The 280,004-nt window shown below is 47.2% G+C and overlaps 10 protein-coding genes across 29 annotated transcripts in view; 4 read left to right on the top strand and 6 right to left on the bottom strand.

The window, feature by feature from the left end:
• The window catches only part of LOC120319236 (TAR DNA binding protein), a 7,441-nt gene extending 3,418 nt beyond the window's left edge, over positions 1-4,023 (top strand). For 3 of the 7 annotated variants that reach the window (XM_039367880.1, XM_039367878.1, XM_039367879.1), the window contains 4 exons: positions 56-219; positions 539-679; positions 1,016-1,186; positions 1,927-2,857. In XM_039367880.1, the coding sequence (XP_039223814.1) occupies positions 56-219; positions 539-679; positions 1,016-1,186; positions 1,927-2,460 (1,010 nt within the window). In that variant the 3' untranslated portion in view covers positions 2,461-2,857. The other 4 variants (XM_039367882.1, XM_039367881.1, XM_039367884.1 and 1 more) reach the window with 4 other exon arrangements.
• On the bottom strand, positions 3,840-19,313 carry MASP2 (mannan binding lectin serine peptidase 2). 2 transcript variants are annotated; one of them, XM_039367876.1, is made up of 11 exons: positions 18,847-19,313; positions 17,687-17,909; positions 17,261-17,438; positions 16,368-16,499; positions 12,779-12,975; positions 11,581-11,728; positions 10,590-10,708; positions 9,845-9,923; positions 9,135-9,272; positions 8,209-8,283; positions 3,840-6,924 (listed from the first exon to the last, which is right to left on the bottom strand). In XM_039367876.1, the coding sequence occupies exons 1-11, from the start codon at positions 18,849-18,851 to the stop codon at positions 6,149-6,151; spliced, it is 2,070 nt and encodes a 689-aa protein (XP_039223810.1). In that variant the 5' UTR covers positions 18,852-19,313; the 3' UTR covers positions 3,840-6,148. The 2 variants fall into 2 exon arrangements, with proteins under 2 accessions (XP_039223810.1, XP_039223811.1); XM_039367877.1 differs by lacking the exons at positions 3,840-6,924; positions 8,209-8,283; positions 9,135-9,272; ... (2 more) ...; positions 11,581-11,728; positions 12,779-12,975 and adding an exon at positions 15,898-16,065 and having other exon boundaries at positions 18,847-19,184.
• A 9,978-nt stretch (positions 19,314-29,291) lies between these two features.
• LOC120319245 (somatostatin-2-like) lies at positions 29,292-32,307 on the bottom strand. Its single transcript, XM_039367896.1, has 2 exons — positions 32,129-32,307; positions 29,292-29,644 (listed from the first exon to the last, which is right to left on the bottom strand). The coding sequence occupies exons 1-2, from the start codon at positions 32,228-32,230 to the stop codon at positions 29,420-29,422; spliced, it is 327 nt and encodes a 108-aa protein (XP_039223830.1). The 5' UTR covers positions 32,231-32,307; the 3' UTR covers positions 29,292-29,419.
• A 22,919-nt stretch (positions 32,308-55,226) lies between these two features.
• SRM (spermidine synthase) lies at positions 55,227-62,491 on the bottom strand. The gene is made up of 8 exons (XM_039367800.1): positions 62,219-62,491; positions 60,950-61,070; positions 60,107-60,199; positions 58,261-58,414; positions 57,916-57,999; positions 56,711-56,856; positions 56,263-56,385; positions 55,227-55,581 (listed from the first exon to the last, which is right to left on the bottom strand). Exons 1-8 carry the CDS (start codon positions 62,368-62,370, stop codon positions 55,564-55,566), a joined length of 891 nt encoding a protein of 296 aa, XP_039223734.1. The 5' UTR covers positions 62,371-62,491; the 3' UTR covers positions 55,227-55,563.
• A 1,757-nt stretch (positions 62,492-64,248) lies between these two features.
• EXOSC10 (exosome component 10) lies at positions 64,249-78,870 on the bottom strand. The gene is made up of 25 exons (XM_039367667.1): positions 78,649-78,870; positions 77,685-77,821; positions 77,041-77,164; positions 76,823-76,927; positions 76,161-76,329; positions 75,894-76,005; positions 75,225-75,300; positions 75,011-75,121; positions 74,588-74,731; positions 74,238-74,428; positions 73,058-73,214; positions 71,932-72,080; positions 71,100-71,150; positions 70,857-70,968; positions 70,551-70,601; positions 69,563-69,641; positions 68,733-68,836; positions 68,511-68,603; positions 68,112-68,186; positions 67,523-67,607; positions 66,807-66,898; positions 66,161-66,326; positions 65,929-65,990; positions 65,024-65,100; positions 64,249-64,383 (listed from the first exon to the last, which is right to left on the bottom strand). The coding sequence occupies exons 1-25, from the start codon at positions 78,760-78,762 to the stop codon at positions 64,353-64,355; spliced, it is 2,667 nt and encodes an 888-aa protein (XP_039223601.1). The 5' UTR covers positions 78,763-78,870; the 3' UTR covers positions 64,249-64,352.
• A 1,162-nt stretch (positions 78,871-80,032) lies between these two features.
• Positions 80,033-144,942, top strand: MTOR (mechanistic target of rapamycin kinase). Of its 3 annotated transcripts, none has more exons than XM_039367368.1 (59): positions 80,033-80,189; positions 81,064-81,256; positions 81,837-81,945; positions 82,793-83,025; positions 83,819-84,019; positions 84,195-84,329; positions 85,150-85,425; positions 85,918-86,026; positions 86,960-87,146; positions 88,409-88,537; positions 90,029-90,273; positions 90,363-90,578; positions 91,058-91,263; positions 91,922-92,044; positions 93,120-93,209; positions 93,350-93,442; positions 93,670-93,804; positions 94,059-94,188; positions 95,003-95,253; positions 97,094-97,135; positions 97,874-97,960; positions 99,003-99,170; positions 100,204-100,316; positions 100,522-100,684; positions 101,742-101,834; positions 102,092-102,238; positions 102,968-103,110; positions 104,047-104,209; positions 105,016-105,161; positions 114,080-114,155; positions 114,877-115,016; positions 115,852-115,952; positions 117,220-117,335; positions 119,990-120,067; positions 120,163-120,270; positions 123,231-123,356; positions 123,510-123,641; positions 123,867-123,982; positions 125,464-125,581; positions 126,475-126,681; positions 126,778-126,878; positions 127,025-127,121; positions 128,113-128,211; positions 128,303-128,425; positions 129,044-129,226; positions 130,401-130,535; positions 131,536-131,710; positions 133,079-133,214; positions 134,908-135,055; positions 135,808-135,930; positions 136,449-136,531; positions 136,839-136,911; positions 137,826-137,900; positions 138,719-138,854; positions 139,504-139,569; positions 139,974-140,054; positions 141,206-141,286; positions 141,835-141,940; positions 144,114-144,942. In XM_039367368.1, exons 2-59 carry the CDS (start codon positions 81,137-81,139, stop codon positions 144,127-144,129), a joined length of 7,608 nt encoding a protein of 2,535 aa, XP_039223302.1. In that variant the 5' UTR covers positions 80,033-80,189; positions 81,064-81,136; the 3' UTR covers positions 144,130-144,942. The 3 variants fall into 3 exon arrangements, with proteins under 3 accessions (XP_039223302.1, XP_039223304.1, XP_039223303.1); XM_039367369.1 differs by lacking the exon at positions 80,033-80,189 and adding an exon at positions 80,400-80,555; XM_039367370.1 differs by lacking the exon at positions 97,094-97,135.
• ANGPTL7 (angiopoietin like 7) lies at positions 105,364-112,394 on the bottom strand. Its single transcript, XM_039367371.1, has 5 exons — positions 111,226-112,394; positions 108,889-108,989; positions 108,305-108,499; positions 107,228-107,426; positions 105,364-106,746 (listed from the first exon to the last, which is right to left on the bottom strand). Exons 1-5 carry the CDS (start codon positions 111,596-111,598, stop codon positions 106,553-106,555), a joined length of 1,062 nt encoding a protein of 353 aa, XP_039223305.1. The 5' UTR covers positions 111,599-112,394; the 3' UTR covers positions 105,364-106,552.
• Positions 144,943-145,093: 151 nt separating the features above from the next.
• LOC120319065 lies at positions 145,094-157,637 on the bottom strand. Its single transcript, XM_039367389.1, has 11 exons — positions 157,483-157,637; positions 156,432-156,703; positions 155,280-155,460; positions 154,913-155,011; positions 154,213-154,318; positions 153,416-153,529; positions 149,996-150,347; positions 148,036-148,213; positions 147,437-147,532; positions 145,537-145,870; positions 145,094-145,481 (listed from the first exon to the last, which is right to left on the bottom strand). Exons 1-11 carry the CDS (start codon positions 157,557-157,559, stop codon positions 145,164-145,166), a joined length of 2,127 nt encoding a protein of 708 aa, XP_039223323.1. The 5' UTR covers positions 157,560-157,637; the 3' UTR covers positions 145,094-145,163.
• A 146-nt stretch (positions 157,638-157,783) lies between these two features.
• UBIAD1 (UbiA prenyltransferase domain containing 1) lies at positions 157,784-166,445 on the top strand. 6 transcript variants are annotated; one of them, XM_039367789.1, is made up of 6 exons: positions 157,784-158,047; positions 161,129-161,214; positions 162,194-162,242; positions 163,611-163,687; positions 164,114-164,652; positions 165,526-166,445. In XM_039367789.1, the coding sequence occupies exons 5-6, from the start codon at positions 164,154-164,156 to the stop codon at positions 166,011-166,013; spliced, it is 987 nt and encodes a 328-aa protein (XP_039223723.1). In that variant the 5' UTR covers positions 157,784-158,047; positions 161,129-161,214; positions 162,194-162,242; positions 163,611-163,687; positions 164,114-164,153; the 3' UTR covers positions 166,014-166,445. The 6 variants fall into 6 exon arrangements, with proteins under 6 accessions (XP_039223723.1, XP_039223720.1, XP_039223722.1 ...); XM_039367786.1 differs by having other exon boundaries at positions 162,052-162,242; XM_039367788.1 differs by lacking the exon at positions 157,784-158,047 and adding an exon at positions 159,405-159,872.
• A 10,213-nt stretch (positions 166,446-176,658) lies between these two features.
• Positions 176,659-269,562, top strand: DISP3 (dispatched RND transporter family member 3). Of its 6 annotated transcripts, none has more exons than XM_039367783.1 (26): positions 176,659-176,936; positions 178,657-178,821; positions 182,062-182,140; positions 192,545-192,733; positions 196,335-196,509; positions 204,798-204,900; positions 235,236-236,156; positions 237,063-237,282; positions 240,364-240,500; positions 241,201-241,335; positions 241,423-241,583; positions 243,373-243,512; positions 244,482-244,627; positions 245,819-245,980; positions 246,103-246,264; positions 247,372-247,500; positions 247,892-248,028; positions 248,807-248,988; positions 249,738-249,868; positions 251,138-251,313; positions 251,405-251,531; positions 253,850-253,995; positions 255,520-255,679; positions 257,393-257,506; positions 258,156-258,322; positions 269,413-269,562. In XM_039367783.1, the coding sequence occupies exons 7-26, from the start codon at positions 235,238-235,240 to the stop codon at positions 269,560-269,562; spliced, it is 3,801 nt and encodes a 1,266-aa protein (XP_039223717.1). In that variant the 5' UTR covers positions 176,659-176,936; positions 178,657-178,821; positions 182,062-182,140; positions 192,545-192,733; positions 196,335-196,509; positions 204,798-204,900; positions 235,236-235,237. The 6 variants fall into 6 exon arrangements, with proteins under 6 accessions (XP_039223717.1, XP_039223712.1, XP_039223714.1 ...); XM_039367778.1 differs by lacking the exon at positions 269,413-269,562 and adding an exon at positions 259,648-261,832 and having other exon boundaries at positions 176,660-176,936; XM_039367780.1 differs by lacking the exons at positions 192,545-192,733; positions 269,413-269,562 and adding an exon at positions 259,648-261,832 and having other exon boundaries at positions 176,660-176,936.
• Positions 269,563-280,004: the final 10,442 nt, after the last annotated feature.

The following is a 280,004-nucleotide window of genomic DNA, read 5'->3' as shown; positions in this document are numbered from 1 at the left end:
GCCTTCTTGTTGCGATTAATGTAAATCTGTGTTTGTGTCCCCGGCTGTGTCTTAGACAACAAGAGGAAAATGGACGAAACGGATGCTTCGTCGGCCGTTAAAGTGAAACGAGCGGTGCAGAAAACCTCCGATCTGATAGTTTTGGGTCTTCCGTGGAAAACAACAGAGCAAGATCTGAAGGAGTATTTCAGCACGTTTGGAGAAGTTCTCATGGTGCAGGTATCTGGCACATGTTCTTGATGGTCCTTAACGTTAGAATGAAATTTTAGTTTAGCTGGAGGAGGATTCAGATGGAGCTCCCTCTCAGCAGGGAAGACCTGTCCCTCCTCCCTCTGGGCCAGATGGAACGGCCTTTCGAGGGAGCCCATCTGGTTATGCAGCTTTTCATCAGAGACCATAACGCAGGATGGAGGCTTCAGCTAAGAGGCAGAACATTAGCATGTTTCCATTATTACGTACTTCAAATTTACTTTAGAAACAAGGCGAATGTAGTGACATAATGCCATTCTGGTCCTATAATCCCCCCCCCCAAATCTAGGTTAAGAAGGACATCAAAACTGGCCACTCAAAAGGGTTTGGCTTTGTGAGATTTACCGACTACGAAACCCAAGTGAAAGTCATGTCCCAGCGTCACATGATCGATGGGAGATGGTGCGACTGCAAGCTCCCCAATTCTAAGGTACGTTATGACTTTGGTGGGCGTTGCGGGTCGAATTGGGCCTAGGGATTCTGTTTTACGAAACAAGTTGGCAGAAGATCAGAGCGGTCTGGGCGTTTGTGTAACTTGACAGGGGTTTTGCGACTGGAGCGAAGCCCTTAGTTTTCCAATTTCGAATTCCTTGTCATATCACTTGAACTTTGGAAGGGACAACTTCAGAGTTTCATGTTTTGTTTTGTTTTTTTCTGTTGGCTACTTGCTGCATTATTCTATGGGAGGGAGAAAAGCCTTTGTTGGTTATGGCCCCTATAACTGTTTTCTTATATAACTAATATGAATCTTCTGCATTGGTACCAGCAAAGTCCAGATGAACCTTTGCGTAGCAGGAAAGTGTTCGTTGGCCGTTGCACTGACGACATGACCGCCGATGAGCTCCGTCAGTTTTTTTCACAATACGGAGAAGTGGTTGATGTCTTCATTCCCAAACCATTCAGAGCTTTTGCCTTCGTGACGTTTGCTGATGATCAGGTATTCACCCAATGCACTCTTTCCCCGGGGAGCATGCTCTGTTTTCCTTAAGCAGTTTTGCATTTAATTTCATTGTGGGTTAAATGTCGATGCCGTTGGCTTTTGAATTACGAGGCCTATAAATTGCTACTTTATTCCTGTCAGCTACCCAATCATTTTAAGAGAGGTTTTCATTCGGGGAAAGCTTGATCTAAAGTATCTCAATATTGCTGTGTAATTAGATGCTTCCATTTCATTGCCACTGTTTAAATAACAACGGGCACAAAGCAAACCTTGTAAATGAACTCGGCTGTTAATCATTTTTGCCCTTGAGAATGAAGGGAAAAAACAACCCTTGCTTGCCTGGGAAGCTGATTAATCTTGCCACAGACCTCTGGGCCAGTGGCTACTTATACATTTGTATGAAGCAGCATTCAATTTCAAAATCAGCTGCCTAAGAGCTATAATCGGGGTAATTGTGTGGGATGGGCTTCCTTTTAGAAGTGTCAGTGGAAGCGTTTGTGAGGGAATGGGTTTTTTGTTTCAGACTTCAGCAGAATGGGTACAGTGCAAGTTAAAATTAGTATTGCGCACTCCTGGCGTTTCAGAAAAAGAGAGTAGTTTTCTGCTGTTGTGAGGGAATGCTAGGTAATCATGGCTACTTCAAACGAGCCTAGATATTCATTGCTGCTCTTGTGCTGCTTTTTGTGCGTTTGTTGTCTCCCTCCCTTTGCTCAGCCCTCCTTCCTTGTTCTCTACAGGTTGCCCAGTCCCTCTGTGGTGAGGACTTGATCATAAAAGGAATCAGCGTCCATATATCCAATGCTGAGCCTAAGCATAATAGCAGTAGACAACTAGAAAGAGGTGGAAGATTTGGTGGTAATCCAGGAGGCTTTGGGAATCAGGGGGGATTTCCTAACCGGGGGGGAGGCGGGGGAGGCGGTGGACTGGGTAACAACCAGGGCAGTAACATGGGAGCTGGGATGAACTTTGGGGCCTTTAGCATCAATCCCGCCATGATGGCGGCTGCCCAGGCAGCGCTGCAAAGCAGCTGGGGGATGATGGGCATGCTTGCCAGCCAGCAAAACCAGTCTGGGCCATCAGGGAGCAACCAGCTACAGGGCAACATGCAGAGGGAGCAGAACCAAGGGTTTAGCTCCGGGAGCAATTCCTACGGAAGCTCGAACTCGGGCCCGGCGATAGGGTGGGGCTCCTCCAACACAGGCTCCAGCAGTGGGTTTAATGGCGGGTTTGGTTCAAGCATGGATTCCAAATCGTCGGGATGGGGGATGTAGGCAGGCTTATACTGACTCTGGTGGGAAATCAAGTTTTTTTTTTTTTTTCTAGAGCTCCCGGTAAGTATAATCTAAAGTGCATATACTAAAAGGGAAAAAGAAGAAGAAAAAAAAAAATCAAATCAAATTTGTTCAGTGTGTAGTATATTTCGATAGTATTTTTGACACTTTTTTTTTTCTTTTGTAAGGGGGAAAAAAAAGATTAAATGAAGTTTTATAGGTTTTGTTACCATGAGTTGGAATACATGAGTTGGGATTATTGAGTGGCTGAACGTGAACTGTTTCCCTGACTGGTAAAACGGATGTGCTGCAGTTTAAATGGGAATTTGTAAAGATTTGATTCCTCGTTTCCTAGTCAGCTGAGATCTTATGCATGTTTCCAAAAAAAAAAAAAAAATCAGAAACTGCATCCTATCCTTATTAATTTTTTTCTTTTAATATTTAATTTGATCCCCCCCGCCATAAGAATTTTTCTCTCTTTCTCTCCTTCCCCTTCCCCCAAATGTCCTGTGTGGAGAATGCAATGTTGGTGTCGGCTTTTTTTCCTTTTAACACTGTCTCCCTTCTCATACTAAAGTACAGTACGGAGACCTCATTTAGTTCTTGCAGTTCATCTCATTTCAAGTGTGTCTGGAAGAAGCACTTCATTGAAAACAGTGCAGTTAAAAAACAAAAACCACAAACACCTATATATAAATATATAAAAAAAAATATCTGCTTTAGGAATACTCCTGTCTCCATGCTTTCCTCATCCAAGACTCCATCACACTGCACATGCTGCGTCTTAAGATGGTGGGTGTTCCATTTTATCCGCTCCTCTTTTTATTTCATGGAGTCGTACTCAACGCTGTGAACGCAAGGCTGTGAGATGGAAAACCAGAAGGCTTGTTTGAACTTCTGAAAAACCTTGTGTGGGATTGGATTTGTGGTGCCAAGGCATGTGAGGGCTTGGTATGTGCGAGAAAAAGAAGGAGGCGCATGCAGAGAGAGACTTGGTGGTGCATTATGGGATTTTTAAAAAAAAAAACCATTTTTTTTTCTTGACGCAATGTCCCTCGACCTGTGGCTTTGGTGAGAGTGTGCGGAGAGCGATGGGAGCAGACGTACGAATGTTTTCCTTGCATTCAAAACGGACATCTGATCTGGAAGAACTTAAAAAAAAGGGTGGGGAGGGCGTTTTACTTAGTTAACCAAATTAGTTGGATGTGTTAAGTGAAACGAATATCTGTATTTTTTTTTTTCCTCTCCTTTGTGTCAACTCTGCTGTGAATGCTGTATGGTGTGTGTTATTTTGTTCAATGATCCTGTAAGTGTGGTAATGTGAACCGAAGGTGGGGCTTTTGATGGGAACATCCAGTTCGTAGTGTGCTTTCTGTGTATTTTTTTTTTCTTTTTTTCTTCCAGCAAAGCTCACTTGCAAGCTCAGGTGTTCCCTTGCGGGTGGACGTTTTTTCTGTCTGTAAGATATCCATATGAATGCTGTTTGCTGAAGTTCTGTGTTTGGATGCTTTTTTATAAGATTTGTCAATGTAGGAAATTCTTAAATAAAACTGATTTAAGTAATACGTGTGTGTGTTTGACAGCCCCCAGGAGCAAAAGAGCTCCTATTTTTTTAATTGGTTAAAAGTATCGTTTAGGATAAAAATTTAAGTTTTTAAAAAATGTTTTTTAGGTTTGCCTGCCTCATGTAGCAGAAACTCCAAAACTTAAGACCCAGCCTTATCTTCATACCTTTTGCAATAAACATCTGAAATGCAATTCTGTTACATGAAGTACCCCATCCCTGGCCAGCAGGCACCACTAATGTCCACCACTAATTTTAAGCAAAGATCTCAAATAACCCTTGAGTATATATAGCATTGTGTTCTCAGGGTATTCAGCCCTGCTGGGAATAGGATGCTATTAACCTCAGTTTCAATGTGGTGAACAGTTGGACAAAGTTTTGGCAAACATTTGGCTCTAAATGATAGTTACAGGCCTTATACTGTTCCTTACTCGATACAAACTTACAACTTTCATTTGATAGGTAGTGGGAGCCGTCAATTTGGTCCCGACTAAATTCATACATTTTAAAACCTTTTGCTTCCCTGATTTTGTTTGCATTTCAGCCTAAAAATCCTATTTCCTTTTAAAGGACATCCGTGTAGATCTTAAAACTTATCTGCTGGGTGCTTATTGTGGCATGGTTGTTCGATAACTAAAACTGGTTTATTATTCCGGAAGATGGTTCTTGATGTAAAACAGATCTGTGACTATTCCAAAGGATATAATAAGTCTTACATTGCGTAATCTTTACTTCGCCTAAATCCGATCCATTTGCCAAAATCTGTACCATCTGAATTTTGCATTTTAGCACTTGCATTAACACCAGCTACTGCTGCTGAGTAACACTTAATATGGTTTTCTCGGACCTCCCAAGGCTAAACTGTGTCATCCCAGGAAGGATCCTGAGGGTAAGTTTGATACCTCACTAGCATGGTTTCAGTAATTTATGTTAGCTTGTATTTATAAAGCCCAAGGGCCATTTCTGAACAGAGGGGGACCCATGCTGTGATCATTTTAATGCCACTTCAAGCACTAAGGGCTCTACTGTCCCTTCCCTTCCAATCCCTAAGCATCTTAGAAATGTTTTCAAACATGATTCGTATCGTTAATTTTTTTCCCCCGTTAGTGTTGAAAGTGAGTTTAATAAACAAAATTCTCATAACTTGATTGTCTGGAGTCTTGTTTTAAACTTTTGTAGCCCTTGTATGTATTGTGCTAATGCAATTTAAAGAGGGAAATAAGGAACACAGTCGGTTTACCACCGCTAGAAGGATTATCTTGCTAATGAGCTTCATTTAGTAATAAGCAGCATTGTAATTTAACAGAGGCCCAATGTGAGCAAATGTGTGTTTCAGTTGCCTGCTGAGCATCTCTTAATTACTGAGACTTTGCTACTCAAATGGATGTGATGATGAGAATTCCTTTTTCCAGTCCATCATTTGTGTGGGCGTGAATTAAATCTTGGAGCATTTTGATCGCAGCAGTTGAGACCAAACTGTTAACAGCTGAATGAGCAGGCCTCTGGGCTCTTGCCCTGTTCCTATGGGCTGCATACTCCTGACATTCTTTCTCCCTCCTTCCCACCCCACCAGTTGTCAGGGATGTCTGTTTATAAAAAGAGAATAGTACCTCCAACTCTTTGGTAGCTAATAAAGGAATTCCTTGTTTGCTAGGTTGAGCTAATTAAGATAAGCTTCAGTAAATGTAAATGCAAGGGGAGGCGGGGAGAGATTAGCCCCAGTGGAGTTAAAAGATTTGGACTTTAAAATGATAGACTTTAAATTTGGTCTTTAAATACGGTAGGAAAAAACTGATGGCTTTAACCCCATGAAAAAAAAAACTGAATAGATTTGGGCTGGGCAATTTTTACGAATCTTTTCAATTTAAAATGGGCCGTGGTCATAATTGGGGGCCCCTGTGGAATTTTCAGTTGAGCTTTTGTCATAAGAAATTCACAAAGAACCCAACTCGCCTTGGTGAAAAAGCTTGATTTGTTGGTTGCACAGCTTAGAATCGGATTCTGTGGCTCTTTCCCCAAAATAAACCCCAGTCAGGTTGTAGGGGGGGCTATAGATGAGCATTATTAAAATCCACAGAACTAACCGTGTTCTATGCTTTATTGAAAAACACAAACAAAAACCGATTAAGAATGGCGTGCAATTAGGTCCTCGATCCACGGCGTGTAATTGGGCACCTTAGTGTAGACCCCATAGAGCCCAGCAGAACCACATTCCAGACCCCAGGAGACCACACCGCCAACAAACCACCTCCTGGCTTTAGTATCGTAGAACACCAGGGCGCCTCCGCTGTCCCCATAGCAAGAGTCCTTCCCCCCCTCCTCAGTTCCCGCGCAAAGCATATTTTCTGTCAGCACGAGTTTTTTCCCTTCCAAAGTCCGGTTTGCGTAGGCCGCTTTGCACTTGTCAGGCTCAACAACGTCTATCTCGGTATACAGCAAGAAGCGGGACTGCCGGGCCCGCTCCGTTTTTCCCCAGCCGGCAATGATTCCCGTGTCGTTCGTGTTCACCCGGAAGCCGGGGTTGTATCCCGGCAAGCAAATCGGGGTGATGTTTTTGTTAATGGGAACTTTGTGTTTCAGTTTAATCAGAGCAATGTCATTGTCGAAGTTGATGCCGTCGTTGGCGAAGCCGCTGTGGAGGAACACCGATTCTGCCCAGACTTGGTGGTAATGAGGGGAGCGTTTGTTGAGGAGCCCCAGTTTCAAGGTCAGGGAGGAGGCGTCAACTGGGCTGCCGAGGACGTGAGCGGCGGTCAAGATCCAGTTATCGTATAAAAGGGCTCCGCCCCCAGTTGCTCCATGCGCATCCGTGATTAAAACCTGCCAAGGGAATTGGCCCGGCAGAGCCTTCTGCCCTCCAAAGATACGCTTCAGAGTGTTAGACGTTTGGACTCCGCAGACTGGCCAAGAAGAGAAAGGAGATACGAGTCAAAACTGTTGTTAGTGCAGTGAGTTTTTATTCTCCCAGCTTCAGTCTACAGGTCCTAGAAAAGTCTTGTGAGAGTTGGATTATGTGTCCCAGACTTGTTTATTTTCCCAACAATTCCAGAGAGGGTGGTGGTGGTTGAAATTTGGATGCCAGGTTTGCCCAGCACTTTTGACCCCTAAGCTATGAGATTTCTCTTTCCCCTACCTCAAGAGGTGGTTATCCTTGTCTTTCCCATAACAAAGTTCAAAGCTACGGCTGCGTTGTAACATGTCGCTATCTGTTGCAGCTTCAAAGACATTTAATATAAGACATGTTTCTTAGTCACGAACGTAGGCCACATAACTATGGAAATACCCATTTTCCCTTAATTCCTTAATGCAGTGTTTCTCAACCTTGACAATTTTAAGGCATGTGGACTTCAATTCCCAGAATTCCACAGCCACCATTGCTGGCTGTGGAATTCTGGGAGTTGAAGTCCACATGCCTTAAAATTGTCAAGGTTGAGAAACACTGCCTTAATGTGTGGTCTTGCTTTGAGATCTCCCAGGTGCTGAGTGGTGTCAAACGTCACGTGACGTGTTGTGATGTATCACAACTTTTTTTGCATTGCCGGAACGGGTGGGTACGGCCTCCGTATGATGCAACCGGGCCACGGGCCGGCAGTTTGACACCCCTGACATATACGAATGCTGCTTTATTATTGGTAACACAAAATGTGCAACAACTACGTGGTGCAATCTGGTCTTTTCAAATACTGGCTGGGTTTGAGATGCCCCCCCCCCCCGATGGTGCAGTTTCATTGGCTAATTAAATAGCTGATGAGATAAAAGACAAAGATTATTTTGTACTAATGTAGAAGTTCTTAAAGATTTTTTTTTTAAAGGTTGCCATAAAGGATATTTCACGTGCTTCTCATCCAAAAGCTTCTAATACCCTGTCTTTAGCCTTGAATAGTGCCTATAATAGTTTCTTTGGTACAGTTAAATGTGAAATAGTTAACGCTTAATGAAAAATAACTTTCAATCATCTTTGATTATACGGTTATGAAAAAAATCCGCATGAGACAAAAACAAAAAACTGGAATATTTTATGCCTATGATTTTACATACGCATACAAACCAACACACACACACACACAATTATGCATGGCTGGCAGGTCAGGAAGCAGATAAGCAGCAGGAAGCAAGGAAATGGTGACATATGCCTACGATCATATCCTTATGTAACTTTTGTAGAGCACTTGCATATATATTACCTGGTTCACAGACCGGAGGTGCTTTCTTTCCCTTTTGATCTCTCCAGAAACCATCAGGGGCACACCGGTAGTTGTCTGTGTAGACAGAATAGTCTTGGTAAAGAGATATGCCATCCATGCTTCAAACTGCATTTCCCACCAGTCTTAAATACAGTCCAGACCCCAATTTGCATCCCACAGTTTACTGATACCCCCTGTAGGAGATGACCCGGCTGAACAGGCATCAATTCAGAGTCCCTTTGCACCTACAAGATAAGAGTCCAGCCCTCCTTAAATTTCATGGACTCTTTATCTACCGTCAATTTGCCTTGACGGTTAGTAGTATAGATTCTAGCTTTGTGGTAGCATGAAATAAACTAATTTTGGAGCTAACCCTGGCTCCCGATTTCTTGCGCCTGCCTCTGTGCACAGCAATATCGGAATCCTTACCTCTCTGCTCCACCAGTTTTACAAATGCCTTAAGTTGAAAAGCAGTTTTCACTCACTAGGTGCGGACACACGGTGCCCTACCAGAGCAATTAAGGCAAGACTCTAGCCCAGCATTCTTTTTTCTTTTGTTTAATGGAGCACCTCTTACTGTTTGATTGTCAAATAATTATAGAATTCTTTCTCTGTCTGCTGGTTCACAGTCCCCCCAAAGCAGCGCTTCATTCGCACAGGGGGGCAATCTTTGAGTAGCTTTCGTGAAACTGCAAGGATGGCAGAATTCATTTTTTATAAGCACTGAATTGCTGGGGGTTTTTTGGGGGGGGGTGTCTATTGAGGCAGTCAGATAAGGAGGAGAGCTTTTCAGACAAGAGAATATTAATAGAAGATCCTGCTAACTAGAATACTGGAGAGCTGTAGTCTGTGCTCCCTTTGACAAACTCCCTCTGGGATCACAGGGAGCTTTTCCAAGCAAACTTGCCAGAAAAGATTTCTCTTACCAGAGTATCCGGTTTTCAAGGAGTAGAAGGGCCTTTCGCAGTTATATTTGATTTCAGCTTGATATGTGGACATCTCTTTTCCAGTGACGTACACAAGGGTGCCATTTGCTATGTCATTGGCAGGGCCGCAATCAACAACTGGAAAGGAAGAACTATTAAGTGTCTGAAGGACTGGAATGCAGACAAGAAAAGTCAGGATAAAAACAGGGGCAGGCTAGGCAATAGAAAAGCGGGTCCCAAGTCAAAGACATTTTTTTCTGAGACTTGAATTTTAGGCTCTGAGTATCTGTAGCCAGGAGTCTGCAACCCAGAGGCATTTGTTTTCATTCTTACAAATTCTTTTAGTTAGCTTGTAAATAAAATAAACCACATTCTGCCTCTTGAGTGTTTCCCAAATGGCTTTTGCAGCATGAAGCCCATTTTAAAAGAAGAATTAAGAGGGTGAACGGAAGCAAGATAAAAAGATTTTTTTGTGCTTTTAAGTCCCTCGTAGTAAATACGCAGCGAAAACTGGGATATATATATTGATCTGTCTCTGCTGAAAATATTTCAGTGCAGGCAAATTTTATTTTGAGATTCGAATGCACCATTGTCTCCCACAATTTTCATTAGAGAGTTTTGTCCTGTCGGACTCGATATGGACTCCCACAAGAAGCAAAGAACGTATCTGAGGACGGCAGGTGCCCTGTGAATTCTGGGCAAAGACTTACTGGTGCATTGGGCCATTGGCTTGTTCCAGGTACCATCCTTTTGACAGGTTGCTTTGAAGGATTTGACAATCAGTTTGTTCTGTGGGAGGAAAAACGAAAGATTTCAGAGACTTCGTATCACGATTTGAGAGTGCCTTTGTTGGTAACCGTTCCAAAAACAGTAAGTCAAAAAAACTGTTGTGTAATGCAAAAGCTTGATGTCCCTTCACCCCCCCCCCCAACCAGAAATACCCAAACTGGGGAAGGTTAACAACAGCTCAATATTAAACACATTTATATAATGCAGTGGTTCTCAACCTTTTTAATGCCACGGCCCCCAACCGGTTGTAAGCCGAGGACTACTCAACTGGTACAGCACTGTTTGCAGAAGGGGACTTTTGGTGGGCTCAGCAGGGCAGAGACAGCCTGGACAATTCCTATTGGCTTTCCAAAGCCAATAGAATTAGACTCTATTCAAGAGAGTCTATTCTATTGGCTTTCAAAAGCCAATAGAATAAAAGGGAGTAGCACAGCTAAGGAAAAGGGGGAAAAAATGGCAGACTGCGTTGTTTGGCGACCCCTGTGAAATGGTCGTTCGACCCCAAATGGGGTCCCGACCCACAGGTTGAGAACTACTGATATAATGTATCGTGTTTTCATCTCTGCAGGTGAAGCTGCTTTGGCCCAAGTTCCACCGCTAAAAATGTATACCGATCTGTGTCGTTGCCAACCCATAGAAGTAAAAACTGTTTAGAACGTTACCCACTTCCAAAAGTGCGTAGCCCAAGTTGCAGGAGAGGCTGTAGAAGTCTTTCAAAATATATTTTGCCTGCACTGGGGAGATCCGGCCGTTGGGGGGTGCTTGAGGATTGGGACATGGCAAAGCTGCAGAGTTGGAAAAACGGGGGGGGGGGGGGAGAAGACAAAAACCCAGCCCTGATTTCCTGCTTTTTACACAATTAAATCATCCCACAGTTCTTAACCGAACTCTACATTTCGGATTCTTGCTCTATTAATTTTCCTAGCTTGAATGGAAATTTAATCTGTGCAACATAGGGGCTGTATCATTGGCCCCACTGCAACTGCTTCAGGAACCATCTGTATTGTGAACTTGTTGGTACAATTGGCATAACTTGCCTCAAAAGGATCTTAAATGCTGTTGTTTTGAGGGTCAGTGTAACCACAGGCAGTCCTTGACTTACAACATTTAGTGACCGTTTGAAGTTACAACGGTACTGAGAAAAAGATGACTTACTACGACCGTTTTTCACACTTACGACCACTGCAGCATCCCCATGGTCACGGGACCAAAATTCAGACGATTGGCAACTGACTCATATTTATGACTGTTGCAGCATCACCGGATCCCCTTTTGCGACTTGACAAGCAAAGTCAATGGGGAAGCCAGATTCACTTAACAACCATGTTACTAATTTAACAACTGCAGTGATTCACTTAACAAAAAGGGCAAGAAAAGTTGTAAAAATGGGGCAAAACTCACTTAAGAAATGTCTCACTTAACGTAAATTTCGGGCTCCGTTGTAAGTTGAGGACTACCTGTATCCCTTTACAACAGGATTTCAAATTTGCATTCCCCCCACCTTCCTTTTACTGTGCTTCTCCCCTCTCTCCAAACATAATTAATTTGCTTTGTGGATGACTGGAGGACATCCGTGTACTTTCTATTATACTTCAGTTTCTCCAGACACCCCAGATTGCGCTTTCAGTCAAGATGTCTTTCCCCAAAGCCTTCTAACCTGTTGTGTGATATCTGAGCTTCCATCCAGCATGAACACCAGAAATGTCGGTGATGAACGTGATATCCACCGTATTGGTACGCGTTTCAATTTTGGAAGGTAAGGAATTGTCACAGAATGGACCAAATTCTTTCTTGGGTGTCTTAATCTGGAAGAACCACAAAATATAGGCACTTTATAGCATTCAACATCCAGATATTGCAGTCTGAGAAGCTCTGTCTGATGTCCCCATTTAAGAAAGAAACTTCTTCGATTGTTTTTTAAATTTCTTTTTATCTTATTTTAAATATGCTAAGTTTTGAAGATAACACCTCCAAAATAGAATTCGTCTGTTGTGAGGCTGCAGAAAATGTGTGAAATTCATTGGATTGACTGTAACACAAATACCGTATGGTCTTAGGATGTGTCATTCCATAAGCATCCCTGTCAGTGTGATCCTACAGTAGAGAAAGAAATGGCTTTAGAAGGTGTGCAGAAATGTGCCATCGGTTTTTTTAAAAGGCAAGTTTTAAACTTATTTCAGGTTGCACCTTTAAATTTAAATGATTGTGTGGCAAGTAGTTTTGGGGAAAACCCTCTCGATTAAATTTTGGAAAGCCTGTATCGGGTCATTGTGGACAGGACCTCGTGGCTCACAAGTGTGGTAAAATAGAAATATGTTGTAAATATTAATTTATTTTGAAGGTTTCTTGTGGCGTTGACTGGCTTCACACATCATACTAGATTGTCATGTCATTTGTCTACTTTTGCTTCTGAAAGTCTTTTTGATTTTCTTCTTTGATTTTTATCAGTTGTTTTAAAGCCCTTGTGTTTCTTTTGTGCTTTGCTGTTTGCTTCCTAGAGTTCATCCAGATAGGAGCAGGGCACAAATGTAGATGGATGATAGATAGATAGATAGATAGATAGATAGATAGATAGATAGATAGATAGATAGATAGATAGATAGACAGACAGACAGACAGACAGACAGACAGACAGACAGACAGACAGACAGAGACAGAGCGAGATGTGTTTGTGAACTGTAATTTAGGGCTTAACATATCTTGAACCCAGCCATTTGTAGTTTGTTCAACAAATCATGATGCAGGGTGCTTTGTGAAGCTGGTCTCTGTGTTAGTTACCTGCAGTGAATTAAATAGAGCTATGTGAAAAATCCAGATTTCTACCACAGAGGACCTATAACGTGAATCCCACTGACCTTCAGGATGTCATAAGGACACAGTACATCTGGATGGGCTTCTACATCAAAGATCTCCACAAATTCTAAGATGACCATGAAACCGTCTTCCACCCGGATGCTATAGCTGCACTCGGAGATTTTAGGATACGGGTTGGGGTAATTGGGGCTGGAGAACTCTCCAGTTCTTGCCGTCAACACCTTATTCGGACAGTGCGCTGAAAGGAAGGGGGAAGAAGAAGAAGAAAAAAATAGAAGCCGCCTTCAGAAAAAAAATGTATGCCATTTAAAAAAAAAAAATTCATTTCAAGGTTCACACTGAGTTTTGAGCCAAAAAAGACCCTTTCAAATCTTCAGCTGATGTAAGAAAGAAACGAGATGTAAACCCCAGTGTTCCACAGGGAAGCTTGGCTAACAGGAGATTGAAGTATTCATTGATTGGAGCAAGTACAGGCAGTCCACAACTTAACAACGGTTCGTTTAGCGACTATTTGAAGTTTCAACAGAACTGGAAAAAGTAACTTAGGAGCATTTTTTCACACCGTTGCAGCATCCCTGTGGTCACATTGATCAAAATGCAGACGCTTGGCAATTGAAATCATCTTTGTTGTTCACCTATTTGAATTCCTTCCTTCCTTCCTTCCTTCCTTCCTTCCTTCCTTCCTTCCTTCCTTCCTTTCTGCCTTCCTGCCTGCCTTCCTTCCTTCCTTCTTTCCTTCCTTCCTTCCTTCCTTTCTGCCTTCCTGCCTGCCTTCCTTCTTTCCTTCCTTCCTTCCTTCCTTCCTTCCTTCCTTCCTTCCTTCCTTCCTTCCTTCCTTCCTTCCTTTCTGCCTTCCTTCCTTCCTTCCTTCCTTCCTTCCTTCCTTCCTTCCTTCCTTCCTTCCTTCCTTCCTGTGGTGGGATTCAGCCAGTTTGCACCAGTTCGGCAGAACCGGTAGCTAGCTTTTTGTTGCCCAGGTCCAGAATGGACTTCCGGAAGTGGCATCCACGCAGAGAACCGGTTGTTCACAAATTTGAATCCCAACACTGTTCTAACTTAACAACTGCAGTGATTCGCTTAACAGCTGTGGCAAGAAATGTCGTAAAATGGGACACTTAGTAAATGGTCTCTCTCCACCTCAGCAATTTTGAACTCAATTCTGGCCGTAAATCAATGACCAATTGTAGTTATCGCCTAGCTTGGGGGATGGGGCTCTCTTAAGTCCTGGCTTTAAAGCAACGATGGGTGCTTTTCATCATTTCTTATTTAGAGATAGGGTGGTCTGTGCTGAGGCCCTCTGGGTACAGTCAGGGTACCTGCTTATGATCCTGGTGCCCTGTTAGGAGCAGAAGGAGAAAAAGAGCTTTCCTGTTAACCTCCCACTTTTGACTAATAACACATTTCTCAACAGAGAGAGACAAAATGTTTTGTTCACAGGGCAGTTTGTGCCACAGCCAACCATCCCTCCATCTACCTCTTTCCTTCTCAGTATCTCCCCAAACGCAAGTCGCCTCCTGACGACACCGTTCACAGCTGCCAGGTGGAACAGAGTTTCCCGGGGTAAAAATCCAGCCTTGTACGAGTTTTTGTGGCTGAGAAATGTACAGCCAGAGTGTCTCCAGAGGCAGGACTTACCCTTCTAACACGTGTCTGCTAATTTCCCCCCCCAGTACCTTTCCTTTTAATTTAAATTGAATGTAAATTAAATGTAGTGAGTTTAATTATTCCGCTAAACGTTCTTTTACTTCCACCAGGTGAAAAGGGGAGGTCTGGGCTCGCGTGCCACGGTGGAGACCGTAGGGAAAGGCCAGAGAATGGACGAAGGGAAAAACGGCGCTCTCTAGAATCTGGTGTCGCTGAACGCCGAACTTCTTCCTGGTAGACTATTAAAGTTTAATGCAATTCAATTTATGATTAGATGGCTTGGGCACCAGTAAGAGAGCCGTATCGACAGAGGTGTCACACAGGCACAGTTCAATTAATACATAGCGGAGCAGGCATTAATATTAATTCAGCATGCCTGAATACAAGGGCTGGGTTTTTATTTTGTAGAAGCACACAAACACACACACACACATTTAGCCTTGGCACAAAAGCAGCCCACCCTCCCCCCGTCTCCCAGTTCTGCCTTTGGCCATAAACACCAGCTGAGTTTTAGGAGTATCAGGAGAGCATTCAATTACACTTAGGCCTATATTTTTTTTATTGGAGATAACGCTGCAGTGCCCACCAGAGACTCGGAACACTGAGAAACAAGGCTGTCTCAACTGGCAAAGAGTGTGGTTGCTGGATCGTTAGGTCTGAAATTAACAGTTGCCCATAAATTGGGTTACTGAGTGACTGGGAAAATGTGGCAAAGACTGATGACTAGAAAATAAAGGGGGAGATGCTGGTTGGCTCTGTGAGGGAGCTGAGATTCTTTGAAGCATAAACCATGATTTACGCAAAAGGATGGCTACGTCCTACAGTAAGATGGACAGGAAGTTACAGGTGAGGACCAAGGGTGAACAGTTTTAAGTACAAACCGTCTACGGAGGTCTGAGCTTAACCGTCAATTCCCCACTAGAAAGTCTCCCTTGAGATGATAGGTCTTATGGGTGAAGTAAACCAAGAGTTGCTTTGATCTTTAGGCTCCTATAGGAAGCAGATTAGTAGGGGGCCCCAGCTATGATTATTTCCTTCCCCAACTGTCCTCCCCAAGTGTTTTATTTCCTCCCCAGGGTGCCAAGAAAAATATATTGAGGGAGGGAGAGGCATTGGGAGGTTGATGGAACAAACCCAGAGGAAAAGCTCAGGTCTCTTTTGGTTCATCTGTTCCAAAATGCCCAATTTCTAAGTGTGATGTGATTGGACTATGAAGCAGTGATGTGCTGAGATTTAGGTGGACAGGAAAACGGTCTCTCCTGGCAATTAAGCTTCAGATGAGACGGGAGCTTCCTGTGATTCTGCTTCCGCCTCGTTCCGGTTCCTCCTTCCCCCCCCCCCCCAAGAAACCTGCTGGATCTGGGTAGGATACCGTTTCCTTATATGATCCTGTGCCTGTCCACTCTCCCTCCTGGCCTAGTCCTCTCAGGGCAGCTTTCAGCCCAGCTGGTGACCTCTTTACGTTTCCCTTCTTCCCTTGTGTAGCGTGCCATTGCAAAATAAAAGTTTGCGGAAATGTGGGAACGGGTGGAAGCCATTTTATTAACCACAGGAGGCAGATCACCATGGGAGAAGCAGAGGGAAGAGCTAGACAGCGGAATGAAGGTAGCCCTCTGCGGCTTTTCGGGAGAAGACCACTGTCTCCATCTCTGCCTAAGGTGGGGAGCGTCAGGCTTATTTCACGCTGGAAACGAGAAAGACGGACAAGAAGCAAACGACGCTGGTGAATAGCATCCTTCTGAGTGAGCGGCATATCAGGTTTTAATTTCTTTTTCTAAAGTTACCAAAGCTTGCTAGAGTTTCTGAAGCTATTTGGTCAGCTTAGCTTGTTTTAAGTCATAATGAAACATGGAGCAGCTGCTTGCGTCAGCGAATTAGGGAAATGGTGATTTATTTATTTTTTTTTTAAAAAAGGCTCAGGTATCCACGCGCGCGGGCCAATTTTTGACTACTTCAGCCTCCCTCTTTTCCAGGAAGTGAACTTACCTTTGCAAGTCTTCTTGTCCCTGTGCAGAAGGTAGCCAATCGGGCAACTGCAATAGAAGCCGCCCAGGTAATTGTGACAGTGGTGGTCACAAGGCAATTCACCATCAGCTTGCCCTTCACACTCATCAATGTCTAAAAGAGAAAAACAGAAATGGAGGAGGGCCAGGCTTGACTTGTGGAATAAAATGTGGCTCTTTGGGGCAAGGTTTGTAGAAGCAAGAGGCAGCAGGCTGGTCGCTGACACACAACCTGGGAAATACCACAACTGGATTGTAAGTGGTATTAGTTTACGGGTCTTTCTGGTCCAGTGGTTTTTTCCACGTCTTTTGCAGATCTCTCCAATATTCAGCGGTACAATTCCTGCGATTTCCCTCGGTTTCGATTTAGAGCAGGGGTCTTCAAACTTGGCCCTTTGATGACTTGTGGACTTCAACTCCCAGAATTCCCCAGCCAGCGTGCACGCTGGCTGAGGAATTCTGGGAGTTGAAGTCCACAAGTCATCAAAGGGCCAAGTTCGAAGAGCCCTGATTTAGAGAATACACACGAAACTATACTGTAACTTCCAAAGCACCTTCTAGGTGAAAACTAGATAAAAACTCCACCCCCTACTTTGCCCCACTGTACCTGTGCCTAAACTTACATTATTGATCATAGCCAGCGGCAGCAATTCTAGGTTAGCCTCAAGAGTTGCTTCCAGGAGAAGTCCAAGACTGAACCTCCTGCTGATCAAATATAGCACTTCACGATCAAGTAACTAGTTCCTACCGTATCAGACTAGTGCCCATTGGACTCAGTCCTGCCTCCACCAATGGGAGGGGGGGTCTCAGGCAGACCCCATTTCCATAAGGTTGCCACCTTCCCCCCCCCCCCAGCCATTTTTCTCCTGCTCTTACCTTCAGCAGCGTAGAAGGCCTCAAAGCCCGTGAACTGTTTCTCATTGGAATAATCCGATCTGAAAGTCACTGCTAAGTTGTTGTTAATGGAGCGGTATGTCTTTTTCCCAGGGGCCTCTTCCGTGTCCGTGCTCTCCTGGCCGCAGAGAGTGGCCACGACCTTTCCTCCTGAGTCTAGCTGCAAAGCAAACACAAGAAATGAGCTCAGCCGTTGACTTGCACCTTCCCCCCCCCCCCCGAGGTTCTTTGGCGACATGGTAAGGACACGCGGGGTCTCCCAAAGCAAGAGAATCTTGCCCCATCTTCCTGGAGCCAAACAAATACGACACAAGGTCAGGTTGCTTGCTCACTGGAATCAAAAAAGCTTGCTCCCTGGAATCCACATGCACACAAGCCAGGCTTACAGCACTAGCAGTTTTCACGTACTTTGACATAGTCGTATTCACACTGGTAAGACAGCTCAAGGTTGAAGTGAGTAAAATAGATGCGCAGAGCATAGCCTTGGGGAACAGTGATATTCCATATCCTCTCCTTGCTGTTAGGATAGACATTGGGGAAGTCTGGAGAGGCGATCCTCCCGTACATTTTGTCTAGCTGGAGGACATCACCAAGTACTCCGTGCCACAGAGCGAGAAGCAAGAAGCAGAATCTGCCAGAGGAAATAGGGAAAATTACCGCACAAAAAAACCCCTAGCTGGCGGATCCTTCACTCATGCTGACTGACGTTTCCTCATCTCATCTCCTTTCTCTGTCTTTTCAGATTTTTTTGAGCCGAATGGCAGTCCTTGCCCCTTTAAAAATATTCTGTAAAGCTAAAGAGTCGGGTATAAAAACCGTTTGAATCCCATTACTAAAACAGGCAGACATTGACTGAATTCTGTAGACTGCCCGGACATAACAAACTTCGATTCTTATCTGTCCAAGCCAGATTTGCCAATTTGTCATCGCTGTCATCATCATGTAGAAGCTAAATTTAAGAAAGCCCAACACACATCGTTAAACAGAGAGAACCCAAGAAGAAAAGCCACGGTTGATCCAATTAAAAGACTGATTTAATGCGGCCTCTTGTCTCCTTCCATAACTGAACAGAATCCTCCAGGAAGCTGGACGAGACCCTGTTCTTCCCCATTAATTTATCAAACAGCCTACTAAAGCTGTCTTCAGAAATTCAATAGGCCTGCAGTAGCAGGGGGAAATCTCACAGACAGTTTCACAAGCACACAGCCGCCCTGGTGGCTCACCACAGACCGTGCACTGAATTACGAAAGCGTTTCCCCATCAAAACAAGATAATGGCAATTCACAGATATTGGCCGAGATCGTTACAATAGAGGGAAAGGAGACCCCCTCTGCTTGTTCTCCTTCCCACATAACGAGACAAACTAGGTTCTCCCTGGAGACCAAGTTGTATCTGTGCCTCAGTGTGTTGTAAGAGAGATTGCTTCTCTCACGGCTGCTTACGTTAGTAGTGTTGTTGTTTTTTTTTTTTTTACAAAGATCAGTGAGATTTTGCTGGTCAGAAGAGTTGAAACAAGCTCACATTGAGACCCCCTGTTTAATTCCAGCAGTGCCCTAGATAGAACATACCTCATCACAGCAGGGTTTCCTGTCTTTTTACACCTGGGTTTTGCAGTCGATTGCTTTCCCTGGCCTATGGACGTTGTTGAGGAAGGCTTTTCCTGTGTTGATTCAGCGATGTTTGTCTGAATTTTGAACTCTGGTCTTACTTTCTGTCAAAAGGCAAGCGGCAGAAGTTGGGATAGGCTCCCGTCCGTTTCTCTCTCTTCTTTCCCTTGAGAGAGAGACACACGCACCTAAAGTCTTTTAACGTCTCAGCTTGTTCTGAGATACACCCAAGCTGAGAAAAAAAGAGAGAATGCCACTTGTGGGCGAAGGAACGGAGATAAAATGGGGAAGGTACAGGGAAGTACACAACTTTGTGGGCCGAGAGAGGAGGAGGGAGGGTTTGCATTTGGCAATAGCCATTGTGTTTCCTCAGCTGGGTCTTCCCCGCTCTTGTGCAATGTCCTGAACCTGTCAGAAATCCCGGCACCTCTTGCAGCGAGAAAAAGAAAGGAAAGGAGGGAAAAAATACTTTCATTTTGTCTGAATATACTGTGCGGGCAATGGTAGCGGTAGTGAATGGCGCCTGGAACCTTAAACCGATTGCTCCTTGCCTTAATGAGGACTTTCTCCCCCCCCCCTTTTATTGCATTTTTAAATCAGACCTAAAAGAAAAAACTCTAAATATTTTGCTTTCCCTTATCGATTAAATCCACCCCCGATAAGATGCTTTTACACTGAATTCCGCGAGTTGTGGTTTCACAGGCTGTTTCACATTTCTTCCACATTTACTAGGTAGGACATTAGGGAAGTGCTTCTCTCCTCCCTAACAGACATTTTGAATCTGGCTGTAACTGGTTGTTCTTAGTAAAAAAGAAAAGAAAAAGAAAATTCCACAAACTGGGTCCATAGGGACAGGCAATATCTTTTTTCTAGTATTTTAGCCAGACGTTTTTTTCTCAGGCAAGAGAAGGATGTACTGGGAGAGATAAATAGGAAAGGTGTATCAGTTCTATAATAGGAGAGGGGAAACACCTTTTCAAAGGATAGCCGGTTTAGCTGTCAGCTACTCGCGTTCACAGCTCCTTCATCCTTTTCAGAAGGCCAGTGCTGAATTGACTTGACATCTCTACATCAAGCAAGATGAACCATAATTCCCCATTTCCAGGTCTTCCAGCCCACGACAGCAAATATGAAGCTGTCATGTGTGAATAGGCCAGGTCCTCTTGAGGTCCATTTTGTCTTCCCTGGCAGTCTATTGCTTTTCTGGTTTTTACTTAGTAGCCCAAGATCCTAGTCTAGTGATGGCGAACCTTTTAGAGACCAAGTGCCCAAAACTGGCCCTGCCTCTGCTCCACCCCCGGCTCCGCCCTACCCTGCCTGTCCGCCTCCAGGCAGCCCAGCAGCGCCATGGCAGCCACACTCTCTGCCCACACCCCGCAGCATCAACTGTGTGCGTTGGGGCGTGAGGGCAGAGTCTTGTCTACCCTGCCAGGCTGCCGTGTCCTTGGCTGCGCTGTTCCGCGTGGGCCATGCTCAGGGGCGACTCTCCTCCAGGGAGGCTGCTGGTGAGGAGGGGGTCACGGGCGGAGGCAAGGCTGGGGCAATGGCACGTGTGTCCACAGAGAGGGCTCCGAGTGCCGCCTCTGGCACCCGTGCCATAGGTTCACCACCACTGTCCTAGTACAAGCTGAATAAGTTCTCCTCCAGCACTTAGCTTCTTTAATTACACAGATGGCCTCTGAATTACTTAGAAACCACTCAGTGGACTCCTTACTCAAGAACCCTAGACACACACACACACACACACACACACACACACACCCTACCCCTACCTCTGCCACCTCTTTGCGGCTTGTTTTGAAGATCACCTGGATTGACAAGAGTCTGCAATTATCTTGCCATTTTATTATCCACGTACAGCTCCGTTGTCGTTTTGTCTTTTGCAAAAATCACAATTCGTACTTTTGGGCCTGAGCAGAAGGGAAATATGAACTGATGGCTGATCAAAAATTAACTAAGCCGATTTCATTTGGGGCGTGAAGATAAGTGGGTCTGTCTGCAATTTTTTTATTGTTCATTTGAGGGCAAATGATTTGATTGGCCATCGCAGGGGATGAACCCAGATAATTCATATCGGCTTCTCACTGCAAGGAGTAAACTGCCTATAAACCAGAAATCTCCGTTCAAATCCCTGCAGGCACCAGTGCCCACAAGTGCATAGTCTATACAGTATACTTGTGTGTTTTCAGCTAACACAAAATTACATAATACATGATGTTCTGACCAGGTTCTATCGCCCATCTGAAGCTTGTCAGGTGCATTAAAAAATAAACTGCTGTACTTTTTTTTTTGTTTCCCCTCAACCCGGTGTCTCATTTTCATCACTGCGACAAGCAGCAAACAAGCACTGAAAGATAATGGGTCATATTCTCCAGAGCAGATGTCAAGTTGGCTCTGAGCTTAGATGCGAGTCATAAAACCCCCTGATTTCCATCCAATTGCATCGGAGCGTCTTCAGCTTTATGAGAAGAGCTCTCCCGACAATATGCCTAATGTCCTTGGCCCAGTAGAATCTACACCTTCAAGAGACGGTGAGCTTGTCCCATGTCAAAAGAAGTCCAATCTTTTTCTCTCCGTCTCCCGGGTCTGCTTGTCACCACGGAGAGGAGACGGGCATCAGCTGAACGCTGTGCACAATGGGCTCAAGATCTAAATTCAAGTCCTGCTTCTGAGCTTGAATTAGATCACAGTTAGGACCCCCCAAAGCAGCACTCTGTGAGTGCTGAGTGACAGATGAAGAGAAGGCAAAAAAAGAGAGAGCATCTTCTTTTAAAATAACGTTTTTTCAACACTGAAATGTTACTCTAGAAGAGTAGACTAGAAGACCTCCAAGGTCCCTTCCCACATTGTTATTCTGTCTTGAAAGATTTTCAGGGAAACTTCTAACAGAGCCATTAGCAGCCTCTGGGGACAGAGCAGGTCAAGGAGATGGGATCCATTGAAGCAGAAACTTGTTAAATTTCCCAATTCTTTCACCTCCTGTTTCTGTCACCTGTTCAGTCCTCAAAGGGAGGCCAAGTGTGTGAGCGACATCTGGCCTAATGCTAGGGGATGTGTTTTTATGGAGGCACCCAAACGAAGGCTGGAAAGACTTTAAAAAGTTTTTTTTCCCCTCGCCTCCCAGTTTCTCTCTACCTCTAAGCTTCTTCTCAAGGTAACATTGCAATTTTACACCTTTGGGAAAGTAGAGCTGGCAGCTGGGGACCGGGAGGGTGATGTGGGGACGTGTGGGGGGGGGGAGAATGATGGTTATGTCAGGACTGAAAATAAAGCCGCGTGCCAGGAAAGGGAGGTGGGCCTGATTTTCCAGCTGCAAAAGGCAGTTTAACTTCGCAAGTGGATGTGTCTCTACTCAGAGCTGACTGTTTTACTTCTACCCACTGCATATTACGATCCATCTGCTGTACTGCCATTTTCCAGCAAAACTGTGCATGTTAAGAACTGGCCAAATAAGAGATGACCCAGTTCTCATTTTTCAGATCTTCCAAGGCAGCTTCTTTATTTTATTTTTTTTAAAAAAAGTTTATTGATTTTCTAATTTCACATTTAAATATTTGAAAAGCAACGTGGCGGCTGAGTTGGTCAATAGGTCAATAACATACAAATATCTTTAGTACAGATCTCAAAACTATTACATTAAATATTTCCTCTCTTTTCCCTTTGGTGTTTACTGTCTCATATTTGAATGAATACAATTCTTATTGTATCGGTTAAATACAAATAACTTTCTTACATTTATCAATACTTTTTGTTTATATGTTTTATCTCTAGTTGTTTTAACATTCAATCTTTTTAGACAATCAATGCCCTGATTAATTTTTCCCAATTTTTAATTTCTCATTGACATTTAAATTTTAACATTTAGTATGTATAATTGCCAAGTTTTAAATAATCCCAATTCCCTTTATCACAATTCATCACCAGATCTAACATTCAGGATACACATCATTTGAATTCTCACCATCTTATACCAACCAATTAATAATACAATATAATATTCTTATATTCTGATCATTTCCAAATATCTTAAATTTAGTAACCAAAATTTTTCTCTTATTTCAACATTTAGTACTTCCTCTCTTCTTCTCTTAATATCTGCTAAGCAGCTTCTTGAGCTCAGAAAACTGGCATTTTTTTTCTCTGGCCCCAATCAGCGAGCATGGAGAGAGAAGCCAAAACTGCAAGACAGAAGGAGAATAAATACCAGACTTAAGCTTGTAAAAGCTTTTTTTTAAAAAGAAAGAAAGAAAAAAAAATCTTGAAGGCGATTCTCTTAGTAATAAGACACTATCTTTTAAGAGAGAAATATTTTTGATTCAAATTCCACTTAGCCTTGGGATTCTGGCTGCCTGCTGTGATGTGAGATAGTGAGAGAGGAGAGTTGATTTACCTCCAGATGCTCAAATTTAATAATAATAATAATAATAATAATAATAATAATAATAATAATAATAATAATAATAATGGACCTTGGAGGTCATCTGGTCCAACCCCCTGCTCAGACAGGAAACCCTATACCATTTCGGACAAATGGCTGTCCAATCTCTTCTTAAAAACTTCCAGTGTTGGAGCATTCACCACTTCTGGAGGCAGGTTGTTCCACTGGTTAATTGTTCTCACTGTCAGGAACTTTCTCCTTAGTTCCAGGTTGCTTCTCTCCTTGGTTAGTTTCCATCCATTGCTTCTTGTCCTGCCTTCAGGGGCTTTGGAGAAGAGCTTGACTCCCTCTTCTTTGGGGCAGCCCCTGAGATATTGGAACACTGCTATCATGTCCCCCCTTGTCCTTCCCTTCATTAAACTAGACAGACCCAATTCCAGCAGCCGTTCCTTATATGTTTTAGCCTCCAGTTCCCTAATCATCTTTGTTGCTCTTCTCTGCACTCTTTCTAGAGTCTCAATATCTTTTTTACATTCTGGTGACCAAAACTGGATGCAGTATTCCAAGTGTGGCCTTACCAAGGCCTTGTAAAGTGGTATTAACACTTCACGTGATCTTAACCTTGAGTTTTTCATTGATTCTTCTCCCCCTCCCCAAAAAAATCCTCATTCTCAAAAGCAAAACTTGTCCAACAAAAAACAAAGCCCTTGGGGAGTTCACCGTTGTTGTTTTCCTAAAGATACCCTCACCGGGATGCATCGTTCTACATTTCCGAGCAGCTGACGGGTTGAGCAAAAAGCGGGTTGAGCCCATCCACATGCCATTTGGCGTGAAAGACCGGCTCATTCATTCTGATTAGTCGGCCCTCTGAAGGTGGGTGGAAAGGTGAGGCTGGACAGCTGCCCTGCGCGCTGTGAAAGGAGCCCCATATGGAGAGTTCTAATTCCTATTAAAAGACATCTGCGAACTAAATTGAAAGAATAATGGCTCATCCCCTGGCGTGGCAGCCCAGGAGGGAGGCTTCAGCACCAATTCATCAGAGGCAATTTCTGATCCTTACAGCCCTGTTAAATTCAGCCTAGCGGGCGGGCAGCAAATTAAGCGCATGTCAACGGCAGGGATGAAAGAGGATAATTTTCTTGTTGCCTTTTTTTAAAAAAAAATCGTCTCCCTCACCTCTGATAGTAAATACCACATACTTCTACCTCTTAGATTCTTTTCTTGGGTCTTCTCAGTTGCATGGGGAACCTCTGACTCAAAGAAAAATGTGGGTACATGCTGTGGTGTGGCATGGAGAGGCATCCTCGATCCATCATTTTGGTGATTATTGCTGCACAGGCACAGATAGACTTATATACCGCTTCACAGGGCTTTACAGCCCTCTCTAAGCAATTTACAGAGTCGGCCTATGGCCCCCCCCCAAATTCTGGGTCCTCGTTTTATCGATCTCGGAAGAATGGAAGGCTGAGTCAACCTTGAGCCGGTCAGGATAGAACTGCTGGTAGTGGGAATGCAGAGTTAGCCTGCAATTCTGGGAAAGAACCACTGGGAAGGGAGGGAGGGAGGGAGGGAGGAAGGAAGGAAGGAAGGAAGGAAGGAAGGACAATAGCAATAGCGCTTAGACCAGTGGTTCTCAATCTATGGGTCGGGACCCCATTTGGGGTCGAACGACCATTTCACGGGGGTCGCCAAACAACGCAGTCCGCCATTTTTTTCCTCTTTTCCTTAGCTGTGCTACTCCCTTTTATTCTATTGGCTTTGGAAAGCCAATAGAATAGACTCTCTTGAATAGAGTCTAATTCTATTGGCTTTCAAAAGCCAACAGGATTGTCCAGGCTGTCTGCCCTGCTGAGCCTGCCAAAAGTCCCATTCTGCAAACGGTGCTGCACTAATTGAGTAGTCCTTGACTTACGACCAGTTGAGTAGTCCTCGGCTTACAACTGGTTGGGGGGTCGCGGCATTAAAAAGGTTGAGAACCACTGGCTTAGACTTATATACCGCTTCACGGTGCTTGACAGCCCTCTCTAAGCGGTTTACAGAGTCAGCCTATTGCCCCCCAACAATCTGGGCTCTCATTTTACCGACCTCGGAAGGCTGGAAGGCTGAGTCGACCTTGAGCCGGTCAGGATCGAACTCCTGGCAGCGAGCAGAGTTAGCCTGCAATGCTGCATTGTAAGCACCGCGCCACCGGGGCTGATATTTTGTAATGGAACTAGAATATGTAACTCAATAAAAAAAAATAGCACTAGCACCAGCACTTAGACTTATATACCACTTTATAGTGCTCTATAGCCCTCTCCAAGCAGTTTACTGAGTCAGCCTATTGCCCCCCAATGATCTGGCTCCTCATTTTACCTCGGAAAAATGGAAGGCTGAGTTCAACCTTGAGCTGGTCAAGGCAGCATTCCACAACCCATCATCAGGCTGATCCGTAGATTGATGTGGTTCATTTTTTTTGTTGCTGTTGATGCAAAGTCATGTCCAACCCATCGCGACCCCATGGACCACGTTTCTCCAGGCCTTCCTGTCTTCTACCATCTTCTGGAGTCCATTGAAGCTCACGCCTCCTGCTTGAGGGACTCCATCCAGCCACCTCCTTCTCTGTCGTCCCCTTCTTCTCTTGCCCTCCATCTTTCCCAGCATTAGGCTTTTCTCCAGTGAGTCCTTCCTTCTCATTAGGTGGCCAAAGGACTGGAGTTTCATCTTTAGCCCGCTCTCAAATGACGAGCCGTCATCTTGATTTAAGTCAAGTCTCGTTACTGCAATGGAAAACCGATGAAAGAACGGCCAGCTTTACTCGTTTAAAATAAAATAAAAAAACTTGTTTTCTGAAAAGGAAGAATTAAGATTTATTGATGATCCTTATTTTCCTGCATTTCTAGGTGCAGGTTGGTCACTGTTATTCCATTAATTGTGGAGCACAGCCTGGAAATTAAGTTCTCTCGTGAAAACTGTCCTCAGCCTGGTAGGATTTTATAGTTTTAAGCCTCCTTGCTATTTTTTTTGCTAAAGTAAACCTGAAGTGCCTGGAATTAAATTAACCCTGTGGGGTTTTATAGATCATTATATCTCTTGCAAATTCTGCTTTTATTGCCTGCATCGTGTACTTGAGTGCTTTTGTTTACTTCCAATTTATGAGATTATTGGTCCACACTTTTCACAGCTTTTTTTTTTTTTTGGTGGGGTGTTATTTATTTAATAACTAGAAGACCTCCATGGTCCCTTCCCTTCTATTCTAATAATTTTTTTTACTTTTGAATTATTATTTTTTGTGTGGTTCCCACTGTTTAGTGACAGTTCAAGTAGTCAGCATGGAAACAGAACCCTCATCTTTAGGGCTTACATCTCCAGAAATTTGGGAACGGTGGGCTCATCAATTATGTTGCATAAGACGTGTGTGTGTGTGTCTATTGGCTGTGTGTCTTGTATAGTTTACTCGGTTAGTTGTACAATTTTTCCTCTTCAATTAAGGACGCTTTGGCCAGTAGCTACTTCCTATTGAAAGAAAGAAAAAAAAATTGCCTTTATTCATAACGACTTCTTCCTGTTTAAATACTGGCTGTTAATTCTTGCTTTGCTCCATTAAGCATCTATGACTCAGTGGAGAAAGCAAAAAACGGGCATAAAAACGAAGGCTCTTCTTTGAGTTACTCTCTTTGGTGTCAGCTCTCCCTCCCAGGTCGCCTGGGCCTGATAATTTTTAGACACGGCGAGCTGCCCCTGGGCATAGCTTTTTCACTGACGAGGGGTGTGTGTGTCCAAATCAGGCCCTTAATAGTTCAAGGAGGGGGTGGGTGGTTAGAGAGGAAGGTTCTGCCTCGTCCCTTTTCATAGCCATCACCTCCCAGGTTGAGCAAGGCCAGAAGCCCTCAGCAGCCAAGCAAGAGGCAAAAATGAAGATAATGATCCAAGACAAGGAAGGGACACCCAGCCCCCTAATTGATCTCCCTCTCCTTGACTCTGAGTCCTTCGTGTTCTGAAGAAGGGGCTCCATGGAAGGGCTCACCGTGAATCCAACAGGAAGAAGTATGGTCCCACAAGACCCTGGAGCACAGACTGCATGTTGGGCTATTGTCAAAACACAGCATCTGTGCTTAGTTTGTAGCCAGTGTGTGGTGTGAACCCCCTAAATTAGACCCCTTAAGCCATCCCCCTAATCTGAATGCTTAGCCATGGGGATGCGCGTCCTATAAACGTAGTCAGTGCTTTCCATGCAAGCCCCTTTCATGGCTGGCTGGTTTCCTTTCTGTCAGTTTGCAGTGGCAGCGCCCCTACTCTTGCCCCAAACCCCCAATTTCATACGTAAGCAGTGTTTTGAATGTTACCATGTTGGCTGCCTGCTTGTAGGGCCAAGCTTACAGCCTGCTTTTCAGAATGCAAAGGGTGAAAGCCAAATCATCTTCTGAAATTGATTCCTGAGTTTTGTTTTGTTTCTTAACAGAAGTGGCATCTAACATCCTGCCGAAGGTTAACCGAAGGAAAAATGGTCTGTCGCTCATTTGTCACCGGCAGAGAATTGGAGGTAACGCTGTGGAATATTAGCCATCATATTGACTGCTCAGGGCAAAAGATGACTTTGGGAGGATGCAGCTTGAGGGAACTAATTGGAAAAAAAAGTTTTCTTGGTGGGTGGAATGATCACTTTGAGATTTGGAACAGGACGGTGCCTTGCTAGCAAATGTGCCCAAGGGAAGGGCTGGCCCCATAACTCAGGCATTGATTGGAGCATTGGTGCTTCCTTTTCACCCCAAACATTGCTCCAGAAATCAATCAGATTTTGAGCAAAGCTAAGTAGGCGTAACCTCGCTTCCTTTGACATTGACTTGATCCTCAAACCTCCATTATTCTGGCTCAGAGGAAGTGCTATCTACACCTTAGCTGTGGCAACCACAGAGTGCTTAGTAGTTCTATCATCAACTTGTTTCCCCATGCATCCCCCAGTCTCAAGAGGGCTTTAAGGGGGATTAAGGAGTCGTGGTGGTGCAGTAGTTAGAATGCAGCCCTGCAGGCTAATCCAGCTCACTCCTCACTCCAGGAGTTCAATCCTCACCAGCTCGAGGTCGACTCAGCCTTCCGTCTTTCCCAAGTCGGTAAAACAAGGACCCAGATTGTCGGGGGGGGGGCAATTTGCTGACTCTGTAAACTGCTTGGAGAGGGCTAGTAAAGCACTGCGAAGCGGTATGTAAGTCTAAATCAGTGGTTCTCAACCTTTTTAATGCCGTGAGCCCCAACCGGTCGTAAATGGAGGACTACTCAACCGGTCGTAAGTCGAGGACTACTCAACTGGTGCAACACCGTTTGCAGAATGGGACTTTTGGCGGGCTCAGCAGGGCAGAGACAGCCTGGACAATTCCTATTGGCTTTGGAAAGCCAACGGAATTAGACTCTATTCAAGAGAGTCTATTCTATTGGCTTTCAAAAGCCAATAGAATAAAAGAGAGTAGCACAGCTAAGGAAAAGGGGGGGGGGGAATGGCGGACTGCGTTGTTTGGCGATCCCTGTGAAATGGTCGTTCGACCCCAAATGGGGTCCCGACCCACAGGTTGAGAACCACTGAATTAGAATGAATTGTGAGACACCATATTACCTGCCTGGAGCTCTAGCCATATCCGTCGCCTCGGACATCCACTTTTCTTGGCATTTGACATTTCCCTGAAGTTTTTTTCCTGTGATTAAAATCAGGAGCTGCCCTCCCCCTGTTTTTTGAAAGAGAGAGAGAGACAGACAGAGAGAGAGACCAGAAAATAACCAACATCTTCAGGCCATGCTTTATTTTGTCAGTTAAATCATCACGAAAGTCGGAGTTTGTGCTTTGATGAGGAAAAGAAAGAAAAGCGAACGAAAGAGACAAAGAAAGCCGGCCACACTTTAACAAGACCCAGGGGCGTGTGGGAAGCATTCAGCAGCAACTGAACCCGTCCTTTGCCTTTAATCCTTCTGTCCGATTTGCAAAGATGCGTGGACTTTACTTAGGTGGCAAAAATGGGATGAGGAAGCCCACCCCCACCCCACCCACCCTGTCCGCAGATCAAGACTCTTCTGGATGGACAGGAGCAACTACAGGCCATGATTTATTTTTATTTTTCTTCTTCTTCTTCTTTTCTGGCCCATTGGCAAACATACCCAACAGAAGCCAGAAAGGCTGCAGATGATGTGTTAGCAGGCAGTGAAGGTTTTCCAAAAGAAGTTTTTACACGGAGCTTTGCGATCCCGCGGGCCGAGGTGCGGCGTCTGCCCCAGCATCCAGGGCTCGTCCGGCAGTTTTCTTTCCAGAGGGTCCTCGAAGTTGGGAAAAGCCGCAGCGTCACGATTGACATCTACTCCGTTCAGCAGCCCTGCTAGCATTTTCCAAGCGAGAATTTTTTGAGCTTTGGATTGCTCCTAGAGTCGCGAAGGAGGCAGGAGAGAGGGAGAGAAAAACAGAGAAGGGGCTGTTAATAATAATAATAATAATAATACAGTTGAAAGGGACCTTGGAGGTCATCTAGTACAAGCCCCCTGCTCAGGCAGGAAACCCTACACCATTTCAGACAGATGGCTGTCCAGTCTTTTCTTAAAAACCTTCAGTGATGGAGCATTCACCACTTCTGGAGGCAGGTTGTTCCACTGGTTAATTGTTCTAACTGTCAGGAAGTTACTCCTTAGTTCTAGGTTGCTTCTCTCCTGGATTAGTTTCCATCCGCTGCTTCTTGTCCTGCCTTCAGGGGCTTTGGAGAAGAGCTTGACTCCCTCTTCTTTGGGGCAGCTCCTGAGATACTGGAACACTGCTATCCTGTCCCCCCTCGTCCTTCTCTTCGTTAAACTAGACAGACCCAATTCCAGCAGCCGTTCCTTATATGCTTTCATCCTTGTAGGAAAGGGGTTGTCCTTTAAAGGGCAGGGGGAGAAAAAAAAACCGGGGGAATTCACATAGAGATCACGATAACCACATCCAATTTCAGATCTGGAAGACAAACCCCTTCCTCTTGATCCAGGCAGTCCTTGACTTAACGGCCACAGTTGAGCCCGAAATTTTGATCGCTGAGTTTTGCCCCACTTTACGAACTTTTTCTGCGGTGAAACAACTGCAATGGCTAAGTTAGTCACACGGTTGTTAAGTGAATTGGGCTGCCCCCCCATTGACTTTGCTCATCAGAACCCGGAGCACCGCAACCGTCATAAATATGAGTCAATTGCCAAATGTCTGAACTTTGACCGTGAAACCATGGGGGTGCTGCAATGATCGTTAAGTGAGCGAAACGGCCATAAGTCACTTTTTCAGTGTCGTAACTTCGAGCAGCCATTAAATGAACGGTTGTAAGTTGAGGACTACTTGTATAAGGAGAACGCCGTAGAAATAACACCTCTGTGGCATTTGTTTCTCCTCCCAAAGGAGTCCTTTTCATTGTCTGAACACGGACTGAAAAGCTAAACACGACTGGATCTGGTTTGAACCCAGGGCCGTAGGCTAGAGCAGGGGTCTGCAACCTCGATAACTTTAAGACTTGTGGACTTCAGCTCCCAGAATTCCTCAGCCAGTTATCGAGGTTGCAGACCCCTGGGCCAGAGAGAGAAAAACTGAAAAAGCCTCCCTGAAGCAGCAACCCCATTTGCAAGCCAGCCTCATTCTGTTTCCAGCTGGCTTCTCCCCAGAAGTCGGGCTTGAGTTCACGTTTCCCGACGCAACAGGTCTATCTGAGGTTTTATGCTCCTCTCTCCCTGGATGGGGACAACACACCACGGCCAACTTGCCATGGTCAACTCACCCTGGGACAACTGGCTATGGGACAATTCCAGAATGCAATGATTTAAAATGACGAAAAACACATTTTCGTTTCTGGTCGTTCACGTTTCGTTTTGTCCCTCCTTTCGCATCCTTTCTTTAATGATTCTATTCCACCGTTTCTTCGACATTAGTGCAACGCTTCTCCTGTGGCGAGTTATCCCGTGGCCATTTGTCCCTCCCAGCTTCCAAGGCTGGTGGGGATCAGACAACTGAATCTCCTCCCAGTTGTCTTGGAATATCTGGGTTCAAACGGGGCGGGATCTACTAGATCAAAAGACATCTTTTGAAAAGGTGTCCTTCCAATACTTTTAAGAGCCATCTGCAGTGGTCGCTGTGACACGGGGCTGTCCATGGTAAATCAGAATATAAGAAAGCAGCTAATTCTACGCTTTCAGACTCTGCGTAGGGAGGATTCCTCCCTTCCCTGCTCCTGCTCCTTCCAGCTGGAAGTGCCTGGATTTAAATTTTCTATAAGCAGCTGGCAACCCCCTAACATGTAGATAAAGTCCATTCCTAACCAAAGCACCAACAATTTATGGCTCTCAAATGGATTTGGAACACCACTAAAGATGCAAGAAAGGTTATTTAGAAAATAATCTGTCCTAGCCTGCTTTTGTCTTGGGGATAGCCTAATGAGGCAAGGATTCTGCGATTCTTTTCAGACTCTGTGTGTGTGTGTGTGTTATCTCTTCCCCCTTTTCTTCTGTGGCGAGAGGACACACGGACTGGCTTTTGAGGGAACTCAGAAAAGCTGGCGTCGTTATTCTTTAAAATTCTATTACTCTTCCTTCTTTTTTTCCAATCCCCAAGGCAAGATTTAAACTAAAAGCTTAGAATAAGGCTCTCTTCTTTCTGATCAGTTATTCTTCCCCCCCCCCTCGCCAATACCTGCTTGCTTTGTCTCTGATTTCTTCGCAGGGACCACCTAACGCACACCCCTCATTACGAGAAAACCTTTTTCATGCACTGACGTCCCACCAGCCAGAAGCACGGACTATTTCATTCTTCTTCTTTTAAAGCCCTTTTCCTTAAAATCCTCCTCTTCCTAAGAGACTGAAAGAATGTCATTTTTTTGTTTGTTTGTTTGTTTCCAAACTCACCCTGCTGGTCTGTGCAGAAAAGTTTTCTTCTCCTGGCAGGGCAGCTGAGCTCATACTCCAGGTCAGCAGAAGCACCGCCACAAACCTGCCCACCGTCGGCATGACGGATAGATTTCGGCAAAGCTTTTGCCAGAGAGAAGCGGTGAGAGGCAAACCCGCTTCAGTGTATTCTGCCTGGATGCGGCATCTCCTTTTATAAAAACCTCTCTGAGTTGTGCCAGTTGACAGGAGCCGGGAAAAACCTTCTCCTAAACCAATGAGGTTGGAGAGAAGTGGCAGCATCAGCTGTTTGAGGAATGAGAATCGGCAATGCTCCAGATGTAGGTCCAACCCCAGGGGATACTTATGACATAACAGCAGAAATGAGGGGGGGGGAGATCATTCCACTGGGTGATGTTGATTGAAATTAGACAGACTTCCCCCCCCCTTTACATTCTTACATCTGGAAATCGAGAAAAAAAAAGTTCCAGAGCTGTGTAAAGAAACAGTTGTGTAAAGGCAGCCAGGCACCTTGCGTTCTTCTATACCAGTGGTTCTCAACCTGTGGGTCAGGACCCCATTTGGGGTCGAACGACCATTTCACGGGGGTCGCCAAACAACGCAGTCCATTTTTTTCCCCCTTTTCCTTAGCTGTGCTACTCCCTTTTATTCTATTGGTTTTGGAAAGCCAATAGAATAGACTCTCTTGAATAGAGTCTAATTCTATTGGCTTTCAAAAGCCCATAGGAATCGTCCAGGCTGTCTCTGCCCTGCTGAGCCCACCAAAAGCCCCATTCTGCAAACGGTGCTGCTGCACCTGTTGAGTAGTCCTCGACTTACGACCGGTTGAGTAGTCCTCGACTTACGACCGGTTGGGGGTCGAGGCATTAAAAAGGTTGAGAACCACTGTTCTATACTTTTTTTTCTTGGACAAAAGGCTGAGTTTTGTAGATTTTCTCCCCCCTTTCCTCCTCCAGAAGCAGAAGCGAAAGCAGAGATAAAAATACTCAGGGCGTTTACACGATGCACAATCCTGTGTGTTCAGAAAGAACGTGGTTTAAAGTAAAACATGCAAAACCAAAGAGACTCTTTAGGATCAAGGAAGACTTTTTCCTCCTGGCGGGGCTGATTTCTACCCCAAGAGACCAGAATTTGTGGAATCATTTGCCGTTTTCTTCCTCTTGCATGACTCGTGAGAGAGGCTAGTTTTATCCAAGAGTGAATTGCTGACAGGGAACTGTATAAAATCTGGTCAGGGGCCGTAACCATTGATCAGAACGATAGAATAGAAAGTGTTCACCCTGCGCCTTCAAAACAGCATCCATTCTCTTTTTCTCCCCTCCCTCGGTTAAAGTTTTTAGTTGGTTAATCTACGGCTGACATTTAGCAACTTTATCCACCTGTCTTGTTTGGTGAACAAGCTTACTGTTTGTGGTTTCCTTGGGCTGGTGAGATTTTTTAGAACACCGTCTCCCTTTGCCTTATAAAAGCGGTTCAGAATACAACGTAAGCTGCAAAGCTGAGCCCAGAGCTGCGATGTTCCTTGAAAGAACATACCAAGGAAAATTGGATTGGCTGCTAAACGGCAGTTTTAAAGAGCCCCATCCGTTTGAATTGCTGGATAAAAATTAGAAATAGCCAATAACTGAACGCCCAGGAAGGGAACTTATGTAAGATATCTCTGTAGAAAGTAAAAAGCTAAATGTCTACGGAGAATCATCCAGGTTGTGGCTGTCCCAAAGATGCTTTTTCAGGAGACAACTGGACGTCCTTCTTTTTCTTTGGAGATGTGTCACTTCACATCCAAGAAGCTTCTTCAGTTCTGACCGGATGGTGGGGAACAGAAGGATTTATGCTCCTTGCAGACAGCTGGTCATTTGCATCCTTTGAGAGAGTCGTTGAGGCCACTTGGAGGTTTGTCTGTGTCCTCAGGGTCACCTGAGTGGTGCAAATGTATGTGGAGCCTTCTTGGAACTACTGAAAGAGTTGTGGTTATTGTGGGCAAAATAGGAGGCAGCAGCATTAGCTATGCTCACCACCTGGGATTATATAAAATAATAATGCCATTCCAATCAATGACGATAATAAAATAATGTAGCTGACCTCTGACACCCTCTTAACGTACATTTAACTAAACAAGAGAAAGAAGACCTTTGGACAGGTTTCCTAGTCTTACGCTGCTTGTGTTTTTCTGCAGTTTTGGTCTCTTTCTGTAGAACTGGAGAAAGGCAGAGAAAATTACTGGGCGGAAGGAGAAACTGTGAGGAAATGTTGCAACGTTAGAGCACAATCACGATCCAGTCACATAACAGCAATTGTGCAATTGGCTGGTGGATGGATTCTCCATTGTAAGAGCCTTCTGGTGCTATGCAAGATTCAGTTGCGGAAGGTGGCCCTTTTTTCAGCACCCTGGAGAGAGGCAGGAGAAGGAACCTGGCTGAACTGCCAGATTTTCATACAACCATAGAGTCATAGGCCTGGAAGGGACCTTGGAGGTCTTCTAGTCCAACTCTCAGATGTCCACTTTTTTTCTTTCAACACCCACAACGTCAGGAGGCGAACTGTTCCCTTGATTAATCCTTCACCCTGTCCACTTCCTCCACTGCCCTCTGCTGCGATGGAGAACAAATGGATGCCTCTTCCCTTCCCGGCTTTTTCAAATAATGAAAGCCGGCTATCGTGTCTCCGCTGGTGCCTTCTCTCCATTTAGGCCAAACATGCTGAAGAGGCTTCTAGGATGAGAAGCGACACGTCTTCAAAGACAACCCAGAAAGTCCAGTTGCCTTGTGAAAAAGCAAATTTGGGACAACTATGGCCTGGATGACTGAGGATCTCCACAGACATACAGGGGGAGACTGCAAACATACACACAATAGGGCTTCACCCTTCCACGAGATTCCCCCAGGCCCCATGGCAAAAGCAGGTTTTGAGTTCTTCTCAGGCACCCACAGGGTAAGGGTCACCCTCCCTTCACAATTTAAGAGGCCATCCACCTCCAAATGAATCTGAACACCTTACCCTAAAAGCAGAAACAATCACATAAGAAAAAGAAAAGGAATGAAGACATGACATCGATGCTTTAAGACTCTACTAAGCATGCTTTATTCTGTTTTATTCCTTTAGAAAAATCACAAAAAAGGCTGGACTCCTGGTTTCCTTGTTTAAGATGCCCCAATTTTGTGGGTCAATGAGGCTGGCATTTCAATTTCCGCTTTGTCAGAAGAGTCGTAACTGGGAAAGGCAGCATTCCAGTTCCAATCATCACTCTGGTCTGTAGATTTTTCTGCTTCATCTTTTTTTGGTTCCGCCGTCACTTCAATCAAAGGCTTTTTCATAACCTTTTTAAATGATTTCCAAGTTGCTTTAATCTGTTAACAGGAAAAAAGAGGTGTTTCCACTTTACAAATAGTCTCTCCTAAAACCTTTCAAGTTAAATTTCTTGCCACATGTCTCTGTTTGAAATATTCTGACAATTATCTCAGGCAGATGAGCCTGTGATTAAGTCAAGTCTCTTTACTGCAGTGGAAAACAGGTGAAAGAAAGACCGGCTTTACTTGTTTAAAATAAAACAAAAACAAAAGCTTCTCAAATAAAAAGGAACTAAGGTTTATGGATGTCCTTGACCATCCTGACAAAAATTCCTTGTATTTCTAGGCAGGAGATGGCCACGGAGGTTATTATTCCACTGAAAATGTTGAGGGGCCAAGCCTGGAAAAGAAGTTCTCCCATGAAAAATATCCACAGCCTGGTAAGATTTCTGCTTCTGAACCTCCTTTCCTCTTTTTGCTAAAGCGAACCTGAAGTGCTCGGAATTAAATTAGAACTGTGAGGTTTTATGGATCACCATGTTTTCCAAATTGCTTGCCGTACCATGTCTTTGAATGCACATTGTTTAATGCCGGTTTATGAGATCCCAGGTAGCTTTTTCCCCCAGATACTTTTGGGTGGGCTCTTTTAATGCCAAGTGTATGAGATTATGGGTTTCCTTCAACAGGGCACTTTACCAGTGTGTTAGAAAGGTCTGTGCAGAGATTAATCCCTACTGTGCCTGCCAAAGAAGTCAATTCACAGCATGCAATAAAGAAACAACCAACCAACCAAGAGGAATTTGAAGAGAGACCGTTCAAACATGGGGTGGAAATTCAGACAACTGTTTGTTGCAGTTTTGCATTATGATCAACTTAGGTTTTAAATACAGGCTTGCACCAGAGAAAGAAATAGACCCATAAACTCAAGGAACAGCAAATGCTGTCAGTCCATCTACCTACCACGCCTTTACTCCAATGTCCTTTAATGCTTGACTTTTCCTTAGACTTTTTTTTCGATTTACCCTCTGCCTGCCCAGTTTCCATAATCAGAACCAGGAGCGCCACTCCTAGCAGGACAGGAAGTAACTTCATGGTGGACCAAAAGAGCTGGAATCAACTGAGCTGAGTGGAAAAAGCAGGATCCAGTAGAAGCTGTGCAGAGGGCGAGAGTGGCTCCTTATATAGTCTTCGCTACGCTCTGTTGACCGACCCCCACCTGTTCCTGGACTCGACCCAAATTGAGTACCTACTGAGCTTGTTCTATGGACCGTTGGGTGAACTGCAGTCCATGAATTGCTCCATAAATGGTCCACATTGTGTTCTAGGAAGAGATCGAAGATTAGTTGGGGAAGAGTAGAAACAGTAACGACAAAAGGAATATCTGGATATGGCTTCCACAGTCAGGACGAGGGTTGAGGTCTTGTTGAACCCCCAACTCTACTTCGCAGACATCTGGTCCTCCACTCTGACTCATTCCCCATCTAACAGAAGAATGGGGTCACAAATGGTGATCCCCTCACCACTGGGTCCTGCAACTGCGCAGGGGTTGCTAAACGATGGCGACTGGGAGTGCCGCATCTGCCCTCGTGAGTTGTAGCAGTCACGTGACCTCCGGCTTTGTGACTGCATCACTTCCTGAGGGCGAGACCCAATTATCATGGCTAAGCAACATTTACAGTAATACTAGAAAGACGGGAGAGAAGAGTGCAACTGTAAAAAATGTACATTTTTTACACAATGTAAAATGTACACGATGTAAAAAAGATGCGGAGACTCTAGAAAGAGTACAGAGAAGAGCAGCAAAGATGATCAGGAGACTGGAGGTTAAAACGTACAAGGAACGGTTGCTGGAATTGGGTCTGTCTAGTCCAGCGGTTCTCCACCTGTGGGTCGGGACCCCATTTGGGGTCGAAAAACCATTTCAAGGGGGGTCGCCAAACAAGGCTGCCCGCCATTTTTTCCCCCTTTTCTTTGGCCACGCCCCTGGCACCCGGTGATGTATAAGTGGTTGGGGGTCACCACAACATGGGGAACTGTATTATGGGGTCGTGGCATTAGAAAGGTTGAGAACTACTGTTCTAGTTTAACGAAGAGAAGGACAAGGGGGGACATGATAGCTGTCTTCCAATATCTCAGGGGCTGCCCCAAAGAAGAGGCAGTCAAGTTATTCTCCAAAGCACCTGAGGGCAGGACAAGAAGCAACGGATGGAAACTCATCAAGGAGAGAAGCAACCTGGAGTTAAGGAGGAATTTCCTGACAATTAGAACAATTAGCCAGTGGAACAACCTGCCTCCAGAAGTGGTAAATGCTCCAACATTGGAAGTTTTTAAGAAGAGACTGGACAGCCATTTGTCTGAAATGGTATAGGGTCTCCTGCTTGAGCAGGAAGTTGGACTAGAAGACCTCCAAGTCCCTTCCATCATCATCATCAGTAGTAGTAGTAATCGTAGTAGTAATAGTAGTAGTAGTAGTAATATGTATACAGAATACAGGCATTTCATGGGCTCTGCTCTTCCACAGGGCACGTTTTGAGAAAGTTTGCAGACGAATTCCAAAGGTTTGCAACCCGTTAATCAGAAAAATAAGGTATTATCATTTTATAATCCTAAAATTTGAAAAAGCTTTTAACTGATGCTACCTGCAACATGTCTCCCTTTGAAATGTTCCGGCAATCATCCCAATCCGACGAGCAAGGGATCAAGTCAAATCTCTTTGCTGCAGTGCAAAACGGGGGAAAAAGATCGCCCGCTTTGCTGGGTCAAAATAAAACCAAAAACAAATCTTTATCTCTGGAAGGGAGCAACTAAGATTTAGTGATGTGAGGTTTGAGGCAACCTTATATCTCTTGCAAATTCTGATTTTACTGTTGCCACCTGTATTTGGGTGCAGATTGTTTAATGCCAGTTTATGAGATTAGAAATAGATTTTTCCCAAGATTTATTTTCGTTTGCTTGCACTCATCTCTACTCTGAGGTGTCTCTCATCGTAGTGAAAGGTCACGTAGCCAACATGGAAGCAGAAGCCTCATTCTTAGCGCTACAGCTCCAGAAATTTGGGAACAATTATGAGGAATGAGGCGGGGGGGGGGACGGGGGACACACCTCTCGCGTGTTCAATGGTCCACTCTTTAAACTCTTCATTTAGGACCCATTTGTCCAGTAGGTACAGAAAGAAAGAAAAAAATAATGATTACCATGCTTTTTAGTCATAATTATGTTCCAGATGACTTCTTCCTGTTTAAATACTGGCTGTTAATTCTTGCTTTGCTTTATTAAGCATCTATGACTCAGTGGAGAAAGCAAAAAACGGGCACAAAAACGAAGGCTCTTCTTTGAGTTGCTCTCTTTGGTGTCAGCTCCCTTTTTCAGGTCACCTGGGCCTGACACTGCAAGCTGCCCCTGGGCATAGCTTTCTCACTGACGAGGGGTGTGTGTGTCCAAATCAGGCCCTTAGTAGTTCAAGGAGGGGGTGGGTGGTTAGAGAGGAAGGTTCTGCCTCGTCCCTTTTCATAGCCATCACCTGCCAGGTTGAGCAAGGCCAGAAGCCCTCAGCAGCCAAACAAGAGGCAAAAATGAAGATAATGATGCAAGACAAGGAAGGGACACCCAGCCCCCTAATTGATCTCCCTCTCCTTGACTCTGAGTCCTTCGTGTTCTGAAGAAGGGCTCCATTGAAGGGCTCACCGTGAATCCCACAGGAAGAAGTATGGTCCCACAAGACCCTGGAGCACAGACTGCATGTTGGGCTATTGTCAAAACACAGCATCTGCGCTTAGTTTGCAGCCAGTGTGTGGTGTGAACCCCCTAAATTAGACCCCTTAAGCCATCCCCCTAATCTGATTGCTAAGCCACGGGGATGCCCGTCCTATCAACGTAGTCAGTGCTCTCCATGCAAGCCCCTTTCACGGCTGGCTGGTTTCCTTTCTGCCAGTCTGGAGTCATAGTGCAACTGATTGTCTACTGGGTCCCCAGTTTTGTAGTTAGGTAGTGTTGGAACTTTACAATGCAGGCTGCTTGTGTGTACGTTCAAGGTACATTTTTATGAACTTATGTCGTCTATTTTGAGGCAGGCCCGAGGAGAGTGTGATCCTGTGGGAAACTAGCAAGTTGGATTGGACGTGTGAGTTCTGAGAGCTCCAGGTTTGGAGATTCTCCATCAGTAGAGTAGGCCACTGTAAGGAAGATTGGGTCACCCTCCCTTCACAATTTAAGAGGCCATCCCACTCCAAATGAATCTGAACACCTTACCCTAAAAGCAGAAACAATCACATAAGAAAAAGAAAAGGAAGGAAGACATGACATTGATGCTTTAAGACTCTACTAAGCATGCTTTATTCTGTTTTATTCCTTTAGAAAATCACAAAAAAGGCTGGACTCCTGGTTTTCTCATTTAAGATGCCCCAATTGTGTGGGTCGATGAGGCTGGCATTGCAGTTTCCGCTTCGTCAAAAGAGCCATAATGGGAAAGGCAGCATTCTACTTCCCATCATCACTCTGTAGATTAAAGTGCTTCATCTTCTCCCAATTATAGGCCATGGATTCTTCAAAACCTTTGCAAGGAGGTCTGTAAGATAGTCTTTGAGTTTTTCCTTATACATTTTCTTAAGATAGTTTTTGGCTTTTTCCTTATACTTTTTGCTGTGTTTTTTTAATTTTTCCCAAAAGCTTCGAATCTAGAAATAGGAAAAAGGTGTTAAAATTTTACAGTACTGGCTTCTAAAATTTCAATACCTTTCAAGTTCACTTTCCTGCTCAATTTCTCTCTTTAAAATATACCTCTAATTAAGTCAAATCATTATACTGCAATGTAAAGCAGATGAACATATTGCCCACTGTCCTTGTTCAAACAAAGCAAAAAAAAACAAAACAAAATCTTTATTTTTCTGGAAGAGAAGAACTAAGATCTTTTTTGATGGCTTTTACCATCTTGACAAAGTTTCCTTATATTTCTAGACCAAGGATAGTTATTATTCTATTGGCCAAAGATAGATATTATTCCATTGAAGAAATTGAGGCACCCCAGCCTGGAAATTAAGTTGTTTTGTGAAAACTGTCCTCAGGCTGTTAGGATTTGCAGTTTCCAGCTTCCTTTGCTCTTATTTTGCTAAAGTAAAGCTAAACTGCCTGAAATGAATTTAGCCCTGTGAGGTTTTATGGATCCGTATATGTTTTTACAAATTCTGGTTTTATTGCTGCGTCCTGTAAACTTCATGTGTGCACATTGGTTAATGCCAGTTTGTGAGATTACGGTTTCTTGCAGGTTCCTTTGATGGGGTGTTTTACCAATGTGTGTGTTTTACCAAGGTCTGTGTAGAGATGAATCACTATTGTGCCCATCTAAGGACACAAAAACCAATCCTAAGCGTGCAACTAACAAGCCAACGAATAAATGGCATGAAGACAGATCTTTCAAGATGGGATGGGAATACAAAGAATGGTTTGTTCCAGCCCTGCATTAGGACCAACTTAGGTTTTAAATACTGGCTCACAACAGAGAAAGAAATAGACCCATGAGCGCAAGGAAGACACAATACTGGCAGTCCTCAACTGAGCCCAGAATGTGTGTCATTAAGTGATTTTTGCCTCACTTTACGACTTTTCTTGCCACATTTATTGAATCACGGCCGTGGTTAAATTAGCAACGGAGTGGGTAAGGGATCCTGGGTTCCCCATTGACTTGGCTTGTCAAAAGAGTGTAAAAGGGGTTTGATGTGACTGCAGGACATGGCAACCGTCATCAATAGGAGTCAATTGCCAAGCGTCCGAATTGGGATCATGTGACCACAGGGACGTTGCCATTTCGAAGGGTCACTAACTGAACCGTTGTAAGTTAAGGATTACCTGTAATCTCTTTCCATTAACAGCTTCACCTCCTTCATCAGAATCTGTTCTGGGTCCACCCTCTGTCTCCCCAGTTTCCATAATCAGAACCAGGAGCGCCACTCCTAGCAGAAGAGGCAGTAACTTCATAGTGGACCAAAAGAGCTGAAATCAACTCAGGTGAGTGGAAAAAGCAGGCTACAGCAGAAGCTGTGCAGAGGGTGAGAGTGGCTCCTTATGTAGTCTTTACTACACTCTGTTGACCGACCCCCACCTGTTCCTGGACTCGACCCCATGCAATTTAGGAACACAAATTGGGTACCTGCTGAGCTTGTTTTATGGGCGGTTGGGAGAACTGCAGCCCATGAACTGCTCCATAAAGGGTCCACTTTGTGTTCTAGGAAGAGATGGAAGATTAGTTGGGGAAGAGTAGAAACAGTAACGACAAAAGGAATATCTGGATATGGCTTCCACAGTCAGGACGAGGGTTGAGGTCTTGTTGAACTCTTTTCCAAAGCGCCTGAAGGCAGGACAAGAAACAACGGATGGAAAGCAATCAAGGAGAGAAGCAACCTGGAACTAAGGAGAAACTTCCTGACAGTGAGAACAATTAACCAGTGGAACAACCTGCCTCCAGAAGCAGTGAATGCTCCAACACTGGAAGTTTTTAAGAAGAGATTGGACAGCCATTTCTCTGAAATGGAATAGGGTTTCCTGTCTGAGTAGGGGGTTGGACTAGAAGACCTCCAAGGTCCCTTCCAACATCATCATCATCAACAGCAGCAGCAGCAGTAGTAGTAGTATGTGTACAGAATACAGGCATTTCTTGGGCTCTGCACTTCCACAGGGTCCTCAAGCCCCAGGGCACGTTTTGAGAAAGTTTGCAGATGAATTCCAAAGGTTTGCAACCCATTAATCAGAAAAATAAGGTGTTTTGAGGCAGGCCCAAGGAGAGTGTGATCCTGTGGGAAACTGGTAAGCTGGATTGGGCATGTGAGTTTGGAGATCTCCAGGTTTGGAGATTCTCCATCGATAGAGTAGGCCACGGTAAGATGAGCCACAGATCTAAAATTGACTTTACTGTTTCTCTTTAAAGAAAAGCATTCATCAGCCTATTCAAATCTGAGCCTAAAGCAGAGAAAGGCTGTGTGATTTCACTGCTGTGCAGCCTCTGGGGGTAAGGGCCTTTCTCTGACTGGTGATGCAAAGACCAGCTTCTGGAAAAGCCATTTGCAATCTTCCTGAGATGTTAAGTGTCACAATGTCCATTCAACACCCTCACACACCCTTATAGTTCCAAAACTCAGTCTTCTCATCATGCAGCTGTGATGAGAGTCAGTTTGGTGTGAAGGTGCTGGCCTAGAAACCAGGAGATTGTGGGTTCTAGTGCTACCTTTGGCCTGAAAACGGCGTGCTTTGCCTTGGTCTAGTTCCTCTTCAGAGAATTGGCCCTGTGCAGAAAATAGTACGTTCGCCACTTTGAGCTATGTAGAATAATGCCATTGAGGTCAGTAATGATAATAAAATAATGTAGCTGACCCCTGACGCCCTCTTAATGTACATTTAACTAAACAACAAAGAAAGAAAGAAATCCTCTGGACAATTTTCCTAATCTTATCCAGCTTGGTCTATTTGGTCTCTTTATGTACAACAGGACAAATGCAGAGAAAATAACTGGGCGGAAGGAGAAACTTCCTCTGTGAGTTGTGACATTAGAGCACCATTAGGATCCAGTCACATAAGAGCAATTGTGCAATTGGCTGGTGGATGGATTCTCCATTGTACGAGCCTTCTGGAGCTACGCAAGATTTAATTGTGGAAGGTGGCCCGTTTCAGCACCCTGGAGAGAGGCAGGAGAAGGAACCTGGCTGAACTGCCAGATCTGCCACACAACCATAGAGTCATAGGCCTGGACAGGACCTTGGGGGTCTTCTACTCTGACTCCCCACCCACAACAGAAGTCCTGGTGCTATTCTGGACAAGCGGTTGTCCATTTTTTTCTTGAACACTTTCAACGATGCAGCCCCCGCAACGCCAGGAGGCAAGCTATTCCCTTGATGAATCCTTCTTCCTGTCTGGAAATTCCTCCATTGCTCCTCTCTGCTGCTATAGAGAACAAATGGATGTCTCTTCCCTGTGAAAGCTTTTTCCTTCTCTCCATTAGGCCAAACACGCCTACCTGGCTTAGCTGTTCATCTTATGATTTAGCCTCTCTTTTGAGCAGACGGCTAATTCTATGCCATCTGAAAGGTTTCTTTGCTCACAGGGTGTCACTGTAAAAGAAAGTGCCAATGACAAGGGGCGTGTATTGGCATGGCTGGATTAATGCTCCTTTTCCTTCCATCTCTAACCTTCACTGCCAGTTTCCAACAGAGTGCACGGGGAACCCGGCATCAGTGGCGATCATATGTCCATGGCATGATGCGACCGTACAGGATTTGCCTAACAACGTCAGCTGGGACTGCCTCATCTGCCATCATATCAGTGCGGTCACGTGACCTCATGTTTTCGATTGCATCACTTCACTTGGCCAGACCTAATTACCCTAGTGACACGAGGATTACCAGTAATAACTAAATTACATTGAGAAATCCCAAAGGTGCTTTTTTCACGAGGCAACTGGACTTTCTTGCTTTTCCTTGAAGACATTTCACTTCTCATCCAAGAAGCTTCTTCTGCTCATCCAGGAAGCTTCTTCAGCTCAGAGCTGAAGACGCTTCTAGGATGAGAAGCGACACGTCTTCAAAGACAACCCAGAAAGTCCAGTTGCCTTGTGAAAAAGCAAATTTGGGACAACTATGGCCTGGATGACTGAGGATCTCCACAGACATACAGGGGGAGACTGCAAACATACCACAATAGGGCTTCACCCTTCCATGAGATTCCCCCAGGCCCCATGGCAAAAGCAGGTTTTGAGTCCTTCTCAGGCACCCACAGGGTAAGGGTCACCCTCCCTTCACAATTTAAGAGGCCATCCACCTCCAAATGAATCTGAACACCTTACCCTAAAAGCAGAAACAATCACATAAGAAAAAGAAAAGGAATGAAGACATGACATTGATGCTTTAAGACTCTACTAAGCATGCTTTATTCTGTTTTATTCCTTTAGAAAAATCACAAAAAAGGCTGGACTCCTGGTTTTCTTGTTTAAGATGCCCCAATTGTGTCGGTCGATGTGGCTGGCATTGCAGTTTCCGCTTCGTCAAAAGAGCCGTAATGGGAAAGGCAGCATTCTACTTCCCATCATCACTCTGGTCTGTAGATTTTACTGCTTCATCTTCTTCCTGTTTTAGCTTATGGATTTTTCAAGTTTTCCAAGGAGGTCATGAGCATATGCTCTGGCTTTTAGCTTAAACTTTTTGGCGAGTGCTTTTACTTTGTCCCAAAGGCCTGGAGCCTAGTAATAGAAAAAAAAAAGAAGGTGTTAAAATTTTACAATACTGGCTTCTAAAATTTCAATACCTTTCACGTTCATTTTCCTGCTCATTTTCTCTCTTTAAAATATACCTTCTAGTTAAGTCAAATCTTTATACTGCAATGTGAAGCAGATGAACATATTGCCTACTGTCCTTGTTGAAACAAAGCAAAAAAAAAATAGCTTTATTTTTCTGGAAGAGAAGAACTAAGATTTTTTTTTTTTGATGGCTTTTACCATCTTGACAAAGTTTCCTTCTATTTCTAGACCAAGGATAGTTATTATTCTATTGGCCAAAGATAGATATTATTCCATTGAAGAAATTGGGGCGCTGAGCCTGGAAATTAAGATGTTTTGTGAAAACTGTCCTCAGCCTGTTAGGATTTGCAGTTTCCAGCCTCCTTTGCTCTTTTTTTGCTAAAGTAAACCTAAAGTGCCTGGAATGAATTTAGCCCTGTGAGGTTTTATGGATCCTTATATGGTTTTATTGCTTCATTCTGTAAACTGTATGAGTGCACATTGGTTAATGCCAGTTAATAACAACAATAACAACAACAACAATAATTAATTATTATTAATAATAATTATTAATAATAGAAATTATTATTAATAATAAGGCCAAGCCTTAAGGACAAACGCATATAAAGTCAAGATTGAGAAGACAGCAATAGACAGTAAATGCCGCCTATGCAAAGAAGCTGAAGAAACAGTGGACCACCTGGTAAGCTGTTGCAAGAAGATTGCACAGACTGACTACAAGCAGCGGCATGACAAAGTAGCAACAATGGTGCATTGGAAGATCTGCAAAAAATATCATTTGCCTGTAAGCACAAACTGGTGGGATCATAAAATAGAGAAAGTCATAGAAAAGGATAAAATTAAACTGCTCTGGGACTTCAGAATTCAAACAGACAAACAGACAAGCACCTGCAATATAACACCCCAGACTTAACAATTGTCGATAAGAAAGAAAAAAAAGTCTGGATAGTGGACGTGGCAGTGCCTGGAGACAGCAGAATAGACGAGAAAGAACTGGAGAAGATAACAAAATACAAAGACCTACAAATAGAAATAGAAAGACTGTGGCAAAAGCAAGCAAGGGTAGTACCAATAGTAATAGGCTCCTTGGGTGCAATCCCAAAACAACTGGAGCACCACTTGAACACCATTGGCATTGACAAATTTGCTATTAGTCAATTGCAAAAGGCAGCCTTACTAGGAACTGCTTCCATCCTGCGACGATATCTGTAATACCATCAAACATCCACATCTCCCTATCCCAGGTCCTGAGTAAGGACTCGATAGGTAGACAAAATGCCAAATCCAGTCTGAACATCTGGCTGACTGTACGATGATCCAAAATAATAATAATAATTTTAAAAAAGTTGGAAGGGATCTTGGAGGTCATCTAGTCCAACCCCCTGCTCAGGCAGGAAACCCTATACCATTTCGGACAAATGGCTGTCCAGTCTCTTCTTAAGAACTTCCAGTGTTGGAGCATTCACCACTTCTGGCGGCAGGTTGTTCCACTGATTAATTGTTCTCACTGTCAGGAAGTTTCTTAGTTCCAGATTGCTTCTCTCCTTGATTAGTTTCCATCCGTTACGTCTTGTCCTGCCTTCAGGCGCTTTGGAGAATAGCTTGATTCCCTCTTCTTTGGGGCAGCGTCTGAGATATTGGAACATTGCTATCATGTCGCCCCTGGTCCTTCTCTTCATTAGACTAGACATACCTCATTAAACTAGACATACATATGCAGGTTCCTTCGATGGGGTGTTTTACCAATATGTGTGTTTTACCAAGGTCTGTGCAGAGATGAATCACTATTGTGCACATCTAAGGACACAAAAACCAATCCTAAGCGTGCAACTAACAAGCCAACGAATAAATGGCATGAAGACAGATCTTTCAAGATGGGATGGGAATACAAAGAATGGTTTCTTCCAGCCCTGCATTAGGACCAACTTAGGTTTTAAATACTGGCTCACAACAGAGAAAGAAATAGACCCATGAGCGCAAGGAAGACACAATACTGGCAGTCCTCAGCTGAGCCCAGAATGTGTGTCATTAAGTGATTTTTGCCTCACTTTACGACTTTTCTTGCCACATTTATTGAATCACGGCCATGGCTAAATTAGCAACGGAGTGGGTAAGGGATCCTGGGTTCCCCATTGACTTGGCTTGTCAAAAGAGTGCAAAAGGGGTTTGACGTGACTGCAGGACATGGCAACCGTCATCAATAGGAGTCAATTGCCAGGCGTCCGAATTGGGATCATGTGACCACGGGGACGTATAGGGTCACTAAATGAACCGTTGTAAATCAAGGACCACCTGTAATGTCAGTCCATTTACCCACCTTTTTCTCAGTGGGAGCTTTTTCCTGAAAAAAATCTTCAGCTTGTTGATCGGAGCCACCCTCTGTCGTCTCAGCTTCCGCAATCAGAACCAGGAGCGCCACTCCTAGCAGGACAAGAAGAAACTTCATGGTGGACCAAAAGAGCTGGAATCAACTGAGCTGAGTGGAAAAAGCAGGATCCAGCAGAAGCTGTGCAGAGGGCGAGAGTGGCTCCTTATATAGTCTTTGCTACGCTCTGTTGACCGACCCCCACCTGTTCCTGGACTCGACCCAAGGCAGTTTAGGAACACAAATTGGGTACCTGTTTTATGGACCATTGGGTAAACTGCAGTCCATGAACTGCTCCATAAATGGCCCGCTTTGTGTTCTAGGAAGAGATGGAAGATTAGTTGGGGAAGAGTAGAAACAGTAACGACAAAAGGAATATCTGGATATGGCTTCCACAGTCAGGACGAGGGTTGAGGTCTTGTTGAACCCCCAACTCTACTTCGCAGATATCTGGTCCTCCACTCTGATTCATTCCCCATCTAACAGAAGAATGGGGTCACAAATGGTGATCCCCTCATTACAAGGTCCTGCAACTCTGCGTGGTTGTTTAACAATGGCAACTGGGAGTGCTGCATCTGCCTCGTGAGTTGTAGCAGTCACGTGACCTCAGGCTTCGTGACTGCATCACTTCATGAGGGCCGTGGGGTCCTCGGCCCCAGGACAAAAGCAGGTTGTAGAGTAGAGCAGAGTAGAGTAGAGTAGAGTACAACAGAATAGAAAGAATGGAATAGAATAATAGAGTTGGAAGGGACCTTGAAGGTCTTCTAGTCCAACCCCCTGCTCAGGCAGGAAACCCTATACCATTTCAGACAAATGGCTGTCCAGTCTCTTCTTTAAAACTTCCACTGTTGGAGCATTCACCGCTTCTGGAGGCAGGTTGTTCCACTGGTTAATTGTTCTCACTGTCAGGAAGTTTCTCCTTAGTTCTAGGTTGCTTCTCTCCTTGATGCGTTTCCATCCGTTGCTTCTTGTCCTGCCCTCAGGCGCTTTGGAGAATAGCTTGACTCCCTCTTCTTTGGGGCAGCCCCTGAGATATTGGAAGACTGCTATCATGTCCCCGCTCGTCCTTCTCTTTATTAAACTAGACATACCCTATTCCAGCAACTGTTCCTTACATGTTTTAGCCTCCAGTCCCCTGATCCTCTTTGTTGCTCTTCTCTGTACTCTTTCCAGAGTCTCAACATCTGTTTTTACATCGTGGTGACCAAAACTGGATGCAGGATTCCGCATCCCTGAACAGAGGGGTCCAGATCAGAAAGTCCCTTAGTTGTTCAAGGAGGGGGTGGGTGGTTAGAGAGGAAGGTTCTGCCTCGTCCCTTTTCATAGCCATCACCTGCCAGGTTGAGCAAGGCCAGAAGCCCTCAGCAGCCAAGCAAGAGGCAAAAATGAAGGTAATGGCCCAAGACAAGGAAGGGACACCCCGCCCCCTAATTGATCTCCCTCTCCGTGACTCTGAGTCCTTCGTGTTCTCAAGAAGGGGCTCCATGGAAGGGCTCACCGTGAATCTAGCAGCTTGTTCCTTGATCCATGAAGAGTGAATTCTAAGGTCAGGATCTCTTTCTGGGTGTGGTGGCTTTGTGCTGTGCTAGGCAGGGCAGTAACTTTGGGCCATGTTCCATATCAGGTTGGGGTGTCTGAAGCCTCTGGGCCAGCTGTGGCTTTTTACTGCATTGAGGTGCACCAAGCACCAACACCTGTCCTCCCTGAGCTCATGCTGAGTTGCAGCAGCTCCATAACTCAGGCATGGCTGAGCTGCTCCTTTGGACATCTCCATCCCCCATGTGGCGCCCCTGTGCTCCTTTCCCGCGACTCCCTCCATTTCCCACTTTAAGGACCCACGTGTCTGGACTTACAATGACAACGGGGACTGCAGGGGGTCACGTGACATTGGGCTTCACAACCATGCCACTTAGTGACACAGATCTGCCCCCCAGTTATAGTCATAGGTAGTGGTGGGATTCAGCCGGTTTGTACCACTTTGGTAGAACAGGTAGCTAATTTTTTGTTGCCCAAGCCCAGAATGGACTTCCGGAAGTAGCATCCATGCAGAGAACCGGTTATTCACCTATTTGAATCCCACCACTGGATGGATGGATGGATGGATGGATGGATGGATGGATGGATGGACGGACGGACGGACGGACGGACAGACAGACAGATGATGGATGGATGGATGGATGGATGGATGGATGGATGGATGGATGGATAGGACAGCTTTCCCAATCTTATTCTGCCTGTGGTTTTTTTTTTCTTTGTTTTTTTTTTTTTGCAGTTGTGGTATTTGGTCTCTATGTAAAACAAGAGAAATACAGAGAACATTTACCGGGCAGAAGGAGACACTTCCTCTGTTGGGAAATGTTGTGACATTGGAGCACAATTAGGATCCATTCACGTAATAACAATTGTGCAATTGACTGGCGGATGGATCCCTCAGAACTCCGTTGTTAAAAGCCATCTGGGCTATTTAAAATTCAACTGTGGAAGGCGACCCTTTTTCAGCACTCTGATACTTTTAAGATTCTGCGAAACATGATTTATTGTGTTTTCTTTGTTTAGAAAAATCACAAATCATTGTATTGTCCCAGTGTGGGACAACAGGGCTGGCATTGCAGTTTCTGCTTCATCAGAAGAGCCGTAACTGGTTACCGTCCCATCATCATCCTGATCTGTAGATTTTTGTTTTTAGCCCGTTCTGGTCTGGTCTACTCGGTAATTTTACAAAAGCAATTCTCCCGCATTCTCCTTAGTGTTTGGAGGGTGTTTCCCAACTTCATCCTTTTTACTACAGATTTCCAGAGTTTTCCAAGGCCTTTAAAGTTTTAATAGGAAAAAGGAGGTGTTAACATTTTGCAATATTTCAAGTTAAGTTTCCTGCTAGATTTTTTCTCTTTGAAATATTCTGACCATTACTTCAAGAGAATGAATATGTAATTAAGTCACATCTCTTCCCTTCCTTCCTTCCTTCCTTCCTTCCTTCCTTCCTTCCTTCCTTCCTTCCTTCCTTCCTTCCTTCCTTTCTTCCTTCCTTCCCAATAAGACTTATATACCGCTTCACAGTGCTTTACCGCCCCTAAGCGGTTTACAGAGTCAGCATATTTGCCCCCAGCAGTCTGGGTCCTCATTTTACTGACCTTGGAAGGATGGAAGGCTGAGTTGACCTGAATTGAACTCCTTGCAGTTGGCAGAATTAGCCTGCAATGCTGCATTCTAACCACCGCGCCACCAGGATTCTTGCGCCTTCAGATGGCTAGGAGTACCCTCATCTGTTCTCTCTGTGACCATGCTTGATACGGCAGGAACAGGCTAGGGTCGCTGCATCCTGGAAGAATGTGTATCTCTTCTACTTAACCGTTAAGAGACTAAGATCAAAAGCTTCCCTGGCCCAGGTCAGGAGGACGAGGGTCAGCGCACTGCTAGCCAAGACCTTCATGCTACTTCTCCGGATTTCAGAGCTGGGTGATTGTAGAACAGCGGCTTCTTCTGAGCTGCAGCACTTTGTGTTTTGTTCCCCCTGTGCAATGAAAGTCCTAGAATCTTTTTTTTTTCCTTTAATCGGGAACACTTGGTGCCATGGGCTATAATTCTTGTAGAGCGTTAAGAAACAGTAAGAAGAATATTTGCAGGTATTTCCGTTTGCGTGATTTACTGCTCAGTGGGGAACATAGATTCCCCCCTCCCGTGGTAGCTGGCTGTCCTCATTCCTTGACCGTTGAAGAACGGGTTTGGAGATCAGAGACAGGGAAGGAATCCCCAGTTCTTGGCCATCTTGTGAACGAAGCCGCCGATCAGCTCTTGCTCACTGTACCACAGCGGTGGAGAAATCTGTGACCCTTGGCTGAATTAGAACCCATAAGCATTTTTTCTCCCTTAGCGAGGCTGAAGGTGGTGGCTGCAAGTATTTAGAATAGAATAGAGCTGGAAGAGAACTTTGGAGGTCTTCTAGTCCAGCCCCCTGCTCAAGCAGGAGAATCTATACCATTTCAGACAAATGACTGTCCAGTCTCGTCTTAAAAAACCTCCAGCGATGGAGCACCCACGATTTCTGGTGGCAAGCTGTTCCACTGGTTAATTGTCCTCCCTGTTAGGGAGTTTCTCCTCAATTCCAGGTTGCTTCTCTCCTTTGGTCAGTTTCAACCATTGTTTCTTGTCCTGTCCTCTGGTGCTTTGGAAAATAACGTGACCCCCTCTTCTTTGGGGCAGCCCCTCAAATACTGGAACACTGCTATCATGTCTCCCCTATTTCTTCTTTTCTTTAGACTAGCCAAACCCAAGTCCCGCAGATGTTCTTCGTATGTTTTAGTCTCCAGGCCTTGGATCATCTTAGTTGCTCTCCTCTGAACTTTTTCCAGGCTCTCAACATCTTTTTACGTAGTATGATGACCAAAATAGGTTGCAGTATTTAATTCCAGGCTAATTCATCTGGAAAGCTGTGCTCCCCACCCTCTTCCTTGAAAATGAGCAAAAATGATTCCCCCAACAGCTTAGTGTAAGGATGTGTGGATAACCATGTCTTGCCAGAGGTGGATTGCTTACAGCTTGAGGCAGACTTGCAAAGTGTAATTTGGCCTCTAAACAATTCTAGAACCAAAGAAGATTCAGCTAGGAAATCTCTTGACCCTTTGCAGTTAAGTTTACACTGGTGCACAGGCTTTTGAGATTCTGACCATTAAGCAAGTAAATGTATGTATGTATGTATGTATGTGTGCGTCATGATTCCGACAGATGAAACTCTTCAAAAGAACTTCTTTACCTTAAAGAATCTTTTATTCGAGTAGCATAATCTCGGCACTGCATAATCGAAGCCAAAATCTGAATTCCCCTCCCCTGGGCACATCCTATCAAAGCACAATTCCCTCCTCCAATTAACAGTCATAAATACATTCCCCAATTATCTTGAAGCCCGGGCTTCTTCTCCAGCTCTCCAATTCTTTATCAGCTCTGGGCTCAATAACCTTGATTCTCACCCTAAGTTTAGTGCTGTTATGTCTTGTGAGACTCTCCTTCACACACACCCCTCCTCCCAGCATCATCGAACTCTAAAAGCGAAAGGAAAAAAGATGGCTACATTTCCATCTGTTGTCAATGCCAAAACATCCGATTTTAGCAGCGTTGAGAGTATGTATGTATATATGTTCCTATTGTGTTAGTCTAAGATTGTATCCCCCAATTGCCAGGCTAAATATGTCTCCCTCTTGAAGTAGTTGAGATTAAAAGCTGCAAAGGAGATTGCTTCCACGTCACAATGAAAACCCAGAACCTGTTTTTTTTTCTTTCTTTCTTCTGTACCTTCATCCTGGTGCTCTCTCTTTAAATAGGTCCGATCCATGAAGCAATTTCTCTGCTGGCAGCTCAACGGATTGCAGGGGTCTTGCTCCCCTTTGCCATGATCCAGAAAACAAGGATGAGATGACCCCAGAATGGTCAATGGGAGCGTATGGAAGGCCGGCTGGGTTCCAGACAGGCGGTGCCCAGGTCACCCCAGGCACGTTTTGCAGGCACTGGAAATGTAAGTGATCTTTGAAAGGGGGGGGTGGGGAACATCCTTCTTCAGCCATGGAGAATCACCCCGATAGGATATTCAGGATCTTTACAGCGACTTTCTGAATCTTTTCTCCACTTACCAACCCGCAATTGACCCCAGTAACCTAGAGAGCCTCACACTTAGATTCTGCCCCATTTCCATCACTATTCCTGACCCAGACTAAAGGCTGTTTTTGCCTAGTGCTCAGCCTGATTACAGAATTATGCCATTATCTTATTTTGCACAAAAGGCACACATAAAAACTAAGCACGTTTAGTGTGTGCAGCTGTTTTTTTTTCTAATCTGGTGTTAACTTTTTGGAGGGTGGGAAAAAAAAGAACATTCATTCCAATTCTGTAGCTAGCATCCCAAGAAAGTTTTGTTTTACAAAAATGACCAAGAGGGCCAGCAATTTCAATTCCGGTCTGATCCAAAAGGGGGCAACACTATCTACTAACTAGCCTGCCTAAGCCAAGATTGCAACACTCAACTGTTGCAGAATGGCGCCCTCTGGTGGTGATGTAAGGGGTACTGCAGCTGATCCTTGATCCAACTCAAAAGTCAGATTTGTATTATCAAATTGAACATTATCTGTACCTACCGAGTCCCTCAAAGCTTTGAACCATGGTCTTAAATCTTTCTCAAATTATTTGAAGGCACATCACTTAAGTTGGCAATTGAATTGAAAGGCTGAGTTATCTTGAAACTGCATCCACAAATCAAATGTTTTGTATATAACCTTAAGAAATGGAGGGTGGGATTGAAAATATGAAATTGGAGTTTTTTTTTCCAGCAGTACCCCAGCAGTTACACAAATATACTTTTATGTGCATAACGAACCTTTCTCCCTTCATTTTTCAAAGCTGGGAACAATATTCCCACCCTGGCTCCAAAATCATTTTATTAAAACACTGAAGGCAATCAACCTGCACAAAGCAGGCGCATTTAAAGGGCCAGCGAGGAAAAATAAAATAGTTTTTCTGCTTAAAAAAAAATATCGAAAGTTCCACATTCACATTTTTAAAGTTTTTAGTTTCGCAGCCCTGGTGTGGCAGCGGTTAGAATGCAGTATTTGCAGGTTGACTCTGCCCACTGCCAGGAGTTCGATCCTGACTGGCTGCAGGTTGACTCAGCCTCCCTTCCATCCTTCCGAGGTGGGTAAAATAGGGACCCAGATTGTTGGGGGGGGGGGCAATAGGCTGACTCTGTAAACTGCTTAGAGTGCTGCAAAGCATTACGAAGCGATAAATAAGTCTAAGTGCTATTGCTGTTGCATGATCAAGGAAAAAATAGCTTAATCTGAGAGAAGAGGCAGCCTGTAAAGTCTTCAAAATAATTGGCGTGTCATTTCCGTCAGTCCTGACCACTTGTCTCTTGCCAAAAGACGCCGATTACAATGAGAACAGTTCTCACCACTCAGGAATTCTACACGCATTTGCCAAATCCCAATATGAACACAAAAGGCCAAAATAAAAAGGTTGTTTTGGAGCTTCCTGGCAGAAACGTTACTGGCAAGATGAGCTTTTCTTTTCTCTGTCTGCTGTCCTCAATCCCCGTATCCGCCCCCCCAAAAAAAAAGAAGAAAAAAAGAGACGAAGACCATTTTAGAGGGTTTTTTTTAAAAAAAAGAAAAAAATAATAAAATCATACATACAGATATATCCTTCTAGCCGAGGGGTAGGCAACCTCGGCTCTTTTATGACTCATGGACTTCAACTCCCAGAATTCCTGAGTCAGCTATGCTGACTCAGGAATTCTGGGAGTTGAAGTCCATGAGCCATAAAAGAGCCGAGGTTGCCTACCCCTGCAGTCTAGCCTATACCTAGGCACAACTTTCCCACCAGAAGGCAGAATGAGTGACATGGGGACTGGCTGAAATCAGAGAGCCCTATCCTCCCCAGGTGCTCTCCAGAGCCTTTGGACTGCAGCCCCCATAATCCCCAGCCCTTGGCCCTTGTTTTTGAACCAGGGTGACTGGAATCTATCTTGGTATTTGGAAGGAACACGGGCAGGGCTGGATCAAAGGGTGCCTGCTTCCTCAAGCTGGTAGCTCAAGACATCCCAAAGAAGAACCAGCTCAAGGAAAAGTATATTTTCATTTTGCAGGCGGCCTCCCAAACGCACCACGGTTATCTCCTTAAAAGGCGGACAGTGCCTCGCGTTGGTACAAAATGGCAAACGGTCACTCGTTTCTAGGCTGCTTCTGCCCCCTGCTTAAAAAAGACACATGATTACGACAGTAATTTGGGGGAGCGGCGCGGAAAAGACCCAGGCTCGCTGTCGCGTGGGAGCGTGCTCCGATTCCGCGGACATTTCCGGCGGCACAAAACGGAGGGAGCTGAAAACGCCGCCTCCCTCTTCTCTCTGATGTAGGCAGGCCAAGCAGTGTGTACACAGCTGGCAGCAGCTGCTGCATGGGGTCAGACTCAGAGCAGAGTCCAAGTCAAGGGCTGGGGGGGGGGGAGAGAAATACCCAAACAGTGAGGATCTGCTGGTCCTCTGGGAGACGAACAATGGGGACAGCTAGGGAAAAGGATGAGAAGTGGGTGTCCGGTTTTGAAAACATCACCCTGTGCGGGGTGGGGTGGGGGCTGCCAAACCAGGCCCTCTGCTGAGTCACAGGAGGGAGCATCAGAAAAAAAAAAAACACCCAAGAGGGAGGCATATATTTGTTAGCTATAAATACAGATCCACAAGTTGGGGCAGTTAAAAAGGCCGGCGGGCAGCTGGGTGAATACTCCATCCTGGAAACAGCAGAGCCTGTCACCCAGGCCCGAGCAGATATTCTGGACGCTTACCAGGGGCCAAAAGCCAAGTCCTTCTCTTTAAATACATAACAGGAAGGAACGTCCAGCTGGCAGAGAGGGTGCCTGGAGCGCAGACAGGAGGAGGGCCGAACCATCGCGGAAGGAAATCTGCGATGCCCACTTTTTGAGGACCCCCCCCCAGAAGTTCAAGGGAAGAGGCCAAGCTGTCCGGTGGCGTTTTTTACACGGTACTCAGTGCCTGGGGAAGGGAAAGGGGGGGGGGAGAGAAGCAGAAAAATACAGCTGTTAAAGGAAACCGGAGGATAACGTAACGCATGGGAAACATTCTGCTCCAAACCAAAAGTGATAAACCAGCCCCACCCTACTTTCCCAGGCTTTGGAGGGAAGGGACAAAGCCAGCAAAGATGGCTAGGGAGAGCTTATAGCAGTGGTTCTCAACCTGTGAGTCGGGACCTCATTTGGGGTCGCCAAACAACGCAGTCCACCATTTCCCCCCCCTTTTCCTTAGCTGTGCTCCTCCCTCTTATTCTATTGGCTTTTGAAAGCCAATAGAAGAGACTCTCTTGAATAGAGTCTAATTCTATTGGCTTTCAAAAGCCAATAGGAATTGTCCAGGCTGTCTCTGCCCTGCTGAGCCCGCCAAAAGTCCCCTTCTGCAAACGGTGCTGCACCAGTTGAGTAGTCCTCGACTTACGACCGGTCGAGTAGTCCTGGACTTACGACCGGTTGGGGGGTTGTGGCATTAAAAAGGTTGAGAACCACTGGCTTACAATGACTGGGTGGGGCTCTTCCAAGGAAACTCACACTGGAAACAGCCGAGAATGGGAACAAATCCACGACTTGCAGGATTTGCCACACCGACGTCAAAAGCCCAGGAAGGGGGGGGGAAAAAACAAAAACAAACCGCGAGCGGTTTTACCTTTCGTGCAAACTCCGGCAGGACGAAAGAGGCTCGGTGGATGTCCGAGTTGTAATACTTAAGGCTCATTTGCTCTACTTGTTCCTGGGAAAGTAGCTGGACTGGTTCCCTGAAGTTGGTGTTCTGCCGAAGATTTTGCACAAGGGGGGAGGGAGAGAAAGAAAAAAAATGAAAAACGGGCGTGTTTATCCGCTCACAGCCCTTGGAATCACCCCGTGCAGCTTTCCCCATCATTTCTCTACTAGCACGAGGCCCGAGCAGGCAACAATCACCCCACACTGGACATTGCAAAGGAAGACCACCGAGAAGCCAGACAGACGCTCAGGAGCCATTGGAGATGTCCACCAAGACGGACGACACCTCTTCTGCCTTGCACCGAGCCTCCATACACAATCACACCAACTGGGGAGGGGGGGGGAAACAAAACCAAAGCCCTCTGGGTCCTTACTGGATTTTTGCTGCAAAGCATGAAGCCAATCTGGCCACTGGGATACGTCGGGATGGTGCAGTAGGCGTACTCAACCACCGGAAAGAGAGACTTACAGAACTGGCGCATCTCCTTTATGAGGTCAAGGTGCAACCACTGGCATTCCCCTGGTTGAAAGAGGGAAATAAAATAAAATAAAATAAAAATAAAAAAACAGGAGGATTTGTCCCGTCTGCCCCCGGCCCTGGTCTTTCTCCAGGCAGCTCAGCACCAGAGACGACGGTTGTTCTCCTGCAAGTCTCATCGTGTTTTTTTCTCGCTTTTATATAAAAGCACCGCGCAAGTAATCCTGTGGCGGGATAAGACCGGTTTTCTGGGTTCGTACATGCCCTCCAGCTCTTAAGCCAACCCCAAAACCAAGGTTGAAAGTAACCACGGCATATTTTGCAAAGGTAATTACAGGCAGTTCTCAACTATGGAGCCCAAAACCTCTGTTGCTAAGAGAGACAGCTGTTAAAATGAATTCTGCCCCTCTCTCGCCACCGTTGTTGTGTGACTCCCGGCAATTAAGTTAGCAACCCGGTTGTAATATAATAATAATAACAACAACAATGATATTTGTAATACCATCAAACATCCACATCTGCCTATCCCAGGTCCTGGGTAAGGACTCGATAGGTAGACAAGATGCCAAATCCAGTCTGAACATCTGGCTGACTGTGCAATGAGCTATAATAATAGTAATAATAATAAGAAGAATAATGTTGGAAGGGGCCTTGGAGGTCATCTAGTCCAACCCCCTGCTCAGGCAGGAATCTGGCTTTGACTTTGTTTGTCAGAAGGTCGCAAAAGGGGATCCCACATCCCCAGGACGCTACGACCGTCATAAACATGAGTCAGTTGCCAAGTGTCCGAATTATAATCACGTGACCCCGGGGAGGCTGCGACGGTCGTTAAGTGAAAAACTGGCCATAATTCCCCTTTTTTTCAGTGCCGTTGGAACTTTGAATGATCGCTAAACAAACTGCTGTAAATCAAGGATGACCTGTACTCCGTTTGCAACTGAATTGGATTAACCGTGCTGAGAATGCAGAGCCCCAACTGTTTGGGGAGTGCTCTAAGGAGGATCTTAACGCCCCATAGCAGAAAAACAAGGCCAAAAGAGAGGTTTGGCTCCCTCTAGCAAGAGAGAGCCGGACAAGACTGGCACTCTGGCTGGGAATCACCTTGGCAACAGAGGATCCCATCTTCCCGCAGGGCGGTTTTCATCAGCTGGTAGTAGGATTCCTTAAACAGGCTTTCGGCCGGACCTGACGAGAAAGAGGGTGTTAAAAAAAGAACACTGCAAGGTTCAATTCATCAGACTTAAACTGGAGAGATGTGGGTTCAAATCCCCCTCGGCTTGTAGCTTGCTAAGTGGTCAGAGGAGCTGTCCTCTTGTCTCTTGATCAGCTGACCTGGCCAGGATCATTGTAAGGATAAAATTGGGGGGGGGGAGGGAGACCTTAACCCAAAGCAGGAAAAAGATGGATTGAGAAGGCTGCCGGTGGGGCCCGCTTCCCCAGACTCACCCATGGGGTCAGAAGAATCGGTGATGATCACGTCAAAAGCTTCTTGGTTCTGCTTCATGAACTCAAAGCCGTCCCCAACGTGGAGCGTTAGCTTCGGGCTGGAGTAGCCCACCGCCATGCCCGGGAGATACTTCTTCGAGGCCTGGATCACGTCCTGCAACATTTTGATTCATGCATTTTTCTACCTCCAATCAATGAGTTCCAGGAGCAGCTTAGCCCAAACTGTCCCTTGGGGCAACTGATTGGACGGGCGTGGAACTCTTCTGCCAATCAAAGTCACTTGACATCACGTCACAGCTTTCCAGGATTTCAAGCAAAGGTTGGGTTTTTTTCTAGCTCTGCCTGAGAAGCTGAAGAATCAATCTCAGCCTTTCACATTGGCGCTACCTAAGGGGCAGCCCTTCCGTGGTTTAATCCTCAGGCTCTTCTTCCGATGTGGCCAGGACACGGAAATAGTTAGGAAGCCTCTCTCTGCATTCCCAATTTATCCGCAATGGGCCCTACCCGCTTCAGTAATTTCTGTGCATCCCGCCCGGGCTGTGCCCTTGAGCCCAATCAGGACTGCGTGATATACAGGCTACTTTTCAAGCTGACCATCATTTCAGAAATAAACAACCCGAGAATGAATCCCAGTAAATATCATGACGAACAAACCGCCACGGTAACTTTGATAGGAAACGTAATTTTAACGGCTTGAGTTTCTCCCACAAAGTGCCTGTTTTTCTACCTCCCAATTTCTGTAGTCTGGGAACTGCGAGGTTGTTTGAGGACTCAGAGGGAGCAAATCCATTGTCAGAACATTCCTGCCCTGGAGATTGATTTTTCACTGGGGGTGGGGGGGAGCATCTTTGATGAAGAACATCCTGTTCCAGGCTAACCACCTCACCCACCAGTTGGGACAAGTAGTGTTCCCTGCCTCTTCCTGGGCATCAAATCCTTTAATTTCTCTTCCACCCAATCTGCCAGTTGGAATTCTTTTCGCCTGATGCAATCTAACCAGGACAATGTTCCATTAAGGCAGGGGTCTTCCAACTTGGCCCTTTTAGGACTTGTGGACTTCAACTCCCAGACTTCCTCCACCAAGCACGCTGGCTAAGGAATTCTGGGAGTTGACGTCCACAAGTCTTAAAGTTGCCAAGTTTGAAGGGAAACCAAATGCACCCTGTTTGGGGGGACAGAGAGCAACTAAACACAGCAGTTTTGGTCGGCTGTTTTCTCCATCCAAAGAGGGAAACTGCAAGGAGGTGGATTTCAGTGAAATATTAGAATAAGCTTGCTAAGTTCAATAGACCTTAGCATTCTCAGGAGGGTGTCTTCCTTCACTGCAGATGTACACAAAACCTGAATCCTGCACAGTGCTGCAAATCTCGTCCAGAGCAAAGGCATTGGATTGGCACAGCCCATTGCTGAAAATGTTGGGAGGTAAAGTCCAAACATCGGGAAGGCAGGTTTCAATCACACCCACACACCCCTGCAATTTCACAACTTTGCTTCATTTTAGTCTCCCGAGGATTTTAGTTCCATGTTGCAAGGTTATACGTGATCTTGGTGATAATCGGTATAACATTGTGATGTCTGGGAAACTTAAATTGGGTGGAGTCTCTTTAGAGTAGGAGAATTTATTGAAAGATAAGCTTTGCCGCCAGAGATTAACACAGCTCTCCTTTTACAACATTTATAGTGCTAAATATTTTCTTGGAGTGAGATAAAATACATCTATATACATTCACCTCCTTACTGGTCAAATACACCCGTGCCACTTGGAGCATCAGTGTCTGATTTTCATGCAGAAGACCCTACACCAGCTCCCAGAGTAAATCAAGTTTTGCAAATCAAGGCCGCCTACCTCATCGATTTCACACTGTATTACTGACTCAACTGAAGGATGCTTCACCACTTCTCTTAAGACGCCTCCGTCGCCACCGCCGATAATTAGAATCTGGACAAAAAGGAGAAGATGCAGCCTTAAGCTACAAGCTAAATCTCCCTCAAAGACTTGCTTAGGTTCGGAGGGCAGCCGAATCCCCAAAAGAGCGTATAGTGTTAAAAAATAGAAAAAAAGTACGGATCGCATGCATCTACCGTACCAGAAAGCAAGTACGTAGATGTAACTCTACAGGGCTTGGCACCCATAGCTGACTCAGGAATTCTGGGAGTTGAAGTCCATGAGTCATGAAAGGGCCGAGGTTGCCTACCCCTGCCCTGGGGGGAAAAACAGCCAGCGTTTCAACAGCCTTTTAAACATGATCAAGATGGAGCCCTATGGATCTCTGGAGGGATGTTAATTGCAACAGAGATTTTTCTCCACGAGGACTAGCTGCGTGAACGTATAATTAACGATGATCATTTGTTGCTTGTACATACACTGAGAACTTAGGCACCGGAGACCAATTCCTCGTGTGTCCAATCACACTTGGCCAATAGAGAATTCTATAGTCTATATCTTCTATTAAGAATCATCGGTCAACATTTGAATGCTTCGTTCACTCCCCAACGGTCTCCACCACGTGGAAAAGGCTACTCCAGGGCATAGCAACACCTTTGCCAAGAGAAGGGGCTAGATTCCATGGACTCTGTCTCCTAGTGTGGCTGTGAAGTCTGGCCTGACACCCCGCGGGGGGGCCGTCCCCAGCCCAGGTAGCCAACAGCAAGGAAAGCACACTCAGGTTGACCGGAGGATTCTCCTCACCTTCCGAGGATTCGGATGGCTGCACAGCGGGAGATTGGCTATCATTTCCTGGTAGGAGAATTCATCCCTCTCCGTGCACTGGATGACTCCGTCCAGGACCAGCACATTCCCATAGGTTTTGCTGTAAAGGGGAGAGGGTCCCGCTGGATTTTAAGCAATGACGATTCAAAAGGATCACAATCCACTTAAGGCAGGGATCTTCAAACTCGGCCACTTTTAAGACTTGTGGACTCCAACTGGCTGAGGAATTCTGGGAGTTGGAGTCCACAAGTCTTAAAAGTGGCGGAGTTTGAAGACCCCTGCCTTAAGGCTTTTTTTGCCCACCTTGTGTGTCCCTGGGATGGGGGCATCTCATTCCCACCTGCCTCAACTCAGCCTTCCATCCTTCCCAGATCGGTCAAATGAGGTCCCAGATTGTTGGGGGGGGGGGCCCACAGGCTGACTCTGTAAACCCCTCAGAGGGGTCTGCAAAGTGGTCTCTAAGTCCAAGCACTAGCTCCCCGTCCATCAAACAACACGTGGCCCTTTTTGCTTGGATCAGCACTTTCTCTTCCACTCCACCCGTTCCCAAAACCACTTCCCCCCCCCCGGTTTCTTTTCCATTTTTCTCCAACTGGCTCCGGCTGACCCTTCTCCCGGGTGTTCGAGGAAGCCCGTCGGTGTTCCCGGCGGAGGTGTAGGCAGCCCCAGCCCAACTGGATCGGATGCCACCCAGGGGCTCCCCCCCCCGGTGAAGTTCAGCCGGGAGGGCCTCTCTGCGATCCTGGCATCAAACGCCTGGGAAGCCCGGAGCTGCATCCAAGCCCCGAGCAGAAAGGCTGAGGATGCTCCGGCGTGGCGGGGTGAAGCCACGCTGCACCCAGGACGGGAGCTGGGCTGGGTTGGCTGCCCAGCAAAGCCCCGCCGGGCCCGCTTCCCGCTCGCTCCGCTGGAGCCATTGCAGATCCCCGGTGGAGCCATTGCAGATCCCCGGTGGAGCCATTGCAGTTCCCCGGTGGATCCACTGCAGATCCCCGGTGGAGCCATTGCAGATCCCCGGTGGAGCCATTTGCAGATCCCCGGTGGAGCCACTGCAGACCCCCGGTGGAGCCACTGCAGATCCCCCCTGGAGCCCTTGCAGATCCCCGGTGGAGCCATTGCAGATCCCCGGTGGAACCACTGCAGATCCCCGGTGGAGCCACTGCAGATCCCCGGTGGATCCACTGGAGACCCCCGGTGGAGCCCTTGCAGACCCCCGGTGGAGCCCTTGCAGATCCAGATCCGCCTTACCTGCGGAAGACGAGGATCTCCTGGAAGGGCGAGCGCTGGCGATGCAGCACCTCCTCCACCTGCAGGGAGAGCGCCTGCCCGGGCCACAGGCTGCAGGTCTCGCGGAACCAGCCCCCGGGCGAGACGGCTCCCCCGGCCGCGGTCGCCTCCATGGCTCCGCTCGCTCCGAACGGGCCGGGCCGGGAGGGAGGGGCGGCGGCGGAGGAGGAGGAGGAGGAGGGCTGCGGCGCCCACCTGCCACCTGTCCGCGCGGCAAGCGAACCCAGGGCTCCCGAGGAGGCGTGGCCGCCGCCTCTCCCCCACTGGGAAGCCTCGCCAGCTCGAGGAGCCGCCCTCCCGTTGGCCAGGCCGGCGAGAGGCGGCCGGAGCGAGCCGAGTGAAGCCATCAGGGTAGGTTGCGCGTTCCAGGGCTGGCCACGTGGGGCGCTCGGGGGGGGATGGAAAAAGAGAGAGGGCGGAAAAGGCGAAGCTGATTGGCCGGGAGGAAAAGGGGGCGGGAGCGAGGGGCCGTCCCTCCACGTGGCTTGCTTGCAGCTGGGCTGGGAAGCTGCGATAGTGGCCAAGATCCGTCAAGCTGGTTTGCTCGGGGAAGCTGTGTTCAGACGTACCTGGAAGGGGGGGGGGGGAAACCGGGAGCAGAAGAGGCTATGTGCATCCAAACAGGCTGGACTACAGCACCCATCAGTCCCAGCCAAGAGCGTTTCCCCCCTCCCTAGCTTTTCTTGGGAGTTCTGGCACTGCAGTCTTGTTTTTAAACTGTTTTTCTATGCAGGTTAGTCCTCGACTTACAACAGCTTGCTTAGTGTCCATTCAAAGTTACAATGACACTGAAAAAACGTGCCTTGGGATTGTTTTTTCTTTCTTTCCCAGTTAATGAGCTCTGCAGCTTCCCGTGATCGGGTCATGGGAGAATTCTGGCGACTGGCTCCTATTTATGACCCCTAAATGGGTCCCAAGGTCACGTAATCCCCTTTTGTGCTAGCAAAATCAATGGGCAGCAAGGCTACTTTTATGCCCCAAAGTGGAAGGACACTTTGATTCCCACGATGGACGAATGACTGCAAAGAGTTGATGGAGTTAGCAGAGATGGTCTAAAGCAGAGGGACCCCTGGTCTAAACTGACCGCTTTGATTAAAGACAAAAATACAGTTTTATTTCTACTTGGACTTTGGGCTTGAGGTGGGGAAAAAAACCTGAAACTTTGATTTTGGGTTTGACCAATTAGATAAGTTTGTTGATATAGAAATAGCTAGTTTATACTAGTATGTAAAAGTAAAAAGCTGAGGTTTGATGTCATTATCTTATTCTACTGCACCACTTTCTTCCCCTGGCCCTACACGTCTCCCCTTTTCCCTCCCATTTTTCCTATTATTTTATTTTGTGGTGTTGTATTATATTATATTATCAACTAATAAAAAAAAATTAAAAAAGCAAAGTCAATGGGAAGGCCAGATTCAACTTAACAACCGGCTTACTAATTTATCAACTGCAGTGATTCACTTAAGGGTCGTAAAATGGGACAAAACTCACAACACAGATTAAGTCCACAGATAAGTTGTGGACTTATCTGTGTATCACAAGTTAGCTGCTGTGAGTGGCCTTCTTGCCTTTTGAGATGTTGGCTTTGTCTACAGCCATTGGATCTCCTGGTGGTATCCCATTCATAACTAGCCAGACCTGCACCCATTACCTTTTGGAGGTCAGGGGAGGAGTGCCAGTTAGTTCAAAACCGATTCTTTGAAGGCCAGGTGGCTGTTGCAGAGATTTTTTTTACCAACATTCAAGAAGGAGTTGCGCTCTGCGCCGCCTCAGAAATTCTGGAACAAATTTAATGGGTTTATATGTTTCATTTCCCTTTCCCCTCACTGCTGCGTATACTGGCTTGAATGTTGATTTAAGTAAAGCTAATTTAAACTGTAATACAAGTGTTACGTATAAATAAGCAAGACAAGCAAATGAACCATCACCGCTTAATTTAAACTTGCCTTTCCTTCCTTTTCAGGAGAAAGAAAAGCACTTTAATTGTGTGGTTTTTTTTTTTAAAAAAAACAACATTGAAAACGGGTATCCATACAAAAAAAAAAAAAAAGCGCCAGGAGTTTCTCGCATCTTGCCAAAACGTCCTCCAACGGTGTTATCTTTTGGGCCAATTGTGGCGAAAACCCCTGCGGGAGGAATGGCAGAAAAGGTAAGGAGAGAGAGCTGAATGAATAATACGGTTTAAAGGTGGAACAATTTAAGCATCAGGGGAAATTGCCCAACTGCTTTACTTCCTGTCCCATTTCAGCGCAGGAGGGCAAACGGTCACCAAACGGTGGCGTGACATATTAGGGACTAGAACCCTTGCCAGTCTTATCTGCAAGGGACAGGGCGCCCTTGACTTAACAGCCATTTGTTTCGTGACCGTGCAAAAGTATAGTGGCGCTGAAAAAAAGTAACACGACCCATTTTTCACACTTGCAACGGATTGCAGAATCCCCATGTCACATGTTAAAAATTCGACTGCTTGGCCACTGACAAGTATTGGACAGTTGCTGGGGTCCCAGGGCCATGTGTTCCCTTTTGGCAGCCCTCTAACAAAGTCTACCAGATTCACGCAACAGCCGGGTTACTAACAACTGCAGTGATTCAATAACAGTGAGGAGAAAGGCGGTCAAGTGGGACAAGCCTCCCTTAGCAACGGTCTCACTTTGCGACAGAAAAGGGGGGCTCTGTTGTGACTGTACGTTGAGGACTATCTGCAGTTCCAATATTCCAGCTGTTGTTTGTTTGTTTTTTTAAAGCACTTTATTAACTCTACCCTACCTGTTGGATTTTCCACCTGTGAAAGACATGCTTTTTGTTCCGGCTGGTTGCTGTGATTTGCCGGCTCCTGAAAATTTCTGGAGGTTGGGGGTTGTTTTTTTTGGGGGGGGAGAGGAGAAAAAAAAAAAAAAGAACAGCGAAATGGATAAATGATCTGGTTGAAAGTCTTGGTGATTTTATTTTTCCCTCCGTAATGATAATATTTGCAATACGTGGTCTGGCCGAACATCGGCCAGCCCCCCCCCCCAATCAGATCCGCCCATCACAACAGCCCCCTCTTGGTTTCTCCTATCTGGAAGAGCCACAACAGAACACAGTGCACAACACATAGCAGCCTGATTTTTGTGATCTGTTGGCTGGGCCAAGGGAAAGTGCCCAGAGAAGTCACACCGAGGCATCAGATAAGATATGGAAAGCAAATAAAGTTTTCTTTTTCTTTCTTTCTTTCTCTTTTTTCTCTTTCTTTCTTCCTTCCTTCCTTCCTTCCCTTTCTTCCCTCCCTCCCTTTTCCTTCCTTCCATTCTTGCCTTTCCTCCCTCCCTCTTTTCCTTCATTCCCTCCCTCCCTCCCTCCCTCTCTCTTCTTTCTTTCTTTCTTTCTTTCTTTCTTTCTTTCTTTCTTTCTTTCTTTCTTTCTTTCTTTCTCTAACTTTCTCCTCTGAAGCAGCGAACGACAGTCTTGGCAGAGAGCCACTTGCATCTAGTGGTTAAGGCACTGGGCCAAGGTTGTGAGTTCTAGTCCCACCTTAGGCCTGAAAGCTGGCTGGGCCAGTCCCTTTCTTTCACCCTAATCCACCTCACAGGGATGTGGTTGTGGAGGAAAACAGGAGGAGACTGGAAGATTAGGTACGTCCGCTGCCTTGAGTTATTTATACAAATAATAAAGATGGAGTGATAAAGAAATACCTTGCTGCCCAGGGCCTGGATGGCGGGATTAAATTGCCGCGGTGGCTTGGATTTGCTGCTCCCTGAAAAAAAAGGGAAGAGCCCAACGGGATCCTCTTAGGAAGAAAGACGGGTACAAAGCTGCCAAGCCAAGAAAGCAACAGGAGGGAGGCAAGAAAAACACCAAAGCGCCTGGGGGTTCAGTGCCCAGGTTGGGGGGCAGCTGAAGAAGCAAAGGAAGGGCGGTTTTTACCCGCAAAGACTCGAAAATCGGATTTGCTGTAGTCGAAGGGTGTGAAACGGCTGGCGGCAGCGTCTGCTTCCGGCTGTGGAGAGTCAGGCCTGGCCTTTTTCTTCTGGAGGGTCTCCGTCGCAGGATTCTCCTCTGCCGCCTCCCGCTTTGGGGCAGCCTGTTCTTGCTGGAAACGCAAACACAAACAAGGAAGGAGAAAAGAACTCCGCACGGTCTCCAGGGAGGCAGCACAAAATTCTCGCTCCCGTTGCGAAAGCGGAAACTGCAGCTGCTTCGACTGGAATATACGGGGTCCAAAACTGGAATCGTGCCAGCTGTAATCCAGCACTAATGAACTCCGCTCCACGGCTTCCGTAGTGGATTCTGGCGATGATCTCTTCGCCCCTCAGTGGCCCCGCCCACTCTAGGCCCCTCCCTCCTATGAGGCCCCTCCCTCCCAGCGTGAAGGGCATCCTTCAGTCATGGGCTTCCTCCTAGCTGCCCCCCCTCCCCAGATTTTACAGCTCTGGCGAGAACAGGGTCAGTGGGGGAGGATGTCACCCTCAGCCAGCTGGTCTGCTCAAGTTTCTAGTCCTTCCTGAGGTAGGTTTGCACACAGGTCTCGGATTCTTTGCGCACCCTAGTTCTCCCCAGGGTTGACACTCACGGCAGCTAACTGGCGAACAGAGACGTTCTCCGTGTCTTTGATTTGGAGCTCCTTCTCTGCTGCCTCCTTCGGGGCTGCTTGGGGAATGGAGGCTGTGAAGGGAGGAAGGAAGGAAGGAAGGAAGGAAGGAAGGAAGGAAAGGACGGAGTGAGGGAGGGAAGGGAGAACTTCCCTCTTGAACACAAGCGGAGCTTTGCTGGATCGCCGCTAAGACCTTTTCACTGGGCTTTGGTGGGAACAGATCACTAACACAAGCCTCCCCCTTCCCTTCTCCCCCCCCGGAAGCAACTTGCTTTGATTGCAGCATTTACTCTTCAAATAAGATGCACACTGATGCTCACTTATGTATTCTAGACCAGGGGTCCCCAAGCCCCGGGCAGTGGCCTATTCGGAATTGGGCCACGAAAGTGGTGGGCCTGAGCCCGCATGCATGCAGCTTAACTCGCGCAAGCAGCGGGCCGGCAAGCACTCACGTGTGTGCGCCGGCCTGCCGTTCACGCAAGTTGAGCTGTGAACTTGTCCACTCGCACAGCCCAGTTCCCCTCTCCCCCCCCCCACCCCACAGGCTAAGCCGCAAAGGTTTGGGACCGCTGCTTTAGATTGCTAACCCCATGGGGAAGGACTCGGGGGGGGGGGATCCTGCATCAAAAGTAGGCCTTGGGCTTCCTTCTTAATGGACCCCCCCCCAGGAAGAAGGCAAAACCACCCAGCCTCACCCGCCTGAGGTTTTTGCTTGGCAGATCCTTTCTTTGCTCCAGCCTGAAGCTGGGCCTGGCTGAGCAGCTTCCACCGATTACTGATCTGGAAGACAGAAGGCAGCCTTTGAGAAGCCGAATCATGGACAGAAGGCCACTGCAAGGGTGCCGGAAGATTCTAGCTCAGTGATGGCGAACCCTTTAGAGACCGAGGGCCCAAACTGCAACCCAAAACCCACTTATGCATCGTCAGGTGCCGGGTGGGTGTGGCCCATTGGGTGGGCACGGCTGTGGTGGTAACGGCCGACTGGGTGGGACTAAAAAGTTCAATCAATCAATTCCAACTTTGCAAGAACTTTCTTTTTCCCGCGAGAAGTTGAAATTGACCGATTGAATATTTTTTTTTTGCACACGGTGGTGGAGGCCTAAAGCAAAAAGTTTTTATAAAACCCAGCTGAAGGCCTAGGACTGGGGCGACGGCGCCCGTGCCCACAGAGAGAGCTCCGAGTGCCGCCTCTGGCACCCGTGCCATAGGTTCGCCACCACTGCTCTAGCTCCAACAAACCGGTCACTGGATTCGGAAGCCTTTTTTTTTTGAAGAGGTTCTTACCTCGTAGATTTTTGAGGACGGGTCAGCCTTGGCAGCCTGAGAGATGTGAACCGGGTTGAGCTCTGCTGGCAAATACTAAGAGGAGTAAAAAAAACAAAACAAGGGGCAGCTAAATCGCTTTAGTTAAGGCAAGAGTGCATGGACACACCTAAGGGCTGGGTTATCGGTTACGGCAGAGGTATCCCAACCTTTGGGGCACCGGTGGCATGGAGAGAGGTTTTTCCACAGACTGGAGGGTGTGTGGTTTTGTGCACTGCCTGCCTCCTGAGAACGGGGCTTTGCTTGTTTGTGCGGCCCGGTTGCTGGCATGCCGTGGACCGGGAATTGGGGACCCCTGGTTACGGTATCTATTTGCACCTCCTTTAGATGTCAAAGAGTAACAGTCAATGGTGTTTTTACCATTCGAAAGGGGTTCTCAAAGGACTCCATGATATGCTGAGCTTTCAGCTGGGCCACCGTTAAGTTCTTGCCTTCTTGCTCCTCTTCGGGCTCCTTCGGGAAGACAGGAAAGGTGTCGCCAGCCCTATAATTTGCTTTTGAATCCCGACGTTCCGATCCGGCCCGTTTCCCTCTCCTCTCCCCCCCCCCACCTATGAATCCTTCTCAGCTGCCCAAACTCACGTTAAAAACACTGATGCTAGCTCTTAACTGGAGACACAAGGGGGGCTGGCCCATCTGCTCCGCTTCCCAAAAGAGCTTTGCGTGCTCCAAAGGCAGTCCAGGGTCTTCCGGAAACGAAGGAGCAGAAGAAAAGAAATTAGGCAATAATAATTTACTTTTAAAAATAAAAACAAAATCCATCTCTTGCTCTCCCAGGAATCTTTGGACAGGGTCCACCTTTTTTTAATCACCATAAGTTTTGGTGAACATGATACAACTGGAACTCTTACAAGTTAATTTTGGGAGAGGGCGACACAGGGAAAGGTGAGACAGAAAAAGAAAACAGCAGCCTGGCTTCCAATATTTAAGGCAGTGGTTCTCAACCTTTTTAATGCCGCGACCCCCAACCGGTCGTAAGTCGAGGACTACTCCACCGGTCGTAAGTCGAGGACTACTCAACGGGTGCAGCACCGTTTGCAGAAGGGGACTTTTGGCGGGCTCAGCAGGGCAGAGACAGCCTGGACAATTCCTATTGGCTTTGGAAAGCCAAGAGAATTAGACTCTATTCAAGAGAGTCTATTCTATTGGCTTTCCAAAGCCAATAGAATAAAAGGGAGTAGCACAGCTAAGGAAAAGGGGAAAAGAAAATGGCGGACTGTGTTGTTTGGCGACCCCCGTGAAATGGTCGTTCGACCCCAAATGGGGTCCCGACCCACAGGTGGAGAACCACTGATTTAAGATTTCTGCCTTGCCCACCAGAGGTTTTGCATCCCTCCGGGGTCATGATCTGCCCCCCCCCACTCCCCTTCAGGGGCTAAAGACGCTTCCTCTCCCCCATTCCAGAATTTTACCGTGATCCAAATAGTTGAGCTTCTCCTCCTGGGAACTGTGGGACCTGTCGTGAGGCCCAAACAAAAGGTTCTCCGGTTTCTGACAAAACCAAAAGAACAGAATGAAAAGAGTTGGGAGGGACCCTGGAGGTCATCTAGTCCAACCCCCTGCTCAAGCAGGAGACCCTCGACCACTTCAGACAAACGGTGGTCCAGTCTCTTCTTAAACGCCTCCAGTGCTGGAGCACCCCACAACTTCTGTCCCTCTGGTTAATTGTTCTCCCTTCTTAGGAAATTTCTCCTTCGTTCCAGGTTGCTTCTCTCTCCTTGATCCGTCGTTTCCTGGCTTGCGTTCCGGTGCTTCGGAAAATAGTTCTGACACCCCGCTCCCCTTCTTTGTGGCAGCCCTCCAAATATGGCAATGCTGCTATCGCATCACCCCCTAGTCCTTCTTTTCACTAGACTATGCATACACACTAGACATTAAATAATAAAGCTCTCAAAAGGAACAATAAGTAAAAGAAAAAAAAAACATGGTAGTTAAGAGATTCTAGTAGCTGAAATTATCCAAACTTTGCAGGGCCTCAGAGGAGCGAGAAAGTAACTCAGCTAAGTCCAGAGGCTTTTTTTTTTTAAAGGCTACTGTGGATTATATTAATTTTGTTGTCCTACTGTGGATTATATTAATTTTGTTGTCCTCCTGGACCAAAACTCTTCAAGGCAAGAGGCAGGACCAAAATGAAAAGGACTTGAACTTCAATCTCTCTGCAATCAACGCAAGGAGCTTCAATGGCATCGACACAACCCTTTCCTAATCGTTTGGCCGTTTGTGGGGAACCCCAAATCAGGTTATGGCGAGTGTAGGGAAAGAACATCTGGAACCTTCCAGAAGGAGAGCCGGGGGGAAAAGGCCGGGCAACCCAGAAATTGATCCAAGACGTCCTTCAAATACAGGAAATTCACAGCAACAAGGGATGGAAATGGGAACTGGATATCAAAGGCTGCATACCTCTAGATTCTGAAGAGGCTCTTTTTTTCTCACGCCAGCCGCACATTCTGACTAAGAGGGGGACAAAATAAATTGAAACAATAAGGAAACTGACCTGGAAAAGAATTCAAAGCAGAAGAAAAAAGATTGTACGAACACCCTCTTCCTCCATTCTTCTCAGTGGAACGTCCATCAGTGTTGCTCATTGTGCAGGAAAACACTCATCCAGATAAGATTTTTTAAACGTGGGGTTTCCCAAATTTTTTTTCTTTCTTTTGGCCAGCCCCTCTGCTCCGATACTTCAACGGAAGAGGCCGTTCACCTTACCTTCAACAAGGGCATCTCTCGAGCCTGGCCGATGAGGAGATGCATTTCGTTCAGCTGCTGGCGGACCAGAGGCGGGATTGGGTTACAGCAGGCAGCGATTCCCTGTGGCTCCCTATAAGTGCAGATAAGCAGGAAGGGTGAAGGAACCGTTGTTGGGTTTTTTTACTTACAAAGGGAAGAACAACAGTCTTGAACGGCCATCGTCTCATTCAAGATACCCGCCTGTAGAATCAAGAGACTTACTTGGGCAGCTCCTCGGCTATTTTTAACAACATGTGATTGGGGAGGACGTATCTGCAGAAGACAAGACAAGACCAGGAAGAGGAATTAGTTGCTGTTGAGTCCACATTTGATCAACTGTGGCTAGAGCAGAACTCTTTTCAGCTGGTCCTGATCAAATATCTGCTCTGCTGGGGATGCGAAGGGGTCCCCCGTTCCCGTGGATCTCGCCAAGAATCTGTCAAGAGTGAAAACTTAGCAGCCACTGTGCCTGTTTTTAACTTGCCATCAGACGAGGTGGGGAGGGAGGCGTTGCTTTCAACTGGATTAGTTAGAGCAGGGGTCTTCAAACATGGCCCTTTGATGACTTGTGGGCACGCTGGCTGAGGAATTCTGGGAGCTGAAGTCCACAAGTCATCAAAGGGCCAAGTTTGAAGAGCTCTGAGTTAGAGAAACGAAACCTCTCCAGTTTCTATGGAAGTTTACTGAGAGCCAACAGTCTGGAAAACTGTCAAGGATAATCTAGCAGGTGTGAAGAAGATAGCAGACGGTTCCCATAACACAGCGGACTTGTTTACATGAGCTACACAGACCTGGGGGGGGGGGGTGTTTGGCTGAGAAAGTCATTCTTATATGTTACGGTCTGATGCCTTGGGATTTGAGAGTTAGTTTTACCTTGCCTATATCAGGCCCTATGCTCAATAAACAGCTTTTCAGGAAAGAAAACAATCCTGGATTTTTTTATTTGGCTATTCGAGCTGGAGGTTGACAGAATCTCTTATGTAACTAAAAAGTCAAAGACAAACTGATGGTTTGGTAACAACCAACAGAGGTGCCCAGTAGCCATTTTCCTCACCCCGTGCTCTCATCCTCTTGGCGCGCCATTTTGTCCCTCCAGGCAAAGAGCAGCCGAAAAGCTGTTAGTTGCTGGGTGTTCAGGTGCTTTTTCTGCTTGCGATAAAGTTCAAGGTACGAGTCGTCCGTGAAGATGGGCTTGGTATATTTCTAATTGTGAAAGAGATCAACACATTTAGTCTGGGAAACATCCGTGGTTTTCTGCTCCAGGGAACGGGCTACTGAACCAACCCAAGCCAATCCTCTGGAAAATAGAAATAGAGGCGTCCTTCTATGTAGGCACCCCAATATTTATTTTAAATTCCCATTTCTAGGTGGCACGGTTGTGGTCCTTAATGTGTGTGAGTGTCTATGGCGGCATGTCAAAACTCTACATTAAAAAAAAAAATCTATTAACTTGCCCGAGTTCAATCAGTTCCGACAGTTTCTTTCTCTCGGCCCCTTTTGCAGGATTTAATCTGCTGCTCAGGAAGGTGGAGATTAGTACACCGTGTACGTGACAATTTAACCGTCCTCACTTCCAAAATTGTTAACAGGCAAGACTCAATAGATCAGGGGTCTTCAAACTTAGCCCTTTTAGGACTTCAACTGCCAGAATTCCTCAGCCAGTGTGCATGCTGGCTGAAGAATTCTGGGAGCTGAAGTCCACAAGTCATAAAAGAGCCGAGTTTGAAAACCCCTGCAATAGATGTTCCTCTAATGCAGTGGTTCTCAACCTTTTTAATGCTGTGACCCCCAACCGGTCGTAAGTCGAGGACTACTCCACCGGTCGTAAGTCGAGGGCTACTCAACTGGTGCAGCACCGTTTGCAGAATGGGACTTTTGGCGGGCTCAGCAGGGCAGAGATAGCCTGGACAATTCCTATTGGCTTTGGAAAGCCAATAGAATGAGACTCTATTCAAGAGAGTCGATTCTATTGGCTTTCAAAAGCCAGTAGAATAAAAGGGAGTAGCACAGCCAAGGAAATGGGGGAAAAAATGGCGGACTGCATTGTTTGGTGACCCCCGTGAAATGGTCGTTCGACCCCAAATGGGGTCCCGACCCACAGGTGGAGAACCACTGGGCTAATGTAACCGATTCTCTTCTCTGCTTGAGTCCATGGATGGTTCTGCTTTCTCTGCCCTCACCTTTAAGCAGAGGTCCCGGCTTCGCTGCCAAACCACTTGGAGCTGAGTGGGCTGCTCGTTGGCCATTTCCCAAAGAGCCTCTCTCACTCTGTCGTAGATATACAGCAAGTAGTGGGTGTCCTCGCGGGCATAAAAGACCATTTCCTCTGGCAGCGGGCTGGAAAACAAGGCCAGAGAAGAACAGGGTTGGCCCAAGGATCGTACGTGGATTCTCAAGTATTTCTACCTCCGCTTATTCCTAAAATACTTATGTCACAATTGGGCCTAAGTTGAGGGCTATCTGTATTGGCCAAGCTGTGATCCAAGCAAGACAGTTGAGAGAATTTTGCCCCATTTTACCACCTTGTTAAGTGAATCACTGCAGTTATTAAGTTAGGAACAGGCATCCAGTTTTGGTCACCACGATGTAAAAAAGATGTTGAGACTAAAAAAGTACAGAGAAGAGCGACAAAGGTGATTAGGGGACTGGAGGCTAAAGCATATAAGGAATGGTTGCTGGAATTGGGTGTGTCTAGTTTAACAGAGAAGGACGAGGGGGGACATGATAGCAGTCTTCCAGTCTCTCAGGGGCTGCCCCAAAGAAGAGGAAGTCAAGCTATTCTCCAAAGCGTCTGAAAGCAGGACAAGAAGCAACGGATGGAAACTAATCAACCTGGAATTAAGGAGAAACTTCCTGACAATGAGAACAATTAACCATTTCAGACAGGTGGCTGTTCACTCTTTTCTTAAAAACCTCTGGTGATGGAGCACCCACAACTTCTTGAGGCAAGCTGTTCTCCTGGTTAATTGTCCTCACCGTTAGGAAGTTTCTCCTTAGTTCCAGGTTGCTTCTCTCCTTGCTTAGTTTCCACCCGTTGCTTCTTGTCCTGCCTTCAGGCGCTTTGGAGAATAGCTTGACTCCTTCTTCTTTGGGGCAGCCCCTGAAATACTGGAAGATTGCTATCATGTCACCCTTTAAGTCCTCTTTTTCTCTAGACTAAATATACCCAATTCCTGCAACCGTTCTTCATATGTTTTTGTCTCCAGGCCTTTGATCCTCTTAGTTGCTCTTCTCTGCACTTTTTCCAAAGCCCCAACTTCTTTCTTCTTAAGCTAAAAGGATCGAAAGTGACCGAATGAATGAAAAGGGGATCTGCAATCTTGAAAAGGCTTTTCCCACCCCCACAGGGACAAATCTTACCGGATCCTCCAGTCGGCCAGTTGATACTGCTTCTTGGCATCCACGTCACAATAGAGTTTCAGCAGGTGGTGGAGAGAGTGACGTCCGAGGCTGAGCAGCCGGGCCGCCTGGTGAGTGTCGAAGACGTTCACCAGATAGAGGCCAAAGTCCCTCTGAAGCCATTCCACATCCGAATCAGCGCCGTGAAGGACCTGCGGAACCCCCGTCAACAGAACGTGAAACGCCGCCTCTCGGCTTCCCGTTGGGCCCCTGCCCGCTCCAGATTCTGGCAAAGGGCTCCTCCTTGGCCCAGCTGCACCAGAAATGGGGAAATGACGGTGCCTGCATCAAATCTGCCTCGTTCTCATCACCTTGACACTTGCAGGATCGGTGAAAGTCTCGTTCAAGATGTACAAGTGGCTGCGCAGCTCAAAAGGGTCAACGAGAAAGTCTTCTGTCCGGGTAGAAATTTGCATCAGGCAGGTCAGCCCCAAGAAACTCCGATAGGAATGGTGCTACGGGAGTGCAGGAGAGAAAGAAAAGAGCGCTCGACACAGGAGGTAATGAGACAGCCTCACATCTACTTGTCCACCTCCAGCTCGGCTGTCCAAGTAAAGTTCAGGATTTTTTTCATTGCTGCAGATCTTACTGTTTTGTTGGATGCGTGGCATGGTACAGGCCAGGGGTCTGCTAACGTTTCTCCATTTCTGGAAGCCCAACTCTCGGCCCCTCATTTTTATTTATTTATTTTTAGCAAGCCTAAAAGAAAAAGACGCCACACCAAAGAGGCTCACCTCTAAATCCAAAGCGAACTCTTTGCAGCCCACGAGCTTCTCGTTCAGATCCACCAAACCCTCCAAGGTGGAAACCAAGTGGCAGGGAGTCTCCGCCAGTGGTCGGAACAGCTGGCCAGAGAGAAAAAAAATGAACGAACGAACGGAAGAAGCACGGTAGCTTCAGCTGCACAGCCCAGGAAGAGGAAGGTGGAGGACCTGGCCCGACGCTCACCTGGACCTGAGGCTTTTCAAGAAATTCTGCAGGCACTGAAAAATGTTCCAGTTCATACCGATACGGGTGAGCAAACCTGCAGGAATCCGAAAGAACAATACAATCAGGAACGAAGATTGTGGTTCCTAACTACGAAAGGTAGCACCAGGAATGAATAGAAAACAACCGAGGCGGTAGGTTGATTCTCAAACTTTCTAAAATCTAAAATCTATTTATTGGAAATATACAGCTGCCCGGAGTCAATAAGGGGAGATGAGTGGCTATATAACTTAAAAAGAATTTCCTGGAATTCCAAAGGCAAAATGGCTCTGAATTCACTGGGAGACGCAGATGCGAGAGGACGCTAGGAGAAACACCTTCTGCAGATTTAGTCCGGGCTGCCTGTTGAGGTGGGCTTTAACTGTTTGAATCCTTTTTTTAAAAAAAAAAATTGCCCAAAGTCTTAACCAATTTAATCAATTAAATCCATGGAGTGCCGTGACGCATCTAAGGGATGAAATAAAATTAAACTTTCCCCACCCAGTCCCCACCGGTCAGAGCGGAAGGATCTTCTGGGATGAGAAGGGAAATGTCTTCAAAGGAAAAACAAGGAAGCCTCCTGAAAAAAGACACCTTTGGGGCCTTTGGGAGAACCTCCACAGACGTCAAAATTAAACTTCCTGTTCTTACATGTCCTGCTCCGTCTTCTGGGTCCTTTGCTGGTGGAGGAAGTCAGCCAGGGCTGCGGGAACATCCAGGTCTTCCGGACGCTCCTTCCGCTCTTGACGGCTTTTCAGGAGGGCTGGAGAGAGGCAAACCAGGTGAGGAGGTTCAGCCAGCTTGATGCTCTCAGGGGTGGCCAATTACCCCAAGGCTATTGCTGTTGGAAGGAACAGCCAGCCCAAAGGTAAGATCTGTCTGCTCGACCCCACTATTTCTCCCGCCCTTCCCTCGCACCTTGGGGCAAGGGCCTCAGAGCGTTAGGCTTGATGAAGAGTTTGGGCACAAACGGGGTGTTGGAATTGTCCACCTTCTCGTGGAACTTGAACTGAGGGCGGGCAATGTTCTTCGCGTGGAGAAGGCGGAAGGTCTCCAGATTCGACCTCGGGCTGGCGTCCCGGTTGGGCTGGGAAAAGGGAAATTGGAGGCCAAGGTGAGACTTTTTCTCCAGTTTAGATGCTCTTGGGAAACTCTCAGCTGGTAAATGTTTAATTTTTTCCGCCCCTGGCTCGGATTTGAAAATACACGGCTTTTGAATCACAGAGCCATGCTTTTACCCAGGAGTCTTCAAACTTGGCCCTTTGATGACTTGTGGACTTCAACTCCCAGAATTCCTCAGCCAGGCACGCGTGCCTGGCTGAGGAATTCTGGGAGTTGAAGTCCACAAGTCATCAAAGGGCCAAGTTGGAAGAGCCCTGCTTTTATCTAACCCTGTTTTACAAAAACACCGCCTGGTCAAATTGTCAGCCTGGACCCCTGCAGAACTGGAGAGCTTAAAACTCTCAGCTTTCCCAAACTAGCGGGAGGACAACTGTAATCGACCGAGGTCAGGCAGAGAGAAGCAGTTTAGGGAAAGTTGGCCTAGAAGTAAACCCTGCCAAGCCGAAATGTTTTGTCACCTTGCGATTCCAGCTGGAGATGATGGTCTTGGGAGGCTGTAAGCCTGTGGGAAGCACCGGCTGCTGGTTCTTGTTCACTCCGGCAACTTCGTCCAGCAACATGCCCTGAAATTTTCAGAGAAGGAAGTTGTGGGCCCGTCGCACGGGTCACAAGGACAAAAGGGGAACCACAGGGTGATCCCACGGGAGCCTTCACGGAAGGGTGCTGGTACGCTCACCACTCGTTCTAAGATGACGTCGTTGGCGTCAACCAGCAGATCAAACTTGTCCTCCAGCTCTGTGATCTTGCTGTGGTCTTGAAGGTGGCTCCGGCATCCGTGGTACTGCATCACTTTACTCATGCTAAGGAGAGAGAGAGAAAGTGGAAGAGAAAGAAAGAAAGAAAGAAAGAAAGAAAGAAAGAAAGAAAGAAAGAAAGAAAGAAAGAAAGAAGAGAGAGGAAGAGAAAGAGAAAAAGAGGAAAGAGAAAGAGAAAATGGGAAAGAAAAAGAAAAAGAAAGGAAGAGAGAAAGCAAGAAAGAGAAAAAGAAAGGAAGAGGAAGAGAGAGGAAGAAGAGAAAAAGAGAAAGTGGAAGAAAAAGAAAGGAGAGAAAGAGGAAGAGAGAAAGAGGAAGAGAGAGAGAAGAGGAAGAAAGAAAAAAAAGAAAATGGAAGAGAGAAAGAGAGGAAGGAAGGAAGAGAGAAAAAGAATTAATCTATTAGCAGGAAAGGACGCTCTGTGCAGGAAGACAAATGCTTCTGCACCCACGCAGGGCAATTTGTCTTCCGCTGTGGGTTCCCTGGTGTCACTTAACTGGGGCCAGGGGTCAAAACCACGTGCAGACCGTCTTCCCTTTCTGCCCAGCTACTTGTAGAGACTCACCACTGCAGCAGCCTTTCTCCTTGCATTCCGCAGTAGGCCTGGAACCCGGGGAAGCTGCGGTAGAAATCGTACTCGTCTCCAGGCTGAGGGAGGCCGGAGGAAGCCTTGGTGGCCGAGACCACTGTGCCAAGGGCATGCTGGACAAAAAGGTGACGATGGCAAGAGTCGGTCACGTAACATTTCTCCCTTCTCTCTTTTTATTTCCATAATTGTTGGCCTTTCACTGTGTGCGTGTGGACACACACACACAAGCCAGCTTCCTCCCACCAAAATAAAGCCACCGGCACAGGAACGAACGAAACGACAGGCAGGTATCTCTACAACGGGAGTCTTCAAACTGGGCAACTGTAAGACTTGTGGATTTCAACTCCCAGAATTCCTCAGGCAGCCCATGGCTGCCTGAGGAATTCTGGGAGTTGAAGTCCACAAGTCATAAAGTTGCCCAGTTTGAAGACCCTTTGCTCTACGACAGTGTTTCTCAACCTTGACCATTTTAAGGCATGTGGACTTCAACTCCCAGAATTCCACAGCCAGCATTGCTGGCTGTGGAATTCTGGGAGTTGAAGTCCACATGCCTTAAAATGGTCCAAGGTTGAGAAACACTGCTGTACAAGGTTACTAAGAGCTGGGCGTCTCCCAGAGGACTCGCGGGCTCACTCACTCGCCCCCTTGCAAAATACCCCCCCCCCAACTTGGGAACGTCTTCTAACAATTTCAGCAGCCAGGATCAAAAATGTCCTTATTGCACGGCCAGAGGCTTGTAAAAAAAAAAAGGCCTTAGCCCATTCTAAATGCCATTTTACTTTTTTGCTTCGCCCACGCTTTTAACATCATTTAATTCGGCACTTTGGAAAGTGAGATTCGCATTTTACAGAACGTCACAACCAGGGGCAGGAAGCGCCGAGACTACAGTTCCCGGCATGCCCAGAAGCCCAAGGCGCATGCGCACTCCGCTCCCGAATACCTTCACGAAGGAATCTGCGTCTCTAAAGCCCGGGAGCACCATCGCCGGGCCGCGGCTTTCCTTCGCCGGCGCCTCGGAGGTGCTTCCTACGTTCTGGCCGCTCTCCGCCGCCATGGCCCACCGAGGCCGAGGCCCACCGCGCCCCCGTCACAGCCCCGCTCAGCAAGCAGCCTCCATGCTGGCCAGCTCAGCCACGGCGATTCCCGGCAAATCTCGCGTTCTCTCGCTTGTCGTCTCGCGAGATTTCATCTCAAGGCGACCCAAAACGTTCAAGAGCGCAAGACAAAATTTGGGGGAGCCAAAAATTGGCTGGCTGAGGGATTCTGGGAGTTGAAGTCCACAAGTCTGAAAAGTTGCCGAGCTTGAAGACCCCCCCCCTGCTCAAGAGTTTCTGCGACAACGAAAATAATTAGGGGGCTGGAGGCTAAAACATGCAGAACAATGGCAGGGATTGAGTATGGCTAGCCTAGTGAAAGAGAAGGGCCAGGGGTGACATGATAGCAGTGTTCCAGCATTTGAGGGACTGGCACACAGAAGAGGGGGTGACATTCCCCAAAGCAACTGAATGCAAGACAGGAAGCAACAGATGGAAACAGAACAAAGCGAGAAGAAACCTGCAAATAAGGAGAAGTTTCCTGATAGTGAAGAACAATTAACCAGTGGAACGACTTGCCTCCAGAAGTTGTGGGTGCTTCATCATTGGAAGTTTTTAAGAAGAGACTGGACAGCCATTTGTCCGAAATGGTATAGGGTTTCCTGCCTGAGCAGGGGGTTGGACTAGATGACCTTCAAGGTCCCTTCCACCTCTGTTATTCTCTTCTGGTACCTTCTATCATTCTATAATTTAGCTGCCATTGCGTGATGTCAGAGCTTTCCTCCCCAAGTAACTTTCTTGGGACGAGCTACAATCCGACGAGAAGGAAGGTTTTACTAAGCGATGCCCCCTCCTCGCAATTAGCTGAACAAATGAATGTGTATGGGGGGCGGGGTTTGGAAACAAATAATTTGTGTGCGCGTCAATCTGGTAATTATGGTAAAAGGGTGCGCTGAAAAACAAAAGGGAGGCGCTCTGGGCCACCTGATCAACCATTGAGGTATTTTCGAGGCCATTCGCGCGTGCGCCTTCCTAACCCCGCCTGCCATTTGGGCGGAAGCCTTGCTTATGAACTCACTCGGCGGGCCACGCTTTCTCTCCTAGTCTTATTGGCCCGCTCCCGTATCAATCTTCTCGTCCTCTTTCCTAATTGGTCCAATCTTCACCCATTTTTTTCCCCCCCTTCCCGCGGTCGCTCCGTAGAAACTTAAAGGAGAGGAGAAAAGTGGGAGGAGGAGAAGCTGTCATTTCTCTCTCTTCCCGCCTTTCTATTGGCTGGGCCCTTGTCCGTCTTTACGCGCGCGGAAGAGGATTGGTCGGATTCGCCGGCGATCCAGAAAGGGCGGAATAAAAAAAAAAAAAAAGTGGAGGCAAGAAAAGGGATGGCGGAGCTGAGGGGGAAGATGGACGAGTGAGGCGGAGGAGCCGGTCACCGCCAGGCCTGGGCGTGAGTGTCAGCGCCTTTCCCCGCCTGACTGCCTTCGCCGAGCCCGGAGTCGAAAGGCCGTCGGGCTTCGGCTTCGAAAAACGAGTTTTGTGCGGCGGCTTTTGGCGCCTCAGGCGGCGGCCACGACGACCTCTTCGCTTCTCCCCCTCAGACAGTTGCCCCGCCCACTCACCAGGCCCCGCCCTCTGGTTCTTGACCCCCGTCTCTCTGGATAGACCCCTCCCACCTATTAAGCCCCTCCCTCACAGGGTGAAGGGCCCCCCTCAATCGTGGGCCTCCTCCCAGCTCCCCCCCGCCCCCAGAACGGGGTCATTGGGGTGTCATTCCTAGCCAGCTGATCTGCTCAAGTTTCTAGACCTCACTGAGGTAGGTTGGCAGGGGCCACAAAGCAACGGCGCCTTTAGGGTGCTGGTGGGGGGGTGTGTGTGCCAGATGTTGAAGGTCTTTCAGCAAGCTGGCCAATATTGGGATAGGCTGAGAATTTATTTTATTTATTTATTTATTTATGAGACTTATATACCGCTTTAAGTGCAAGCACACTCTCTAAGCGGTGTACACCAGTAAGCAATGTATATATATATATATATTTACATTGCCCCCAACAATCTGGGTCCTCATTTTACCTACCCCGGAAGGATGGAAGGCTGAGTCCACCTTGAGCCGGTGAGATTTGAACCGCTGACCTGCTGAACACAGTCAGCTAAAGTGGCCTGCAGTACTGCACTCTAACTGCTGCGCCAGAATGGCCACATCTGGAATTTGGCAGGTTCCCACGGAAGACTTGACCTTGCTGGAGGCTCCTGACGAATAGTTTCCTCCAATCGTGTGGAAAAGGTGGGCTGACTTGCGTGTTTCTCTTCTCTCTCCTTCCCAGGTTGCTTCCGGATAAGATTTGGCTGCATCTGCTTCTCCCCCCGACGGAAAAACCCCAGAGACTCGATGCCACCATGTCCGGGACGGTCATTATCCTCCAGCAATTTGCTGGTGGCCTCAAGAGCCGTAATGAAGAGACCCGGGCGAAGGCGGCGAAGGACTTGCAGCATTACGTCACCATGGAGCTTCGAGAAGTAAGTTGGAAGAGCCTGCATAGCGCTGATGATGTCAGCTAGTTGGGTAATGAAACGTCTATAGGAAAACCACCAGGTTCCTCATGTCAACCCCCAGCTACAAATATTCTCCTTTTATTAGCAATAGCATTCAGACTTATATACCGCTTCGCAGTGCTTTACAGCCCTCTCTAAGCAGTTTACAGAGCATTCACAACTTCTGGAGGCAGGTTGTTCCCCTGGTTAATTGTTCTAACTGTCAGGAAGTTTCTCCTTAGTTCTAGGTTGCTTCTCTCCTTGATTAGTTTCCATCCGTTGCTTCTTGTCCTGCCTTCAGGTGCTTTGGAGAATAGCTTGACTCCCTCTTCTTTGGGGCAGCCCCTGAGATATTGGAAGACTGCTATCATGTCCCTCCTCGTCCTTCTCTTCATTAAACTAGATATGCCCAATTCCAGCAACCGTTCCTTAGATGTTTTAGCCTCCAGTCCCCTAATCATGTTTGTTGCTCTTCTCTGTACTCTTTCTACTCTTTCTTTTTGTTTCATCCTTTTCTGGTAAGGATTTATGAAAGGCTTTGGATATTTTTTTCCCCCCTGCACAGATGAGTCAAGAGGAATCCACCCGTTTTTACGACCAGCTGAACCATCACATCTTTGAGCTGGTCTCTAGTTCAGATGCCAACGAAAGGAAAGGAGGCATTTTGGCTATAGGTGAGTATAGCCAAGTAGACTTGCCTAAAGAATATTGTTGTGGCCCTTGTTTGTGAAGTGTCCCCAAAATGTTGCCGTGGGCAGTACGGCTATTCACTGTGCCAGGTGCCAGCAAAGAAGCACCTCACTTACACAATTCATTTCAATTCTTTTCACTGCCCTAGCGCTGATGACACTTGATTAAAGATAAAAGTAGGCACAATTGAAATGTATCGTATATTGTTAGTTGTTATATGAGAAGAAATATAGGTAATAAAAATGGTCTCCAGGGGTGTGGGTGCACTGTAATATTTGTATTTTTTTAATACCGTTTTTTTATTTAAATTTACATGTGTTATGTTTGTATTATTTGTATTTGAATAAAATAAAATTTTAAAAAAAAGATAAAAGTAGCAGGAATACAGGGAGTCCTCGACTTAACAATTCATTTAGTGACCAAACTTACAAAGGCATTGAAAAAAAGTGACTTATGACCATTTTTCACACTTAGGACCATAGCAGCATCCCCAGGGTCCCTTGATTTATATTCAAATGCTTGACAACTGGTTCATATTTATGACGGTTGCAGCGTCCCAGGGTCACGTGACCATCTTTTGCCATCTTCTGACAAACTCAGTGGGGAAGCCAGATTCATTAATTTAACTAATTTAACAACTGCTGTGACTGACTGAACAAATGTGGCAAGAAAGACGTTTTAACAAATGTCTCCCTTAGCAAGATAAATTTTGGGCTCGTTTGCGCTTGTAAGTTGAGGACTACCTGGATTCTGTTTCCTCCAGTGAATTACCCATATTAGTCCTTTAGCAGCTCTGCTTTTAAGTATTTGCTGGTGTTTTCTCCTCCTCAGCCAGCCTCATTGGTGTGGAGGGAGGCAATGCCACGCGCATTGGCAGGTTTGCCAACTACCTAAGGAACCTTCTTCCATCAAATGACCCCGTTGTCATGGAGATGGCCTCCAAGGCCATTGGGCGCCTTGCGATGGCCGGTGATACCTTCACAGCCGAATATGTGGAATTCGAAGTGAAGCGGGCTCTGGAGTGGCTTGGCGCAGACAGGAATGAAGGACGGAGACACGCAGCGGTAAGAATAGCTACGGTTCAAGCTGTGTGTGAGGTTTTGGCACTTGGTGGCTTATTTCTGAGAAATACACAGACTTTATTCCTTTTAATTCCTCTGACATCTATTGTGAAGCCACAAATGGATGTTTGTGCGCCAACAGCCCTTTTGATTCAACATTAATGCTTTTATCAATAACTAATGTGTAATTGTTGTTGTTGCGAAGTCGTGTCCGACCCATCACAACCCCATGGACAATCTTCCTCCAGGCCTTCCTGTCCTCTTCCATCTTCTGGAGTCCATTTAAGCTCACACCTGCTGCTTCAGGGACTCCATCCAGCCACCTCATTCTCTGTCGTCCCCTTCTTCTCTTGCCCTCCATCTTTCCCAGCATCAGGCCCTTCTCCAGTGAGTCCTTCTCATTAGGTGGCCAAAGTACTTGAGTTTCCACTTCAGGATCTGGCCTTCTCAAGAGCAGTCGGGGTTGATCTCCCCTAGGGCTGACTGGTTTGATCGCCTTGCAGTCCAGGGGACTCGCAGGAGTCTTCTGCAGCACCATAGTTCAAAGGCCTCCATTCTTTGGCGCTCAGCCTTTCTTAGGGTCCAACTTTCACAGCCATACATTGCAACTGGGTAAACCACGGCCTTGACTATACGCACTTTTGTTGGCAGGGTGATGTCTCTGCTTTTTTACTATGCTGTCTAGATTTGCCATAGCTTTCCTCCCCAGGAGCAAGCGTCCTTTAATTTGTAATAATAATGTGTAATAGTGATGGATAAAACTGCTATTATCGTCGGTCCCTTTTTCCGTATCCAGGTCTTGGTTTTGAGAGAGTTGGCCATCAGCGTTCCCACATTCTTCTTCCAGCAAGTTCAGCCGTTTTTTGACAACATCTTTGTCGCTGTGTGGGATCCAAAACAGGCCATCCGGGAAGGAGCCGTCTCAGCTTTGCGAGCTTGTCTGATCTTGACCACTCAACGCGAGTCGAAAGAGATGCAGAAGCCGCAGTGGTACCGAGTAAGGAAGAGGGGCATGTGGGGTTTTCTTTCCAAAGTTATAAGCTCATTAGGTCAGTTGAAGTTATGGGAAGGATTAGAATCGCAAGGTATGTGGGGTTATCATAGATCACATCAGGCACAGCTACTTTGAGGGGCTAATATTCAGTTCTAAGCAACAGTCAATGTGGTTTCAGCAAACCTATGAGGAAGCTGAGAAAGGCTTTGATGAGTCCGTGGCCAAGGAAAAGGGCGTGAATCGGGACGACCGAATTCACGGTGCCTTACTGATCCTCAATGAGCTGGTGCGGATTAGCAGCATGGAAGGAGAGGTGAGTTCATCTGTTGGGGAGGGGGCACGTCGTTACAAAACCTTTCTGTCCTTCAGCGTGGATTAAAAACCTTGAAGGAAATGGTGACCTGGACAGCTTGGTGAATGGGGCCAGTTGGACTGAGTTTTCCAGCGCAGAGTTGCAGAAAGATACGTGGTTCTCCATCGCCATCATTCCTCTATGCCAGGGGTGTCAAACTCAAATTTCATTGAGGGCTGCATCAGCATTGCGGTTGCCCTTGGGGGACGGGTGTGTGTGGCCAGAATGGGTGCAGCCTACTGGATGGGCGTGGATGGAGTGGGTGTGGCCTACTCGGTGGGCATGGCCAGTTCTACATCATTCGCATCAAAGGTGCCTATGGGGGCCTGGGCAGGAGTGGGACAGATCTGGCAGAAGAGGGTGGGACCGGGGCAAGTGCCAAGGCATGGTCCACCGGGGCAAGTGCCAAGGTGGCCACCACAAAATTGTACATTGGCTCCCAGCTGGCCAGAGCCAGGGCCAAGGCAGCGGGGGCCGTTCCCTCACTGTTGCTCCCCACATGAAACCACTTTGCAGCCACATGAAACCACTTTGCGGGCTGCACCCGGCCCCTGGGCCTTGTGTTTGACATGTCTGCTCTATGCCAAAGTAAAATTTTGCCCAACAGAATTGGAACAATTGAACAGCTGCTGCCATTAGAGGCTCTTAAGTGGATGCGATAAGCAGTTGCTTTGAGTCCACAAGGCTGCCCTTCTCTGTTTCCTATCCTGAGGCGCCAGCCTACCCTGTTACTTGTTTGGGCCTCCCCAGTCTTAACCCTCTGCTTCCTGTCTCCATTTAGCGTCTCAGGGAAGAGATGGAAGAAATCACCCAGCAGCAGTTGGTGCACGACAAATACTGCAAGGATCTTTTGGGCTTCGGCACCAAGCCCCGTCACGTCACCCCCTTCTCCAGCTTCCAATCCGTACAGCCCCAACAGTGCAACGCCCTGATCGGACTTCTGGGCTACAGCCCCCACTCGGGAATCCTGGGATTTGGGGCGTTGCCGGTCCCGGCCAAGTCAACCTTGGTGGAGAGCCGATGCTGCCGAGAGCTGATGGAGGAGAAGTTTGACCAGGTGAGCTTTCCCCCCTTCCAAAGGCAAGGGCTTTTGAAGAGCATCCGAAAAGCCCAGGTAAGGCAGTCGGTCCCAACTGCGATTTGAACCGGGCATTTTTCTGAGGCAGAGCAAAGGTTCAAATCCAGATGAATCCCAGTTAGCAGAAAACTCCTTTGAAAATTGACTTTCAGCTACCTCTTGCTGTGATGCAAAAAGTGCGTTTTTTGTGTTTGGGTGAGATGTTATGGACGGCAGATTCTGCCTTATTCAAAGAATGACGCAAGAACTGCGTTTATCCAGTACTGCAGATTGAGCATCCGTTCAAGTATCTTCTGCAAAAAGGAGAAACTTATTTTATTTGTTATTTTAAAAGAGAAAATAAGCTTTGCCTTTTGTCTCGCTTCCTGCTTTCAAGCTGTGCTGCCTGTTCCCAGCTGACATTTGAAGTGGCTTCCTTGTTGCTTTGAGGGTGCTGCCTCAGCTATTAATGGAACCTCTTCCACTTAACAGGTGTGCTACTGGGTCCTGAAGTGCCGAAGCAGCAAAAACACTTTGATTCAAATGACTGTCCTCAGCTTATTGCCACGGCTGGCCGCTTTCCGCCCTTCTGCTTTCACAGGTAAAGAGCTGAGGTTGAGGCTGGTACTTGGGAAGGAGACACTAGAAAGATTTAGTTTCTTTTTATTTAGTTTATTATTTCTTTTCTGTGAAGGTTATATAGAACAAAATATGCCCATACTGCAGATTGGTTAGTTCTGTGTGCAGATGATAAGGGGAAATGAGGTACGTTCAGTTTGATGGCAGGTCACTAAGCAGTTGAAAGAAGGGCCCACCGTGCCACCAGCCAAGGGCCGTAGTGGCGCTGTGGCTAGAATGCAGCATTGCAGGCTGACTCTGCCCACAGTCTGGAGTTCAATCCTGACCAACTCAAGGTTGACTCAGCCTTCCATCCTTCCGAGGTCGGTAAAATGAGGACCCAGATTGTTGGGGGCAAATATGCTGACTCTGTAAACCTCTCAGAGGGGGGCTGTAAAGGCACTGTGAAGCGGTATATAAGTCTAAGTGCTATTGTTAAGTCGGAAGGAAGGAAAGGAAAGGAAAGGAAGGAAGGGTCATGATGGCACAGTGATTAGAATGCAGGATTGCAGACTAACTCACTGCTCACTGCCAGCAGTTCGATCCTGACCGGCTCAAGGTTGACTCATCCTTCCGAGGTTGGTAAAATGAGGACCCAGATTGTTACGGCGGGGCCATAGGCTTAGAGAGGGCTGTGAAGCGGTGTATAAGTCTAAGTGCTATTGCTATTTTCTAATTAGTTAAAAAGTTTAATTCAGGAAGCCACCAAACACTTCCTCCTCCACATTCTTACAGACTTAGAGGAATGACATCTTGGGCACGTGCGAAGTGTGTCCTGTTTATCCCTGATTACCTTGTTGGTTCCCTGCAATTTTTTTTTAATTGGAATATATTTGAATCCTCTGAACTAGCAGCCTGTGTTTCCTTAAATCAAGTGTGTGTTTTTAATCCTCCTCCGTTGCTGTTGGGCGGCTAGCTGACCACTACCTTCCCGACACCATGAGCCACGTCTTGAGCTGCGTGAAGAAGGAAAAAGAGCGGACGGCTGCTTTCCAAGCCCTGGGTTTGCTCTCTGTAGCTGTGCGGTCAGAGTTCCAGGTTTACCTGCCCAAGGTTCTCGAAATTATCAAGGGGGCCCTCCCGTTGAAGGACTTCACCCACAAGTAAGTGAGGGGCTTCCAGAGATTGTGAGATATTCAGGATTGGGCACCCTGTTTTAAATGTCGTTCCGAGAGGTGAAACTCTTCAAAGAACTTTCAGGCATTGTTTACCTTAAAGAATCTTTATTTGAGTAGCATAACATCGGCACTAACACAGTCGAAGCCAAAAACCGAGTTCCCCTCCCCTGGGCACACAGTATCAAAGCACAATTCCCTCCTCCAATTAACAGTCATAAATCACATTCCCCAATTAGCTTGAAATGCAGGCTTCACCTCCAGTTCTCCAGCCCCGCCAATTCTTATCATCTCTTATTTCAATAACCTTGGTTCTCACACTAGGTCCAGTGTTATTATGTCTAGCTAAACTCTCATGCACATTCCTCCCCCTCCCCCCAGCATCCTCTAACTCTAAAACATAAGAAGAAAATGGTTGCATCTCTTAACTGTTGTCAAAGCAAAAACATCCGAAGTTAGCAGCGTGGACACCCGAACCATTGAAACAATTCCGAACTCTTGAGCGTTGATAGCGTTGGTGAACACAAACGGACGTTGGGCGAAGTTGAGAGTCATCCAAAAGAGATTCCATAGGAGCTTTAAGGCTCTCTCCAGCCCATTGCCCCAAACAGCTACTTCCTATATCAAGTCTTTGGCTGGGAAAGTTCATGTGGTCACTGTCACAGCTATTTTCCCACCCCTGCTACCTGTCTAGGGAGATTCCCCGTCATCCAGGTCATGATTGTCCCAAAGGTGCTTTTTCAGGAGTTTCTTGGTTTTTTTGAAGACGTTTCTCTCCTCATCCCAGAAGCTTCTTCAGCTCTGGGGAACGGAAGGGTTTATATTCCTGGTCATTTGCATCCCTTTAGAGAGTCCTTGAGGCCACTTGGAGGTTTGTCTGTGTCCTCAGGGTCACCTGAGTGGTGCAAATGAACGTGGAGCCTTCTTGGCTTCAGGATGTTTTTCTGCCCTGTTGAAGACGGGCGCAGGCTGTCGGGGATGAGTCTGTGTTGTCTGCATTTCCAGCCAAAGCGCAGATGGCCCATTCCCCACCATCCAGTCAGAACTGAAGAGGCTTCTTGGATGAGAAGCGAAACGTCTTCCAAGGAAAAGAAGAAAGTCCAATTGCCTCCTGAAACAGCACCTCTGGGACAGCCCTGCTACCTTCAAACTGTCTGTTAAGATGGGGCGAGGATCGTTAATGTGGCTAAGTCACCGTTGTGTATGAAAGGTTTGGCTTGCTTCAAGGAATGTAACCCATGCCTCCTTAGGAGACAGAAATCCATGCAGGTGGATGCCACTGTTTTTACCTGCATCAGCATGCTGGCACGAGCAATGGGTCCCTCCATTCAGCAAGATATCAAGGAACTTCTGGAGCCCATGTTGGCTGTGGGGCTGAGGTAGGTCCAGCAGACTCTGTCTTCTGCTTTGGGCTTGTGTTTATCTCTCTTAATCCCCCGACGTTGTGATAATACCATGATACCTGAGAGCAGCATCGGGTTTAGTTGTGAGTAACCAACGTGTAATGTGTGAGCAGCTGCTACGTTTTCTCTTTCTTGGGGGGGGAGGGTTTGCTTTAGTGCCTAGAAAGCACTTGAGATTCGGGGCCTTAGGAAGCACCTTCTTGCCTGGGAATTGGGTTTCTTCACAGGCCTGGGGCTAAAATCCACGGCGTATACTCCCCTGATGAAATAAGGATAAGATAAACTTCACTGTTACTTTTGTCACTTTTTTCTGGCGCACATTAAAAACGAAATTCTGATGCCTGGTTTCAAAAGAAAATGAATATATACAATCTAGAACAGTGATGGCGAACCTTTTAGAGACCGAGTGCCCAAACTGCAACCCAAAACCCACTTATGCATCGTTGGGTGCCGGATAGGTGTGGCCCATTGGGTGGGCGTGGCTGGGGTGGTAATGGCAGACTAGGTGGGACTAAAAAGTTCAATCAATCAATTCCAAATTTGCAAGATCTTTTTTTTTCCCCGCGAGAAGTTGAAATTGACTGATTGATTGAACCTAAAGCGAAAAGGTTTTATAAAATCTAGCTGAAGGCCTAGAACTGGGGTGACAGCGCGCGTGCCCACAGAGAGGGCTCTGAGTGCCACCTCTGGCACCCATGCCATAGGTTCGCCACCACTGACCTAGAACTAAGAAGAAACTTCCTGACAGTGAGAACAATTAACCAGTGGAACAACCTACCTCCAGAATCAGTGATTGCTCCAATACTGGAGGTTTTTAAGAAGAGACTGGACAGCCATTTGTCCGAAATGGTACTGTAGGGTTTTCTGCCTGAGCAGGGGGCTGGACTAGATGACCTTCAAGGTCCCTTCCAACATCATCATCATCATTATTATTATTATTATATACCTACACACATACATGCATACAGACACATGTATATATGTATATTTGTGTGTTTGTGTGTGTATACACACGTATATGCTATATATATATGCTATATGTATATATATATATATACTATGTATGTGTGTGTGTGCTATATATATGATACACACACACACACACACATATTAATCACAATCCATTTTGAATACATAGCGGAAACAAAGTTGATACTATATGGTACAAACCTATTATAGAATCTGCTTGTTCTGCTTCGGGTACCACGAAGCTCCTCCCTGATGGTAACAAGGAGTGTTATGTCCCCGACAATCCTGCGGACCCTGGTCGAGCATCACTTACATTCTATGACCTGAATAGGAGGAAGCCAGCCTCCAATCGTCTTTTCTGCCGTCCTCACCACTCTCTGCACGGCCTTCCTATCCGAAACAGTAATAGATCCAAACTGCACAGTAATACAATATCTAGGCAAGGATCGTAAGCCTCAACCAACAGTTCATCCATGGGTCTCTGCCTCTTGTCCTCAGCCCTGCCCTGACCGCTGTCCTGTACGACCTGAGTCGCCAGATCCCACAGCTGAAGAAAGAGATCCAGGACGGGTTGCTGAAGATGCTTTCCCTCGTGCTGATGCATCGCCCGCTGCGCCACCCGGGCATGCCGAAAGGGCTCGCCCACCAGCTGGCTTCTCCCAGCCTCACCAACATTCCCGAGGCCAATGACGTGGCCAGCATCACTCTCGCCCTCCGCACCCTGGGCAGCTTCGAATTTGAAGGTAAGGCAGAAATCCAGCGGAGAAAGCCCCTGGGCCAGGTAAGGGAGCCTGGCCAAACCTCCCCATTTCCCTTTGCTCCCTTTCGTTAGGGCATTCCTTGACTCAGTTCGTCCGGCACTGCGCGGATCACTTCCTGAACAGCGAGCACAAGGAAGTGCGCATGGAAGCAGCCCGGACGTGTTCCCGCTTACTCACACCTTCCATTCACTTGATCAGTGGCCACGCCCACGTGGTCAGCCAGACGGCGGTCCAAGTGGTGGCTGATGTCCTCAGCAAGCTCTTGGTGGTCGGGATCACGGACCCCGGTGAGCATCAGGAGCCAGGGAAGAGGGTGCTCTGGGCCTATGACAGAATTGGGGGTGAAGGGCTCGTTCCCCGAGCTTGTGGGTTGCTTAGAAATACAAATTTGGAGCTCAATTTTGGTCGTACGTCGAGGATTAGTAGTAGTCTATGCAGATGGCGCTGGAGCAAACCAAGAGTCAGTGGATAATGGTCCTCCCTACTTGGGCTATCCTTTTCCCAAGCATCTGTTGCTGTATGCAACAAAATCTCATTTTAATGTATGCTGATTAATGTACATTTGAAGTGACAATAAAGCTATTCTATTCCTATTCCTATTCTATTCTATCCTATTCTATTCTATTCTATTCTATTCTATTCTTCTTTCCATGTTCTATTCTATTCTATTCCTATTTTATTCTATTCCCGTCCTCATCCCATCTGTCTTCATTCTATTCTGTTCTGTTCTATTCTATTATCTGCTGTACAAATCTGCCCTCTCCAGACCCCGACATCCGGTTCTGCGTGCTGGCGTCCTTGGACGAGCGCTTTGATGCCCACCTGGCCCAGGCGGAGAACTTGCAAGCGCTTTTTGTCGCTCTGAATGACCAGGTGTTTGAGATCCGGGAGCTGGCCATTTGCACCGTGGGCCGGCTGAGCAGCATGAACCCAGCTTTTGTCATGCCGTTCCTCCGGAAAATGCTAATTCAGGTAAGAGCGTTGGAGGAGGCCTCAAGCTCCAAACCCCGTCTGCCCTGGCGATACCCTCAAAAAAATCACTTAACTGTAGCTCGGAGGTAAATGGGACCATTTTGGTTTTTCATATTTGTCTTTGTAAGCATGCCATCGGCTCCGATGCCACAGCTACAGTTGTGGGTTTTCAGAAGTTCTCACTGTTTTTATTTATTTACATTTCCTGTTTCTTAACCCACCCATCTCCCTTGAAGATTCTTTCTGCTCTGAAGCAGAAATGATAGAAAATGGGAGACCATTCTGAGCGGGTACATTAATGTCTACTAATGGTGGATTCGTATCCCTGGTGGCGCGGTGGTTAGGATGCAGCATTGCAGGCTAATTCTGCCAATTGCCAGGAGTTTGATCCTGTTGGGGACAATAGGCTGACTCTGTAAACCGCTCAGAGAGGGCTGCAAAGCACTATGTAGCGGTATATAAGCTTAAGTGTGCTATCGATAATGTGGGTATATTAGTAGTGATAAATAACAGGTGGAGAAAATTCACAGGAGCATTTTTTGGCCCTTTGAGGAATAAGGGCATCCAATTCACGCAAATCAGCCTTTCACTTCTGAGCTGAAATGCCTTTCTTCCTTCTCTTGCTGTTAACCTGGAACCATCCCCTTCACCCTTCCAGATCCTGACCGAGCTGGAACACAGTGGCGTGGGCAGAATCAAAGAGCAGAGTGCCAGGATGTTGGGACACTTGGTATCCAATGCCCCACGGCTCATTCGCCCCTATATGGAACCCATCCTCAAGGTAAGGCGGCCGTGGGGGTGACTTTCTGAATCCCCAAACACACCCCTTCGTTCATGCGACACAGCCTCCAGGGCCATCAGCCTTCAGTTGCTCTCTTCCGCCCTGTTGAAATAAAGGCGGATTTAATGATTCATCCCATCTCTCTCCTACTGAGGAGAGAGCTTAAAATGTCCTTTCCTCCATAGGATGAGAAAGAAATGTGTACAGGTAGTCCTCGACTTAACAACGATACATGTATTGTGTCAGAGTAATGATTTAAAGCAGGGGTAGGCAACCTTGGCTCTTTTATGACTCGTGGACTTCAACTCCCAGAATTCCTGAGCCAGCCATGCTGATTTAAAGGCTAACCAGCTGATGTAATGTAAGGTAGATGATGCAGTGATAGGGTCTGTGTCTCTTTAAGAGCAAGCAAGGTCTGTATCCCTTTAAGAGCCTGAGTATAAAAGGGAAGGCTTTTGATGGAGTGTCTGTGTCTCTCTCTCCTGTTTCCTGCTGTAACTGCTCTGTGTTGGAGTGTGCTGTATTACCACATGTATGTATATTATTCCCGGTGTGTAATGTAGATAGTGTAAGATAAACCACCATTTAATACAGACCACTATTTGCTGTGTTTACTCCTGGGTTATCTTGGCGCAATAAGGCTGTGCATGCTGTGATGTAGCGACTGTCCAAAGTAACAACGGCACTGAAAAAATGTGACCTGGGACAGTTCCCTGCCCAGGGTCACCTGATCAAAAGTGGCAAAACTGGCTCGTATTTACGACTAAGCCCAATTTCACTTAACAACCGGGTTACCAACTTACCAACTGCAATGATTCACTTAACAACTGAGGCAAGAAAGGTCGTAAAATGTCTCACTTAAGAACAGAAATCCCAGGCTCCATTGTGGTCTTAAGTCAGGGGTCTTCAAACTCATCCCTTTGATGACTTGTGGACTTCAACTCCCAGAATTCCTCAGCCAGGTACGGAATTCTGGGAGTTGAAGTCCACAAGTCATCAAAGGGACTGTCAAGGACTGCCTGTATATCATGTGATCCTTTCTGACTTGTCATTTTCGCCTGCTGTCGTTCGACAGGCATTAATCGTGAAGCTGAAAGACCCAGATCCTGATCCAAACCCCGGCGTGATCAATAACGTCTTGGCTACCATCGGTGAACTGGCCCAGGTAAGTTACGCAGGTAGCCTGTTTCAGCTGAAAGGATAGAGAGTCCCTTCCCACCACACCATCCATCCCCTGCCTCGTTTCTGCCCTTTGCGTTCCGGACTCTGCTGCTTTTTCATGTACGGGTTTTTCCTCCTCAACAGGTGAGCGGGCTGGAGATGCGCAAGTGGGTGGATGAGCTGTTCATCATCATCATGGACATGCTCCAGGACTCCTCCTTGCTGGCCAAAAGACAGGTGATGACCTTGTACCTGACACATTGCCCTGGGGGGGCTGCTGATGAGGAGGGGGCTGCAGAGGGAGGCGGGGCTGGAGCGACGGCATGCGTGCCCACAGAGAGGGCTCCGAGTGCCGCCTCTGGCACCCGTGCCATAGGTTCACCACCCCTGGGCTAAGCTATTTAGCAAACGATTTAGATGGAGACGTAATTCTGTTTTCTTCTGTGGGGTGGGATCTTTTGCAGGTGGCTTTGTGGACCCTGGGACAGCTGGTAGCCAGCACTGGCTACGTGGTGGAACCCTATAGGAAGTACCCCACTCTCCTGGAGGTGCTGCTGAACTTCTTGAAAACAGAGCAGAACCAGGGTACACGAAGAGAGGTAGGCGTCCTTGGCTCTCTCCACTCAGCAGGCTGAGTAGGGGGGACGGGCTTCGGAAAGTTCCCTCAAATGCATCTGAGAAAAAGTGATTTTATCCATGTTTCATGCCTCCAAGAAAAACAGGGTCACGCGATCCTCTATCAGGAGAAAGTGTGCCCCGGGAAACCGATTGTGCAAATGTGCAAATGAATCCTTTGTCTGATGTTCGTTCCACACACACACACACACACCCTTTTTTTTTCTTTCCCTACTAGGCTATTCGTGTCCTTGGCCTCTTGGGAGCTCTGGACCCGTATAAACATAAGGTGAACATCGGTATGATAGACCAGTCCAGGGATTCATCGGCTGTGAGTCTCTCAGAATCTAAATCCAGCCAAGATTCTTGTAAGTGAGCTGAGGAAAGGACGTTCTGAGCCAGCCTCTGTTAAAAAAAAACACCCCAAAAGCCGTTGTGTTATTTAGTAGTTCGATTTAAAAAAAAAAATCAGAAATTAGCTCATTTGAGCTTGGGCGTGGCGTTAGGTCAGGGGTCTTCAAAGTTGGCCCTTTGATGACTTGTGGACCTGGCTGAGGCATTCTGGGAATTGAAGTCCACAAGTCATCAAAGGGCCAAGTTTGAAGACCCCTGAGCTAGAACATAAAGAGTTGGAAGGGGTACCTTGGAGGTCATCTAGCCCAACCCCCTGCTCAAGCAGGAGAGTCTATACCAGAGGTGCCTGGCTGAGGAATTCTGGGAGTTGAAGTCCACAAGTCATCAAAGGGCCAAGTTTGAAGACCCTTGAGCTAGAACATAAAGAGTTGGAAGGGACACCTTGGAGGTCATCTAGCCCAGCCCCCTGCTCAAGCAGGAGAGTCTATACCAGGGGTCTTCAAACGTGGCCCTTTGATGACTTGTGGACCTACTCCCAGAATTCCTCAGCCAGGCACGCTGGCTGAGGAATTCTGGGAGTCGAAGTCCACAAGTCATCAAAGGGCCACGTTTGAAGACCCTTTGCATTAGATTCTTGGAAACAAAACTATTGTACGGTTAAATTGGATTATCGGAATTAAAATTAGGGCATCTAGTGCTCTGGATGACTAGCTCCACCCTGCTTGCACCTCAGATCTATAAAGTCATTACAAACCGTCCAGTTTCGGCCCGCTTGTTGGTCAGCTGTTGTGCCCTGCAAACACTGAATGGAGAGCCTCTCCTTTGCAGCTGACTACAGCACCAGTGAGATGCTGGTTAACATGGGAAACCTCCCCCTGGACGAGTTCTATCCGGCCGTCTCCATGGTGGCCCTCATGAGGATCTTCCGGGACCAGTCCTTGTCTCACCACCACACCATGGTGGTCCAGGCCATCACCTTTATTTTCAAATCCCTCGGCCTGAAGTGTGTGCAGTTCCTGCCTCAAGTGATGCCGACTTTCCTCAACGTCATTCGGGTGTGCGACGGGGCCATCCGGGAGGTGAGTGCGCCTCTTTCTCCTGTCCCCAGAAACCAGAAATCACTTCAAATAGCAAAAATATATATATATATTAAAAAATATAGAAAGGTGGCCGTGCTCTTTGGAGAAAGAAGGGGGCTGGGACTGTCTGAGTGATCTGTTCTGCCAGCAGACTGAAGAAGTGAGTGAACATTTCCATTCCCTGTTTTGTTTTGGTTTTGTGGCTGTTGTTCCTCTTGACGCTCATCCTCCTTCGTCCTAAAGCTGGCTGCCCTGTGACTTCCTTTTTAATGGTAATTACTCCCAGGTGGAATCACTGTCCTGCCTAGAAAAATGAAGCCTGTTTAGCTGTTCTTGGCGTGCTTCTGCCCAGTTGTTCTCAAGTCTCTGTCTCACGCGTTTTGCGTTGTCCTCTCCAGAAGGAGAGAATGTGGCCCGTCCCTGCTGGCTAAGCTCTCCCAGCTCCCGGCCACTATTGCCAAAATGCCCCCTTTTAAGTCTCTCCTTTCATCTAAGGCTCACGCATTCTGTGTTGCCCCACTGTCAACGAGAGCCTGATGCAACTCTTAAAGAAGCCACCATCACCTGCAAGGCTCTACAGCAGGGGTCTTCAAACGTGGCCCTTTTATGACTTGTGGACTTCAGCTCCCAGAATTCCTTGGGAGCTGACGTCCGTACATCTTCAAACAGCCCAGGCTGAGGAACATGACCCAGCTGGGAGTTTGTTGTAACTGCAGGTGAAGAACTGTGGGGCAAAGAGAGAGAGAACACCTTGTTCCTGGCCAGCCACTAAGTTGATGCTGATAAACCCAGATCTTGGTTTGTCTCTTGGGTTGAAACTTGACTGCAACCGTAAGAGGCAGAATGCAGTCCAGGGAAAGAAAAGAAAAAAGAAAAGGAAAGGAAAGAAAGAAAGGAGGGAGGGAGGGAGGGAGGGAGGGAGGAGATGGGAAGGAAGGAAGGAAGGAGATAGGAATGAGAAGGAAGGAGATGGGAATGGGAAGGAAGGAAGGAGATGGGAAGGAAGGAAGGAGATGGGAATGAGAAGGAAGGAGATAGGAAAGAAGGAAGGAAGGAGATGGGAATGAGAAGGAAGGAGATGGGAATGGGAAGGAAGGAAGGAGATGGGAAGGAAGGAAGGAGATGGGAATGAGAAGGAAGGAGATGGGAATGGGAAGGAAGGAAGGAGATGGGAAGGAAGGAAGGAAGGAGATGGGAATGGGAAGGAAGGAAGGAAGCAGATGAGAATGAGAAGGAAGGAAGGAGATGGAAATGGGAAGGAAGGAAGGAGATGGGAATGGGAAGGAAGGAGATAGCAAAGAAGGAAGGAAGGAGATGGGAAAGAAGGAAGGAAGCAGATGAGAATGAGAAGGAAGGAGATGGGAATGGGAAGGAAGGAAGGAGATGGGAATGAGAAGGAAGGAGATGGGAATGGGAAGGAAGGAAGGAGATGGGAAGGAAGGAAGGAAGGAGATGGGAATGGGAAGGAAGGAAGGAAGCAGATGAGAATGAGAAGGAAGGAAGGAGATGGGAATGGGAAGGAAGGAAGCAGATGAGAATGAGATGGAGGGAGGGAGGGAAAGGAAGGAAGGAGGGAGGGAGGGAGGGAGGATCCTTGCGGGTCTAAGCAGAATCCATCCAGTCTCAGCTTCAGCATCTACTGAAGGTCTGGAGCCCCAACAACTGTGCTGCTTTCGGTGGGAGCCATTCTAAAGAAGCTTTTGTAGACCCACCTTCTCCCAGAGTGGGAAACCCCTGAGTGATTGCCGAAGCCCCCATTTTGGCAATCCGAGCTTTGTTGCCTGGCTGGACCTGGCCTCGCCTTTGATGCACTTTGCCTACTGTCTTTAAAAATTTGCAGGTAAAAGAAGATGGTGATAGTGTGCTGGGGAGAAGAGCCGAGGTGGGTACACTTGGCGTTTCAGTGCCCCCCCCCCCCAAAAAAGAGCACTTCCTGAGTTGGCTACAAAGCCTCCCAACGTCCTAATCAAAGACAGAGCAGGAAGCCCCTTTTGGGCTACCTCTTTTCCACAGCACTCCCTCACAATTTCCCCCCAACTTGGTCCTTTTCTCTCTCTCTGCTCTGTTTTGCGTTGTCAAGGTGGACGATCAGCTGGGGGGGGTCCTGATTTGCACCAATCCTATAAAATCTCTCTTGATCGTGGTGTTCGTGGCCTGAAACTTAACCACCTCTCTCGTTGTTGTTTTTTTTTGCAAGCCCCCTCCGTTTTCTACTATCTCATTTCCCAAAGAGGGTGCCGGGCACGCAGAGAGGGAAAATTTATGGATAACAGGGAAAAGCGTGTTGGGAGGAAGGGCAGGGACAGGTTTGGGAAGCGGGCTTGGGAAACTTCGGGGCTCTTTGTGGTGTTTGTGTTTGCATGCCTGAAACTTCAGCCTTCACCACTGCGCTTGCCTAAGTGCTTCAGCACACTCCTCCTCGAGATTCCGGCACAACCACAGCCCCGTTGGCAAACCAGGGTTGTGAGCTGCTGAAATTAAATGTGTGCTGGGGGGGGGGAGGGGATAGCAAGACCTAGAAGCAAAAGAGTGTGTGAAGTGGTGGTGGTGGCGGTGGTGGTGAGGATTGAAAACCCTCCCTCAAAGCCCGCCTGTCCTTTTGCTCTTTCTCCTTTCCCAGTTCCTTTTCCAGCAACTGGGCATGCTGGTCTCTTTCGTGAGAAGCCACATCCGACCTTACATGGATGAAATTGTTACTCTCATGAGAGTGAGTACAACCCCTTGAACATTCACAACTGGGAGGGGACGTTTTAAAAGAGGGAAAGGTATGGGCCTTGAATTTCCTTTGACATTTAACAGCAGCTCACCGGGAGGCTAGTCCTTATGGAAGGCAAATGAAGAAGGCAGTGGCACAATGCACATAACTGGGGTTAGTTCATTCATGTGGAATCGAGAACAAGATTTGTTCAGCTCTTTTGCGATACTTCCCTGGGCTCTTCGGTGGAATAACAGTTCCAGCTTTTTGATACGTTCCCTGATAACCTGCCTTGCTGGAGAACGTAATAATAATAATAATAATGTTAAAGTTGGAAGGGACCTTGGAGGTCATCTAGTCCAACCCCCTGCTCAGGCAGGAAATCCTATACCATTTCGGACGAATGGCTGTCCAGTCTCTTCTTAAAAACTTCCAGCGTTGGAGCATTCACCGCTTCTGGAGGCAGGTTGTTCCACTGGTTAATTGTTCTCACTGTCAGGAAGTTTCTCCTTAGTTCTAGGTTGCTTCTCTCTTTAGTTAGTTTCCATCCGTTGCTTCTTGTCCTCCCTTCAGGCGCTTTGGAAAATAGCTTGACTCCCTCTTCTTTGGGGCAGCCCCTGAGATATTGGAAGACTGCTATCATGTCCCCCCTCGTCCTTCTCTTTGTTAAACTAGACGTACCCAATTCCAGCAAGAAGGATGTCCAGGAAAAGCAGGAGAGGGGAGATACTATAAAATGGGGTAGAAATTCAGTTTTTTTTAAAAAAGTAGAAGCTGCTATCAAAGAGAAATTTTTGTTCTAAACTGGAGGATGGGGTGGGTGGGGGGAAATCCAGTCTCAGATCTCTGCAGGCTTGGTCCACCGTAAGATTTTGAATATAAAGCAAATTTCCATCCTTCCGAGATGGAATTGAAGCTTCTGATGCTGGAGTGAGCCTTCGAAGCACTTTAACCTGTAATGAGATTCAGTTCTTTTTCATGATTTCTGGCTTTCTATCCTAATTTTGCTCCCTTTCCATCTCTTTCTCTCTCCCCCCCTCCACTCCCCGTCCAGGATTTCTGGGTGGTAAATAACTCCATCCAGAGCACAATTATCCTCCTCATTGAGCAGATAGTGGTGGCTCTTGGTGGGGAATTCAAGCTCTACCTTCCCCAGCTCATCCCGCATATGCTTCGCGTCTTCATGCACGACAGCAGCAGCAGCCGCAACGTTTCCACCAAGGTGAGTTGGAACACAGGTGGTTGCATCCCACACCCTAGTCCAGTGGTGGTGAACCTATGGCACGGGTGCCCGAGGCAACACTCAGAGCCCTCTCTGTGGGCACGGGCGCCGTCGCCCCAGTCCTAGGCCTTCAGCTGGGTTTTATAAAACCTTTTCGCTTTAGGCCTCCGCCGCCGTGTGCAAAAAAAAAAAACGGTTCAATTTCAACTTCTCGTGGGAAAAAAAAAGATCTTGCAAAGTTGGAATTAATTGATTGAACTTTTTAGTCCCACCCAGTCTGCCGTTACCACCGCAGCCACCCGGCACTCGACGATGCATAAGTGGGTTTTGGGTTGCAGTTTGGACACTCGGTCTCTAAAAGCTTCGCCATCACTGCCCTAGTCTGGTTCAAACTCTGATCAGCTCCCCCCCCCCCAAACTCCTGGGCTGCTGCAGGCCTGGACAAGTTAATTTTCATCTGGCTTTTGTTCTCAGGAAGACCTAACTTCATGTGTTTAGAAACACGGAAGAGCATGTCCCAACTGCTGGTTTTTTTTTAACTCACTCAAATAAATTAGGATTAGAAAATGCCAGAGTGGCTGTTTTGAATCTTGCCCTTGGTTCCTATCAAATGTCAAGGTTGAAATGTTGGCAGCTAGATGCCTCTGTGTTTCAACTTGCCTTTACATTAAGGGGGGGAGGTGTTAACTTTCAAGTGGGTTAGATGGAGAAACGAAACGTCTACGATTCAGCTGAACGCCGTGAGAGCCTGAAGCCTTTTCAAGGACACCAGAACAGGTGTGGATTTGAAGCGGACGGTTCCCATAACAAAGTGAACTTGTTTATGTGGACTTCGTAAGACGTTGGGGTCTTGGCTGGGAAAAATTATTGTTTAAGTCTATGAATTGGTGTTGGATCCTCACAGTTAAGTTTTACTTCGACATTACCATGCGGTGTCTTTAATAAACAGTGAGCTTTTCAGAGACGGAATGAACCTGGAGTTTTATTTGGATTCTCGAGTTGGATGTTGACATCGAATTTGCTTTTTTTCCAGCTGCTGAATGCCATCCAGCTGTTTGGCGCCAATCTGGATGATTACCTGCACTTATTACTGCCTCCCATTGTAAAGCTTTTCGATGCGCCCGATGCCCCGTTGTCTGCTCGCAAGTAAGGATGGATGCTGTCCACGTGCATCTTCACTGTTTTACAGGCTTTAAATAAAAGACGCTGCCGGTAGTGTTCAAATACTTTTAATTTTCTTGAAGGATGTCCAAACCTGCCTCTCTTTTGGGTTATCTGTGTCCAGTGTGTGTGTGTGTGTGTGTGTGTGTGTGTTTACAATTAACAGTGCTTTGTTTTTCCCTTTTCGCAGAGCTGCCTTAGAAACCGTGGACCGATTGACGGAGTCCCTCGATTTCACGGATTACGCTTCGCGGATTATCCATCCCATCGTGCGAACTCTCGACCAGAGCCCGGAGCTTCGGACCACTGCCATGGACACACTCTCCTCCTTGGTCTTCCAGCTGGGGAAGAAGGTGAGAAGGGCATTATTTTTCCAGGGAGAGATCCTGGCTTGGCTGAATTTAACTCCTTTCCTTTAAAACATGTATCAAGAAGGGTTGCTGGAATTGGTTTAATGAAAAGAAGGACTAGGGGTGATGTGATAGCAGTGATCCAATATCTGAGGGGCTGCCACAAAGAAGGGGGGGTTTAACTTATTCTAAAACATATAAGGAATGGCTGCTGGAATTGGGTCTGTCTAGTTTAATGAAGAGAAGGACGAGGGGGGACATGATAGCAATCTTCCAATATCTCAGGGGCTGCCCAAAGAAGAGGCAGTCAAGCTATTCTCCAAAGCGCCTGAAGGCAGGACAAGAAGCAATGGATGGAAACTAATCAAGGAGAGAAGCAACCTGGAACTGAGGAGAAACTTCCTGACAGTTAAAACAATAAACCAGTGGAACAACCTGCCTCCAGAAATTGTGAATGCTCCAACACTGGAAGTTTTTAAGAAGAGACTGGACAGCCATTTGTCTGAAATGGTGTAGGGTTCTCTGCCTGAGCAGGGGGTTGGACTAGATGACCTCCAAGGTCCCTTCCAACTCTGTTATTCTGTATTCTGTAAATAGTTCCTTAGGTGATTGGGAAAGTGACACTGTAACTCTGAACTTTTAGCTTCTATAGACATTAGATTGTGTAGCTTTAAATGAAATAGTGATTCTATCCTCTAGGTTTTTGTTTTTTGTTGTTGCAAAATATGAAACTACCTCTTTAACTGGATCAGTGACGCTTGAAAATTGAGACGGTTGCTTTGGCCAAAAAATTAACACCATAACAAAGAGCTGTAAATTATTCCACAGCGGAAAGACAAACTTGGTTAAATGTAACCATCTACTATTAATTTTTTTTTTAATGATTTTTCCTCCAGCTGTTTCGGAAAGCAGGTATTGAATGTGGTATGTTAGATCTCAGGACATCTCCCGGTGCAGATTTAATTTTTAAAAATTCCACTCTTGCCGTTGGCTCCGAGCTGCTTTTCTCTTCGGCTGCTTTTGTTCTCCGGGGTGCTAACTCTCCTTCTCACCCCTGCAGTATCAGATCTTTATCCCGATGGTGAACAAAGTACTGATGCGTCACAGGATCAATCACCAGCGGTACGACGTCCTCATCTGCAGGATTGTGAAGGTCAGTGAATCCCCAAGAAGCAGGAGGAGATGGCAGGGCGACCCCTTTATTTGAAGGACACCTGTCTCTCCTCTCTGCTCCTGCCCTGAGCTTATCAATGCACCTGAATTTCACTTTAAGACCATCATGCGCCTTCCATTTTTATACGAGAAAGGGGCAAATCGCACCCTTTCCATTCGGCCACAAGCGCGCAGCGGTGCTACCCAAATATAAAACTAGATTTGGTTTTGCTGAATAGCTGCTCTGCTCTGCATCAGGGCTACACTCTTGCTGATGAAGAAGATGACCCCCTGATTTACCAGCACCGCATGCAGAGGAGCAGCCAAGGAGAGGCCCTTGCCAGCGGCCCGGTTGAAACGGGGCCCATGAAGAAGCTGCACGTCAGCACCATCAATTTACAGAAGGTAAACCGTGGGGCTGCGCTAGGCAGAGACACGCCTTGCAAGATTAGCAGCAATCTTCAGAAACGAGTTTCCGATGCTTTATGGCAGTGATGGCGAACCTTTTAGAGACCAAGTGCCCAAAAACTGGCCCCACCCCTGCTCCACCCCCTTCCCTGTCCCGCTCCCACCCTGCCTGCCCGCAGGGCCACTCACTTCCTCCAGGGCCAGATCGCCCAGGCAGCCCAGCAGCGCATGGCAGCCACACCCTCTGCCCACACCCCACAGCATCAACTGTGCGCGATGGGGCATGAGGGCAGTGTCTTGTCTACACTGCCTGGCTGCCATGTCCTTGGCTGCGCTGCTCCGTGTGGGCCACGCTCAGGGGCAGCTCTCCTCCAGGGGGGCTGCTGGTGAAGAGGGGGTCGTGGGGGGAGGCGAGGCTGGGGTAATGGCACATGTGCCCACAGAGAGGGCTCCCGAGTGCCGCCTCTGGCACGTGTGCCATAGGTTCGCCACCACTGTTCTAGGTCATACCTATCTGCCGTCATGTGACCCCCACCTTCCAACTCCTTGCACCGTCGCAAAGCAGCCCGTCGAACGCCGGAAAATTTCCACCGAACTTCAGCCACGTGGTTTTGGGGGTGCTTTCAGAGCCGCAGAAGCGGAGTTCCCCCCCCCCCACTGTCAGATTTTCTGGCCCTGATGAGTAGCTGGTCGCAGCGACTCACAGAAGGACGCTTTGTCTTCTAGGCCTGGGGAGCAGCCCGAAGAGTTTCCAAGGACGATTGGTTGGAGTGGTTAAGACGGCTCAGCCTGGAATTGTTGAAAGATTCCTCGTCGCCTTCGCTGCGCTCATGCTGGGCCTTGGCTCAGGCCTACAACCCCATGGCCAGGTAGAAATTCCACACCAATCAGGGAGAAGGCAGAGAAGGATCCCCTCAGTTGCTTAATGCAGGTGTTACAAAAACGTTTAAGGGAAGCGTGTGTGTGAGAGTAGACGTGCTTTGGTTTGGGATGTGACGCCCAAACGTGCTTTTTCAAGAGCCAGCTGGACTCCCCAAAATCCACAAAGGGGGAACTCCACTTCAGACCAATGGTCAGCAGCGCCGACTCTTGTCACCCTACAACGTTGCGAAACGTCTAACCCCCTTATTAGCTGCTCTAGTTGGCAACACCACCCGTCCCATCAACAATTCACAGGACTTTGCCAGCAAGGCTTGGAAGCTAACACTAGACCCAAATGAGACCACGGTTTCCTATGATGTGACTTCCCTCTTCCACAAAAAAGCCCAATTGCCTCTTGGAAAAGCACCTGTGGGACAACCACAACCTGGACGATGTTCGGGATGTGATGTTTTAGAGGCCGATGTGCCTGGGTATTTGGGCGAGAACGTGAATGTTTTGCAGCAAAGGTTAAATCGGTCGCCTGCTGTGCCTTTGAAGGTTAACCTGTCCAAGACTAAGTACTTGTGCTTGATGGGGAAACCAGTGTGAAGGATTGTGAGTTGCGCCCCAGTGCTTGAAAGCTGGCGGGAATAGGTGATGTACATCAGTAAAAGGTTTACCGAAGATAGCAAACTGGATAGAAAAAAAATTGTTTGAATGCTGAAAGAGCAATAAGGGGTAGTTGGAGAAGGACACTTTTCTAGTTCCCAGGTCTGATGGGTATTCCTATTAGACATTCTCCCCTCTGCAACTATGGACGCCAACGAGATGTGGCTGGGGGTTCAGTAATGATCAGCAAAGTGGTATGTGCAACACTGGCAGACTTACTGTTCCATTCTCCATGTTCCCCCTTTCCTGCTGCTTCTCCCCCGCCTCCTCCTCAGAGATCTGTTTAACGCCGCCTTTGTTTCATGCTGGTCTGAGCTGAACGAAGACCAGCAGGACGAGCTGATCCGTAGCATCGAGCTGGCGCTGACGTCTCAGGACATTGCCGAAGTCACCCAGACCCTGCTCAATTTGGCCGAGTTCATGGAGCACAGTGACAAGGTAAAGCACGTTGGGGGCGGAGGTTTTCTGACCTCCTTTTGAACAGCTTGGCACTGGTCTTGCGAAGAGGCAGGAGACTTGGCTGATAATGCAGAAATAGCAATAGCACTTAGACTTATATGCCACCCCATGGTGTTTTACAGTAGGGGTCCCCAACCCCCAGTCCATGGACCGGCACTGGGCTGCAGCATGCCAGAAACTAGGCCCCCGCAAACAAGCGAAGCCCTATATGCAGGATGCGAGCAGCACACAAAACCACGCCCCCTTTGGTCCACAGAAAAATGTCTCTCCACGGTACCTGTCCCTGGTGCCCAAAACGTTGGGGGCCACTACTTTACAGGTCTCTCTAAGTGGGTTACAGAGTCAGCAAACTGCCCCCCCAACAATCTGGGTCCCCATTTTACCCACCTCGGGAGGATGGGAGGCTGAGTCGACCTTGAGCCACTCAGGGTCGAACTGTTGGCAGTAGGCAGAGTCAGCCTGCAGTACTGCCTTCTGACCACTGCGTCAAGAGGCTTAATGACGCTGGAGGTAGTCTCAGCTCCAGCGGTTTGAGCTCTAGCACTGCGTGGCAGGGTGAGCTCCCATCCCTCGCCTCAGCCTCGGCCCACCTAACAGTTCGAAAGCGTATTCTGTGCAAGTAGATAGACAGTAGATAGACAGGTAATAACAACAACCATCACCACTGTGCCACCAGGGCTCATGGATAAGCTTACATCTAGTTGCTTACATAATGTTCTCTAGATTGCCCTGGAAACTTGCACTCCATCACAGCCCTGATGTTTTGTCTGGCTTCCTCTGCACAGGGTCCGCTGCCATTGGGGGACGATAACGGCATCGTCTTATTGGGAGAGCGGGCTGCCAAGTGCCGAGCCTACGCCAAGGCGCTACACTACAAAGAGCTGGAATTTCAGAAGGGGCCCACTCCAGCCATCCTTGAGTCTCTCATCAGGTAGGCTGTTTCCCCCTTTGCTCTCTTGGTTGGTAAGCTCACCTGACAGAGAAGACAACTACTGTTTCTCTGGAAGAATATTGATGTTGAGAATCTGGAAAGAGGGCAGAAAAGAGCAACAAAGATGATTAGCAAAGAGGGCTGGAGGCTAAATCGTATGAAGAACGGTTGCAGAACTGTGTATGTCTAGCCTAGTGAAAAGAAGGACAGTGAGGGGGTGACAGGATAGCAGTGTTCCAATATTTGAGGGGCTGCCCCAAAGAAGAGAGGGAGTCAAGCTATTCTCCAAAGCCCCTGAAGGCAGGATAAGAAGCAGCAGATGGCAACTTGTCAAGGAAAGACGCAACCTGGAATTAAGGAGTTTTCTGACAGTAAGAATAATAAACCATTGTTTATTGCCTTCAGATGTGGGTGCTCCATCACTGAAGGTTTTAAGAAAAGACTTTATAGCCATTTGTCCAGAATGAAAGTCCTTTATTGAGACAATCCCAAGAGCAAGGATTGGAGGTATCTAGGCATCCTGTTTGGCAACATTTGCATCTGGTACTCGCTTAGGGAAATTTGTTCAGAGTTAAGGAAGAAAATGGAGATTTTATTTTTTCAAACAGGAAACACAACATCGCATGGAAAACATTCATGTTAAATTCTGTCCTTCCCTTTGTACAGTAAGTAGACAGAGACAAAAACCTCAGCACCAATATCCAGTTGATATTATCCAGGAGGGGTTTTTTTTTTGTTTGTTTGTTTTGGCGGGGGGGGGGGGGTCTCCATTGTCACTGGAAGAAAGATGTATAGCTCTCCTCTGCCAGTAACCAGAGGTTCCTTTGCAACCTCAGATTCTTCACAACATTGACACCAGATTAGCAACCCCTCCCCTCCAGTGTTGGTTGGCATTTCCAGAAATTCTGCATGACTGGAAACATTTTTGTTCCGAGGATTATACCCTCGGCCTCAAACTCAGTTTTAAAATCAAGAGGACTTTATTATACTACAGAGGAAAATAAAGGGGTTTATACAGAGCACTGATTGGTTTACAGCTGCAAACAAATAAAAAAAATTCTCCTAAGCATCTGATTTCCATAAGCTTCTGATGTGGAGGAATCAACCTATGCAATATGTTTGGCAAAAAAATCTGACGTAGCTTCTATCCCTGTCATCCCCGAGATTCCAGTCCAGCAAGGACATAAAGGCAAACCTAAGTTAATTCAGGGGGAGATGTCAACATCCCGACAGAGAACGTTGTCATCGGAAAGATCCAGAAACCTTCAGGTGGAGACTGAAAGAGGTGAGCATCTACATTGCTACTGATGAAGTGCATTCTTCGTATATAAGCTCATTCTTGACATTCTGTCTCCCCCTGTGGTCCCTGGTTTAGAGGAGGCATCATCTCCTTAGTTGACTCTGTTGGGGTCCCTCTCGGCCTTGAAGTCTGTTGGCCGGATCTTCATCTCGACCCTCTTCAGGGAATATATTTTGCCATACCAGCCGTACCAGGTGATGCCATCGGTGTTCTTGTTATGATCATCCTTACGATAGTAAACCCCGTTCAGGTTGGAGTCGGTGCAGCAGTTGTACCAGTAACCACCTGTGGAGAAAGAGGAAGACGAGAGATTTCTAGGCCCTCTTGTAACGCCAAGATAGTGGTCCTCATCGTCAACGGATCTCTGGCTGAGGGTCAACAAATTGCAAAGCATCAGGGAGACGGCCGTCGCCTGAACGTTCACAATTGAAAATGACACCAGTCAGCTCCTCCCACGTGGAGGAGTTTGTTTTCTGCCACTGCGAAGTAGCTGATGGAGCATAATGGAGCAGGAAGAGGACCCCCAAAGGCTATTTACAAGAGAAATTGGGAAATTCGAAGAACAGAGCAATCAACACTGAGGAAGATTTGCCTTTCTGAAAACTGGGCAAGCAACGTCGGTCTGAACAATCAGGTGGAACTGGGCTAAGGAACGGATGGCTGTCCCTACATAGAATTTGGGAAGAGTTCTTCAAATACAAAAGGGGACAGTGATCCTGCTTAAGTAGCCTTGATATAGGAAGAGGAGGTTTTGTACAAGACTGACCTTTGCGTAACTGCGCACAGTGATCGACACATTTGTCGTTGTCCTTGTCCATGGTGCTGAAGGCCGTGTTGTTATGGTACCGCATGGAGTCGCGTGGCGCACTGCCACTGAAGTTAGCCAGGAAGAGGCGGTAGCTGCTCAGCTCATTGCCTACCGCAAATCGGCTGTATTGAGCAAAAACGCTGTTGCCATCCCAATCCTGCAGGGCCAGAAGAACATTAAGGAGACGCTCCTTATTTATGCTTGATTTAGGGAAACATTTACCTGAAATATTGGTGCTTTCACCAAGCTCTCAGGGGAGGAAATGACTTCTTCATTGAACTGATGTTTTACATGTTTCTTGTGCACCAGCCACAAAGGAATGTGCTCTGCTAAGCTGAAACTAACCATCACTTTGTGCATTAAGCCTTAGATTGGATAACACTTTCAGGATTTATTAAATAGAGTAACGTGCAACGGAATCCATTCTTTTCATGTACTGTCCACAGTTAGCCAGTGCTGCCTGTCAGAGCATGCACCGTCTTATTGCGCTGAAGTACCCCAGGAATAAATACGGTACACGGTGGTTTGTGATTAAATAGTGGTTTATAACACACTATCTACAAATATACACTGGAAACAGAATACGTACACATGGTGCAACAGCAAACTCTAATACACAGCAGTTACAGCAGTCAAATGGACGAGAGAGAAAAACTCCAGCAAAAAAACTTCCCTTTTATACTCAGGCTCTTAAAGGGATACACACACCTTCTGAGTCATTCCTCTACTGCAATCATCCACATTACATTACATCTTTACATTAGCTGTTTAGCTGTTGAATCATTGTCCTGACACTGTCCAAGGAAAACAGCTATGCAGCCTAATTACAGTCTAGGCTGCTTGAGTTTGGTGGACATATGCCATGACCAAACTGGCATTATTAGACCATCTTCGACAACCCATCCTAGCTTTCCCCTGAAGCGTTTCTAATTGTTTTCAAGTCCCTTTCCTCTGGAACGTTGCAACACCCCAGGGGTCTAACCGAGGGGGTCAGCCAAAGGACGGCCAAGCAGGTGAAGAAGCTACTGTACTTGCCTCCAGCTCCACCCGAAGCGTGCTTGGCCTCCTAGAAAGCCGATGGATGTGCTCATTTCCCAGCCAGAAATCTCCCTGCGGGCTTCCAAACCCCTCCTTGTACTGCTTCCAACTTTGGCTGAAAGAAATCAAGCCAATTTTCCGCCTCTGGATAACAGTCCAACCTCCTCCATCGGTCTCCATGTCACAGTATACCTGGGAAGGTGAAAAGAGGAGCAAATTCAGACATTCAGGCAGGCACAGTGGGTCATTTACCGAGACCGCCAATATCAGCGTCACTTCCGTATTGGATGTTTCCAGCATATATTCAAGCAACCCATCTACCTCTCTTGGCAGAGCAAAAATACCTTGCCTAGAATGGGAAGGCACCGAAAAGTTGCACGGCGTTTTGGGGAAGGTGTAAAATAGCAAGTCAAAGTGACTTAAACCTAATTCCATCCCATAGAGCTGTTGCTGTTTTGTACACAACTGGGAGGGGGGGGTGGTTCCTCTAAGATCGACACCGTTTCTAAATCTATAGGAATCCTAAACCTTGCGTGGCTTCTTGCCTTCCCTCTCTTCTCACGGGGCATGTAACGTCTTACTTGCAATTCTGGACTTCCCAGAAATTCATCAGGGGGAAGATAGTAGATGCCAGAAGATCTGTAATTTCTCTGATAGAGGGACGAACAGTCGTACACAGCGTCTGAACCAGAAAAATAAAAGCACAGTAGGTTAAATTATTCCCAACTGTTGGGAAAACCTAGGTTTCTCCCCCCCCCCATCCCTTCTTTGCATCCAGAAATTTGAAACACACGTGCAACTATTCCCGTTGACTTACTGTGTTGCAATTTCAGCCAATAAAACAAAATCCAGCTGGGAATAAAAACGATGCCTAAATGGCTTCTGGGTGTAAGGACCCACCCCACTTTGCATCTTAAGAAGACAGAACTCTTAGAATATTTCTTCCAACAGGAATCTTTATTAAGATAAGATGGTTGCAGGCATTCTAGACAGGATATGAGGGGCCAGCCCCTACCATTCAAGGTTTTAAGTGTTCCCAAGCAGCCCCCACCCCACCATCCTTCCAGCGACAATCCCAGGCGTTACATTTCCACCCCCTTTTCCTCTCGACCTGCAGAAGGGAGACTTCAGAGAGTAGTAGATGAAAGCTGATGGGCCATATTGTTATGGTCAGTCCCCTTGGTGAGATCCACATTCAGTCCCTTTGAAGTTTTAATGAAGGAAGTGAGAGCCATAAAACCCCTTTGCTCATCCCCCTTCCCCTTTGTAGTATGATAGAATCCAGAGAGGGCAGAAATGGGGTTTTCCATAGTCGATAGCTAGAGATGAAATATAATTGGATTCTGACACTAGGGTGCCTCTTTAGAGAGCCTATGTATTATTTTATTTTAAATATATATTTGCTCCGATTCTCTATGTAATGTCTTTATGGAGAAGGAGCAAGGTTTCCAATTTATGTAACCTATCCGTCTTGTGTGTCTGCCTCAGAAAGAATATGTGTGTCACCATTTTAAGGATGGGCATTTATAGGCCTTGGATATAAGCACGTACCAAATATAAGTACTAAGTATACATGCTAATTTACCACCAATAAACTCAGAAGGAATACCACTAGAAAAAGTTGAAAGGATCACGCACCTCGGTTCCAATTTACACGAAAGCTGGGACATGACCGTTGAAGTAAAGACAAGGATAGAAAAAGCCCGAGCAGCATTCTTCAGAATGAAAAAGGTCTTCTGCAGTCATGACATAAGCCTAAGACTGAAAATCAGGCTTCTCAGGTGCTATATTTTTTTCTATCCTGCTCTATGGAGTACAGAGTTGGTCTCTGACACAAGACCACCTGAAGAGACTAGAAGCGTTTGAAATGTGGATTTACAGGCGGCTGTTACGTATAAGCTGGGTTGACAAGATCAAAAATGAGGAGGTGATCAGCTGCCTGGGAAAGCCAAGGGAAATCATCAAAACAATTAAAAAAACGAAAATTAGAATATTTCGGACATGTGATGCGACACCCAGAAAAATACGGCCTACTCCATTTAATCCTCCAGGGAAAGATGGAAGGCCAACGAGGTCCAGGCAGAAGAAGAACATCATGGCTTCAAAATCTAAGAAGCTGATTTGGACAAAACTCAGCAGCACTTTTTCGTGCGGCTGCTGATAAAAACAGGATCGCCAACGTCCGATAACGGATAGGGCACAAGAAGAAGAATACATGCTAAACTTCCCCCCCACACACACACCCCTAAATATATGTGTAGGAACACTTCGTCCTGTTTTAGAAGGGCAACCTCAGTACAGGCTGAATACTGGCACGAGAAATTTACTTAATACAGTTGTCCAGAATAGACAGTTAAGAGAAGGAGTGCGATTCTTTGGAAATCTGAGCAGTTGTCTGGATTCACCAGCTTCGGAGTCTTCAAGAAAACAAACAAACCAATAGTGCTTTGAAACGGCGAGCAAGGGTTGGCAATTAAATGAGTTTGGATTTTGTGATTCCAAAGTGGCATCAAAAGGAAGCTTGACACCTTGTTCTTTTAAATCAGTATAAACCCTGGAAGCTCACGCTTTGAGTCAAGGGCTGCATTGAAGGGCTTGCTCTGCCCAGCCCTGCTAGTTGCATAAAATAATAGTTTTATTTAGGCTAGCAAGAGACGGAAGAAAGGGGCTGAAACGTCTCTTGTGAATTCACCACCTGTTCCAGAAGATGGGAATCCTCCTCAAAGTTCAGACTTCAGTCAGGTTCACAATAAACACCTATACAATGGAGCTCCTTCTTAAGGTTCATCTCTTAATCCTCCCCACCCACCCACCCCAGTTCTATTTGATATATTCCTGGGAGCCAAGATCTGATGGCTGACGCTGCTCTTTCTGCATTAGCAAACGACACCTCCGGGGAAGGTGAATCCTCTTCTTACCTGTGGACGTCTGGGTGACCGTCTGAACCGCCTGGAGCTGCACAAGGCCGAGTTGGGAATTCATCTCCGAATACTTCCCTTCCATGTCGTTCAGGCGGGCGTCCATCAGCTTGATGCTCCCTTCCAGGGCCGTCACCTGCGTGACGGCCTGTCCCAGGATGTTGTCCTGCTTCTTGCTCATCTCTTCTAATATGGAGGAGAGATTGGCCACTTGGACCTTCAGCTTTTTTAGCTCTTCGCAACATCCGGGGCTTTTGCTGTTCTTGCTGGTCCCAGTCTTCTTGGGAAGGGTCTGCGGCCATGCTGGAGATACAGTGAAAGAGAGGGTTAGGGCACATAAGCAAGCCAGCTGGGGGCTGAAGGTGGACTGCATGATCGTGTGAATTCTCTCTCTCTCCTCCAATTCCTCTTTAATTCCCAATAACTCTTAACAAATTCCAAGCTTCTCTCCTGGCAATTCAGTTCCCCCCCCCCCTTATGTGATGGAATTTCACTGGAACAGAGGTTTTCTCCAAATCAGAGCTCTTAACAAAACTGAGTCAGTTGCCTAGGAATCTGTGAGCGTGTATCTTGTGTGTGTGTGTGTGTCTGCTTCTTACACACATTTTAAATATTTGTGGCTCCCAGCTATCTCCACCCTTGCAGCCATCCAAAGCCCTCCCATTTCATCTGCCCATCGTGGCCGAAACTAAAGCTGGGCTGTGTTTTGTGGATATTTTGTTTTTTTGGACAAAGGGACCCTGAACTGGAAACTTGCCTTCATGGTTGCATTATTTTCTCAGGTGGGGAAAAAAGGATTTGGGGGAACCACAACCGTTTCCAGGAAAGACATCCTGTTGGCACGTTGAAGACCATAACAGGATTTTGTGTCCCGCGAATGAAAGAAGTCCAGTAAATGTCATGGGTTTTTTGCAACTAACCACCATCTTCCGCTGATTGCATCTCTGGCAGTCCGACTGAGCAAACCATGAGGTCCTTTGCAGGGTAACTCGCTCTTAAGGGATACAAACACCCAGATGGGAAGAAAAAGGACTTTATTGTGAGACGCACTCCCTTGGAAAAATGCCTACTAACGTGTAGCTCGAAAAGGATAAATCACAAACCTGAGCTGGGTGTCTACACCTTTTGCAAAGCAGAACATTAGGAAGAGAACCGTAATTTCCACACCACATCGGCTAAACTAGAGAGCACCAGAGAGGATTGTAGAAATGGCAACACCTTAATAACAATAACAACAACAACAACAATAGTAATAAAGTTGGAAGGGACCTTGGAGGTCATCGAGTCCAACCCCCTGCTCAGGCAGGAAATCCTACACCATTTTGGACAAAGGCTGTCCAGTCTCTTCTTAAAAACTTCCAGTGTTGGAGCATTCACCACTTCTGGAGGCAGGTGGTTCCACTGGTTAATTGTTCTATCAGGAAGTTCCTCCTTAGTTCTAGGTTGCTTCTCTCCCTGATTAGTTCCCACCCGTTGTTTCTTGTCCTGCCCTCAGGCACCTTGGAAAATAGCTTGACTCCCTCTTCTTCCTTTTTTTTTCCCTCTCTCTCTCTCCCCCTCTCCTGGAATTTAAGAATAAAAATCACTTGAGCTCAGTCAAGTTTGAAACATAAAGCATTTCCTCTCCTTTTCCCCGTTGACAAGTTACAAAATGAAAAGCCACGCTCAGCCAGCCGAGGGCAGGGAGCAGCGACAATTGTAGTGAAAAGGGGGAGAGGAGAAAAAAGAAAGAGGATAATGGCCTATTTGTCAGAAGGCAGTTGAAAAGAGAGATAAAGTTGGAAGTGATGAATTGCCCAAGAGGCAGAGCTGAGATGCTCCGGGCTGTCCAACCAAACGTGACAGCCATTCATCGCTTTTATAGCAGGTTGTTGATTCTTCTTCTCAAGAAGGAAAGCTTCTTTATTCACTCCCCGGGAACCAAGGCGGTTTATTGTCCATAGCCATATTTTGGGCAGAACAAACACAACTTGCTGTTTCATCAATAACATGGGTGTTGACAAGGCACTAAAAGACAGCTTAGGAACTAAAAAACAAAACAAAACTTGTCTTTCGAATGGGGAGTGGATGACTGAGGTTATTGTCCATGCTGGGCCTTCTCCACACAGGCTCATAATCTGAGATTGTGGATCCATGCGCTCCTAATAACAGAATCTGCTTAGCCAGCACAAGAGACAACATCTTGGGATCCTAGCTGAGCGCTAGATGGATTCCCTTCCAATATGAGTGACGGGATGCTTCAGACAAAGTGGGGGTGAGAAGGAAAAGAATGAAGTGGGAATAAGGAAGCAAAGAAGCCATTTTATCTCTCTGCTGTCCTTTACAGGACAGATCAGGGGTCTTCAAACTTGGCCCTTTTAGGACTTGTGGACTTCAACTCCCAGTGCACGCTGGCTGAGGAATTCTGGGAGTTGAAGTCCACAAGTCCTAAAAGGGCCAAGTGTGAAGACCCCTGGGACAGATGCTTAATTAGGAGGGTATGTAGCTGTAGCAACCCACCCTTGTGTAGAACAGATAATCCTCGACTTAACTACACAGCTGGCTCAGGAATTCTGGGAGTTGAAGTCCACGAGTCATAAAAGAGCCAAGGTTGCCTACCCCCTGCCCTAAAACAACTGCTATTTTTTTTATTATTATTATTTTTGCTTTGCTCTACTGTTGCTGGATAACATCTTGCTTTCTTTCCATAGTTGTTTCTTAACAGGAGCTACCCTTAGAATACATCGAGGAACGAGTCCCGTTCAATAAAAGCGAACATTACAAAAAGCCAGCAAGGCAGCCACGTCTCCCAATCTTGGGAACTTACGTTTTATAATAGAAAGCATTCCAATCCTCCTCTTTTTTTTCTTTTCAGCATAAACAATAAACTGCAGCAACCGGAGGCCGCATCTGGAGTGCTGGAATACGCCATGAAGCATTTTGGGGAGCTGGTAAGCGATCCCGCTGTGTTTTTGCCCGTCGGCTTGCGCGTTTGGAAACTTCCTGTCTCACGTGGAGGGGCAGCGTGTGCGCTGTGATCCTGCCTGCAGGCTGAGAAGGAATCCACTGCTTGGCAACTGTCACAGCAGGAACTGCCAAAGGCTGAATCGAAAAAGCCGGAGCCTGCACATAAAGTCAAAAAAAGAGGAAAAAAACCCAAACTTTTGTAGTCTTATTGCCATTATCAAAAATGAAGCTCCTTAAAGTTAGCAAAAAACAGGAGTAAGGCAGCACTTTTTCAAACCCACAAAACTGTAAACATGCTGACAATATTGGTATTTTATGTTAGGCATTATTTAGTACTTCTCCGTTGCTTCTGATGAGGGGAGCTGCAGTTCACAAAAACTTAAAGCGGGGGTCTTCAAACCTGGCCCTTTTATGACTTGTGAACTTCAACTCCCAGAATTCCTCAGCGTGCCTGGCTGAAGAATTCTGGGAGTTGAAGTCCACAAGTCATAAAAGGGCCAAGTTTGAAGACCCTTGCTTTAAAGTTACTAAGGTTGAGAAATACTTGTTAAGAAGGTTCAGGGCAGCTAAACAAAATGGCAGAGGTTTTCAGCTGGTTAATTACAGTTGGGCTGCCCAACTGCCAATGGTTGCTATATGCCAGTTGGGGATATCTTGGGATTGAGTTTTCTTCCCCCCCCCCCATTTACTGGTCCCTCCTTCCAGGAAATCCAGGCCACCTGGTACGAGAAGCTACACGAATGGGAAGATGCCCTTGTGGCCTATGACAAAAAGATGGATACCAACAAGGATGATCCAGAGCTGATGCTAGGCCGCATGCGTTGCTTGGAAGCCTTGGGAGAATGGTAAGAGCCCAGCCATGTGTTTTGCCCCCGGGAGCATCTGCTAAGGCCCGCCTTGAAATGCTGCATCCAATTTTGTTCACCACAATATAAAAAAAAATGTTGAGACTCTGGAAAGAGTGCAGAGAAGAGCAACAAAGATGATCAGAGGACTGGAGGCTAAAACATATAAAGAATGATTGCAGGAATTGGCTGTGTCTAAGTTAATTAAAAGGATTAGAGGTGACATGATAGCAGTGATCCAGTATTTGAGGGGTTGCCACAAAGAAAGGGGGGGGGTGTCAAGCTATTCTCCAAAGCCCCTGAAGGCAGGACAAGAAGCGATGGATGGAAACTAACCAAGGAGAGAAGCAACCTAGAACTAAGGAGAAACTTCCCGACAGTGAGAACAATTAACCAGTGGAACCACCTGCCTCCAGAAGCGGTGAATGCTCCAACACTGGAAGTTTTTAAGAAGAGACTGGACAGCCATTTGTCCGAAATGGTGTCGGGTTTCCTGCCTGAGCAGGGGGTTGGATTAGATGACCTCCAAGGTCCCTTCCAACTTTACCATCATCATCATTATTATTATTATTATTAAGCAGGGGGTTGGACTAGAAGACCTCCAAGGTCCCTTCCAGCATTGTTATTCTCTGTCCCTTCTTGGAAGTCTCTTTCCATGGGGCTCTTTATTTTCACACCAGTTGTCAACTTTAAGACCTGCGGATTTCACCTCGCCAGACTCGCTTTGAGCAACGAGATGGGTGACACGTAAATTGAATCATAAAATAAACGTGTGGGTGGACGGACGTTTTTCTGCTGGGTTTATAACTCTCGGCTCTTGTGTGTCTGGTCGTAGGGGGCAGCTGCATCAGCAGTGCTGTGAGAAGTGGACCTTGGTGAATGACGAAACGCAAGCCAAAATGGCCAGGATGGCGGCAGCGGCGGCCTGGGGCTTAGGTGACCGTCCACCCCACCTTTCGCTCTTCAGGAATTGGGGGAGACGGAATCCCTGGGGTTCAGGTTTAGCCAAGGGAGCCTTGCAGAGGCAGTCCCACATTTGGCTGCGTGAAACGGGCTCTGTAAGGACCCACCCCACTTTGCATCTTAAAAAGGCAGAACTCTTGGAATGGTTCTTCCAACAGGCATCCTTTATTAAGAGAAAATGGTTGCAGGCGTTCTAGACAGGACTTGGGGTCCAAGCTCTCCCATTCAAGGTTTTAAGGGGTTCCCCAGCAGCCCCACCCAATCCCCCCCTTCTTCCAGCGACAGTCTCAGGCATTACACTCCCACCCCCTTTTCCTTACTGCCGGCTGGAGGGAGACTTCAGAGAGGATTAGATGAAAGGTAATAGCCCCATTGTTATGGTTAGTCCTTTTGGTGATACACACATCCAGTTCCTTTGAAGTGTACCGAAGGAAGTGAGGGCCATAAAGCCCCTTTGTTCACCCCCTCCCCTTCCTTGTATGACAGAATCCAGGGAAGGCAGAAATGGGGTTTTCTATAATTGATAACTAGAGATGAAATATAATTGGATTCTGACAGGCTCTCTCAAACTTCTGCAGAAACGTCAGCACCATCCTGAGCCATGAAATCAAACAATGTCCCAGGTTCCCTCTTCATCTGGCATAAAATTATCGTTATTTTCTGTATACACACACACACACACACACACACACACACACACACACACACCCTATTTGGCCCCGTTTAGCCAAGCCTTCTAGAATCGGGTGGGCTGCAAGATCCCGAATGTTGCAGACGAATGTGAAAAGGCAACAAAGTCTGAACAAACCAAGATCAGCATTAACCAAGCTCAGGATATTTTGACCCGGCCGATTGTTACGGCCAAACCTGTTTTCTTAGGCCAGAGGAAGGCAACCTTGGCTCTTTTATGACTGGTGGATTTCAACTCCCAGAATTCCTGAGCCAGCATGGGGGAACTAGGGCCCCCTTCATGACTTGTGGACTTCAACTCCCAGAATTCCTGAGCCAGCCATGCTGAGGGGAAAGGGAGAGGTTTCCAAGCTGAGCCAGGCCGGCTCAGGAATTCTGGGAGTTGAAGTCCACGAGTTATGAGGGGGCCACAGTTCCCCCATGCTGGCTCAGGAATTCTGGGAGTTGAAGTCCACCATTCCTAAAAGAGCCCAGGTTGCCCGCCCCTGTCTTAGGCTAAAGCAGATCCTCCCGTTGGTTCAAGCTGGGCTGTTTTTTCCCCTTTCCCCAGGGCAGTGGGACAGCATGGAAGAGTACACTTGCATGATCCCAAGGGACACCCATGACGGCGCCTTCTATCGGGCTGTGCTTGCCCTGCATCAGGACCTCTTCTCTCTGGCCCAGCAGGTATTTCCTAAACTTTGCCAGCCCTGTTTGGGATTCCGTCTTTTGAACCCCATCCTAACCTATAATGTGTCTGTACTTTGGCAACCTGCAATTGTTGGGTTTTTTTTTTTACTAGCCACCTGCTTTATACCAATATAATGAGCTACTGAGATCATAATGGCCTACTTATCCAGAGATACAGATCGTTGAATTCTCTAGCCCTAAGGAAACATTAGACAACTGGAGTGTTCATCTGTGCATTTGAGCGCTCTCTTGTATTTTGCCGAGGCAAACCACCCACCCACCCACCCATCCATCCATCCATCCTTCCATCTATATCAGTGGTGGCGAACCTATGGCACGCGTGCCAGAGGCGGCACTCAGAGCCCTCTCTGTGGGCACGTGCGCCATACCCCAGAGATGGCAACCATCCCTCTTCAACCAGCCCCCCGCTAACTCACCGAGATCCCACGTGGCCGGATGCATCCCAGCACCCATGCGCTCGCTGACCTCTGTGTGCAGGGGCTGATGGTGTCAGGCAGCAGCCACCCTGGCCCCTGCCTCACCTTGCCCTGTGACAATGGCACCTCCACCCTGCCTCACCTTGCCTCGCCTCACCCTGCAGGATGAGCCCCCTGCCCACCACTCCACCTGCCAGAGACCCCCTGGATCTTCCCCAACCCTGCCCGGCCCCCACAGGCGTCCCTCCCCATGAGCAACATCGAGGTGATCATGCCCACCTTGGCCACCCCCACCCAATCTGCCATGACCACCACAGCCACGCCCACCCAGTGGGCCATGCCCACCTGGCACCCAGTGATAAATAAGTGGGTTTTGGGTTGCGGTTTGGGCACTCGGTCTCTAAAAGGTTCGCCATCACTGACCTATATGAATAAACAAGTTGGAAGGGACCTTGGAGGTCTTCTAGTCCAACCTCCTGCTCCAGCAGGAGACCCTACACTTTTTTAGACAAATGGCTGTCCAGTCTCTTCTTTCAAGCCTCCATTGATGGAGCACCCACAACCTCTGTTTGCATTGTGTCTGCCCGGCAACATCTCCACAATTACAAGCTGCTAAATCTTGGAGGCAGGTGAACTTAAAAGCATCAGCTTGCCCACGCAAGACGAGCACAAACCAGAAGGGAGTAAGGGGGAGAAGAAAAAAAATCTTATTTTTGATCCGTGAAACATCCCAGGGAGCTGGAAGGGATTTTTCCAATGAAGCCAGGCCTGGATTTAGAGGATCAAAAGAATCTCTCTTTGTCAGCTACCTTTACAGCACAGAATGCTCAACAGGCTCAGAGGAAGGAGTGTGTGTGTGTGTGTGTTTTTCCTCCTTTCCTGGATGAATGTGTCTTTGTTTTTTAATCATCTCCCTCGGAATAAAAGACGGGGTTTTATCTGCAGTTCTAACTCTCCATCCAAGTCTTTACCTGCCCTGTTTGGTTGCTGTCCCAAACCAGACAGTTGTAGCGGGGCAAATGACAAACTCGGTAATCCCTCTAGTCACATTGTTTTTTGTTTTTAAAAGTTTCTTATTTATAATACAGTTAAAAAAAATGGACATAACGTAACATTCCAGTACAAGTATTTCTAACAATTTGTTCCTCTTCTTACATATGATTCTTTATCTCTATGTATGCATACATATTTTTCTATACAATATCTAATTTGTTTCTCTATTTACAAACCTAAAATTATATATATTTCTATCTTAACACTAGACCAGTGATGGCGAACCTATGGCACGGGTGCCAGAGGCGGCACTCAGAGCCCTCTCTGTGGGCACACGTGCCGTCGCCCCAGTCCTAGGCCTTCAGCTGGGTTTTATAAAACCTTTTCGCTTTAGGCCTCTGCCGCTGTGTGCAAAAAAAAAAAAAAAGGTTCAATCAATCAGTCAATTTCAACTTCTCGTGGGAAAAAAAAGAACTTGCAAAGTTGGAATTGACGGATTGAACTTTTTAGTCCCACCCAGTCTGCCATTACTACCGCAGCCACGCCCATCCAATGGGCCACACCCACCCAATGAGCCACACCCACCCGGCACCTGACGATGCATAAGTGGGTTTTGGGTTGCAGTTTGGGCACTCGGTCTCTAAAAGGTTCGCCATCACTGCACTAGACTATAACCCAGACAGTCCTCCTTGATTCACACCAATAGTAGAATTTGTCCCAGATTTCAAAGTAATCTGACTCAGTCTTGTCCTTCATTTCCATTGTGAGCCTGTCCATATCAGCACACGATAGGATTTTGTTTAATATCTCGTCGTCTGTTGGGGTTTCTTTATTCCTCCAACTTTGTGCATACGCCAATCTAGCAACAGTGAGAATATGTAACATTAGGTAAAATATCCCTTTGTCGTATTTCTGTGTAGTTATACCTAATAGGAAAAGTTCTGGTTTTTAGCTCTATCTCTATCATTAATATTTCTTCCAGCCATTTTTTTTATCTTGTTCCAAAAATCACAAGCTTTTGAGCACTCCCACCACCTATGGTAGTAGGTCCTTTAGTCGCGTTGTTAACGATGAGAAGAGCAAGCAAAACGCTGGGGGGACAAAAATCAGAATTCAGCCTCCTGAGAAAAAGCAAAAAGCTCTTTTATCCCTGGATTCTCTCCGGAGAGCTTTTCCTTTCAGGGGGGGTTTGTTCATTTTGCTGAATCTTTTCTCCCCCAGTGCATTGACAAAGCCCGGGACCTTCTGGATGCTGAGCTGACAGCCATGGCGGGAGAGAGTTACAGTCGCGCTTACGGCGTGAGTATCTCCTCCTCTCCTTCTCCAGCACGGCCCTCCTTCTTTGGGGATCCGTTCCGGGGCAGCGATGATGGTGCCAACCCCTTTTTCTGCAGGCCATGGTCTCCTGCCAAATGCTGTCCGAGCTGGAAGAAGTCATCCAGTACAAACTTGTGCCGGAACGGCGGGAGATCCTCCGGCAGATCTGGTGGGAGAGGCTGCAGGTAAGGCTAACCCCGGTAGCGACAGCTCTGAAGAGGCAGGTGTCTCAATAACAGGAGAAGAGCACGCTCAGGCTCTTTAGAATAGAACTACAAGGCCCAGAATTCCCCTGGAGCGGTTTCTGGAGCACACAGGTCAACAGTTAGAGGCTTTTTTTTATTTTATTTTGAAGGGTTCTTAACGTCTAAGGTTTGGATTGGGAAATGACCAAGCTAGGATTCTGCAGGACAACTTTGCCATGGACGCCATTCTGAAGTGCCTGCCCAGTTTTATCACCTGCATCCAGGACTTCCAGGTCTTTATCTGAAGTTTGGCTTCCTCCCCACCAAGCCCCACAAGCAGAGTGCAGGATCCCAGCTTGGTCTTCCTACCTTCCTTCCTTCCTTCCTTCCTTCCTTCCTTCCTTCCTTCCTTCCTTCCTTCCTTCCTTCCTTTCCTCCCTCCCTCCCTTCCTTTCCTTCCTTTCCTCCCTCCCTCCCTCCCTCCCTTTCCTCCCTCCCTTCCTTCCTTTCCCCTCCCTCCCTCCCTTCCTTCGTTTTTTCCCTTCCTTCCTTCCTTCTTTTCTTCCTCCCTTTCCTCCCTCCCTCCCTTTCTTCCTCCCTCCCTTCCCTTCTTCCTTCCTTCCTTTCTTCCCCCCTTTCTTCTTCCCTCCCTTCCTTTCCGCTCCCTGCCTCCCTTCCTTACTTTCCTCCCTCCCTCCCTCCCTTCCTTCCTTCCTTCCTTCCTTCTTTTCTTCCTCCTTTTCCTCCCTCCTTTCCTTCCTTCCTTTTCTCCCTCCCTTTCTTCCTCCCTCCCTTCCTTCCTTTCTTCCCCCCTTTCTTCCTCCCTCCCTCCCTTCCTTCCTTCCCTCCCTCCCTCCCTTCCTTCCTATTGTGTTCCTCCCTGGGTCTGCCCAGCCTAGGCCCTGCGAACGTGTGTCATCACCAGCAGCCGCCTTCTTGTTTCCTGGGCCATCTGGGAAGCGTTTTGCCTCCAGAGCTGCATTCCTGTCTGGGGGAGCTCAGAGAGAGCATTCCACGGGCGAGGAAAAGCCGATGGGGAAAGTCTGCAGATGGAGCTGTTTATCACCGCCCTGAAAAGAGGGGAAACAGGGCAAAGAAAGGACACATAGTTCTGGCTCTTAGTCCTCGCATTCTTCTGGATCGCTTAGCGGAAAGTCGGTTTCAAAGATAATCCTTCGAGCAGCATCACGGTTCCTCTCAAATTTTAGATGGCTTGAAAAGCTGCCCCAAGCCATGATCCCTGGCGATTCTAGACAGCCCATCCCAACCGTTGGTCTCCCGGCTTTTAGGGGAAAATAAAACGACTTGAAGAAGGCACTGAAAACTCTAGACCCTTCTGGGTCCCTCCTGGGTGGCTAAATAGTTAAAAATCCGGTGCAGTTGAACCTCTACATCTCTGGCCGCGAATGCATTTAGTATTGTGCCCAAAGGAAACCCAGTTTTTTTCCCTGATACGAAAACACGGATTTCACATGCAAAAGCGACCAGAGGAGACCCCTCCCAGATCCACGGAGGTGCCAACTCCCTGTTTACTAATTGGAGCTCCGGGTGGGGGAAGCTCTCCCCACATCGGGTGCCGTTGGCCAGGCCTCTCTCTGTCCCAGGAAACCAGGCCCCGTGCCGAAAGCAAGAAAGGCTGTTGAGAGATCCCTTCTGTGAGATGTAAAAACCCCAAATTTTGATACTCACAATAGGAAGACAAGTCTGGTTAACAAAACACAGGTTTATTTATTTATTTATTTATGAGACTTATATACCGCTTTAAGTGCGAGCACTCTCTAAGCGGTGTACACCAGTAAGCAATGTGTGTGTGTGTGTGTATGTATATATATATATATTATATATATATATATATATATATATATATATATATATACATTGCCCCCAACCATATGGGTCCTCATTTTACCTACCCCAGAAGGATGGAAGGCTGAGTCAACCTTGAGCCAGTGAGATTTGAACTGCTGACCTGCTGAACACAGTCAGCTAAAGTGGCCTGCAGTACTGCACTCTAACTGCTGCGCCACCTCGGCTATTCTTGTTGGAGAATAACATAAACAGAATAAAAGAGAAAAGAAAAAGAATTGAAGAGAGGAACGTTTGCAAACACCGGCCCCCTGGATCCTTCCCTATGGATTGGATTCCAGGAGCACCCTGGCTTGCTTTCAAGATCTGCATTTTATACCCCTACAATGCATGTCACACCTAAGAAGCTCTTTCATCTTTATAAACGTACTTTGCAGTTGTACTTAAAGTCATCCTGACCTCTTCCACCCATCTGCTGTTATCTTGTTTATTTGTCATTCTCACCTTGGGTCAAAATCCCCCTCTTTGATAGTAGGATTTCTACTCAAAGTGTAAGTTCCTGTGTCCGGAGGATTTTTAGGCAGGAAATAGTAAACATTTGGTCATAATTAATTATCTTTGCTGATTACCATTTGTAGTCACTTTTACATGGGCAGGAAACAGTAAACATTCCTGCTTCATATTTTGGCATTGCGTTGTTACATTTGCGTTACAGTGTTAACATTTGTACTAAAGCAGTGGTTCTCAACCTGTGGGTCGGGACCCCATTTGGGGTCGAACGACCATTTCCCGGGGGTCGCCAAACAACGCAGTCCGCCATTTTCCCCCCCTTTTCCTTAGCTGTGCTACTCCCTTTTATTCTATTGGCTTTTGAAAGCCAATAGAATAGACTCTCTTGAATAGGGTCTAATTCTATTGGCTTTCAAAAGCCAATAGGAATTGTCCAGGCTGTCTCTGCCCTGCTGAGCCCGCCAAAAGCCCCAGTCTGCAAACGGTGCTGCACCAGTTGAGTAGTCCTCGACTTACAACCGTTGGGGGATCGCGGCATTAAAAAGGTTGAGAACCGCTGTACTAAAGAGACAGTTTCATATGACGGCATTACATTTCTGCAATTATGAAAAGAATAACTTTGATGTCCTTCCCTTCTTTCCCAGGGTTGCCAGCGGATCGTGGAGGACTGGCAGCGGATCCTCATGGTCCGATCGCTGGTGGTCAACCCCCACGAGGACATGAGGATGTGGCTCAAGTATGCCAGCTTGTGTGGCAAGAGCGGCCGACTCGTGAGTAACCCCGGCTCTCCGTTCAGCTGGAGCGGCCGTTCGGGCTCCTCCGTGGCTTTGGAGAAGGGGTGGACTACAACTCCCAGAATTCCCCGGACCGGCCTCCATCTGAGCTCTGCATTTCCCTTCTCCCTCCTTTTTCCCTTGCTGAAGGCTTTGGCCCAGAAAACCCTGGTGCTGCTCCTGGGGGTCGACCCATCCCGACAGCTGGACCACCCCTTGCCCACTCTTCACCCTCAAGTCACCTACGCCTACATGAAGCACATGTGGAAAAGCGCCCGGAAGGTAAGTGTAAGGACCCACCCCACTTTGCATCTTAAGAAGACAGAACTCTTGGAATAATTCTTCCAACAGGCATCCTTTATTAAGAGGACGTTGGACAAGTGGCTTTTCCGAGCAGAGGAGAGGAAGCCCTAAGTGGTGCCTGAGAAGGAGCTGGGCAGTCTCCTAGTCCTCAGTGACCCAGCGGTGACGCATGGCCACCCCTCGGGGCCGCCTCCTGTCTTGCAGATCGAAGCCTTCCAGCACATGCAGCATTTCGTCCAGATGATGCAGCAGCAAGCCCAACATGCTATCGCCACCGAGGACCAGCAGCACCGACAGGAGCTCCACAAGCTCATGGCCCGGTGAGCGACTGCCTTGCTGAACCCAGAAACGGCACCCCTAAGGCTGTGGCTTCCCAACCCTATGGGCACCAGGGACCGGTTCCGTGGAGAGAGTTTTTTCCGTGGACCGGAGAGGGCGTGGTTTCACATGCTGCCTGCGTGGTTTCACATGCTGGGCGTGGTTTCACATGCTGGGAACCCCTGCTGGTCCATGGACCAGGGGCTGGGGACGCCTGCCCTAAGGCGAAGCTTCTTATTTCTGACTTTTACATGATTAAAAATTCATCTACTCATATCCTTTGTGCACAGGTACCGATATCTGGTTCCAATAAACCAGAATAAGATTGTTGAAAGAAGGAAGTACATATTATCTCTTTAGATCAGGGATCTTCAAACCTGGCCCTTTGAGGACTGGTGGACTTCAGCTCCCAGAATTCCTGAGCCAGGCACGCATGCCTGGTTGAGGAATTTTGGGAGTTGAAGTCCACCAGTCCTGAAAGGGCCAAGTTTGAAGACCCCTGCTTTAGATAGTTATTTGAGTTTCCACCAGGAAACCTCTCTGGAAGTGGGATCAGTGGTGCAAAAGGCACTTAAGACTCCCTAAGGCAGTGGTTCTCAACCTTTTTAATGCCGCGACCCCCAACCGGTCGTAAGTCGAGGACTACTCAACGGGTGCAACACCATTTGCAGACTGGGACTTTTGGCGGGCTCAGCAGGGCAGAGACAGCCTGGACAATTCCTATTGGCTTTTGAAAGCCAATAGAATTAGACTCTATTCAAGAGAGTCTATTCTATTGGCTTTCAAAAGCCAATAGAATAAAAGGGAGTAGCACAGCTAAGGAAAAGGGGGAAAAAAATAGCAGACTGCGTTGTTTGGCGACCCCCGTGAAATGGCTGTTCGACCCCAAATGGGGTCCCGACCCACAGGTGGAAAACCACTGCCCTAAGGAGACATTTATGCTTTTCACGAGTTCCCTTCCTGGGGCCTTGATGCAGTTATACCCCCAGAGGTGGGCAGTGGCCTCCTTCTGGCTGATCCTCCAGCATCCAGAGCCAGCATTGGGGCCAGTTAGCGCCCGACAGTGAAACTATTAACCAAGATGTCATGTTGGCTCCTTGAACAGCAAAGGTGACTAACAAACCAGTACTGGAGGCACCTAACGCCGGACACGTCACTGGAAGGCAAAAATCACAAACCTGCCTCTCACCTATTTGGCCCTGTCATTTCACACTGGAAAAAAGTAATTAGGTTTGGAAGAGTTAGCGGTAAAAGGAAACCAGGCCTTCATAGAAGATGGTGCCTGGACACAAAGCTGACCCCAGGCACAGCATAGAAAAATTTTTTTTAATAATGCACAATTAGAAGAAGTGGAGAGACTCGGCCCATAGAATCGCCAAGAGTTGGATTGGACTTTGGATATTCTCCCCCCTCCTCCTCCTCCTCCTCCATCGTCGTCGTCATCATCAAGTTGCTAACCCAGATTTCTTTCTCCTGTCCTCAGGTGTTTCCTGAAGCTGGGAGAGTGGCAGCTGAACCTGCAAGGCATCAACGAGAGCACCATTCCCAAAGTCCTGCAGTACTACAGCGCCTCTACCGAGCACGACCGCAACTGGTACAAAGTAAGTGGAGGGAGGGGCGGGCGTGCAGGCCCCGCGGCTGCTTCGGTGCCTTGTCAGCATGCATCAAACCAGGAACCAGGTTTTCTCACCCAGGAGGACTCAACGGCGGTGCTAAAGGGAGCCAAGTCAAGGGCTGACCAGCCTTGAGGTTCTGAAATGTCAAGGAAACAAATGTCCCCATTTTCATTTGCATCGCTAACGGCGCAGCTAGGATTGGCTTTGGATGACTAACCCATTGGCTAAGCCAGTGATGGCGAACCTTTTAGAGACCGAGTGCCCAAACTGCAACCCAAAACCCACTTATGCATCGTCGAGTGCCAGGAGGATGTGGCCCATTGGGTGGACATGGCTGCGGTGGTAACAGCAGACTGGGCGGGACCAAAAAGTTCAATCAATCCATTCCAACTTTGCAAGATCTTTCTTCCCGCGAGAAGTTGAAATTGACTGATTGATTGATTGAACCTTTTTGTGTGGGTACACGGCGGCGGAGGCCTAAAGCGAAAAGGTTTTATAAAACCCAGCTGAAGGCCTAGGACTGCGTAGGTAAGTTTTAAAGGGAACAATTGTAGGTTTGAGAGAAAAGCAAAATGGGGGGGGGGAAGGACTGGTTAGGAATTGGTTAGGAAAAACCAGATTGCGTCATCACCGTCCAAAGAGGTCAACAGACCAAGAGGAGAGAGAGTCACAGCCATCAGAGGAAAAGACACCCAGTCGACTTTGCAAGGTTGTTCCCTGGAAAATTGGGGAAAGGAGAATAAAGTCCATTAAGTTTTGCTTCCGGGGGAAACGGAGGCTTTTGGAAACCTAAAGGGCGAAGAAACGGCTGGCGGGCCAAACTGGCGCTGCCCACCAGGCAGAGCCAGACCCTGCAATTGGGGCCTCTTCTCTTGCAGGCCTGGCACGCCTGGGCCGTGATGAACTTCGAGGCGGTGCTGCACTACAAGCTCCAGAACCAGGCCCGGGACGAGAAGAAGAAGCTGCGCCACGCCAGTGGGACCAGCGTCACCAGCGCCAACATGGAAGGCAGCAACAGCGAAAGCGAGGCCGAGAGCGCGGAGAACAGCCCGGCCCCTTCTCCTGTGCAGAAGAAGGTCACGGAGGTCAGGCTGTTCCCAGGGGTCCCCCTGCAAGAAATCCCCCTTATTGGGGGGGGGGAAGGAGAGAGACACTCATTCCTCCTTCTCTTTTCCCGACAGGATTTGTCCAAAACGCTCCTGATGTACACTGTGCCGGCAGTCCAGGGCTTCTTCCGATCCATCTCTTTGTCCCGGGGAAACAACCTGCAGGATACTCTCAGGTGCCTTTTGATTTGATTTGATTTGATTTGATGCATCAGATTTGGGGGCGGGGTGGCGGGAGCGCAAGGGCAAAGTCGTGCCTCCCCTTTGCGTTGCCTTCCCTAGGGAAGAAATGAGTTAATGGGATCGGTTTTCCTTTCTTCAGGGTTCTTACACTGTGGTTTGACTACGGCCACTGGCCAGAGGTCAATGAAGCGTTGGTGGAAGGGGTCAAGGCCATCCAGATCGACACCTGGCTCCAGGTAAGGGGCTGCTTTGAAGTACCAACTGCCTTATCTTACTCTTGAGGGAGCGTTTCTCAGTCTGGGCAACTTGCAGGTGGGTGGGATTCAACTCCCAGAATTCCCCAGCCAGCCTGCCCACTTCTATATGGGCATCTGTTGACATGTAACAACAACAACAACAACAACATCATCAACAACATCATCATAAAGTTGGAAGGGACCTTGGAGGTCATCTAGTCCAACCCCCTACTCAGGCAGGAAACCCTATACCAGGGGTAGGCAACCTTGGCTCTTTTATGACTCATGGACTTCAACTCCCAGAATTCCTAAGCCAGCATGGCTGAGCTTGGAAGCCTCTCCCTTTCCCCTCAGCATGGCTGGCTCAGGAATTCTGGGAGTTGAAGTCCACGAGTCATAAAAGCCAAGGTTGCCTACCCCTGCCCTATACCATTTCGGACAAATGGCTGTCCAGTCTCTTCTTAAAAACGTTCAGTGTTGGAGCATTCACGCTTCTGGAGGCAGGTTGTTCCACTGGTTAATTGTCCTCACTGTCAGGAAATTTCTCCGTAGTTCTAGGCTGCTTCTCTCCTTGAGTCGTTTCCATCCGTTGCTTCTTGTCCTCCCTTCAGGTGCTTTGGAGAAGAGCTTGACTCCCTCTTCTTTGGGGTAGCCGCTGAGATACTGGAACACTGCTATCATGTCCCCCCTCGTCCTTCTCTTCCTTAAACTAGACATACCCAATTCCAGCAACCATTCCTTATATGTTTTAGCCTCCAGTCTCCTGATCCTCTTTGTTGCTCTTCTCTGTACTCTTTCTAGAGTCTCAGCATCTTTTTCACATCGTGGTGATCAAAACTGGATGCAGTTTTGGCTTCTGACATGGAGCTCCGGATTTTGAAATGGGAAGCTCTGCCTGCTGCAGGGGATAGTAGAAATGTGTTGAGTGGCAGCTGCCTGCTTACCTCTCTTCTCTCGCCTTCTCTTGTTTCCCCCCCCCCCCGAAAATCAGGTGATCCCACAGCTTATTGCCAGAATCGACACACCTCGGCCTTTAGTGGGGCGACTCATTTACCAGCTGCTCACCGACATTGGAAGGTACCATCCCCAGGTGAGTTACCCCTACGTTCAGACACACAGGCCTTTCAGACTCCAAACTAACCAGGTTTTGATGAATGGTTCCTTTCTGACCCCCCCTGTAGGCTCTGATCTATCCTCTGACGGTTGCCTCCAAGTCAACGACGACAGCCCGACACAATGCTGCTAACAAGATCTTGAAAAACATGTGCGAACACAGCAACACCCTCGTCCAGCAAGCCGTGATGGTGGGTAACCTATGCATGTGCACGCTCCTCTCCGCAGCTCCCTGCTGTCCTTTCACCGCAGGCAAAAACCGCGGGAAACGAGCCTGTTCGTTCTTTTATATCCTCGCCCTGGTTTGCCTAGATTTATATCATTTCAACGGACTTCAGCTTCCCAGTTCAGTCCCAGTGACCAGCTTTGCCTCTGTAGACATGCTTTTCCCCATTTATTTATTTATTTATTTATGAGACTTATATATACTGCTTTAAGTGCAAGCACTCTCTAAGCGGTGTACACCAGTAAGCAATGTGTGTGTGTGTGTGTGTGTGTGTGTGTATGTGTGTGTGTATATATATATATATATATATATATATATATATATATATATATATATATATATATATATATAGCATTGCCCCCAACAATCTGGGTCCTCATTTTACCTACCCCGGAAGGATGGAAGGCTGAGTCAACCTTGAGCCGGTGAGATTTGAACCGCTGACCTGCTGAACACAGTCAGCTAAAGTGGCCTGCAGTACTGCACCCTAACTGCTGCGCCACCTCGGCTCCTTCCCTCCTTCCCTCCCTTCCTTCCTATTGTGTCCCTCTCCCGACGGGGTCTTCCTCTCCTCTGCCACCAGGTGAGCGAAGAGCTGATCCGCGTGGCCATCCTGTGGCACGAGATGTGGCACGAAGGGCTGGAGGAAGCTTCCCGCCTCTATTTCGGGGAGAGGAACGTGAAGGGGATGTTCGAGGTGCTGGAGCCGCTGCACGCCATGATGGAGCGGGGGCCTCAGACCCTCAAGGAAACCTCCTTCAATCAGGTACCAGCGGAAAGAGGGGCCGGCCTGTCCAGGAGAAACAAACATCACCTTTCCAGGCTGCGCGCGGGGAAAAAAAAAAGAAATCCCAAGAATTTTGAGTGGAACGGCACGTAGACTTATATACCGCTTCGCAGTGCTTTGCAGCCCTCTCTGAGCGGTTTACAAAGTCAGCCTATTGTTTCCCCACCCCATAACAATCTGGGTCCTCATTTTACCAACCTCGGAAGGATGGAAGGCTGAGTCAACTTTGAGCCGGTCAGGATCGAACTGCTGGCTGTGGGCAAAGTCAGTCTTCAGTGCTGCATTTTAACCATTGCATACCATGTATGTATGTATATATGTATGTATGGGAAGGAAGGAAGAAAAGAAGGAAGGGAAGGAAGGAAGGAAGGAAGACCAATAGCAATAGCACTCAGACTTATATACCACTTACAGTGCTTTACAGCCCTCTCTGAGTGATTTACAATGTCAGCCTATTTCCCCCCCCTCCTGACCCCCAACAATCTGGGTCCTCATTTTACCAACCTCAGAAGGATGGGAGGCCGAGTCAACTTTGAGCTGGTCAGGATCGAACTCCTGGCTGTGGGCAAAGTCAGTCTTCAGTGCTGCATTTTAACCATTGCATACCATGTATGTATGTATGTATATATGTATGGAAAGGAAGGAAGGAAGGAAGGAAGGAAGGAAGGAAGGAAGGAAGGAAGGAAGGAAGGAAGGAAGGAAGGAAGGAAGGAAAAGGAAGGAAAGGAAAGGAAGACCAATAGCAATAGCACTCAGACTTATATACCACTTCACAGTGCTTTACAGCCCTCTCTGAGTGATTTACAATGTCAGCCTATTCCCCCCCTCCTCCTGCCCCCCCAACAATCTGGGTCCTCATTTTACCAACCTCAGAAGGATGGGAGGCTGAGTCCACTTTGAGTTGGTCAGGATTGAACTGCCTGCAAATGCTGCATTCTACCCATGCGCCCCCATGGCTCTTGCATAATGAATTACGAGATGCCACGTCCAGCCCAAAGCCACTCGCTAGCTTTAGTTGAGGATCGGGGAAAGACAGAAGCCCCAATCGTTGCTATTTTAAATTGCTTTTCCAAGGGAGGGGGAAAGGAATTTGCAGATCCGCCTTTGACCTGCCCATCAGCCCAGAGCGACTCTTTCCTTTCCTTTCCCGCAGGCTTACGGTAGAGATCTGATGGAGGCCCAGGAGTGGTGCCGTAAATATATGAAGTCGGGAAATGTCAAGGATCTCACCCAGGCTTGGGATCTGTACTACCACGTCTTCCGCCGCATTTCTAAGCAGCTGCCTCAGGTCTGGGGGGAGAGAGGATCCTTACACCCCGTGCTGGTCAGAGTATATAGCTAGCTTAGGAATTAAGAACTGTTCCCTTAAGGCAGTGGTTCTCAACCTGTGGGTTGGGACCCCATTTGGGGTCAAACGACCATTTCACGGGGGTCGCCAAACAACACAGTCCGCCATTTTTCCCCCCTTTTCCTTAGCTGTGCTGCTCCCTTTTATTTGATTGGCTTTTGAAAGCCAATAGAATAGACTCTCTTGAATAGAGTCTAATTCCATTGGCTTTCCAAAGCCAATAGGAATTGTCCAGGCTGTCTCTGCCCTGCTGAGCCCGCCAAAAGTCCCCTTCTGCAAACGGTGCTGCACCAGTTGAGTAGTCCTCGACTTACGACCGGTTGAGTAGTCCTCATCTTACAACCGGTTGAGGGTCGCAGCATTAAAAAGGTTGAGAACCACTGCCTTAAGGGATAGTGTTATGGTTCCAGCTAATGAAACACTTCAAAGAACTTCCAGGCATTTATTTTCCTAAAAGTCTTTTATTGTTGCAAAATGTCGGGCAATTTAACTGAGCAGTTAAATTATCAGCATGTTCCCTCCCTAAATTAGCCCTCATATCTCACACTATCCAATTAGTGTGAAGGTCAAAGGTTTCCTTCCTCTTTCTTTCCCCGGGCTTTACCCCCATCCCCCTTCTGCTCTGTATTAACCCCATAAATACCAGACAGTTCTGCATATTGTCAAAAGCAAGAATATACAATATGTGCAACGTTAACAGATAGCCTTCTGGGTAATGTAGTTTAAGTTACCTGGTCATATCTGTGTTAGGAATGGCCACTGGGAGGGACTTCTGTTTTATTACGGGATATCCTGGTTACGTGCCGGTCAGCGAGCTCTCTGTGAAGTCCAGCCACGAGGATTGTTAGCTCCATTTGTGTTTTCTTTTCCCAACCATCTTTTGGAACCTGTCCTAAGCGGCTTTCTTTGCTTGCTCCCCCCCCCCACGTCTTCCCAACAGCTGACTTCCTTGGAACTCCAGTACGTTTCTCCCAAACTCTTGATGTGCCGCGATTTGGAACTGGCCGTCCCGGGAACGTACGACCCGAATCAGCAGATCATCCGCATTCAGTCCATCGCGCCCTCCCTGCAAGTGATCACTTCCAAGCAGAGGCCGAGGAAGTTGACCTTAATGGGTGAGAAAATTTGGCTCTGGCGAAGAAAGACCCCTTGGGTTTTCCACTGAGGCCACCGACTCTCCTTGGGTTCCAGAGGTGTCAGTGGCCGGTTCTCTCTTGCGGAATGGCGTCCAGTTAAAAAAGACACCGCATCGGATAAGATAGGGGAAGCAAATACAGTTCTTTCTTTTTCTTTCTTTCTTTCTTTCTTTCTTTCTTTCTTTCTTTCTTTCTTTCTTTCTTTCTTTCTCTTTCTTTCTTTCTTTCTTTCTTTCTTTTTCTTCCTTCCTTCTTTTCTCTCTCTCTCTCCCTCCCTTCTCTTTTTCTTTTTCTTTCTTTCTTCCCTTCCTCTTCTTTTCCTTCCTTCCTTCCTTCCTTCCTTCCTTCCTTCCTTCCTTCCTTCCTTCCTTCCTTCCATTCTTGCTTCTTTTCCTCCCTCCCTCACCGCATCGGGAGAGCGAGCCGGTGCCGTGGTCCCTTGGTCAGCCACGTCCCCATCCGTGTACTTCTTGGGATGCAGAACAAAATGGATTTCTTGTGGCTGTCCGCTTCATGAGCCAGATCCTTTAAGGCAGTGGTGGCGAACCTATGGCACGCGTGCCAGAGGCGGCACTCAGAGCCCTTTCTGTTGGCACATGTGCCACCACCACCAGCAGGTCCATCAGGCCGCCACCACCACCCGGAGCAGGAGCCCCGCCCAGCACAAAGGAGGCAAAGCGGCCGACTAGCAAGCTGGAGTAGAGGTGGTGGAGCAGAGGTCACCAACCATTGTCAATTGGCGGACTGAAAGAAAAGGGAGGGGGAGCTATTTTACATGTGCGCGTGAGCGTACGGGGCCGCAAGTATGCAAATGAAGTGGGGCTAGTGCCTGCGTGATACTAACCTTGCCCCATTCTTGCTTGGTGCAGCGCCTTGTATCTGCACCTCGTGGCGCGGCGGTGGCCGTTTTTGTGCCCCTGGTTTTTGCGTGCCCCCCTGAGGGCACCACAGTGCTGATGGGCCCCTGGCACTTTGCGATAAATAAGTGGGTTTTGGGTTGCGGTTTGGGCACTCGGTCTCTAAAAGGTTCGCCATCACTGCTTTAAGGAGTCCAGTAATCAAATGCTAAAATCCAGGCTAAGAAAGTAGAAGTCTCAAATTGACCATTGAAGAAGCTTGGGAAAGATCAGCAAATATTTGGCCTACAGAATTCTGTTTTTGCTCTGGTATATTTTGCCCTGTTCCTTCTCAGCTTAGCAAGGGCGGTGTGTGTGCTTATTATTCGACTGTGGGAACTTAAATCAAAACAACGTAATAACTGCATCTTCTAATTTGCCTCGAATACAAGCCCTTTCTTGGCTCCACACCGTTTCCCACACCTGAAGAGATCTCTTGTCCCTTCCACAGGGAGCAACGGGCACGAGTTCGTGTTTCTTCTGAAAGGGCACGAGGACCTTCGCCAGGATGAGCGAGTGATGCAGCTCTTCGGCCTCGTGAACACGCTCCTCGCCAACGACCCCACGTCTCTCCGTAAAAACCTCAGGTGCCTCCTCTACCTTCATCCCAGCCAGCATAAGTGGCTTGTTAGAAAAGATGGGTGGCGTGGTCTCCTTTGACACAAAGGGGAGAAATTAGAAAGGCATCACTTTGGAGGAAGCTCTAGTGATGATGTCAGGGAGAGGAGAGACCTTTGGTGGAGTTGCCGTAACTTTACTAGATGCCTTCTTGAATAGAAAATAGAGTAGAGTAGAGTAGAAAGAGATAAGAAAGGCTGAGTGGCAAAGAATGGAGGCCTTTGAACTCTGGTGCTGGAGAAGACTCCTGCGAGTCCCCCGGACTGCAAGGCAATCAAACCGGTCAGTCCTGGAAAAGATCAACCCTGACTGCTCTTTAGAAGGCCAGATCCTGAAGTGGAAACTCAAGGACTTTGGCCACCTAATGAGAAGGGAGGACTCACTGGAGAAGAGCCTAATGCTGGGAAAGATGGAGGGCAAGAGAAGAAGGGGACGATAGAGAAGGAGGTGGCTGGATGGAATCCCTGAAGCAGCAGGTGTGAGCTTCAATGGACTCCAGAAGATAGTAGAGGACAGGAAGGCCTGGAGGAACATTATCCATGGGGTCATAATGGGTCAGACACGACTTTGCAATTAACAACAACAACAGAGTAGAGTAGAATAGAATATAGAAAATAGAATAGAATATGTAGAATAGAATATAGAATATAGAATAGAAAATAGAGTAGAATAGAATAGAATATAGAATAGAATATAGAATAGAATAGAATAGAATAGAATAGAATAGAATAGAATAGAATAGAATAGAATAGAATAGAATATCTTTATGGTCATTGTGTATCTCACAACAAAATTAAGTGCTGTCCACAGTGCACATCACACACAAGTAAAAACTTAACATCATATACATGCATCCTTCCCTTTCTATTCACAGTTGCTCTGCCCCTAACATTGCACTTCAGTGTTGCACTATACAGTAGTATTTAATACGGTTACAGCTCTGGGATAAAAACTATTTTTCAATGTATTTGTCTTTTGTTTTTATTATCCTGTACCGTCTGCTAGACGATAATAGTTCAAAAAAAGAATGTCCAGGATGTTTAAGAATGTTTTGAATGCTGCCGATAGTTTTGTAATCCCGTTTTTAAGGAGGGGAGGAAGTAGCACGGAGGTGCCAAAGCCAGCAGGGGCCTTGTGTGGTGCTCAATTGGCCATGATTACAGGCTGCTTCGGCTAAGCCAGGGGTAGGCCACCTGGGCTCTTTTATGACTCGTGGACTTCAACTCCCAGAATTCCTGAGCCAGCCATGCTGAGGGGAAAGGGAGAGGTTTCCAAGCTGAGCCGTGCTGGCTCAGGAATTCTGGGAGTTGAAGTCCATCAGTCATAAAAGAGCCAAGGTTAAGGACCCCTGATATAGGGCAGGGGAACCTTGGCCCTGTTATGACTGGTGGACTTCAACCCCCAGAATTCCTGAGCCAGCCATGCTGAGGGGAAAGGGAGAGGTTTCCAAGCTGAGCCGTGCTGGCTCAGGAATTCTGGGAGTTGAAGTCCACCAGTCCTAAAAGAACCCAGGTGGCCTACCCCTGAGCTAAGCCAACAGATTGCGTGAAGTCCTTATGAGACCATGTCCTTCAGCCTCCACCTGTCTGTGACCCTCGTTTTTAATCCCATTTGTCTGTGAGCACACAGTCCAGCCTTTTCTCCTTCTTCCTCCTCCTCCAGCATCCAGCGCTATGCGGTGATCCCTCTTTCCACCAACTCCGGGCTTATAGGCTGGGTGCCTCACTGCGACACTCTGCACGCGCTCATTCGAGACTATCGCGAGAAGAAGAAGATCCTCCTCAACATTGAGCACCGCATCATGTTGAGGGTGAGCTCCTGGCACCTGCGCCATCTTTAGGAGTTTCGCAACTCTCTTACCCTGCCCCTGAATCTCGGGTTAAGGAAACACGGCTTGATGTAGCCATACGCAGTTCGTTTTGCTCTCTGGAGCAGCGGCCACACACTCAGTAACAGAAAGGTCGCTGCATTTCTTCCCTACCTGCTCAATCTTTTTCCTTGTCTCTGAAAAGAATATTTTTTTTTAAATAATTTTTTATTTTTCCAAGCTCTCCCCCATACATATACCGTAATATTTATCAGATGTGTAACATACATTCTTTTTACATTCAACAGTGTTTCCCAAACTTGACAATTTTAAGGCATGAGGACTTCAACTCCCAGAATTCCACAGCCAGCAACGCTGGCTGTGGAATTCTGGGAGTTGAAGTCCACATGCCTTAAAATTGTCAAGTTTGGGAAACACTGATATATAAGATACTTTTAATAAAATGAAATAAATACACGCACGTGACTTTTGGTGTTGCTCGCCCATTTCCCCTTTCACTGTATCCGCACTCCTTCTTCTCTACCTTCTTTCTCCCTCTCTTCTCTTCCCTACTTCCCTCTTCCTCTCCTCTCCACCACTCTCCTCCCCTTTCTCCCCACTTCTCCTCCAACCTTCCTACTTCCTTCTCCCCTCCTTCACTCTTTTCTCTCTCCTCTCCTTTCTTCCCTCTCATCCCTCTGTCTCTGAAAAGAATATTAATGGCTCATGGATGTTGTTAATCTAATTATTCGTAGATGGCTCCCGATTACGATCATCTGACTCTGATGCAAAAGGTGGAAGTGTTTGAACATGCGGTCAACAATACAGCTGGGGATGACCTGGCCAAGCTTCTGTGGCTCAAGAGCCCCAGTTCAGAGGTACGGTCAAGGCACCATTCCTGGTCCTTTTTGTCAACCCTACTTGACTTCTAGTCAAGATTAGAGCAGAACTTGGATAAATTGTCACGTGGATAAAACGCTCCACTCCGTGGTTACTTCCCATTTTCAAATATCTGTGTTAAGAGCTGAAACGGCTGCTGTTCCACATTCTTTTCTAGGAAGGAAGGAAGGAAGGGAGGGAGGGAGGGAGGGAGGGAGGGAGGAAGGAAGGGGAAGGAAGGAAAGAGAAAGAAAGAAAAAAGGAAGAAGGAAGAAGGAAGGAAAAGAAGAAAGAGAAAGATAGAGGAAAGAAAGAAAAGGAAAGAAAAGGGAGGAAGGAAGGAAAGAAAGAGAGAGAGAAAAAAAGAAAGGAAAGAAAGAAGGAAAGGAAGGAAGGAAGAAAAAGAAAGAAAAAAGAAAGAAAAAGAAAGAAAAAGAAAGAGAAAGAAAGAAAGAAAGAAAGATAGTCCCAATTGGGCATAAATCACCCACTTTTTGATTTACTGTTTTCTCCGTAGGTGTGGTTTGACCGAAGAACAAATTACACCCGCTCATTAGCTGTGATGTCAATGGTTGGCTACATTTTGGGTCTCGGCGACAGGCAAGTGAAACTAAACTTATTTCCCTAAAGAATAAAAAAGCTGTTCACAATCCCTTCCCTGTTCACAGACACCAGCTGTTAATAAATCGTCATTAATAGCAGTAAGCTAAGCCAATTAGCTGAATTGTACGCAGTGCCCATAGACAAATACGACCTAATGTTTGGAAAGACGAGGGAATTGAAGAACTGAGCCGAGAAGAATTAACGCTTTATTTACTCGTTTGGGAGTGGGGTGTTAAGTATAGGATGTGCTATTCTGAGTTCCTGCCACAAATTGTCCAGTAAATAGGGTGGTTCCTTTAAACAGGCATCCCTCCAACCTTATGCTGGACCGGCTGAGTGGCAAAATCCTGCACATCGACTTTGGAGATTGCTTTGAGGTAAGCTGGTGGGATTTGCGTTTTAGAAAATGAAGCACTCGGTGGACATTAAGACAAAGACAAAGAAAAATCAGTCCTTATTTCATATCCACTCAGGGCTGAAGCAACAAGAAACACAGACAGACCTGATCTCTCTCTCTCTCTCTCTCTCTCTCTCTCACTCTCTCTCTCCCTCTCTCCCTCTCTCCCTCTCCCTCTCTCTCTCTCTCTCTCCCTCTCTCTCTCTCTCTCTCTCTCTCTCCCTCTCTCTCTCTCTCTCTCTTTCTTTTAATATTAACTTAAACGTGGATCCTTCAGGGTTTTTCTGTTGCGGGAAAGCAGGAGCTGAATCCAAAGAGGAATGAAGATCAGGAAAGACATTGAATAGAAAATCAGGCAGAACAGAATAACAGCATGACAGAGTTGGAAGGGGCCTTGGAGGTCATCTAGTCCAACCCCCTGCTCAGGCAGGAAGCCCCATACCATTTCAGACAAATGGCTGTCCAGTCTCTTCTTAAAAACCTCCAGTGTTGAAGCATTCACCGCTTCTGGAGGCAGGTTGTTCCACTGATTAATTGTTCTAACTGTCAGGAAGTTTCTCCTTAGTTCTAGGTAGCTTCTCTCCTTGATTAATTTCCATCCATTCTTCTCTTGCCTTCAGGGGCTTTGGAGAATAGCTTGACCCCCTCTTCTTTGGGGCAAGCCCTGAGATATTGGAACACGGCTATCATGTCACCCCTAAAGTAAACATGCCCAATTCTAACAACCGCTCTGGCATCATTTTGCTCCTCACTATCATGGTCCTGAATCAGTTTGGGCAACTTAAAACATCAAGAACCTTGAACCACAGTCTGGAATACCTTTCAGCACTCACCATTCCCTATTTTGGAAACCTCTTTTTCATTTCTTTGCCTTCCCTTTGCCTGGGTTTTTAGGTGGCAATGACCAGAGAGAAATTCCCAGAGAAGATCCCATTCAGGCTAACTCGGATGTTGACCAACGCCATGGAGGTAAGCCAGATCCTGCAAAGTTCGAACCGTTCCCTAGAACAGAACCTGGGTCTGTTTTGACTTTTTTTCCCTTCTTTCCACCTCACGTCCTTCCCTTCCTTGACCGCTGCTCCCCGTGAACTGAGACGGCATCTACGAAGCCATCCTATCCTAAAAAAAATATTTTTGGAACTGGAGGTTCCAATTGTGCTCCATCCTCCCCTGTTTTTATCTATCTATCTATCTATCTATCTATCTATCTATCTATCTATCTATCTATCTATCTATCTATCTATCTATTTATCTATCTATCTCTACCTACCTACCTACCTACCTACCTACCTATCTCTATCTATCTATCTATCTATCTATCTATACCTACCTACCTACCTACCTATCTGTATCTATCTATCTATCTATCTATCTATCTATCTATCTATCTATCTATCTATCTATCTATCTATCTATCTACCTACCTACCTACCTACCTACCTACCTACCTACCTACCTGTATCTATTTATCTACCTACCTACCTACCTACCTATCTCTATCTATCTATCTATCTATCTATCTGTATCTATCTATCTATCTATCTATCTACCTACCTACCTACCTACCTACCTACCTACCTACCTATCTGTATCTATCTATCTATCTACCTACCTACCTACCTACCTATCTGTATCTATCTATCTATCTATCTATCTATCTATCTATCTATCTATCTATCTATCTATCTATCTATCTATCTATCTATCTACCTACGTATCTACCTGACCTACCTTTGGATCAGACCCCTTTGCTGAACTTTCCCACCCTGTCCTTCCCTCCCACTTAGGTCACTGGCTTGGATGGGAACTATCGCATCACCTGCCACACTGTGATGGAAGTCTTACGCGAGCACAAAGACAGCGTCATGGCGGTATTGGAAGCCTTCGTATACGATCCCCTGCTCAACTGGAGGCTGATGGACAGTACGTTGGCCTGAAACGGAAAGACTGTGCCTGGAGGATACCCCCCCCCCCTCTCCCAGGCAGAACCCCCCCCCAAATCAGCCTAAAATACCGATTAGCCTAAAAATCAAGAGTCTGGCTGCAAGTGACCTGACTCGCCCATTTTTTAAAAAAGCTTTTGGGAGTTGCAACTCCCTTCAATCAACCAGAGTAGAGCTGGAAGGGACCTTGGAGGTCTTCTAGTCCAGCCCCCTGCTCAAGCAGGAGACCCTGTAGGCTGTCCAGTCTCTTCTTAAAAATCTCCAGCGACGACGAAGCCCCTACAACTTCCGAAGGCTAGCTGTGGGGGCTTCGGCACCTGGGAACTCTAGCTTAGGAAAGCTTCTGCCTTCAAATCAATTCTGTAAATCGGGAAAGGGGTGACCTGATTGGCTAGAACTTACAGGGCCCTCCTCTTCCAGTGTCTGTTTACGTAAAAAAAAAAAAAAGATATCTGGGTTGTTGTTTAGTTGACGTCGTGTATTTGGATAAAAGAAACAAAAGCTTCTTAGGGTTTACCTAAATGCCCCTCCAGAACTAGTTGGCTCCTACAATAAGCGACGTTGTTTTTACGCGCTCCTGTCGTGGGGGGTGGGAGGGACCTGGAAAGACCCACTCTCTTTCTTTGCAGCAAACACCAAAGGTACGAAACGATCTCGGACCCGCACGGATTCGTACTCTGCTTGTCAGTCAGTCGGTGAGCACGGACCAAAGCGCCCTCTGTTTTTCCTCTACGTTGCTTCCCCCGTTGAATGGGAACAATACTCAAGTACCTCTCCTTTCCCTTTGCAAAGCGTTTGACCCCTTGGCATTTGACCTTTCCCTCTCCGTTGAAGGGGTTTGGGAGGGCACTTGGAGCCCCATGGAGGCTTTCTCCGCTGCAGACGGAGCAGGTGGCTAGAACAGATTTTGTTGTTTCCCCCTAAATACCCTCTCTCTTTTACCATCTTGGAACACACTGATTAGCACTTACATTTTTCTCTCTTTCCCCCAAGCAGCCTATGTCTCTTTGGCTGCTGGAATCCGTCTTAACGTAGCACAAGAAAAATCAGGAGCAGAATATTAACTGTTTTATCTAACAGCTTCCCTCCTTTTTCAAAGAAATGCTGGACAGCGTGGAACTGGGTGAAACGGCCCACAAGAAAGCTGGAACAACAGTGCCTGAGTCCATCCATTCCTTCAGTAAGTTTAGAAAGAGCTGGTCTTTTCCGGTTAAGACTCCAGACATTTTTTTTTTAAAAAATAGCTTCTAAAATCGACGCTCGGTTTCAAAATGTACGACACGAAGCAACTTACAATAATAAGATGAATGATCACACTTTATAAAGTTGATCTGCATTGTGCTCGTCCAGTATATAGCTAGCTTAGGAAACTGTGTGTAGAGCAAGTAGCATTTTAAGGGTTAAAGTGCCGCCCCTTAAGGGTGGCATTCTGGGAAATGTAGTTTAGTTGTTACATGGCTATATCTGTGTTCGAATTGGCCACTGGGAGGGTCTTGTGTCTTTATTATGGGACTTCCTGTTATGTGCCAAGACTCTAAAATTTCTTTGTCTAAGTTCAACCAGCAACATGTAAGCTTTGTGAAGATGGAGAATTATTCTCTTTTTACCTGCGTAAATGGACAGAATATGAATCATGTGACAACTAAACTACATTTCCCAGAATGCCGCCCTTAAGGGGCAGCACTTTAACTCTTAAAATGCTACTTGCTCTACACACAGTTTCCTAAGCTAGCTATATACTGGACCAGCACATGCATTAAGGACCATCACGAAGTTTCATGGTTGCAGATTCCTCACTGTATCTTTCATGTACAAGTGTCTTATTCTGCCCTCAATTTACTGTTGCAGTTCCTTTGAGTAAACTAACGTTAAAAGAAAAAAAAAAACAATTTGTTATAGTCACAATCACCAAACCCTCTTGATCCACTTTGGCCTACAATTCAAAAGCTTCGGGGTTTCTTCCCCCCCCCCCCAAAAAAACCTTATCTTTTAAAGAAAATTCTCTGGTTCCTCTTTGCTTTGTTAATATACAAGGTTGGGATGTTCAGAACTGGACCAAGGAGCCTTGTTACGCATAGGATCATTTCCCCTTTGCATCAGAATCCAGAAAACTGGCTTTTAAGAATTCTAGCCACGATGCAAATAGGTAACTCGGGATCTTCCAATTTAACTATGGCTCACTTTTTTCTTTTTAATATGTGTTTCACTTTGAGAGCGGGTAACTAAATTTCATTTTTGATGTGTGCTGTTGTGCCCATAGTAAAAAAATGACAATAAAGGTTATCTTATCTTATCATCTTATCTTATCTTATCTTATCTTATCTTATCTAGTCGGGGACGGCCTTGTGAAACCAGAAGCCCTAAATAAGAAAGCTATTCAAATTATCAACAGAGTCCGGGATAAACTCACAGGTAAGTAAATTGCGCATCGCCTTGTAGACGATCCTGTCGCAAAGAATTTGCAACCTTTAGCTGTCATCCAGGGGGGCAATAGTGGAAAGGGGGGGGAGGAGCAGACGAGTCAAAAATAGTTGCACTTAGATCAGAGGTCCCCAACCCTTTGGGGCACCGGGAACCGGCTCCGTGGAGAGATATTTTTCCACGGACCGGAGGGTGCGTGGTTTTGTGTGCTGCCTGCATCCCACGGATGGGGCTTTGCTTGTTTGTGCGGACCGGATGCTGGCGTGCCGCGGCCCAGTGCCGGTCCACAGACTGAGGGTTGGGGACCCCTGACTTAGATGATGTGAGATCAGAACAGAAAATGAGAGAGTCAACCAAGACTTGATGGCAAAGAGCGAGTTTTGGAAGGTGTGAAAAAATCCCCCATCCAGAACAGGAAGACCCCTTTGATGGAATAGTTGACTACCAGTTTGTGTTGTTGCTTCCATTCAACCCCACTGCCTGTCTGGCCGAGAAAGGCCCATGTTCTCTAATGCTGCCCTTGTTCTCCCCTTGCCAAGGACGAGACTTCTCCCACGACGAAACCCTGGACGTGCCCACCCAGGTGGAGCTGCTCATCAAGCAGGCCACCTCCCACGAGAACCTTTGCCAGTGCTACATCGGATGGTGAGTGTGTGGGGAGCTTTCCCGCTGAGCTTTGGGAAGGACCCATGGCTTGCCCATTGAGAGAATTGAGTTCTGGATAGTGTAGGATCTCCTTAGAAGACTTTTCCAACTCTTGTTACTCTGTTACTCTGTTCTTCTAATCAGGTTCCAGCTTGATGGGTTACGTGAAGTTAGTTACCTGGCCTTTCGCCTTCTTGCCTTATGCTGAGCCTGTCGGGGCCAAGAGCATTGCTAAATTAATTTAAAGGGTCCTACGTGTGTCGAGCACGGAAATGCAGAGGCCGATTTGCAGTCGTAGCCAGGAGTCCTGTTCATTTCTTGAAACATAAATTGGAACCCAATGTTGTAATGAAACGTTCCAAAAAACTTCCAGGCATTTATTTTCCTAAAAGTCTTTTATTGTTACAAAATGTCGGCACAGGCACAACGGAGGGATGCTAGGATCTAAATTCTCTTCCTCTCAGCAGTTAAATTATCAGCATGTTCCCTCCCTAAATTAGCCCTCATATATCACATTATCCAATTAGCGTGAAGATCAAACGTTTTCTTCCTCTTTCTTTCCCAGGCTTTACCCCCAGCGCCCCTTCTGCTCTTTATTAACCCCATATTTACCAGACAATTCTGCATATTGCAGTGGTTCTCAACCTGTGGGTCGGGACCCCATTTGAGGTCGAACGACCATTTCACGGGGGTCGCCAAACAATGCAGTCTGCCATTTTTTTCCCCCTTTTCCTTAGCTGTGCTACTCCCTTTTATTCTACTGGCTTTTGAAAGCCAATAGAATAGACTCTCTTGAATAGAGTCTAATTCTATTGGCTTTCGAAAGCCAATAGGAATTGTCCAGGCTGTCTCTGCCCTGCTGAGCCCGCCAAAAGTCCCCTTCTGCAAACGGTGCTGCACCAGTTGAGTAGTCCTCGACTTAAAGACCGGTTGAGTAGTCCTCGACTTACGACCGGTTGGGGGGGGTCGCGGCATTAAAAAGGTTGAGAACCACTGGCATATTGTCAAAAGCAAGAATATACAATATTTGCAGCGTTGACACCCAACTTAAGGAAGGCCTTTCTGGATCTTTCCCAAAAGACTTTTCTGCCCCTCTAACAGTGTCAGCCAGATAGGAACGGAAAAGCTGCCGGCAGGTCTCAGGAGCCACAGCAGCCCCCGGTTCATCTGTAAAATATAGGTTGGTGACCTGGGGTGGAATGACGGTCCCTAAATGTCACCGATGAATGAAAAAGATAGGACCGGCCTTGCTGCAGAAGGCTTGATCCTGCGTCCCTGTTGAAGCCATCTCTCCGTCATTGGCATGTCGTAACAAATCCCAGGGTTCATTACCAGCTGCATAAGGGAAGATAGTTTACTTCTTTTTCACGGTTGGAGATCCAAAAGAATTGTTGAGTGCCAACAAAAAAACCTTGGAATTTTAAAATGTTCTTTTTCTCCTCTCATATAATCTTCCTTCCTTCCTTCCTTCCTTCCTTCCTTCCTTCATTCCTTCCTTTCCTTCCTTCCTTCCTTCTGTCATGGCTGCATCTCTCCTATCCAAGCTGACAGTGGGATAGTTTTCCTTCCTTCCTTCCTTCCTTCCTTCCTTCCTTCCTTCCTTCCTTCCTTCCTTCCTTCCTTCCTTCCTCTTCCCATTCTTCCTTCCTATTCTCATCTCCTCCCTCCCTTCCTTCCTTCCTATTCCCATCTCCTTCCTTCCTTCCTTTACCTGCTTACTTACTTGCTTCCCATTCCCATCCTTCCTTTCCTTCCTTCCTTCCTTCCTTCCTTCCTTCCTTCCTTCCTTCCTTCCTTCCTTCCCCTTCCCATTCTTCCTATTCCCATCTCCTCCCTCCCTCCCTTCCTTCCTATTCCCATCTTCTTCCTTCCTTCCCTTCCTTCCTTCCTTCCTTCCTTCCTTCCTTCCTTCCTTCCTTCCTTCCTTCCTGTTCTCATTCCCATTCCTCCCTCTTGCCTTCCTTCCCATTCCCATCTCCTTCCTTCCTTCCTTCCTTCCTTCCTTCCTTCCTTCCTTCCTTCCTTCCTTCCTTCCCTCCCCTTTCCCACGTATGCCATACTTTTCTCACAAATCCCCAAGGAAAGCTCAGCTGGACTTCAAAAGTAAAGGAACTGTGTAGGAACTCCCAGCCAAATTGTTTCACTGCTTGATGACGGGTCTCTTCTCCTCCAGGTGCCCTTTCTGGTAACAGAAGACTTGTGCCCAACCCTTTTCCTGGCTCCCTCTCTAGGCTCTGAAATACCTCCCCGGGGATCTTTCCCAGAAGTGATGGGGAGTAAAGATGGACTCCAGCTTGAGGGTGGAGGGAAAAGCTTTTCTGAAACTTTGGGAGCTGTGGAGGAGGGGGGGGGGAAGGAAGGCTCCCTTTACAAGACACGTCCTCCAAGACAAGGCCAGGTAATGTCAAGCCATTTCCGGACCCCAGATCGCCTTGCTTTAGGTGTGGGGAAAATGCAGAATGCCTACGAATCAGCCATTACTTCCCCTGACTGGCCAAAACTTAGGCCAGCCAGACTGCAGTTGAAATTTGTAAAGCCACATTTGGAGCATGTTTTGAAGATTGCATGGAGTGGCGATGGTTGTAGCAGCGATGAGCCGGTAGGAACAGGAGCCTTGTGGAAGATTTTATTATCCGGGCTGTTGTCATAACAGCCCGGAAACTGAAGGGACAATAAAAGCACTAACATTGAATGTTACAACATTTGCAAGGATGGAAGAAGAAATCATAATCTCATTTCAGAGGGAAAAGGGAATTCAGCCTCTGGTAGAATATCCCCCCCGTTCCCTCACTCTCTTTCCTTGCGTTCTGATTCCGTGTGCACTTGAGGGAGACCCCCCCAAAAATAGCCGCTGAGATGTTCAAAAGCTTCGGAGGGCAAAGGGTTTTCCCAACGAAGGACATACCAAGCAAACGGCACAAATCATTTTTGTGTTTCGATGCCTCGTGGTAGCCTAATTTTTTTCTTTTTTTGGGGTGACCAATAAAGTCCATCATGTTGTACGGTCTGGATTCTGAATGTGCTTTCTTTAAAAAAAAATGCTCTGTTTTAGGAGGAATGACAAGCAGATAAATTATCTCCTGCCCACTTTGCCCTGTGTTCAGTACCGCTGCTTCACTTTAACTTCTGGGGAGAGAAAAAGGTGGCAAGGACACACCTGTGCTTTTGTGTCTGCCCTCTCGGGTGCAACCTAAGAGAAGAGCAGAGAACGTTTGAACCTGGGTCAGCAGCGGACACTCAAGCTTCTCTTGGATACAGACCAATGGATGAGATTCCCCCGACAGGGACACTCACTGTAGTGACAGTGTCTAATGTCTCGGCCGTGTCTGTTGTGCATGGCCTTGTCTAGGGAGAACGGTCCGACGGTGACGCTCGTTTTGGTAATCCTCATTCTTTTCGATTTGCCCCTCTCTTTGGCCATCCTCAAGCACTTCATGAGCTTGGTGCCGCAACTCGATTGCTGCCAGTTGAAATGCTGGCCTTGGTGCTGAAAGAAGATGTGACGGATTCCAGGAGGGACGTTATGAAAAGCGTGCGAGACCTGCCAAATAGAGAGAGAGAAGAAAAAGAAAGAGAAAGAGAGAGAAAGAAAGAAAGAAAGAGAGAAAAGAGAAAAATATATAGAGAGAAAAATAGAAAGAGAGAGGAGAGAAAAAGAAAGAAAAAAAAGAAAAAGAGGAGAGAAAAAATAGAGAAAGAGAGAGAGAGAGAGATTGCCAACATGAGTTGGCTTTGAGACCAACCTCAGCTCTGGGTGGAAAAGAGGGCAGCCATCCCTGGAGGTCCCCTTCTCTTACCTGACGCCATTCACCATCGTACTCCGAGTCGTATTTGTATTTGTTCTTCGAGTGATACTCTCGAATGACCTGGAAATCCTCGGACAGCAGCTTCACACAAAACGTGTAGTGGTTGTTGAAGCTGCTGTAAAACCTGTTGGGAAAGCAAAGAGAAAAGATTTGAACCCAGCACCTCCTTGCCCCAGGATGGCCAGGAGCAGCAGCTCGGAGACTGAACAATACAATGGACAGGAGCTCCGGTGCCAATTCTGACTAGCGTTCCTGGTCTCCAACCTCGGCCATTTGACTTGGTTCTGAAATAGCAATAGCCCTTAGACTTATATACCGCTTCGAAGTGCTTCACAGCCCTCTCTAAGCAGTTTACAGAGTCAGCCTGTTGCTCCCCAACAATCTGGGATCCTCATTTTACCGACCTCGGAAGGATGGAAGGCTGAGTTCAATCCTGAGCTGGTTAGGATCGAACTCCAGACGGTGGGTGAGGATCAAATTGCTGGCAGTCGGCAGAATTAGCCTGCAATACTGCATTCGAACCACTGGGCCACACCAGGGCTCTTAGACTGCCCCAAAGACACAAATTCCTACAGGAAGAATTAAGAACCCTTCCCGGTCAAGATGACTCTCCACCTCCTGACAGCCAGTTGTTTGTCTTCTAGTGCAGCCTCAGCTGAACTTCCAAAGTCCTGCCGTCTTGGGCTGTTGTGATGGGAAGGGCATTCTGCTGCATCTAGCTGGGAATCCCATCGTTGGAGAAATCCCAGACTTGGCGTCAACGAAGCCTGACCCACTACAGCGATCACATGCATAGTGTTTGTGGTTGACTTCAATATATGAATCTTTAAACACTCCCAGATCCCTTAGAGCAGCGATGGTGAACCTTTTAGAGACCGAGTGCCCAAACTGCAACCCAACCCAACCCACTTAGGTATCATCGGGTGCCGGATGTGGCCCATTCGGTGGGCATGGCTGCAGTAGTAACAGCAGACTGGGTGGGACTAAAAAGTTCAATCAATCAATTCCAACTTGGCAAGATCTTTTTTTTTTCCTGCGAGAAGTTGAAATTGACTGATTGAAACTTTTTTTTTTTTTTTTTTGCACACGGCGGCAGAGGCCTAAAGCAAAAAGGTCTTATAAAACCCAGCTGAAGGCCTAGGACTGGGGCGATGCCACGCATGCCCACAGAGAGGGCTCTGCGTGCTACCTGTGGCATGCATGCCATGGGTTCGCCACCACGGCCTTAGAGATTCAAGGAACCCTGCACCTTAAACCCATATTTTTATAGTTCAGTGGTTCTCAACCTGTGGATCGGGACCCCATTTGGGGTCGAACGACGATTTCATGGGGGTTGCCAAACAACATAGTCCACCATTTTTTCCCCCTTTTCCTTAGCTGTGCTACTCCCTTTTATTCTATTGGCTTTGGAAAGCCAATAGAATAGACTCTCTTGAATAGAGTCTAATTCTATTGGCTTTCCAAAGCCAATGGGAATTGTCCAGGCTGTCTCTGCCCTGCTGAGCCCGCCAAAAGTCCCCTTCTGCAAATGGTGCTGCACCAGTTGAGTAATCCTCGACTTACGACCGGTTGAGTAGTCCTCAATTTACGACCGGTTGGGGGTCGCGGCATTAAAAAGGTTGAGAACCACTGCTCTAGTTGCATATGTTCCCTGCCCCCTTACACCAGGAGCTGACGTTCTGGCCCTTACCAATCCTTCACCACAATGGTGGGTCTCCCGTTATCCATCAGCTGATCCCAGTAACCTTCATCCTTCAGAGTGATGAGCTGAGACTTTGTGCAGAGCCTATCGCAGAAATTAACAACAATTCAGAAAGATACTCCTGCATTTCCGGAAGTTGGAGAATTTTGCCAGTTAATAGCTTGGCAGGAAAGCGGGGGTCTAACTGAGCGAGACGGGCTTTTTTAAGTTCCTAAGCACTGAACAGGAGTAAAAGACAGGAAGTATTTTTCAGCCATGGCGTTAAATGAACTGAACAAATCAGGAGAAAGTAGACCAGCCATTTGGGAGCCCCCCGGTTGGACAGAGCAGAATTCACCCTGCCTGATTTAAATCTTAATGGGAGCATCCTTCTTTAATGGCAGCGTTATTCTGTTGAATAATCTTAAAATCAAAAGTCTGGTTAGATGGAAGAAACTCCTATAAAGCGAAACTCCCCTTTGCATCACTTGGAGAGAAGGAAGTCTATTGCCTGCCAAATGCCACAACACCAGAAATTCCCACAGGAAGAACTTAAGATCCCTTCCCAGTCAATGAAAGGTCAGAATAAACGTAATTATAATCCTCACCCGTTATACGCAGCAAAACATTTTTCAACGTCTTGATAGGGTATGTATTCATCTTTTATATAAATATTCCTCTGAAGAAAGTCCCAGGCCTGGATCCTTGCCAAATCCTTCTCAAAGACATCTTTAACTTTCCACTGCCCACTTGAAGGCGTGGCCGTATCCCAAAAGTCCAGTCCTTCTGTGAAAAAGCCACAGGGAGTCAAAGGAGAATCATCGCTCCTGTCCCCCCATTTGCACATTGATTTCTCTTTTAAGTCTTGACGCCGCTGCTTCGTGGAACGAGCTGTAGGTTATTTGAATTTCAGCTCGGACGTCGAGGTTGAGCTTACAAAGCACACGATCTGTAATTCACCCCTTCCGCTAAATCGGATCCAAACGGGGAAGTGTGAGGTGCGTGCACGGTCAAACGGTAAAGCAGTTGGGCGGCTCTTGTCCAGAATTCCCGGACGGAATGAATATCGCCTTTATTTACGTAATTCATATCGGTCCCCAGAGAGGGAGAAGAACCCGGTCAGAATGTAAAAGCGCTATCCCCAATGGTTAAAAAGATCTATAATTATTATTAGCGCCGCCACTGCTTTTGTTTAAAACTGGTTTTTTTTCTCCCCAACCCTACGTTGACCCTAGAGCAGACATGTCAAACACAAGGCCCGGGGGCCGGATGCAGCCCGCGAAGTGGTTTCATGTGGCCCGCGAAGCCATCCTGGAAACAGTGAGGGAACGGCCCCCGCTGCCTTGGCCCTGGCCCAGGCCGGCCGGGAGCCCATGTACAATTTTGTGGTGGCCATCTGTGCTGAAATGCATTCAGTCTTAGCTCCCCAAGGCTGTCTGGAAACAGACACCTCCCCTGCCCACCCCCTGGGTGCATGCTGGGGAGGTGTCACCCTTTGTGAGGAATGAAGAAATGGACCATGCCTTGGCGCTTGCCCTGGTCCCACCCCCTTCTGCCAGAGACCCTCAGATCTGTCCCACTCCTGCCCAGGCCCCCACAGGCACCTTTGACGCAAACGATGTAGCGCTGGCCATGCCCACCCAGTAGGCCACACCCACTCCATCCACGCCCACCCAGTAGGCCGCCCCCCCCACCCCGCCCCAAGGGCAACCACAATGCTGATGCGGCCCTCAATGAAATTGAGTTTGACACCCCTGCCCTAGAGCCTTCGTGCCCACTCTACTGCCAAGCTGTAGAAAGAGATAGGAAAAAAAAATATGAAGGAAAGAGACTCTCTATGGAGATTCTCACTCAACCAGATCATGACTGTGTCCCAAAAACACCTTTTTTCAAGAGGCACCTGGAGTTTTTTGTTTTTCCTTGAAGACGTTTCGCTTCTCATCCCAGAAGCTTCTTCAGCTCAGTCCGGATGGTGAGGAATGGAAGGACTTATACTCCTTGCAGACAGCTGGTCATTTGCATCCTTTGAGAGAGCCGTTGAGGCCACTGTGTCCTCAGGGTCACCTGAGTGATGCAAATGGGAGGGGGGCCTGAAAGGACCGTGCTGAAAGGACCGTGCTGTAGACTGGAGATAGATGATGTCGTCTCCCTCCCCCTCTGTCGAGAGAGGACTGTTCATCAGTTCCAAGAAGGCTCCACGCCCATTTGCACTACATCGGACACAGACAAGCCTCCAAGTGGCCTCAACGACGCTCCAAAACAGTGCAAATGACCAGCTGACTGCAAGGAATATCAGTCTTTCCATTTCCCCTCCATCCAGTCAGAGCTGAGGAAGCTGCTTGGGTGAGAAGCGAAACGTCTTCAAAGAAGAACAAGGAGTCCAGTTGCCTCTTGGGAAAAAAGCACCTTTGGGAGAAGAAAAGAGAGTTCCTCAGACTTTTCAGCCACCCAGGGTGGCCTTTGGCCTTCTGCTAGACCAGATACCTCACAGCCCTTGGTCTTCGGAAGCCATCTCAGTCCCCCAGTGTGACCTTCGCTACCCGCTCCCCAGCTGAAGAGGGGACTCACCATCACCACAAGGGTTCTTGATGAGGTTCTTCTCCATGTGGCAGAAAATGTAGAAGGTCTTTGGCATCCTCAGTGCGGCATCGTCCTGTTGATACTTGCGCTTCCAGAGGAAAGGGCTGTCCACCACATCTCGCCACCGCGAGCACACCGGGCGGCAGTTCTGGATCAGCTCGTTGATGGGGAGCAGGCAGAAGATCGCCAGCAGGATGTCATCGGGCAGCTCTTGAGCGCCTGCCATGGTTTGGCCAAGGAGGACTGGAGAGGGATGGACGCAGGAGGGGAGGAAACACCCAAACGGGCCACGCCTAGGTGTGATAAACAATCCCAAGCAGGCAGATGTTCTTGCAGCTCCTTTTCAGCCCTATCAACAGTCGTCCCTCCATCCTCACCCCCCCCCTTTTCCTTCAGCCTCCCCCTAAGTGATGTCTCTGGGCAGAAGGGGAGAGGGGCTTTTGCTTGGACTCCACCCCTGAAGATCCAAGTCCTGGATGAAGAAGGGCCTCCCTTCTCGCTTGCCTGGCGGGGTGGGTGGATGGGGGGAGTCCAGCTCTCAGCTGGGAAGGTCTCTGGGCTTTTACCTGGCTAGGCAAGGAAGGAAGTCGCCCGTCTGGCTCCCAATCAGCAACAACCAGTTGCAACTAAAAGTCAACTTTGCAAAGATGTGGTGGAGGAAGCGGAAGGCGTTTCCGGCTTTGCTGTTTTAAGAGGCTGGCTGGGTGGGATGGAGTTGGGGGGGGTGATAGCAGTGGGGGCGTGGGCATGTCTGCTGCTCCCTCGGTGACGCATGCCCGTCTTCCATCCTGGCCCAAAAGCTTCCCGGATGCTGTGGAAATTTACCAGGCAGCGAACCGCCTCCCGACGGGGCACCATTCCAGACCTTTAACGTAGGTCTCCGCTTGTGAGCCGAGTCAGATGTTAAAAGTGGAAAGCCTACATTAGTGAAATGGATGGATGGATGGATGGAGGATGCCTAGGGACGCTTCCTTCTCCCCCTGCCTCTTGACCCCCTCTTCTAGCCGTGGTGGGGATGGGAATTGGGCAAGGGAGGCTGGGAAATAGTTCAACACTCCCCCCCCACACACACAAACAGACACACACAAACACACCCCTCCCAAGCTTTGTCCTAACCAGTCCTGCAGCTGTGAAAACAGTCATAAAAAAAAGAGCTTTGCTGTGCAGCATGCATGGAGAGGGATTCAGCAGCTGGACCAGGGGTCTTCAAACTTGGCCCTTTGATGACTTGTGGACTTCAACTCCCAGAATTGCGTTGGAAGTCCACAAGTCATCAAAGGGCCAAGTTTGAAGACCCCTGAGCTGGACGTAACTCCTCCATTCCACATCTGTATGATCATCTGATATGAGCTGCCCCCCCCCTCCAGTCAATTTGGGAAAGCAGGATAGCAAAGCTTGCAGTACAAACATTCACTGTTGGTGTAAATGGGGGGGGGGAGTCTCCACACTTGGCCCTTTGATGACTTGTGGACTTCAACTCCCTGGCTCATTTGCATAGAATGACTGGCATGTTGCTTGCTATCACATGGACCTTTGAGGCCGCCGGTTTGTTTGGTTCCTGGATGCTGACGCACTCTGGAGAGCAAGCTGTGATGGACTTTGGATTTATTGTGTGTTTTGAAACCCGATAGGGACTGCTCTGGTTTTGCAAGGAAGTTAGGAAAGGCTGCACAGCTGCAACGTGGGAACGAGCTTCTAAGCAGCAGCTTAGGAAGACAGACCCTCTGCTTTAAAGTTTGAAGATGCTTCAGCCAACTTTCTCCGGGCATTAAAACTTGGTTTGCACACCAGCGTCCTTTCAAACATACGCAGAAAATAAAGCTGGGCTTGCTTGCTAGCAATTAAAATTTAGATCCTGTTCGTTGCATCGCTTTCAGCCCTTAGAGGACGCCCATACAGTACGGGGAGTCCTCACCTTACGACAACTGAGTCCAAACGTTCTGTTGCTAAGCGAGCTTCGCCCCATTTTACAATTTTTTCTTGCCAGAGCTGCGAAGTGAAATCACCACAGTTAATAAGTTAATCTGCCTTCCCCGTTGATTTTGCTTGTCAGATTGCCAAAAAGGGGATCACATGACTTGGGGACCCAGCAACGGTCGTTAAGTAGGAATCAGTTACTAAGCACCCGAATTTTGATCACGTAATCATGGGGATGCTACAAAAGTCGCCAGGAAAAATGGTCATAAATCACTTTTTTCAGTTGTGACTTTCAAGCGGTCACTAAATGAACATGAGGACTAACAGTACTACAGTCTACCTCTGAAGATTAGACAGTAGGCTAAAGTTCATGAGGTCTAGCAGAAAAATGATTTCCATCTTAGAGAAAGGCATCTAAAATTACTTCCTTCTGCGGCCGTTGCTTGAGTCAACTTTAACCGTTTCCTCTTTCGATAAAAGCTTCAAAGTGCAAACTTGGTGCTTCGGTCAGGGCAGCTAATGCACAGAAATAAACAGTAGTTCTCATACAGAGTTCCTGATTTATCCAAATATTGTTATTTTTTTTGTCTAGACATCCATTCTAAGGAGTTTTTTTTCTCCTTTAATTCGATACCCATTTTCACAGAATTCAAAGGCGGCATTCAAAAGCAGCCCAGAACAGTTTAAAAAAAAAAAAAAATCCCAAGTGACTTTTAATTTTTACAAAATAATTCAAAAGCATCAGATGACAGTAAAAGACACGAGACATATACAAAGTGTTTTCAAGTGCGGGAAACTGAGAATTGGCAGACATTCGTGGCAAGGGGGAATTCCAAAGAAAATATGGCTTCTTTCCACATTTTTTTAAACATCGCGTTTAACTACATCCTTTACCCCACCAAAAAGGACCAGCCTTCCATTAGGCTGTTCAGACTAAAAATAAGAGTTTTAGGCCTTTGACAGTTTGGCCTGGAGCTTCAGAGGGCTTGCTTTAAATACATTTCAGACCAAAACCGCCTCTGAATTTGCCCCAAAAGAAACAGTATGGGAAGAAAGCAAAGGATAAATAGTGAACATGGATAATTAGCAAGTCAGAATCAAGGCATTTAACGAAAAAAATCAAACTTTCCTTGTTGCCTGCGTGTATTCTAGCTTCATATTTGTTCTCCCATCGTTGCTTGTGAAGCCCGCGTTCAGGTCACCGAATGAGTGTATGCAAAAGAGCATTTTTGTACTGTCTCACCTGACCTTTACAGGAAACTTAACGTGGAAATTGCCTCCATAATTTGTTCAGCTTGCTCTTCCCCGTGATCTGGAAATATTGCCATTGTTCCGTAGAATGATCAGCAGCGTCCATGGTTTTTGTGTGCAAGTGTAACATACACAGCTTTGGAGAATACTTAAAGCAGAGAAAATTCCTTCCCTTCTAAACTGATATCAAAGCGTAAAAGTGCCAAATCAAGAGCCTTGGGCTAGCCTTGCCCATCATACTAAATCAACGACAACGCTGCTGTTGGTGACTTTCACTTCGGACCGCCAGCCCACTCTGTGTTCAAAATCGACATAGCGCACTCCAGGCGGGTAATTTTCAAAGATGTACGAAACCTACAGAGGAGAGAAATAAAGGAGGAGTTGTTAGGTCTGGAGAAGAGGGGAATAGGAGGATGGGAGGGGGAAAAATTGCTGTAAAATGCAAATCTACATTTTGTTTCCAGGGATTTACTTTTAATAGCTAGATCAGGGGTCTGCAGACGAAGACCCCTGAGCTAGAGGTCATCTAGCCCAACCCCCTGTTCAAGCAGGGGAGTCGATACCAGGGGTCTTCAAACTTGACCCTTTGATGACTAGTGGACTTCCAACTCCCCGAATTCCTCAGCCAGCGTGCACACTGATTAAGGAATTCTGGGAGTTGAAGTCCACCAGTCATCAAAGGGCCAAGTTTGAAGACCCCTGAGTTAGAACATAGTTGGAAGGGACACCTTTGGAGGTCATCTAGCCCAACCCCCTGCTCAAGCGGGAGAATCTATACCAGGGGTGCCTGGCTGAGGAATTCTGGGAGTTGAAGTCCATCAGTCATAAAAGGGCCAAGTTTGAAGACCCCTGAGGTAGAACATAAAAAATTGGAACGGACACCTTGGAGGTCATCTAGCCCAACCCCCTGCTCAAGCAGGAGAATCTATACCAGGGGTGCCTGGTTGAGGAATTCTGGGAGTTGAAGTCCACCCCTGGTCTATACCAGGGATGTCCGTATTTTATTTTACCTCCCGCCATTCTTCCACAGTGGGCACCTGTTCTCGGACTTCAAACATCTTGCAGCAATCCTGGAGGACTTGGTCATCACAAGAGAGCAGCTTCACCGTCAACTGATAGTGGGAATTGTCAACATTAAAATACCTTTTTTTTTTACAGAGGAGAAAAACAGGACAGAAGACAACAAGCATCAGCCACCTGCACTCAAAAGGCCATGTTGTGCCTGAAATAATGTAGAGCGTATTGAATGAGGCAAAATAAAAAAACAACTCTTTGGACAGCCTAATGTTGGAAGAAAAAATATATATATCTCCCTCTAGCCACAACTTACCTCCTCTAAAACAGGAGTCTCCAACCTTGGCTACTTTAAGACTCGTGGACTTCAACTCCCAGAATTCCCCAGCCAGCCAGCCACGTCCACAGGTCTTTAAAGTGGCCCACGCTGGAGAGCCCGCTTCGAAAACGATAAGATAGAAAATCTCATTTAACCAGCTATCCTTGCTCTCTGAGCTTTGGGCAAGAAGAACCCAGCCTCTCCCCGAGCCTATTTGGCACACAATAAGGACTAGAAACTTAACTACTTCTTCTTGAGCAAAATACAACCTTTGGGGAAGCAGAGTTGTCAAGAGAACATTTGGTGCATTTTGAAGAAAGAGAATCCCTTTCGTCATCGTACAATTTGCGCCCGCTCCTTTTATTTTTTTAAAAAAAATAATTTTATTTCTGCAATCTACTCACCAATCCTTCACTATGATGTTGGGCTTCATTTCGTCCATCATCCAGTTCGGGATTCCTTTGTCCTTCAAAGTGATCCGTTGTCTCTTCTTCACAAAAAACCTAAACAGAGATAAAAAGGCCGAAAGGCCATCCTCGTGGGGGGGGGGAAGGCCCTGGAGCCGGAGAGGGTCAGCAGCTAGACGCTCCTGAGCTAAATCCACCCTCTGCAGACATACACAACCTCGGACTCTTTGCACAAACCTGGCTTGGACTTGGAGGGGGGGGTGGAAATCGCCCCTTAACCAAAACTGGGGACCGGGCAAAGCCTCCCAATTCCGGGGACAAAGGCCCGGATGAGCCCCCGACTCTGTAACCCAGTTTAAAATACCTCAGACCACGATCCTGGTGCCAGGTTGGGACGAAGCAAGTCCAGACCGTATCCGGGAGAGGAGATTTTTTTTTCTTTTTAAATATCTTGAGAAAATGCCTCTTGAATCCTCGCGGGACATCCTCGGCCATCCAGTCGGCCATCCAGTCGGCGGGACGCAGTTCCCAATATCTCAGCCCCGCTGCAGGAAAAGAAAAGAAAAAAAAAGACGAGATCGTCAAGTGTTGAAAATTGGCCCACCCGGTTTTGCCACCAGTTCTCGCCTGCGTCTCTCCTTCCCCTCTGACGGCTTCGTAGACCAGTGGTTCTCAACCTTTTTAATGCCGTGACCCCCAACTGGTCGTAAGTTGAGGACTAAACCAGTCATAAGTAGAGGACTAAACCGGTCGTAAGTCAAGGACTACCCAACCGGTTGTAAGTCGAGGACTTTCCCTGCCCAGGAGCACTGCACATGCGTGGTGTCGCCCCATGCACCGGCCGAGGCGTAGCTGGCAAGCGGCAGAGACGGAGCAGGCCGACCACCGGCTGGGCCACCAGCTGTCCCAGCCCAAGGGAGATAAGGCACCCAGTGGAAAAGGGGAGGAAAAAATGGCGGACAGCCTTGCTTGGCGACCCCCGTGAAATGGTCGATCGACCCCAAATGGGGTCGCGACCCATGGGTTGAGAACCGCTGTCGTAGACTGTCAAGGAAAGAAGCCGAGGTGGCGCAGCAGTTAGAGTGCAGTACTGCAGGCCACTTTAGCTGACTGTGTTCAGCAGGTCAGCGGTTCAAATCTCACCGGCTCAAGGTTGACTCAGCCTTCCATCCTTCCGGGGTAGGTAAAATGAGGACCTAGATTGTTGGGGGCAATGTAAATATATATATACATTGCTTACTGGTGTACACCACTTAGAGAGTGCTTGCACTTAAAGCGGTATATAAAATAAAAGAAAAATAAATAAAGAATGGCATCCTTGAAGCAACTCCCTGCATGCAGAAAGCTAGCTGCTCAGGGGCAAGTATTCCACCCTCACTCATCGTCTTGCATAAAAGCAGAGCGGGTTCCCTGTTCCTAAAGGGGCGCGTGTCAGTTTAACTGCATGGATGTTTCGGGGGGGGCTGGCTCCGGGAACCGTCACCCAGCTCCAAAGGGCCCTTCCGCGGGGACAAACCTCTTCCGCAAACGTTCCTCAGGAGATTCCTCTTGCTCAGGCTGAAGAAAAACACCCTCCAGTCCAGAAGGCTGCCCTCCAGCTGCTCCAGGGGGAAGCCGAGCCGCTCGCATTTCCGCTTCCAGACCACGGGAAGATCCACTAGGTACCGCCACCGTTTGCAGACCAGCCGGCAGTGGTGGATCAGGTCCCGCTTGGGCACCCAGGAGAGCACGTCCAGCAAGATGTCCTCCGGCAGCTCCTGCAGGGTCAGCTCCTTCCCTTCCGGAGAACTAAGGGTTCCACAAACATCATGAGGACTAGTGCCCTCAGCTCCCGAGGACACAGAAGGCTGTTACCGGGAAAAGTGGGCAAAAAGCCGTCTCTGGCTCCTAAAGCTACACGGCACAGGCAAGCAGGTGACTCTGAACATGCTCAGAGACGCCGTTGGTCCTTGCGAGGAACTTTGGGAAATAGGGCCATCTGGCCTGGCTGCCTCGCCCCCCCATCCTGCAGGCTTGGAAGGAGCCCTGATTTTTTTTTTTAAAAAAAATTATTTTTCCAAACTCTCCCCCATACATATACCGTAATATTTATCAGATGTGTAACACATTCTTTTTACATTCATATATAAGATACTTTTAATAAAATGAAATAAATACACGCACGTGACTTTTGGTGTTGCTCGCCCATTTCCCCTTTCACCGTATCCGCACTCCTTCTTCTCTCCCTTCTTTCTCCCTTTCTTCTCTTCCCTACTTCCCTCTTCTTCCTCTCCTCTTTCCTTCCTTCTCCTCTTCTCCTCCAACCTTCCTACTTCCTTCTCCCCTCCTTTACTCTTTTCTCTCTCCTTTCTTCCCTCTCATCCCTCTTCAGATACAATTCAGGGGTAACGTCCGAGCAACTGGAAGGAGCCCTGACTGCTTGCATGACTTGCTCATGTGTTGCAAAGGGGTGGGGGGGGAGGCAAGCGCAAACAGACCCCCGGGGCTGCTCCGCTTGGCCTCCTTTCCTTTCCTGCTGGGCTGCTCCCCTCCCTTCCCGCCCGCTGCTCCCTAACTTCGGGGTTCACCTGGTCCGGGAAGGCGGCGGGCGACGACGGCGGGGGCAGCAGCAGCAGCAGGAGGCGGGGGTGCCCAGGGGGGACATGGGTCGCTCCCGGCTGCGGCGGTCGGTCAAGGAAATGGGTAGCTTCGCCGTAATGCCAGGCAGCCCAGCTGATCTCGGGGGGCGTGGCCGGTGGGGGCGTGGCCAGAGGAGGGGCGGGGTATCGCCTTCTGGGCAGGCAGGAGGGCAGGTCCCATTGCTGCGCAGGGAAGAATGGGGAGGGGGGGAGGGCTTGGAGGCCCCTCCCTTCTCCCCATACCCTGGAGGGGTGCAGCCCAGCTCCCATCCCATCATCCCCAGCCGGCCCAGCCTTTCCGCCTAGAAAGCAACCGGGACTGGGTGGAGGATGTGTTTGGAGGGGGGGGGAGAGAACAGGTCTGTAGCAGCTCCCCCCTCCCCGATCTTCTTTTGCCAGGCTCCTAAGAGCCTCTGAGCATGTGCAGAGTGCCCGGAAACTGCCCCCCCAACGCGGATTTACGTCTTTCAGGGGGGGGGAAAGGGACGTTTTCTGGGTTCCCGCTCAGAGCAATGTAAGTTATTTGGGACTTAAGGGCAAAGGGTTGCAGGGAGGGGGGGAGGCGGTATTGTTTGAAAAGTTGGGGATGCTTCAAATTGGGCTCTGCTCCTTTGCGCGAGGGAGACAGCGAAAGGTTTTGGTTTCCGCCTTTTGGAGGGAGGTGTCGTTGTACCTAGTTTACATGGAAACATTGAAACACATCAGTTTGCTTTTAGTGATTTTTTTCATCATCATTATTATTATTATACTTTATTCATTTTTAATTCTATGTGATTCTGTTTCTTTCCGCTTTAATGTGAAGTCGGTAATATAATTCCGTCTAAGTGAACGATCACAATTACAGGGGTCCCCCAACTTCGGCCACTTTTAAAAGCTGTGGACTTCCAACTCCCAGAATTCCCCAGCCAGCATGGGGAATAATACATATATACACATCTTAAGAAAATAAAACCACATTCTGAACTCTTTAGCTGGGCATTTTATGGGTTAACTTACAAATACATATATGACGTCCTTTATTAATATGAACACCTGTAGTATCAGGTGACAGGTACATCCCCATGTGGCTGTTGATTGAAAAGCAATCATTTGTTTTTCCTATTCTTAAATCACAAATCATAAATAACTGGCCTCTTAACATACTTTTGTATATTTTTGTATGTAATATCAATATTCTCCCCCCCCCCCAATCAGAACTGGGTACAGTTTTTCTTATTTTAGCCAGCATGGCTGGCTGGGGAATTCTGGGAGTTGAAGTCCACAAGACTTAAAGTCCCCCCCTAGATTAGACCAAGGGCAGACTTTGCAGTTGGTTTTTGTTTTGCTTTCCTTTCTCGCCCGCCTTCCTAGCAAATCAGCCAATCCGCTTCCTTGTCCGAGCATTGAAGCACGGCGTTAGCCAATAGCAACGGCAAGCGCTTGATCCTTGATCCCGCCTTTGCGCGTCTCTTTTCACCTCCTTGCCATTCCTGGCCCGCCCACAAAAAGGCGGGGCTCTCAGCTCGATATTAATAGTAAGAGCCAGTAAGCCGAGAGAGAGGAGAGTTGTGCCCGCCCATCTGCCTCTTTAAAGGCGACGTTAGATTGCGCATGTGCAAGCAGCGTGCGCCCGTCTCTATGGTTGAACGTACGTTGCTGAAAAGTTTCCCCCGTTAAAGAATCCAACGTCTCGCGCGAAGGTCAAGGAGGCGCGCATGCGTCTTTTTCCCCTCATAGGCAGCAATTACAGTGTAAACCGGGGAATCTTCAAACTCGGCCTTTTCACGACTGGGTGGACTTCAACTCCCAGAACTCCTCCGCCTGGCACGCTGGCTGAGGAATGCTGGGAGTTGAAGTCCACCAGTCATGACGGGGGGCCTTAGGGCCTCCATGCTGGCTGAGGAATTCTGGGAATTGAAGTCCACAAGTCATGAGGGGGGCCAAGTTGGAAGGCCCTTTCCCCCCCCACCAGGTGTAAACGAAATAGGATTCTCGCCCACTTCGTGCCGGTCGTCAAATGAAACTCGAGCCACGCTTAGGCCTCGCTACCGTATTGAATAGACTAGACGCCGCCGTGCTTTATGTCCCCCCCCGCCTCCTTCTGTAAATGCGTTTTATTTTTCCTCATCCGGCACGGGGTCGAAATAACAGGCATTTGGGGAGGGAGTGCCCCCTTTTTTTTCATTCCCGGAGGCTGAAGGCAAGAAGCCCGTTGCCCTTGAGGAGAGGCGGAACGACGGGCTGCGGGGCCCGGGTTCCCGCCAGGCGTCTTTGGGAGGCCCACGGCCCTCCCTCCCCGGCCAGAGGGCGGAGGCGGCAAGGAGAGGTTTCCCGGGGAAAGAGCTGCGCCGTCCCGCCTGGTGAGTCCCCTGAGGAGACGCGCCCGGCCTCGGAGCCCAAGCCCCATCGTCCCCAGCCGGCTTTGGGCCGCGGGGAGGCCCTGGGGTGGGCCTCCCCAGCCCTTCCCTCGCCTCAGGAGGAGGATGAAGAGGAGGTGCTCCCGGGACCCCCCCCCCAAAAAAATCAGGAAATAGAATAGAATAAGAAATAGAATAGAATAGAATATAGAATAGAATAAAATAGGGAATAGAATAGAATAAAATAAAAGGGAATAAAATAAAATAGGAGATAGAATAAAATAGGAAATAGAGTAAAATAGAATAGGGAATAGAATAGAACAGGAAATGGAATAGAATAGGGAATAGAATAGGAAATAGAATAAAATTGGAAATAGAATAAAATAGGAAATAGAATAAAAGAATACGGAATGGAATCGAACAGGGAATGGAATAGAATAGGGAATAGAGTAGGAAATAGAATAAAATTGGAAATAGAATAAAATAGAATAAGGAATGGAATAGAACAGGAAATGGAATAGAACAGGGAATGGAATAGAATAGGGAATAGAATAAAATAGAATAGGGAATGGAATAGAACAGGAAATGGAATAGAACAGGGAATGGAATAGAATAAAATAGAATAAGGAATGGAATAGAACAGGAAATGGAATAGAATAGGGAATAGAGTAGGAAATAGAATAAAATTGGAAATAGAATAAAATTGAAAATAGAATAAAATAGAATAGGGAATGGAATGGAATAGAACAGGAAATGGAATAGAATAGGGAATAGAGTAGGAAATGGAATAAAATTGGAAATAGAATAAAATTGAAAATAGAATAAGAAATAGAATACAATAGAATAGAATAACACAGTTGGAAGGGACTTTGAAGGTCATCTAGTCCAACCTCTTGCTGAGGCCGGAGACCCTACACCATTCCAGACAAGTGGCTGTCCAGTCTCTTCTTAAAAGCCTCCAATGATGGAGCAGCCCTCTTCTTTCTTTTTGACAGCATTGCTGGAGACGATTTGGCTGCATAGAACATGAATAACAGAGCTGGGAGGGACCTTGGAGGTCTTCTAGTCCAACCCCCTATAGCATTTCAGACAAATGGTTGTCCAATCTCTTCTTTAAAAACTTCCAGTGTTGGAGCAACTTGTGGCGGCAAGTTGTTCCATTGGATAATTGTTCTCACTGTCGGGAAGTTTCTCCTTAATTCCAGGTTGCTTCTCTCCTTTCATTAATTTCCATCCATTGTTTCTTGTCCTGCCTTCAGGTGCTTTGAAGAATAGGAATAGGAAACTTTATTGGGCCAAGTGTGATTACACACAAGGAATTTGCCTCCGGTCAGAAGCTCTCAAGGTAAATGCAAAGCAACAGAGTAATAATGATCATAATATCATTATGATTAATTATAATATGGCTATACATTAATTATAAATAAAATTGTGCCACTAAGAGTGGGGAGTAAAGAAGAGGAAAAGGATAACAACAGAGGTGATCCTTGACTTAAAAGTGTCAGCTTAGCTCAGTGGTTCTCCTCCTGTGGGTCGGGACCCCATTTGGGGTCAAACGACCATTTCACGGGGGTCCCCAAACAATGCAGTCCGCCATTTTTCCCCCCCTTTTCCTTAGCTGTGCTCTTCCCTTTTATTCTCTTGGCTTTTGAAAGCCAATAGAATAGACTCTCTTGAATAGAGTCTAATTCCATTGGCTTTCCAAAGCCAATAGGAATTGTCCAGGCTGTCTCTGCCCTGCTGAGCCCGCCAAAAGTCCCATTCTGCTGCACCAGTTGAGTAGTCTTCGACTTACGACCGGTTGGGTAGTCCTCGACTTACGACCGGTTGGAGGTCGTGGCATTAAAAAGGTTGAGAACCACTGGCTTAGCTGTTTCATTTCACCAGGTGGCCCTTCCACGCACAAACACACCCTTTGGGATGGAGGTTTTTTTTTTTAATGGCTGGTTTTCTTTACACCACTTTTTGAGAAATGCTGACTTTGTAGGGGGGTTTATTTATATATTACCAAGCCATTGAACAGCAGCATGCCAGCGGAGGTGAGGAAAAAGCAATCTGCCTTCTCGTTGGGAGGGTGCCTTAGCTGCAACTCAGCCAGCCTCAGATGACACTTGGAATTAGTCCATCCAGTTGGATCCTTGCCACTAACCTATCCGGTTCTTCCTCACCGTGTTTCTCCCAGATTTGCAGTTAAGAATACTCCTGATTACATGATCCAGCTGTACTATTAGACAGTGTCTAGCTTCTGATACAGAGCCTGTTGATCTACATAATCCAGGGCTGCTAATTTCAACTTGCTGAGAGCCTTTTTCCCACCTCCACAGCTCCGGAGAAAACGTCTGATCTGCACAGAATAGATTGCAGCGCTTCCAGGTAAGGTTGCTGGGGCTCCTGTTTGGGATTTGGGAGCGCCGCTTCTGGTCCAGAAGACCGCAGTGGCCTTTAAAGGTTTTGATCTTCAACTCCCATCCTCCTAGCCAGCATGGCTAGTGGTGAAAGAGTTGAAGTGGTCCCCAGCATTGAGTATCAGCTTGCTTGTCTCTCTTTCTTATACGAGGTTTTTTTTTTTTTTAAGGGGAAATATGTACTTTTTAAAAAATCTTTGGTCAGAAAATTCTTCGTACTGAATCAAGTTGTCGAGTCCAAAGCTGGTTGAGTTTCCATGGGAGGGGGGGGGGAAAGATCAGTAGCCTTCTTGTTACTGTTGAATTATCTCATTCCTCTCCATTAGCTGTGCTGAGTGGCTGCTGGGAATTGTAGTACTACTGCTTTTGGAAAGCCCTTAACTATTTTGAAAAAGACATTATCTGGGTTTCTCTGACGTTCCTTACTGGGAAAGGAGGGCTGAGAGACCCCTTTATGTTTATTTTTCTTTCTTTCTTTTTTCTCCATCCACTTGGAATTCTTGAAGCATGCAGGAGCCGTGCAGCATATCACCCATCTCAGAGCAGCATTCAGGGTGAAAGAGACTGCTACACCCTTGAGTTGACTTTCTTGGCCTTGAGCAAAGTCAAGGCTTTATGAGCATGAGTGAGACTTTAGGGGGAGGCCATTTTGGGGACCACCTCTTAAAGGGGGTGAAATCTGAACGAGCAAGGTAGCTATTTCACTCCCCTAAGGGTCAACGAAGGAACACAAGTCTACACAAGGACAGTTTCCCCCCCCCCCCCATGCCATCACCTGCTAAACAACTAATTCCCACAACACCGTCAAAGTACCTACCGGTAGTAGGGCTGTGATACTATTATTCTTCTCATTTTTCCTATTGCCTAACTCCTTGTCTTCTTACGACTATAACTTTGTGTCTTATGATTTATATTGTTTTATTTAGTATCTTATTAGGATTTATGCTGTTTGCTTATTTAATATCCAATAACTATCAATGAGTGTTGTTGTATCTTATGATTTATGATGAATGGGTTTTTTTATAATTATAATTGTGATTTACCATTTGTGGCACGGAGAGCTTATACACTGGAGACATTCCTTGTGTGTCCAATCACACCTGGCCAATAAAGAATTCTAAATTCATTCTCTCTCTCTCTCTCTCTCTCCCTCTCCCTCTCTCCCTCCCTCCCTCTCTCTCTTTCTCCCTCTCTTCCTCTCTCCCTCTCTCTTTCTCCCTCTCTCTCTTTCTCCCTCTCTTCCTCTCTCCCTCTCTCTTTTTTTCTCTCTCTCTCTCTCTCCCTCTCTCCCTTGCCAAACCTATTTAACAAACTCAATTAAATCACTTGCAATTAGCAACCAAGGGCTTACGCTCAGTTGCCTTGTGGATTCGCAGTTTCACACATACTACAGCAATTATTGAGATAAATTAGGTATTTATTAAGCTATCTCTCTTTCTCAGTCATTGACCGAGAGGTGAACCGAACGTAGAATACTTTTTTTTTGTTTATCATTTAATAGTCTTAATTTTTCCACTTGCTTCCTTGGCTCTCCCCCCCCCCCACTTAGCTCTTTCAGTTCAGTTCCTTGACTTTGAAAAGCACGTCTTCACCTGAGGAGGGTCTCGTTCCTCTTTTCCTTCTCGCCCTGTTTGCCCAACTTTTCCTGGTCCAAATTCACAGTAGTCAATAGAGTGTCTCCTTTCTTCCCTAAAGCATCTTCCGGGGTGGAGTGGGGAAGGAGGAAGGAAAGCCATTAAAAAAAATTGGCAATTGCACAAACTTTCTTTCCTTCCTTCCTTCCTTCCTTCCTTCCTTCCTTCCTTCCTTCCTTCCTTCCTTCCTTCCTTCCTTCCTCAGGTCAGCTGTCACCCCTGTCCTTAGAGGAGGGTGTTCAGCCATGGAAATGGAAGAGGAGATGGAGAAGATCAACATCGGGATGGAAAGCCTACCGAACAGCGAGGCAACCGAAGAAGGAGGCCCGTCCCACAGCTGGCCCCACAAATGTGCCTCATACGTCCTGGCTCTCCGGCCCTGGAGCTTCAGCGCCTCCCTCACCCCGGTGGCTCTGGGGAGCGCCCTGGCTTACCGCTCCCAGGGTACCCTCGACCTGGGGCTCCTGGTGGGCAGCGCCGTCACTGTCTTGGCCGTCCACGGAGCCGGCAACCTCGTGAACACCTACTATGACTTTTCCAAGGGCATCGACCACAAGAAGAGCGACGACCGGACTCTGGTGGATCAGATCTTGGAACCTCAGGATGTGGTCCGATTTGGGGTCTTCCTGTACACTTTGGGTTGCATCTCGGCCGCTTTCCTCTATTGCTTCTCCACCCTCAAGTTGGAACACCTGGCCCTGATTTACTTCGGAGGCCTCTCCAGCTCTTTCCTCTACACTGGAGGTAAGCCAGGCTTCTCTGTGTGGTCTCCCTTCCACGCTGTGGGACACGGGAGAGGGAGGGAGGGAGGGAGGGGAAAATCTGCGTCCTGTCAAAATGCTGCCCGTTTCAATTTTAGACCATGCCCAGAAATTTGAGTTATGTGGCCTTATATGTTTGAGTCAATTCAGTATGGGAAAGAAACCTCAAATTTTGCTCCTAAGAGTAAAGGAGCAAATGGCAGTCAGGCTGGTGCTCTCTGAGCTTGGTGGTTTCCTTGCAGACGCTTCATTACCCAACTAGATAACATCATCAGCGCTAGTAAGGAGTGCTGTTTGCTGTCAGTTTATGTTCTGATGTCTTGCTTGTCTGGGTGGGTGAGGAATCCCTAAGACTTCACCCATCCACCCACCCACACAGACAGGCAAGACATCAGAATATAAACTGACAGCAAACAGCACTCCTTACTAGCACTGATGATGTTATCTAGTTGGGTAATGAAGCGTCTGCAAGAAAACCACCAAGCTCAGAGAGCACCAAGGACCCCACACAGTCCTCCTCCTCCTCCTCCTCCTCCTCCTCCTCCTTCTCCTCCTCTTCTCCACAACCCCCATTTCCTTCTAGTCCTGATGACGTTATCTAGTTGGGTAATGAAATATCTGCAAGAAATCCACCAAGCTCAGAGAGCACCAAGGACCCCATAGTCGTCGTCCTCCTCCTCCTTCTCCTCCTCCTCTTCTCCTCCACAACCCCCACTTCCTTCTAGCCCTGATGATGTTACCTAGTTGGGTAATGAAACATCTGCAAGAAAGCCACCCAGCTCAGAGAGCACCAAGGACCCCTCAGGTCCCTTCTCTGCTGCAGGCATTTAACTTCCCCTCCTTGTTGTTGCTACAGGCATCGGATTTAAGTACGTCGCCCTCGGCGACCTGGTCATCCTGATCACCTTTGGGCCCCTGGCTGTGATGTTCGCCTATGCCCTCCAGGTGGGCTACCTGTCCATCTCGCCCTTGCTGTACGCCGTGCCCCTGGCCCTCAGCACCGAGGCCATCCTGCACAGCAACAACACCCGGGACATGGAGTCCGACCGGCAGGCCGGCATAGTCACCCTGGCCATTCTCATCGGCCCCACGCTCTCGTACGTCCTCTACAACAGCTTGCTGTTCCTGCCGTACCTCATCTTCTGCGTCCTGGCCACGCGCTACACCGTCAGCATGGCTCTGCCTCTCCTCACCCTCCCCATGGCCTTTTCCCTGGAAAGGCAGTTCCGGAGCCAAAGTTTTCTTAAGATCCCGCAAAGGACAGCCAAGCTCAACCTCCTGTTGGGACTTTTTTACGTCTTCGGCATCCTTCTGGCTCCCCCCGGCTCCCTCCCCAAACTCTAGGGAGACGGGAGGGAACGGAAGGTTCCCTGAAAATAATTCTTCTCAAAAAAAGCTTCCCAAAAAAACACACAGGCAAGTGTATATACATACATGTGCATACCATACACACACACACACGAGTTTATAATCTTCACCAAACTGCACAAGGATTGTTGTTGTTTTTTTCCTGATCTGCGAACGTCAGATTTCCGTCAGATTTCCTGAAATGTGTCCTTTTCACGATAGGGAGAAACGGTCTTTATAAAGTTCTGGGTTCTCTGAGTTTGGGTTTCAGCCTTTTGTCTGCATTTCATAAATTAAAAGGTTTGCACTCCAGGGTAGAACTCCACAAGGCCACGTAATAGAAATCCCTTTTAAAATAGATTTTTTTTGGGGGGGAGGTGGGAAAAACCTACACCGACCAGAATAAAAAAAATCAAAGCTCTAAAGCAAGTTAATCGTCACATCTAATGCATTTATCACCCCCCCTCCGTGTCTACTTTCCAGTCGTAAAGTTGGGCAGAAAGTGGTATTTTAGGGGAAGTGACTTTTTGATCCTTCCCCAGCTGTTCTCAGCGTGGGAGGCTGGACCCAGTGCCAGATCTCAGAGTTCAGGTGTCTCTGACTTATTCATCCTACATCTTACCTAATAGAACACTATTGTGTCCTGTTAGGGATCACTGGAAATTTGGCAATTGTTAACGCTTGCTGTGAACCTCGCAGTCCACGTTGGCTTGCGGCCTCGCGTTCGCACGTTCCCTCCATCACCCACCATCAGTTGCTGGCAACAGAGTCCTCGAGAAGAACCAGAGAAGATCCGCCAAGCGTCATTTCCAAAGGGGCTCCCTTGCTCAACCACCAGTGGAGAAGGAGAAGCCAAAGAGTTCAAAGTGTCCCACTCGGTGATATTTTTGGAGCAGAACGACGGGCAATCACATCTTTTGTGGAAGGAGACAGTTCCCCAGATGGACACAAAACCAAACTAGATTCTTTGCCCCTCTCTCTCTCCCCCCCCCTCTCTCTCCCTCTCTCTGCTTAGATCAGTGGTTCTCAACCTGTGGGTCAGGACCCCATTTGGGGTCGAACGATCATTTCACGGGTGTCGCCAAACAACGCAGTCTGCCATTTTTTCCCCCTTTTCCTTAGCTGTGCTACTCCCTTTTATTCTATTGGCTTTTGAAAGCCAATAGAATAGACTCTCTTGAATAGAGTCTCATTCTATTGGCTTTCAAAAGCCAATAGGAATTGTCCAGGCTGCCTCTGCCCTGCTGAGCCCGCCAAAAGTCCCCTTCGGCAAACGGTGCTGCACCAGTTGAGTAGTCCTCGACTTACGACCGGTTGAGTAGTCCTCGACTTACAACCGGTTGGGGGTCCGCGGCATTAAAAAGGTTGAGAACCACTGGACTAGATGGACGAAGCTTTGTAACGTGATTATTCTGGAAGCAAGCAAACGTGCGGACAGAGTTGACTCCATACGGTTCGCTCGGGTGTTTCGATGAGCAATAAATAGTGCCTTTGGATGGCTCCTTTCCAAAGGGTTGAGAGCAACCCACCGCTCCCCTGATGTATGTTGGGATACTTGGCACCCTCCAGGCTGAAGCACACCAGTGTTTGAAGGGGACTCTCCTGATGCTTCCCGAAACGCCACCAGAAACTGGAGCCTTGTTTGCTACCCCCGTTTTCAAGCTACCACTGGTTTCCCAGCTTGTCTCTTCGTACTGGGCTTGTTCATCCATCCTCATGCCTGAGATTTCACGCCAGGATCACCTCCCATTTGCGGGTTCTGAGTCAGGCTTCCATCCCACCAGAACCCTCGCCACCCAGCTTCTGGCTTCCTTTCCAAGCCCAAGGGCAAGGCAGTCTTATGAGAATTGCATTTGCATTCTGAAGATCCCAGCTTGTTGGCTTTCCCCGTCGTACACCGGCTCTCAGACTATGGGCTGTCTGTTGGCCACCGGACCAATGTATTTGACAGACAGCAGAAGAAATGTCCTGTTGCAGGATGGGAGGAAGAAGGGAAAAACAGCTGTTTTTCCAGGCTCACCTTCTTTGGGTAAATATGCTCTGATTCATTTGGGGCCTGGCTTTCTTTTCTCGACGTTGCCTAGAGTTCTTCTGAGATTCTGTCCACCAAAGCTGGTTTGATATGTCAAAATGTCTCTTTTGGGTTTCTGCTCAGCCATCCCCACGGAGGATGGCTGGCAAAAGAATAAAGCTGGCTTGGCAATTGCTAACGCCTCCTCCGGATCTCCCAGGCCTGATTTGGCCCAAGGACTTAACGCCGCACCAAGATTTAAAAAGAACAATTGGGACTCTGCGTTCTCCAGCCCAGGCGCCCTTTGTTTTCATTGACACCTCCGTCATTTTCAATTAAATATATATATATTTATATATATATTTCTTTCTGTATATACCGTGTTTTCCGGCATATAAGACGACTTTCTAGAGCATTCAAATCGGCGCCGAAGTCGGGGGTCGTCTTATATGCCGAGTCATCTTATACGCCTGAAATTACGGTAGTTTCCGGCGTATAAGACGACTTTCTAGGCATGCAACTTGGCGCCGAAATCAGGGGTCGTCTTATACGTCCTATACGCTGGAAAATACGGTACTCCCTTGACTCGGCTGACAAAGAGGGGAAGAGAGCCAGTGGCCTGGTGGTTAATACACGGCCTAGCATGTAGACTGCCCTGGTTTGAATCCCATAAAGGGTGTGGCTAGCTGACGAGGACAAATGAGTCTGAAATAGCTGTACTAGTCTCCCACTTAAATCTTTAACTCTTGTCAGCTAAAAAGAAATGGCTTAGATTTGGGAAACGGCTTTTGTGTGTCTTCGGCTTGCGCACACCGTGACCGTGAGCTGTGCCAGTAACATCCAAAACATCAAGCCTTGCTTCCAGTCTCAGGACACGAAAAACAAGCTAAGCTTTGATCACGCTGTCGCAGCGACATCCCTGTTGGATACCCCCTGTTCCAATTTGAGTTTCCATCTTTTTCTTCTCCCCCCACTCCAAACAAACAAAAAAAAACCCGGCTCTGATTTTGTGCATCCTGAAGAGGGCAGCGTTTTGCCGCTCAGGTTGAAACTAAAATATTCAATATTTTATATAGACAGACCATCACCTAAACCCCGAGCCCGGATTTTGTATGGGAGCAGCATCTCCTGAGTACGATTTAAAAAAACAAAACAAAACACAGCTGTTGCCTGGACCCCCATCTTTCCTTCGAAAGAAGCATCTTTTCGTGTTCCTTTTGACGTAAGACGGGCGCCGTTGTTTCTCTCCGTTGTTTGAACCTGCCTGCGGATAGGAGAAAGCCCCGTCCGACATGTCTCGTGACAGCGAGCTGTGGGTACTAATTACCACTTGCACGTCCCGTGCGTTATTCCATATCTGCAAAAAAGATGGGAGGCAGTTTTTTCCTCATCCCGTTCTCCCTCCTCAATCACAATCCTTGGCCCCGTCAATTATTCTGGATGAATCTCTCTTAATCCAGACGAAGAGCTTCCTAGATCAGTAGCCGCAATAGACCTGGGCAAGGAGAGCATAGTCCCAAAGTTGCTTTTTTCACAAGTCAACTGGACTTTCTTGTTTTTCTTTGAAGACGTTTCTCTTCTCGTCCCAGAAGCTTCTTCCGCTCTGACCGGATGGCGGGGAATGGAAGGATTTATGGTCCTTGCAGACAGCTGGTCATTTGCATCCTTTGAGAGAGTCGTTGAGGCCACTTGGAGGCTTGTCTGTGTCCTCAGGGTCACCTGAGCGGTGCAAATGGGTGGGGAGCCTTCTTGGCTACAGGATGTTTTCCTGCCCTGGGTCCCTCCCCTGTTGAAGACGGGCGCAGACGGTCGGGGATGAGTCTGGTTTTGTCTGCGTCTCCATTTGAAGCGCAAAATGGTTCCTGAAGTCGGCCATGTTTTCTGAAAGTCCGTTCCTACAATCTGTTCATAAAAGGATGCAAATGGCCGGAATATCAATCCTTCCATTCCCCACCATCCACTCAGCTTCTTGGATGAGAGACGAAAGGTCTTCAAAGAAAAAACAAGAAAGTCCAGTTGCCTCCTGAAAAAAAGCACCTTTGGGATAACTCTGGCCCGGATGAGTGAGCAACTCCAGAGACATTGATGACCAGGGAACTAGAGGGGTAGCTTCCATTTTGCTTTGTTTTCAGCTTTGGGTTCAAGTGAATAGGAATAGAATGCAGAGTAGAGTAGAGTAGAGTAGAATAGAATAGAATAGAATAGAATAGAATAGAATAGAATAGAATTATGGGATGGAATAGAATTGTAGAATAGAATAGAATTATGGGATAGAATTATAAATAGAATAGTATTATGGGATAGAATAGAATGCAGAATGGAATGGAATAGAATAGAATGCAGAATGGAATAGAATAGAATTAGAATAGAGTAGAATAGAATAAATATTGGAATAGAATAGAATTGAATTATGGGATAGAATAGAATTATAGAGTAGCGTAGAAAAGAATAGAATTTTGGGATAGAATAGAATTATAAATAGAATAGTATTATGGGATAGAATAGAATGCAGAATAGAATAGAATAGAATAGAATGCAGAATGGAATAGAATAGAATATAGAATAGAATAGAATAGAATTATGGGATAGAATAGAATTATATATAGAATAGTATTATGGGATAGAATAGAATGCAGAATAGAATAGAACAGAATGCAGAATGGAATAGAATAGAATAGAATGCAGAATGGAATGGAATGGAATAGAATAGAGCTGGAAGGGACCTTGGAGGTCTTCTAGTCCAGCCCCCTGCTCAAGCAGGAGAACCTATACCGTCTCAGACAGGGGAATGCCCAGTCTCCTCCAGTTCCTGATCACTGTCTAGCTTGACCAATTAAAGAAAGGATTTGCCCACTTAAACATGTCGCCCTGTCCTTGTACAGAGCATTCTGATTTATTTCTCTTTAAAAATGACATGCAGGCAGCCCTCGACTTAACGACCGCAACTGAGCCCAAAGTTTCTGTTGCTACGCGGGACGGTTGTTAAGTGAACTGCATTCCATTTTACGTCCTTTCACCATTGTTAAGAGACTCACTGCAGCCGTTAAGTTAGGAACCCAGTCGTTAAGCAAATCTGGTTTCCCCCATTGCCTTTGCTGGCCAGAAGGCCGCAAAAGAGGAACGACGTGACCCCAGGGTAGTACAACCGTTATAAGTACGAGTCAGTTGCCAAGCATCCAGATTTGGATCCGGTGACCCTGGGGAGGCTGCGACGGCCATAAGTGCAGAAAATGGCCACGTGTCCCGTTTTTGGCCACCCTTGCAACTTGGAACGGCCACGAAATGAACCATCGTAAGTTGAGGACTACTCGTGAAAGATTTCTAAATCCCCGTTTGGGGCACCTTAGTTAGGATGCCAAGAGAAAGCATAATAACATCAAGCCATGCATTTTTTTATTTTATTTTTTTAAAGACAAGAACAACAACGCACACACAGGAGCCTGGAGCCAGAATAGTCTAAACTAATTTAAAGCACAACAATTAATAAAACGTAATGAAATAAAAAAAAAGTCTTAAGGCCGTTTGAAAACCCCAGGGGTAATTACGATGCCGTGTGGCATCTCTGGAAGGAGAGGATTTGCAGTCGTGTGTGTGTGGGGGGGGGGACTTGCAGTCATATATATATATATGTATATATATTTGTTTTCTGAGGTTTTTGCAGGTGTTTGTATGTAGGTCTTTTTAGTTATTCGGTTTTCTCCCGCGTCAAATTGGAAGTGTCTTGGCGATGTTTCAACGTTTCGAAGATGACGAATGAGACTTTTTTCGAAACGTCGCCAAGACACTTTCAATATATATATATATATATATATATATGTAGGTCTTTGGTTATTCAGGTTTTCTCCCACGTAAAATTGGAAGTGTCTTAGCGACGTTTCGACAAAGTCCCATTCGTCATCTTCAGGCTGGTGTTTTTGGCTTCGTGCTTCTATATATATGAAGTTTTTCAGACAGACTGGTCTGATTGATTACACCTTGACATTTTTTAACTGCTATACTATAGTTATACTTTTTTTTTTTTACAATCTCTTTTGCCTTGCAGCCCCCCAACTAGGGGCGTTAAGCAGGCTCAAGTCGCAACTGTGAAACATTTACAAATCCAAATTTCTTTTGTCAGAGTTAAAGAATTAAATTGGGAGACTAAGATGGCCATTTCAAGCTCATTCTGCTCTCTTCAGTTAGCCACACCCTTTATGGGATTCGAATCTGGGCAGTCCACATGCTAGGCAGTGATTTAACCACCAAGCCACAGGCTCTCCTCCCCTCTTTGCCAGCTGAGTCAAGGGAGTATATACAGGAAGTTTTAAAGACAGACCGGTCTGATTGATTACACCTTGACATTTTTTGCCATCGAGTTTACACGCTAATACATATTTCATTCCCAATCTTTCCTTCTTTCCTCCAGCCAGTGGTAAAATAAACGTCAAGTTTGATAATAGTCCGTTTCTTCTTTTTCTTTCAGTCTCATAGTCAAATTTGTCCATCTCTGCACATTCTAGTATTTTTTTTTTAATTATTTCTTCGCCTGACGGCATTCCTTCCTTTTTCCAGTGTTGCGGAAAGATCATCCTTGCCACCGTCGTCACATGCAAAGTCAAGCTTTGTTTAATTAGCCTTTTCTGGCATTATACTTAATAAAAAAAAAAAAAGTTCAGGTTTAAAACCAACATCTTTTCTAGCAGTCTCTTGCCGTCTTCATCCTGGTTTATTCCATCCCTCTGCATTTCATGTTCATTTTGTTCTCTTGATCTTCCCTTCATTACAAAGCGAATTGGGCGGGGCCCATAAACGGGAAGCCGCCGTTGATGTCCGTTGCCCGTGGAAGACTTGTCTGTCAGGCCAGGTCGGGGCGTGGTAAAATCTCCCAGGGCGTTGGAGGAGCAAGGAGGACAGGCAGATGCAGAAGATAACCCAGGGTGGTTATCTGGTTATCTTCACTCCTGCGACATCCCGTGGGAAGGACTGCACAAAATTGTGACATTCTTGAGTGGGAAAGGCCTCAGCCGCGCCTTAGCCACTCACCTGCGGAAGGTGATGGGGAGAGGAACATCCAGAGGTCAACAAATTTCCATTCTTGGGGCACCTCTGGCGAAGGACGAGGGGGAGATCCTTAGTGGTCTCTCTCTTTAATTATCTTTCTGGGTTTTCTTTTTTTCTTTTTCTTTTTGTATAGATGTTATTAGTTTTTATGAGGTTAGGAATAAGGTGGGGTCGGGGTTTAAGTTAGGGTTAGGATTAAGATTAGGGTTGGGACTGGGGGTTTTCCAAGTAACATTCTCAATATTTAGCAAACAGCATAATGATGATGATGAAGGTGATGTTGGAAGGGACCAACTTTCCTGACAGTTAGAACAATTAACCAGTGGAACAACCTGCCTCCAGAAGCAGTGAATGCTCCAACACTGGAAGTCTTTAAGAAGAGACTGGACAGCCATTTGTCCAAAATGGTATAGGGTTTCCTGCCTGAGCAGGGGGCTGGACTAGATGACCTCCAAGGTCCCTTCCAACTACTACTACTACTACTACTTTTCTCTTCTTCTTCTTCTTCTTCTTCTTCTTCTTCTTCTTCTTCTTCTTCTTCTTCTTCTTCTTCTTCTTCTTCTTCTTCTTCTTCTTCTTCCTTCATCATCATCACACAGTCAGCCAGATGTTCAGACTGATTTGGCATTTTGTCTACCTATCGAGTCCTTACCCAGGACCTGGGATAGGCAGATGGGGATGTTTGATGGTATTACAGATATCGTCGCAGGATGGAAGCAGTTCCTAGTAAGGCCACCTTTTGCAATTGACTAATAGCGAATTTGTCAATGCAATGGTGTTCAAGTGGTGCTCCAGTTGTTTTGGGATTGCACCCAAGGAGCCTATCACTATTGGTACTACCCTTGCTTGCTATTATTACTATTATTATTATTATTATTATTATTATTATTATTATTATTATTATCTGGGAAATGGAGAGTCAGAATGAAATCGTGACTACGAAAATCTTTTTCACTTCCTCCCATGCTTCTTTAGAGAAGCACCCCGATCAATTTTTTAAAAAATTGACACACACACACACACACACACACACACATACACAATTTCCCCCTCCTTTCTCTTCCTGTGCCAGACGTGCCTGCTTAAGAGATTAATTGCTTTTCCCAGCTTCTCTCAAAGTTGTTTTTTCCGCCTGAAGGTGGAACAAAATACCCGCCTGATTTTTTTTTTCTTCCCCCCTCCCTCCCCTCTTTTTTTAAAAAATCTATAGCTCCTGGCCGTGTGCTAAAAAATTCACGAGTCTCGATCCAACTCCGGGTTGTTATAGCAGGGATGGGAGCTGCAATCCAGTTGCCACTTGGAGTCAGGCCCATCAGTCACCTGTTCGAAAAGCAGGCACTAAAAAGCAAAAATTAAGGGTGTTTTTTTTGGGGGGGGAGGGCCAGCCAGGTTTCCGATCCCTCCGTTGTGCCCTCACATACCTGCCCTGTCCGTGGCCCCGAGCCTCCCGGGAACCCAGCATGTCAAGCACTGGGAAATGTTGTCAGAGCAAAGAAAGCATCACAAGTAACAAGCGGGCTGCATCTGTTTCCGTGGCAACCACCGCCCGGGTTCCCTGTTGCAAGTCCCGATGGCAGAGGATAAAATAAAGCAGCTGTTGGCGTGGTGGCTGGGATAAAGGGGCAGCCTGTGTAACATCTGTAAAAAACAAAAAAAAATAAGCCTATTTTCACCAGTTTTGCAGTTACTGTACTTGGCTAGATTTCGAAACGAGAATAATATGTTTGAAGCATCTTTCTTCTATTCCCAATTTTTGTTCTTTTTAGCAGTGCTGTGTTACGTTGCCGGTGACAACAGCTGTTGCAGAGTTTCAGGCCGTAGCTTTTTCACAGATGTTGCGCATCCTTCTGCCTGTGATGAATTGTGGTATGGCCCTCCTCTTAAAACAGGTGTGTGTAAAATTACACAGCAGGATACTCCCAAGGCTTGCTGGTCTGTAGCTTAGCTGTGTGCCGTGTCAGACTAGCCCAGTGATGGTGAACCTTTTAGAGACCGAGTGCCCAAACTGCAACCCAAAACCCACTTATGCATTGTCGGGTGCTGGGTGGGTGTGGCCCATTGGGTGGGTGTGGCCCATTGGGTGGGCGTGGCTGGGGAGTAACGGCAGACTGGGTGGGACTAAAAAGTTCAATCAATCAATTCCAACTTTGCAAAATCTTTTTTTTCCCCCCCCCGCAAGAAGTTGAAATTGACTGATTGATTGAACCTTTTTTTTTTTGCACACAGCGGCGGAGGCCTAAAGCAAAAAGGTTTTATAAAACCCAGCTGAAGGCCTAGGATTGGGGCGACGGCACGCGTGCCCACAGAGAGGGCTCTGAGTGCCGCCTCTGGCACCCGCGCCATAGGTTCGCCACGACTGGCCTAGCCAATATAACCGGGAAAGTAGAGAATCAGCGCGTGGGAAGGGACTCTAGAGCTCATCTAGTCCAACCCCTGCTCGGTGCAGGTTGCCCTAGACTGGAGCATCTCTGACAGTCTGTCTTTGAAAAGGAAAAGGGGGAGAATTCACCACTTAAAAATTTTAAGTCAAGCCCTTCGCTATCAGGCTTGGTGTAATGTAGGAACCGGGTCAATACTGTAATTTATTCCATTAAAGAAAGCAATAACCAAAAAAAAAAAAAAAACCCTACCCAGAGATGGAGCAAAGCAATTGCTTTTTTTTTTCTTCTCCCCCTCCCAGGGATCAAACTATCCCGCTGTTTTCGATGAACCCAGGTCTGGGGGCCGAGCATTAGCGGCTTCAGAACAAAAAGCAACCTGTCGATTGGAATTTTTGTCATCTAAAAAAAAATATACGTTGATCAATGGCCCGATCCATTGATGAAAAGCCAGGCAATTCATCACCAATGATGGCCTTTTCAGGCCTAAGTAGGTTTACCTACCTTCCCGCCCTGGCCCGGAGGTGATTTTTCTCCCAGTTAATCAGCTGGCTTTGTCAGTTTTGTGCAGCACTGAAAGAGGTGACAGGGTTGGGCAACTGACTTAGCAGTTTTGCGCAGAAATGAGCTGGAACGCCAGCAAAAGAAAAGTGTGTGTGTGTGTGGGGGGGGACATCATTTCAACTTTTACAGATTTTTCTCTCTTTTTTTTCCCATCCAGGGCTACCGTCAGGCTGTCTGTCCGTCTGCCTGTCTGTCTCTTTCTTCCCCATTGGATGGGGGGAAGGAAGGAAGGAAGGAAGGAAGGAAGGAAGGAAGGAAGGAAGGAAGGAAGGAAGGAAGGAGATGGGAGAGGGAGAGAGAGAGGGAAGGAAGGAAGGAGGAAGGAAGGAGATGGGGAGAGGGAGGGAGGAAGGAGGGAAGCAAGGAAGGAAGGAAGGAGATGGGAGAGGGAGGGAGGAAAGGAAGGAAGGAAGGAAGGAAAGAACCATATCCCTCCCCAGCACATATACTGGAGAGGGTAAAGGAAGGAAAGAGATGGGAATGGGAAGGAAAGATGGAAGGAAGGATGGGAATGGGAAGGAAGGAAGGAAGGAAGGAAGGAAGGAAGGAAGGAAGGAAGGAAGGAAAGAGATGGGAAGGAAGGAGATGGGAATGGGAAGGAAGGAAGGAAGGAAGGAAGGAAGGAAGGAAGGAAGGAAGGAAGGAAGGAAGGAGATGGGAATGGGAAGGAAGGAAGGAAGGAATCATATCCCTCCCCAGCACATATACTGGAGAGGGGAAAGGAAGGAAAGAGATGGGAATGGGAAGGAAGGAGATGGGAATGGGAAGGAAGGAGATGGGAATGGGAAGGAAGGAGATGGGAAGGAAGGAAGGAAGGAGCTTAGTGGACAGAAGCACTGACATTTTCTGGCGCATCCTGGAACTGCCATTGATCGCCTGTTTCCTGCAGACGTCTGAAGCTGCCCAGCCACTTTGATTCCTGGAAAGGTAAGCACGATTTCTAACATCTGGCTGGAGGCAGGAAGCAGGAAAGAACAATAAATCGTCCTGCCATTTCTTATTAAGCAAAAGGGAGCTGGCATCTGTTTGAAACAATTTTCTAATTGGCGTAATGAGGATGGAGCCGGTTGCCACGCGGCCTGTTTAAATGTATGCAGATGAGCGGGAAGAACGTCAAAGCCAGGCTGGACTTTTGAATGTCGCAGAGTCAAAATAATAATAATAATAATAAAGGGAGGTGAACTTGCAATGCTTGTGTGAAGAGTTTTGCCACTGATGGTTTCCACCTGTGGTTTTGTCACACACCCATGTAGTTGTCTTAAGCACTTCCGCTTTTCACAATCTGTAGTTTAGCGTCTTATTATACGGACTCTGATCCTGAATGTTGGCTTTTTTTTTTGTAGGTGAAATAGCACTTCTTCTATGTCTAGGTCAGACTAAATGGCCAGAATGAAGCCGTTTTGTCGCTGGCCCAAAATAAGTCATTATTGGTACATATTTCTGGTAGTAGCCAACATACCGGCAGATGGGCCGGGCTCCGTGTCACTCCACATTCAGAAGGCGTGTTGAAATAGCCCTTAAATAATAGCCGGTGTCTTTGTCAGTAATAATAATAGCCATCGCCAATTCCTGCTAATTATTTACTAAAACTGATACCTTTTCTGTAAATAAACCGCTTGATGTTAACCCCATGGCTTTAGTCCTAACATACCACTGGACTTACGAACAAAGTCCATAATGCACAGGTGCTCAGCACCATGTACTCCTATCGTATTAACTAGCGTGTTGTACCGAGTCCCACGGTTTTGTTTCGAACGTTTTATAATCATCATCATAAAGTTGGAAGGGACCTTGGAGGTCATCTAGTCCAACCCCCTGCTCAGGCAGGAAACCCTATACCATGGCTGTCCCAGTTCTTTTTTTGAAAACTTCCAGTGTTGGAGCATCCACAATTTCTGGAGGCAGGTTGTTCCACTGGCTAATTGTTCTCACTGTCAGGAAGTTTCTCCTTAGTTCCAGGTTGCTTCTCTCTCTGATTAGTTCCCACCCGTTGCTTCTTGTCCTGCCTTCAGGCGCTTTGGAGAATAGCTTGACTCCCTCTTCTTTATGGCAGCCCCTGAGATATTGGAAGACAGCTATCATGTCCCCCCTCGTCCTTCTCTTCGTTAAACTAGACATACCCAATTCCAGCAACCGCTCCTCAAAAAAGGAATTTTTGTCATAATAATAATAATTGTAGTAATAGTAGTAGTAGTAGTAGTAGTAATAGTAAAGTTGGGAGGGACCTTGGAGGTCATCTAGTCCAACCCCCTGCTCCGGCAGGAGACCCTATACCATTTCAGACAAATGGCTGTCCAGTCTCTTCTTAGAAACTTCCAGTGTTGGAGCATTCACCGCTTCTGGAGGCAGGTTGTTCCACTGGTTAATTGTTCTCACTGTCAGGAAGTTTCTCCTTAGTTCCAGGTTGCTTCTCTCCTTGATCAGTTTCCATCCGTTGCTTCTTGTCCTGCCTTCAGGAGCTTTGGAGAATAGCTTGACTCCCTCTTCTTTGGGGCAGCCCCTGAGATACTGGAAGACTGCTATCCTGTCCCCACCTCGTCCTTCTCTTCATTAAGCTAGAGAGACCCAATTCCAGCAACCGTTCCTTATCTGTTTTAGCCTCCAGTCCCCTAATCATCTTTGTTGCTCTTCTCTGTACTCTTTCTAGACTCTCAACATCTTTTTTACATCATGGTGACCAAAACTGGATGCAGTTTTAAGCCTTCCGCTGGTGTCGGAGAACACATCCCCGAGCCTTGCCCGAATCCAGCACCCAGGACTCGTTTAACACACATCACTGGCTCCCGAGAGTGGATCAGGTGGAACAGACAATGTATGAATAAGCCCTGGCATGATTGATAATGAGCAGGAGGAGAAATCAATGGTGTTAATTCCTACTCTGTCAGAGGGAGAGAAAATTAATGAGAAAATCTGTCTCGCTTAATAGTGTTTGCACTTTTTTTTTCTTTTCCGGAGGGTGATAAAATTGTTCCCAGGTGCGGCATTGCATACTTGACTTAGTTTGAAGGGTGCAAAAAAGTGAAAAGGGGAGGGGGGATAGTCTGGTGGGGAGCTGGCAGGCAGAACTAACTTCATGTTGCTTGTGGGGATAAAGGCCTTCCCATATCCTTTCATGAAGACCTTGTCCCAGAGGCTTTGCACTTAGACTAGATCAGTAGCGCTGCCATTCCCCAGCTGCAAAGTTTGCTAGAGGATCTTGTGGGCTTGCCATCCTGGCCTATTTCACAGAAGTGTTGTGAGTATAATGTAGGAAGAGTAAAGGCAAAGGAATCCCTGCAGATTTTACTCTGCAAGTTGTTGCCTAGAATTAGAATAGAATAGAATAGAATAGAATAGAATAGAATAGAATAGAATAGAATAGATGGAATGAGAATAGAATAGAATAATAATAATAATGTTGGAAGGGAGAATAGAATAGATGGAATGAGAATAGGATAGGATAGAATATGTAAAGAATAGAATAGAATAGAATAGAATAGAATAGAATAGAATAGAATAGAATAGAATAGAATACAGAATAGAACAGAATGCAGAATAGAATAGAATAGAGAATAGAATAGAATAGAATAGAATATAGAATACAATAGAATGCAGAATAGAATAAATAGAATAGAATAGAATGGAATATAGAATAGAATAGAATAGAATAGAATGCAGAGTAGAATAAATAGAATAGAATAGAATAGAATAGAATAGAATGCAGAATATAATAGATGGAATGAGAATAGAATAGAATAAGATTAGAATAGAATAATAATAATGATAATGATGTTGGAAGGGAGAATAGAATAGATGGAATGAGAATAGAATAGGATAGGATATGGAAAGAATAGAATATAGAATAGAATAGAATACAGAATAGAACAAAATGCAGAATAGAATAGAACATGTATAACAGAGTTGGAAGGGACCTTGGAGGTCATCTAGTCCAATCCCCTGCTCAGGCAGGGAACCCTAAACCATTTCAGACAAAGGGTTGTCCAGTCTCTTCTTAATGGTGAGGGTTTTCCCACTGGGAACAGCAGCCAGCCAGCCAGCCAGAGGCATTTAAGAACTTTAAATAGGCGCCGGTGATCTCGGGTGGACCAGCGGAGTGAGAGGGACTGACCTCATGGCTTAATAATCAAAGTCTGGGGGGGAAGACAAGGGACGAGGGGGCTTGTTATTTCTCTGTATGATGCCCCGGTCTCCCTGGGCCACTGAGAGCAGGGATTAGTTTTTCGTTTCTGCCCAATAATCAGAAAAATCCTGAACCTTCTAAGGTATTTATTAAGAACTGTCACCCAGGGCTTCTGGCTGGGACTTAAATTGCCAATTTCTGAGTTCCTCTCCCCACCCCCCTTGAGAGGAAAAAAATCAACTGCTTTGCACTTTATCCTCTCTTTTCTTCTTCTTTTTTTTTTTTTTTTTTTTAAAAAATAATAATAATGGCAACTTCTCCCTTTCAAGGAAGAATGTTGTTCTATTCTTAGCCAAGGGGGAGATCGGCTTTGCTATTTTGGTAGGATTATCTGCTAGAACTCAATGCTGCGTGATAAGACTTTGAGAGAGAGAGAAACATCCCCCCCCCCACGTGGCTCTAAGACCCTTAAAGAATAAAAAGGATTAAACTCTAAAAGGCTCCTGTGTCTGGCTTTCCCCAGCCGGCAGAGTCTGGATCTTGGTGGAACTGGGGTGAAGACCTCTTTATTAGCTTCAAGGAGAGGCCCTGTCTTTATTAGCAAGCTGGAGAATCACCGTCTAGCCGTGCAGGTCTTCTCTTTCAACTTGCATCTCACCCATCTCCCGTGGCCTTTAGGCCAGCATGAGTCAAGCAAGCGATGCAAGGAAGGCCTGCCTGGAAACAGCCCTGGGAAGTCCTTCCTTCCTTCCTTCCTTCCTTCCTTCCTTCCTTCCTTCCTTCCTTCCTTCCTTCCTTCCTTCCCTTCCTTCCTGTCTGCCTGCCTGGCTTCCTTTCCTTCCTTCCTTCCTTCCTTCCTTCCTTCCTTCCTTCCTCTCCCATCTCCTTCCTTCCCTCCTTCCTCCCTCTCCCATCACCTCCCTTCCTCCCTTCCTCTCCCATCTCTTTTTTTCCTTCCCTCCCTCTCTCCCTCCTTCTCCCATCACCTCCCTCCCTCCTTCCCTTCCTCTCCCATCTCCTTCCTTCTCTTCCTCCCTCTCTCTCCCATCTCTTTCCTTCCTTCCCTTCCTCCCTCCCTCTCCCATCTCCTTCCTTCCTTCCCTTCCTCCCTCCCTCTCCTCCTTCCTTCCTTTCCTTCCTTCTCTTCCTCCCTCCCTCTCCCATCTCCTTCCTTCCTTCCTTCCCTTCCTCTCCCATCACCTTCCTTCCTTCTTCCCTCTCTTCCTCCCTCTCCCATTTCTTTCCTTCCTTCCCTCCCTCTCCCATCACCTTCCTTCCTCCCTCCCTCTTATCCACCTTCCTTCCTTCCTTCCTTCCTTCCTTCCTTCCTTCCTTCCTTCCTTCCTTCCTTCCTTCCTTCCTCTGCTTTGTCTTTATAGCCATTTCTCCCGCCCCCCCTCTTCTCCTTTCTCGGCTATTTATTACATCTGTCACCGTGACAGTCAGCAATGATGGATCATCAGGCAGTGAGAGTTCCTCTAGTAATTGTTTTCCACTGCCATTCTGACAACTGGATGAGCTGCTCAGTTTTGTGACCTGGGCTGGACTGATGCAGCACAAAACCCGACCTCTGAAGCCCCAGGGCCTCTCACCGCCTCGGCGCAGGAGGAGATGGACTCGGGGGCCACCAGAAACCTGGACTACATAGTCCATCTTGGTTAGAATTGTTTGCTAGCTTTGTCTGGGGCACCGACCCAGCCAACCCTATTCTAGCTTACTCTGTTCAATGAACTGAACCTGACACGGCGGGTGAAACCCACCCCACCAACCCCAATAGATTTATTTCCTTGCCCAGTCAGTGGAACAGCTTCCCACTTGAGAGTGTCTGACTGGTACCCATTTCCCGTCCTCCTCCACGTGGGCTCACTTTTTTTAAAAGGCTAGAATAACAATCACAACGTGCTTTAATCAAGCTTTCATTCTCCACTGCAGATCCGAACGCTGCGTTGGAGAGAGAGGCAGAGGAGGCGAAAATTGGCCCGGAACAACTCCACAGCTTTTCCACAGCTGAGTAAGTTTTAGCCTTTTACTTGGCCAGATCCGTGGGAGGGATTCCTTTGATCCGCCTGGCTAAATCTGCCTGGCGTTTTTATCTCTCTCCGCCTTCCTCTTCCACCATCTCAGTATTTATTTATTTCTTTTTTTTAATTGGGAACGACCCTATAAAACCATTCGTATTTAGGACGCTTGCTAAATATGGTTGATTGTCCCTGCTTGATGACCGCAGGAGATTTTAATTGTCAATGAAAGAAATTTACGACGGGGGTGGGAAGGGAGGGGGGCTGGCTTTCCTTGATGACCAGGGAGAAGGTAAGCGAGAGCACCATTGGGTTTATTTGGGGGGGGGGGAAACTCTGCTATTGTACAGACGGCGGTAAATACTCCAATTAGTGCCAGCTCCTGGCTGGCAGATGGTCTAACGAAGCCCCCTCGTGAAACGATAACGGCTTTGTTTTGCTCACAGTGTCCACTCTCCTGTGAAGGCAGATGGACACCAGTTCAATGGGAGCTTGACGAGGGCACTTGGAGACCCCCCTGGCTACTACAACCCGGTGGGGTCGGGCGCTCAGTGGCTCGCTGCGTGGTGGCAATCTCAGTCTCTTCCTTTGCCTCCTTGGTGAACTCAACATTTCATCCCAGGGAGCCATAATTCAGATTACGCGAGAGGAAGAGTAGCTTTTTTAAAAACAACAAAACCCTGGTTGGGGTTTTGCATACTGTGTGAACTCAGCCTCTGGACCATGCGCTAGCCCAGGGGGTAGGCAACCTGGGCTCTTTTATGACTGGTGGACTTCAACTCCCAGAATTCGTGAACCAGCGTGGGGGAACTATGGCTTCCTCACGATAAAATAAAGCCCATTTAGAGCAGGGGTCTTCAAACTTGGCCCCCTCATGACTCGTGGACTTCAACTCCCAGAATTCCTCAGCCAGCCACGCTGAGGGGAAAGGGAGAGGTTTCCAAGCTCAGCCATGCTGGCTCAGGAATTCTGGGAGTTGAAGTCCACCAGTCATAAAAGAGCCAAGGTTGCCTACCCCTGCCATGAGCCAGTATTAGGAGTGGTACCAGGCCTTGATGATGAAGGGGGGGTTGGAGTAGATGACCTCCAAGGTCTCTTCCGATTCTGTTCTTCTGGGTTCTATTTGAGCCCAAGAAAGGAGCTTAGGACAGTGTCGGAGAGGTGAGGACAGGGGGATTCCTTTCCCATGACCTGTGGGAAATCTTTCTCCCGACGTCGGAGAGCAGCTGGGGTTAGAAACTCGGAAGGGAATCAGGAGCACATTGTCCAGCACGTTTTGATTAAAGAACACAAGCTTTCCCGAGCTTTAATAAAAAAAAAAAAACGTGGGTCACAGGAGGGGCTTCCGGGCTGCTCCTGATTTCTTTCCATCGTAGCCTAACACCGCTCTCCTCCTACAAGGTGGATTTTAAAAAGATTTCCAACCTGCAGGGTAGGACAGAAATTGTGCTGGGCAGGAAATCTCATTTTTCTGTGCCTGCCAAATGGGTTCGTGCCTTCTTTCGACGGCCTCCTGACAAGGCATCAAGCTGTCCCGTTGCCTGTAGCATTGCGAGCCTCGCAGACGGAGCCCGATGGCTGTTCTCCCGCTCGGCCGACACACTGCATTACCGATTATGATGACAAATGAGTTTAATTTACTCGGGAACAGGAGCGCGCCGAAGATCCAGGCCCCAGAAAACCCATCAGAGGGGTTGCGCTAGGGCCGAAGGAAATCTGTCACCCGGAGCTTTTGATTTCCTGAGCATTAGCTGAAGGCAGCTCTCCTCCTCCTCGGCAACCCATTAGCGGGATCAGACCCAATCCTGTCTCCGGAGGGAAATCCCGCGGGCCTCTCTTCCTCCAGCTAGTCGTAAGTCTCCTTTGCGCACCGGGACACATTCTGGCCCTTAGCAGAGCAAGGAGATGTTGTTGTGGTTCCCAAAACGGTTCCTAGCCTGGCACCAAAGCCAGTAAAGACCACCACACGCATGGCTGGACTGCCATCTGTCAGAAATGGTGTCGGTTCTCCTGCTTGGGCGGGGGTTGGACTAGATGACCTCCAAGGTCCCTTCCCACTCTGTTGTTCTGTTCTATTCTATTCCATTCCATTCCACTCCATTCCATTTTCCATTCCACTCCACTCTACTCTGCATTCTATTCTATCTATTCTATTCCATTCCATTCCACTTCACTCCACTCCATTCCACTCTGCATTCTATCCTATCCTATCCTATCCTATCCTATCCTATCCTATCCTATTCCACTCCACTCCACTCTGCATTCTATTCTATTTTATTCTATCCTATCCTATCCTATTCCACTCCACTCCACTCTGCATTCTATTCTATTTTATTCTATCCTATCCTATCCTATTCCACTCCACTCCACTCTGCATTCTATTCTATTTTATTCTATCCTATCCTATCCTATTCCACTCCACTCCACTCCACTCCACTCTGTATTCTATTCTATTCTGTTCTGTTCTGTTCTATTCCATTCCATTCCATTCCATTCCATATTCTATTCTATTCTATTCTATTCTATTCTATTCTATTCTATTCTATTCTATTCTATTCTATCCTATCCTATCCCATTCCGCTCCGCTCCACTCCATTCCACTCCACACCACTCTACTCTACTCTACTCTACTCTACTCTGCATTCTATTCTGTTCTGTTCCGTTCCATCCTGTTCTGTTCTAGATGCATTGTTTCAAGTGTGGCCTTACCAAGGCCTTGTAAAGCGGTATTAATACTTCACGTGATCTTGATTCTATAAAGTCTGCAAAGACTTCAGAAGCCGTACCTAAAAGTTGGCCTTGCTCAGCCCCATCCGGGTTTTCGTGCTTAACATCTCCGAAATCCTCCCGGTTTTAACTCTTGCGTCGTCCTGGTGACACGTGGCTTGGTGGTTCTTTTTTTGGTGGCATTCTTTGACAGAAAGAGTGGCACAGAATGGCGAGAACAACGACAGCGGCAGGAAACAAAGTCTAGGCACCAAAGGCTCTGGGTGGGGGGTCAGTTTTACAAAAGTGGAACCCACGTCCCTTGGCTATTCCCCTGAATTCACAGCCCCCCATGAGCACAGTTGCCAGTTGGCGGTGTGCGGGTTTCCGAGTAGCTGCTTAGCATTCTGCGTGGTCCTCAGATGCTTAATAAACAAGAACAGCCACAAAAGATAAACAAAGAGATAATATATTAAGCCCCCTCTTATTAATTGCCCAGAGGGGGATGCTCTAAGAATAATCATAGCTTGATCAGAATTATCATTGACAATGTTCCCCTTTGGAAAAAAATGGTTTTTAAGTCTCGAGAGTGTTTAGCAGGGAAAGATTGTATTAAGATAAAGTCGATTATAATACCAGCAGACATTAAAGCTTGTCGTGGTGTGGTAAATCACACTGGGAACTCCCAAAATGCCTTTTTAAAGCACAGGCAGGGCGGCAAGCATTAGCTTCTAGCACCGCTCAGAGAAATGAGCCTGGAGGACCAAACCAGGACTGTTTTTTTAATAATTTAGAAAAAAAGCGGTGGGATTAGAAGCTGGGCAAAATACGTAAAATGAAACAGCGAGTAGTGGGATTTTAGCGTCTCCCAGTGGATCTAAGACAAACCCAGAGAGTCGTTGATAATCCTAGCGGGGAGAAAGCCAAGGTAGAAGGCCCATTTAAAAAAAAAAAAAGCATAAAATTATAAAATTTTTAATTTAAAGTGTATAAAAATAATTGTGAGATATTATGGGTAAATGTGTAAAAAAAATTCTAATGATCTCTGTTGGTGAGAATTTTAGTGATTAAGATGAATGGCTTGTTGAAACTTTTTAAGCAGGAGGGTATTAATAGATTTACTTAGGGTTGGGGAAAAAAGCAAATAGCGAAGTTTATCGAACGTAAGTTTGTTGGTTGGGTTATATTGAAAGGAAAATTTTGTGTTTATTATGGATGAATGGTGGTTTAAAAGAAATATACACCTCAGCTTGGAGAAGATGGATAAATTACATGTAGAGTAAATAGAGTTGATATGGGATTAAAAAGTATTATTTAGATTATGAATAATTTTTAGTTTTTCATTTTGGAATTGCTTATATATATATAAACATATATATATGTTTTCTGAGGTTTTCGCGGGTGTTTGTATGTAGGTCTTTGGTTGTTCGGGTTTTCTCCCACGTAAAATTGGAAGTGTCTTGGCGACGTTTGGACGAAGTCCCATTCGTCATCTTCAGACTGGTGTTTTCAGCTTCGTGCTCCTCGAAGCACGAAGCTGAAAACACCAGCCTGAAGATGACGAATGGGACTTCGTCGAAATGTCGCCAAGACACTTCCAATTTTACGCGGGAGAAAACCTGAACAACCAAAGACCTACATATATATATATATGTATTCGAGTTAAAGTACATTATTGATTTTGTTATTTGTATAGTTGGATAAGTTTATTTAGAATTCGTTTGTTTATTTGTAACCCTGTAACCAGCTCTGGGAAGTGAGGGGGGAAGGGAGGGAGGGGGTTATTTTAGGGGGGGATATTGTTAAAAACTTATATAAAACTTTTTAATAATAAAAAAAAGCAGGAGGCCGAATTGAGTCGTGCAGCGTGGGTTGCCTGGCTTGAAATGGTTAAAATTAGGCAGCCAAAGGGACAATTTTCAGTCTTTTTTTTCATAACGGAAGCTCTCTGCAATTAGCCCTTTTGGTTTTTGTGTTTTTTAAAAAGAAGGCATTCCCACAGGCAAAAATTTAAGTAATTTCAGGCATGGCTTACTCCAGTCGCGTGGAGTGTAACTGACGTGTACTGAGTGACCTCTGGACCGTGAAAACCGCCATCCCCACCACCACCTGCTCTGGCACCATTTGCACCAAGTGCTGGGGAAAAAAAAAAAGTTTTCCACTTTTTTTGCGAAATGTGAAAGCAAATTGGCCTCTTTGGGGTTTTCCTTCTTCTTCTTCCGTGCTGCTCCCGACACCCTTTCCATCTTCCAGATTTTATGATTCCGGGCCAGCGAGTGCGGCAAGGCGCCGCTGTCTCCAATCTTAATGTGCTTCTGCCAAGATTGATAGCGGTGCGTGTTGGGGAAGGTGGGCCCAGCTGTTGGGCTGGCTGTTCTGGGCACCTCTGGCAAGCGATCTGCCAGGGACGGGAAGACCACGTGCAAATTTCAAAGGGCCACAGGGGAAAAATACGGTGAGGTAGCATCTGTGGGCTGTAGGAATGCTGATATTTTACATGGCAAGCGGTGGGTCTGGCAAGGAGGGATTGCCTTCCCCCCCCCCTGCCACCGCTAGGCAGTTTGACAAGATCTGGGAACTCATAAAAGCTGGGGGGGGGGAGAAAGAACATCTGAACGGTGTAATACAAAGGGAACGTAACAAATCATAACTGTGCTTGCAGATCCTGGTGTGGAAAACGGGTGTCTTTGCAAGCAGCGAGGTTCACAATCAGAGCTGTGCAATAGCTGCACAAGCTGGGCTGGGTGCTGCTATTATTACTATGGATCATCGCACAGTCAGCCAGATGTTCAGACTGGATTTGGCATTTTGTCTACCTATCGAGTCCTTACCCAGGACCTGGGATAGGCAGATGTGGATGTTTGATGGTATTACAGATATCGTCGCAGGATGGAAGCAGTTCCTAATAAGGCCGCCTTTTGCAATTGACTAATAGCGAATTTGTCAATGCCAATGGTGTTCAAGTGGTGCTCCAGTTGTTTTGGGATTGCACCCAAGGCGCCTATGACTATTGGTACTACCCTTGCTTGCTTTTGCCACAGTCTTTCTATTTCTATTTGTAGGTCTTTGTATTTTGTTATCTTCTCCAGCTCTTTCTCTTCTATTCTGCTGTCTCCAGGCACTGCCACATCCACTATCCAAACTTTTTTGTCTTTCTTATCGACAATTGTTAAGTCTGGGGTGTTATGTTGCAGGCGCTTGTCTGTTTGAATTATTATTATTATTATTATTATTATTATTATTATTATTATTATTATTATTATTATTAAGCTCTCAATATGCCCAGGGGGATTGGCCTTCAGCTGAGAAGGCTTTCCAGCTGTCACTTCTGTTCCTGTCTTTTGGGTTGTCAGCAAGATCCAGCAATCATTCGGGAAAGCTTGCCTTAAAATGCGCTGCCTTCCACGGGCGTGGGGGGGGGGCAGCCAGAATAGAGCTGGAAGGGACCATGGAAGTTTTCTAGTCCAACTCTCCGCAACTTCTTGTGGCAAGCTGTTCCCCTGGTTAATTATCTCACTGTCAGGAAGTTTCTCCTTAATTCCAGGTTGCTTCTCTCCTTGACGAGTTTCCATCCGTTGTTTCTTGCCTTGCCTTCTGGTGCTTTGGAGAATAGCTTGACTCCCTCTTCTTTGGGGCAGCCCCTCAAATGCTGGAACACTGCTATCATGTCACCCCCTCCCCCAGTCCTTCTTTTCTCTAGACTGGCCATACCCAGTTCCTGCAATTCTTCATCTCTCCAGGCCTTTAGTTCCTCTACTCTGCACTTTTGTTGCGTGGTGTTGGATGGTTACTATCTCAAGCAGGTTTAGGAGAGAATCCTCTAATGGGCTGGAGACAAGGGGAGCTGCAGAGTTTGGAGAAGGTTGATTTGAATAACCCTGGAAGGAGAAAGACTATGAAAAGCCAGCTACTGGGTTATGCCATTGATCCAGAGCCGTGGTGGCGAAGTAGTTAGAAGGCAGCACTGCAGGCTGACTCGCTGCCCACTGCCCGCAGTTCGATCCTAACCGGCTCAAGGTCGACTCGGCCTTCCATCCTTCCGAGGTCGGTCAAATGACCCAGATTGAGGGTGGCCAAATATGCTGACTCTGTAAACTGCTTAGAGAGGCTGTAAAGCACTGTGAAGTGGTATATAAGTCTTATTGCTTGGGAAGGAGGGAAGGAAAGAAGGAAGGAAGGAAGGAAGGAAGGAAGGAAGGAAGGAAGGAAGGAAGGGAGGGAGGGAGGAAGGAAGGAAGGAAGGAGAAGGAAGGAAGGAAGGAAGGAAGGAAGGAAGGAAGGAAGGAAGGAAGGAAGGAAGGAGGGGGAAGGAAGGAAGGAAGGGAAATAAAGAGAAGGAAGGAAGGAAGCCATGGTGGTGCGGTGGTTAGAATGCAGCATTGCAGGCTAAACTCTGCCCACTGCCAGCAGTTCGATCCTGACCAGCTCAAGGTTGACTCAGCCTTCCATCCTTCCGAGGTCGATAAAATGAGGACCCAGATTGTGGGTGGCCAAATATGCAGACTCTGTAAACCACTCAGAGAGGGCCGTAAAGCACTGTGAAGCGGTATATAAGTCTTAAGTGCTGTCGCTATCTACTTTACCCAGAATAACTTCCTCTGACTGGCAGCTACTCCAAAGTTTCCAACTGATTGCAACAGATGCTGCTTGGAAATCTCACCCGCTCAATTTGAAACTGGCTGCCGGGAGAAGCAGCCCGTAATCTTTTTCTGTCGATTACCCCAGGCTTTTAACTCCCCGACGGTTTAGCCATGCTGTCGTTCGGAAAGTCTGCCCCCAACTCCCCAACTTCATTTCTCTTTCCTGAATTAGGGCATTCTGAAACGTAGAGAGCCTAAAGAGCAACTTAGGGGAGCAAACAGCTGCTTGTAGAAGATTTGGGGATCGGAAAGAGAGAAAAAGTGGTGCCAGGCAGAGAACCCGGGGGGGGGGACAGGCTGCGGTTCCAGAATAATCCCTGGGATTCAAGGCCAGGCTCCCCCTTTTATCCAAGGGAGCAGCATCCTCATGAAGCACAATAGATTCCTTTTGGGGTGTCTGTCTGTGTGTGTCTTTGAAGATGTTCTCGGGTTGGCGTACCCGTCCGGGGTCCCCGTCGTGTGGCGGCCCCGGGGCTCATTTCGTTCTCGCGATTGTGTTATTATTATTATTTTTTTTCCCCTGTCTGGAATTTTCTAGGTCCCGGGGGGAAGGCACGAGCTAGATATGCAAAGAACGGCCATGAATATTCAATGCACAAAACCCACTTTGCAGTCATGGATTATTTATATAGGGAAGAACGAAAGTGTCATAAATAATAGAGCAGAAGTGATCAGAGCGGAGGCGGTTTTTATGCACCCCCCCCCTTCTCCAAGAGAGAGAGATGTGTTGATCTAAGGTCTGCAAAAAGGCCTAGTCTGTCACGGCCTTGTAAAATCAGGAGGGGGGGGGGCGGGCGGTGAAGGCAAGCTTGATCAGGCTGGCTAACTGAGCCTTCACCTTTTGCAAAAAAGGGGACCACCTTCACCTCTGCAGATCTGGGGCCAGTAACCAGGTGAAGGGAAGATTTTAGGATGTTGGCGAGGTTTCCCCTCCACCCCCCACCCCCCAGTTGTCAACATTTCTGTGCATCCAAAGACAGTCGGAGATTTTATTTTATTAACAAGGGAGAAAGGTGAACGAAAAAAAAAAACCCTCTCTTTAGAAAAACATTCAGGTATAAACAGACAGAACTCTTGGAATATTTCTTCCAACAGGCATCCTTTATTAAGAGAAAATGGTTGCAGGCATTCTAGACAGGACCTGGGGCCCAAGCCCTATGGTTCAAGGTTTTAAGGGGTTCCCAGCAGCCCCACCCCACCATCCTTCCAGGGACAATCCCAGGCGTTACATTTCCACCCCCTTTTTCCTCACTGCCGGCGGAAGGGAGACTTCAGAGGGGAGTAGATGAAAGCTGACAGCCCCATTGTTATGGTTAGTCCTTTTGGTGGTACCCACATTCAGTCCCTTTTGAAGTTGTACCGAAGGAAGTGAGGGCCATAAAGCCCCTTTGTTCACCCCCCTTTCCCTTCGTCCTATGACAGAATCCAGAGAGGGCAGAAATGGGGTTTTCCATAGTCGATAACTAGAGATGAAATATAATTGGATTCTGACACCAGGATGAAAAGAATTCAGGTTTGTTTGCTTTTGATTGGTTTTTTTAAAAAACAAAAACAAAACATAGCTGGAAGGAAGCAGGAAGAAAACAGCCTATCCCAGAAGGCTGTTTTAAAAATCCATCAGGGAAAATAACACGGGCCACGCTTACTGCCGTCAAAAACACTACTTTTTTTTTTTTTTTTTTACACTTACAATACTTTGGGAACTGGGACCCAGAAGCTCTTTGAGACTGCTCTCCAACTCCCTTAACTGCTTTTGGGGATATCTAAAGCATCTGGGGAGCGTTATGCCGTTTGTTTTTTTTAAAAAAGCACCATTAATCCTTCCCTTTCATTCTTACGCTGGCTGAACACCCGCAGCCGGCTGTGAATGCGAAGGCAAAGCACTACGATCACCCAGATTCAGAAAGGAGGGCAGTTCTCGGCTTTCTTTTCCCACTTCCCTCCTTTTTGCAAGATTTCAGAAGCCAAGATGGAGTTCCTTTGAGAGGAGGGAGGAGGGAGGGGTGAAAAGATTTACCAGAGAGTCAACAGATGAATGTAACAGCATGTTAAGCCCTTGCATCCAGCGGGACTCTCGGCATAAATGTGGCATAGTACCGCACGGTCCCACGCAGGGTTCCACGTCAAACTGCAGATCACATTGTGACCGGCTATCAGCTGAGAACATACACCAGTCGTGTATTTGATATATTTTTTAATATAAACGATGCTGCACTTCAGTGGTTACATGGCCTAGACATTGATATTTGAACATAGATCTTTTTTATCGTTTATGTTTTATTGGGTTCTAGTAATCTAATTGAAATGTTAATATATATTGCTAGTCCATGTACAATATTGTGTGCTTAAATATGAGTTATTGACTAGGAATGGAATAAGAATAGAACAGAACAGAACAGAATAGAATGCAGAATAGAGTAGAATAGAATAGAATGCAGAATAGAGTAGAATAGAGTAGAATAGAATAGAATAGAATAGAATAGAATAGAATGCAGAGTAGAGTAGAGTAGAGTAGAATAGAATAGAATAGAATAGAATGTAGAATAGACTAGAATAGAATAGAATACAATAATAAAATAAGGAATGGAATAGAGTAGAATAGGAATAGACTAGACTAGACTAGACTCGACTAGACTAGACTAGACTAGACTAGACTAGAATAGAATAGAATAGAATAGAATAGAATAGAATAGAATAGAATAATAAAATAAGGAATGGAATAAAATTGAATAGAATAGAAAATAGACTAGAATAGAATAATAAAATAAGGAATAGAATAGAATAGAATAGAATAGACTAGACTAGAATAGACTAGAATAGAATAGAATAATAAAATAAGGAATGGAATGGAATAGAGTAGAATAGAATAGAAAATAGAATAGAATAGAATAATAAAATGAATAGAATAGAATGCAATGCAATGCTGTGCAGGGATGTCTTGAGGGAAGGACTTGAAACAGTTTATGTCCAGGATGTGAGAAGGGGTCTGTAGATAAGTCACCATTGGCAGCCCCTGATATAACCCAACACTATATGTCATGGGCTTTGCAGGAGAGAACAGCATTTGGAATTGGGCCTGAAAAGGTCTGGCAAACAACAAAGACATTGCAGAAGAAGCATTATCCTGGCATGGAAAGCTGGCCATGGTACCCCAGACCCATCACAGTGGCCTAGTTGTCTGAGAAGCACACCTGGCCTGAATCAAGTCGTTGGAATACAGCTCCTGGAATTCCCATCCAGGTAAGGAAAGACTTCCAATCTCTCAGGGGCTGCCCCAAAGAAGAGGGGGTCAAGCTCTTCTCCAAAGCACCTGAAGGCAGGGCAAGAAGCAACAGATGGAAACTAACCAAAGAGAGAAGCAACCTGGAACTAAGGAGAAACCTCCTGAGAGTCAGAACAATTAACCAGGGGAACAACCTGCCTCCAGAAGTGTTTTTAAGTGCTCCAACACTTTTTAAGAAGAGACTGGACATCCATTTGTCTGAAATGGCGTAGAGTTTCCTGCCTGCGCAGGGGGTTGGACTAGAAGCTCTCCGAGGCCCTTTCCAGTTCTGTGATTCTGACTGTTCACACGTGACCCCTGAGAGCTTGAGGTTGGGCTGTTCCTTTCTTCAGCCATGGGTTAAAAGGGTTGGGGTGGACCTTGGAGTCCGCTGCTGTATTCGCACTCCGTCGGATGCGGAGAGAAATGGGAGGGGAGAGAGAGATCAAAGGTGGAACCGTGTAAGCCAGCGGTTCTCCACCTGTGGGTCGGGACCCCATTTGGGGTCGAAGGACCATTTCACGGGGGTCGCCAAACAACGCAGTCCGCCATTTTTTTCCTCCCTTTTCCTTAGCTGTGCTACTCCCTTTTATTCTATTGGCCTTTGAAAGCCAATAGAATAGACTCTCTTGAATAGAGTCTAATTCTATTGGCTTTCCAAAGCCAATGGGAATTGTCCAGGCTGTCTCTGCCCTGCTGAGCCCGCCAAAAGTCCCCTTCTGCAAACGGTGCTGCACAAGTTGAGTAGTCCTCGACTTACGACCGGTTGAGTAGTCGTCGACTTACGACCGGTTGGGGGTCGCGGCATTAAAAAGGTTGAGAACCACTGGTGTAAGCTAATCGGATCGCTGAAAGCTTTGACTGACAAGGTGGGCTGGCGAAGGTCATCTACAATGAGGCTGGATGAAAAATAAGTTTCTGCGCACACAGGAGAATCTTTGGAGAGTGTAATTTCACCGCCAGGATGAACAGAGTGAGGCTGTTTCTCTAAATTTCAGGGATATTCAGGCGTGGCCTTTTGACTTCTGCATTTTGCTCAGATAATAAACTTTCCACCCTGAGCATTTTTTTTTTGTCGCTAAATTCTTGTGGCTGTGAGCAGAGCGTTTTCTCTCTCTCTCTCTCTCAGCGGCCAGCAGTTACTCCCCGTAATGCAGATGGGTGACTTTTGAGAGCTGGTGGCGATGAGCAGCTGAATGTAGCGGCATGTGCTCCAAACTCTCGTTGGAAATCAAAATTTCCACAAAGCACTTCTTTCTGCTGGTTCTACGGAACAAAGTTGGGAGGATAATGCCTTGCAAATAAGTACATAAACATCTTGCCATTCTTCTGGGGTTGTGCATGCCTTTGTAAACGACATACTTGATTTTTTTTTCATTTATTTATTTCTCTTGGAGTTGTCAGCTGCTTTGAACCAAACAAGATTTCTCTGGAATAGTGCGGATTGCGGTCCCCGGAGGGTGGTGAGGAAAATGGCCTTGCGAAAGAAACACAAGACACAAGAAAGCAGCGTAGCGGAGCTGCAGTGCCGTTTTCTACTCCCGTTCCCGCTTGTAGGAGTGAATACCACAATAAAGGAATAACCGAGCGGGAAGGGACCTTGGAGGTCATCTAGTCCAACCCCCTGCTCCAGCAGGAGACCTGATGCCATTTCAGACAAATAGGTGTCCAGTCTCTCCTTAAGAGCCTCCAGTGATGGAGCACCCACGGCTTCTGAAGGGAAGATTAATTATACTGTTTGGAATTTTTTTTTTCCTTAGTTCTAGGCCAGGGGTAGGCCACCTTGGCTCTTTTATGACTGGTGGACTTCAACTGCCAGAATTCCTGAGCCAGCCACGCTGAGGGGAAAGGGAGAGGTTTCCAAGCTGAGCCATGGCGGCTCAGGAATTCTGGGAGTTGAAGTCCACCAGTCATAAAAGGGCCAAGTTTGAAGACCCCTGCTCTAAATGGGCCTTATTGTAGACCTAATGGCTGCACAAACTAGGCCAGGGGTAGGCAACCTTGGCTCTTTTATGACTGGTGGACTTCAACTCCCAGAATTCCTGAGCCAGCATGGGGGAACTATGGCCCCCTTCATGACTTGTGGACTTCAACTCCCAGAATTCCTGAGCCAGCCACGCTGAGGGGAAAGGGAGAGGTTTCCAAGCTCAGCCATGGCGGCTCAGAAATTCTGGGAGTTGAAGTCCACCGGTCATCAAAGAGCCAAGGTTGCCTACCCCCGGTCTAGGTCTTCTCCTTGATTCTCCAGAGAAGTGAACAATCAAAAGCCATACCTGCTTCTCCTGGGCCAAACGTTGGACCAGATCTGGGATTGTGGTTTGATGTCCTCCCCAGCCACACTGGACTCTTGTCCATCTTCTGCTCAGTTGGATCCCGATGCCTGCATGCTTTCGGCAAAGCCCCGGCAAGTTCCGTTGGCAGGGATTTTTTTCTCTTTCCCTCTCCTCGTGGTGGGAGCTGTTTTAGCGCTGCAAAGATGCCGGGGAAGGGGAGTTTGGGTCTCCATGGCAACGGGTCACATTCTGCTGACTTTGGCTTCCTGTCGCTCTCTCGAAGTATCCGTCAGCCACTGAGTTTGGGTTTCAGGGCCAGGAAATTGCAAGCCCATCCACTACCTCGAAAAGAGAGGCAGCCCAGGGTTGACCTTTTGGGACAAAACATGGATTGGTCAAAAGTCCTCTCTCTAAATCAGGGGTCTTCAAACCTGGCCCTCTTATGACTGGTGGACTTCAACTCCCAGAATTCCTCAGCCAGCGTGCCTGGCTGAGGAATTCTGGGAGTTGAAGTCCACAAGCAGGGGGGTCTTCAAACCTGGCTTTTTTATGACTGGTGGACTTCAACTCCCAGAATTCCTCGGCCACGCTGAGGAATTCTGGAGTTGAAGTCCGCCAGTCATAAAAGGGCCAAGTTTGAAGACCCCTGTGCTCTAAATGGGCCTTATTGTAGACCTAGTGGCTGCACAGACTAGGCCAGGGGTAGGCAACCTTGGCTCTTTTATGACTGGTGGACTTCAACTCCCAGAATTCCTGAGCCAGCCACGCTGAGGGGAAAGGGAGAGGTTTGCAAGCTGAGCCAGGCTGGCTCAGGAATTCTGGGAGTTGAAGTCCACCAGTCCTAAAAGAGCCAAGGTTGCCTACCCCTGGACTAGGCTACGGATGGTTCATTTCTGCTTGGGTTATTTTTATTTGTGGCTTAGCCTGATGGATGGACCCAGTTCGTTTGATTCATCTAAAATTCCGAATATTGGGTCGACCCAGGAAATAGGGGTTAGGTGTATAGAACCAGGCAAAGCTTGTTCCGGATAGGTTAATTAAAACCGTCCCCACCTCCTCCCAGAACTTTACAATTTACTTTAAAGCTGAGGATTAATTCCGACATAGAAGAAGATACATTATAAGCCCGTGTATTTAGCCATTAGATTAATGCAATGGAATAATATTAAGATGTCATTAACAATTTGATTTTCTTCCTCACTCGCTCCTCTGCTCCCTTTGCGTGTCCCTCCCTCGGCTCCACGGTAGTTCTGCACCCCTTTTTTTGAACTGACTGTGACTCAGACCTTCTCTGTGATTTTCTCAGATTTAGGAGGCAGTATGTTCAAGAAAAAACGTCCAATGAAAATGACCACGGGGGGAGAAGCTAAGAGTTCAAGTCCTGGAAAGCTGCATCCGGGGAGCATTCACATGCAGCCCTCTCAGGACGAGAGGCCACGAAGCCGTTTTTGCGGGGATCTGCCTCTTCTCCTTCCTATCCGGTATGTAAACGTTGATTTTTCTGGAAATGCCATCTCTGCTTGCAAAGCTCTCCAAGGATGGTCCCAGAATGGGAAATGTTGACTTGGATTGGGGGTTTTTTTTAGGTCTCGCCCCACCCCATGCTCTCCCTTTTAACCTTTGCAGATGTAACCTGGGAGAAGAATTGCCCCAGTGTTTGTATTCTGCAAAAAAAAAAAAAAGAGAGAGAGAGAGAGAGAAATGTAGCACGGGGATAATTGAGGGAGAAAGATTAAGAAGCCTCAATTAAAAAGGTTGCAAAGACAGGAGCCGATATATTGGAAAGGCGAAAGAGGTGGGCACTGGGGATTTAACAAAGGGGGTCCTTCATATCTGCAGCTGGAAGGCTCTTTATCCCCACTAGATAGCTGGGAAGACAGGCAAAAGAAGAAACCCTGTTAAAGAAACTGATAAAGGAAGAGCCATGTGCAATTCCAGCAGCCAATGACTGGCTTGGCCTCCATCATCCATTCCTCCATCCATCAAATCCATCCATTTTATCCACCTCCCTCCCTACCTTTGGATGACGACACCACGATGGACTCACAAAGAAACCACAAAGCCACAAAGAAGAGGGGATCCAATTATTCTCCAAAGCACCTGAAGGCAGGAGAAGAAGCAAAGGATGGAAACTAACCAAGGAGAGAAGCAACCTGGAATTAAAGAGAAACTTCCTGACAGTCAGAACAATTAATCAGTGGAACGACTTGCCTCCAGAAGTGGTGGGTTGCTCCAACACTGGAAGGTTTCAAGAAGAGGTTGGGCAGTCACTTGTCAGAAATGGTATCGGGTCTCCTGCTTGAGCTGGAAGGGGTCTTCAAACTTGACCTTTTTTTGACTTGTGGACTTCAACTCCCAGAACTCCTCAGCCAGCCTCCATTTTGTTTGTTAGATTTAAGGCAGGGGTCTTCCGACTTGGCCCTTTGATGACTTGTGGACTTCAACTCCCAGAATTCCTCAGCCAGCGTGCCTGGCTGAGGAATTCTGGGAGCTGAAGTCCACAAGTCATAAAAAGGTCAAGTTTGAAGACCCCTGGACTAGAAGACCTTCAAGGTCCCTTCCGATCCTGTTAGTCTGTTATTCTGAATCTGAATCGCCTCTCTTTTAGTTCACTTCCAATTGGCCGGTTTACTTGCTAGATCAAGGATTTGATGGTGGCATCTCAGCATGGAATCTCCAGAGCTTGGGAAGCCCCACCACCAGGAGAGGTTTTCAGAAGGAAGTCAACAAAACCTTGCATCCTGTTTTCGCTTTACCTTGGAAAGATTTAACCTTGATAGCAAGGACCCATCGGGCAGTTGATAACGCAGAAGACATCAGCATGTGGTGGAAGAGATGGAGAGAAAGACAACGTGGATGATGGCGCTTCTCCAGCTTGGTCCCTGGTGGGAAAGAAGTTCAAGATGCTCTGCTATTTCGACATCAAATCCGTGCCGTCAAGCACCACACATTCACAGCCACACCTGTGGCCTCTTGGATCAACCATTTGGGCAGAGGAGACATGTACCAGCTGAGGTCTCTGGGTGGAGACCAGCTCTGCTTCCTTGTGAGATGCTTGCCAAAGACGGCTGAGAGATTTCAGTCTTCAGCTGGGGTTTTATCTTCAAAGCAACTCGGTCAACTTGGCTGGCCCTTCCAGCAATCAGGACATCGAAAGAGTGCTTGAGAAAGATGGAGACATCTAGCACAGCGGCCTCCCAACCTTTTGGACACCAGGAACCGGTTCCGTGGAGAGAGAATTTTCTCACGGACTGGATGGGGCATGATTTCACATGCTGCCCACATCCGGCAGATGGGATTTCCGATGCCGGTCCACGGACCAGGGGTTGGGGAGCCCTGTTCTAGAGGAATAACAGGGCAGGGGGGGGGGCAGCCATTGGCTTCCCAGCAAGACACACAACTTGGAAGATTGTATTATTTCTGCTTTATGCATTCTAGGCTGTCCTTTTTCCCTTCTTCAAAGGGGACAGAGTACCCTTTTCTCTTGGGGGTTTAAACGGTGGTGATCTTGATTCCTTCCCTTCGTTTAAAATTTGCGCAGGGTCTCAATTTGCAAAAATTACAACAGACAATCGGCCGGGTCACCTTATTTCTCCCGTGCCTGCCACCCCTATCTCCAACCCCACCCCCCACCCCACCCCACACACAAGCACACACACACACCCTCCCTTTGGCAGCGCTTCAGCCTGCTGCAGTTTGCTCAGCCCTGTTTGTGGAACACGTCTCGGTTGGCTGGCTCAGCAACCGGCTGTATTTTGCCGTGGTTTAATTTCAGCCGATTGTCAGTTCTTTTTTTTCTTCTTCTTCTCCTCTCTCTCTCTTTCTTTTTTTTTAAACATTACAGTTTTATATCCACGCCGAGCGATTTAATAGACTGATGAAAGGTCTGGTAGAAGCCATCTGTGAAGTCAGATCTTTCTCTCTTTTGATCTGCCGTAAAAACAGTTTGCATCATTTCGAAAACCTTTGGCTTAGCTTCTCCCCATTCTTAGGGTGTTGTGGTTTTTTTCCTCTTCCCCCACGCAGTTGCCTCCTTAACGTTCATTCTCCCAGTCGTTCCCTCTCCCTCCGTCTCCAACCTGACACATTCTACAAGATGTTCCCTGCCTTCATCTTGCTTACCTAAACATCTGAGGCCAGTCAGATGTTTAGGCTTTATTATTGTTGTTAGGGTTTTGCACTGCCGACACACAAAAATGACATTTTGCGCCTGTTTTGCTCCTAAGTTGAAATTCACACCTGGGAACGAAAGAGCAGCTTGCGTTCTCTAAGCCTGCTAAAGCTTAACGGTGATTTTTATTCATTTACTTTTTAAAAAAAAACAAAACAAAACAATATTTTATTAATTTTCCAATTTTACATTTGAGTATTTGAAAAGCAACGTGGTGACTGGCTTAATCAATAGTTCAATAACAAAATCTTTAGTGCAAATCTCCGGTTACAACATCAGATATTTCTTCTCTTTTTCCCCCGTTAACATTCACTGTCTCGGATTCAAGCTAGAACTTTTCTAATTATATCAACTCAACAAAAACATCATTGCCACATTTATCAATACGTTTTTAGCTTATACATATCTGAATTACATTCAATCTTCATACGCAATCCATATCCTGTTATTAATTTTTACGTAATTTTTAACTTCTCATCAATATTCCAATTTAAGCTTTGATATCCATAATTTTCAGACTTTGGGTAACCAGGATTTCCCTTATCTCACTTCATAATAAACTATAATACATTTACTTATTTTTTTTAAAGGGAATCCTGATAATTTCTTTAATTCCAGGAAGGCTTGCAGACAAGCTAACTGTCATGGTCAAGGGACGCAGCCAAGGTAAATGCAACCAGCCCCAAACTTTGTATTTCCCCATCTCTGATAAGCTAAGCTGCGATGCTGAGGATAAACCAGAGATTGGTGGTCATGCACCAATTTCTCTCCAGACATTCCTGGGTTCATTCCCCAACTTAAAGCTGTCTGAAGCCGCTGCTTGTCATCAATTGAGGTCCCACACTATGCTACGTCATGCTTTGCTGAGGATGCTACAAAGGCTGGTTCACATAAAATGCTAATCCAGGGGGTCTTCAAACTTGGCCCTTTGATGACTTGTGGACTTCAACTCCCAGAATTCCTCAGCCAGGCACATGTGCCTGGCTGAGGAATTCTGGGAGTTGAAGTCCACAAGTCATCAAAGGGCCAAGTTTGAAGACCCCTGTGCTAATCCCTAAATCTTAATTTGCAGACCATAGTCACTTAGCCAAAAGCACATAAGTTATCTTTACAAACTAGATTGCCTCCAACCGATTCACGTAGTCCTCAACGTACGATCACAACCGAGCCCACATTTTCTGCTGTTAAGTGAGTTTTGCCCCATTTTACAACTTTTTTTTCTGGTCACGGTTCTTTAGCGAATCACTGCAGTTGATAACTTAGTAACCCGGTTGTTAAACGAAGCTGACTTCCCCGCTTGACTTTGTATGTGAGAAGGTCGCAAAAGGGGATTGCGTGACCATGGGATACTGCAACGGTCATAAATAGGGAACAACGTGCCAAGCACCTGAATTTTGAGATCACACGATCACAGGGATGCTCCGAAGATTGCAACTGTGAAAAACGGTCCTATTTCAGTACCGTTGTCATGGTTCCGAGAGATGAAACTCTTTCAAAGAACTTTGAGGCATTGTTTACTTTAAAGAATCTTTATTTGAATAGCATAGCATCGGCACTAATACAGTCGAAGCCAAAAACTGGATTCCCCTCCCCTGAGCACATAGTATCAAAGCACAATTCCCTCCTCCAGTTAACAGTCATAAATCACATTCCCCAGTTAGCTTGAAAGGCAGGCTTCCTCTCCAGCTCTCCAGCCCGGCCAATTCTTATCATCTCTTATTTCAATAACCTTGGTTCTCACGCTAGGTCCAGTGTTATTATGTCTAGCTAACTTCTCGCGCACATTCCCCTCCCTTCCCAGCATCATCTAAATCTCAAAGCAAGAAGAAGAAAATGCCTGCATCTCCATCTGTTGTCAATGCAAAAACATCCCATGTTAGCAGCGTTGACATCCGTTGCAACTTTAAACGGTCACTAAATGAATTGTTGTAAATCAAGGGCTACCTGCAATCTAAACCATGTGGTGCAAAAGGAAAGGGGGATGAGGAGGGCAACTTATTTTATGCCATTTTGGCTGGGCCTGTGTCTTCTCCATCTCGATTAGATGAAGGTTAGATAAACCGAATCCTTTTGAACATTCCTAGTAGCTCTGCAGAAGGCTATAGACTTAGGATAGAAATGGAGGATTATTTAAAAAAAAAATAATTCGTGCTGTTTTCACGAAATATCGATCCATTTTGCTCGGTCGCTGGGAGGAATGAACTTGAGAATTCCTGCATGCAAAACCTGGGGTTGTTTGTCGAATTGTGACTTTGCCTCCACTCCAGATAGAAAGATTTCTTTTTATTTATTTTTTTCAAAGACAGGCTGGAAGTCACGGACTTGGCATAAAAATATCACCTCTGCTGTTGGCACCGGTACAATTTATCTCTTCCTGTTACAACTCCTGCCTTTTAAAAACATTTTTTCCCCCTCTGCTGTGCTGTCTAATATTCAGAGGAATTGAACCGGGATATAAAAATGTTTAATTTGCAGTTCACTCCTCAGCGTTATCTCTCCGGTTGTGCTTTTCTTAGCGAAATTGGGCCGAAAGACCTGGTCTCCTTCTGAGAGAGCTGAGCTTTCCAATTGCCTTCCTTTTGCTTTCTTCTGCAGAGTTTTTATGTCTATTCCGTTTGCCAAAAAATGCTTTCTTATTCAGCGGGAGACAGAAAGGAAACTAAAAAAACAAGTTTTGTTTTGTTTTTTTTAAAAAAAAACATAAAAAGCAAGTGCAGCTTGTTTGCGGCTCTCCCGTTTTTTGTGCAATTTGATTAAAAAAAATTAAAATCTTCACACAAGAATAATGGTGTGCGTGTGTGTTTGTGCGTGAAAGGTAGGAAAATAGTCATTGATTATGAGGATAAAATGAATTCAGCCATCAGAATCTGCCCTTTTCGTCTTCCCTTCGTATGAGCCGATAGGAAACGATGGCCTAAAATTAATAAAACGTGTTTGATCGCTAATTAATACAACTAATTACATTTTAACTACATTTTTAGAAAATCCCATGGGGTTTTTTTGCCTGCTTTTCACAGAAGAAGCAGTAAAAGAAACGAAAAACGTTGATAAGCTGGATTTATTACAGCTTGGCCATTATTCCTCAGACACTATCTAGTCAATGTTATTAAATGTTAGATTCCGCTACATATATTTATCCCGCGTTATCTGGCCTTTCTCTTTAAAAGGAAAGAGATGAGGTGGGAGATGGGAGGGAGCCCCCTCCGCCTTTGCTGAAACGCAAAGATAGAGAATACATTCATTTGCGCTGAATAATTGGTTACTTAAACCCTGGGAAATTCATTAATCAGGAATCTTGGGTTAGACAATGGTCCACTGCAAAATCCTTCTGCTGGGTTTTCTTTATTCATTTAAACATGGACACAATATTCTCTGCGCTGCCCACTTCAGAGGCTCCGCGCGGGGTCTTCCTTGCTTCCCCATCCATTCCTGTAAGGGCATTGCACTTTAATGTTCCCCCGAGTATTAAAATTCCAAGTCAATATCAATTCTGCCGTTCCATTTACTCGGGCGCTCCTTATTCTTCCGGGGGGCTTGATGGAGTCCAATTTACAGCTGACATGTTTGCCTCCGATGAGAACCGGTTGAAGGACAGACGCGCCTTGTCATCCATTGGGTCCTGGAGGCTCTGATTAAAGTGAACTAAGCACCCTCGCGGTCTGTCAAAAGGATATTAATTTCGCATTTCATTGCCCTGTCTTGCAAATTTATGCCTGCCCTGGAAAAACAAGTTTCCACCTTCCCCTGATTTTAGTAGTCCGCAGACCCCGGGAACGTCTTTCATCTTAAATGCCATGTCGGAGGAGATGGGAATAGATGTTCTCTCTTGCACATACCTGTGGCCTGGAATGGTAAATCCCGTTTCACCGGCTCCTTATATATCACGCCAGGCCTTTCATCACTTTAATGCCTCATTTGCAGTATTCAGGAGTGGGGGGCATGTAGAGAAAAAAGCAGCATTTTTCCGCGTATTTTTTCTGTCAGCACCATGGACAGTGCCAGCATGAGTTGGTTCCTGGTGGGCCTTCTTGATTTTGGGGGGAAAGGTATTTTCACCCACCCTGCCACCTCCCAGTAGAAAAACTGAAGACCAGCTCTTCAAGTATCTGTGCTGGGATGGGGCTGGGTGAGGGGATGCAGTGGAGAAAGGCTTGAGTTCAAATCTCAAGTACTGCAGCTGCCAAAGAGGCCAACACAGTGCTAGGCTGCGTTAACAGAGGGATAGAATCAAGATCATGTGAAGTGTTAATACCACTTTATAAGGCCTTGGTAAGGCCACACTTGGAATCCTGCATCCAGTTTTGGTCACCACGATGTAAAAAAGATGTTGAGACTCTAGAAAGAGTACAGAGAAGAGCAACAAAGATGATCAGGGGACTGGAGGTTAAAGCATATAAGGAACGGCTGCTGGAATTGGGTATGTCTAGTTTAATGAAGAGAAGGATGAGGGGGGATATGATAGCAGTCTTCCAATATCTCAGGGGCTGCCCCAAAGAAGAGGGAGTCAAGCTATTCTGCAAAGAGCCTGAAGGCAGGACAAGAAGCAATGGATGGAAACTCATCCAGGAGAGAAGCAACCTAGAATTAAGGAGAAACTTCCAGACAGTGAGAACAATTAACCAGTGGAACAACCTGCCTCCAGAAGTGGTGAATGCTCCAACACTGGAAGTTTTTAAGAAGAGACTGGACAGCCATTTGTCCAAAATGGCATAAGGTTTCCTGCCTGAGCAGGGGGTTGGACTAGATGACCTCCAAGGTCCCTTCCAACTTTATTATTATTATTATTATTATTATTATTATTATTATTATTTTGGATCATCGCACAGTCAGCCAGATGTTCAGACTGGATTTGGCATTTTGTCTACCTATCAAGTCCTTACCCAGGACCTGGGATAGGCAGATGTGGATGTTTGATGGTATTACAGGTATCGTCGCAGGATGGAAGCAGTTCCTAGTAAGGCTGCCTTTTGCAATTGACTAATAGCGAATTTGTCAGTGCCGATGATGGTGTTCAAGTGGTGCTCCAGTTGTTTTGGGATTGCACCCAAGGAGCCTATTACTATTGGTACTACCCTTGCTTGCTTTTGCCACAGTCTTTCTATTGCTATTTGTAGGTCTTTGTATTTTGTTATCTTCTCCAGTTCTTTCTCTTCTATTCTGCTATCTCCAGGCACTGCCACGTCCACTATCCAGACTTTTTTGTCTTTCTTATCGACAATTGTTAAATCTGGGGTGTTATGTTGCAGGTGCTTGTCTGTTTGAATTCTGAAGTCCCAGAGCAATTTCATTTTATTATTATTATTATTATTATTATTATTATTATTATTATTATTATTAAATCTAATCATGGAGGGAAGCAACCTAGAATTAAGGAAAAATGTCCTAATTAACCAGTGGAACAGCTTGCCTCCATAAGTTGTGGGTGCTCCATCACCGGAGGCTTTTAAGGAGAGACTGCACAGCCATTTGTCTGGAATAGAACAGGGTCTCCTGCTTGAGCAGCGGGTCGGACTAGATGACCTCCAAGGTCCCTTCCAACTCTGTTACTCAGTTAAAACAGCCCTTGATGCTGGACTACGTTTTCTTTTCATTCCTCAGGTCTGGCACTGGGGTGACACTCAACGTTGGCCCATCGGGAACCATCTCCAAAAGCCCAGCAGGGTAATGCGGTTTCTGCCATTGCGCCCAGCACGATAACGCCGTAAGTTTTTCAGCCTTTTGACAACCACAGCATCCCACACTCGTCTCTGATCTTTTTTTATTTTTCCCTTTCCTCTTTAGCTGAGTTCACACATTGCCATAAGCCGAGAAAGTGACAGTTGAGCAGATTCTCCTCCCCTCTCCCCCATCACAGCTTTCCTTGTTCTTCATTTCATTTCAGAAATGGAAGGGGGGGGGGGAAGGAAAGAAAAAAAACAACCCCAGCGTTTTGCATTCACTCTGTGTATTCCGGAGAAGCAGAGTTAATTTTGTAGCTCCAGCAGCAATTCCCTCTCTCTTTGCCTTCTTTTATAGTTAGGAGCCTGGCTGTAATTCATTCCCCCGGAGCACTGTAGCCATCAATCAAAAGGTTGACAGCTAATATGTCACTGATAGACGGGACGGTGTCTTCAGGGTGGAGGGGACGCCCGTGAACCAGCCTTAGTGGTTTTCTCCCCACCCCGTCTTTAATTCCGAGGCAGATGATAAAAAACAAAGACACGTTCATCCAGGAAAGGAGGGGGGAAAAACACATACACTCTCTCTTTTCTCTGAGCCTGTTGAGCATTCTGTGCTGTAAAGGTAGCTGACAAAGAGAGATTCTTTTCATCCTCTAAATCCAGGCCTGGCTTCATTGGAAAAATCCCTTCCAGCTCCTGGGATGTTTCACAGATCAAAAATAACATATCCCCCCCCCCTCCCACTTACTCCCTTCTGGTTTCTGCTCGTCTTGCGTGGGCAAGCTGATATTTTTAAATTCACCTGCCTGTGAGATTTAGCAGCTTGTAATTGTGGAGATGTTGCCGGGCAGCCCTAATGCAAACAGAATATTGAGCAAATAAGGTAAAAATAGTCGGCACCAAAACGCCGTCTGAGCCCAACGGTTTAGCACTGCAACCCAACGAGGCAGACACGGACTTCAACGGACAGTTAGGCCTGCAGAGAAAACAGTTGCTACCCGCCTGCCTTCCACTGAGGACCTGTATGCTTCCTAAGCCAGAAAGAGAGCTGGGAAAATATCCACAGACCCCCTCCTCACATCCAGGTTGTAAAGTGCTTCAACTTCTCCCTTCAAGACGATGCTACAGGGCGTTGCACGCCAAAACAACTAGACACAAGGACAGTTCCCGCCTCCCATGCCATCGCTCTGCTAAACAGCTAATTCCCACAACTACCTAATAGGGCTCTATTACTATTGTCCTTCTCATCCTTCCTACTACCTATTCCTTATCTTCTTATGACTATAACTTTGTTGCTTGTATCTTATGGCTGATATGAATTGTTTTATTTAGTATCCTAGTATGATTTCTGCCGATTGCTTCTTTAGTATCTTATGACCATCACTGAGTCTTATATCTTATGGTTTATGATTCTATTCTATTCTATTCTATTCTATTCTATTCTATTCTATTCTGTTATTCTTTTCTATTATCTAATTCTATTCTATTCTATTATCTAATTCTATTCTATTCTATTATTCTATTCTATTACATAATTCTATTCTATTCTGTTCTGCATTCTATTCTAATTCTATTCTGTTCTATTCTATTCTATTCTATTCTATTCTATTCTATTATTCTGTTCTATTATCTAATTCTATTCTATTCTATTCTATTATTCTATTCTATTATCTGATTCTATTCTATTCTGCATTCTGTTCTAATTCTATTCTATTCTGCATTCTGTTCTAATTCTATTCTGCATTTTATTCTAATTCTATTCTATTCTATTATCTAATTCTATTCTATTCTATTCTGCATTCTATTTTATTCTGCATTCTATTCTAACTCTAACTCTAACTCTAATTCATTCTGTTGGGTTGCCAGAAGCAGGATAATATGTGGCTTAACTTTCAGGAACCAGAGCAGGCAGTCAGCCAAGATACTTGATTCAGTTTGTGATTTATAAGTCATGGGCAACTGTGAAATTTCCTCTGCCTGCCCTGAAGGACTTTACAGGTTAGAAGGAGACGTTCATTTTTAGCTTTTTCCTTTTCCGAAGTGATAACAAACACCAGAACCTCCGTAGTTTGCTATAGAAACAGACCTTGCCTTTGCAGTTCTGCCTAATAAAAACTCGGCCTAGCTCGACCCCAGCTAAAGCTTTGGCTGTTTTGCATTACGTGGGTTTGAAACCCAAAGAAGTAGTTGCATGGGTGTCTTTAAGGGCACCCTCTCTTTGCGACTTGACGGGGTCTAGGGCAGGCTGTTTTTATATGGCGCCGCCTTAATTTGAATGCATTTCACCCTTTGGTAGGTTTAAACAGATCTCTTTCTGACATGCTTACAAGTACACCGTGGTGTTGGGGTGCTGTCTGGAGGAATCTCTGTTGCCATGACGTTCAATTCAGTTTTTTCATCTCGTGTAGCAAACTAGCCTTCCCCCACCGAGTGCCCTCAGGACATGCTGAAAAACACACCCCAACATTTTTAACCAGTGTGGTTAAGAATCAGGAGAGATGTGAATAAATTGGGAGGGTAGCCCAAACGTTTGGCAGTTCACCAGCAGGACCTGACGAGGCTTCTTGGATGAGAAGCGAAACATCTTCAAAGGGAAAGAAAGGAAGTCCAGTTGCTTTTTGAAAAAGTACCTTTGAGATATCTAGAATTATCATCTATTTGAATTCTATTCTATTCTATTCTGCATTCTATTCCATTCTGCATTCTATTCTATTTTATTCTATTCTGCATTCTATTCTATTCTATTCTGCATTCTATTCTATTCTATTCTGCATTCTATTCTATTCTATTCTATTCTATTCTATTCTATTCTCTTTCCATATTCTATTCTATTCTGTTCTGTTCTGTTCTGTTCTGCATTCTATTCTATTTCTTTCCCTATTCTATTCCTATTCTATTCTATTATCTTTCCATATTTTATTCTATTCTGTTCTGTTCTGTTCTGCATTCTATTCTATTCTGCATTCTGTTCTATTCTGCATTCTATTCTATTCTGCATTCTGTTCTATTCTATTCTATTCTATTCTATTCTGTTCCTATTCTATTCTATTCTATTTCTTTCCCTATTCTATTCTATTCTGTTCTGTTCTGCATTCTATTGTATTCTGCATTCTATTCCATTCTGCATTCTATTCTATTCTATTCTATTCTATTCTATTCTATTCTATTCTATTCTATTCTTATTTTTAAAAATCTAGTGTTCCTCTCTCCACATTCTGCCTAGCCAGGTGCGTTGGGGGAGAGACCAATGCAGGTAACAGCAGCCCAAAACGACAACTTTTGAAAGTGGGAGCATCTCTCCTTATTTCTCGTTTCTTCCTCGGCCCTTTCAATAGCCAGCCTCAGAGATTTAATTATGGCCAGCAAAGGAGTCACTGGAGCACAAGAGAGAGATTACAAAGCAGTCTCTTGGCTTCTATGAACAGGCTCGTTCTTCTTTCATTCACCCCCAGAGCTTCTTTTCAGTGGGAAGGGTGGGCCAAGGAACTAAACCGTGGTTGGCAGTGGACTCTCTTTCAACTGATCCTGAAAGATAATCACACTTCACCAGACTTCCCTAAAGGTTTTCTAAAGAATTGTTCCTCCATTGCAGCCATTCCAATGATTAAATGCTTCCTGAAGTTTTGCTGCACTGGGGATGCCTGTGGAAAAACCAACATTTTGCGTTTTGAACGTTGTTTGCTTGAGAGCAAGGGCCGAAGGCTCCAGTTCTGAGGAGCACTCCAGCGATTCCCCCTTTGCGGTTGAATTATCCTTCTATCCTCGGTGGGATTCGTGCCTTAAAACGCTATGTCGCTTCGTCTGTTGAAATGCATGTCCAAATATAGAAATGCTATCACACTGGGGAAGCATATATGCTGAGATTAGATATTTTTTTAAAGGAAGTGTCACCTGGATATTTATATTTCTCCACCGAGCTTTGTGTTTCTCCAAACAAGATGTCTTTTTGCAACATTTAACTCTGCATCTCATCTTGAGTCTTTCTAATTGGAGGGCTTTGTATACCATGTGTGCCTGGCTGAGGAATTCTGGGAGTTGAAGCCCACAAGTCGTAAAAGGGCCAAGTTGGAAGACTCCTGACAATAGATCGTCCTTTCAACAGTTCCAAAAAGACTCCACACCCGTTTGCACTATTCAGATGACCCCGAGGACACAGGTAAACTTCCAAGTGGCCTCAACGACTCTCTCAAAGGATGCAAACGACCAGCTGTCTGCAAGGAGGATCAATCCTTCCATTTCCCCACCATCCAGTCAGAGCGGAAGAAGCTTCTCGGATGAGAAGAGAAACGTCTTCGAAGAAAAAACAAGTCCAGTTGTCTCATGAAAAAACTCCGTTAAGAACACCCGTTTTAATTCTTCTTTATCGGTATTTGGCATCGGTAGAAAGGGCTGGGGGGGGGGCATTGCCAATCCCTTCCTTTAGCCCAGCGGTTCTCAACTTGTGGGTCGGGACCCCATTTGGGGTCGAACGACCATTTCACGGGGGTCGCCAAACAACGCAGTCCGCCATTTTTCCCCCCTTTTCCTTAGCTGTGCTACTCCCTTTTATTCTATTGGCTTTTGAAAGCCAATAGAATAGGCTCTCTTGGATAGAGTCTAATTCTATTGGCTTTCAAAAGCCAAAGGAATTGTCCAGGCTGTCTCTGCCCTGCTGAGCCCGCCAAAAGTCCCATTCTGCAAACGGGGCTGCACCAGTTGAGTAGTCCTCGACTTACGACAGGTTGAGTAGTCCTCGACTTACGACCGGTTGGGGGTCGCGGCATTAAAAAGATTGAGAACCACTGCTTTAGCCTGAATAACGTGGAACTTCACCTCCTTTTCCAAGAGTCCCATTCTCGGCGACTGAACGAGCCGAAGCCGGCTCAGAGCGAAGGGCCAGAGAAAATGTCTTGTAATCCTCGCTGAGCTTTTAAGATAGGACCGAATTTAAAATCTAAATGGCAAATAATGTAATAACTGCCCTTTCTAACATAATCTCACCCGTTCTCATCTAAATCCTTCCAGCCCTCTCATCTCTCTCTCCCGGCTTCCTTTGAAACTGGCCACGATGGAATACTGAGCTGTCATTTTAATTTAATGTTTTTATCTGCTTTTATGGGGGTTTCCCCCCTCCCTCCAGTTTTTTAGACTCCCCCCCCCTTCCCCGAGTCTCAAGTTAGTCTCAGGTTATGACCGCAATGGAGCCCCGAATATATGTTGCTAAGTGAAACGTTTGTTAACCGAGTTTGCCCCCCCTTTTTTACGACTTTTCTTGCCACAGTTGTTAAAAGAGACCCCCCTGCAGTCGTTAAGTGAGTAACCCGGTCGTTAAGGTGAATCTGGCTCCCCCTCCCCATGGACCTTGCTTGTCAAAAGGTCGCCGAAGGGGTTCACGTGACCCCGGGGGGGACGTGGCGACAGTCGTAAATACGGTTGAATTTGGATCACGTGACCACGGGGGCGCTGCAGCGGTCGCAAGTGTGAAAAAAGGGTCCTGAGTCGCTTTTTTTCAGTGCCAGGGTAACTTGGAATGGTCACAAAATGAATCGCTGTAAGTTGAGGACCGTATGTGCAATAAGAACAAAGATTGGAGAAATCAGGATAGGAGCAATGATCTTTGGGTAGTGATCTCTCCTAAGTAGCGATCTCTCCTAATTTCCCCTTCCAAATTTTCCCCAGTTGCTCTTTGGCATTGCCAAAATAATAATAATTATTATTACTATTATTATTACTATTATTATTATCATGGATCATTGCACAGTCAGCCAGATGCTCAGACTGGATTTGGCATTTTTGTCTGCCTATCGAGTCCTTCCCAAGGACCTGGGATAGGCAGATATGGATGTTTGATGGTATTACAGATCTCATCGCAGGATGGAAGCAGTTCCTAGTAAGGCCGCCTTTTGCAATTGATTAGTGGCGAACTTGTCAATGCCGATGATGGTGTTCAAGTGGTGCTCCAGCTGTTTTGGGATTGCACCCAAGGCGCCTATGACTATTGGTACCACCCTTGCTTGTCTACTAGGAACTGCTTCCATCCTGCGACGAGATCTGTAATACCATCCAACATCCACATCTGCCTATCCCAGGTCCTGGGTAAGGACTCAATAGGCAGACAAAAATGCCAAATCCAGTCTGAACATCTGGCTGACTGTGCAATGATCCAGAAGAAGAAGAAGAAGAGGAAGAAGAGGAAGAAGAAGAGGAAGAAGGAAGGAAGGAAGGAGAAGAAGAAGAAGAAGAAGAAGAAGAAGAAAAGAAGAAGAAGAAGAAGAAGAAGAAGAAGAAGAAGAAGAAGAAGAAGAAGAAGAAGAAGAAGAAGAAGAAGAAGAAGAAGAAGAAGAAGAAGAAGAAGAAGAAGAAGAAGAAGAAGAAGAAGAAGAAGAAGAAGAAGAAGAAGAAGAAGAGAAAGTAGTAGTAGTAGTAGTAGTAGTAGTTGGAAGAGACCTTGGAGGTCATCTAGTCTGAAAGGCGCTAGGGAAAATCTGCCCTAGAGTTTCTGGCAGGCTCAGATATGGGACCAGCTTCCGCTGAGCCTCTTAAGACGGGCGTCTGACACAGCTCAGGAGTTTACACCGATTCTTCCTCTACTTGGAGACGAGAAGGGACACATTCAGTATTTATTCCATGCAGCCAGACTTACTCACTCCCCTTTCCCAATCATCCTTCCTTCATCCCTTCCTTTGATAAATCACGGGCTGTGCTTAAATCAGGGGCCTGGCTCCACCACCCATATCTTGCAGGATAATTAATGAATTGATCCCGGGCGAAGAGGGCGAACAATTAATCAAGCCACGCTGTCAGATCAACGGATGGGCTTCCTCTCCACCGAGGGTGCCGGCGGGCGGGCGTCTCGCTTTGGGAGAGCAATCCTTTTCTTCCCCGAGGACCCTGATTATCACTGGCGCGTGTGTTGCTTCCTGCCGGCCGGCTTTGTGCTGACCAGGCAGCTGGACCCAACTCGCCAGAGCAGAGGGTGATGGTCAAGGTTTCACCCTGGAGTAAGGTCCTAAATTGTCCCCAAGTGAATGACATCATGACCGAGGTTCTTCTGCAATCCATCCTGCCCCCCTGTTTGCAGGCCAGTTGTGGCCCCTCTTGACTAAACAGATAGGCCGGTCCGTCGTCCTTCCAAAGGGGCAAAATCGACAGGTCGCCCTTGGACTGATTGAGGGGGGGGTCTCCCTCCCCTGCAGCAGCTAAGGATGGGAAGCCTCGCCTTCTAACAAGTTGGGTGGTAGATGACATCCAATTATCCAAACAGAATACAATGTAATTTCACCCTTGGGCAGGCCCGCGTTTCCCCCCCCCCCAGGGTGATGTATGATGCTGGGGCCGCTATCTCTGTTTGTGGAGCCTGTAGCTTTATCCCTGGTTTCCTGGCAAATCTCCGGAGGGCAGGAGACAGGGAGAAGGCGAGTTTTACAGCTGAGGAAGTCTGATAATAAACCACCACGGAGCGTGCCGTTGTTTAAAAAAATCCCAGAACAAACACAAAAGAAATTAATGGGTCTCCATCCGGGGGGGGGGGCTGATCCCTTTTCTATTTGATTTCCACGTTTCTGGATATTTTTTCCCCGCCCCTCCTTCTTTTCTCTCCTTGCCTTTTGTTCTCGCTTTACTTTTATAATAAAGCCAGCTTACAGGGCAGTTATACACAAGGCTGCGTTGCGGGTGCGCCAGGGGGGAAAATAACACACACACAACGGGTTTGGACTGGGGAGGGAGAGATACTAGTAGGCGCAGTGTGATTTGGCATTGTTGAAGGGAAACAGTTGTGATTTTTGCCTCTGGATTTTTGACAGGGATGAGACTGGAGTTAGAACTGGGGCATGGGAAACGTCTCCCGTCTGGGATTTCGGCATAAAATCTGGGCTGCAGATTGGACTTCCTTGGAATCTGATCCCCTGGGATGAGGTGAATGAATTAACACTTCTCCTCCACCCCCCACCCCCCATGATTCTAAAAGAAAGGATCAGTCTGGCCAACCCACGCACAACATGCGATATGCATGCAATATGCGTGTTTTCATTCCTCAGTGAAACACTGAAAAAAAACAACCCCAGTCTTAACATGATTGTCTATATCGGCGTTTCTCAACCTTGCCAGTTTGAAGAGTTGTGGATTTCCAACTCCCAGAATTCCCCTCTGCGAGTCTCTGATGCTGGCTAGGGAATTCTGGGAGTTGGAAGTCCACAGCTCTTCAAATGGCCAAGATTGAGAAACATTGGTCTACTGTCTGGTGTGCTTTTCTGTTGATTGCCTGGTTTCTATTCCAGTCTGTTCCATATTCCATTCCGTATTCCATTACATTCCTTTCTATTCCATATTCCATGTTCCGTTCCATTCTATTCCATTCCATATTCCGTTCTATTCCATTCCATATTTCATTCCATTCCATTTCATATTCCACCATTCCATATTCCATTTCATTCTATTTCCATTGCGTATTCCGTTCCATTCCATTGCATATTCCACCATTCCATATTCCATTGTGTTTCCATTCCATATTCCGTTCCATTCCATTGCATATTCCACCATTGCATATTCCGTTCCATTCCATTCCATTGCATATTCCATTGCAAATTCCATTTTATTTCCATTGCATATTCTGTTCCATTTCATATTCCATATTCCATTTATTTCCATTCCATATTCCATTCCATTCCATTCCATATTACATTCTATATTCCATTTGATTCCCTATTCCATTACATACCATTCTATTCTATTCTATTCCACTCCACTCCACTCCACTCCACTCCACTCTGCATTCTATTCTATTCTATTCCATTCCATTCCACTCCACTCCACTCCACTCCACTCTGGATTCTATTCTATTCTATTCTATTCTATTCTATTCTATTCTATTCTATTCTATTCTATTCCATTCCACTCCACTCCACTCCACTCCATTCTACTCTGCATTCTATTCTATTCTATTCTATTCCATTCCACTCCACTCCACTCCACTCTGGATTCTATTCTATTCTATTCTATTCTATTCTATTCTATTCCATTCCACTCCACTCCACTCCACTCCACTCCACTCCATTCTACTCTGCATGCTATTCTATTCTATTCTATTCTATTCTATTCTATTCTATTCTATTCTATTCTATTCCATTCCATTCCACTCCACTCCACTCCACTCCACTCCACTCCATTCTACTCTGCATGCTATTCTATTCTATTCTATTCTATTCTATTCTATTCTATTCTATTCTATTCTATTCCATTCCATTCCATTCCACTCCACTCCACTCCACTCCACTCTGCATTCTATTCTATTCTATTCTATTCCATTCCATTCCACTCCACTCCACTCCACTCCATTCTATTCCATTCTATTCTATTCTATTCTATTCTATTCTATTCTATTCTATTCTATTCTATTCTATTCTATTCTATTCTATTCTATTCTATTCCATTCCATATTCTATTCCCTTCCCTTCCACTCCACTCTGTTCCATTCCAGCAAGAATATTTTTGAAGGGAAGCATGTTAAATATGGGAGGCCAAGATGAGGCTCTATCACTGTGGTGCAGCCCCTACATGAAACACACCAATGTAGGAAAGGCAGTGTTGCCCAGTCTTTGGGCCTTTGGCCAACATCCGGGGGGGAGGCAGAAGTTTTTCAGGAAAGGAGGAACGGCCTGCCTCTCTTCTAATCCTCTGTTTTGGTGCTGCTTTTCCCCAGAAAAAGCCAATTTTGACATGTTGATTTGAAAGCACACCAAAGTATCCACACGTGCATTGTTCCCCAACTAGGGTTTTTTTTAATTGATATGTTCAGAATTACGGTTCCCAAGGTTCACCTCTTTAAAAAAAAAAAAGTAATAAAAACATCCTATTAAAGCAGTGGAGGAATGATTATGGAACAAGAGACCTCAGACATCCAAGAAAGGAAGAGAAAGGAAGAATTGGGGGGGGGGGAGAGAGGGGGAAGAGAGTTTAGAACAGGGGTCTTCAAACGCTGGCTGAGGAATTCTGGGCGTTGAAGTCCACAAGTCATCCAAGGGCCACGTTTGAAGACCCCCTGGTATAGACTCTCCTGCTTGAGCAAGGGGTTGGGCTAGATGACCTCCAAGGTGTCCCAACTCTTTATGTTCTAGCTCAGGGCTCTTCAAACTTGGCCCTTTGATGACTTGTGGACTTCAACTCCCAGAGTTGCCTGGCTGAGGAATTCTGAGCATTGAAGTCCACAAGTCATCAAAGGGCCGAGTTTGAAGACCTTTGGTTTTAAACCTGAAGCACTATATAATCTTCAACCCCCTCTCCCCCCCACCCCGTAACCTTATACAGGAGAGGAGCCTGAGCATTCATCTTTAGGTGATAATGCAAGGAAAGTAAAATTTCCAGGGGACTGTCAGCCTGTGGGAATTAGTCAGGCCGTTGGAGTTTTAAAAAAAAAACATTTGAAGGCCAACAGGATCGGAAAAGCACCATTGCAAACTCCCCCACTGTGACTTAGCTTTTTCCTCTAAATGTTCTGTAGTCTTGCAAGGCCGAGTTTTTTGTGGCTCCCCCCCCCCGTCCCCACCCCCGGGATGATGGATAACTCCCTCTTCTGCCCAGATGAAGCTGTTTTAGCCACACACAAAAGCGGTGGGTCTCTTCCAGCTTGGCTGTGTGAAACCACGCGGAAGAGCCCGGCCTTGAAGAATGCCCATTGAAAGCAATCCGTCGGGCGGGTGTGGGGGGGAACTGAAACAACTTGGGAGAAATCACGTTCTGGCAATTGAACAGATTTTGTTAATCAAGAGATACGAAATGGCTACGCGCCAACGTTTTTGGAGACAATCTCATTTAGCTCTGATTAGCGCTTCTCCCCATCCCCGCCGTGCACGTTTCTCCTTTCTGTTTTAATTGCAAAACCTTGGCATATAGGATGAGGAGTCGTGATGAGCAAATATATATAAGAAAGCAAACCTTTGGGTAAAATGCAGCTGTCGAATTTTCCAAGGCTGCCGTGTGGCTCTCGCGGGTGTGTGTGTGTGGAAAAACCACGTCTCATTGTTCGAACCTGGCTGGGAAAAATTAGAATGAGGTGACTGTTCTTTCCATCTCTTGTTCAGCCTCGGAGGATTTTCCCAGGATCCTTTGCAGATGATGGACAGTAGCAAAATTCCAGCAGTCTGTCTGGGGCAGGGATGGAAGGAAGTTTCATTTATTCAGTCGCAGAAGATCAAACATACTTTCTTCCCCCAGATGTAGAATATTCCTTTCTGGGGGGGTGGATATTACAAGGTTCTGCATCTCAGTAGCAAATCATGTGTGTGTGTGTGTGTGTGTGTTTCCCCTTACTATTTCAAAGAACAAGCTATCAAACTCCCGCCAGAAACGCAGTCCTCGGTGACTTAACCATCTTTCCCCCCCTCCCTTAAGCTTAAAAAGCGGTAATTATTATTCTGAGATAATAAGGTGCGGCATTGCTCCACACCTTCACACAGTTTTGTGCATCCTTCCTCACCGTTCCTTGGCTAAGGTTGCTAAGGAGCATCCAACGTCAAGATGAGCACGAGATGTTTGCAGATCACAGGCGTGGAAGAGGTTAAATATTACAGCACCAAGGAACAGGGGGAAAATATATATATATATATATATTTGGCCCGGTGAAGACTCAGCCAGCAGGGATCTGACAGGGTCAAGGAAGAGTTGAACCCAGCCGCATCGACCATATTGGACTCCGAGTCAGATCTCTCTTTCAGATGCCGGGAGCAGATTCAGCCGGGAGCGAGCTTGATCTGCACTAATCAAGACCGCATCAAATATTTGCTTTTATGTTCACCTAAGCCAACATATGCAAAAAAAAAAAAAAAGGAGGGAAGGTTCCACATCCCCGGGCTGCCAAACAGAGTGGGAAGGGCAGCTGGGGCCGAAAGCTGGCAGCGTGTGGATTAAGACCCATGAATATGGATGAGGCTCTAATTGGCTTCTGCATGTAGTCCAAAGGGGCCCGGAACGCCTAGGCTTCGAGACTTAATTGTTGTAGACAATTAATAACTTGGATCGTCTTAATTCCATATTGCACACCACGGCTCATTAGGAAAGCAAGGAGTGGAAACCCTCCCGGTGAGCGGGGCACCGTCTGCCACCAAGAGCTAGGACCTCTGAAATCTTCTCCTTGGAAAATCCAGAGGGGAGCAGAAGATCACGGCCCGAACAAAGCTCTGGAGCCTTTGAGGCTGCAGCCCAAAATTGCAGAGTCGTCTCTTAAGGGGAGCTTTGCCGTCTCCAGTGGCGGGGTTGCGTCTAAAATTCCCTGCTTTTCCCTAATCCAGATTAGGGAAAGAACGCCAAGCGATAAAGCGGTTGAAGTGGGTCTGCCTGCACGAAAACATGCCCCAGCAGAGAAAAAGCATGGGAGGACGTGTCAAGAGGAAGGTGACATCAAAGTCTGACTTTTGAGGGAGCTCTCTGTTGGGAGAAGACTCCAGGAGGCTCGCCTCTTGTTCTTCCTTACGGAAAAAAATACCTTGCGCCAGCCAGAATGGGCCGAGAGAGAATTTTAAGCAGTCTGCAGAAAAGGAACTCGCAAAGGTGGGCGAGCAGGATTTGAGTCTTAACACATCCTCTACCAGCCACTTGAGGTGCGTGGAGATCCTTTGTCCTCCTGGTCATGGTTACCTTCAAAGAAAAACAAGAAAGTCCAGTTGCCTTGTGAAAAAGCACCTTTGGGATACCGGCCGCTGGCGGGTCAGCGCGAAAGATGCTGCGACGTGTAACAAGGAGAGCAGAGAATATTCGGCAGCTGTGGAAGGAAGGTGCCGCTTGTGAACCTGGAGAGAAATTGGAAATTGAGGGGAAAAGAACTCCCCCCCCCATTTCTTGCCTGTTCCTCACTCCTTGCATTCCCAGTGGGTTTTAAGAGACTGGTGGGGGGGGGAGAAGGCGACAATCCTGCTTTGATTGACAGTTCCCCCGCGGGTGAGCATCTGTCAGAAGTCTTCCTGGGCTCATGAAAGGCCCAGCTGCTGTATTACGAACTTTGAACACCAGCAGGAGATGGGGTTGTTTTTTTTATTCCCCACCTGCAGCCTAATTTAATTCCCCGATCCTAGTTTTAGAGACAAAAAATTGTACTTGGAAAAGGGAATTTTTCAAAGCCGGACGAATGCTTACCTTTTAGTTTTCTGTTCTTCACAGTTCTGTAGCAGTCCCACCTTCAGTGGCAGAAATAGAGGTAGAAGTAGAAATGAGGGCTAGAACCTTGAGCGCCCGGCAAATTTGCTGGGAGCCATGGATGCTTGGATTTAGAAGTGCAGGTGCCCCTTGTGGAGAGATGCTGAATTGCAGGCAGAACCCTCTGTTTCCCCAGCCTGGCTGGATTTGAGCTCCTAATCAATATTTCGGATAGAGAATTCTGGGAATTGGGTTCCTAAATATTTGGAGAGAATCAGGTACAGAAATGCTTGGCACGGCTAATGAAATATGTCAAACTTTCGCCTAACCTCGCCTAGCTGAATCCTCCTGAATTGGGGTGTAAAGCCTAAGAGCCTAGTCCTCATGGTTCTTATTAAAAGGAACGCCGGAAGCTTAGGCTTCCTCTGGGCTGAGCGTTCTGCGTGCAAAGATACGGACGAGCAACGACCTACTTAGAAATGTTGGGAATTAAATTTGGGTTTCTGAAGAAAATGAGCCCCACGTTTGAGGAAGTTGGTCTGTCAAGATATTTTACAGGATTCCTCATGGAAGCCCTGCCTTGGCCTGGCAGAGAAGCTGCAGGAAACGTCGGCTTAGAAAGGCACATCTGGAGGCAGGTCAATCGTGTGGCCTTGCTGACATCTCAAGGAAGGCCCTCAGGCTTGTGTGGATGTGCTTTGTTGTGTGTTGGGTGGATGTGTCCCAAAACAGAAGGAGGAGGAGGAGGAGGAGAAGAAAAGAGAAAAAAAGAAGAAAGAATAAGAAGGGAGAGGAGAAGGAGAAAATAAGTAGAAAAAAGAAGGGATAAGAAGAAGGAAGAGGAGGAGGAGAGGAAGAAAGAAGGAGAAGGGAGGAGGAGGAGAAAAGTAGAAAGAAGAAGGGATAAGAAAGAAGAGGAGGGGGGAAGAGAAGAGGAAGAAGGGAGAAGGAGAAGAAAGGAGGAGGAGAAAAGAAATAGAAGGGATAAGAAGGAAGAGGAGGAGAAGAAGAAGAGGGAGGAAGAGGAGGAGAAGAAGAAGAAGAAGAAGAAGAAGAAGAAGAAGAAGAAGAAGAAGAAGAAGAAGAAGAAGAATGGTCGAACAACCATTTCACGGGGGTCGCCAAACAATGCAGTCCGCCATTTTCCCCCCTTTTTCCTTAGCTGTGCTACTCCCTTTTATTCTATTGGCTTTTGAAAGCCAATAGAATAAAAGACTCTAATTGGACCAAGTCTAATTCTATTGGCTGCACCAGTTGAGTAGTCCTTGACTTATGACCGGTTGAGTAGTCCTCGACTTACGACCGGTTGGGGGTCGCGGCATTAAAAATGTTGAGAACCACTGCTTTACAATGTAAAGCCCCAACCCTTTTCAACAAATAGCTTCACCCAAGGCTATTAAGCTTAATTGCAGCAGGAGGGGGAAAAAAACACCATCTCAGCTGGATTCTTAATGTCTTGTGCATCTCCCGTTTTTTTTTTCCCCCCCCCTTGCTTTTATCCCTTCTTCTGCTCTCCCCGGGATAACTTGGGAACGCATTTCCTTTCACCTCCGGGGATGGTACCTCCGTCTGTAATTGCTTGCCTGGGAATATAAAAGTATTTGTTTATTTCATGCAAACACAGCCGCTCTCTTTCTCAGAAGAAGAAAAGCAGCATTTCCAGGGCAAATCTGAGTTTTGAGTCTCGGGGTCAATCAGAGATCCTTTGTTGCTATCCTCAAAACAGAGGCTGACCCCTTGGCCCAGCCAGGGGGGAAATGAAGACAGGTAGGAGTCCAAGGGTCACCGGGAAAGTCTTTTGGTTTTGAGACTCCAAAGGGTTGCACAGAGGAAACTAACCAAGGAGAGAAGCAACCTGGAACTAAGGAGAAACTTCCTAACAGCGAGGACAATTAGCCAGTGGAACAGCTTGCCACCAGAAGTTGTGGCTGCTCCATCACGGGAGGTTTTTAAGAAGAGACTGGACAGCCGCTTGTCTCAAATGGTATAGGTTCTCCTGCTTGAGCAGGGGGCTGGACTAGAGGACCTTCAAGGCCCCTTCCAGCTCTGTTATTCTGTATTCCCTTCCTTCCTTCCTTCCTTCCTTCCTTCCTTCCTTCCTTCCTTCCTTCCTTCCTTCCTTCCTTCCTTCCTTTTTTAAAAAAATCAGAATTCCACTTTTTCAAAAGATTCGCAGTATTAATCAAAATGACTACAAAGACACGATAGCACTGTTCCAATAATAGCAAAGATGGCAGTGACAGGATAGCAGTCTTCCAATATTTGAGGGGCTGCCCCAAAGAAGAGGCAGTCAAGCTATTCTCCAAAACACCTGAAGGCAGGACAATTTCCTGGCCTGGCTGAGCACTCTCCGCTATTATTGTTATTGTTATTCACCAAAGCACCGGAGGGCAGGACGAGAAACAATGGTTGGAAACTGACCAAGGAGAGAAGCAACCTGGAACTAAGGAGAAACTTCCTGACAGCGAGGACAATTAGCCAGTGGAACAGCTTGCCACCAGAAGTTGTGGGTGCTCCATCGCTGGAGGTTTTTAAGAAGAGACTGGACAGCCCCTTGTCTTTCAAATGGTATAGGGTCTCCTGCTTGAGCAGGGGGATGGACTAGAAGACCTCCAAGGTCCCATCCAGCTCTATTCCGATTGCGTAAACGGGAGCAGCCTTGTCCAGGCCCAAATCGGGCAGGGCTGAGGTTGCCTTCCAAGCTTAAGTCTCCCAACCTAGGAAGACCGTTAATTTATTCTGGTTCGTTAGTCTTGTTCTTAGATGGAGTGCTGTTGTTCTTCCCGGCAGGCAGCTCAGCTATCGTGGCTTAAATTATCCCACTCAATTGCTGTCATTTCCCGGTTTACTTTTTCTCTCTCAGCCCAGCATTGGTTTGGCTGCTGATCCTTTTCCCAAGAATCTTTGATCACCAAGGACAACACTGCCTGCCTGCCTGTCTGCCTGCGTGCGTGCTTGCGTGTGTGTGTGTGTGTGTGTGTGTGTGTGTGTATGTATGCCTGCCTGCCTGCCTGCGTGTGTGTGCGTGCGTGTGTGTGTGTGTGTGTAAGTGTCTAATTTGCACTAGGGAGAAGGCAATCTGAGGTTTGGGGTTTTTTTTTTTTCCCCAAATGGTGCAGAAAAACCCCCAGGGAAAGGAATATAATAGCTCTCCCCCTTTGCAGTAAGGCTTGCGTTCCAAGCAACGGAAGGAGAATTAGAAAAACGAAATATGAGAGCTGGGCTGCCTTTTGCAGTCAAGTCTGAAACTGCCTTTTTTGCAGCTGGGAATTCCTGCCAACCAGACGCTGCCCACCCACCCCTCCCATCCTCCCTATTTGTGTCTCCACCCAGCCAACAATCCCGTGGCTGCTGGCTTAGAGGCTCTGCCTTGGCTTTCCCCCTGTGGCTGCAGGGAATTTCCAGCGGTAGCCGCAGTCTACCTCTGTGTAATTAGCATTGAGTCCTGGGTAGGCCAAGGACCGGGGTGTCGTTCCAGGGGGGAACATTTCAGCAGGAATGAGTCCACCGTAAAGGGAGAGGAAGCCTCTCACCCCTGCTCCTATAAGCTGTGAACCATTCGGAGTTTTCCCACCTCCCGCAGAGTCAGCCTTGGTGGCGTGCCAAGGGAGTCCGGAGTTGCTGGGAGCAGCCCTCAATGGCGCCTCCTTAGCTAGCCCGCGTCGTCTTCAGCTGTCTTTCTCCTGTCCCTAGTTCAGAAGTGGATCCTAAGTACTTCTGGATCCTGGGTGAGTGGGCATGGTTTTACTCCAGCTAGTTTATTTTTTATTTGTTTATTTATAGCTCAGGCTTGCAATGACCGGTCCTTGGCCCTCTCTGAGCTTGCTTGTTTTCTTGCAAATGTTTCGTGACCCGAACTTGGTAACATCGCTGGGACTGGCACTGATGACGTTACCTAGTTTGGGTCGTGAGACGTCTGCAAGGAAACAAGCAAGCTCAGAGAGTACCAAAGACCCCATCATTGTCGTCCTCCTCCTCCTCCTGCTTTCTAGCACTGATGATGATACCTACTTTGGGTTGTGAGACATCTGCAAGGAAACAAGCAAGCTCAGAGGGCACCCAGGACCCCTCAGCTGTTTGTTTGCTTTTTTTAAATCTCCTCTAGGCTGTTTACAATTTCTCTCTCTCCCTGTTTCTTTCTCTCTCTCTCTCTCTCTCTCTGTTTCTGTTTTTCTCTTCTCTCTCTGTCTCTCTCTCTCTCTTTCTGTTTCTCTCTCTCTGTTTCTGTTTTTTTCTCTTTCTTTCTCTCTTTCTGTTTCTTTCTCTCTGTTTCTCTGTTTTTCTCTCTCTGTTTCTTTCTTTCTCTTTCTGTTTGTTTTTCTGTTTTTCTCTCTTTCTTTCTGTTTTTCTGTTTTTCTTTTTTCTCTGTCTCTGTCTGACTCTGTTTTTCTCTCTCTTTTTCTTTCTGTTTTTCTTTTTTCTATCTCTTTCTGTTTCTGTTTTTCTCTTTTCTCTCTCTCTGTCTCTCTCTCTCTCTGTTTCTTTCTCTTTCTGTTTCTCTCTCTCTCTCTCTCTCCCCCCCCCCTTTTGGCCCTGATCTTGACATGTTTCTGGTCCTCTCCTGTCCTGTCCCACATGTCTTCTTCAAATCCATTGCTATACCTTGCCTGCCTGCCTTCTCCGGTGCCCCAGGTAAGATGCAGTGCTCAACTGGGAGAAGTGCCTTGTCATGCATATGATTTAAGGAGCCCCTAATTTTCCTAACAGGCAAAGCTGGATTGGCGGGGGGGGGGGGAGGGTTAGGGGACACAACTCCCATCTCCCCAGCCCTTTTGCATCACCCAGATCTTTTCTATGCAACCTCCTACCACCCCCACCCCCACTCTCCCATACCAATTCATCTGAGCATGTGGTTGCTGGCCTAACCCCCCCCCCCCAAACAGGCTGACCAGACTGTCCCTGGAAGTGGATTGTGGGGGAGACCAGCTAGATCAAGCCGGCAGTGATCTGTGGTTGTAATGCTGGGCAGCTAAAGTCCCTGCATCCCCCCCCCCTCCTTGTTAGGGGAGGAAGTCAGGTGGAGTTCTCCAGGGGGGGGGCATGGTAAGCAGCCTGCATTGCTATCCTTTCCCCTCCTCCCTTTGATCCCAAGGGAAGCCAGATCCCTCTGGAGGAATCTTCTCCCAGGGCCTTGGGGCGGAGGGGTGGGGAATCCTGCTTTCCAGACACAGTTGGGGGTCTTCCCCCCCCTTCCCCCCCCCAAGCAAGGGGGAAGCAATCCTCTGGTTCCTGTCCAAATAGATCTGATGGGGCAGTTGCAAGTTTTTAAACCACAGCGGGTGCAATCATCATCATCATAACTCTGTCTGGGGGGGGGAGCAATGCATCTGTCCCCTCGCAGCCTGGCCGGCACCCTCCGGGACTACAACTTCGACCCCCTGTCCAAAATAGCTGGGGATGATGGGAAGTGTGTGTGGGGGGGGCGGAGGGGGGGGCTTAGGGTTCCAAGCTAGTTGCAAAAGCCGAGCCGATTTCGTCTCTCTGCGCTTCTCCGCCTGTCCCCCTCCTTCCCCCCCCCCACTTTCCCTTTCACGACGTGGTCTCGCCCCCCCCCTTCCTCTCCCCCAATACTGTACAGCACCGGACTGTACCATCGCGGCCTCCCTGCCGGGGGGAGCCAGCGCACGTTGCCGGCCGAAGCAGACGCATATCGGGCGGATCGGCCGGCGCTGTCCAAGGTGGGGGAGAAGCCAGAGAGGCGAACCCCGAAAATCGCCGCTGCTTCTCCTTATTCCCCCTCTCTCTCTTTCTCCCCCCCCCCCCGGGAGACATGGTAGAGGCCCGGCTTTCGCAAGCGCCAGGCTGCCCAGTATAAGAGCCGCGGAAGCGCGGCTGGGACGCGGCTTGGCAAGCGCGGCGCCTGGGCGTCTCCGGGGGGGAAGATCGCCGGCCACCTGCCCGGGAGAGGAGCCGCTTCCTCCGACTGAGTTGCTCCCGGAGAGGTAGCAGCTCCGACCGGGCTCCTCTGCCCTTTGCAGACGGGGGGGGGAAGAGGGTGGCGGGTCCCAGTGGGTGCCAACCTGCCCGAGCATGGCGCACGGTGGGAGACGGAGGAGACCCGTGCCTGCCAGATGGGGGCCCATGGGGGGGCAATGTTGGTTTGGAGAAATGTTGGTTTGGAGAACGTTGGTGTCATCATGATTACCACTCTACTGGGGAGAGGCCAAGAGGTGGCCCTGGGTCCCTCAGGGACTTTCCAGTGTGTGTGTGTGAGAGAGAGAGATCCCAGTGTGTGTGTGTGTGAGAGAGAGAGAGATCCCTGTGTGTGTGTGTGAGAGAGAGAGAGATCCCTGTGTGTGTGTGTGTGTGAGAGAGAGAGAGATCCCAGTGTGTGTGTGTGTGAGAGAGAGAGAGATCCCTGTGTGTGTGTGAGAGAGAGAGATCCCTGTGTGTGTGTGTGTGTGTGAGAGAGAGAGAGAGATCCCAGTGTGTGTGTGTGTGAGAGAGAGAGAGATCCCTGTGTGTGTGAGAGAGAGAGAGAGATCCCTGTGTGTGTGTGTGTGTGAGAGAGAGAGAGAGAGAGAGAGATCCCAGTGTGTGTGTGAGAGAGAGATCCCAGTGTGTGTGTGTGAGAGAGAGAGAGATCCCAGTGTGTGTGTGTGTGTGTGTGTGAGAGAGAGAGAGAGAGAAGACTCCTTCGTCTACAGAGAGAGCCAGACTGGATTGTTGGGGGGGGGTCTCAGGTTTGGAGGTGCGGGGGTGAGACTAGCCCTTGCTGCTTCCCGCTGTGGCGCTACACAGAAGGATGTGCTGTTTGAAGAGTTGGGTGAAAGTTGGGGTGGCTGGGGGACCCACCGAGAGCTCAACTTGGTTAGTTTGTCCTGGCGCCTGAATTTCTCAAAAGTGGGTTTGGGAGCGCCGGGTAAAGCGTCCCGTTTTTTGGGAGAGGCAGACCCAGCAGGATCACTGGGGGGGGGGTCTTTGCCGAGAAGGTGGGGGTTGCCAGGCTGAGGAGGTGCTACTTCCCCCCCCCCCAAACACCCCACCACTACTACTTTCCCAGTTCAGTAGAGTTCCTGTTGAAGCAGGCCTGGTGGCTGGGCTCCGAAGCCTGTGTATTCTTCCAAGGAAGGGGAAAAGATTGAAGGATGGGGCTACCATCACCTTAAAAGGCAATCCTTGAGCCTCTGTTTGCACCCCTCAATTTAAAACCCATCCTTAAATGCCTACGCCAAGGTTGCACCCCAGTGCAAAATCTCAGCCTCAGGTGACCGGGATGGGAGCTGAGCTAGGTGAGGTGGGGGCAGGATGAGCTGGGAAGTTGCCTCTTTGTTCAGACTTCTCCGAGTGTTTCCCTCCCCCCCCCCACAGCCACAGGGGTGGCTAATTCAGACCTTCCCTGTTTGTAGCGGCTTCATCCACGCAGTCCATCCGGCAGGCAGATAGCCAGGGACGGGGTGGATTTAGACCTCATCGGGGTCACCCAAGAGTTGGACAAGGGAATCAGTCAAGGTCCTTGCGTCTCCAGCTGAAGATCTTAGGGTAGAAGTTGGACAGGACCCCTGGCTAAAAGAAATTAGGTAAGGCAGAGAAAAGTGGGAACAGAATGGTTTGTCCATGTGCACCGCTCAGGAACCTGTTTTAGGGCTTTAAAATTTCTCTGTTAACGGTCCAGTGAAATCCTGGCATTGCTCTCTGTGTGTGTGAGAGAGAGAGAAAGAGAGAGAGAGAGAAGAGAGAAAAACAGAGAGAGAGAGAGAGAAGAGAGAAAAACAGAGAAAGAGAGAGAAGAGAGAAAGAGAGAGAGAGAGAAGAGAGAAAAACAGAGAGAGAAAGAGAGAGAAGAGAGAGAGAGAGAGCGTTTTGGGTAGCTGGTGGTCATTGCAGTAACAAATGGAACTAAGTTTGGCTGCTAAAGCAGGCAGAGAGAAAGGAAAAAATTTGAGGGCTGCATCCTGGGCTTGGCTGCGGCTTGGAAGATGTTGTGGGAAATCTTGAGAACTCTGGCAGGGTGGACAGTACCAAACTGGGTGTCCTTCTGGTAGAAAACGCCTTTTAAAATTCCAGAATTGGGACTTGGGAAATGGTTGAGAGAGGGAGGGAGGGAAAGAGGAAAGGGGAAAAACAAAGGGAGAGGAGAGGGAAATCTCTGCCGGTCTTGACTCCCCTTAATTTTTCAAGACGGGACCGATTCAGTCCCACAAATAACCCCAGAAGTGGCTTCCGCTAAGGGTCGCTGCAGCCAAGCCCAAAAGCCCTTTTCTGCTTTAGCCAGGGGTCGTTCCTCTTCTCTTGGGTTATCTGAAGTCAGTTCCCATCAGCTAGGCTTGTTTGCTCCCCTTCCGTCTAAAGAGCTTGCAACGGAGGGACCGAACTGGGGCTGCAGTGTGTTATTTCTTCAATAGTGCCCCGTATGGTGAAGATCCTCACTGTTGGAGCAGGTGCGTAGGCGTCTATAGATAAACACCAAGTGTGACACTTGGGGTAGAAAAGATTCTGGCGTTAAAAAGTGGCTTTTTGGCTGCAAACCTAACATTGGCTTTTAAAATGGCGTTTTTTTCCAACTTTTCAGCCGGTCCTGCAGATCACCCCAAGTGTTGGAATGTGTTGTTCTAAGGCAGTGTTTCTCAACCTTGACAATTTTAAGGCATGTGGACTTCAACTCCCAGAATTCCACAGACAGCAATGCTGGCTGTGGAATTCTGGGAGTTGAAGTCCACATGCCTTAAAATTGTCAAGGTTGAGAAACACTGTTCTAAGGTTAAAGGCGCGGGGGGGGGGGGGTTGATTAGCATCAATCCCTTTGGCCTCCCCTGCCTCCCTAGAAGCAGCTATAAGCCAGGATAGGGTGGCAGACAAAAGCCTAATTCCCACTTTAAGGAAAGCCGACAAGAGTTATGAAGTCAGTTCTCGACAGGACTGTGGAAGGGTGTGAAAACGGAGGCCGAGATGCGGGGGGGGGGGGCGGGAGTTAAGTCTATGAGAAGGTGCTGTTTACTAAATGCATTTGAAATCTTCTTTTTCCCCCCATCCCCTTTCAGAAATCAAAGGATGGGTAAGGCTGTCTGTCTTGTCTGTCTTTGTGGTCTGAAAGGCGCATCAGAAGAGGAAAAGCAGGAGGGGAGGGAGGAGGAAAAAAGCAGCGCCAGTTGTTGAGCAGTGATAGCTCAGTTCTTGATCCTGGCCAGATTCATGCCAAACGTGAAGCCTTTGTGTGAACTGGCACGGCGGCGGGCAAACCCAGCCAACCCCGGTGTATTCAGACAAGCTGTGATTAGATAAGCCGCGGCTTAGGACATCAGGAACAAGCAAGGCTTGGCTTATATAGCTTCGTTGTTAAGTACACTCTTCCAAAGATGGCGCCGCTTAGCCAAAGATCGTGTTGGCCAACCTCGCAGCAGCGTCGCGCATCCGGCTCATGGTCCCTCTTTGCTTTCTTTCCGGTTGCGCTTCCTTCGGCTTTTCAGATCTAAATTCTCTCTCTCCCGAGTTTTCTTTTCCTGTCCTTCCGCTTCCCAAAGGGGCTCCCCCCCCCAATTCAGAGGCCACCCAAGGCTTTTCTTTTTTTAATCCTCCGTGTCGTTTGGAGGGGGTTCAAGCGAGCGAATTCCCCATTTGGAGGAGAAGTGGGGGGGGTCTCACCAGCAACCCCTCTTTCTCCAATCCTGCCTGGCTCTTTGGCTCTGTGTTGCTCCTAAGGCCCGACATTTTCCTGCTCTGCTTGGTAAAGATTGCAAGATCTGCTGATGCCAGCACCTTTCTCCTCCTCTCCTCGTGTCCTCCTCCTCCTCCCTCTCTTCTTCCTCCCCTCCTCCTCCTGTTCCTCCTCTTCTCCAACCCTCCCTCCCCTCCTCTTTCTTCTCCTCCTCCCTCTCTTCTTCCTCCCCTCTGCCTCCTCTTCCTTCTCCTCCTCTCCTCTTTCTTCTCTCCTCCTCCTCCCTCTCTTCTTCCTCCCCTCCTCCTCCTGTTCCTCCTCTTCTCCAACCCTCCCTCCCCTCCTCTTTCTTCTCCTCCCTCTCTTCTTCCTCCCCTCTGCCTCCTCTTCCTTCTCCTCCTCTCCTCCTCCTCTTTCTTCTCTCCTCCTCCTCCCTCTCTTCTTCCTCCCCTCTGCCTCCTCTTCCTTCTCCTCCTCTCCTCCTCCTCTTTCTTCTCTCCTCCTCCTCCCTCTCTTCTTCCTCCCCTCCTCCTCCTGTTCCTCCTCATCTTCTCCCCTCCTCCTCCTCTTTCTTCTCTCCTCTTCCTCCCTCTCTTCTTCCTCCCCTCTGCCTCCTCTTCCTTCTCCTCCTCTCCTCCTCCTCTTTCTTCTCTCCTCTTCCTCCCTCTCTTCTTCCTCCCCTCTGCCTCCTCTTCCTTCTCCTCCTCTCCTCCTCCTCTTTCTTCTCTCCTCCTCCTCCCTCTCTTCTTCCTCCCCTCTGCCTCCTCTTCCTTCTCCTCCCCTCCTCCTCCTCTTTCTTCTCTCTTCTTCCTCCCCTCTGCCTCCTCTTCCTTCTCCTCCTCTCCTCCTCCTCTTTCTTCTCTCCTCTTCCTCCCTCTCTTCTTCCTCCCCTCTGCCTCCTCTTCCTTCTCCTCCTCTCCTCCTCCTCTTTCTTCTCTCCTCCTCCTCCCTCTCTTCTTCCTCCCCTCTGCCTCCTCTTCCTTCTCCTCCCCTCCTCCTCCTCTTTCTTCTCTCTTCTTCCTCCCCTCTGCCTCCTCTTCCTTCTCCTCCTCTCCTCCTCCTCTTTCTTCTCTCCTCTTCCTCCCTCTCTTCTTCCTCCCCTCCTTCTGTTCCTCTTTCTTCTTCTCCTCCTCCCTCCCCTCCTCCTCCTCTTCTTCTCCTTCTCCCTCTCTTCTTCCTCCCCTCCTCCTCCTGTTCCTCCTTTCTTCTTCTCCTCCAACCCTCCCTCCCCTCCTCCTCCTTCTCTCCTCCTGTTCCTCCTCTTTATTCTCCTCCTCCTTGTCTCCTCCTCCCTCTCTTCTTCTTTCTCTCTTCCTCCTCCTCCTTGTCTCCCCCTCCTCCCTTCCTCCCTCCTCCTCCTCCTCCTGCGTCTGCCACAGGCCCCTCTGTCATCTGGAACGTGTTTGCCCTCCTCTTTGCAATCCCTATTAAAGCCGCAGCTTTATTAGGCCACTGGGAGCTGATCGGATTTTTTCGAGAGCTCTCCATTAGCTAAATTTGCTAAACACTCATCCACTCGCCCTGCCACTAGCAGCCTCTTGAGGGGATCTGAGCTTTAGACAGTGGGAGCACCCAGATCTAGCGGCGGGGCGGAGGGGGGGGGAAGCCTCTCCAAGTGGCCCTAGCTTAGATCAAGGGCCAGGGCTGTGCAGCCCTGTAGCCTGTGTGCAGCAATAAAACTCTCGTCTTTTTGGCTAGGGCTGTGCAGCCCTGTAGCCTGTGTGCAGCAATAAAACACTAGTCTTCCTCTGCTCTTCCTGGTAAGCTGCCATTCAGGTGCACCTTGGGCTTCACTTTTGCACAACCAGCCAAGGACAGAGCAGGGAACCAGCTGTGGGATTCCCTCTCCTTAAGGGAAATCCCAGGGTTGAACTCCCAGCCTTTGTTCACCCCCCCCCCCCAGCAAGCTTCACACCGCCTTGGATTTCGGATGGAGTGAGCGAAGCTTAATTCGCGTTGCATTTTTCAGCCACAAGAGCCTTGTAACGCCTGGAAATTCAGGGGAGGTTGGACCAGAACAGCATCTCCTGAGCTTCTCCTATCCTGCCTTTCTACACGAGGCTTTGTCGGACCTAGTTGCTTTTCCAAGCTGATAAATAATCTCCCCTTCTCTTCTTCCCCCCCCCCCCACTCTGGCGCTGCAGAAGTTGAAAACCAGCTAATGAAGCCATTATTCTAATCAGCGGGAAAATTCCAAGGAGGCTTAGAGAAGAGGGCTTAGTCAATTTGGCTGTTGAGGAGAAAGCAAGGGCTTGTTTAGCATGTCCAAGAAATTGGGAGGGGGGTGGTATTACATGGCTGGAGGGAAAAGGGATCCAGTCTCCCGCCGCTCAGCCCGAGTCCAGGATTGAAACCCGTTGAAAAAGGCCTTTCCCAATCAAACTGGGTGCCCACTGTGTGTGTGCTCACTGGTAGACTGCCCCTGCCCTTGGAGGCTCTGCAGCACCGTTGCAAAGGTTACTAGCCTCCGAGGGAAAATGCATTTCGAACGCCCCGTGCATTTATTGCAGCAAAATATTTCTGAGCCAGTTGCCACCCACCAATATCCGACGATGAGCATCCCATGCGGATGATGGCTTGATGCTTCTTCTTTTTTTAAAAAAATTTTTTTCATCCTGCCAGATGAGATGCCATATGGATTGTGGGGACTTCTGACTTGGGAACAGGAAGATGGTCTCTTGGATCCTCCCTCTCTGCAGCTAGATTTCCCACACCTCAAGGGAAAGCCTGGCACATAATCGAGGCGATTCTAAAAGCATCTTCCACCAGCAATCTCGTTCCAGCCCTTTGCTTCTGTGTTTTTTTCTTCTTCTTCTGAATGGCACAGAACCTCCTTTTTTTCCCACAGGAACTGCTGGATATTCCTTGCCACTTTATTTCTATTTTCCTTGCCTTCCCTTTTTTCTCTGATCTTGCATTTTTTTATTATTATCGGCTCCTTACAGCAAAAAAAAAAAAAAAAACCAACCCTGCCTTTTTGTACTGCGTTGCCCGTTTAAGCCAATCCCTGTTGTTATCTTTTGTTTAATGTCTCTAAAGGCTTGGTACAGCCTTCCCCATCCGATGTGCTATGTTAGCAAAGGCAGATGGGAACTGTAGTCCGATGCATTTGAAAAAATGCATTGGACTACAGTTTTTTCAAATGCATCGGAACTGTAGTCCGATGCATTTGGGAAAATGCATTTGGAGTAGGTTATGAGAAGAATAAAGGACCTATCTATCCCATGCATTGTTTTATTAATTTCTGGGAATCCTAGATTCCCTCTGGCTACATTTTTCAGGATACAGTCAACAGATTTCTAATGATTTTTTGGGGGGAGGGTTAGTCAATTTCGGAGAGAGCAAAAGCAATAAAAAGTCTTCTAGGACTTGAAAAAAAATAGGGGGGGGAGGGTGTTTTGCCGCAAAGCTGTCTCTAAAACCCAGAGGTTGGCTTTCTGAAAAACTATGCTCAACTCTGGTGCAGTGTTTTCAAAAGCAGCCCCTCTGGCAGGATATCACTATGGATAGCTGCACATCTGGAATCTCCCTAAAAAGGGGGGGGGGACTTCTTCCCAAGAGATTACATTTTCAAATGAGTTCCTGGTTTTTCTCCTGCAATTTTGACTTCCAGGGCCAGACACGAGAAGCACGTCTTTCCAAGGCTGTAACTCCCAAGAGAAAAAAACAAGCCATTTCCCCACCACCAGCACTTTCTGCAAGGAGAAAGGGGGCTTGCGCTGGGTGGGCAGGCCTTTGCAAGCAGGATGCACGGCGAAGGCAGAATAACAAAATAATAAAAGAGTTGGAAGGGTCGCTGGAGATCTAGTCCAGCTGCCTGCTCAAGCAGGAGACCCTATTAAATTCATTTTAGACCAATGGATGTCCCATCCCTTCTTCAAAGCCTCCGCTGATGAAGCACCCACAACTTCTGGAGGCAGGTTGTTCCGCTGGCTAATTGTTCTAAACTGTCAGGAAATTTCTCCTTGGTCGTCCCAGGTTGATGCTTTGGAGAATAGGTCGAACCCCCTCCCCTCTTTTTTTGCGACAGCCCCTTAGATACTGGAGCACTGCTATCATGTCCCCCCACCCCTAGTTCTTATTTTCATTTTACCCAGTTTCTACCACCGCTCTTTGTGTGTTTTAGCGTCCGGCCCCCTAATCATCTTTGTTGCTCTTCTCTGCCCTCTTTCCGGAGTCTCAACCTCTTTGAAATATTGTGGTGACCCAAGACAGTATGGCGTAGTGGTTAGAGTGCCAGGCCTTGCTTGGATCAGAGCGATGTTCACCATGCAGCCTGCAGTTTGGAATGTGGCTGCTCAGGGCGTATTCCATCTCGGAGGCCTGCAGCTGCTTTATCTTCCAAATTTTTGCTTTCGCCAGCAATCTGCCCTCTGGACAAATGGCTTGGCTCCAGATTTTTTTCCCCCTCCCATCCTCAAGTTTAGGGATAGCTGATGAACCAAAGTGGAGGTGGGGGGGGTCTCCTTGGAAACCCCATCACCTCGTCTCTGTGGCTATTCTCCAGCCAGCAGAATGAATAATCCTGAGGTTGTAAATCCCAGGATGGGAACACGGATCGACTTTCCCATGGAACGAGTGGGCGCTATAGAACCTCGGCATTTTTCATCCTGGAAGCATCACGTGTTCTGCCTTCGACAGCCTGGACAAGCTCGCTAAATTAAATGCCTCCTGACACCACGAGATCCCACCGAATGCAGAAAGTGTTTGCTTTAGGGGGTGGAAATAGATCTTTTTTTTATTGTATTTTTTTATTTTGGAGGAACCGTTCAAGGCTCTCTCCAGCCAGCCAGCTTGCCGTTTGGTTGCCCGGGAGCCTGCAGCTTCGGATACTATGGAGAAGAGTTGCCAGTGTAGGCTAGAAGTGAGACCCAAGATGGAAAGAACTGTGCTGGGAAGGGGTGGGGGTGGGGCAGTGGTGGGATTCAAATATGTGAACAACCAGATCATGTGAAGTGTTCCTACCACTTTACAAGGCCTTGGTAAGGCCACACTTGGAATACGGCATCCAGTTTATTATAATAATAAAGTTGGAAGGGACCTCGGAGGTCATCTAGTCCAGCCCCCTGCTCAGGCAGGAAACCCTACACCATTTCGGACAAATGGCTGTCCAATCTCTTCTTAAAAACCTCCAATGTTGGAGCACCCACAATTTCTGGAGGCAAGCCATTCCACTGATTAATTGTTCTAACTGTCAGGAAGTTTCTCCTTTGTTCTAGGTTGCTTCTCTCCTTGATTAGTTTCCCTCCGTTGCTTCTTGTCCTGCCTTCAGGAGCTTTGGAGAATAGCTTGACTCCCTCTTCTTTGGGGCAGCCCCTGAGATACTGGAACGCTGCTGTCATGTCCCCCCTCATCCTTCTCTTCATTAAACTAGACATACCCAATTCCAGCAACCGTTCCTTATGTGTTTTAGCCTCCAGTCCCCTGATCATCTTTGTTGCTCTTCTCTGCAGTCTTTCTAGAGTCTCAACATCTGTTTTTACATCGTGGTGGCCAAAGCTGGATGCAGCATTCCAAGTGTGGCCTTCCCCAGGGCACTTACCTCCCTTGTGGCAGTCCCTCAAATACTGGAACACTGCTATCATGTCCCCCCTAGTCCTTCTTTTCTCCAGACTAGCCAATACCCAAAATATGCAAAAGAAGATTGGACTTGTTGCCAGTTCTTGGCTGCTCCCAATACTTTGATCTCTGGAGGCTGGAGCTAAACTGAGAAGCCGGCCGAAGCCGCAATGCTGAAGACCAAAAGAGGAAAATCCCACTGTGGACACGCTGCAAATAAATTTCTCTCGTTCCCTCTGCCTTGATATGTCCATTTGGAAAAAACCCGTCCTCCCGGAACACTTTTTGGCTTCTTAGAAACAGCGAGATATCAACTTGCAGATGTGAAGCCTTTTTTTTTTTTAAAATCCTGGGAGTTTTGCCAAGAAAAATCTGAAAGGCTCTTAATAAAGAAGCAATGTTGGATGATGGGTGAGAAAGGGTTATATTTATACACAACACGTCGCTCTTGGCATGTCTCTTTTTCTGTCTTCGTTTTCTTTCGATTGACTGAGGTTCCCCCCCCCCCAGAAAAAAAGAGACTTTTAATGAAGTGATTCAGGATGCAAAGACCTTTTGACGGATTGAGTTGGTTCCCCGTAGGAGATTATAAATATAAAACCTACATGGAGTCTATTGAAGGATTTCTCTCGGAAGCGAAGGCGTGCCTACGAAAGAGGAAGACTTGATTTGGCGTCTCACCTTAAAAACCAGACTGGAATTAACAAATAGGATGGAACAAAATCCTCAGAGTTACGTCTGTGCTACACAAGACAAGAAATCTTGGCGTTTTGGGGAAACGGGGCCAAACAGGACCCACTCAAAGATCCTTTGCCAAACTATAATAATAATAATAATAATAATAATAATAATAATAATAATAATAATAATAATAACAACAACAACAACAACAATGATAAAGGTGGAAGGGACCTTGGAGGTCATCTAGTTCAAACAGGAGACCCTATACCATTCTGGACAAATGGATCTCCAGTCTCTTAAAAGCCTCCAGTGATGGAGCGCCCACAATTTCTGGTGGCAAGCTGTTCCACTGGTTAATTGTCTTCACTGTTAGGAAGTTTCTCCTTAATTCCAAGTTGCTTCTCTCCTTGATTAGGTTCCATGTTTCTTGTCTTGCTTTCAGGTACTTTGGAGAATAGATTGACACCAGCCCCTCAAATACTGGAACACTGCTATCATGTGTTTCTCCCCCCCCCCCCCAGTCCTTCTTTTCATTAGACTACACATACCCAATTCCTGCAACCATTTTTTTTTTATATTTTATCTCCAGGCCCCTAATCATCTTTGTTGCTCTTCTCTGCACCCATCATCCCCAGCTGTGTTAGCCGGGACTCGCAGGCACTGTAGCCCAGCATCAAATCAGAAGGAGATACAGCCAGACACACACGGATGCTATGCCGTGTTAGGTTGAGCGTTGAAATCCCGTATATTAACAGGAGTAAAAGGGAGAGATTGCAATCTGAAATACTTCCCGTGGTTCAGTTAAATTTGAAAAGCCGTTTTCGTAATTACAAAATCCATGCCTGGTTAAGATGTTGGCTTTGTATGGATTTTTTTTCCCCTTTCTCCTCAAGCTTAGAGGGTTTGTTTTGGTTTTGAAGCACGAGTAGTTCCATAAAGCTAGCTGGAGATACGGGTTGATTTATTGTTTTTTCTGATCAAGGAGAATATGTGTAGCTCTCGGTTGAAATGGGGGGTCCTTGGTGCTCTCCGAGCTTCGCTGTTTTCGTGCAGATGTTTCATTACCCAGATAGGTAACATCATCCGTGCTAGAAGGGAGTGGGGTTTCCAGAATGGAGGAGGATTATGGGTCCTCGGTGCTCTCCGAGCTTCGCTGTTTTTGTGCAGACGTTTCATTACCCAGCTAGGTAACACCATCGGTGCTAGAAGGGAGTGGGTTTGCACTGATGATGTTCCCTAGTTTGGGTAATGAACCATCTGCAAGAAAACCACCAAGCTCAGAGAACACCCAGGACCCTTCAGATTTTTTTCTGCCTGGTGTCAGAAAGAGCGATCCATTTTTTAAGCGGTTCTTTGTGTTGTTAGCGGATCAACAGTCCCGTCCGTTGTCTCCAGTTCTGTTCAGACCTCTTGATTCCCCCTCTCTTCTCTCTCTAGGAATGGACACGGAGGATGAAGCTTTATTGCAAGATGTCAGTGCCAATGAAGACGAGGAGGGGGCTTGTGGCCCTGGCGTGAAAACCGGGGGGCCCCGCCTCTGCGGAAAATGCCAGTGGAACCCCAGGCCCCGGGCCACCTTCGTGACGCTCCCGTCCTCGGATTTTTGGACCCTGGTAGGCTGGGTCTTCACCAACCCTTATTCCGCCAGCCTCATCCTCTTCTTGGGATGCGCCATTCCTGCCGGCTTGGCCCTCACCATGTTCCTCCACTACCCTGCTCTGGACATTGACATCTCGTACAACGCCTTTGAGATCCGCAACCACGAGTCCTCGCAGCGCTTCGACGCCCTCACCCTGGCCCTTAAGTCCCAGTTCGGCCTGTGGGGACGCAGCCGCCGAGACCTGGCCGACTTCAGCTCGGAGACCTTGCGCAGGCTGATTTTTGAGAAGCTGCAGCACCTCCAGCACAACGCCACGCGGTTGGGCGGGCCAAATCTCTCCCCGAGGCAGCGCAGGGAGACAAGCCAGGGAGATCAGGCTGGTCCAGCCAATCACACCTCCCACCGGGCCCGAAGCCCCCTCCCTCGGTGGGAGTATCCGAGTGCCGCCATCAGTGCCAACACCCAGACTCACGCCCACTGGCGCATTGAACTCATCTTCCTGGCTCGGGGAGACGCCGAGAAGAATATCTTCACCTCCGAGCGGCTGCTGACGATCCACGAGGTGGAGCGTAAAATTATGGACCATCCTCACTTCCAGGAGTTTTGCTGGAAGCCTCACGAGGTCCTCAAAGACCTCCCGTTGGGCGCTTACTCCTACTGCTCCCCTCCCAGCTCCCTCATGACTTATTTCTTCCCCACAGAGAGGGGGGGCAAGATATACTACGACGGCCTCGGACAAGAACTCGCTGACATCCAAGGTGAGCCTTGAGGGAGGGGTGGGTGGGGTGGGTGGGGATCGGTCCGAGTTAGGACAAGGAGTAACAATAGCACTGAGAGTTACATACCAGTTCATTGTGCTTCACAGCCCTCTCTAAGCAGTTTACAGAGTCAGCCTGTTGCCCCCCAACAATCTGGGTCCTCGTTTTACCGACCTCGGAAGGACGAAAGGCCGAATCAACCTTGAGCCGGTCAGGATCGAACTGCCAAACTGCAGGCAGAATTAGCCTGCAGTACTGCATTCTAACCACTGCGCCGCCATAGCAATAGCAATAGTACTTAGAATTGTACACAATGCTTGACAGCCCTCTCTAAGCAGTTGACAGAGTCGGCCGATTGCCCCCCCAACAATCTGGGTCCTCATTTTACCGACCTCGGAAGGATGGAAGGCTGAGTCGACCCTGAGCCGGTCAGGATCGAACTCCTGGCAGCGAGCAGAGTTAACCCGCAATGCTGCATTCTAAGCACTGGGCCACCAGGGCTCATATTTTGTAATGGAACTAGAATATGTAAATCAATAAAAAAAAATAGCACTAGCACCAGCACTTAGACTTATATACCACTTCACGGTGCTTTACAGCCCTCTCAAAGCAGATTACAGAGTCGGCCTGTTGCCCCCAACCATCTGGGTCCTCAGTTTACCTATCCCGGAAGGATGGAAGGCTGAGTCCACCTTGAGCCGGTTGAGATTTGAACCGCTGACCTGCTGAACACAGTCAGCTAAAGTGGCCTGCAGGACTGCACCCTAACTGCTGCGCCACCTCGGCTCTAAATTGGGCCGCCCTGCGTCTGAAATGGAATTCGGCTTTTCTGCCTGAGCAGGGGGTTGGACTAGAAGACCTCCAAGGTCCCTTCTGTTATTCTGTTAACGCTGCTGTTTCCCGCAGGGTCTCTCGAGCTGGCTATGACCCACCCGGAGTTTTACTGGTACGTGGACGAGGGTCTCTCGGCCGAGAACAAGAAGAGCTCTCTCTTGCGCAGTGAAGTCCTCTTTGGCGCTCCCTTGCCCAGCTACTATTCCATGGATGACCGCTGGGAAGAACAATGCCGGAAGTTTCAAAACTTCGTGGTCACCTACGTGGCCTTGCTGGCCAAAGAGTCTACCAGGTGAGCATGGGGTCCCTGCCCTGCCCCATCCCCGCCGGAATATTCTTCCATTGTGCAGAGCTGGGTGAACATGGGCTGCTCTTCTCCTGTAGAAAGTTAGCTTCTCAGGGCAACGTCAAGGTGGACTTCTGGCTACGGGGAGCTGAGGTCGTTGGCTTTATTCAGGTCAGAATGAAGATGGGAGTCAACTTAGTAGTCGCGACGGCTGGGCCAGGAAGCCTTGCCGAGCAAGCTTTCTGCATGCAAGGCCTTCCTTCTGTAGCCGCAACCCCAAAGGATCCTGCTTGAGGGCGCTCTGTTCCACTGAGCTGGAAAGTAAAACCGAGGCTCACGCTTTACTGCAGGGATGGATCACACAAGGTTCGGCTCGGATGAGTTCTCTGGGGTTCAGGGCCAGCTGTGAACCCAGCCAGGGTTTGGTCGTGTCACGTGAATGCAAGGATTAAACCAGCATTCAGAGTTAAGCGTCTGATGCAGCCGTCCCTAATCTTTCCAGCTTGGTGTATGAGTGACAGGTGCACGCCTAACAGCTCCCTTCGTGCAAGGGGCAGGCGCGCACACCCTCCACTTGTACAAATGGAGCTTCGCACGAGCTTTGCCTATTTCTCCCACAGGGCCCGGTTCCAAACAGGCCGTGTCCCGATAGTGGGCTACAGCCTGGGGGTTCCTCTGGTCTGATGCATTTCAGATTTTTTTCTTTCTCTCTCTCTCTCTCTCCCTCTCTCTCTCTCTCTCTCTCTCTTTGAGACTCTTGGCTCAAATGAGTCGTGGAAGGGTGGGAGAGAAAGAGAGAGAGAGAGAGAGAGAGAAATACAGAGAAATGAAAGAGAGAAATACAGAGAAATGAAAGAAATGAGAGAAAGAAATGAAAGAGAAATGAAAGAAAGAAATGAAATGAAAGAGAGAAATGAAAGAATGAAAGAGAGAAATGAAAGCGAGAAAGAAATGAAAGAGACAGAGAAAAATGAAAGAGACAAATGAAAGAAAGAAATGAAAGAAATGAGAGAAAAATGAAAGAGAAATGAAAGAAATAATGAAAAAGAAATAAAAAAGAAAGAGAAATGAAAGAGAGAGACAGAGAAATGAAAGAGAAAGAGAAATGAAAGCGAGACAGAGAGAAATGAAAGAGAGAGCGAGAGAGAGAGAGAGAGAGAGAGAGAGAGAGAGAAATGAAAGAGAGAGAGAGAGAGACCTCCAGGAGTCAGAGCAAGAAGACCTCCCCCCCAGCTCATCTCCCCTGCTGCGAGGGCTTAATTGCTTCCCTCATTTAATTAACTTTCTCAGACCCCCCTCTCTTCCCGCTCCTAAGGAGCCCGGCTAGTTCCTGCAGCTTTGGACACGGGCTGCTGCGCTTCCTAAAGATACCAAATGATTATCCTTCTCTACTTTTCTTCTTTCAAATAATCAGAGTTTAGGGTTCCCTGGAGAACGGCAGCCGAGGGCTGGAGCACGGGATGGAGGGGGGAACGTCGTCGTGCTCCTTGCACTGTGTGCGGTGCCATATTTTCCCTTTTGGGGGGACGACGGGGTGGCTTGGGAGCCGTGATCTATGGCTTAGCCCACCGTTCTTTATTTAGCCTTCCGTGCTTTCAAACCCCCGGGCTTAATTTATTACACAAATCACAGCTTCCCCGGCATAATTCGGAGCCCTCCAGATTGTAAGACACCCCCCCTCTACCACCCCCATCACGTTCGGCCCAGCCAGCTGGTTGAGTTATTTTTAGGGGGAGTTGCAAATCCAGAATTTGGCTACTGAACAGTCAGTTATGCAACCTAGCACAGGAATGACAGGTGGTCCTCGACTTACGCCCAAAACTTATGTCGCTAAGTGAGAAATTTGTCCCGTTTTGCGACTTTCCTTGCCACATTTCCTTAAGCAAAGCACTGCCGTTGTCAAACGAGTAACGCAGTCGTTAAGTGGATCCGGCTTCCCCCGTCGACTTGGCTTGTCAGAAAGTTCCCCAAAGGCGATCGCGTGACCGTCGTAAATGTAAACTGATCGTCAAGCATCCGAATGTAAATCACAGGGCTGTTGCAACGCTCATAAGTGGGGAAAATGGTGATAAGTCACTTTTTTCGGAGCCGTTTAACTTTGAACGGACACTAAACGAACTTTTGGAAGAGCCGTGGGGGCACGGTGGTTAGAATGCAGCATTGCAGGCTAACTCTGCCCACTGCCGGCAGTTTGATCCTGACCGGCTTAAGGTTGACTCAGCCTTCCATCCTTCCGAGGTGGGTAAAATGGGGACCCAGATTGTGGGGGGGCAAGAGGCTGACTCTGTAACCCGCTTAGAGAGGGCTGTAAAAGAACAATGAAGCGGTATATAAGTCTAAGTGCTATTGGGTTGGGAAGGAAGAAAGGAAGGAAGGAAGGAAGGAAGGAAGGAAGGAAGGAAGGAAGGAAGGAAGGAAGGAAGGAAGACAAGAAGGAAGAGAAACGAGGAGAAGGAAGGAAGGCAGCCTGGTGGCGCTGTGGTTAGAATACAGAATTGCAGGCTAAACTCTGCCACTGCCAGCAGTTCGATCTTGACTGGCTCAAGGTTGACTCAGCCTTCCATCCTTCCGAGGCTGGTAAAATGAGGACCCAGATTGTTGGGGGGCAATCGGCTGACTCTGTCAACTGCTTAGAGAGGGCTGTGAAGCATGGTGAAGCGGTATATAAGTCTAAGTGCTAACTGCTATTGCTAGTTTTCCTTCCTTCCTTCCTTCCTTCCTTCCTTCCTTCCTTCCTTCCTTCCTTCCTTCCTTCCTTCCTTCCTTCCTTTCATCCATTCATCCATTCATCCATGGTATGCAATGATTAGAATGCAGCATTGCAGGCTAAACTCTGCCCATTGCTAGGAGTTCGATCCTTATTGGCTCAAGATCAACTCAGCCTTCCATCCTTCCGAGGTCGGTAAAATGAGGACCCAGATTGTTGGGGGGGGGGCATAAGCCGACTATGTAAACCACTTATAGAGGGTTGCAAAGCCCTGTGACGCGGTATATAAGTGGCGGTTGCTATTGTAAGTGGAAGACCACCAGTATTTCAGCTTAACCAGGTTACGTGTGTTGGCTCAACCTCCTCCGCTTTCTCTGCAGCAAGGTCCAGGTGCTCTACGGCGGGACGGACCTGTTTGATTACGAAGTGAGGAAGATTTTCAAGAACGACATGCTGCTCGCCTTCATCAGCAGCTCGTGCATTGCGGTACTGGTCTACCTCCTGGCGTCCTGTTCAGGTAAGGAGAATGGCCCCTCCTTTGCTCCTAGGACTCCCTCCCACCTGAGGCCGGAGGGGTCTCCCCACCCTTTGAACCCTCCCCACCCTTTGAACCCCCAGCATTGGGGGGAATCCCAGCTTGGATTGGGGCCTGGAAAAAAGATCGTGTTCTTTTTATCTCCCCCCCCCCTCTTTGTTGGATCGCTGTCACTCAATCAAACGATGATAAGAGACAGGAAGCTGTGTCAATTCCGTAAATGCAGGCAGTTCTCCACTTATAAAATTTCATTTTAGTGACCGGTCAAAGTTATAACGGCAATGGAAAAAAAGCGACTTATCGCCATTTTTTCCACTTACTGACCCTCGCAGTATCCCCATAGTCACGTGATCAGCTCGGCAACTGACTCGTATTTACGACGGTCGCAGAGTCCTGGGGGTCACGTGATGCCCTCTTGGGACCTTCCAGCGAGCAAAGTTAATGAGAAGCCAAATTTGCCTCCCCTCCCTGTTACTAACTTAAAAACTGTCGTTGATTTGTAGCAAGGACGGTCGTAAAAACGGGGCCAAATTCACCTCACCGCTGTCTCGTTTAGCAACGGGAATCTTGGGTCTCCGTTGCGGTCGTAAGGCCGAGGATGGCCTGTGGATCCACCAGCCAGGGGATGGAAAGGCTGAACGCCAACAGGAGAAATAAGACTTCCTCTTTTCTTGTCCTCTAGTCTTCCTGTCCTTTTTCGGCATCGCCAGCATCGGCATCAGCTGCCTGGTGGCCCTCTTCCTTTACCACATTGTCTTCGGAATCCAGTACCTGGGCATCCTGAACGGAGTGGCGGCCTTCGTTATCGTGGGCATCGGTAAGAGGGCTGAACCGGGTCCGCAGCCGTGCTCCCTCCCCCAGACGCCCCCTCACCCTGTCCCTCTTCTCTTGTGCCCTCCGCCAGGGGTGGACGACGTCTTTGTATTCGTCAACACCTATCGGCAGGCCACGCACCTGAAGGACCTCAACCTCAGGATGATCCACACCGTCCAGACGGCCGGCAAAGCCACCTTCTTCACCTCCTTGACCACGGCGGCTGCGTACGCCGCCAACATATTTTCCCAGGTAGGCCACGCTTTCCCACCTGTATCGGTCCGAGTTACACCCCTCATATGTCGGTGGAGACTGGATTGAGGAAGCTTGTGCAATGGAGTCAAAAGGCTGGTGGATGTTATGGTTCCGACTAATGAAACACTTCAAAGAACTTCCAGGCATTTTATTTTCCTAAAAGTCTTTTATTGTTGCAAAATGTCGGGCACAGGCATAACGGAGGGATGCTAAGATCTAAGTTCTCTTCCTCTGAGCAGTTAAATTATCAGAATGTTCCCTCCCTAAATTAGCCCGCCATATATCACATGATCCAATTATTGTGAAGGTCAAAGGTTTTCTTCCTCTATCTTTCCTGGGCTTTACCCCCACCCCCCTTCTGCTCTGTATTAACCCCATAAATACCAGACAGTTCTGCATATTGTCAAAAGCAAGAATATACAATATTTGCAGCGTTGACAGTGGAGATCTAAAGCAGGGTTCCCCACCTGTGGGCCACAGCCCACTAACGGGCCGTGGCGTGAGTGGCTGGCCGGTGTGCCCGCCTATGTGCAATCCCTCATTCTCCCTCGCACTAGTATCACCGTGAACGTTGCACAGGTGCTAGCAGCCTCATTTGCAGCGCCCCGTTCGCATGTGTGCATGCATGGCTAAAGGCCCCAGCCTCTCCCTTTCCCACCAGGCCACTAACCCAGAAAGGTTGGGAAACTGTTCTAAAGCTTCTTTACAGCAGTTAGAAGTACAATTCTACATTTACCTGTTTCTCTAAAGCAACGTTCCCCAACTTGGTGACTTTAACATGGGTGGACTTCAACTCCCAGAATTCCTCAGCCAGCCAAGCTTTCCCACCTGTACCAGTCAATGGGTCAAGGCCATAAGCCAGCTTTCCACTGTGGCTGCCTGCTCAATTATAAAGGCTCCCAAGCGTCTTTACAGCAGTTAGAAGTACGATTCTAGAATTATCTCTTTCTCTAAAGCCGGGGTCTTCAAACGTGGCCCTTTGACGACTTGTGGACTTCAACTCCCAGAATTCCTCACTGGCTGAGGAATTCTGGGAGTTGAAGTCCACAAGTCATCAGAGGGCCACATTTGAAGACCCTTGGTCTAAACCAGTGGTTCTCAACCTTTTTAATGCCGCAACCCCCAACCAGTCGTAAGTCGAGGACTACTCAACCAGTCGTAAGTCGAGGACTACTCGATTGGTGCAGCACCGTTTGCAGAAGGGGACTTTTGGCGGGCTCAGCAGGGCAGAGACAGCCTGGACAATTCCTATTGGCTTTTGAAAGCCAATAGAATTAGACTCTATTCAAGAGAGTCGATTCTATTGGCTTTCCAAAGCCAATAGAATAAAAGGGAGTAGCACAGCTAAGGAAAAGGGGGGGAAAAATGGCAGACTGCGTTGTTTGGCGACCCCCGTGAAATGGTTGTTCGACCCCAAATGGGGTCCCGACCCACAGGTTGAGAACCACTGGTCTAAAGCAATGTTTCCCAACCTTGGCGACTTTAAGATGGGTGGACTTCAACTCCCAGAATTCCCCAACTAGCCTGGGAGTTGAACTCCACCCATCTGAAAGTCATCCAGGTTGGGAAAACGCTCTTTTAAAGTGACATCATGACTCTCTTCCTTCTGTAAATTGTCAAACCATCCGTCTTTTTTTCTTTTTTACACCACAACATCCAGAAAGGGTTCCATTCTGACTTTTTTCAAAAAAAAAAAAAAATCCAAGAAGTGCTTTTTTAAAAAAAAAAATAAAAAATTCTTGGACCTCTAGGAGGGGTTACCTGTCTCCTGTCTTCTCCCCTGCAGATCCCAGCTGTCCATGACTTTGGTCTCTTCATGTCCCTGATTGTCTCCTGTTGCTGGGTGGGGGTCCTCTTCACCATGCCAGCTGCTCTGGGGATTTGGTCTCTCTACTGGTCTTCCCTGGAAAACACCTGTCAGGCCAGGTAAAGTCAATTGAATCTATTTTTAATTTTTTTTAAAAAAAATCTGTTTTGTGAAGCAGGGCTGCAGCTGTGCCTCTCTAGCAAAAGAAAAAAGATTTACAGTCTTCTAGATCAGAGGTCCACAACCTTTTGGGCACCAGGGGCCAGTTCCATGAAGAGAGGTTTTTCCACGGATCGGAGAGTGTGTGGTTTTGTGTGCTGCCTGCATCCCACGGAGGGGGCTTTGCTTGTTTGTGCGGACCGGTTGCTGGCATGCCGCGGCCCAGTACCGGTCCACGGACCAGGGCTTGGGGACCCCTGTTCTAGTTTATCAGGGTTCACCCAAAAGAGTTTACTTGGATGCTCTTCTCTTTTTACCTATTTTTCCTTCAAAATGAATGTAGGAGAAGCAGTCCAGGTTAAAACCATCCTGTGCTTCCCAAATCGTTCCTTACCCCAAACCATTTACTGCAGGGGTCTTCAAACTTGGCCCTTTGATGACTTGTGGACTTCAACTCCACGCGTGCCTGGCTGAGGAATTCTGGGAGTTGAAGTCCACAAGTCATCAAAGGGCCAAGTTTGAAGACCCCTGATTTACTGCATCAGAGTGTCCTTATGTCAATGTCTGTGGTGTGAAATTGGAAACCCGTTTGTGTGTCCTTACCCAAAAGAAAAAAAATATCTTTTTTTTTTAACCTAATTTGGAGTAACTTAGTCAAGTTTGTCAAGCACAGTGTTAAGCAATCTGGTTAATGAATCCAGCTACCTGGGGGAGGGGGCTCCAGACAATCCCCCCCTCTTCTCTTTCTACCTCCTGCCTAATGCATTGGCAATGGCATTTGCTCAGACCCCAGGTGCACCTGATCCTTGTCTGGTGTGTGGCTGTTTTGCAGCTGGGCCGGGCTGCCCGTCGCTCGGCCAACCAGGCTGGGCACAGCTGCCTCACCCAGATAGAAATTTATTTGGCACTGCTTCCTCTCTGGTCTGCAGATGCCGTAAAAAATGCACAAAGGAAAGTGCTTTGCAGAGCCCAGATGGCCTGTTCGTCTCCTTGGCAGTGGCTGGCAGGTCAGGCCTGGGCACTCTGCCTTACCTGGATGATGACATCCCTCTGCTGAGTGTGGAGGAGGAACCAGGTTAGTAACGAATGGTGGGTCGCAAACACCGCTGCCCACACACATCAACACACACCTGGCTCCCAAATCAGAGATCTATGTCTCCTTAGAGACCCTGGAGGTATTTCAGTTTAATCAATCAGAATAAAGCTGGGAGGGACCTTGGAGGTAATAGTAATAGTAGTAAAGTTGGAAGGGACCTTGGAGGTCATCTAGTCCAACCCCCTGCTCAGGCAGGAAACCCTACACCATTTCGGACAACTGGCTGTCCAGTCGCTTCTTAAAAACTTCCAGTGTTGGAGCATTTACTGCTTCTGGAGGCGGGCTGTTCCACTGATTAATTGTTAATTAATTGTCTTGTAGACCAACCCCTACAAGCAGAGACTCTATACCAGGGGTCTTCAAACTTGGCCCTTTTATGGCTTGTGGACTTCAACTCTCAGAAATCTTCAGCCAGGCATGCCTACCACAGAGGTGGTAGAAGTATTTTGCTCTTCCTGAGGTTCTCATTTGAGTCTTTATAAAGTAAGACTAGATCAGTGGTTCTCAACCTTTTTAATGCCGTGACCCCCAACCGGTCGTAAGTTGAGGACTATTCAACCGGTCGTAAGTCGAGGACTACTCAACTGGTGCAGCACCGTTTGCAGAATGGGACTTTTGGTGGGCTCAGCAGGGCAGAGACAGCCTGGACCATTCCTATTGGCTTTGGAAAGCCAATAGAACTAGACTCTATTCAAGAGAGTCTATTCTATCGGCTTTCAAAAGCCAATAGAATAAAAGGGAGGAGCACAGCTAAGGAAAGGGGGGGGGGAATGGCGGACTGCGTTGTTTGGCGACCCCCGTGAAATGGTCGTTCGACCCCAAATGGGGTCCCGACCCACAGATTGAGAACCAGTGGACTAGATGGACTTTTGGTCTTGATTGAAGTGGCGCAATTGGTCTGGATCAGGCTAAAGTTTCAAGATCTAGGAGAGCATCAAGATAGCTTTGAGACCAGATCAATTCTTCCAGGTTCACCCTTTCTGTGAAAAATGGAATTCAAGTCATTGAATTCCAGGGACGATGTGTCCTCTGGAATAAATGTTGGTAATTTTTTTTTTTTGAATTGGACCACTCTGCTTAGTTCAATATCTAGAGAGCTTTGGTCTGATCGGTGGCCCGGTGTTTGTATCATGTCCTTCAACTCAACCTTGCCCTCTCTTTTCTGGCCAGTTGCTCTAGAAATGGGGGATGTCCCCTTGGTATCTGTGTTGCCCGAAAATCACCAGCTCACCACCAACAATGACAGCCCAGGACACCTGATCACTCACCTGCAGGAGCTCCTGAAGTGCTGGGCCCTGTGGTCGGCAGTCAAAAGCAAATGGGTGATTGTGGGTAAGTCCCTTGCACATAGACCCTTCCTGGATTTAAAAACAAACTTATGGAGGCCCACCATAAGAGTAGGATGAGTGTACTCTCACACACAATCTCTGTCTGCCTCGTGTTTCTCATTCCAGGGCTGTTTGTCTTGGTTCTCATCCTTTCCATCTTCTTCGCCAGCCGCCTTCGCCCAGCTAGCCGTGCCCCTCTGCTCTTCAGGCCCGATACCAACATCCAGGTGTTGATGGATCTCAAGTACAACTTGAGTGCCGAGGGCATCTCTTGTGTCACCTGCTCAGGTGAGTTTGACGGAGCCCATATGTCACCAGTGACCTCCATTTTGTGTTCAGGTTGATCCCTGTTTCCTCAAGATATTTCAACCTGATTTCTGGGAACTAGGAAGGAAGGAAGGAAGGAAAGGAGGGAGGGAGGGAGGGAGGGAGGGAAGGAAGGAAGGAAGGAATCAATCAATCAATCAATCAATCAATCAATCAATCAATCAATCTTATCCAAGGGAAAATTTTAGCTCTAGGACAAAACCCTTCCTTTCCCCTTAGAAACAGGGGTGTCCAATCTTGGCAACGTTAAGACTTATGGACTTCAATTCCCAGAATTCCCCTGCCAGCAATGCTAGCTGGAGAATTCTGGGAGTTGAAGTCCATAAGTCTTAAAGTCGCCATGGTTAGACAGTCCTGCTTTAGAAGGTCCCCATTCAGTTCTCGGGATCTTCACCAATGTCGGTCAGGACCCTGGACAGCTCCAGCTCCCCTGATAGCTGGATTTGTCTAAAAAGATTCACCTTCTCAACCTGAGAGTCTAAACTCGTATTTCCTGCGCTTGCCAAGATCTGATGTTCGATCCCACTCATAACTAAATAAGGTTGGATCAATTACTGTTGGAAACCCAGGAGAACAGCCGCTGATGGTGTTAAGAATTTCCGGCCAGAAGAGGCAGGTGTGATTCAATAATCAGAGAGCCGTTTATGTTCCCAGATCTAATTAGTCTTTATCTGTATCAGAAGAACAAAAGACATTCATCTTACCAGGCAGGCAGGCAGGCAGGCAGGCTTTCTTCCATTTATCCCAATAACTCTACGCTCGAGACTTGGAAGAGAAGGACATTTCCCATCATCTGCTAGTCTAAACTAGCAATGTTATTTAGCCTTGGGTTCCATTCTCATTGGTTAGACTTGTCCTCTGGGAATTTCCACCCCTCAAATCACTCCTCCTTGCTGCTATCTGAGGCCCTTGCACAGTAACTCTGCCTCGGAGGCTCTCTGGACTGCAAACTCGGCTGTCCCTTGAATGTTATGCAGCAGGAGGCATCTGTGTGGAATGTGCCCCCTCCCTGGGCTGCCGCCCTTGACTGGAGATGCTCTTTCGTCCCTGACTAACCTTGTGCGACAGGCTTGTTTCAGGAAAAACCCCGTAATCTGCAGAATAACATCCGCACCTCCCTGGAGAAGAAGAAGAAGAGGGGGTCGGGGCCCCCAAGCAGCGGCCGAGGGAGCCCCCTAGACGACAGAGCTCTCCAGGGTGAGCTTCGTCCTTCTCTCGAGATCGTTTTACAGGCTTCTTGAGCTTCGTCCTTCTCTCGAGATCGTTTTACAGGCTTCTTCCCGTGACTAGTCCTCAAGAAATCTAATCTGAATCCTTGATTCGACCGGGGTGGGAAATTCAGCTAGAAAATCAGCAAACCACATTTGCGGGATGAAAGGAGTGAGTTGGGTTGATTCGATTCAGATCTGGAAACCGGCCATTTCCACGCAGGCACAGAGCCGGCGGTGTCTGAATTGGAGAGACGTTGGGTACTGGCACAGCCTGCCTTGGAACCGAGCCCTGAATTCCAGGGGCTGCCCGCTCCGATTCACTTTCCCTTTGGCCTGACCCGGGAAGGGTCTCCTGACGGCTGTCCTGTCTCCTCCAGATCCCCAGGGAACCGTCTACATCTTCAGATATAAGGGCAACAGCCGGCCGGTGATCTACAGGTTTTCTCTCAATGCCACCGTGCCGGCACCGTGGCAGACCGTGCCCGCAAAAGATGGAGAAGTGCCTTCCTTCCAGGTGAGCACCAATAGGCGAAGGGGGCAAAGAGGTGACTCCAATGCCAGGGTGGATCATAAACCAGCACAGAGGAGAGAGGGGAAACCGGGCAACTTAGCGCCCTTCAGTCATGCATCATCCAGCGTGTGCGTGGGGGGGACTGCCTTAGAACGCCATCTTTTGAGATGCTCAGACGACATAAGTCTCCCCTGGTACCCCACCCTTTGCGGCTTGGGGGGAAGGGGGGAACTGGGCCGCGCGAGCGGTGGGCAAGCGCGCGCATCGTGCCCGCCGTTCAACTCGTGTGAGTGGCGGGCTGGCGAACATAGGCATTTGTGTGCAGCTTGACTCGTGCAAGCTGAGCAGCCTGCCTCATGCACACCGGCCCACCACTTAGGGAAGTTGAGCGGCACGCACGTTCACACGCGCTGGCCCGCCATTACGTGGCCCGGTTGCGAAGAGGTCACCGCAGCCTAGGAGTTGGAGATCCCTGCTCTAGATTACTGCTGGACTGCAGGGCCTCTCATCCTTCTACGATGGCTGTGGGCAGTGGGACCTGTAGTCCAAAGTACTCTAAATGGCCTCTTTCCTAGCTGCGGCTCTCCCAGCTGCCTGTTAGGTGGCAGGCGCCCACTCCTTACTCCTTGCTCATCACCTGTGCCATTTGGCAGAGCCAAAGAGAGAGGGGGGGCATGCCATGCTTAAGTTGTCTTTAGCGCCCTATTTGCCCCCTCCCCCCCTCCTGCCAGCCTCTAGAGACCTACAGTTAAGTGTTGTGTTTTCATTAATCCATGCTTAGGTGTATAACGTTCCTTACGGTAACTTCACCAAGAGGCTGACCGCTTGTATGTCCACAGTAGGGCATGTCCAACCAGGGGCCAGCAAGAAGTGGATGATGACCAGCTTGTCATGCGACGCGAAGAGAGGGTGGAAATCCGACTTCAGCTTCTACGTGGCTGCCCAGGAGCAACAGCGCACACGGTAATGCCGAGCGGGTGGGCGGACAACACGAGTTCAGATGGATGGACGGCAGAAGGCGCTTGGCAGTGAATCACTGGACGGAGGCAAACTTGGGGGGGTGTCAGAATCCAATTATATTTCATCTTTAATTATCAAACATAGAAAACCCCAATTCTGCCTTCTCTGGATTCTGCCATAAGAGGGAGAGAAGGGGGAGAACAAAGGGGCTTTATGGCCCTCACTTCCTTCAGTATACTTCTAAGGAACTGAATGTGTTTATTGCAACCTCAAAGAGTTTGAATGTAGTTAGCACCAAAGAACCTTACCATAACAAAGGGGGCTATTTACCTTTCATGTAGTTTATCTGAAGTCTCCATCCAGACGGAAGAAAGGAATAAAGGGGTGGAATTGTGAGGCCTGAAACTATCACTGGAAGGGGGGGTGATTGGGTGGGACTACTGGGGAACCCCTTAAACCCTTGAATGGGAGAGCTTGGACCCCAAGTCCTGTCTAGCACACCTGCAACCACTTCTTCTTAATAAAGGATTCCTGTTGGAAGAATTATTCCAAGAGTTCTGTCTTCTTAAGATGCAAAGTGGGGTGGGTCCTTACAGGGGGGGGGCTGTTGTGGCCTCCAGGAGTGAAGCTTTCTCCTTCCTTTTCCTTCCTTCCAATTTTGGAGAGTGCTAGATTGGGGATAGCTTTGTGTGTGTGTCTGTGTGTGTCCTGAGCTGGCTGTCACACCAGTGGGTTTCTTCTCCCTTCTCCAGGAAGCTGTATTTCGCCCAGTCACATAAGCCTCCGTACCACGGCCGGGTCTGCCTGGCACCCCCGGGCTGCCTCCTCAGCTCCAGTCCGGATGGACCCAACAAAGGATACTTATTCGTGCCAAGCGAGAGAGGTGAGCCATCTGTGAAGTGTGTGTGTGTGTTTCTGTGTGTGTTCTCTTCATTCTTGCACACTAAACAGCTTGCTGCAATGCTGGGAGAGGAAGCAGAGGATGAGGCTCAAGGCCTTCCTTCCTTCCTTTTTTTAAAAATCACAATTCCGCTTTTCAAAAGATTTGCAGTATTAATTAAAATGACGACAAAGACATGGTAGCGGCGTTCCAATATTAGCCAAGATCGCAGTGACAGGATAGCAGTCTTCCAATATTTGAGGGGCTGCCCCAAAGAAGAGGCAGTCAAGCTGTTCTCCAAAGCCCCTGAAGGCAGGACAAGAAGCAACGGATGGAAACTAATCAAGGAGAGAAGCAACCTGGATCTAAGGAGGAATTTCCTGACAGTTAGAACAATTAACCAGTGGAACAACCTGCCTCCAGAAGCGGTGAACGCTCCAACACTGGAAGTGTTTTAAGAAGAGAACTGGATATTCATTTGTCTGAAATGGTATAGGCTTTCCTGCCTGAGCAGGGGGCTGGACTAGACCTTCAAAGTCCCTTCCAACATTATTATTATTATTATTATTATTATTATTATTGTTATGGATCATCGTACAGTCAGCCAGATGTTCAGACTGGATTTGGCATTTTGTCTACCTATCGAGTCCTTACCCAGGACCTGGGATAAGCAGATGTGGATGTTTGATGGTATGACAGATCTTGTCGCAGGATGGAAGCAGTTCCTAGTAAGGCCGTCTTTTGCAATTGACTAATGGCGAATTTGTCAATGCCAATGATGGTGTTCAAGTGGTGCTCCAGTTGTTTTGGGATTGCACCCAAGGCGCCTATTACTACTACTACTACTACTACTACTACTATTATTATTATTATTATCTGAAGACGTTATTTAGATAATAATTCCTAGGTTCTGGGCCAGAATGTAAATTTCCCAGCAACCCAAGTCAAAGATGGGATTCTTTAAATTGGTCCTCTGCCTTGTCATACCGTGTTTCTCTGAAAATATGGCCCCAGCTGGAAAATAATCCTCAGTATGATTTTTCAGGACGCTCGTAATATAAGCCCCTACCCCCAAAATAAGCCCCAGTTAAGATCATCAGCCATACGGATACATTTAGTATCATATTTCCCCCCAAATAAAGACCTAACTAGAAAATGTGTCTTTTGGAGCCAAAATTAATATAAGACCCGGTTTTATTTGGGGGGGGGAACGCGGTACACCATCACCCAAACAGCTACACCACTCCTTTGTCCTCTCTCCTCCTCCTCCAGCCTCTGTCAAATCCAAGTTCTCCATCACGTCAGGGTTGAACCCCTGCCGGAACGGCAACTGCGGGAAGCCGGCCGTGCGCCCGCTGGTGGACACGGGCGCCATGGTGTTTGTGGTGTTTGGGATCCTTGGGGTCAACCGTACGCGGCACACCGACAACCACGTCATTGGAGACATGGTGCGTGTCCCTTCCTGGGGTCTGGGGGGGTGTGTGCGGGAGCCGCTCTCTCTTACATGTCCTCTTCGCCGCGTGAATCTCCTTTGGAAAGGGTAGCGTCATCTATGACAGCAGCTTCGACCTCTTCAAAGAAATCAGCAACCTCTGCCGGATCTGTAAGGCCATCGCCAGCAACGCCGAGCTGGTTAAGCCAGGAGGAGCCCAGTGTCTGCCTTCAGGTATGTCCCCTTCGCTTCTCAGGCCTCCATTCTTTTTTATTTTATTTTATTCTTTTTTTTAATTAAAAAGCTTTATCGAAATTACAATATAAACCAAACTCAACCCGCCCAACACCCCCCCCTCTCCCTCCCCCACTTCCCAGAGCTGAGTACAGGCTTACAAATATGATAATCCTAATCTAACTAACATTAACCAACTATATAAATAACCAAGTCCATAATGCGCTTTAACTCCCTTTTAACATCAATATATATAAACAAACTGAAAATAAACATAATAATAATAAAACGTAAACAAGTTGATATCCTAATGATTGAACAATACAATCTCCAAATTGTTAAACAGTACTAATACTAAAAATAATAATAATATCATAATAATACTCTAAAATTCACTCATAAGAGCCGAGGTGGCGCAGCAGTTAGGGTGCAGTACTGCAGGCCACTTTAGCTGACTGTGTTCAGCAGGTCAGCGGTTCAAATCTCACCGGCTCAGGTTGACTCAGCCTTCCATCCTTCCGGGGTAGGTAAAATGAGGACCCAGATTGTTGGGGGCAATGTAAATATATATATATATACATTGCTTACTGGTGTACACCGCTTAGAGAGTGCTTGCACTTAAAGCGGTATATAAGTCTCATAAATAAATAAGCTAAATGAAACTTTTTAGTCCCATATTTATTCTGAATATAATTTATCCATCTTCCCCAAACCGAAATATATCTTTCTTGTGAGTGATCCTTCAAGTAAGCAGAAATCTTAGCCATTTCTGCTAAATTGGACACTTTAAGTGTCCATTCTTCTATAGTAGGCAAGCAATGCTTCTTCCAATATTGCCCTACTTAATAACCTTGCAGCTGTTATCAGATTCAACATCAAATTAATTTCTTGAGCATCACAATCTGTAATAGCACCCAATAAAAATAATTGTGGGGTAAACTTTCTCTTGAAAATCTGTTGAATGTTCCACCAGATCTTAATCCAAAAAGCTTTTATATTTCTACAAGTCCACCAGATATGAAAATAAGTGCTCAGGCCTCCATTCTATGGGCCACCATCTCTAGTGGGCACTCCTTAAAAGAAAAGCAGAATGAAAAGGCTCTCTTTTTTAAAACAAACAAACAAAAAAAAAACAGTACGCTTCCAGTCGTCCCAAAGGTGCTTTTTTTTCACCAGGCAACTGGACTTTCTTCTTTTTTCTTTGAAGACGTTTCGCTTCTCATCCAAGAAGCTCCTTCAGCTCTGACTGGATAATGGGAAATGGAAGGATTGATACACCTTGCAGACCGCTGGTCATTTGCATTCTTTGAGAGAGCCGTTGAGGCCACTTGGAGGTTTTATCTTGTGTCCTCAGAGTCATCTGAGTGATGCAAATGGGCGTGGAGCCTTCTTGGAACTGCTGAAAGGACCGTGTTGTAGACAGGAGATAGAGGATGTCGTATCCCTCCCCCTCTGTTCAGAGAGGGCTGCTCAGTTTTGACATCGATCAGGGGTCTTCAGACTTGGCCCTTTTATGACTTGTGGACTTCAACTCCCAGAATTCCTCAGCCAGCGTGCAACGCTGGCTGAGGAATTCTGGGAGTTGAAGTCTACAAGTCATAAAAGGGCCAAGTCTGAAGACCCCTGACAGATCGTCTTTTCAACAGTTCCAAGAAGGCTCCACACTCATTTGCACCACTGAGGACTCCAGTGGCCTCAACGACTCTCTCAAAGAATGCAAATGACCAGCTGTCTGCAAGGAATATAAATCCTTCCATTCCCTGGTGCTGAGGAAGCTTCTTGGATGAGAAGCAAAGAAAAAAACAAAGTCCAGTTGCCTCTTGAAAGAAAAAGCACCTCGGGGACAACCACGACTTGCAGGACTGAGAATCTCCCTCGACATTAAGCTTCCAGTCCTCATGAGGTTCGTGCCTGTGAACGAGTTCTGCACTTTAGGCAGGTCCAAAACCTTAAAAGTGGGGCTGTTTCGATTAAGTTGGTCGACTTAACGGAGATGGCGATGGCTGAGGGATACAGCTGGGGCGGTGGGGAGGGGCAATCCAGCAGAGGTCTTTTCTTGCCTGGAGTTGAGTGGCTGCTGGTGGTGAATTTTTCCCCCGAGAAAAAGAAAGCATCCTGTGGATCGTGCATGTTGTTGTTGTGAGATGCCCAGCGTTATTATTTTTTGGACAGGTGGTCGTACAAATCTTAACAACGAAATAAAATAAATGCACTACGAACATAGAGGCGTGGGCTCTTTTGCGGACTCTGCTTTGGGTCCTCCGGAACGCACGAGGGAGAGAGAGAGAGAAAAAAACAGTTTTTCTTTCCTTTTCCAGGTTACAGTGTCTCCTCTATCCTTCAGATGCTACACTCGGAGTGTAAGAATCTGCCCGAGCCCAACCTGCTTCCCGGACAGCTCTCCCACGGAACGGTGGGGGTGAAGGACGGCAAGATCCAATGGATCTCCATGGCCTTTGAGTCGGTGAGAGGACCCCCCTAACTCCAGTCCTAGGTTTTTGAGCTCGCCAGGCCCAGAACGGAAAAATAGATCCAAGCTCCTAGTCCTCAGGAGCCAGGTTTTCCAAACTCTCAAGGAAGGAAGGAAGGAAGGAAGGAAGGAAGGAAGGAAGGAAGGAAGGAAGGAAGGAAGGAAAAAGAAAGAAAGAAAGAAAGAGGAATAAGAAAGGAAGGAAGAAAAAAAAGAAAGGAATAAGAAAGAAAGGAAGGAAGGAAAAAAGAAAGAAAGAAAGTAATAAGAAAGGAAGGAAGGAAGGAAGGAAGGAAGGAAGAAAAAAGAAAGAAAGGAATAAGAAAAAGAAAAGGAAGGAAGGAAGGAAAAAAGAAAGAAAGGAAAAAGAAAAAGGGAAAAGAAAGAAAGGAATAAGAAAGGAAGGAAGGAAGAAAGAAAGAAAGGAATAAGAAAGGAAGGAAGGAAAAAAGAAAGGAATAAGAAAGGAAGGAAGGAAAAAAGGAAGGAAGGAAAAAAAGGAAGGAAAGAAGGAAGGAAAAAAAAGAAAGAAAGAAAGAAAGAAAGAAAGAAAGAAAGAAAGATCTCAAATGCTTAGTCTCCTGGATGTGCTTCCCAATATGATCACACATCTAATCTGAGTATTTGAGGGGGGCAGAGAAAATATGGAAGAAATGTTTTCAGGCTTGCAAAAATTTGATGTTTTGCCCTTCAAAGTTGTCCAAACAAGAAGGCCAGCAATGAAAACTAGCTAGTATTTCTCCCCTCCTTGCTATTTAGAAAACTAAAAGGCTTCCCACAACTGTTTTCCTTCTGTGGGCTCAGCTGCCTCTTATCCAAGGATTGTCCAGTCTGAAGCTCTCCATCTACTCACCGAAGTCATTCCCACTTAAACTAAGAGGGTGCAAGGAAGGCAGCCCAGGAAAGACCAGACGGCATCCAATTTTGATCACCGTGATATAAAATAATGTTGAGACTCTAAAAAGAGTGCAGAGAAGAGCAACAGAGGTGATCAGGGGCCTGGAGGCTAAAAAACATAGGAAGAACGAGTGCAGGAATTGGGGATGTCTAATCTAGCAAAAAGAAGGACGAAGAGTGACAGGATAGCAGTGTTCCAATATTGGAGGGGCTGCCACAAAGAAGAGGGGGGTCCACCTATTCTCTAAAGCACCCAAAGGCAGGACAAGAAGCAACGGATGGAAACTCACCAAGGAGAGAAGCAACCAGGAGAAACTTCCTGACAGTGAGGACAATGAACCAGTGGAACTGCTTGCCACCAGAAGTTGTGGGTGCTCCATTAGTCTTTTAAGAAGAGACTGGACAGCCACTTGTCTGGAATAGTATAGGGCAGGGATCTTCAAACTTGACCCTCTTAATAACTTGTGGACTTCCAACTCCCAGAATTCCTCAGCCAGCTTCCTGCTTGAGCAGGGGGCTGGACTAGAAGACCTCCAAGGTCCCTTCCCGCTCTCTTATTCTGTCATTCTGCCCTCTCCTTTTCCTCTAATTTCCCACTCCTTCCTTCCTTCCTTCCTTCAGACCACCTACAAGGGGAAATCGTCCTTCCAGACCTATTCCGATTATCGCAAATGGGAAACCTTCCTTCAGGATCAGCTCCGGAAGTTTCCAGAGGGTTCTTCACTACGCCGGGGTTTCCAGACCTGTGAGCACTGGAAGCAGATCTTCATGGAAATCATAGGTGACTGACAGGATCAGGATGAGAAATAAGCATGATTGATTGCTGCTAGCAAATATAGTTACGAGATAAATTCATTTGGCCGTTCAACACGGCCGGCGGTTCCACACCAGCTTGCAACGTTACTCGTAAGAGAGGAAGGGTGACATCTTAAATCTCTGTTACTCTTGATGTCTGGAGGGCTGGACTACATGTCCCACTACTCTTGATCAGTGCTGTGGAGCAGGGGTGGGGAACTAGGGCCCTTTTATGACGGGTGGATTTCCAACTCCTGGAATTCCCCAGCCAGCACGTCCCCATCCGCAAATCCACAAGCATGGGCTGGTTGGGGAATTCTGGGCGTTGAGGTCCACCGGTCATAAAGGGGGCACAGCTCCCCACCTCTACTGTAGAGCAAGGCTCTGCCGACTTGGGGACTTCAACTCCCAGAATTCCCCAGACAGCATGATTCCCCAGCCAAAAGTCCACAAGGGTGACTGGCTGGGGAATTCTGGGAGTTGAAGTCCACCAGTCTTCAAGTCGTCAAGTCTGGAGAGTCCTGCTGTAGACAAATGATAGGTGGGAGCCATTACCCAAGCAAAGGGGGCTGAAAGATTATTTAAATCAGTGGTTCTCAACCTTTTTAATGCCACGACCCCCAACCGGTCGTAAGCCGAGGACTACTCAACCGGTCGTAAATCGAGGACTACTCAACTGGTGCAGCACCGTTTGCAGAATAGGACTTTCGGCGGGCTCGGCAGGGCAGAGACAGCCTGGACAATTCCTATTGGCTTTGGAAAGCCAATAGAATTAGACTCTATTCAAGAGAGTCTCTCCTATTGGCTTTCAAAAGCCAACAGAATAAAAGGGAGTAGCACAGCTAAGGAAAAGGGGGGGAAAATTGGCGGACTGCGTTGTTTGGCGACCCCCGTGAAATGGTCGTTCGACCCCAAATGGGGTCCCGACCCACAGGTGGAGAACCGCTGATTTAAATAATTCCGGGAATCAAGATAGCATAGGTGTCTCCCTGTTTCACCTAAAAAGGAGGGGAAATAAGCACCACGAGGCTTGGAAGAGTCCACCAGGTGTAGTCCTGGCCTTCTGTGGAATGGATTTCCTGGCCTGGCTGAGCAGGGCTTTGCTCTCTCTGCTCTTATTGTTATTGTTATAGTTATTCACCAAAGCAGGACGAGAAACCGCGGTTGGAAACTGACCAAAGAGAGAAGCAACCGGGAATTAAGGAGAAATTTCCTAACAGTGAGGACAATTAACCAGTGGAACAGCTTGCCACCAGAAATCGTGGGTGCTCCATCACTGGAGGTTTTTAAAAAGAGGCTAGACAGTCACTTGTCTGAGACGGTATAGGTTCTCCTGCTCGAACGGGGCTGGACTAGAAGACCTCCAAGGTCCCTTCCAGCTCTATTCTATTCTATCTCCTTTCGGAACTGATTGAGACAGGAACAAATGAACCACGAGGGCCCTATAAGTAGGATCCCTCTGCCCTATTCCTGTCCCCCCCCCAAACAGCTATGCGAAGTAGATAGTGAGAGATGCTCCCACCTGCACTTTGAGCTCTGCACCGCTGAGCCCCAATTTCCACCTGGTGGGATACAGATCTGCCTCTCCCAAATCCTGTGCAATTGTGTATTATTATTATTATTATTATTATTTTTCCTTCCCTTTCGCGGCGCAGAGTGATTCTCGCTCTCTCTTCTCTCCTCTCTGTCTCTGTTCCAGGCGTGCAAAGTGCCCTTTACGGCCTCATCCTTTCCCTGGCGATCTGCATTGCCGCCGTCGCCCTCTTCACCACCCACTTCCTCCTCCTCCTTCCTGTCTTGCTCACCATTTTAGGTACAAGCCCTTTGTCAAAACCTGACCCATCCCAGCCCCCTCTGTCCTGGTGCGAGCAGGAAAGAAGTCTGGCTGAATTTGTAGAAGGCCCCGATTTTGTTTTGTTTTGTTTTGTTTTCAAAAACTCACCTGGATGTCGGAGCAAACAGCCAACCCTTCCCGGGGAAGTCTTCCCCCTTTCGTTGCGTTATTTTGACGCAGGGGTCCCCAATCCCGGGATGTAACCCACTAGTATAGGCTGTGGCCCCACGAGAGGCTGGCCGGTGTGCATGCACACCCAGCACAACTCACCCGTACGCAGCTCTGCTTGCGTTGCGCGCAGCTCCACTTGCACGCGTGCAGCTCAGCTTGCGCACTGCTCATGCACTGCTCATGCTGCCCCAGTTCCCCTCTTCTCCCCCCCCCCAGCCACAAAGGTCGGGGGACCCCTGTTTTAGAGGGACTTTGGGCAAGTAAGATAGCTGCCAAGAGGTGGTGCTGAGCCCGCCTTTTCCCAGTTCCAAAAAATTCCCCAAACCGTCGCTTCTTTCACCGGTAACAAATCCGTGCCAGGCTAGGAGGGATGAAACTTTGGTTTCAGTTTCGAAACAGAGCCCTGAAACCAGGGAGAGAAGCGTGAGCTTTGATGGCTGCCGGTCTCTTTCGCCAGGCGTCGTCTGTCTGGTGGTGACCGTCATGTACTGGTCGGGCTGGGAGATTGGGGCCGTGGAAGCCGTCTCGCTCTCCATCCTGGTGGGCTCCTCGGTGGACTATTGCGTGCATCTAGTGGAGGGCTTCCTTCTGGCTGGGGAGAGCCTGCCCCCTCACCTGGCGGAGGTAAGGCTTTGCCTCGGGGCGTCTTCTTCCTCTTCCTCGCTTCTGCGTCCAGGAGAGAATCACACAAGGCACCAATCCTGGAACAGGGAGACAGAGCTATTAAGGGCGCTCAAACTCACCGCATCACCAAAAAGATGTTGAGAGTTTGGGGGGGAAAAAAATCCAGAGAAGAGCGACTAAGATGATCCAAGGCCTGGAGACCAAAACATACGAAGAACGGCTGCGGGAATTGGGTTTGGCTGGTCTAAAGAAAAGAAGAAACGGGGGTGACAGGATAGCAGTCTTCCAGTATCTCAGCAGTTGCCACAAAGAAGAGGGAGTCAAGCTATTCTCCAAAGCACCAGAGGGAAGGACGAGAAACAACAGTTGGAAACTGATCAAAGAGAGAAGCAACCTGGAATTAAGGAGAAAGTTCCTGACAGTGAGGACAATTAATTTTAAGACGAGACTGGACAGTCACTTGTCTCAAATGGTATAGGTTCTCCTGCTTGAGCAGGGGGCTGGACTAGAAGACCTCCAAAGTCCCTTCCAGAGTATTCTATTCTATTCTATTCTATTCTATTCTATTCTATTCTATTCTTCAGTTCAGTTCAGTTCAGTTCTATTCTACTCTATATACTCTCTTCTCTTCTATTCTATTCTATTCTATTCTATTCTATTTCTTTCCATATTCTATTCTATTCTATTCCATTCCATTCCATATTCTATTCCATTCCATCTCTATTCTATTCTATCCTATCCTATCCTATCCTATCCTATTCTATTCTATTCTATTCTATTCTATTCTATTCTATTCTAATTATTTCTCAAGGCCCAGCCTGGCCCTGAGCAATATTTCGGAGCCATCCAGGAAATGCCACCTTCTCAAACACTGGGTCCAAAATTCAGTTGGCCCCTTGCTTCCAGGGACTGGAGTTGAGAATCCAAGTTGGCCACTGGTTTTTAGGTGGGACCAGGAAGGCCCCCAGTTCAATGCATGCATCGGGGAGAACCCGCCAGGGAGACTTACCCTAATATAGCATGCTCCCGTTCTGTGTGTCAAAGTATACATGGGGGGGGGGGAAACCACATGCATGTACAATCTTTCAGGCACGGCTTAGATGTCTTTGTTCTCCCAGGGCAGGGGTCTTCAAATGTGGCCCTTTGATAACTTGTGGACTTCAACTCCCAGAATTCCTCCGCCAGGCACGCGAGTCATCAAAGGGCCAAGTTGCAAGACCCCTGTCCAAGGGAGGGGAAACATCCCCTGGAATGGGACAGACGGTCTTAAAGGCCTGGGGTAGGGGACGGGAAACAGAGCTGACCCCGTCCCTTGTTGCCCGCAGGACCCCAGCTCCAGCCGCCAGTGGAGGACGGTGGAGTCCGTGCGGCACGTGGGCGTGGCGGTGGTCTCTAGCGCGATCACCACCATCGTGGCCACCGTTCCCCTCTTCTTCTGCATCATCGCCCCCTTTGCCAAGTTCGGGAAGATCGTGGCCCTCAACACCGCGCTCTCCATCCTCTACACGCTGACTGTCGGCACGGCCTTGCTGAGCATCATGGGGCCGCCTTCCTTCACCCGCAGCCGGACTTCCTTCCTCAAGGCCGTGCTGGGGGTGCTGCTGGCCGGGGCGGGGGGCCTCGGCCTTTACCTGGTGCTGCTAAGAAGCGGACTGGAGATCCCCCTCCTCAGCGGGGCCGGCTTATAGTCCACCGAACTCCTCGGGCCCATTTTCCCTCTCCAAAAGAGAGAGAGAGAGAGAGAAAAAAACTCGGGTGAGATACTTGGGTGCATGTTCTCATGGGACGGGATGGGGTTCTGATCCAGCTCCACGGGCGTTGCTGGGAACGCAGCTCCCTGTCCGTGGACCACTCCCCTGTTGGCAGAATGGGACCCCTGGAACCGCTCTCCTCCTTCCGGGTCTCCTGGTGATATCAATGCTGTCAATGGGGGTCTTTCCCCACGCACACGACGGGGAGAAGACAAGGCCGAGCAGAAAGATGGGGCAGTCCAGAGATGGACCTCCAATTCTGGGATCAGCCAGAAATCCTGCCTGTGGTTTTCCAAGAATCCCTTTCAGAGGTCCAGGAGAAAACACCCTTGGATTCCCAATTTTGACTTCCCCCCTTCCTCACCTTGGTTTCCACTAGCACTTTAATTCCTACCTCCCCTTGGCTTGCTTCCAAGGTAGGGTTTTATTTGGGGGGGGAGGGAGAGAAACAATGAGGATCTGGCCAGCAACAAAAATTCCTCTCCCCCTTTGGTGGAAAGAAAATAATCAAAGGCTGCCTTCTTCATTTGCTTCTTCCCTCTCTCCCCGGTTCTGAAAAATCTTTCCCGGCCTTGCATTTTATTTTATTTAGCTTGGGTTACCCCAGCTCTTCGCATTTCCCCCGTCCCCTGTTTGGTATTTGCAAACCCCGTTTTTTTTGTGTGTGATGAGAAACAGGCCAGAGTTAAGCCCTGGGAATTCTGGGAGTTGACGTTCCCAAAGCTTAAGAAGTCCTCCGGGTCAAGGTCCCTCTCGTTCTTGAGAAGGGTGTTTGAATTGACCAGCGGATTGAAATCTCTCCCAAGTCCAGCCTTGAGTTCACCTTTAATTTCCTGCTTTTTTTTTTTTTTCTTCTGTTCCTTCCCGGAATATCATTTTTTGAGCCTCTCCATTTTTTTCCCCCTTTTTGCTTTCCTGGAAAGGCAATAAACTGCCAGTGATTTACCACCAACAGGAATCTTTGGCTGTTCCAAGGCTGCTGCTGGCTGATTTACACTGGCTTCACTCCTCCTTGCTGGATTCCGGGATTCCTGGAGCTGCTCCCTGGGCAGTTGCCAGCTTCTCTCTTAGCCAAAGGAGGATCTTGAAGGGCCCTGCTGGATCTGAGCCAGGCCCTGTCAAACCCCCTGGGTGAGAATAGCCAGACCCAGATTTAGCTGGGGGTGGGGGGAACATTTTTCTCCATGTTGGGGGTCTGGTCTTGACGAGCAGGTGTCAACCCTTGGCCATCGTTTGTCCCGGCAATTAAAGAGCACAATTTCTTCCCTTTTGCTGTCCCTATCCATTTTTTTTGTTTTCTTTTTTTGAGTTGGCTGCTCTCGCCTTCCTCGTTCCTTAGTTAACCGCTCTCAGTTGTTGAATTCGTGTGTGTGTCTTCTTTTTGAGACTGTTGGAAAAGAAAACACAGGTTTTGACATTCGGTTGTGTCTCTGTGCGTGGGTGTCTTCCTGGCCTCGTTTCTTTCTCCAGTTTCGTTCTGCTGAGGTTTCAAAGATTTCTCTTCTTCACGTTTTCTAAAGGTAGACTACTCCTGGCTGCAGAAGCTTTCTTTTGTTGTTTTCTTTACTATCATAATTACAAATGAATTTTTTTCCTTCCTCTTTGGACATTATGCCTAATATCAGCCAAACATACATATATATATATGTATGTATGCATGTATATATGCATGTATATGTATATGTATATATTAGCTCTGAGGAAGAGGGAGCTGAAAAAAATCCATACCATCTTCACAGGTAGTTCTCAACTTTTGAGATATTGGAACGTTGCTATCATATCAGTCTTAGTCTTTCTTTTCATGAAATTAGACATACCCAATTCAGCAACCGTTCTTCATATATTTTAGCCTCCAGCCCCCTAAATGTCCCACCTCTGTTTCTGTTTTACAGACAAATAATAGAGTAATAGAATAGAACAGAACAGAACAGAACAACAGAATAGAATAGAATAGAATAGAATAGAATAGAATATGGAAAGAATAGAATAGAATATGGAAAGAATAGAATAGAATATGGAAAGAATGGAATGGAATGGAATAGAATCTTTATTGAGAATAGAATAGAATAGAATAGAATAGAATAGAATGTGGAATGCAGAATAGAATAGAATATGGAAAGAACAGAACAGAATAGAATAGAATAGAATAGAATAGAATATGGAAAGAATAGAATATAGAAAGAATGGAATGGAATAGAATAGAATATGGAATGCAGAATAGAATAGAATAGAATATGGAAAGAATAGAATATGAATAGAATAGAATAGAATAGAATATGGAAAGAATAGAATAGAATATGGAAAGAATGGAATGGAATGGAATAGAATCTTTATTGAGAATAGAATAGAATAGAATGTGGAATGCAGAATAGAATAGAATATGGAAAGAATAGAATAGAATATGAAAAGAATAGAATAGAATATGGAAAGAATAGAATAGAATATGGAAAGAATAGAATAGAATATGGAAAAAATGGAATGGAATGGAATAGAATCTTTATTGAGAATAGAATAGAATAGAATATGGAAAGAATAGAATGAGAGAATTGGAAGGGACCTTGGAGGTCTTCTAGTCCAACCCCCTGCTCATTTCAGACAAATGTACTCCCTACTTCATTCTTCACAACCTGTATGAGGGCTGGTGGGAACTTTTCGGCTCCTAGCATAACTTACAGACTCTTCAGTAACACAGCTCACACTTTGAAAACCCCAGCTTAAATTGTTAGTAAACAAGCAATCTCCTCGTAGTTGGTACCGCTGTATCGTTGCACTGCGGTAAACTGCAGATGCTAAAGGAAGCAGATGGCCTGAACCCGTTCTTCCTTCTCTTTGGAGGGTGATAAATTCTGCTCCTTTGATCCTCTTCCCCTGCAATTCCTCTCCAGCGGAAGCTTAAAAATAGATTTCCACCGGCTCAGGCTAATTCTTGGCAGCAAAACCATCTTTTCAGCGGGCACTCGGAGTCCCGGATTCTCGTGCGCCCACCATCTCTTTTGAAGCTGCCTCTGTTCTCATTCTGCATGCCATGTGCCCCAGGGTAGATGGGGGCAAACAGGCTGGGTACAACTCTTCCCCCCCTCCCATCCTCCAGTCTGCTAATTGATGCTTTGCTAGGAGTTATGGCTGAGTCAAGTCGGCTGAGCGCAGGCCCAAATCTCTGTAATAAGATTCAACAAGATAAGCTACGATAATCTTTATTGTCGTTTTTTTACTGTGGGCAGGATGGCACATGTCAAAAATGAAATTTAGTTGCTCTCAAATATAAAACACCTACATGACACACACCTAAACATACTATGTACAACATATGTGTAGACCAGGGGTAGGCAACCTTGGCTCTTTTATGACTCGTGGATTTCAACTCCCAGAATTCCTGAGCCAGCCACGCTGAGGGGAAAGGGAGAGGTTTCCAAGCTGAGCCATGCTGGCTCAGGAATTCTGGGAGTTGAAGTCCACAAGTCATGAGGGGGCCATAGTTCCCTCACGCTGCCTTAGGAATTCTGGAAGTTGAAGTCCACGAGTCATAAAAGAGCCAAGGTTGCCTACCCCTGGGTAAGCCCACACCCCTACATATACGTAGCAAATAAATATTAAATACTGTCCATCTTGAGTACATAACGGAAGGAGGAAGCTTGAGAGTTCACAAGGTTAATGCTGTAGGGAATGAAACTATGGCAGAATCTGGATGTTCTGCTACGCATACCACAAAGCCCCTCCTCCCAGAAGGTAGCAAGGAAAACAGGTCGTGGAGAGGATGCGTGGTGTCCCAGATAATCTTGCAGACCCTGCTCAAGCAACGCTTCTGTGCTCTGTCCTGGATGGGAGAGAGGGAACTGTCAATGATCTTTTCTGCTGTCCTCACCACTCTCTGCACCTGCGCCTTCCTGTCTGAAGCAGGGATGCTTCCAAACCAGACTGATGCTTACAAGTCAAAGGTCCCACCCGATGCATTAGACATAAATAGCTCAACTTCATTTGTTCTCTGATGCCCGAGTGTGAAAACACCACTTACTCTCTTCCCTCCCTCGGTGCCAGCGGGGTTGAACATCCCCAATTTTATTGTGTAAAATGGTTTTGAAGTTGAAACTCAAATACTTTGGCCACCTAATGAGAAGGAAGGACTCACTGGAGAAGGGCCTAATGCTGGGAAAGATGGAGGGCAATAGAAGAAGGGGGCAACAGAGAATGAGGTGGCTGGATGGAGTCACTGAAGCAGTAGGCGTGAACCTAAATGGACTCCAGAAGATGGTAGAGGACAGGAAGACCTGGAGGAACGTTGTCCATGGGGTCGCGATGGGTCGGACACGACTTCGCAATTAACAACAACAACAAAAGTGTTTTTTTGCTGGTGCTGCTTATTTGCAGCCAAGGAAGGAGGTATTGTGTGTTTTCACAGCTCTCCCTGGCTTTGGCCAAAGGGGGGGAATGAAGCAAGGAAGTTGGGGATGGTTTTTTACAAGAACCCCCTCCTCGTACCTATGTCCCTTTTGCAACCTCTTAAAGGTGAAACGTGACCTGCCCACTGAAAGAGGACTGTATTATTCTGAAGGCAGATTTGGGGTGGTTTGCCAGCTAAGGAAGATGGGCAACGTAGTGATCAGCTAATGCTTGGCTATGTGGGGGTCTAGGTGGGCTCCTAGTCCTCATGACTTTGGGGCCCCTTGGCATTTTTGTTTCCTGATCTCCCGAAGGCCATAGTTATTAAGGGAAAACTCTTATCTCTTCCTGCCTTGTTTGGGAATTCGTCAAAATTGTTGCTGTTTGGAAAGCCGGAGGGAAACCGAGGGTCATTCCAGCCAGGTTGCCATTGGTGAAACCTTCAGGCTCAGAGGCAGGGTATCTTGAAATATTGTCTGTGGTTGGGCAAGCCACAAGCAATATTTAGAAGTTTCCTGCCCCTATCTAATTCTGGAAAGTCATAGTTTCATCCTGGCATTTGGCTGAACATTGCGGTCCGTGCTCAAGTTCCTTCCTTTCCCAGCTTGTATGTGAGATTAACGTTACATACAAGAAGACCAGCACAAGCCCTCTTCAACCCCTTGCATAGTAACTAACGGATGAACGTGTCCATCCTGTGGCCATTTTTCTTCCCATCGATCTAGTCAAAAGAATCTGGCTTCCCACATTGACTTCGGTCCCGAGTCATTTTTTTTTTCAGTGCCGTTGTTAACTAAAATGCTAAATGAACCATTGTTAAGTCAAGGACTAGCCGTGATCACCTCAACCACCATCCCATGTGAAGTTACTGGATCAAAGTCGTACCTGCTGCTCCTCTCTGCTGGATAAGAGAAGACCTAGCAGGGGAGGATTCACACAACCGCCAGAGGCCTAACCAAGATGGATGACAATCCAATATCAGTCCAAGGTGCAGATGCAGCCAACCAGGCTAGCCCGGGTACTTTTCCAGCCAGATCTCCTTGGGCTCCAATAAAGGAGCTCTGTTGACTTCTTGGCGCTCTCTGAGCTTGGGGGCTTGGCGGGCTCGGACACCACAGACCCCACATTCCCCACCCCACCAACGAGGACCCTTAGCCAGGCACCCCATGGGGAGGGGATCCTCTTGGAAGAGAACTCCAAGCTTTGGTGATAGAGCAGGTGCTGGTGGAGACAGCAATCCATCAATAGCATCTACAGGGGAATAGGGATGGCCCTAAGAGGCAGGAAGAAGAGAAGAGGAATTCACGTGTGTGTGTGTGTGTGTGTGTGTGTGTGTGTGTGTGTGTCTTTCTGTGTCACTTTCTCTGTGTTACTTTTTGTGTGTGTGTGTCACTTTGTCACTTTCTGTCACTGTATGCGTGCGTGCGTGGCTTTCTCGCTTTCTCTGCGTGTCGCTTTCTCTGTGTTGCTTTCTCTGTCGCTTTCTCCGTGTGTGTGTGTCACTTTCTCTTTTTAGTTTTCTCTGTCGCTTTCTCTGTGTGTGTCTCTTTCTCTATGTCGCTTTCTCTCTGTGTGTCGCCTTCTCTGTGTGTTGCTTTCTCTGTTGCTTTCTCTCTCTCCCTCTGTGTGTGTGTGTGTGTCTTTTTTTAACTTTCTGTCACTTTCTCTGTGTGTGTTGCTTTCTCTGTGTTGCTGTGTGTGTGTGTGTGTGTGTGTGTGGCTTTCTCTTTCTCTCTCTGTGTGTGTGTGTGTGTTTTCAATTGCTGCTCCCCCCCAAGGTTTCAAGTCCAGAACGGAACCCAATTTGCCCCCTTTTGCAGGCACTAATTTCGTCCAGCCACTTCCTCTTTCCTTTCTACTTTGAAAACTGAAAAAGACCCAGAAACAGCCACACAGACACCTGAGAGCCTATTTGGACGTTTCTCTCCAGGCCTATGAGGGGAGACACTTCATCCCCATGAAAAACAAAAGATGGTTGGGGCGGAATTCAGTTGGGTCTAGGTAGGACATCTCGCCATGGACAACTCAACAGCCAACTCGCCGTGGGAGAATTCATCACTAATTACACTAATATCAAAGAAATGGTGGAACAGAATCATTAAAGAAAGAATAGCCAAGGAAACGCGAATGACAAACATTAAAATAATTTTTTTTTAAATTATTTCAAACCATTGAATCGTCGCAGAGGACGTTGGCCGCAACCCGTGGTCCCACTGTGCATTCACTTTGGCCCGAGGGCCTGAGTTCTAATCAAGAGCCGGGAGTGACTCCAGCCTCTTTTCCACCTGTCTGGTCCCGATCGGATTGGGTTTCCAAGCCGGCAACTATTAGTGAAGCTTCCCAGCAAATCCCCTCGGAAAAATAAGCCGTCCCCTTTAATAACAACCCCAGTGCCGGGAAATCTCTCTCTCTCTCTTTTTTTTTTTTTGCATGGCTGTTCTCTCCTCAAAGTAGCCACTTCTCCATCATTTACCAGGCTCCCTCCCACCCATTAAGCAAATGTACTTTAAATTGATTTCAAATTAGCAGATTAATGGTTCTCTCTATCTCCCCGGCTGTCAGTTCAGCAGTGAAAATACTCTCCAGAAGTTGGGTCTAGTTTGAATCAGGGGGACCCAAAAGGGACGTTAAAAGGTTTTCTCTCTCGCCACCCAACCCCTATTTTTTGATCACGCTCTGCGAGGGCCTATTGAGGAAAAAAAAAACCTGCTGACTTTTCCTATGGGGGCCGAATAAAAGAAGGGGGATGCGAAACTCTGCAAGAATTTGCTGCATCAACATTTTTTCCCCCTTAAATGGGCGCCCTGCCTCCCCCCCCCACTTCGCCCCGCTTTTCTATTAACTCTCCCAGTAAATGCGCTTCAATACGATCAAATTGATTGGGTGTTGTTAAATAACTTGGCAATTTATAGCACCATTAAAAAAAGCTCGCCCCCCCTCCCACCGCTGGCTATTTGCTTGGACTGTTGTACAATGCTCCCCCATCTCCATAAAAAGCCAAATCCCCCCATCCCTCTCTATCTGGGCAGTTCACATTTTGCAGAGGGCCCAGCTGCTCCCTACGAAGTAAAGCTGCAAGACCAATTTCCGTGGGTGGAGATAAGCGGTGGAGGAAGGAAGATGTCAGCAAAAGGACTCCATCTGAATTGTTGAAGATGTGATGAACCAAACACGGCCTATTCAAGAGAGTTTGCCCAGGCAGAGAATAACTGGGATTCTGTCATTACTTGAACTGGTTATCTTCTCTCCAAGGCAATAAGAGTATAAAAGCATTGAATCTCAGAAGTTGGACGAGGGCCCTTATTGCATATGGAGATTATCAATCCTCCCGATCCTGGTGTCCCAAAGGTTTTATACCTAGGCAGGAAAAACCAAAGGTACAAAGTACAGATTAGATGAAAACTGGCTCAAAAACGCTGTGAGAGGGACCTCGGAGTCCTAGTGGACGATCACTTAAGTATGAGCTGGCCGTGTGCGGCAGTAGCCAAAAAAGCTAAGACAATTTCTGAAGGCAAGCCATTCCACTGTCCTCACTGTTAGGGAGTTAATTCCAGGTTTGCTTCTCTCCTTGATTAGTTTCAATAGAATAGAATAGAATAGAATAGAATAGAATAGAATAGAATAGAATAGAATAGAATAGAATAGAATAGAAGAGAGAATAGAGTAGAGTAGAATATAGAATAGAATAGAATACTGTATAGAAGAGAGAATAGAGTAGAGTAGAATATAGAATAGAATAGAATAGAATTATGGGATAGAAGAATAGAATGGAATGGAGAATAGAATAGAATAGAATTATGGGATAGAAGAATAGAATGGAATGGAATGGAGAAGAGAATAGGATAGGATAGGATAGAACCTTGGAGGTCTTCTAATCTAGCCCCCTGCTCAAACAGGAGAACTTATACCATCTCAGACAAGCGACTGTCCAGCTTCTTCTTAAAAACCTCCAGTGATGGAGCGCCCACGATTTCTGGTGGGAAGCTGTTCCACTGGTTAATTGTCCTCACTGTTAGGAAGTTTCTCCTTAATTCCAGGTTGCTTCTCTCTTTGATCAGTCTCCAACTATTGTTTCTCGTCCTTCCCTCTGGTGCTTTGGAGAATAATTTGACCCCCTCTTTTTTGAGGCAGCCCCTGAGATACTGGAACACTGCTATCATGTCTCCCCTATTTCTTCTTTTCTTTAGACTAGCTAAACCCATTGTTTCTTTTTCTTGCATTCTGGTGCTTAGGAAAATAAGTTGACTTCTTCTTCTTTGTGGCACTAAGAGCTCAGCGAGTCTTATTTTTTCCCCAGGGCAATTTCTTGGCTTCCAAGGCATTTTTTGCTATTCTGACACACACACACACACACACACACACAGAGCCCCAGAATGGATTTTTAATAGCATTTACAGGACTTAACCGCAGTTCATTTAGAGACCGTTCAAAGTTACAACGGCACTGGAAAAAAAAACGACCATTTTTCACGCAGCCTCCCCAAAATTCAGGCACTTGGCAACTAACTCGTACTTATGACGGTTGCAGTGTCCTGGGCTCATGGGATCCTCTTTCGCGACCGTCTGACGAGCAGCGTCAATGGGGGAAGTCCCGCTTAATAACCACGTTACTCACTTAGCTCTGCCGGGATTCCGATTGATTGTTTTTTCCAAAAGGCAACTGGACTTTCTTCTTCAGTTCTGACTGTGGCAAGAAAAGGGATAAAACCGGGCAAAATTCACCTAGCAACGGCCTCTTAGTAACCCAGTAAATCTGGTTTCCTCCATTGACTTTGCTTGTCAAAAGGAGATTGTGTGACCCCGGGAGCCTGCAGCTACGCTCGATTGTTTATCAAGGACGACCTGTATTTTAGCTCATCTTTTTGTCTCATTGAATTCCCCCAGCCTGCCTCCCTCCCGCTGTATCCTGACCGGTTTCTTTGAACCTCAAGTTGGTCAATTGTGTTTTAATTTGCTTTTTCAGCACGCTGTGATTCAGGAAAAGCTAATAACCAGAGCCTTTGCAGGCAGCTCCGAGCAGCAGCAGAACCACCTGGCGTGTCTTTTTCCGTTACCTGGGAAAGAACATCTGGGCAGGCTGGATGATGCCCACCCTTTGAACTGGGAGTGTTAAGCGGGCTGACAAATTCGCCTCCTGAGTAATGGGAGCCTTCGGTGCTTGTACACATTTGTGCTGAGCCAACGCAAATTTATTCCGCATTACTGGATGTCAGAAAGGTTGCCAGGGGCTGCCTTTGATTTACGGCTCAAGCCTGCAATTGTTCCCGTTCTTGCGTTCTTTGCAAGAAGGCCGGGCTCCAGCTTGTAAGTGTGGGGGGTTGTGCTCAAAGTCTGCAGTGGGAGGGCCTTGCTCGGAATTAAAATAAAAATAAAAATAAAAGGGACGAGTGCGGAATCTGCACCAAACTTTGAAACTCGTAATGCAGGCCGTCCTCAACTTAGCAAATTATCCGTTGCTCAGCCAGACAGTCGTTCAGTTGGGTTTTGCTCCATTTTACCACCTTCCAGCAGTTGTGGAGTTAGTAACCCAGCAAATCTGGTTTCCCCCGTTGACTTTGCTTGTCAAAAGGGGATCGTGTGACCCCGAGAGCCTGCAGCTTCGGATACTATGGAGAAGAGTTTCCAGTGTAGGCTGGAAATGAGACCCAAGATGGAAAGAACTGGGCTGGGACGGGGTGGGGAATGGGGCAGTGGTGGGATTCAAATATGTGAACAACCAGATCACGTGAAGTGTTCCTACTACTTTACAAGGCCTTGGTAAGGCCACACTTGGAATACGGCATCCAGTTTATAATAATAATAAAGTTGGAAGGGACCTTGGAGGTCATCTAGTCCAACCCCCTGCTCAGGCAGGAAACCCTACACCATTTCGGACAAATGGCTGTCCAGTCTCTTCTTAAAAACTTCCAGTGTTGGAGCATTCACCGCTTCTGGAGGCAGGTGGTTCCACTGGTTAATTGTCCTCACTGTTAGGAAGTTTCTCCTTAGTTCTAGGTTGCTTCTCTCCTTGGTTAGTTTCCAACCGTTGCTTCTTGTCCTGCCTTCAGGTGCTTTGGAGAAGCGCTTGACTCCCTCTTCTTTGGGGCAGCCCCTGAGATATTGGAACACTGCTGTCATGTCACCCGTTCCGTTCTGTGCGTTGGTAAGGCATTGAGACGAGGCAGGAGTAACAACAGTTGCTTCTTTATTTAATCTCCAACAGAACAACACAAAATGGCGCGGATCCCTTTTATACCCCCTTTCAGGGAGCAGCATCAACCAATCGATGCAACGTATCTTTCCCGCCTTGCGCATGCGCAATAGGCTGGAGACAGCCTGTCTGGTCCGGGCACCCACGTGGTCTGCCCGGGTCTCTCTGCAGCTTCTTGCGCCTGCTGTGTCAATCACAGCCCAGGACATAACATCACCCCTGGTTCTTCTTTTCACTAGACTAGACCAGTGGTTCTCAACCTTTTTAATGCCGCGACCCCCAACCGGTCGTAAGTCGAGGACTACTCAACCGGTCGTAAGTCGAGGACTACTCAACTGGTGCAGCACCGTTTGCAGAACGGGACTTTTGGCGGGCTCAGCAGGGCAGAGACAGCCTGGACAATTCCTATTGGCTTTTGAAAGCCAATTGAATCGGACTCTATTCAAGAGTGTCTATTCTATTGGCTTTCGAAAGCCAATAGAATAAAAGGGAGGAGCGCAGCTAAGGAAAAGGGGGGGGAAATGGCGGACTGCGTTGTTTGGCGACCCCCGTGAAATGGTTGTTCGACCCCAAATGGGGTCCCGACCCACAGGTTGAGAACCACTGTGCTAGACATACCCAATTCCTGCAACCGTTCTCCAAACATTACGATCCCCAGCCGCCTAATCTGGAGAAGCTCCGCCTTCCTTAGGCCCAGGAGAATCTCATTTGTCCAGATCCGGTCAAAGATATTTAATAGGATGGTGATGTCGTTTGCTTTTCCAATTTGGATTCAGGGAGCTGGTTGGGAGGCTGCTGAGTTGACTCTCCAGATGCTCCACGGAGAAGAATCGCCAGCCTCACATTGTTCTTCCCTTCGACTTTCGCGCCCGTCCCGTAATATTCAATTAGCGCCACGTCTGCCTGCAGAGCAGCCCTCTTGACGTCGCCTCGGCCCCGTTGCGTTCGCAGTCAATAAGCAGCTTTGAATTGCCCATTAAATTCAGATTTGATATCGGAGGAATTGAGACAGGGAGAAGGAGGCGAGGCGACGCTGTGTTCTCTCTGGGGCCCTGCGGCAGGAACATGTATGGGCACGCACACACGATGCTTCTTTTATAGCTCCCGGGCTCCAGAAAGCCCTGGGTACGACTCGCTCCTTTGGGGCAATTTAAATTGCAGATGACATTTTCAATTAGCTTTCTCTGCCTGCCTAGCTGGGAGAGTTGGAACTGAATAATGGACGCCGAGTGGCCTCATTCTGCTTCGAAGGCTCTTCAATCAGAAGCCCCCAACCCTTGGGGCACCAGGGACCGATTCCGTGGAGAGAGGTTTTTCCGCAGACCGGAGGGTGTGTGGTTTTTGTGTGCTGCCTGCATCCCGCGGATGGGGCTTTGCTTGTTTGTGTGGACCAGTTGCTGGCATGCCACAATCCGATGCCGGTCCACGGGCCGGGGATTGGGGACCCCTGCCTTAAATGGAGGGGCTGAGGCCGAACTCATTGCAGTTCCTCTGGGAGGGCACCAGAGACACGCTGGCCGTTTCCAGCTTGGTCTGATGATCATCAAACCCCTGAGATGGAAACAGAGGGGCCCATCCTTACAATTTCCTCCCGGGAGCCTGTCCCGGAATTTAATTCACACGTCAAGAGTCCTCTTTGCTTGTCCCTACCCCACCATCACCATCAGGGGCATCGGAGAGAAAGAGAAAGCAAGCCTGCCGGCAAGTGACTGGTCCTCATGGTTCCCCCAGTCATCTAAGCTGTTCTTTTTTTTGCTGGGCACCACACACAGAAGTTCAGCTTAAGGGGGAAGAAAACCTGGTATTGGGGTGGGCTGTTTTGAGGCAGGGAAAGATAGCTCTGCCTGGCAGAGAACCCGCTCCTCCCCAGCATCCTCCCCCCCCCAGTTCTTCTTCTTCTTCCTGCAGTCCCATCTCTCACCAGTTCATTACTGTTTAATTTAATCACTGCCTGTCACTGAGGCACCATTTATCCTGCTGGTCGCTGGAGAGGTTTACCTATTTATTTTAGATTTCAAGCGAACAGCTCCTGGCAAGGGCAGGAGGCGTTTTTTTTTTTCCTGCTATAATTTGTTTTGCTAATCCTGACAGGTGGAAAATGAAACCCATCTCCCCCTCCCCAGTGCCCCACTAGCTCACCCACCCACCCACCCACCCCCTCTTTCTTGCATGTTAATCTATTTCCTCCTTGGGACACCCCCCCCCCCTTGGTGGCCTATCCATCATCCTCCATGCCAGAAATCAATCCTTACCCTCCTTCCATTCCCGCAGCCAGAAGTGTCAGCCTGCGCCTTTTTATCCAAGCGTAGAAGCTGCATTTTAGCATTTTGGACCAATCCCCCCCCCTCCATGGGGGTGGGTGGGAGAGATTTTCAACCCCAAACAAGGTAGTGCTCAGTTATCTACAGAGTTCTACGTTGGTCCTCTTTGCCCCGAAACGTGTCAACGTTTGAACAAGGCTCCAGGCCCCTTGCCGGTTTTGGGTGGTAAATAATAAAACTGCTCTGATTTTTTTTCAGGCGAGGTAACGTGGAAGGAAGGGAAAAGTCGGGGAGCGAGTGGGAGGTTAAGGGTCTGGCAGCCCTCGTCAGCCTTTCGAAGCAGACCAGACAGAAAACGGCCACCAGCTGAGCTAATTCTACTGTGTTGTAAAGGCTGCGTTAACAGAATCTTGCAATCTCAATTTTGCAATCAAGAAACCAGGAAGGGTCTATGGAAATTCTCCATCTTTCAGGTCAGGGTTGTCCCAAAGGTGCTTCCCCTCCCCCCCCTGTTAAGATTCATTTCCCCTCTTTTTTTTTTGACCTGGCATCTAGGGTCCCCCCCCCTCTTTGCTGACCTACAGGGTTGAACACACCCATAAATCAAATGTGGTGTTTAAGGGCAAGGAACAACAGCCTGTCCTTGGAGCTGTTGGGTCAAGTTGCCGAATCAAACTTAGTTTAGTCCCCATCTGGAAAAGGCCGGTCTCTTTTTCTGGGCCACAGCCCAATTCCTTCCCCCCCCCCCTTGCTTTGCCCAGCTTCTAATGATCTTGGCTGGCTGGCTTTGCCGTGCCAGATAAAAATGTTTGGCCCCATAAACCTTCCTTGTCTGCTCGTAAACCCTGGCAAGGTAATTAATCAGCAAGACATTAAACCTTTTTTGTAAACGGTGAACGCTCCTCGGCGAGCACCACTTGAAATTAATACCTTTCTCATATCCCAGGAATTGGCCTTTCTCCTCCCCCCCCCCACCCGCCGCCTCCTGTATTCTCCCCAAATGGAATTATGGAGTTTTAAAAAGGACAGGAATTTTCGCTGATGAGCCCAAGTCATTATTCATTCATGAACGGTTGCAAAAAAGAAAAAAACAACGGAGAAAGAGAAAAATCTTTCCAATTAATTAGCGAGACTAAAAAAAATCTCTCTTTCCTGTTAAACCAGCTTAAGCGGGGGAATATATATATTGCAGCTTACGGTCACACGAGGAGGGGAAAAAGGGTGGTGATATTGGTACAAGCAAGGAAAGCTTTATTCTTATTCTTATTCTTCAGAGGTTTTAGCCTCTAGCCCCTTACTCACCTTGACTGTTCTTCTCCGCCCTCTTTCCAGAATTTCTGTGTCTTTTTTATAATAGGGTGACCAAAACTGAATGCGGTAGCTCAAGTCTGGCCTTACCAAGGCTTTATAAAATGATACTAAAACGTCACGTGATCTTGATGCAATCCCTCTGTTAGCGGCACCGCCAGTGCAACTGTCAACGCTGCTAACATCGGATGTTTTTGCATTGACAACAGAGGGAAATGTAGCCATCTTTTACCTTTTGCTTTTAGATTTTGATGATGCTGGCAGGGGGGATGTGAACGAGAGTCCAGCTAGACATAACAACACTAAACCTAGCGTGAGAATCAAGGTTCTTGAGCCCAAAGCTGATAAAGAATTGGGGGAGCTGGAGAACTGGAGAGGAGGCCCACATGTCAAGCTAATTGGGGAATGTGATTTATGACCGTTAATTGGAGGAGGGAATTGTGCTTTGATACTATGGGCTCAGGGAAGGGGAATTCAGTTTTTGGCTTCAATTATGCAGTGCCGATGTTATGCTACTCAAAATAAAGATTCTTTAAGGTAAACAATGCCTCGAAGTTCTTTTGAAGAGTTTCATCTGTCGGAACCATGACAGCAACCTTGAATTTGCCTCTGGCTGGCTGGCTGGGATGAACAGCTTGTTAAGGAAATTAATCGGCCGCTTGTCTAACTGGGGAAGCCTCTTTTAACGAACACGGTAGCAGGGGACGATGGTTTTTCAGACTCCTTTTTCTTCTTCGTGCCACGGAGTCTGAGAATAGCAGCATGCCTTCATTAGCAGGAGCTTGGCTTCATTTTCATTTTGATTTGGTTTTGTGTTTTATTTTTATTTATTTATTTTTTAAATAAAACCTTGCAAGCAAAATCATCTCTCATCCGGGCTTCTTCGCCAGCAAATACAAAAAAGTTCATAGTTCGGGGCATAATTATCTCATCATCTCAGCCATTTTTTTTCTTCCCCTTCAGGGCAATTAAGGAGCAGCTCATTAAATTTAGCGGTTACTGAGCTTTCCGAAACAAGACCGGGATGCATATTTATAAAGCTTTTTCTTCTCAAAAATGCCACCCGCTTTACCTAATGAAGCCTAATGAATCTGACAATTCCAATGCGTTAAGCGGCCAATTGCTCAGAAAGAAAGCAGGGGTGATTAAAGACCGATACCGTTTTGGTTTTTTTTTTTTAAGGAAACGGGAAGTCGGTGGACCTGGGAACTCCCTGCTACAAGATCTGGCAAAGGTCACCATCTTCAAAAACAACAACAACCCAGCATTGGAACTCCCTGCCACAAGATCTGGCAAAGGTCACCATCTTCAAAAACAACAACAACCCAGCATGAGGGAAAAAGAGTAGATTGATCTCTTTATCTCTCTGCAACTTTCGAAGGTTCAAAGTACGATCAATGCTACCATATTAAATTTAAATATTTGAAGTAGGAAAAAGGGAAGCAAAGCATTGTCTTTGCAGAGAGAGGAACGGGGGGTTCTCGACTAATATGGGGCGCCCTATTAAACGCCCCTTCCTTGTTGTCATTCTGAACACACCCTCTTTTAAAAGCCACGCCCATTTCCCCGCCCACACACCTGGCTATCAAAGCATTTCTCTAATCCCTCCAGAGTCAAAACCGGTCAGGATGGAGCTTTGGACACACCTAAAAAAACAGGCAGAGCATCAATGTGGTGGCCTCCATTTTGACTTTTTTGACCCTTGCCCTGTCCATACCCCTCTGAGTTATTGAATTCCTTTGTAAACATCCCAGGAAGCTGAAAGCAACGTGGAGATTAAACTCCCAAACCTTTAAAACTCTTTTGATTTCTCCAACGATTGCCTTTCCTATCCTTTTTCCCTTTTTCTTTGACGGGACTGTAAACAGCAGGCAGGCCATCGTTTAAAATCTAATTACTCTGAAACTTCAGTGCAATTAAGAGAGGGAAGGGCCGGGGTGCCCCCAGCTCCACCACAGCCGTTTTTTCTTCTCCGGAGGCGTTTGCTAATTTCCTAATTATTTCCTTTTTATCTCCCAGCATTATGGATTTTCCGAGGAGTAACATTAAAATCAGCAGGGAAGGAATGCAGGCGGCTTCTGCTTTTTCCAACCATGCTTGGCTCTGCTTCTTTGCTTTGTCCTCAGTTGCATTCCTGGGCTGCGCGTTCAGAACGCCGGGCAACCGATGAAACGGAAAGCAGAAAAAGATAATGTCGCATCAAGATCATCTCAAGGAGCAGAGAGCCAGACTGACAAACACAAAAAAAGGCTTCCTGGGAACCTGGGTGCTTTCCCGTGGTAGCGCAGTGGTTGGAATGTAGTATTGCAGTTTGCCAACTCTGCCCACAGTCTGGAGTTCGATCCCGACTGGCTCAAGGTCAACTCAGCCTTCTGTCTTTCCGAGGTCGGTAAAGTGAGGACCCAGATTGTCGGGGGGCAATGGGATGACTCTTTAAACCCCTCAGAGAGGTCTGTAAAGCACTGTGAAGCGGTATATAAGTCTAAGTGCTGTTGCTCTTGCTGTAGCTGATCGGATGTTGCATTAAGAGCCGTGGAGGCACAGTGGTTAGAATATATTGTTGCAAGCTGATTCTGCCCACTGCCATCAGTTCGATCCTGACCGGCTCAAGATTGACTCAATCTTCCATCCTTCCAAGGCCGGTAAAATGAGGACCCAGATTGTCAGGGAGCAACAGGCCAACTCTGTAAACCCCTCAGAGAGGGCTGTAAAGCCCTGTGAAGCGGTATATAAGTCTAAGGGCTATTGCTATTGCTGTAGTTGATTGGGCTGAAAAGCACAACGTATATAAATGCTATTGCTCTTGCCTTGCCCATCATCTTCCTGCAGCCACATCCTGGAGGCAGCTGAAGCTTCTATACAGTCTTCAAGGGCAGCCATTGCAGTCATCCAGATAAAAGGTGGGACGGCTCTCTCAATCCCAGTCCCAAGGCTTTCCTGGCCACAGCCGCCACCTGCTCCATCGCCAGGAGCAATGAGTGACACACAATTCCCCAAATGACACATCTTGGAAGGGTGGTGAGGCCTTCAAGATGAGAAATCCCCAGCTTGTCAACCTTCAGATCCAGATATCCCCAGTGGTGGGATTCAGCCAGTTCCCACCAGTTCAGCAGAACCGGTAGCTAATTTTTTTGTTGCCCTGGCCCAGAATGAAATTTCCGGAAGCGGCATCCACACAGAGAACCGGTTGTTCGCCTGTTTGAATCCCACCACTGGACACTCCACTCCTGCTGAACCCCCAAACTGGCTCCCTGTTTCCCAGGCCACGCCTGGGGTGGGGGCTCTGCAGCTTCGTTGCTTCGCTGAGCGCCTACTTTGCCTGGACCGAATTCCTCCTTTTCTCGCTTCTTCCTTCCTTGCAGAGCGCGGGAAAGTCTGAAGCCGCGTCAGCAGCCAATTTCCACCCCCAGAGGGTGCCCACCTAATTGAAAATGCCATCTGTAATCTAAATGTCAGCGCTGAGATGGTTATTAAAGCCCCACTCGATCGCCGTGCCTCATTTCGCGGTTTCAAAACAAGACAGGCGAGGGCCGCTAATGAAGCGTGGAAGCTGAGCTGCGACGCAGTGAATCACGCCTTCCCGCCTGCCGGGGATCTCCTCGTTTCTGACTCTGCCCTCATCCTCCCAGCTTGATGCTGCCCATTGGAGCTTCAGAAGGCATGAAGGAACACCTCTGAACATGTGCAGAGTGCTCCCTCCTCTTCCACCTGCTCCCAAAGGGCCATCCCTGTCGCCTTTGAGGCCGAAGGCTATTTTGCAGCGATCAGAAGAGTTCTTGAGATCTGCAGAACCACGGCTCCCACCCCCAGCTTCCATTTTTGGGTCTTCTCACAGAACATCATCAGAGTTGGAAAGGGACCTTGGAGGTCATCTAGTCCAACCCCCTGCTCAGGCAGGAAACCCTATACCATTTCGGACAAATGGCTGTCCAGTCTCTTCTTAAAAACTTTCAGTGTTGGAGCATTCACCGCTTCTGGAGGCAGGTTGTTCCACTGGTTAATTGTTCTCACTGTCAGGAAGTTCCTCCTTAGTTCCAGGTTGCTTCTCTCCTTGATTAGTTTCCATTAGTTGCTTCTTGTCCTGCCTTCAGGTGCTTTGGAGAAGAGCTTGACTCCCTCTTCTTTGGGGCAGCCCCTGAGATACTGGAACGCTGCTATCATGTCCCCCCCTCGTCCTTCTCACTAGACTAGACATACCTAAATCCTGTAATTGTTCTTTATATGTTTTGGCCTCCAGTCCCCTACGCATCCTTGTTGCTCTTCTCTGCCCTCTTTCCAGAATCTCAACATCTCATATCGTGGTGACCATGTTTAAGTGGCTTGTCCACTAGGATTCCCTTTAGCAGTTACTGCCTTTGAGCCACTGTCAATTACTCTCCTCAAAGTAATTCCCCCCCCCCTCATATTGGAAAAGGTGGTCATTGATCAGGGAGTCCCGGCTTTGCTTCCCAGGATAATTTCATCGGCAACACACACACACATATAAACCCTGCCAGGACAACTACGCCATGGGAAACAGCTGCAATAGATTGGATTATTTCATTTGCTAGCGATGGAAGGAACACAATTTAATTCCCCGAACAAGGCCAGGAGAGAAAAATCACTTTTTCTTAACCATTTTCCCCATTCTTTGAAGTCATTTTTTGTTCGTTGCCAGGAGAAAAACGTGGCAGATAACGGGGAATTGAAGCCACTGCCTCCGTTCTTCCATCAGCGAGGAAAGTGACAATTCTGGGGAAAAAAAAAACCTTTCTTTTTTTAATTCATTCCTCAAATCCTTCCATTCCTTGAGGTTATTGATTTCTAGCCTGGGGGACATAATGCTTAAATAATAATAATAAAAAAATGGGTTGTGAGCAGGCAGGGAGATAGAATGTTTTTTTTAAAAGCAAAGAAAGGAACGGTGGTGCTCTGCTCCACCATTTCTTTATTGAAAAATAAAAGCCAAAGAATGCATTATTTGTCGTTTTTAAACATTAACAGAATAACAGAGTTGGAAGGGACCTTGGAGGTCATCTAGTCCAGCCCCCTGCTCAAGCAGAAAACCCAAAAACATTTCAGACAAATGGCTGTCCAATCTCTTCTTAAAAACCTCCAGTGTTGGAGCATTCACCGCTTCTGGAGGCAGGTTGTTCCACTGGTTAATTGTTCTAAGAGCCAGGAAATTTCTCCTTAGTTCTAGGTTGCTTCTCTCCTTGATTAGTTTTCATCAATTGCTTCTTGTCCTGCCTTCAGGTGCTTTGGAGAATAGCTTGACTCCCTCTTCTTTGGGGCAGCCCCTGAGATATTGGAATGCTGCTATCATGTCCCCCCTTGTCCTTCTCTTCGTTAAACTAGACATTCCCAATTCCCGCAACCATTCTTCATATATTTCAGCCTCCAGTCCCCTGATCATCTTTGTTGCTCTTCTCTGCCCTCTTTCTAGAGCAGTGGTTCTCAACCTGTGGGTCGGGACCCCCATTTCACGGGGGTCGCCAAACAAGGCTGTCTGCCATTTTCCCCCCCTTTTCTTTGGCCCCTAGCACCCGGTGATGTATAAGTGGTTGGGGGTCACCACAACATGGGGAACTGTATTATGGGGTCGTGGCATTAGAAAGGTTGAGAACCACTGTTCTAGAGTCTCAACATCTTTTTTATATCGTGGTGACCCAGACTGGATGCAGCATTCCAAGTGTGGCCTTACTAAGGCTTTGTAAAGTAGTACTAACACTTCTCATGATTCTGATTCCTATTGTTCTGTGAATGCAGCCAAGATTGCATTGATTTCAAAGCATTCCAAGCCTATAGGACTCCACC

Source organism: Crotalus tigris, unplaced genomic scaffold, assembly GCF_016545835.1.
Source record: "Crotalus tigris isolate CLP2741 ecotype Arizona unplaced genomic scaffold, ASM1654583v1 scf7180000020588.15403103151:6194809, whole genome shotgun sequence".
Lineage (NCBI taxonomy): Eukaryota > Metazoa > Chordata > Lepidosauria > Squamata > Viperidae > Crotalus > Crotalus tigris.
The sequence above is the reverse complement of the archived record's forward strand: the minus strand, read 5'-3'. Positions and strand labels throughout refer to the sequence as shown.

Bases quoted from the DNA above. Each gene is read 5' to 3' on its own strand.
- ANGPTL7 (XM_039367371.1), bottom strand. From the start codon at position 111,598: ATGCAGTCCACCTTCAGCCCCCAGCTGGCTTGCTTATGTGCCCTAACC. The intron at 108,500-108,888 runs GTAAGACGTTAC...TCACCTTCCCAG, and splicing joins TGGGAAGTCCAGAATTGCAA to GTATACTGTGACATGGAGAC. The intron at 107,427-108,304 runs GCAAGTACAGTA...CTGGCCCTGCAG, and splicing joins CGCTTCGGGTGGAGCTGGAG to GATTGGGATGGCAACAGCGT.
- MASP2 (XM_039367876.1), bottom strand. The intron at 16,500-17,260 runs GTAAGAGCAGGA...TTTCTCTTTTAG, and splicing joins GGCCTTCTACGCTGCTGAAG to ACATTGATGAGTGTGAAGGG. The intron at 12,976-16,367 runs GTAAGTTCACTT...CCTTCCTTTCAG, and splicing joins GGACAAGAAGACTTGCAAAG to CGCACTGTCCGAATAAGGTG.
- DISP3 (XM_039367780.1), top strand. From the start codon at position 235,238: ATGGACACGGAGGATGAAGCTTTATTGCAAGATGTCAGTGCCAATGAA. The intron at 241,336-241,422 runs GTAAGAGGGCTG...GCCCTCCGCCAG, and splicing joins CTTCGTTATCGTGGGCATCG to GGGTGGACGACGTCTTTGTA. The intron at 251,314-251,404 runs GTGCGTGTCCCT...TCCTTTGGAAAG, and splicing joins ACCACGTCATTGGAGACATG to GGTAGCGTCATCTATGACAG.
- EXOSC10 (XM_039367667.1), bottom strand. From the start codon at position 78,762: ATGGCGGCGGAGAGCGGCCAGAACGTAGGAAGCACCTCCGAGGCGCCG. The intron at 76,928-77,040 runs GTGAGCGTACCA...TGAAAATTTCAG, and splicing joins ACGTCATCTTAGAACGAGTG to GGCATGTTGCTGGACGAAGT. The intron at 70,602-70,856 runs GTAAGGTGAACG...TCCCCCTCTTAG, and splicing joins GAGAGATGCCCTTGTTGAAG to TCAGAATGTGCGGCTGGCGT.
- UBIAD1 (XM_039367789.1), top strand. From the start codon at position 164,154: ATGGAAATGGAAGAGGAGATGGAGAAGATCAACATCGGGATGGAAAGC. The intron at 164,653-165,525 runs GTAAGCCAGGCT...TTGTTGCTACAG, and splicing joins CTCTTTCCTCTACACTGGAG to GCATCGGATTTAAGTACGTC.
- MTOR (XM_039367368.1), top strand. From the start codon at position 81,137: ATGTCCGGGACGGTCATTATCCTCCAGCAATTTGCTGGTGGCCTCAAG. The intron at 87,147-88,408 runs GTAAGTGAGGGG...ATGCCTCCTTAG, and splicing joins TTGAAGGACTTCACCCACAA to GAGACAGAAATCCATGCAGG. The intron at 126,682-126,777 runs GTCAGGCTGTTC...TTTTCCCGACAG, and splicing joins TGCAGAAGAAGGTCACGGAG to GATTTGTCCAAAACGCTCCT.
- LOC120319245 (XM_039367896.1), bottom strand. From the start codon at position 32,230: ATGCCGACGGTGGGCAGGTTTGTGGCGGTGCTTCTGCTGACCTGGAGT. The intron at 29,645-32,128 runs GTGAGTTTGGAA...TCGCGACTCTAG, and splicing joins TTTCTGCACAGACCAGCAGG to GAGCAATCCAAAGCTCAAAA.
- LOC120319065 (XM_039367389.1), bottom strand. From the start codon at position 157,559: ATGTCCCCCCTGGGCACCCCCGCCTCCTGCTGCTGCTGCTGCCCCCGC. The intron at 156,704-157,482 runs GTGAACCCCGAA...TGGAACCCTTAG, and splicing joins CCGCCGCCTTCCCGGACCAG to TTCTCCGGAAGGGAAGGAGC. The intron at 145,871-147,436 runs GTAAGGGCCAGA...CTTTCCCAACAG, and splicing joins ACCATTGTGGTGAAGGATTG to GTTTTACAGCAGCTTCAACA.
- SRM (XM_039367800.1), bottom strand. From the start codon at position 62,370: ATGGAGGCGACCGCGGCCGGGGGAGCCGTCTCGCCCGGGGGCTGGTTC. The intron at 58,415-60,106 runs GTAGGCGGCCTT...AAAATGTTGCAG, and splicing joins TACAGTGTGAAATCGATGAG to GACGTGATCCAGGCCTCGAA. The intron at 56,386-56,710 runs GTAAGGACCCAG...AATCTTCGGCAG, and splicing joins TGCTTTGCAGCAAAAATCCA to AACACCAACTTCAGGGAACC.